This window comes from Trematomus bernacchii, unplaced genomic scaffold (assembly GCF_902827165.1).
Source record: "Trematomus bernacchii unplaced genomic scaffold, fTreBer1.1, whole genome shotgun sequence".
Classification (NCBI taxonomy): Eukaryota; Metazoa; Chordata; class Actinopteri; order Perciformes; family Nototheniidae; genus Trematomus; species Trematomus bernacchii.
Window position 1 is genome coordinate 889,405 of NW_022987547.1, and position 258,611 is coordinate 1,148,015.

General features: G+C 39.6%; 6 protein-coding genes across 7 annotated transcripts; 1 reads left to right on the plus strand and 5 right to left on the minus strand.

Moving 5' to 3' along the window:
- Positions 1-9,642: 9,642 nt before the first annotated feature.
- LOC117476826 (T-box-containing protein TBX6L-like) lies at positions 9,643-14,593 on the plus strand. The gene is made up of 9 exons (XM_034123591.1): positions 9,643-9,720; positions 10,353-10,500; positions 10,630-10,732; positions 11,490-11,654; positions 11,736-11,882; positions 13,051-13,127; positions 13,312-13,385; positions 14,094-14,286; positions 14,401-14,593. The coding sequence occupies exons 1-9, from the start codon at positions 9,705-9,707 to the stop codon at positions 14,591-14,593; spliced, it is 1,116 nt and encodes a 371-aa protein (XP_033979482.1). The 5' UTR covers positions 9,643-9,704.
- Positions 14,594-22,018: 7,425 nt separating this feature from the next.
- On the minus strand, positions 22,019-31,172 carry crkl (v-crk avian sarcoma virus CT10 oncogene homolog-like). The gene is made up of 3 exons (XM_034123038.1): positions 29,951-31,172; positions 28,744-29,218; positions 22,019-24,277 (listed from the first exon to the last, which is right to left on the minus strand). Exons 1-3 carry the CDS (start codon positions 30,259-30,261, stop codon positions 24,143-24,145), a joined length of 921 nt encoding a protein of 306 aa, XP_033978929.1. The 5' UTR covers positions 30,262-31,172; the 3' UTR covers positions 22,019-24,142.
- A 2,264-nt stretch (positions 31,173-33,436) lies between these two features.
- On the minus strand, positions 33,437-41,426 carry si:ch211-222n4.2 (uncharacterized protein LOC101885505 homolog). The gene is made up of 7 exons (XM_034122818.1): positions 40,894-41,426; positions 39,962-40,009; positions 38,967-39,084; positions 34,698-34,893; positions 34,498-34,598; positions 34,327-34,386; positions 33,437-34,214 (listed from the first exon to the last, which is right to left on the minus strand). The coding sequence occupies exons 1-7, from the start codon at positions 41,282-41,284 to the stop codon at positions 34,088-34,090; spliced, it is 1,041 nt and encodes a 346-aa protein (XP_033978709.1). The 5' UTR covers positions 41,285-41,426; the 3' UTR covers positions 33,437-34,087.
- Positions 41,427-42,737: 1,311 nt separating this feature from the next.
- Positions 42,738-65,868, minus strand: ulk1b (unc-51 like autophagy activating kinase 1). Its single transcript, XM_034123114.1, has 27 exons — positions 65,215-65,868; positions 64,224-64,316; positions 63,660-63,701; positions 60,450-60,482; positions 58,802-58,838; positions 57,269-57,442; positions 56,158-56,231; positions 55,742-55,843; positions 55,178-55,236; positions 54,622-54,704; positions 54,425-54,475; positions 53,929-54,020; positions 53,643-53,805; positions 53,472-53,526; positions 53,284-53,370; positions 52,760-52,903; positions 52,509-52,657; positions 51,555-51,808; positions 51,225-51,430; positions 50,707-50,828; positions 49,062-49,187; positions 48,281-48,465; positions 47,277-47,461; positions 46,647-46,765; positions 46,387-46,544; positions 45,447-45,582; positions 42,738-45,365 (listed from the first exon to the last, which is right to left on the minus strand). The coding sequence occupies exons 1-27, from the start codon at positions 65,302-65,304 to the stop codon at positions 45,310-45,312; spliced, it is 3,075 nt and encodes a 1,024-aa protein (XP_033979005.1). The 5' UTR covers positions 65,305-65,868; the 3' UTR covers positions 42,738-45,309.
- Positions 65,869-72,834: 6,966 nt separating this feature from the next.
- LOC117476330 (matrix metalloproteinase-17-like) lies at positions 72,835-184,063 on the minus strand. Of its 2 annotated transcripts, none has more exons than XM_034122768.1 (10): positions 183,910-184,063; positions 101,477-101,609; positions 100,436-100,571; positions 90,208-90,494; positions 85,146-85,322; positions 84,303-84,405; positions 82,392-82,474; positions 81,528-81,680; positions 81,131-81,388; positions 72,835-74,856 (listed from the first exon to the last, which is right to left on the minus strand). In XM_034122768.1, the coding sequence occupies exons 1-10, from the start codon at positions 183,958-183,960 to the stop codon at positions 74,546-74,548; spliced, it is 1,692 nt and encodes a 563-aa protein (XP_033978659.1). In that variant the 5' UTR covers positions 183,961-184,063; the 3' UTR covers positions 72,835-74,545. The 2 variants fall into 2 exon arrangements, with proteins under 2 accessions (XP_033978659.1, XP_033978657.1); XM_034122766.1 differs by lacking the exon at positions 183,910-184,063 and adding an exon at positions 140,206-140,702.
- A 2,909-nt stretch (positions 184,064-186,972) lies between these two features.
- On the minus strand, positions 186,973-236,067 carry sfswap (splicing factor SWAP). The gene is given in 25 exon segments (XM_034123306.1): positions 186,973-187,668; positions 192,605-192,677; positions 200,357-200,500; positions 200,902-201,036; positions 202,905-203,317; positions 210,792-210,988; positions 214,825-214,954; positions 215,057-215,160; positions 216,057-216,117; positions 222,176-222,229; positions 222,231-222,270; positions 222,453-222,489; positions 222,492-222,604; positions 222,897-222,949; positions 222,951-223,150; positions 225,717-225,900; positions 227,055-227,064; positions 227,284-227,377; positions 227,478-227,500; positions 227,502-227,569; positions 227,572-227,694; positions 229,699-229,775; positions 232,132-232,263; positions 233,897-234,060; positions 235,695-236,067. Coding segments are annotated over 25 exon segments (2,901 nt in total). The 5' UTR covers positions 235,901-236,067; the 3' UTR covers positions 186,973-187,602.
- Positions 236,068-258,611: the final 22,544 nt, after the last annotated feature.

The following is a 258,611-nucleotide window of genomic DNA, read 5'->3' on the forward strand; positions in this document are numbered from 1 at the left end:
TGTAAACATCTACACTTTGCTATTTCACGGAATTCGTTAAAATACTGTCATCATCGTTAGAGCTTCTTCTTGAGTCGCTACATGGCACTCTCCTGCTTAAGTCTCCAGATGGGCCAGGCAGAACCATTCAATCACAGCGTAACCAAAATATTCTAGAGCAGAGGAGCTGACTGTAAATCTGAGAATTTGCAGTGGGAGAGTTAACAGGACAAGAGCAGGAGGAGGACAGGAAGTGAGAGATTAAGGGACAAGATACACAGGGTGAGAAACAGGCAGAAACTGGCAGCAACAGAACTGAACTGAAAAGGACAAATAGCTGTAGAGAAAGGAAATGTAAATGTCATCTCCAGAGAGATAACACCAAAGATAAAAAGACAATTTAGCATTAAGAACATAATCCACAAAGGAGTTAGGAGACAGTTTACCCACGGCTGCTGCTCATATGGTCTGTTTATTAACAATCATTACAACTAGGGCCTTTTTTTAAAGTGCTGACTCATTTCTATTTCTTATAACGAAAAAAAAGTGGACAAATGAGTGCTACATTAAAGGTGGGGTAGGTAAATTTGAGAATCCGGCTCGAGATCGCTAGAATTTGAAAATACACAACCGGAGAAAATCTGCCACTTCCTTATAGAGCCCCTCCTCCAACACACGGAAGGCTGACAGGCAGGTAGGCCATCCAGTTATTTTATCCGGGCCAGCTAAAATAATTGGTCGTGCTTTTTACAGTATTACGGCTTCCACAGATGACATTTTTTTATGGATTTTTTGTCAAAGCACTTAAGATATTCATTGCTATCGGGATGTTAAGAGCATTCCATGGAATATAACAAAAAGTGTATCTCAAGCCGGTTTCTCAAACTTACCTACCCCACCTGTAAGGTCTAACAGGATGATCATCTTTGGCAGTATAATTGACTACCTAAACCAATTCAATTAAAGAGCTTTATCAGCATGACCATATTTACATACAGTATTGCCAAAGCTCTGTGCAATCCATTCACAAATACCTGAAACAAACTGCTAAATTCACAAAATTCCTTTTCCAAACAATGTCCATAATAAATCATAAAGCGATGTACATTCTGCATTACAGCCCTGACCAAAAAGGAAATGGGATCAAAGGTACATTCTGCAATGCCTATATCATTTTGCTGAGACATTTCTCATGGTACACTTATACATACATTGACATTTATCCAACAGCTTATTGCTGCATAAGGAGGACTCTCCTTTTTTAAGTTCTTATAGGAAGATGGATATTTTTCTCTTCTCAGATCTTTTTAAGATTACATTTTATTGTAAGTGTGTCTTGCAATACAAGACACACTTACAAGTGCTTTGAAGTAATATGAATTCTGAACTGACCTCTTTCAGACACTCTCTTTGTATTGCTGGTAGCTCGGCAACCCCACACACACACACACATGCATATGATTATTTCTGTGAGTGTGTGTTTGTTTGTGTTCAGGCTCTTTGCTTTCAGGAGAGCACTCCACAGAACGGGAGGTGGTGGTCTGGGGGGGGGCGGGGAGCGGCAGCAGATGTTGTTGTGACTGTCCATTCTGCCGTTGGCCTGTCCTCACACACACATCAAAGAGCTGGGAGCAAGACCCCTGAAGCTGGCACAGGTGCAGAATACACAACACACACCTCCAAACAACACACACCTCCAAACACCTGACAAGGGACAGCGCTGGGGCCGTGGGATAACGACACGGAATAAAGAACAGTTGCTTTTGGACCACAATGAAAACAACCCAATTGTAGGAACTGAAGAAAGTTGTGTTAAAACCTGTTTTGACCTCACACATATAGATTCAAGGTATGAATGCACATGGAATACTCATGAGTTATAAATCCCACCATGTAACTCTCTAACGCCCTCCGCCAGCATAACTAAACTCATATACGAGTGGGTTCAGTCATGCTACAAATATGTAGATTTATTTAAATATGTGAGATACTGCTGTGCAGACATGGATCCTTTTCTTTAACTGGAAATGACACCCGAAGGCCTTTGCACCCATCAACAAAGACAAGGTTCATGTAGGCCGGGCAGAGCCAATCCATCAGTCTGAGGGGAGGCAAACTGAAGCTGAAATATTTACCGCTGGAGCAATTTCCTTCACATCTCAGAAGGTCTCGCAGTGAGGATGTGGTGGGATGTTAACTGCTAGGAAACGTTTCAGCACTGCTTTCTGAACATTTGTCTGAGTATTTAACAACATTATTGTTCAAGCCTTCTAGATAATGTAAAATAAAGACTCACAGCAGGAAAGTCCTGGGTTTGAATTGTAGTTTTGGTTCTTCTCATTGTGGTTTTTTGCGATAGTTTTCCCTTCATACAGGGGTTTCTGATGAGGTGAGTTAGTCTTTAAACTTCCCATGGCAAGCAACCATTATCGCAAATAAAAGTAAAGTGTGGATTAGCTTTTAAACGAAGTATTAGCTCATACTGATTGTTATGGTAGAGATAGGCAATTTTAATTCATTCTTAAAACCAGTACAAATATGCAAGCAAGTTAAACTATACTAATTTGCCCATATAAACTGTTGGCTCTCTGCTGCTCTCTGCTGGTGGTGAAATATGACATTTTAAAATGAACTGATCAGCAGGGGTTTTTTTTCAATAAAATCACTGGATCAGACCATAGACTGTAGATAACTTGTTTATTTTATATACAAATCAAATAATGTCAATACAGACAAGTCTGAACAATATTCTTATAAACAAGAAAGTATTTACAAAAAAGCGTGGAGAATATACTTATAAAAAAGCGTGGAGAATATACTTATAAAAAATGTGTATACAAAAAAAAGTTGAAAATATCCTCTGAAAAAAATCAAAGGTATGAACAAAAAAACTTTTATACAAAAATAAGCTGCAACATGGTCAGCTTTTTTTATTGGTCTCCATCACCGTCACCATCCTGCCTATCAAGCCAAGCCATGACTGGCTGCGCTGCTCTAGTCTGTCCAAAGCACGTTTGAACTTATCATTGGCCTCCTGCTCCAGCTGAAGCATCGCCTGGCCCTGTTCCAGTAGCCTCTCCTCCCTCTCGTCACTCTTCTCCATAAACAAGAGAAGGCCAGATGACAAATCCCGCTTCCTTTTAACTACAAAGGGAAACATACAAGTCAATACAGTAGACATTTTATATGAGATGTATATTAGCCAGGGCTGCCAACACTCACGCATTGAGCGTGAGAGTCACCATATCTCACGCACTCACGCCACACTTGCCTTTCCTCACGCTAAGTTTTCGTCCAAAATAAATGTATATAAATATAAAAATAAAGTGAAGGAACAGCAAACCGAGCGGTCTACGAAATGAGACGGTCTTCTGGCTTAGTTCAGTAAAGTTGGAACGATATTGGGAGATTCTGATTTCACGGATCAATAACTCATGAACAAAACGTTATTCAGACACAAATGACGTCTCCTTAGTACCGTGGTAAGGTTGACAACGAACTACAATCACATTTTGATCAAAAAAAGCCAATACGCTAGTGATGTGTCGGTCGCGAACGAGCCGATTCTTTTGAACGGCTCTTTGGTACGAACGAGGGGAACCGAGTCCTACTTGGTGAGAGCCGTTCTTGTTATCGTTCAATCGTTGGTCCGCACGGTCCGCACTCACTGCCTGCCAAAATCCACTCGCCTTTTAAAAAGCTTGATTTTGTTCCCCAAACGTATTCTGTGAAGATCCGCCACTACTCTGATTGGTAGGTTTCAGCACGAGGAGTGAGATGGGGTGGGTCTTAACGGAATACGCGCGAGAGAGAAGTCATAACAAGTGGTACAGGACAGGTAGACGACGTGTTTTTCGGATGGAAAATGAGCCAAACGCGAAAACGCAGCAGCATTTGGATGCACTTCAACCAAAACCCAGGCAGTGATAAAGCGCACCATTTGTAAAGGCAAAATATCCTTTAAAGCAGGGTCAACAAATAATCTCCATCGCCACTTAAAAACACAGTATCTAATATTAAGAGTTGCATGAATTTCATTCAAGGCAAGGCAACTTTATTTACTTAACACATACAGAGGGTAAATTCAAAGTACATTCACTGACATGAATGACATGGATATGGCGCCACCTTGTGTCATGTTTACAATGCCGATTATTGACATTAGGTCTGGCAATCATTATCCTGGTGATTATTTTGCAGATAAACCTAGTAACCTTAAAAAAACGGCTCTTTTGAACGGCTCTTTTGAACGGCTCTTTGAAAGGAACGGAGCCATAAGATCCGGCTCCCTTCAAAGAGCCATAATTCCCATCACTACAATACGCGCCGTCCTCCGAGCTGGACACATTACATTGGCACCACCTTCTCCCACCAGGCCGATGTTCTATAGAGTGGCGAAGTCCCTCCCACTTACTTCCGGGGTATGGGACCTTATTTCGGAAAAATTATGCATTGAAGTCAATGGGGAGAGAAAACTTATCTTTCGATCCCGTTTGAATTGTGCCATGAATTACACATATGATGTTTGTCAAACTTAAAAAATCATTTCCATGTCAAAAAAGTCACAGTTTGTCGTAAAACTGTTGAAATATAAGACTATGAAAAATACGTAACTAGAAAGACTACAAATCCCAGAGTCGCGTAAGTGATGTCACAATTGTTTACCTCCACCATTCAGATACCTAAGATCAGCGCAATATAGATATAATCTATCTATATGGCGCTGGCTAAGATAAGATAACTTTAACAAGATGCCTGTGTGCTTAGTACCAGGTTGTTATTATACCAGCAATGGGTCTTGCTCGTTCTTTTGCTTCCCGTCTGATGAAACGACCAGGAGTGGCTTGATCAAGTTAAAGAGCTCTCATGAGCTCTCATGAACTAAAGTTCTCATGAACTACTGTGGGAAAAGTACTTGGTGTGAACGCCCCTATTGGTCTCTATCCGCAGCCGGAGAAGAAACGAGTGCTCAGGGACCGTCTGCAAAGTGCAACTCCGAAAAAAGAGAATACAATCATATTCAATCACTATTATACAGCTTATTACTACCAAACTCACTACACACATCAATAGTCTCCTGGTGGTCATACTACAGCAGAGAGTTTTGAAGAATATGCTTTTGAATAATTTTGGGGAATATTTATAATGTAAATCTTCAATAAATATGGCATCATCTTCAATAACTTTACTATTATACAGTATATTTCTACCAAACTCACTATTTGCATTGTTGTTGTTAGCATCTGGTTAGCTAGCTGCGCTAACGGATATTAGAAGCTGTTTCTAAAACAATGAGAGGGAGAGCTCTCTCCTGTCAGACTGAGAGAGATAACTACAGCTCAGTGAGGTAAGGGACTCTCTGAGTGTTTAGATAGTTAACTTTAGTCCAGTTATCTCAACAAAAAAAAAACCCACTCCCTGTGTTTCACCAAGATGATCCAACTTTGTATCTGTTACTGTTGCTCTTTTTTCTTTTCCTGCGCTCTCTCTCAAGGGCTTTTTCCTCTGGCTTTCCAAGTTCCTCTTGCCCTTCTCTTGTTTTTTTTGGAAAACTTTATTTTAAATTGTTTGAGCAATAGGCCTACATAACACACATTGATAAACAATACACAAAACACACAATGCATAAATATATATAAATAACCTAAACAGAGAGCAGAACGTTTATAGACTCAGTTCGGTCACAGACTGGCTGAGTCTGTGATTTGTCCAGGGATCTTCTTCTTCTTAATTCGGTAAGTATTTGTTTCACGATGGTGTCACTGTTTATTATTGTCTGATTTAATATAATCTTGCATCTCGTTTTCCAGATCTGCATACACGTGATTCAAATTCTTGCCCTTCTCCTTGTCTCGCCTTGCCCTCTCCTTTACTCCTCTAATTGTGTTCCATTAGCTTCTCTTCTCTTTCCCTTTCTTTTTAATTTCCTGTAATTTACCACGCTAAAAAGTCATTATTGCCTTGAAAACATGAACATCTTCAGGTTTTAAAATAACTAGAACGAGGACTTACAGTATATTTATTTTCCTGCCTGTTAATGTATTTCCTTGTATCAGTGTATGTTCTGTTTTTTATTAACAACATGAATGCACCTGAAAATGAACAAGCGGTCAGCAGCCTCACAAGGGATCCCACAAAAAGTAATACATTAAACTTAAACATGTTCAGTGAATTCCTGTGTAGACATATTACCTGTCTTCAGGTCCATCTTAGTAAACCACAAACATGATATTTTACCACCAAAGTGAGAATGAATAGATTCATTTTCCACCTTCATGTTTTCCTAAGCCTCTGCCAAAACACCTCTCTACAATCCAATAATGAAAGTGCAGGGTAGAAACTGATAGACATTAACGTCTTCATTCTTTGCAATAATTCAGAATGTCTTTGGTAACTGCATTCCTCCTAATAACATGTTTGCTCCAGTTAAAGAGCATTATGTGTTGTTAAAGGCCCTTCAGAGAGAGTTCTTTTCATTATTATATTAGGTGCAGAAAAGTTAATTTTCCCAACTGCATGTGACAGCGTGCTCAGCAGACCGGGGAATTACAGTGTGCAGAAACTGCTGATTTCCTACAGGCATTTCTCAATCCCCCTGCAATATGTGTGAATGTATTCAAGATTAAGTATACATATGGGAGGAAAAGTTGTTTTTCTAAATGTTTTGCATCATCATCATGTTTTCTATCATCTTATCTTACTATAGTTTATACACAAGTTTATTTTAAATAGTATATGTGTGTGTTCATTTATATATTATATTTTATATTTTATTTTATATTTTATTTTATTTTATTTCTATTCTTGTATATTTTGTTTTATTGTAAAATGCCTTTTATGCTGCTGTAACAAAAACAATTTCCCAATTTGGGATCAATAAAGTACGATCTATCTATCTATCTATATATATATATATGTGATTGTATTTATTACTCATTATTCATACTACAAATACAAGTCTATTCATCGCAAATTTGCTAAAACCTTGTTAGCTTTGCCTCTTTGGTCTGGGTTATTAGAAAAATGCATTGGTATTTTTCTATTAATCTAATTTGCATTGTGGGCATTACCAATCAAAGTTCACAAATACAAGGCAATAGTGTATATGTATAAGTAGATGGATTATTAGCTCTTATTCAGAGTTTATAAGGACATTTCCAGTAGGTGGCAGTATTAGCAAATAAGAGCTCCAGTTCAACTTTAATTTGGTTTCTGGAAATGTCTTCAAAATTCAAAAGTTGATAGAAAAATAGAATTCTGGTGCTTTATCAGAATCAGAATCAGTTTTATTACCAAGAAGGTTTACACATATGAGGGATTGGAGAGACACAGAAAGAAGAATACATAAAAGCAAAGGCTAGTATGTCCTGGCATGACTTCTGGATCCTATTTTAAGGATACGATTGTGTTAAATAAATTAAACTTTGCTTTAAATGTTACAAAGCAGATTCACAATGATATCTTTGTGTTGTATCTCAGTCTGACACAGATGAAGATGTAATGGATTTGGCCTCCACACACACACAAACACACAACTCTTCTCCTGGGTTTCAGATGACTTTCTTTGGGGTGTACCTCAGATAATTCACCTCACCCATCCAGCCACTCATCTTCCCCCTCATGCCTCTGAACTGCCGCCACGGAAGCCATGCACTGCGTCTTCCAGCTGCAGCTTACTCTAACTTTTCGAAACTGTCGAAACCACCACCATTTCCTGTGCCATGAGTTATTTTTACTGCAGCAGAACTGATGCATCACAGAAACCAGGCACACAACAAATACAATGCAGGGGAAATACTACTTCCAACACATATCTAATATCTTGTGATGTGCAGTTTACAAACAGTGAAGTCACACAAATCCAATGAAAAATGTTGACTGTACTTCATTTGCATTCCAATTACAGCAGTGCCAAATCATGCTGAAACACTATTAGAAGAAGCAGATGTTAGTGATATCCTCCTGTATACAACAACTTGACTTTGTAGCAGAGCTGCAGAGGTGACACACGCCACAGGCAGGAACACTGAATTCCATCTGCAGGCCTGACGTTGATTTAAGAACAGGAGAAATAATATGCCCACAGTCAGAGCGGAAAGGCCTCACAAAGGCATCAAGACACTCGTTCTAGTGGTCATCAGGTAAACCATGATGATGCAGTCCAGTTGGTATTAACACTACTTTTTTTACACCATAGAGGCACTATTTTTTAGCGTGTCATCGCTGGTCTGGATTGCTTTCCCAACTATGAGCTCTCTGATTTCTTAAAGGAGTCATTAAGGTCAAACACATCTAACAATATCTAAACTAAGGTACCATTTGTGATGCATGCTACTGGCAACACTAAAGTTAAACCAGGTTTATAGTTAACCTTTGACATTTTGTTTAGTATGTTCTTCATCTCTAGAAGTATGGTAAACAAGTATAGCCTTTTTACAGATACTTAAGATAGGCATAGTTTAACCCCTTATCTAGTTGTTGTTCCTTTTTTCTGGAGAAGCTTTAAGGTTGCAGAAATCCTCCTCGGTCAGAGAGTATCATATATTCTACATTAGCTTGTTCAAACGTCCTTACGTTCAAGACCCTTAGGATCCATATTGTATATGTATGAACCTTTCACCAAATGGAACTATTCAGGATGCTTTGACATTTCCCCCCAAAACCAGCCTGGAATATTCAGTTGTCTTTGAGACTTCACTAGAATTTAAACAAAGAAGAAATGCCCCCCCGATGTAACTCATGTAGGATTTAATGAATTGGGCTGTAAACTCTGAACATTGTCCTCTCAAGTCCCACACCGCTGCTCTTCCCTTCCTCCCGTCAGTCTTTCATGTTAACGGGCTGCTAACTGCTGGCACCTTCAGAGACCCTCTCCTCCCAGACTACTGGAGGCCGTATGGGGTGGGGGGGCCGGGCCAAATGGCCTCATAGGATTAACAGCATTGTCAAGGCCGCAGCTCCCATCACCTCTGTAATCTTACGATTTGTTTGCAATACACAACCAGAGATGCCAGGAAGGGACTTGTTTGTCTGCTCTTCCACCCCCCCCTCCCCCGGGCACTTTGAAATGCAGCTCACTGTCCTTCAACTGTGACCAATGAGAGAGAATATTGTATGCATTTCAGGCCTAGGACATATGGGAGCACGGCTAGATCATCCCAAGGTAGATTATGATGTCTTTGGGTACAAAATCATAGAAGAAATTGTTGTTTTTTACCCTGGAAATCAGCTTTTTATCCCATTTAAGTGATTATATTTCTGTACTTTTCAAAATATTTTCTTTAAAACAAATATATTTCACGGCTACTTTTGTCACAGTCAATTATCCAGAATATTTGATATTGTTTGTATTCGATACAATATTTTTCATGTACATTTAACTTGTAATTGTTAATTCTCTATTCCACTTTTTAGGTATTTGTCTGAACACACTGCTGCTTCTGTTACGAAATAATTGGGATCAATAGAGTATATATCTATAACATGGTAGGACAAATGGGTTTTATTATTGGCAACAGGAAATGATATATCTTACCTGCCCTCTCTTCACCCCCTGCTCTTTAGACCCCACCCTTTTTCTGTGATGACCAATGAAGTTCAAGGCTCAGAGCTTTCAAAGATAGAGACCCCGGGTGTGTTTACCTCCAGTGTCAGAACATCTGAAAGCAGCACTCAGGACTCTCTCAGGACTTCTGTTGGTGTTGATATTAGGAGGACACAGTACCATGCAACACATCTCTGGTAAGTGATGATGATCTTAATCAATGTTAAAAGCTTGAATGAGCATATGGAATGTGAATGTGTTTTTCATGTTGAGCTAAGTTAATGGTAAGGGGAAATGTGCTATTTGTGCAATATATATATATGCCGTTAATAACTGTGCAATATATACCTGGCTGCTAAATCCTCAGAACTGTTACAGGGTGTGTATTTTTGTAAATTGTGTAACTTTTTCATTTTATTCTATTTCTTATTATATATATATATATATTTTACTTTAATACTTTTTTATGCATGTAACATATGTCACATTAAGCTGTCTGGCTCTTTTTCTGCTGTAACAACGTACATTTCCCTTCTTTGGGAGTAATCATGTACTTAGTCTCTCTCTCTCTCTCTCTCTCTCTCTCTCTCTCTCTCTCTCTCTCTCTATCTCTCTTGTTTGGGTTTTAACCAACAGGAAACTAACACCTTCATTCAAATGTTTACTGATTCGAATAGAAATTGAGATTTAAAGTGCAAAACTATGCTGAGTTGTCTCAAGTTCTGCTGAATATATTTTTCCTGTTTTTAATACTCCTATAAACTGCTATAAGCCAGTCACAGTTACCATGAATACATCTGATTTAGCAGAATGTGTATTTTCTCCATAGACTTCAAACTGCATCTGAGCATGCCCCGCTCCCCTCAGACAGCTGACTCATACCAGCACGGCTGCATCAGGATGACCCTGGAGAGCGCTGATCTCTGGAAGTCCTTCCACAGCAGCGGGACAGAGATGATAATAACAAAGCATGGAAGGTAACAACGCTACCCACAGAAGTCCTCCAGCACTGCTATACATTATTTATCACAAAGACCACAAAAAGAGATTCAGAGCTATGTCCTGCTTTTATAAAAACATTTCAATTCTTTCTTCTTATTTTTCAGGAGAATGTTTCCACACTGCAGCATCAGACTCTCAGGGCTCCAACCTTTTGCTAATTACGTCGTCATGATAGATATGGTTCCTGCAGACAGCTTCAAATACAGGGTACATGCATATGTAACACACACTTGAGTACTGTAAGCACAACATTTGGGGATTCAAAGCAGCAGTATGTAAAACGCAGCAGTCTGCGGCCTGCCCACTGTGGGCCGTTCACCGCTGCATTTCAAAGCCTTTCATTGCTTCCTGTTTGTGCATTCACGGCTGGAGGCCCAATCAATTAGCATCCCTTTCTATTCACTGTTGTGAATGAGAAACTGCTATGGCCCATTTGGTCACAGATATTGCTTTTAGCACACACTTGTAAAAAAGAAGGGAAAGTAATGTAGTAGAGATAGGGATACGTTTTTTAAGGTGCTATGAAATTGTTAAACAGAGATTTATTTATGAGTTTCCATACATGATCAGAAAACTCCTGTATATTATAACTTTTAAATGCTATTTTATTTATATTTTGGACTGTTTATTTCTGTGTCTTAATTTATCTTAAGACATTCATCAATAAAGTATCTATCTATCTATCTATCTATCTATCTATCTATCTATCTATCTATCTATCTATCTATCTATCTATCTATCTATCTATCTATCTATCTATCTATCTATCTATCTATCTATCTATCTATCTATCTATAAGATGTATAGACTAAAAATGTGATAATACCTCAGCTTTATTTTTCCCTTGTTTTTTAAAAACAAGAAGGGAAATTGAATAAATCAAGTATTTCTTGCTTCATGAAGACTTTGGATTAAACCTCATGTCTTACATCTAACCTTTCATCCATCCCCCATTTCTCTGTAGTGGAAAAAGGAGCATTGGGAGGTGGCGGGGAAGTCAGAGCCCCAGCCCCCGTGTCGGACATACATGCACCCAGACTCCCCTGCCCCAGGAAGTCACTGGATGAAGCAGCCATTGTCTTTTCTCAGGATGAAGCTCACCAACAACACCTTGGACCAGCACGGCCACGTAAGACCCCTTTACACACATGCTATGTTGACTAAACATACCGAATGTGCTTTTTACTCACTCTGCTCTTCTACCCATCAGATCATTGTGCACTCCATGCATCGCTACTACCCCAGGTTTCACATCACCCAGGCAGACAGTCCTTACACCGTCCGCTGGGGCCCCTTCCAGACCTTCTCCTTCCCAGAGACCACCTTCACTACAGTGACCGCTTACCAAAACCCAAAGGTATGCAGCAGTTTAACAAAACATTAAAGGTCTCCTATTATACTCTTTTTCATCAATATATATATATAGGTCTCAGATATATACAAAACATGTCTCTGAAGTGTTCCTAAATCAATCTAAACATTACCATTGAGGAGTGAGAGTGATGCCCAAAACCGAAAGCTCTGTTACACTCTAATGAAAAATACTTTTATTGCCATAAATGTTATGATGGATTATCAGTAATCATTTCAAAGGGACACAGAGACATTGGATTAACCTTCAGCAGCGTTTATATGCGTTGTAATGCCATTGAACACAACTTTTGATCAGAAAACAGCAAAGGTAAGACGTATTTGCCGTTTTGGCCCCGTAAAGTGAAGTTGTGTGTTGTCTTTCCTGGCCTTCGCTGCCGTGAGTTTTGTACGCACAGTTATGAAACTTATACCAATGGAATCTTTGGAATCTCAGCTTTCATATGATATTGAGTTTGTGCAGATAGCATGAAGTATAACATCTCTACCGTGAGTTATGTGCTAAGTGTGTTAGCATTTCTTCGCTTAGTGCTAATTCAGAGGCTTGGTATTACCCTTGTGTTTTGTTTAGCTAAAAATTGTTAATATTTCCTGATAGCTGAGTTTCTTCCCGTTAAGTGGGTATGACACATTAATAGGTTGTTAAATGTTAAGAAGCCCTGAGACACAGTTTCGTGCAATATTGTTGTGTTAAGAGGTTAAACAAGCCAACAAAACGTTATGACATCATAAAGTGGCTAAAATCTGATCAGCTCATTTTCAGACAGGTTTTTATATAAATGGATCAGGACAAAAAGTGAGCAAATATTTTTTTCTGAAATTTTCAGATTGTCTTTACACAGAGGGGACACATCTTTATGTATAACATACATGAAAAAGTGGATTTTGCATAATAGGTGACCTTTAAGAGTGATGAAACAAAAAACAAACCACTTGTTGAGTTAATTTAGGCCTTCTTACTGCACCAGCACTTACTATGGTATGATCTTTCTTGAAGTGAATATATATGCACTTTCCTTGTTGTTCGGAGTTTGATTCTTCATGTTTTTTTGCATTTATTGTAAGTCGCTTTGGATAAAAGCATCAGCTAAAATATATGTAATGGATCTGAGCCCCCAAACAGTTTGACAGCTATCTCTTCTTGCCTTTTAAAGATCACCAAATTGAAGATCGACCACAACCCATTCGCTAAGGGATTTAGGGAAGGAGGCACTCATTCCCACGGCAAAAGGTGAGAATAAATAAACGTACGTATACATATTCCTGTTTTTGTCTTACATTATATACATATAGATTTGAATTAAAAGAGATAGTCTTTCATTACAGTAGAACATATAGTTGTATTCCAATATAAACACATATAATCAGAATGGGCAGAATAGTGTAATAAAAATAATTGTAATATTTTTCTTCAGGTGTCATTCCAACAGAAGCTCTCCTGTGAAAAGAGCCCGACGGGAGAGGGAAGATCTTTGCACCAGTCCTCCAGGTAAGCCTTTCTGTTTTTTTTTAATATGATTTAGTGTTTCTCAAACAGCAACAGATGAAATTCCAAGGAATGAGAAGTATTCCTTTCAATGAGGAGCTCAAGGGATGTCCAAACTTAAAACTGTTTAAAAAAGGTATAAGGACACGATTTTAACAAGATACAGGGATAACGTGTTTGCAGTTTATTTATTTATTTGGTTTGTTATTTTATCTTTTCTTGAATATCAATTACCTCTGTTATGTATTTGTTTGTTTATTTATCTGCTTATTTGTTTGTTTATTTATGTTTATTTATTTGTTGTTTTATGTTTTTCTTCAATAACAAATGTATTTCTTTAAGAAGAAAAAAAATTAAATAAAAAAATAAATATATATGTTAGTAATTTAGTTTTTGGGAGAAGGGGTGGGATTAAATAAATGTAAACTTTTTCCCACCCCTTTTCGGATGTGTAATTAAGTAGATTATTTGTTTATACATAAATAGATTATTTGTTTATACTTAAATAGATTATTTGTTTATACATAATTTAGAGTCAGTAATATTTATGTATATCAATTTGACACTGATTAATTTAGTATTGTATAATAATTCTCATGTTACATTTTTGTATTATTGTTTTACATTTTCAAAATAAATCTACTCAAATCAAATCAAAAATTCCTTTAAATCAACGTGCCAGTCTTATTGATCATTGTATTTCCCTTGCAGGCCTGCAGAGGATGCCCTCCACCTCTCAGTCAGTGAAGGCGGGGAAGGATGAGCAGCCCTTGAAGGAGCATGACCTTTCAGCCTGTTCATCGGAGCAGGAGAGTGTCCACACCGAGCCCCTGGAGCCGCAGGAGTACGACTACAGCTGTGAAGAACAGATGGTGCCTGCGTCCGTGCCATACCAGCCCTACAGGTACGATTTAGGATTCCCAAGATGAGATCAAATCCAATGGACAGTAGAGAAAAATAAAATGCAAACTGGTGATCCATGACATGTAACCTCCATATCACTCTTTCATCCCTGTAGATCTCTGGAGTACGCCAGATATCCGCTGCATTCCAATGACGTAGATGCAGCACACTCTCTCCTCCACCCTCCACATCATCCACTCTCCACAGCTGAACACACCTCCCAACAACATGGCTACTACCATCATCCTCACCACCACAGCCAGGCTGGGGATTGGAGCCAGTATCCGCTCTTCTCCTACTCTTGTTAGTGACCATTTTCAATATGGTGACAATATTAACGGGGATGAAACCACTAAAGCAGGGGTGTCTAAACTGTTTTCACCGAGGGCCACATACAGAAAAATATACGAAGGGCCTGGCCACTCACTAGAGTTATATTGCCTCATAAATTCAGTTATAAGTTAGCAAAATCAATCAAATGTAGGTAAATTATGCTTGTGAGTGTTGGCAGCTCATCCCTTAAAACAGAAGCCTCAGATTGATTATAATAAGGTGAAATAAGAAGGCTGTATTTCAAGCTTGTTATGTAAATAAGTCATTGGGCTTTTTTCTTATCAACTAAGATATGATAGAAAATGTTTCCAACTTTAATTGACTGAATTTATTATTAAGTGGTCTTATTAACACGTGAATACTACTGTGTAATATATGTTTACATTTATATTTAAGAAGTAGACAGAAGACAAGCACAAGTTTCATTTGTGGGCCATATTACATTATACTTTTTTAATTTGCTGGGGGCCGATTCAAAAGGGTCCACGGGCCACATTTGGCCCCTGGGCCGTAGTTTGGACACCCATGCACTAAAGCCTTGAAGGAATATTGTCACTGTGTCACAGGCAGACCTGGGACTGACTGACATGTCACTCCAGTTTGTGATAACATTGTACAATTGTGTAAAAAATGTAGTGTATTTCAAAAAGCTTGTATTTTTTGTGAGGGTCTGTTAATTAGACAATAATCATATTCAAGTGAAGACTTATTTACTAGGATTTATATTCCTGATCACGTCATGTGCTAGTTCAGTCACAACCTGCATGATTGTCTGTGTTAAAAAAATATAGGTATTGTTTTAAAATGCAATATATAAAGTATTGTCTGTATACAGTCAGCTGGGAAATAAGTGTGACATTTAATCTGATGAAAGGATACCCATATGTAAAAAAACATGTTTGGAAAAACCTCATGATTCCACTTTACTTCTGTTAAAGGTGGGGTAGGTAAGTTTGAGAAACCGGCTCGAGATACACTTTTTGTTATATTCCATGGAATGCTCTTAACATCCCGATAGCAATGAATATCTTAAGTGCTTTGACAAAAAATCCATTAAAAAATGTCATCTGTGGAAGCCGTAGTACTGTAAAAAGCACGACCAATCATTTTAGCCAGCCCGGCTAAAATAACTGGATGGCCTACCTGCCTGTCAGCCTTCCATCTGTGCACAAACTTATGTCGTGCCCTCATTGGTCATGTGCACGTTCGTGTGTGTTGGAGGAGGGGCTCTGTAAGGAAGTGGCAGATTTTTTCCGGCTGTGTATTTTCAAATTCTAGCGCACTCGAGCTGGTTTCTCCAAAATGACCTACCCCACCTTTAAACAACAAAATGTAAAATATATATTTCATATCAGACAAGTTATATTGTGCCAGAATTAGCATTTGCATCCTAAATGACAACATTGTATGTTTGTGTTTAATGGCTAAGGAAAGTTTTATCAAAATAAATCCTGAGGAAATCAATGAATAAACTTGTGTGTCTTTAAATCCTATTCCTAATGCTTTAGGCTTTTGTGAATACATAACATTTAAATCCATAAGCAATTCAACAGCTACATTAACAGCTCTGCGAGATAGTATTTAGGCCCAGTGCTGTGGATGCTAACATGCTAACAATGAAGATAGTAATATGCTGAATTTAGCATAGCAGGTAGGTGCAGGTGCTAACATTAGCTCACTTTCATAAGCACATGGTACAGCTGAACAATAGCAGTTAGTTCTGGTCGACAAAGAAAGAAAAAATGAAAAATTAATCCGTGGTTGTTTTTGCCGATATGTAATGGCAATTCACTCAAACGTTTTTGAGATATATTATACTCAACCTCAACTTCAAAGTGGCACTTTAGTCATTTGGATACATTTTCTGGGAACCAGTATACCCTACTGGATATTTTAAACGTTGACCTGCTGGTGGAGCTAAAACACAGGTCAAGGGTTCATCCTCTGGAGACCATGTATGTCGGTAATAATAATAATAATAGATTCAATTTGTATAGCGCCTTTCAAGGGACACAAGGCCGCTTTGTGAACAAACAAACAAACAAAAAAGAAGGGCAAATAATAAAGTAAAAATTAAACAAATAGCTGGGGGAGTGGAAGCAGGGGGACTGTGATAGGTTAGGGGTCAAATGCCAAGGTGAACAGGTGAGTTTTTAATGAAGACTTGAAGATGTCCAGGGAAGCAGCATTGTGGCATGGAGAGAACCAATTGTCAAGTCGGTGCATCTAAAAATGTACCAGAAAAATGCTTTTTTCCTACTTTATTTGAATCTTTTGATCACAAGCAAAAAATAACAAGAGCATATTTATTTATTGAGTGGAAGAAAGAGCAAAGGAACATGGATAGACTTTCCGAGAGCAACGTGTCGGACCAGATAAAGCTATGACAGACAGATAGCACGAAATTACCATCACAGTCTGGCATAGTTTCCCCAGCAGAAGGCTGGAACGTCTGTGTGTTAAATGTTTAAAGAGAGAGAGAGAAGCCATATCTGGGACATTTATACAGCTTCAGGGAGCAGACGGAGATCATTTTCTAGAGCACTCAAATCACATGTTATTGTGGGATACTCTTTTTATCATCACTGTAAAAAAAAACATACAAAGAGTCAAAATTGTGGATGGTCCAAAACCTGAAGCAGATATGGCTTCAGTCGTTTCTGAGGAAGATTGAACATCCTGATAACAGGATGCTACGATTAACCTCCAGGGCTTCCTGAGGAATCCTTGGCCATCTAGGGCCTTCCCAAATTGCTCCCACCTTGCTGTATAATATGTTAAAAATATCATGAAATAAAGTCATAGCATTATATGTTGAACATGTAATGGCATTTTGATGTTAAAGGGGACCTAACAAGCAAAATGCATGACGCATTGATGTCTTTTAAATATGTGTCCCCGGTGTGTCAGGGAACTCACAAAGTGTCAGAAAATAAAACCCTCTCTCTTTCCCTCCGTGCGCAAATCTCTAAAAAACGGGGGTACAACGGAGCTGATCCAGATTTGCCATCCGATATGACGTAAATTACAAACCGGCACTATCAGAAACGTCGCTGTATCAGAAACAATTCCCGACGTGTTTTGGACGTAATAGTCTTTGTTTACATTAGCAAGCATCGCTAACACTTACGGACCGTCCACACAGCAGCGTTAAAAAATCTTGAAACGCTTCAGCCCATTCACTTTGAATGGGGTGACGTCACTTTGCCTCACTTTTCGCCGAACTGCATTGTGGGCAGAAGAGCGGAGATTTTCAGGATTTTCAGGATTCAAAGTTGAGCAATGTTCAACTTTTGAAGCTGAGGTGGAAGCGTCAGCCAATCAAATCCTGTGTATGCAAATCTGACAGTTCAAGCGCTAGCCAATCAAACCGCGTGTATGCTGGGAGAGACATACCGCAGGTCATTTCCTCATATTCCAAAAAATGGAGGAGAAATTAGCGGTAGGAAATCACCCGGTGCTTTATGACCAGTCCCTATTTACCTACCGGGATATAAACCGGAGGAGCCAGGCATGGAGGGAGGTGGCAGAGACAGTGGTATGTTTTCGCCTGTTTGGGGAGTTTATATCCAGTTTACTTCAAACTTTTTTGCTTCGTATGTCGGGGGCGGGGGATTCGTGTGATTGGTTGTTGGTGCCTTGCTCGCAAAAAATCCCCAAGCTTCAGATACGCCCACCTCCAAGATTTTTTTAACGCTGCTGTGTGGACGGTCCGTCAGAGCTAAGCTGTACTGGAGAGAGCATGTGTAAGAAGCAGGGTATAAAAAGGAACTCACCTTGTGGTATAACCCGCAAGAGAGAAAGCCTTTGAGCTTCATACTGTTTCAGAAATAATCCTTGCGTTTCATCACCGCAGCATTTTAGCAGGGTTGCCAACTCTCACGCATCTGGCGTGTGACACACGCTTTCACTCTCAATCTCACGCTCTCACGCTGCCCAAACTATTCTCACGCCAAAAACAAGAATACCGAAGACTAGAAACGGTTTTGAAAACTTTTGTCACGTAGTGATCTTCTTCTCAATAGAACATCTTTGATAATGTCTTCTGACCAATCAGAATCACGATAACGGCGTGGTGTTGTTGCAGGAAGTCCCGACGGAGAATACTTTTGCGGTAGTACATCTCTATACATCGATACAACATTACGTGTTGATTGAAATCAACACGTAATGAAATAAGACCCCACGGTTTGATGATTGATAGGTGTGTGGGCTGTCTTTCATTTTGACACACAGAACAATGGGGGCTATCCACCCTTATCCACAATGTAAAGTAATTCACACAGCCTCTTCCCTCTTCTCTCTGTGAGGAGCAGCAGGTTCAGCTTTCAGAACAAAGTCACACAAAACTAAAATGCCATTCATTTTTTTAAATATGTCGTGACGTGTAGTAATAGATTGATTTATTTTTCTTCTCAAGAGAGTACCAGAATGTGTATTTTATGTTAGTATTTTAAAAAATCTCCTGGGGGAGAATCCCCCAGACCCCCCTGCAGGGGTTGGGTTTTCAGCATGTCAACTCTTTCACTTAAGGGGAAATTGCAGGATTGGCTCCAGGTCGCCCTTTTTATTTACTACAAGACAAATGTGCCTTTTTATTTCATACAGTTCAATTTGGATTGAGAGAGACAGGGAAATCATCTAAACCTCACGCGTGGCGTTTCACTGTCGGGGGGAGCGTGTATGTAATTACATTGCAAATACTGACTTGAGCCCCACCACTGTAAAGGTTAGCCCTACCATAGATTACGCAACAAAAATACTCTGGAGCCGCAACTGCCGACCCGTATTGCGCATGCGCAGATCTAAGATCCAGTAGAAATTATAAAAAAGTAAAAGTCTGCTGCTTATTGTTCTACTTGGCCAAAATAGAGTCAAAGAGTATATGAGAGTGAGAGTGTGTTAATTAATATATTTGGCAGTTTGGAGTATGTCTGTAGATTTGTTTGTGTGTGTGTGTTTCATAGGCCTCTCACGATAATTAATTTTGTTGGATACATTTTCCCGGAAATTATTGCGATAAACGATAATATTGTCGGCACCGTTGTATGACCATTTTAGACCACTGACATAATGAAAATATATAATAATAATTCAAGTACATCCTTTCAAACTGCTAATCACATCCTCATGTAAATGGCAATTTATCGAGGTCAGAAAAGTTATCGAGTTCATTTTTATTTATCGTACGATAAGTCAATGAATTGCTTATCGCGACAGGCACACAATAAAACAGTGGAAACAAACATGTTTGACTTTCATTAGTGAATGAAACTGTGTGCCCTTTATAGTCTGTGTCCATTATTGTGTATTTGTATATATTGTATATATATCCTATATGCTAAGGTCCCGCTGCTGACACGATAGCAGTCATTTCGTGCGCATATGTGTAATTAAACCGAATTAAACCCATGATATCAAAGTCTCACTCCAGCCAGGTACCCAAAGTTGGCAACCCTGATTTTAGACAGTATCTGCCAGGTCCCGCATGAGCCGGCATAAGCTCCGCCCCCTCTTATTTGTATTTTTTTCAGTAAAAAAATAAGCTTTATACCCAGAATCAGCACTTTTGTAACAGGAAGAGAAATGGAGGGATATGAGGCATGGCTAGAATGGGTGATCTGTTTGTTTTTTTGACCAAAACACTTCATAGACATGTTAGTTCTGAACTTAAGCGGGGACCCGGATCAATAAAGTTAGTTCTGGACATTAGGGGAGACCCTCACCAAAAAAATTAACGTTTTTATTTAAGGAGGGACCCTTACCTAAGTACATTTATATGTTTTGATAAGTATCATTTTTATAAGGAGGGACCCTAAGCAAAAAAGTTACATTTGATATAAGGGGGGACCCTTATCAAGGTTTATAAATACAATTATTTTAAAAATGTTTACAATTTCGAAAATATCAGAGCAAACATCAAAGTATAATTTTGAAAAGGTTAGTAAAGAAAAAACTGCACAGTATAATATATCAACATTTGAATAAGTACTTTAAATAAATGTCATAGTGTCTGTACCTTTTATGATTTTGGGGCATCACTTAGCATGCTCACCTTGATCAAATGGAGTTAAGTATGTTTACTTATGAATATCATTCGACAGCAAAGCCTTTATTTGTGCCAACCTCTCCACAGCATGGCAGGCTCCATCAATTAGTGTGAGGGCGGTGTCGGTAATGGACTGTAGGAAGGCTGTCATCGACCGTTCTGCACATCCATTAACACACACACACACACACACACACACACACACACACACACACACACACACACACACACACACACACACACACACACACACACACACACACACACACACACACACACACACACACACACACACACACACACACACACACACACACACACACACACACACACAGCCCAGAGGAGAGGTCAGACTCCGCTAACTTTGATTCATTGTGTTCATTCTCACTGCGGCCACTGCCTATCACAGTCTGAGGCAATACATTGATTGGCTTTAATGACAATTTAACCCGGCACATACACACACAGCACAAGGCTTCCTGGGGTAAAGCCTAAGCGTGAACTGAATGCACAGTAGATCCTTTCTCTAATCAGGAAATAGCTGTAAAAGACACAATTACAAAACCATATACTGAAATGAAGGAACCTAAAACATGTCACTAGTGAAGAGGATGTTGGCTGTTATGATTGGCTCCAGGTTAACTGTATGTTAAATAGGAGTTACTGTATGTAAAAGCTCTGCTACACTATGCTTGCGTTTCAATTGCTTTGATATTTTTTCCAATTGTCTATTTACGGTCATCCAATAAGTTGTGATTTCAAATGAGTTTGATGCTGTGACTTCCCATACTTGTATCCATTTGTTTTACAATCCCATAATATCAAACAGCTTATCCATCATATGGTACTGATGGATAAGGTTAGGGAGGTAGCTTGCTGCTGCATCAGCACATAGGAGGTAGCATTTGGGGCTTTCTGTCTTAAGGGTCTATTTTAACCCAAACCTTGAGTATGTCCTTAACCTAACAAAGCCATTTTAGTGAACAGCCGGGACTAAAATAATATATAACTTATTTTTTAGCTCCTGGGGTCTTAAAGTGTGTCTTTTTGTACTTTGTTTGGAAAAGGTTGAACAAACAGTTACAACATATGAAACATTGCCCTTGAAAAGTTTTCCATTAGCCATCTCTAGGTCAGCTGACTTTCTTTTCTTAGCACTTCATTAAAATTCATTAATTGCCTCCTTCCTCCTGGGCGCAGCCAGAATCAAAACTGGAACTGTCAAAAATTAGAGCGAGAGCAACTGTCCTGTGCTCCAGATACACAACCTGTGAAGCCCGGCGGCTGCTGCTGCCCCCCCCCCCACCTTCCCAAAACACAACGCAGAGGACAGATTTGAGACGAGAAAAAGTTAAAGAAGTAGACGTAAATTTTATTTACTTGTTCTGTACATAAAGGGTCAATACCAGCACAGGTGTTAACCATGGGAAATATTAACACATGTAAATGGTTTAAGAAAATAAAAGGCACAATTTTCAATCCTTAAGTAAAAGACAGGCTTTCCTAGAATATGAGAAGAGAGCACAGTAATACTGTTAATGCCATTACAAAACAACTCAGAAGCATGACAAAAGTAAGTTCACCTCAAGAGAAGGAAAGAATCAGGGTGTATTGCTTAATTAGTAATTTCATTAATTTTGATGAGGAATAAAAAAACCCACGCTGGTTGGTTTGACCAGGAGGGATTCAAATAAGAGAAACCTTGGTTTAATAAGGACATAAAATGACATTAAGCAGCATTTGGCCAGGCAGGACCATCTACCCGGCCAAGAGGTCATGCACAGAGGCAACCAGCAGGCATTTTCCCTTTTGTAAATGTCTCCGTCCGTACTTTTGTTTAACAACATCACTCATTTTGACAAAAAAAAGCTTGAATGAATAGCCGACTATAAACTGACATGATCAAAGTTGGGAACCAACTAAAAGCTGCACAATATTACTCAGAGTGAAGGGTCGGTAATCGATTTAAATGGAAAGCACTATGCGGAGTGTGGGGGGGGGTGTAATGGTTCATTCTTTACAGCAGAAATGAATAAATGACGGTTTGATTCTCAGCTCCTACTGGTCAAACTGGTTGTGTAGGAACAAAGATGCTTTTCCACACATTTGCATAATGAGACAAAGTTGTGCACGGACCGAATATTTAAGGACTAAAGCTAAAAAGAAAAACACTAAATTGACAGGAGTAACATTGCATTAAAAACACAAGGTTAGAGAGTGGGATTGCATGCGCTAAAATATGCATTTACCTTGCTCTCTGAAAGAAAAAAAAAGGCATTAATGGGATTCTCATTGGCTTGCTGAAAAATGTCCTCCTTTCCTGACCTTTGCCCTCACCTCAGTAGAACGCAGTCTTTGTGCCGATGCTGCGACGATGCATTTTTTTAAGCTAGCCTTTTAGATGCTTGTGGGAAGTGCTAGCGAGAAGGCTGTTGCTACTTGACTTTAGTTCAAAGCTTGACACTCCTATGCAGAAAGTTGAAATGTATCGACTAGTGCTGATGTCACTAAAAACCCTGCTAATCTCGAAGCAATGCATTTTCAGTTCAAAATAATGTGAAGGGCAGTCAAGAGAGGTACCGAGTGGACATGCAAAGTTTCCCCTCTACCATACATCTCCAAGTCACATACAAAAAAAAAAACATGAGTTGATCATGTGGCACAAATAGGAGAAAGATGAAATCACATAGGGCCGAAATATGCGTTTTAAACAAAGATAAATAAGTCTTGAAAGTCAGGTGGAAGTGTGGATGGGGTCATGGGACCTAAAATGTCACGGTGCAACCCATCTCTCCTGAATCCAGTCACGCATCACGTACATATTAAAAAAAAAAAACTGTCAACCTGAACAACTCACAGCCAATACCTGCGTGTGTGTCTGTGCTTGTGAGATGGTTAAGGTACAACAGTGACTTGATTGTTTGGAGAAATAACATTTGACCGGCTGGTTAGCTCCTCGTCGCCTCAGTGCTCTCCCAAGTCCGTGGGGATGTTGCTGTTCCCTACTTCGTACGAACATCGACACAACAAACACTTTTCCCCAAGACTTCAAACATATATTCAGAAAGAAACCTAATAAACACAGACATGTTGTAATGTAATGTGGTAAATATCTATTGTGACAGACACTTAATACATACGCACACACACACACACTGATGCCCAGTGATCTGGAAATGAAAAGGACACTAATGCAAAAACACATCGGCCAGCCTGGAACCAAGTCAAGGGATAATGAGATGGGAGGAGTGGGATCAGGTTTTTTTTTTTTTTAAGTTTGGACCCAATGTCCAAAGCTGTAAACAGTCAGAAAGCCTTGCAACGGTTGGCAACAACGGTGGGGTCGCTATCATGGTACAGCCCCAAGCAGGCAAGCATGTAACCGTGGCGACACTGGCGGGAACGAGGTGGAGACGGCCAGCAGGTTCAGGTACGGGGACGATAACTGGCGAGAGGGTCCAGGCCGACACTAGGGTCAGTCGCTCTCGTCCGGATTCTGGGGGTCTATGATTTTCACATGGGTGAATGGGAAGAGACCCCTTCGTCCGTTCACCTCGCCCTCCCATTGGCCGCTGATGTTCATCCGTGTTACCTTGACGATGTCGCCGAGCTGAGGGCAGAAAGACAAATAGCAGGGTTAAAGGAAAAGCAGGATTTGTGGGAAGTATATCTGGATTGGAAAATAACCTAGAACGGTTTGTCACTTTCTAGAAAAACTGCAACATTTCATGGTCACATTAAACTAGAATGCCTTACAGTGTATTAGGAGCATTCACTTTTACATTTCTGGAATAAAACTCACAAAATAAATCCTTAAACCGAGTTATATTTTGCGTATATAACAGAGTAGCGAAATGAAATGTTGAAACATAGCCCCTTGACAAATAGCACAATTTACTTGAATTATTTCTCAATTCTTAAGTGTAAAGATGCTGCTCTACTTCAACTAAGTGACTAAGCTGGTAACCGTCATGCAGATGCAGATGTGAACTGTAAGCTGGTGAGTAACGGCTGCAGACTGTTCAGATGCACACAGATAAAAAACAAGAAAGATAGCACTGGGTTTATAGTCCAAGGAAATATGAAAATGTGGCCAAAGCTTATCCTAAAGCACTTCATCCAACTACACCGTCTGCACATGTGAGCTTAAAAAAACAGTGATTTATTAATACACCACGTTCAAAATAAAAGCCTTTTGTCATTAAACTGTGGTGGAGCACAGTGCTGTCGCTCAGATGGGGTTGTGACATTGAATGCGACCCCAATCTGTTAAAGCCATATGTTCTTTGTGGGGGATTAGAAGGGAAAAATCTCCATCACTAAAACCATGATTGAAACGTGAATGTGAGGGCACGTGGCTTTCTCTTCAGAACGACGCTTCAAGGACATCTAGTCCCAGACATTATCTGTAACAATAATCCGTTACGTCATCCTGGAATGACAAGAATGCTACTTAGTCATACAAAGCTTCCGTGGAAAGAAAAAAAACGAAATCTTCATTCAAAAGAAATGCTGCAAGGAAGCGCCATAGCGAACACAAATTCAGCTCCGTACAAAAGAAGTGCCATTCAATTTGTAAGTGTTGAATTATATCTAATCTTCATTAAGAGCAGGCTGGTTGTTATGAATGCACGTTTTAATATAAATGTTGAAACATGTTGAAGATCTTGTTATTAGAAATACAGAGCAATAATAACATTTACTGTGATCACGGGAAAAGGAAATATAATCAAATAAAAGGAATAATATCCAACTCTTAAGAATGTAGAAGTGAAGCAGACTTCGGTCTAAAAAAACAAAACCCTAAAAATAATGTGCACATAACCTGATATAAATTTGTTGGGGACTGCGTGTCTGTGAAGTAAATAAATAATGACTCATAGCCGCTGCTTCTTCTTTTTCTTAAACCCCAGGGGCCGTGAAACAGCGACGGCACAAACCAAAAGCTTTTTTCTGTGAGCCGTGACCTATTCTGAGCCGACAGAGAGAGACATGATGAGACGAGGTGAGGTATGTGACGTCGGTCCAATGCTAGTTTTAGGGCAGTAAATCAAAATGACCACAAGGCTTGCCGGTTCCTTTCTAGTGACCAGTTTCTAGGGGCTTTGTTTCCTCGGTCACATTTTGTACACCACTATATAAATCAGATATTCCCTACTCATTCAGGAGAGTTACTAACATGTCTGGATGTTGGGCTTATCAGACCCATCAGTTGTGGCCTGCTGATTTGCATTACCATTTTCAAAAATGATAAATAGAAAATGTTTTAGGGCACCATTTTATAATGCACAAGTAGCAGGAAATAACTGTGAACTGCAGGGAAACCCCCTATGGAAGTCTACTTGTCAGGGAACCTATACAAACACTTGCAATGACAATAGCATCTTTATTCCTTAATGCTACGTGAAGTGAAGAAGAAAAACAGACCCTCAGCCTCAACACGGGCGATGTCTGTATAGACACAAGCACTGTCCCACTAATAAGACACAGTGAGACCAGCATACAGTCAACCATCACAGTGGGGTGGGGGGGTCACTTGTATGACACGGACAAAACCAGACACATCTAAAAAAAGTCCTTAGACATGTTTACACCTAATTTCCATATCAAACTTTCTATAACGATAATCCTTCAAAAAGAAAAATGTAAATCGTTTGCTTTTCCTTTGGGTGGCGTAGTGCCAATGTGAAACTGTTGCAGTGACACCAGTATGTGCAACCTTTCTTTATTCAAAGGATTAGCAAATTATGGAAATTCAGATACAGTTTTCACAACGGCAGCACATTTGAGGTGTCGTGATGCAGGACTAAAACATGTTGATGGAAAGAGGCAATTTAAATATTTGATTTCACCGCAGCTGTTATCAGTGACTCTGTATTTTGCTCACGTTAGAGACAGGTTCTTTAAAAAGGAGAACAGTGCCTTTTGGCAGCTAGAAACTAGGCTACTATGAATATTAATAATGAAGTACCACATATCTTAAATCTACTAAAAACACAGATGAGGGATAGGGATATCGCTAACTTTTGTAGAACACAGGTAACACAACCGTGGGGATTGGGAATATAGTCAAAATGCATTGTTGCGGAGTTGATTATAATTGTAAAATAAAAACAGTATTTCGTATATTCTATTTGAATCAAGTGTGCTCTGGAGTAGAACAGATGTGCTTACAAACCCCAGTTCTTTCACTCTATTTCACACACTCTCACAAAAGTCTACTAAACATGCATAAAACATGCATGTTCGTAGATGAAGACAATGCAGACAGTCACAGGACAATCTTTATTTGCCCGTAAACAGAAGCCAGCCTTACACTTCAGCTCGACCCACGTTACCGCTACACCGTCAAAGTACACAGAATTGAACAAATTCCACAGAGAAACATGTTTCTGTTTCAGTTCTCAAATGCTCGCTGTGTTGGCACATTTGTGTGCAGTCCCTCTTTCTCTGATCCCCTCTCTATGTCTCTATCTGTGGACTGAATTCACTTTTAGTTTAATGGAAGTTTCCACTTTGAGGAGATTGTTGAACAGATTGGTAGTGATGGGCGCAGACCCAGGCTAGCTGACATGTCGGGTTGACCCGCAACAGCTCACATCACAGAGTCAGTCTGAACAAGGCATTTCCTGAGGTGATGCTAATGTCTATTGTGAAAGGAACACAGGGGAGAGAGTAGAGAGGACATTGTTGTAAGAGGGAGCAGTCTAACCTTAAGCATGAACACCATTTGCTCAAGCTCCAAAACGTACACTTCATTTTAGAGTCACAGGGGCGGCCTGAGTACCAGCATAGCTCACTTCCTGCATCCACTGACACACTGTGATGTCAGTGAACGGCAGCGGAGACAGGCCCAGATGCCTTTCTTTCTCATCTGTCCCCTGAGGACACTGCTGCAGCTCAGACTGCTATCAGAGTGGAGCATGCTGGAGCCCCAGTGTATACGTGAAGTGCACATTATACATTACATTACATGCTGCAACATGTTACCACAGCCAGAGCACATTTGTATTGAGTGCACTGCTGAGAAATGCAATCGAGCCGTAAAATGCAACAGAGCTGCTGCCCTTTTAGCAGCTAGCAGGAACATGTAGCCACAGATAACAGGAAGAATGGGTGCTTGAATCACCCATACAAGTATATATATTAGGACACAAAACTGTAGTCAGTATCACCACAGTCCCCCCCCCCCAACACCTAACATCAAATAATGAATGTCATTTAGTTTCAATGAATGCTTAACACCAGTATCAATCGACAACAACTCCATGATCATTCAGCATGATGCCAGAGCAACACCTAGAGCGGCTGCTGTACAGAAGAGCCTTACATATTGGAGGTTTGCAGAAGAGCTGCAGGTTATCTTAAGACTCTTTCACACATCGTCATGGCTGTGGCAGCGCTGCCTTGTGTTAGCACTTTACTCATTAGCTACCGACTTCCACAGTTTCAATGCAGCGTGCTGGTTAACCTTACAAGAAATGATTCAGTGCTAAAGTAACATGTTTTAGGTGTGAAATAAACAGGGCCCTTCCCTTTTTTATTTTTTTAAATGTATAATGACGTTTTGTAATGTGTTGTTTTGGGGACTGTCTCCATTTGAACAGCTCCAAAAATAGAAAGTCACAGAGGATAACATGAATAATGCCGCCTTAATTTTCTCTTGTTTTTGGTTGACTTTCTCCATGCTGAAGCTGAGTGAAACAGACTTTAAACATGAAACCAGAGAGGGCATCAGAACACTGCTTCACAGTCTGAGTCGATTAGAAGCTGCCTACAACTTGGCATAGAGTTGTATTGCATGATATCACAAACGGCTGAAACACACATTTGATATACTGATTGTAGTCTTTGGTCATGTTAAGTCATATGTGCCAATAGTAAGTTAGTTTGAGGGCATTTCCCCATATGTTTCCCCCATATTTTGGATCATTTATAAAGATTACTTTAGTAGACTACAATAATTCATCTCAATCAAAAAAGCCATATTTTAAAACAACCCAGGAAGTCTACCTTTCATTAAGAAACGATATAGACAAAACACATTTTAGTTGAGTTAAATCCCATATCACATACCTCTAGAGCCAGAGCTGTTTTGTCGTAGGCGCATGGCACTCGTTTCTGAATTGCCTTTGCCATGACGGGGCCGTTCTGCATGGAGGGTAGAGGGCTGATAACTGCTCCGGGGGTGCCAGGTGGTAACGGCGTTGGAGTCTGGGGCTGGGCGTAGGCGTGCACGAGGGCGTGGGAGGGCTCAGGGATCCCATAGCTGTTGGAGTTGCGAGACCCATGGGAAGGCTGGCCAGGATGAGGTGAAGGTCGTACCAATTTCTCCACATAGGGAACGGGGATCATCCCCACACGCCCCTCTTTACTCTTGGCGCTCCACCACTGCTCCTCTGGCTTCTCCAGGATGATCAGGATCTCCCCCTTCTTGAAGGGAAGGTCCTCTGCATCGCTGCCAGTGAAGTCGTAAAGAGTCCGCACATACTCTAGGTTCTCATCTGGGACACCCAAGGGCTGGATGGGACCGCTCACTGTGCTTGGGTACCTTGAGAGATTACAATAAGGAGGCAAAGGAAGGAGACATAATGGGGTTACCATAAAAAGAAGGTCATTGTCAACTGAATATGAAATACATGGACTAGTGCCTGGATATACATTCCAGATGTTCTTGTTGAATGGCATTTAATAAAAGCTTAAGTTATGTCAAAGGGCAAAACGTGATTTACATACACCTCCAAGGACAATCTGAGTATAAATGTTTACTAATGTAGTGTATACATTAAATGGCAAGAAGGCATACATGGAATATCCATGTTCATTTCCAAGGTCTTTGAGCAAAATAGGAATAAATGCCACATAGAGAGATCTAAAAACAGTGCATTAGTAGCTAATTCCAAAATGGATGGCTGTGTGTAAGCAAACATTGCTAATCGTGTATATAAACATGCAAACCCCACACTTTACCAAAGTCTTGGCTAGTGATTGTTTATCATATGTTAAGAAACCACACATCAATAACAAACTGCATGTGTGAGGGTAGTGTTAATGTCTCTTCTCTCTTCAAATGTGTCAAACTAGATGCCCCATGGCATTTCAGCAGGGCACTGAGGTAAGCCTGAAAGTGGGTTGGTTTTGATAAAAATAGCCAAGCTACTTAACCTAGATTATCCAGCCATTGGTGGTAATATATGAGGCCCAAGTGTTATGTTTTTCTTCATCATAGTGTACACTTAATATCATGGGTTTAGTGGTGGGGGGTAATGGGGGATGTTCATACCTGGGGGCTGGCTCTATCAGCGTGGTGGTATCCAGGTAGTGGATTTTGTAGAACTCCAGCAGAGCAGGGAGGTGCTCAAATTCTTGGTCGCCTATCTTAAACCTCTTGCTGGGCAAAGAGTTGATTATATAGTGAGACACTTTGGAGTTTTCAGACACTGACAGCACGTAGTCGCCGGGACAGGTCGACGAGTCTCGAACCAGAAACATACCATGTCTCTGTCCTTGTAACCTATTCTGTGCCTCTTGTCGTGACACGGGTCCAAAATACCAGGCGGACCGATCAGATGAATCAAACCGAGCAGTTGACATTTCTGTTCAAAATAAGTTAGTAACAAGACTACAAATAAGAAAGAAAAGATAACCAAAAAGGCTAGACAATAAGTTAAAACGTGTGGTTGGGATTGGCCAATCACAGCAATTTGGAAGATGCAGGGCAGGGCATTCGTCGCCCTGAGGTTGTGTCGAGTGCTTTCTGCTGCAGGCTCCAGAGACCTCTGATTTAAAAAAGAAATTATAAGGAAACCAAAAACAACCTGACGTTTTCAGAGACAGGCTGCGACTGGCTTGATCCAACTTTGGAACATAATGTGGTTCCTGTGTTCAGCAGTCAACGGCTGAGTGATTGTTTGAGCGGCCAAAATAGAGAAACAGAACAACTTACGACAGACAAACATCGACGGAGAGCGAAGCAGCAACAAATGATAAATGAAGCTTCCCCTTTTCGTTCCGCCTTCCGAGAAAACACCGGGCTTCTCTCTTCTAATAATGTATCACACGTCAGTGTCAGAGAACGGAAAAGGTGGCCTCAGTTTTTCATCTGATAAATCCTCATGTCGGCAAAATGTCGCCAGTAGCCGCGAGTCGGAAACGAAATGATTACTTTGTATCTTCTTTATCTTATGGTAAGACACACGTCATGGAAATGTGTTTTTGAATCCCGTTTCTCGAGTCGGAGCCGACTTTAGAGGCTGCACATCACAAAAATGGCGGCCCGCAACACGTCTCCACACAAAAAATGATTTCACAGCAGCGGCTTGTCTCCTGCGCGTGCATCTCAGGTGGCCGCGCGGTAGGCTGGAGCTCTCGCGTGAGTTCCCGACTGCTCACGAAGGATAACGGCTTAAGGATTCTATAATATTTTACTTTCCCTTATTTCTACTCGTCCCCCCCCTCACCCGAGCCACCAGAAGTGCGAGTACGAGACCGAAAAATGGCGACGGGAGGGCTGGTCCCGCTTTCTGTCTGCACGTCACTGACGCCTGGAGGGGGGTGGAGGGTGGGAGGAGGAAATGGGGGTGGGCGGGTGACGAGACCATGGACTGCCCCCCCTCCACCCCCAGAGTGAAGTGTCAATCATGTTTCCATGACAGCTACAGAACATTTTGTATGACAGACGATAAAGCAGTGATGTTATCATTACAGGGCAAACAACCAGCAATAAATTACAAAATACACTATAGGCTTATTTTCGTATAGCAGCAAGACCCTGTATTAGGTTCCTGCTATGTCTTTTTGCATACGATGTCTAAGTGCAGTTCATAAATATGCAAAAACAAAGTAAACTATTTTTGATTACTTATAGTAACAATACAATTCTAACATTTGTTTCAAAATAAAATAATAATGTTGTATTATGTTCTAATAACAGTAGCAATACCATAAAGTAAAGATACTTGAATAAACATTTAGTCAAGTGCAAGTATGGAGCCTTTTGGTGTGTTAGTTGTTTAGGTTGGATATCCTTTTTTAACGACTTTGTACTTAACTAATCACATATTTTCCTTGTACTTATTTTCTACGTACAATATTCGAATTTTGAATTATTTAGGTGTATAAAGTAATATAAAATTAAAATAATTAAAGTATGCAAAACTGAGTCATTTGGAAAACAACTATGGTCAATCTTAAAATAAAGGCTATTTGATTTGTTCATACTTCCAAGATCCCCTTTTGGTTCCTGTCCTTTACAGTTTAATTTCAATTTTATTACATGTAGCAGGATAAATGAGTGACCGTAGATTTAATTCTTATAACTGATGACAGTTTCACATTCAATCACATCTGACAACTCAATCTTCTCAGACAGGTTCCCTGAGGACACAGGCTGTCCTATAAACGAGCAAATGTACTAATTTTAATCTATATTTATGATGTATTTCTGTGCAGCGTATATTATATATCTTCAGCTTTTCTGTGGCCTCTTGAGTAATTCATATGTTTGAGGTACAGCATGTTTGGTCAGTCAACTGCTATTTCATGCAACCAGTTAAACATTTTACATATTTCCCTATTCTAATTTCCTGTTGTTCTCCTACTTCCCCTCCACTCAATCTCATACTAAGTATTATCTGGCACAGAACTGTGACACATCGATTTGGTGCTCCCCGGCCCACAACACAATATGCTGAAAGGGAGAGAGTGAATTTAAATGGGGGGGGGTAGTGCCTCTGAAGAAGGCTAAATAAAGACGAATACAAACCAAAGAATGCGTTAGAAACACTGATAGAGCATGACAAGCGTTCCAATGTGGCGGGACAACTTCTGCTCATTAATGAAAGTAAAATATATAAAGATGCAGCTCTGTTCCTCTGGATATTGAGGTTTCAGTGAGCATGCTCGTGAGCCTGCAGCTGGCACAGAGCGGCTCTCATCACTGCGGCGCTGTCTGAATGTTAATAGATTCGCACCCACTGGCTCTTAAGGGCTAATGCCTGCCAATTCCCACATTTCCACAAAGACGCAGTGATGCAACACATTGGAAAGACTAAAACAAACAGGGCCTATTCTTCCTCAGGAGTAGAAGCTACAAATGCGGTGTTACTGTGCATTTCCCCAAAATACTTTTTGTTTAATTACACTATGGTTTAATTTGTGATTTTGTTACCAGGGGTCAAAACAAAACAGCTATATTTTCAGGTGGATATATAAATAATTTCATTTTGCCAATATTCCAAAGACACACACTTCATGCAGGATATGAAATAAATAAAAGTATCTGTAACCTCTCAAACATTGTAGGCTTCAAATGTAATGGACACTCTTCAATGTCTCTAAACACCTCCATCTGGTGGATGCATGCATGAAACAATGTGTTTAATCTGAACATAACATCATTTTACAGTGTTTGAACTTTTGCAGGGAGAAATGTCATACACATTGACAGACTGAAAGCTATTCACTTGTAACTAATGGAGAGGTATTGAGAGGTACCTTGAAAATTCCTGCCATCAGAGTATTTTGCTCACTGTGAAAATAAGTGCCCCTGAGGCACAGCTTGGCTATTACTGGGCTCTTACTGGCTGCATGAGAATCCACATTGTGATAGTTTTGAATCAGCAAAGGTTTTAGAGGTGGAGTGAGCTCAGCCGGGTTCATTCCGGGAATTGTCTGCCCCGCCTGGCTGCATGCAGTTCTTAACCTGCCCAATGCGGTTGCACAACTATAAGCTAGGTTTTGATTTATGTTGTGAAATTAAGCTAGGCTCTTTAACATGTTTGGCTTTTCACAGCTGTGTGTCTTCTCACACTCTTAAGACCATTGCCAAAAATATTATGTTAAAAAGACAGGAAGAGCAGAAGTCGTTGTAAAAAAACAGGACAGAGCTCTTTTTTTGTTAAGATAGTTCAATCTAGTTTTGTTGTGTACAAAAGGGGCCTGGGAAAAAAGTTGTTATTCTTTTTCCTTAATGTGTTTTTAGAGAGATAACTTTGGTTGTTTGCAGTGATGAAAGTATGAATTAGTTTGAATAATAACAAGTTATTATTTCTATATAGTACTGTACAATTCCCCCATAATTTTGGCAGAATTACAATGAATGTCCTCTAAAAGCTCAACGCACTGAATGCTGACTCAGTTTGGTAAAAGCAGCCTTGTTCAGTTAGAGATGTCTACCTTTATAGTTCAAATGTCCTAAAATGTTTGGCAAACAATAAATAAATACATTTACCGTTCCAAGGACAAAACTGCATTTGTGACTTTATTTCCTTTTCTGTTTGTGTGCAGAATGAAAAACTATTTTTATCTTTTCATGTAAGTGGGTCCTTCATGAGTACAATTATTAAAAAAAATATGATAGGACAGAAATACTTTATATGGTGGTGGATAACAGTGTACTGGATGTGTGCTGGGGATCCTGTCAGTGCACCGTCCTTTTGAAGCGGTCTCTCTGCACAGCACGGGTCCTCCTCTGTCTGTCTGCGATGCTGCTGCTGAGGCTCTGTTTCAGGGCAGGGAGGACCACCCCAGAGTGAGAGGGTCCGGACCTGGGACAGAACATATAACTTTAACTTTAACTGAGGGGGCCAAGATGGCTTTTTGAGCATGCAGTCAGTGCAAAATGATGGAACAGTTTTCCATAGAAACAGATTTACATACGGCTTTTCGGGAAATGTTTGAAGACCAAGTTTCGGAAATGTCTTTTCTTCTGTGACTTTGCTGACAGGTACAACAAACAAGAGAAACCCTTATCACAACTGTGGTAGTTTTTTTTTAAGGAATCCTATATATTGATGAAGATTACAGTAATAAAATTGTCTGTCACTTTACCGGGTTCCGTCCACAAGGAAGGCCTTGGTCAGGATGTAGTTCTCTGGGGTGATTTTTTTGCTCAAAACAATATCTCTCAGCAATGCCTTCACACGTATGATCTTTAAAGAAACACGGTTGTTATAAAACCATTAAAAATGTCCAAAAAAAATGAGAAAGAAAACAATATAGATGATTATTATGTGATGAAGGGCACTTACTTCTTGAGACTGTAAGCTGTTCGCGTTGTAGAGCTGCCGAATGATGACCTCACATTCCTGCAGGGTGGGGGCTCGCGGCGGATGGGAGGGGTTGCTGTGGATTCGTAGAGGTTGTAATGAGGTGATGAGACCCCCCTTCACCTCTAGGCTGGGCTCCTGCCTGGCACATCCCAGAATGTCGCTGCCATCTCCAAGGCTGCACAAGTAGTCAGTGAGATCACATCATCAATCAATGTTGAAGGCAGTTCAAGACTTCTATTCCATGGCCTTGATTGTAAGGCGATACCAGATGTACCAAATCAAAGTGAATAAAATAATGTATATTTTGCACATTTATTTGACAAATCTAAAATTACTTCGACATCTCTTTTAAATGACTTTTTCAAAAGTTGGCTGCACTACAGTTGAACCAATGGGTCGTTGCTTAAGGCCCCGTCCACACCGAGACGAAACGGAGACGAAAACGAAAACGAACCGAATTCGATATCAAAAAAGTCTTCCGTCCACACGGAATCGGCTCAAGAAATGTACTACATGTACATTTCGAACGTCGAACGTCCACACGAGACCGCTCGACCCGCTGGAGACGCTGTAGTACATATGCCGGGCCTGTAAGTGGCGCTGTACTTCTGCCAAAAGCAGCGAATAAGACCGATGACGATTATTATTATTATTATTATTATTATTATATTATATTATTATTGTTGCTGATGATGGTTGTGGTAGAGGAGCTGTACATTTTGCACTAAAATCTGTATCATGGTCAGTAGCGTCTGGAGCACGAACGCAACCCTGTGATCCGCCATTGTTGTTGTTGTTGGCGAAACGCATCAACAATAACGCGGGGGTGAGAAGGAGAGGTGGGGAGAGGCGGGGCTATGGCGTCATCGTTTTCAGGGAATGAGCGTTTCGTCTCCAGACCTACCCACTTTGGGAGCCGTTATCAAAGTGTATCGGATTCGGGCTCCGAATCCGCGTTTCCGTGACGGCCTCGTGTGGACGAACCGTCTATACCAGGGGTCGGCAACAGGCGGACCGCGGTCCGGATCCGGACCCAGACGCCGACCTATACGGAACCGGACCTATAATCAATACATTAATAGGGGATTTCAATTTTGACGGGGCCATTCTATTTTAACCGCTGCCGACAGGGGGCGAAAGAGACGAGTGAGCGATACAGGGAGAGAAACACAGAAGAAGAGATGAGAGAGCGGCAGAGAGAAGCGGAGAGGAAAGTGAGTAAAGAGAATAATTAGCGATACAGGCAGGGAAGACGGAGAGGAGAGTGAACAGGCGTGTTAGCGGCAGACAGGGAGAGACAAATAATGACACATGGCGCTCTCCAAGAAGAGGAAAGTGGACAGTGAGAACAGAGCTTTTAACCCTGAGTGGACGGACTCATTCATGTTCATCCTGCCCACTGGGAGCACAGAGCCAGTGTGTCTCATTTGTTCATTGACCGTGGCGCTCAAGCAGAATACAAAAATCAAGTAACTGTATTCAGCTCGCGTTATATTTGAAAAACGAGCAATCTGATTACAGTTACTTTCGTAAACCTGAAGTGAATACATTTTGGAATACTTATGGGAATTATTGGTGGAAAAGTTTCCTCATAAAATGTAATAGTCATTACCAGTAGAACTGTGTGCACACTGCACGGCGCTGCAGCGTGTCTGTGAGCGAGAGAGATGCAGCGTGTCTGTGAGGCCCCGCCCCCGCACGCAGATCAGAAAGAGAGATCTCTTTTAAAATATATTGAAAGTTAGAAACGGAGATGGTTCGATAAAATGTGCAAGATAACGTTTATGTAGCATTTCTTTAATGTCGAAATGATGACATTTCATAACGGGATCAAATCAAAGTGAATGGCCTGCTGCTGCTGAATGCATGGGGCAAGTGACTGGAAACAGTTTTAAAAGTTATTACGTCGTTTCAGATAATAAATAATAATGATAATTCATTCTATTTAGGGGCGCCTTTCAAAGCACCCAAGGACACCTGACAATTCATAACATATTCTAAGGAAAGGTTTAAGAGAGTACAAATAATGCAGTCCGGGTGATGTTTTTTATGTGGGGTGCAGATGAGAGGGAGCTGTCCAGAATGACACCAAGATGTTGTGTTTGAGTTGTGCTCTTGATAAGCCATTAAAACAGTAAAATAAGTGTCTCCTGTTCACCAAAACATACCCATCTGTTATGGACAAATAAAGTATTCCAAAAGTATTCTAAAAGTAATCTGAATACGTTACTTTTTTAAGACACGTAACTGTAACTGTATTCGGATTACTTTCAGAGCCATGTATTCAGTATTCAGTAACCGATTACATTTACAAAGTAACCCTCCCAACCCTGATTAAAAGTGCCAAAACGCCACTATGAGACAAAACACAAAGTGTTTGACCAAACATTCCCTCTCAAGTCAGAACTGAGGTCACAAACAATAAGCAGTCTCAGAGCCCAATATGATCAGTCCACCAGGATCAAAATTAAAACTAAATATGGTTCCAGGGCAGGCTAACCGAGGCTAACCAATGAGCACCTGCATGTGTGTATGAGAATGGCCCTGACACCATTTCAGCCCAGATTTAAACTCCTGGCAGGACAAGCTCCAGCTCAATTCTCACACTGAATTAAAACAAAGTGAGTGAGGGACTGCAATATAAGAGGGAAAGAAAGAGGAACTTTAAAACTGTTCAATTGTTTATTTAATTATTTTATTTATTTCTCTATTTTATTTTTAAATGCAGCCCGAGAGGAACATTACACACATCCACAGTATTTACTTTATATCTGTATAGTTCAATGTTCATTGACAATACATATTGTTGTTTATGAATTGTACTTTCTTTATTTGATTGGCAGTCGGTTGTTGATTACACGCAGACGTTGATAAAGCTACAGGCTACTTCAATATATATATCACACTAATTCATAAAGCAAGTTAGACATTTTGATGTTCCGGACCTTTGCATGGGGACATTTTCTCTAACTGGACCTCGTTGAATTTGAGTTGAATACCCCTGGTCTATACGATAGAGAACGTTAGCGGATTCAACTGATATCGTCTCCGTGTGGACGGGGCCTTATAATCCTACACTTAAAGGTGGGGTAGGTAAGTTTGAGAAACCGGCTCGAGATACACTTTTTGTTATATTCCATGGAATGCTCTTAACATCCCGATAGCAATGAATATCTTAAGTGCTTTGACAAAAAATCCATAAAAAAATGTCACCTGTGGAAGCCGTGGTACTGTAAAAAGCACGACCCGGCTAAAATAACTGGATGGCCTACCTGCCTGTCAGCTTTCCATCTGTTCACAAACTTATCTCGTGCCCTCATTGGTCATGTGCACGTTTGTGTGTGTTGGAGGAGGGGCTCTGTAAGGAAGTGGCAGATTTTTTCCGGTTGTGTATTTTCAAATTCTAGCGATCTCGAGCTGGTTTCTCCAAAATTACCTACCCCACCTTTAAGCAAACCTAAATAAGAAATCTAAAAACTAAAATAATCATGAGAGCTAGGAACACTTAATTATGCATTCAACTAATTACAATGTACTTATTTTTCTAAATGTTAGTAAAGAAGACTCCCATACCATTTAATCGAAGAAGCTACGAGCATGGGATTAAAATGGGAACTAATGATATACCTACTTTAGAGTTGACTTTTAAAACAGTGAAATGTGTCAGCATTAAAACCATATGCTCCACACTACTTTGTGAACTGTTTTTCTTCACACGCTGTGGCTGTGGTGCACCATTGACTGTGGTTACAGTATAATCCGTTCTTTGTGAATTACGTTTTCTTACACGCTACTTCACACAAACATTTCACACGCTTAATCGGCAACAGTATATCTATCCCCATTTCACAGTGTGTTCCACCTGAAATGTGCTTAACATTGTATACTTGTTGTCTCATCTCAATATTACATTAGCAATATGAACCAACATGTAATTTTGTATTAGTGTTTTGATATCATTTCATTTAGAGCTGGACAATACAACCAATGTTGAATAGAAATATTGTGAGAGGAGATATTTTTAGTAAAACTATGATAAAACTTGGGCTGAATTACTGTGACACAAACGTATGAGCTTATCAGATGTACCTGTGTGAAAATAAAACATGTTTTGTCAGCACATCTAGGTTATTTTATGATTTGTTTGAAATTCTTAAAACTCTTTAAATCTTATCACACTCGATAATACTGAGGCAGGTAAGCGGTTAAGTATTGAATCAGAATGAAATGTAGAATGCAAAATTTCACCTCAGTGCTTGGTCCTGTGAGGGTCGAGTGTCCTGCAGCGTCTCCTCCAGGTAGAGTCCCGTATGGGCTTCACTTCCCTGAGTGGGGGGTCTGATGCCTCGCCGACTTTGTGTCACTCCTATGAGAAAATAATCAGAATTCCTGTATTAGTCCTACAGCAGGGACATGTCCATCTTTACAGCGAAGGGGACAGTGCAGACAAAAGGGAAAATAAATTAAGTATTGTACATATTCAAGGTAAAAAATAAGTAGCAGCTTTAAGAACGCAAGTAAACAAACATATAAAAGTATTTGCGGCAAGTAAAAAAAAAAAGGACCCATTATTAAGATCATTATAAATTGTTAACTGCTGTGCCCTAAATGTCATCTGTCTTTCACTTGTCCTTTTATATCAGATAGTTACAACTAGAACATTTGAGTTATTTTGCAAATCCAATACCAACGTTTATCATCCCACAGGCCATACGAATGTTAAACACCTGAACTTTTGAAAGAACATACATAGCATTCAACTGTTTGCAACTCATATATATCAATATTCCAATTACTGTATAGACTTTTCTGCACAGTTTCTATTCTATTCTGTTTCTATTATATTTTATTTTATTTTATTTACTTGTACTATTTCATCTGTTTTATTGTGTTGCATTTTCATTGTCATAACTACATTTGTAGCTATACACACATGACAATAAAAGCCTTGAAACTTGAAACAATTAGAATTTTTTTTCTCCACATTCTGAAGCTGCATTTGAACTTTTTGACAATACAACGTTTACATTGTGAGATTTGTCATCTGCCAGAGATTTTGCCATACTGTAAACACCAAGATAATGTCCCTTTAATGACTGGTTGTTTTATATATTTATCTCAGAATGTAAAAGTACATATACTGTGTTAGAATATTTGATCAACATTGTCTACTACTTTCAACTCTTCCAATCTAGCAAGAAACACACAAACAAAATCAACTGTAATCCAGGATCACATCTTACCTTTTCTACAGGACTTGGGAGGCTCCATTATCATCTTATACTGCAACTCTGCAACATTAAAATAGGATTAGTTTGCGACATACTGTAGGGAGGCACACAGGAGGTACAATGTTGAAACACAGTCCCGACATACAGGCGTGTTTCCATGGGGGCCTGAAGGCTGTGACAGTGTGCAGACAGAGAAGGGAGCTTCCTGGTGGGTGGTGAGGTGCATTTATGTGACCTATTCAGTAAAGTGACACTAGATATGTGTCCACCTCCCACTGAGAGACCATCAAAACCCTGGAGTTGCTAGGCGACCACTGTCCCTGGATTGAGTGTCTTTCTTTTCAGCACCCTATCAGTAGATAGTCAGGGAACCCATTAACATCAATTCATTACAAGAAGGGGTTAGACATAACAACAGGAACTTTTAAATGGGAAAATAATAGGGATAAGGATTGTTCTTATTAACTGGCTCTGGGCCATTTGTCCAAAAAGTACCAGTTTTATTGATTATAACATCAATTTACTCTTGGAAACAATAAGGTATAATGTTTCTTCTCACCTTAAACAAATCAACAACTCCTGCAAAGTGAAAGAGGTCAAATTAAAGAGGTCAAACTTTTAGATATTTAGTTTTTCTTTATTTTTATATAATAGTTTTATTACTATTTAATCATGTTTTCCCTTCTGAAAAGCACTTTATAACCAGCTTCAGTTTTGAGAAACGTCTTACTTTACTCTACTGATATTAGCATGGTATATTCTAATGTTGTAGCTAACACAGCATACAATAATTTACAGGACTATGATTCAACTGTCAAACAATTAAACTATTTGTGCTTATCCCAAATTATTAGATGACATATTTAAGTGACCTCGGTTTAAGTAGGCGCTATCGGAAAAAATCGAAATTCTCTGACAGTGTTTCAGCTCACTGTTTTCTTCACCTTTATTCTCCCGTCTGAGATACTCTATCTCTGCATGGAGCTTCTCGAGAGTGTCCTTGTGTTGCTGCTGGAGGAACTGGATATTCCTCCGCATGGACGCGACGTGGGGGTCCGTGTCGCTGTGACAGGACACCTCTGCTGCCCTCCACACTCGTTTGTCGGCTGGCGGGAGGACAGGCTGTGGCTGCAGTTTGTTTGGAGGTAAACGCCGAGGCGAGCAAGGCTTCCCGAGGCGCCCGACCCGGGTCCATTGTGGCAGATGCCGCACCGGCGGAAGGTTATGACTTGACATTGCTAACGAACCATTGTAGCCTCTTTGGCTAGCGGTGACGACCTGTTTCTGCTCGAAGTGTTCCATTAGTAGCCTACCAAGAGAACAAACTAGCACCATCAGCTAACAGTGTTTTCTCTTGCCATTATATTCCAGCGTGGAGTTTAAAACCTACATTGTTGTCTAACTATCTTGTTTCCTAAACTCTGTTGATCGTAAACAGCTGAAGTACCCGTTGCGCTAATTTGACATGAGGCTCCACTCTCACTCACACACAACGTTGCCATGACAACAGCTCAAGTCCATTCTTTGTAGCCCAGAGTTAAAGCTCTCAGGTAAGATCCATTAGTCCCGCCTCCTGTATTAGGATTGGCTGCGGTATGGATATCGTTTAAACACTGACATTTGATTGGTTGAGCTCGTTCATTCAACTCCTGGATCCTGATTCCTGAGTCCTGGATCCTGAGTCCTGGATTTCGATTCGTTGCTGAACCTGTCACTGTGGTCCTGCCTGACTCTCATCATACTACTTCTCTGATGGCTCCCACTCCCACAGGATTGTTCACATCCTCCTGGATTCATCTTCTTACTATAGACACATGCATTTCCAAACATTTGGACTACCTATGTTGTAAATGTATTATCTTTTCAATTTACACACGGCATCTATTGCACGTCTGTCCGTCTTGGGAGAGGGATCCCTCCTCTGTTGCTCTCCCTGAGGTTTCTTCCATTTTTCCCCATTAACTGTGGGGTTTCTTTGGAAGTTTTTCCTTGTACGATGTGAGGGTCCAAGGATAGAGGGTGTCGTATTGTCATACTGATATTCTGTACAAACTGTGAAGTTCACTGAGACAAATGTAACATTTGTGATATTGAGCTATATAAATAAACATTGATTGATTGATTGATAAACTATGGTATATTTACAGATTAGTTGGGGACACTGTAAATGATCACTGTAGTTTCACATCCAAAAACAACAATATTTTTTCTACAATTCAGGCTTAGAGGGAATTGATAGTGCCGGGCAAGTAGATAGCAACAGGTGTTAGAGGCTACATAAATTAATATATTACCTGTTGTAATTGCATTTTGTCACTGGCAATCCAACAGGGAACTGAAGTTAATGTGGCTTCCTGGATGTGAGGAAACAAACACATAAGAGTATGCTTAAGTAAATGACAAGCAGAAGCCTAAAGCTGACATGTGACTCGTAATAGGGTGTCTAACCTTGCCGACACTAGTCCTATATGCACTATCCAAGTTTAATTGGTTTGAGCGTTGGGATTACTAGTTCAGCAACAGGACTGTACCTGTTTTGCCAGCCTACGTAGAACATTATTCCATAGCGGTGAGGATTCATTTAATTTAAATACTTGTAATTGGGATTCTTTCAATCTAAATCAATGCATCTGAGATTTCCAAAATTGGTAGGTTCAAGTTGAAGTGTACAAAATCATACCATTTCCCCAGCTCTAGAGAGGCTTAGGAATTCTAATTTAATCTTCTGTTAAAGTAAACTTAAATATCCATAACCGAGGTGACATGGCAGCAAAGAAAACTCACTTCATCCTAAATAATCTTTACTTTATTCATGTTGCAACTCAAACAGTAAAGGTTACACCACACACAGGGACACTGAGATTGTGTGTTTGTCATACATGACAAGAATAAAATGCTTTGCAACAGTCAGAGACAATATGGAGGATCAGCAGAAAGCCAATTCTTTGGAAATGTAATGATGGTACTGTTCTCTCCATGCCTGCAGCGTCATATATACATTAACAATAACTTAATTTACAATATTTACAGGTAATACAGAAAGTGAAAACACAAAATTAAAACAGGTTTTTTAGCATACAAAACAAATAATACAAATCAATGACCAATCTATTCTGAGAGTGCACACATTACACTTCATTTTATCTTTCTGTGGTACTTTAAACAGGAGCTGGTGGGGCGTCAGTATTTTGTAATAATTATTTCAACGTCTGCACAAATTATCTTTATGGTGCTTTTGAGTCCTACCCAAGATAATCCTTCGAAGGATGGCCAATAGTAATGATTGTAGGGAACATTACAAAGTGACACATGCATCAGTTTTATAAAGGTAAATTGTGATCACCATTACAAAGTGACTGAACTGAACAGCGTGTGTAAGAGACAGAGAGGCTGTAGGAATGTAGACTCACACTAAAATAACACACAAGATGATCTCGGTAGACCTATAAAAATGTACCAAAAAGCGATCTGACAAAAGGCCACAAAGCAAATACACGTTATGTATATTTCGATAAATCTTCACCAAGGAAAAAAACATTTCCTCCGTTCTGTTCTGCTGACAGTGCTACTATACTGGCTTCATAAATAAATATCTTAAGCCCTTTCCACAAATCAATATCATCTTCTCAAATGTTCTCTTAGTCACCATCTTGAATAACAACTCATTCACACCTTGTCACAGAGCAATTGGTTCTGTACAGAACAAATCCCACTGTCACTCAATACACCACATATCATTTCAAACATGCATGCATGCACACAAGCTTATCTTTGACCAACGTTGACCCTTCCCATTTGCCCATGACTTAGGGGAGTAAATGTATCCTCTTGAGATATAGCTCTAAGGTCAATGAAACACAAATATTAAAACACTAGCACTCCAAATCAACAGGTCACTTTTTTAAAATAAAACACAATCGCCAAACTCTGACTACTCCAAACACAACACAATGGATGTAAAACTTTTTTTCAGTGTAAAGTATTTTTTTCCCCTCTTTCTTCTTAAAGCAATCTTTCTAAGGGTTCATAGCTTATATCTCTCTGTCAGCATTCTCACATCTAACACACCTCTAAAACCTTTTGACAGCAACTAAAACACAACTGCAATAAAAGTATGGAATAGAAATCTCTAAATAAGCAAATCTGACTAAAGGTATCTATACAAAAAAAAAAAACAGGACGCGTTTAGCATGTTCCACTCAAAATCGTCCCATACAGTACTTAAACAGTGCAAAAACATTCAGACGCTAAACGCGGGGTTTACAATTGACATAAATTAACAGTTTCTCTCCTTTCAGCACTACATTCAAATGTGATTATACTTGCTGAACTCCGACATGATTGATGAACGACACATAAGGAGACAGAATACGAAGTTGTGTGAAGACATTACCAGCAACGGTAGCAAAAAAAAAAGCTTCTGTATACCTGACGAACACATCCCAGGTTATTGCAACATATTTAGTAAGATTGTATTCAGGGATGCTTACACACCAGCTGGAATAAAAGCTATATTTTGCATGTAGCAGTGTGGTAGTGAGTGTTTTCTGGACCCATCTTCTGCTGTAATACCTGCCACCATTTAAGAAAACTCAATCCCGTTTATATCATTGTTTCAATGATTGATTATTGTCTGTTACATAAGGAAGTATAGAATTGGTAAAGTGTCAAACAGGGATCTTTTTTTCCAAACCAAAGATACTTACAACAAGTTTAAAATAACACAAAAGCAAAACTACAAATATTTTGGCAACAGATTGGTTATACGCTTGTATGCGATTCCTGCCACCAACTGTATTGTTGCTATTTTAAATTTCCTCCAGCAAAGCAAGTAATAATTAGATAAATAACAGTCAAATGAATTCAAGGAAAGCAAACAAGGGGTATAAGACAAATTATGTTTGTTGGCGTATTTTTCTCCAGCAACGGATACGGAAGAAGATACATTTGTCCATAAAGATTTTTGAATATTTTCCCATCTAAGAAAGCTTTCTGTATGTGGATATGCGACTACTTGGCGATAAATGCTCCGGCGGGTGTCATCCTTAGTCCCTTGGAAAAACATTTTCAGCACCAGGAGCAGAGTCCTCTACCCGTAGGCGACAGCGCAGACATTCTTTCACAGCACAAGTGCTTCATGTCCAACACCGGAACAAGTTTAGTGCCGGTGTAAGTCACTGCCACTGTCCAAAGCTTGAGATGAATGGCAAGCCATTAAAAGTCGAGCCGTGAATGTTCAGCAAAAGTGAAGCCTTGTGGTTTTCTTGTGAAATCTAAAGCATTTCTAAGGGAAAACCACAAGATGTGGGTTGAGATTTGATTCGTTGATAATATGCAGGGTGACATCACTCCAAGAAGTCTCAGACACATAGTCCTGACTGCAAAGCTGTGAGGCGCCGCTCAATACACTCCTTACCTGCAGATACAAAAGGAGAACAGTTAAAATGTCTCTTTTTTTCAGCAGGAACATTACAAATAGGCTGATAGACATACTCACATTTGCTAACTCTGAGGATGTCTTCCTGTTCAGTGAGCAGCTGAGACAGACCCTCCATCAGCAGCAGAGCTTTATGGTAACGCAGCACCGACGCCTCCCCCTGGTGGAACATCTCGTCCAGTGCAGCCGTCTGAACCTGACGCCACACCAGGATGCTCAAGTTAATAACCTAAATCTTGACTTTTAACATCCACATGCCTGACAACATATACAAATGTAACCACAGAATGCAAAACCTGTTATGAAACACTAAGAAGCCATTACTTTAGTGGCTTTTCAATATTCGTGTAGAGATAAAGGGAGCACATCACTTTGGAAACAAAAGACTGGAGCCTAAGACAAAGAGACATGATATATTTGGACTTACTTAGATTTAAAAGGAATAATGTCAGATATTTGTATTTAAATAGGCAAAATGACCATTGATTTAGCCTATTGCCCATCTTATATTTTTGCAGTATTAAAACAAATCAGGGATCTGTGGGGACATGGCCGGAAAAAAAGCTGCATTAATGTACTACTTATGTAGAAAATAATAATTCCCACGGCTTTGGTTTTCTATTTAAAGAGGAACATGAGTTGATTTTTATGAGGTAGTCAAAAAAAATGTAACCCCATGTTTGCCAATTCTTTGAGCGTGGATCAGTTTAAAATTAAAAATGGTTAGTTGGGCCTCCCCCAGACCTGTAGTATTGAACACATCTGCAGTAACCACCAGTTCTATACCAGTCCTGGTTGATTTAGCCATACTCTATGTATGGCTAAATCAACCAGGACTGAAATGTAACGATTACCACATTGAAGTTTGTAACACATGCTAGGATTTTTAATTAGCTGGATGTCCACAGATAGAGTATCTAAATAATTCCGCTGTGGCCTGCTGGTCAATAATCCCTTATCTCCTCGGGTTCCCTACTGTCTCATTTTCCGCCCGGCTTACCATCTGCACGGTGTGGCTGAACAGCAGCCGTTCAGCTGTGATGGAGCTGATTTGGTCCATTAGGCGGTGCTTCCTGGAGAAGAAGCGCTCCAGCCGGGTGCTGAGTGAGCGACAGGAAGCCACACTGGACTTGTACAGTTCATTCAGCCTCTTCACAACTGTAGGCAGACAGAGATGTATTTTAATATGCTGTACTTTGAATTTTATGGTAGTACAAATATATATATATTAGAAGTGTTATAAAATGAAATGCCTCATACTTTGTTTGACAGTAGAGGATGGGTAGAGTGTGCCTTGTTTAACTCCCTCCATGGCTGTGTGTAAGGCATTGGACAAGAGCTCTGCAGTCTTAAGGTAGAGAACCAGCTGTTCTGCATGACTGAGGAGAAACACACACACACACACACACATTACTTAACATTCCATTATAAATTGAGAAATGAAATACAATGAAGTCAAATATGTGATAGCAGATGTAGCCGCTATATTTCATCTAAACAACTGGCTAGGGGTGCATACAATATTTCGGACCTAATTTTCATTAGGTAACACACTGCCCATTTTAAAACCTGTTTACAGTGTGTTTTTCCAAAAATATAAAAGTTCATCCTTTTCTTTCCCTGCATTCCAACTCTACAAGCAACCACTGCATGAGTTAGTTGTTTTTTATGTTTATGGCTTCGTTTGATCTGTCGGAAGAAATACATTTATGCTAACAAATCTTGCGTCAGACCAAGCGTCAGATTTGTTTCAGTCAATACTCCAGAGTAGGCTCCATAAATATTGTACTTGACAGGCCTTTTCCCTAATTTCGAACATTAAAAGACGCTTTTCTCCCAGGGTTGTCCACACTTTTAGACGGTATCACTGCCATCAACAAAGAGCCTTACCTCCACTCTCTGCTCAGAGAGCTTATCTGGTCTGCTACCAGGCTCTGGGGCTGATGGAGGGAGGGATGACAAATGTCCCCCTGCTCCTCAAACAACACCACCCCACGGGCTCCGGCCACCTCCATCAGACAGCGGGCGAAATCCAACGTGAAACGCAGGCTTTGCACAGTGTCTGTATGCTCCTGCTGCACTCCGACACACGCAGGGAGAAAAAGGGAGACAGCCACAGAGGGAAAAGAGGAATAATTTAGTTATTTTTAAACAGTGGACTGTTACTTTGACAGACGATGCATTCAGACTGTATTGGTTAAACAAACACAAGCATTAACACGAGACAGCTTGGCAACAGGTAAGGGATATATATTTACTATCTGCAAATTAACACAGATAACCGGCATTAACACACTATGACACTATGATGGAGCAAATAATAAGCATTAACTTCACATCATATATTTTCCATAACTATTTTAGTTTTGTGTGTAAAGGAAATAAAATCTTGGCTGAATCTTTGTGAAACGCCTATGGAGTTAGAGTTTAGCCAATAAAGGAATATTTATAAAAAATGACTTTTTTGATAAGGGTCCCCCCTTAGTCACTGCTGCTTGAACACGTGACCCTATAAGACCACAAATATATTACATTGGACAAATAAGGACGGTTAATAGAGTAAACTACATATCTAAATAAAAAAAGAACAGCTGAACAATGATATGCATTATTTTGTATGACAAAAGAAAACCTAATGGTGCTATTTGGCTGCATTTCATTATTCCACTCTCTGATTCCACCTTAAGAACTGTTTCCATGATTACTTGAACTAAAGACCCTTCAACTTTACAACGCTCGTTTGACATTTCTCTCAGAGTCCACGTTGTCAAGAGGGATTAAAACATTTTGGTTTTGTAAGTCATTGCTGTATAAATACATAGAAAACACAGGATCTAAAAAGGTGACTGCCCTTGCTCTACTTTCCAGAGCTGTGTATAAAACATTCTTCTCACCTCCATCAGCGTCTCCTCAGGCAACTCAGGAGCCTCAAAGGTTACATGAGCGCCCATGTTGGCAGAGATAGGATCAGTGAAACTGTAGCGAGGATTTGGAGGGGCCTCAAAGCCGTCCAGTAAGGTGCCCGTCTGGGGATGGCGGCTAGTGAAGGAAACTGCGGGGCTGATTGAAGTGAACGAGCCTGTAGGGGTCGGAGAATTCGCTTTTTAAATATCAAATGTATTGGATATATCCATTGTTTTTCATCAAATTCCATGCATTTCGATCTCTATACAATAAAACATCAAATCTAAACGGACACCAATTGATAATACATTGAAATAACCGGGTTTTGATTGCATTTCTACCAACTATGTTGCTGTTTTGTTTTTGGCATTCAAACATGTTGCTGACCGCTGTAATGAGTGGAGATGAGTTTCTAGTTAATGATCAACATCTGCCAGGAGTTACATGGATTTTTCTTCATAAGAAACTCTAAGTACCAATTGGAAAATTTGGTATTTGCAAACAACACTTATTTGGGTTATTACTCCCTAAATGTTGCTACATATCTCCACAGTTGAGCCTAATCGAAAAATAAAAATAAAATCAACCTTTTATGCTTGCCTGCATGATACTAAATTAAGTTTCCATGATAGAAAATGAAAGTAATAGCTTTCACAGGACTCTGTTGTATGATGTGCAAAGCATAACACTGAAGCTGCTGAGTGGAATCTGATCCCTGTTGCTTGCAGATATTATGCAGAATTGAGCAGTGCTAGGATGCGCATGTGTTACCTGAGTATTTCCTTTGTCTGGAGGTATGAGGGGGGGTGCTGCCACTGGGGGGAGAGCCCACGGTAAAAACCACCTGTGCTGGGCTGATGGAGCCAGGTGCAAAGGATGCCCCACCACCGGGGGGCACTAGAGGGCAAAAAAGAGCAAAGATTAAAAATAGGAATAGGTATATCATATTATTAGGGATGCTCCGATCGATCGGCCGCCGATCGTTATCGGCCGATATTCACTCTCGGCCGATCGATCGGTGCGCACTATAAAGGCCGATCAGGAGAGCCGATCGCATGACGTAAAACACATGACACTTTTCTCAGTGCGCGGCAAAACAAGCTCGCCAAAATGGCTTCACTAGTCTGGCAGTATTTTAAGGTGTCCGAAAAAGACAATAAAATATGCGGTATGCAACGTGTGTGAAGCAGAAATCCTGCAGCTCTGCCCGCTGTGACGTTCTGTTTATTCTTCACTGTCGGGTCACTCATTACTGGATCAGTGAGCTGCATGAGATACTGACAGGCTGTCAGGAGAGAGAGAGGGAGAGAGAGGAAAAGAGAGCGCTTCCGCTCATTTCTCCCGTGTTATTATCCAAAGTTAATGTAAACTTGAATAATGTAGCCTACTTCATTTGAATGTAATAATTTAGTGGGAATGCTGATACAGCATTCCAACTATATGTTCTTCTACGGACAAAATTATTATTATTCAATGGAGAAAATCTTCAGACTTGAACAATCTTCATGCGACTTCAACTGCTAACTCACTTTTCATTTTGGTCATTTATTCTCATTTTGGTCATTTATTCTCATTTTGGTCATTTATTCTCATTTTGGTCTCTCTCTCTCTCTCTCTCTCTCTCTCTTTCTCTCTCTCTCTTTCTCTCTCTCTCTCTCTCTCTCTCTCTCTCTCTGCCCAAAACCGTTTGGTAACGATGCAGCCATCGACGCATCTAAGCATATTATGGGGTGTCATCAAATGCCGTTGCCATGGCGACAGATCATTCGCCATCAAGTTAGTTCAAAAGTTTGCAGTTCAAATATTCTGCTGCTTTTACTTTCTTTTCTTCACTTATCACACATTCACGCCCCCAGTGTTCATGTATCATTTCAATCTAAGTTCTTCACTTTCTTCTTACACATTACATTTCAGCATAGCAGTTTAGCGTCAGCTTTTCAGCATAAAGCATTCCCACTAGCAATTTCTTCAGGAATTGCATTCTCTAGTTATGTTAGTTGTTGTTTGTGGAAGCGCATCATGTATTGAAAAATGTATCTGAACTTTACGATCCGTTACGATTATAAACTGAAGCAATATAAAAATGAGCCCCATTAACTGAGTTTTAAACATCACTTTAAATGGAAGATCCCCATAGCCCCCACCCACCCTATGATCGGATCGGCGATCGGTATCGGCCGATACTGATTCCGGTGATCGGCAATCGGCCCCAAAATCCCTGATCGGAGCATCCCTACATATTAATAACACTTTTTCATAGTCCTGAAACTGGAAAAGTGCTAAATAATAGGCCACACTGTATTTCATAGAATCTTCTAGACTTCTAGACTAGACTAATGGAAGAAGCCACATAAATAAACACTCATCCTAAATCACATATATATGTTGGTTTATGGTAATCGATAAGAGTTCCTACCGGTTATGTCTATGGCTTTTTCAGAGGTCAGGTTCTCGGAGCTGCCTCTGTCACCCAAGGGTCCACCTGGGCCGAAAGCAGCCATCAGCAGCATGTCAGACAGACGACCTGCACTCTGAGACCTGCACCGGAGAGACAGGAGACACATGGAAGGAAAAAAAACAATAAGAATAAGGCAAAACTCTCTTTAAATATATATATAATTTGTTTTAATAAATGCTTATTTTATTCGTTCCTTTAATTATGTACCTATTGCCTTGCTAGCTGTATTTAACATCCATTCTATCCACCCCATTAGGTTCAATCATAACCATGAGAAAAATGAATTAAATGTGCTACCAAAATGTGATGCAAAGAATAAAAACTAAGATAAGCATGGTTTAAGAATGAAAAAGATAGAAACATTTCAAACATTTTGCAGTCCTGTCCTGTCTTTCCTGTATATGTGGGTCATCATGTTTTTCTGGATACACAGCATCAGTATGGTAAATCTAACAAACAGAAGACAAATATTTAACCTTCCAAAGCCCTTGGCATCATCACTCAGTCTGTGGATGCAGTGGGCAGGCTGGTTGCCCTGTGTACGTGCTTGTTGTCCTGCGTCCCTGAGCTCTGGGGGGGCCGTCCTGCTGCAGGGCGGGCCGAGGACCAGACCTTGCTGTGTCAGGAAGGTCACGAGATTGGTGGAGCTAGGAGCCTTGGGGAATTCAAAAGGAGGGATGGTCTGAGGAGAGAGAAAAGGCAGACAGGGGAGAATCGCCAGAGGTTTGTTTAAGCTGTGTTCCTTTTCTTGTTCAGTGCATCTCAAGAGATTTACGTTCTATTTCAGTAAAGAAGTGCTGACTCACCCTGGAAGGTGAGCCCAGGATGGTGGGGAGGGGGCTACGCTGCATCAGCTCGCTGAGTCTGGGGGACGAGTGCAAAGGGCGGACAGTCATCAGAGTCGTAGAGGGGGCCACCACCGGGTCTGAGTGCTGCTTCCTGATCTTGTGTCTCACACCACCACTGGCGCCCTCCAACAAACAGGGGGCGCTGTGGAGCCGCGTGCCCAGGCCTGCCGACCGCGGCTGAGAAGTCTGCCGAGCTTCGATGAGCTGAGGAGCTGTGGGACAGACCAGTGTTTTTTGTGTTAAGACAGCAGGTGGCATCGCAAAAATGGAATGTCAGACAGGACGACAAAACAAGAAATCCAACAAGAGACAGCGGAGAAAACGGCCACACTCCCCCGCTGCCCTTCTGCATGTCCAGACAGCGATAGACTGTGACAGCATGAGGCACAAACGAGCTACTGGTGGTGACAAGGAGAGCGTTTGTGTAGGAAGTCTGTTCATTTTCTCCATCAATGGAGGCTGGTTCTTTTATTCTCCCTCAATGGTACAGTTTATATAGCCTTTTCTAGTCTTTGCAACCACTCAGAGGGCTTTACAACAACACCACACGTCAAGTCAGCGAGGTCCCCTTCACACACACATTCATACAGAGGCATTTACCCACAGTTGGAGAAATGTGGGGTTTTTGCTCAATGACACTTGGACATGTTGACTGCAGGGGTCGGGGTTTGAAACACTACTTGGTCTACCTCCTAAGCCACAGCCACACAACTTTAAAAACTACTGACCATGTTGAGTCAGAGAAGCCTTCGCAAAACCCTATTTCCCTCTTTCGTTGAAGACTACAAGAAGTCAAACTGGTTTGAAATCCCTGATCGCTCTATTTGATTAGCTTTTAATAAATCAATCAAATGTAATAAATAAAAACTGTAGTATGGAGAAAGCTGTGATATGTATCTATTGATGTGCTACCTTGAGGAGAGAGCTGGAAAGGTCTGGCTCCTCCCAGGGAAAGTCTCCGATTGGTTGCAACTACTGCTTGTCCGTAAGGTGGTGACAGCCCGGGCCGGGCAAAACCCAAAGAGCTTCCGCTGCTGCATCGGCGCACTGGTGGAGACAGCCTGATAACAAAGAGATTATGAGTCACCCCAGCCAATTTAAGATATGGTAATACAAATATATAAATATATATTTGGCAGTGGGACTTGTTTGGGGATACAGACCGTGGGGAGCCGTCCTGTTTCGGAGAGTTGAGGTTCTGCTCCATGCGCTGGTAGTTGTGGACCTGGGTGGGGACTGGGATAGGCAAGGACTGACCGTGGTTTCCATAGCTACCACTGTTGTTACTTCCCGAGAACTCACTGGGCCTGCCAACAACAGTGAGAAGAACAGAGAGTACAGAGGGAAACTGTTAGACATGAGGGTTTATGTGCTTAACACTTTTAACAGGAATGAGTACACCAAATATTTTGGAGAAGAAACATTCTGTTAATGACAAAACTCGTACAATAACTGTGTGTAAAACATTTCAAACACTGCAAGTGTGTGTGGTAGACATGAAATTATTTTAAGGTAAAGACATGTAATTTACAAGGTATCACAGAATTTGATCTTCTTAAACAGTAGCTGTTTAAGAAGGCGTTGTTGCTTCTTCTTCTACCGTTTCTTTTACCAACCATTTTGTTTAAATCTTACAGTGTCTACCACTTGTATCCCTACAGGAAAACATTGAGCTTTGTTCTGTTACCTGACAGGACTTGGAGATCCGCTGTAGGAAGGCGAGTGTGGTGGGGTTTTGACTTGGCTGCACAGACCAGCAGAAGCCAGAAGAGAGCTGATAAAAAGCAATACATTGAATTATGGTCACACAGCTACAGTGAATAATTAAAAAAACAGATAATGACAGTCTTTGAATAAACAATGCTTGCTCCTTACCTGCTGTTCATCAAGCTGTCAGGCAAAACTTTACTCTCACATGGCAACTCTACCGCTGAAAAACAGAAAAAAACATTTAGAAACTGACCAAAAAAGGTGATATAATAATAATATAGGACTATGCACAGCTTCATTTGATAGTTAAGTAGGAATAAATAAATGTGTTCTTACTTGTTAAGTTAGCAGGCACCATAACAAAGTCATCTGTGTCACAGGAGGAGTTCTTGCTGCTGCCGCCCCCTCCAGAGGAGTCCTTGAGGAGAAAACCAGCGGCCTCCTGGGTAGGGGAGGTCAGAGCTTTGGCACGCACATGCTGAACCTCAGCAAGAGACTGCTGCAGGGAAAAGACAGAGAAACTTTAGAAGATAAACTCATGATAAGAGCAAATAGTCTGAGAAGAGCCTTTGTACAGACAGACAAACAATGAGGAGATAATACAGATATAATAAACTCTAACCGGTGGTGAGGCGAGGTGCGAGGTGGAGGAGCTGCTACAGGAGCTGGCCGAGGCAGAGCTGGGGAAGCAGGTCATGGACACGGTAGGAGTTGCTGTAACAAAATGCAACCTCGTGAAACTCAAGGATATGCACAGAGCTGTATGTGGGAAACATTCAATGTGAACAGAACTGTTGTTTGTTTACAAGAAAAGCCTACAGGGCAAATATGAAGTAATAAGTCCATGGTGTTTCATGTTAGACACACTATGTTGTTGGATCTAGTCCTTTATCAGGATAACAGCATCACTTATATGGAAGTGACAGTCTGGGTATTATTTCAATCTTATTTCCAATTTTTTGAAAGAGATCTTTTTGCATGTTTTTATAGAATATAAATAATGTTTATGACTTTAGAAGTGCAAGACATTTTATGTATATATACACAATATAGTCCTGTATTTCAGAGTATTTTCCAACAAAGCTTTATTAAGAAGTGCATTGTTTATTGTTACTTACTCTTTTTCATGGATGAGCTAGCCTCCAGGAAAGGATGAGAAAAGAACTCATCTACCAACAACACAAGAAGAGCTTGAATTAGCAGGAGGAAGTCAAGCAGAGCAGTAATAGGTACATAGATACAGTCGTACACAGGAACATGTGTTACACTTGTTGTTTAATTTAGTAAGCAGTGTAGGTATTTTTCATTGACTAACCAAAGTCCATGCGGTCCTTGTGGTTGCGCTGCAGCAGGCCCAGCAGCAGGTGCCTCAAATGGCTTGAAGTCTCTCTGGGAATGCTGCAAACAAATGAAAATCACAATCAGTGTGTTCTGCTGTGCATGGAAATAACTCAAAAGGTTAAAAAATACAACAGAAGATTGTAATTGCACATACAGCAACAACTCGAGCTTCGCTTTGTTTACTATTTGTTTATACTAGATGTGTATATTCTGAAGAAAATGTAATTAATGATAACCTTTTCAGAACACATATTTCTGCAGGAGACACATTTATTTTGTTAATATCACTGTAGGAACACAAACACTATTTCAAAGCGTATGGGGCCTCTGAAATGTTTAGGTCAGGGTTTCACATTCCCCTGGTTCATTTATTCCGAAGTTGTATCTCAGCAAAGTTTGTAATTTCTTCAGAAATGTTCAATTTAAAAACAATGCAGGACAAAAAAGATAAATGTCACTTTGTTTGTTTTTTTTTGCCATAACTTTTGTCATTAATAAACAACATTTTTCGTCTCACTGTTACTCCTTACTTGGGGCTGAGAGTCTTGTTTTTCTCATAGAACATCCGGAGGTCCTGGGGACTGCTAGCCTGAAAAAAGTCAGAGATGAAACAATAAATGTCTGCTCCAATCATTTGAGTAAATAGACTTTATCTAAAGTTTTAAAATGCAGGTCAATGAAACAAAAAGAGAAACTACTTTCAGAAATGCTGCCGGACCAGTTCAGACATTTTGTAAGATAATATGTGTGTGATCTTTCTAAAAGTCCTTAAAGTTAGCTGCAGCAAATTGCTTGTTTTTTGGAACCAATCACATGATCCAGAGAGAAAAGAGAGTCTGTTTGAGAAAATTAGATAAACTAAACTGTGACAAGATGGAAAACATGTTCGAGTATGATTCAGCATGGCTTTGGGCACTTAATTCTGCTACTATTTTTAACACGACTGCATCTGTTTTCCATCATTTCAATCTTTTTGTCCTCTTGGCAAAACAGGCATACATAAATGTAAAGGCCATTAAAGAAATCCGGATTATTGTCGTTTCATCGTTTATGTAAACAAATGTAAAAAAACATGATCGTAATTGTGTGTTTACCTGAAAAGGAGCCTTTCCAATCAGACACTGAAACACGATGGTTCCTATACTCCACAAGTCAGCTTTGGCATCGTAGGTTTGGGACATGATCACCTCAGGAGCCTGGTGAAGAGAAAAAGGGATTGTGAGACTTTAGGAATGCTTTCATAAACAATTAAAGAGATAAATAAGTTTTAAGGACTGTCTTCGGCCAAGATATTCAAATAAAACATTCTGCATTTTCACATGGAACATTTTAGCAATTATAAAGTTTGTATGGACGAATAACACCTTCAAAGTATCCTTTTTTTGTTTGTAGCAGTTTTCAGAGTGAAAACATAAAAGTCAGTGAATCTGTATTTTCTCAAGCAAAACCTTTGCATATGCTGCCCTTTATTTTCCATCCCATCTCTGCATAACCTACAAAGAGTGCTTACCATGTACATCGGGGACCCGCAGAGCGTCGCCGCCATCATGTTGCTCTGGAGGTACCTGGCAAAGCCGAAGTCCGCTGCGGAGGGAAAATGTGCAGATGCTGAGACTGAACAACAAAAGGAAACAGTTGCAGGAAATAAAAATCCCAAGTGCTTCAAAAAAATATGTATTTATCTGCATGACAACGCAGCACACTGGAGTTTATACCTCCAGGGAGTCGCGGCTGAATAAAACACTTTTGGCTTTCCTCTACATAGACAACAATTTCTGTGTCGCTCATTATATTACATTTTGACACTCGACAAAAGGAAAGATCCTTGAGCATACAGTCCAACAAACCAAAAGAATAATCTTGCAGTAATCCGTCTGCCACCGTGGATGTGCCTGTGTGCCAGTACCTGCTTCAATGTGGGCACAATGAAGTATGAGTCGCTGTGTGTTGGTGTGAATGTGCACGTTTTCCCAGAGTAGTGAGGATAATCACATTCTGCAGTGACTCCAGTCCCACAGGGCAATCAATACTCTCCAAAGGAACAAGAAGTAAACGGCTTAAGGATTAGCAGCAGGGTTTCCAAACCGCCGAACAACACGCACTCGCTCTCTGTGCTCAGTTCATTTCACTTCTCATTACTTGTTTAGGGTCAAATCAGCCATTCTCGCAACTGATGACACATGAATCATATCTGTTCATCTGTCTTGGTGTTTGTTCAATAGTGTTTAATCAGGGGGGGGAATAACATCGCTAAGGGAAAATGTGCAATTATATATATATATATATATATATAATCCAATCAATTTTCTCCAACCAGTTTACTCTTATTATCTTGGTGGAATCAATTACCTTGGGGAAATTATTATTAGGTCCTGTTGCAATAAAATACCCTGAAAAGAGCTTTACTTCAGCGCTGGGATTTACATGTGCTGCATGAGATTCAATTCGGTTTTTTTTGCTCCTTTTTAATGCTTTTCCAATTGAATCCTAATGTAGAAACCACAAGTCTCATCACTGAAATGTGAAAAATCTCAAGAAGTTGACAAATCAAACAACATTTGTGGGAAAATATTCACATGGCATGATGGCCTGTTCTCACACTTTAACACCATGGAACATACCGATCTTGATGCAGGTGTTGTTGGAGTGCGACTTGCGTCCTGCTGGGTAGGAGAGCAGGATGTTCTGGGGCTTGAGGTCCCGGTGGATTATGCCTTTGCCCTGTAGGACCCTCATGGCCCCTGCAATCTGCTGCAGGAAAACCCGGATTGTGTCCTCACTCAGCGTGCCTTTGGCTGCAGGGAAACAAGGTGATGTAAGTGAACTTTTGTATGCTACAAGTGAACAGCATGATTTATTGATGAAGCACTTTTGCAGGTGGGGTTATAGTAGACACATGGGGACTTTTACATAGAAAAACTAATATAATTTGAAAAATCTAACAAATCTTAAAGTCAAATCATGTTATTTGAAAAGACAACATCTCATTTTAACATTTTTTAAATATCTCTCATGTGTATTTCTCGTTCCCAACATGACCCCACTGCCACCTATAGCTCCCCATCTCTTTCTTCCCTCCAGTCATCTCCCTCATCTCACTGTGGTCCAGTATGTTTCTATATGATAGTCCCTCCCTTTTCTAAAATGTCTCTGTGACTCCACCTCACTTCCAGGCGACTTTTTTAAGCCAGACTCAGGCTTGACTAGGGCCAGGAATAAAACGTTTTGACCACAGTGGGAAGTGTAGACAAAAACAGGCAAGCAGAGGCTATAACTAGAATGTGTTCCCTATTTAATCTCTGTGTACCTGGCAGACAAATTTAGCAGCTGGAGCTAAAATGATTCAGCTACACTGGGAGGTTGATGTCTTATACCACTCTACCTACACATACAGATAAGTTGAGTGCACTAGCTAAACAGAGCTTTGAAAATTATGATAAGTGACAAACCAAGGCAGAATTGTAGACCAGAATTCTCCCATTGCGTTAACATGGTGTTGAATATTTGCAAGAGGTGTTGTACTGTGTGTATGTGAAGTATGTCTCATGTATATGTATATATGCCAAGACATAGGAATACAGCAGGGCAGTTTTAAGATGTGTTCTGATAACACAGCATGTCAAAGACTATTTTAAGCCTGAGGTCGTCCAAAGCTCCTCCAGCACCAAATCTGTCTCTGTATTTAAGGCTTTAGATAAAAAAAGGCAGGTTTCTGCGGTCATACAGGAAGGAATTATGGACTGAATGGCAGACTTACAGAGTATTTATTAAAGTAAAGTGGGTCCTTTTTATATGCACTTCTTGGCAGATATAACAAAGCTGAAAAAAAGTCTTTCTCTTCTTCTACTTGATGTCTTGACCGGCAGCTCCTGTCTAAAGATAATAATTTGAGTACTTAGCTTTAATTGGTCACTTGTAGCGTTTTTCATTATAGGAATGTAATATTGTTCTCCTGTTGGGCATTTTGAGTGTTATGATTTATGATCTTGGCTTTGAGACAATAAAAAGAGGCATTTAAAAACTGTTTTTCATACAGAATGAAACCACTTTGTTGCCGACGAGCAACAAAGACGACACTTTCACCATCAGTTCAATAGATTTTTCTACTGAGAAGCACCTGAAGCTTTTAGTAGATTAATAGATGTACTACTTACAGTGTAAATAATCAGCAAGGTCGCCACCATTGCAGTACTAGGAGATAAAGAGGAAATGAAGGAGAGGGAGAAGAAAAGGAACAACATTAGTACACACACAGGTAACACTGAGGGCTGATAGGGAAACTATAAAGCAAAAGAGATCCGAGCAGTGATTTGCTGAAGAGTGATGCGTTTACAGATGTGTACCCTCGCTCTCTTTCATAGCATCAATAGGACTGAGGCTAGGAGAGGTTGTTATGAAAGGTGGGGCTCTGAAAGGCTGCCTCACAAGTCATTTCCTTTTCTAAGAACCAGAGATAAGCATGAAACAATGGAGATAATGAATAGGAGTATGAGAAATGTCATTGCTGTTCATTTCAAGCTATTCTACCTCTGTGATCTCTTTCTTTGATACTGTTGTTTACCAGCACGTTTATATGTTTATGTTTATCTGAAATTGCATATACATTTGACCTGAAGACCATTTTGAAACTCTCTTTAGAAACAACTTGAACATTGTGTCGTTATTACTGTGGAAATGACCTAAACTGTTCATGGTTTGAGGTGAGGAAATTGAGGATGCCGAGTCCATTTCTGACATTTTCAAGAAAATGCCAATATTTGTACTCTCGATTTGGAAGATTTAGGAGACTCTGGATCATTTGGATTGGACAGATTGTGTTTTATTTTTTTATTGTCCACGGTAGAGATAATAATGTTGATTTTGTGCTCTCTATATCAAATAGTCGCAACACTATTCATGCTGTTCAAAATCAGCCCACCTAGAGAACAATTATGGCCACTTTCTGGTTAAAACTGCCATTACTGATCCTGAAAATGTCAGAAATGGACTCCTCAATAACCCCCAAAACCACTGCAAAATTGTCTAAAATCTTTTTTTTAATATTTGTTTACATGCCATTCATTTCAATTAACGCAGCTTATGCTAATTCTGCAAATTGCCCAACATATGCAAGTTAGCATTCTGCAGTTTCTATATGCTGGGGACCCGTACTATATATTTATATCATAAAATGTTGGTGTACTCAACACTTCCGGGTTCACTGTGCTGGCAACTAGACTATAATGTGGACTCTACATTTGGAATCTTATGCATCTGGCATGCAGTGTGAGCCATCTCAGCATGCCAGGGGTTTTGTTGTTGTTCTGTCTGAGCAAGTTTTTCTTCTTAGGTGACAAACATTACATGGATCTTGACAACATGCATTTACAGACAACCCAAGCTGGGTTAACACAAAATATATCAATACTAATAGTATGATAGGTGTAGTTTAAAATACTTAAATGTCAGAACAATAAGATCTAGCATGACAGAAAGTTCTTCTCGCCATGCCTTGTGGGAATGATCAGTATGTATAAAGCGAAATAAATAAACCGTCATGTTGACAGTTGTGTGTTGTTTCCTGGTATTCAAATGGCAACCAGGAAGCTCAAACATTCATAATGCAGTAGTTACAAGATTCACAAACAATATATTACTTGTAACATCTATGCAGTGAAAAACCGAGCAGCATTGGGCTGTTTGACCTAACAGACGTTTACCCCCCCTTAATGCCCGAGGACTCGGCTAATTATAGCCCGGGGCCTGTCAGAGCTGAGACAGTACAGCGCCGAGCAAACAAAGCCAAACAGCACAGCAGCTTACCTCCATTACCAGGTACACTGAGCTGGCAGTTTCCTAAAGAGAGGAGAGATAAGAGAGCTGGGTAAACAAACACATGTCAGGGACAGACAAAGGAGGGGACAGAGGCTACTTGTGCTCAGCCAGGGTTGCAAAAAAAAACTGCTAAGAGAAAAACTGATATTGAGAAATAAAGACAGTCTATAATAAAAAGAGCTACGTTTGTAAAAAAGTAGATCTATCTGGCACTTGGACAAAATACATTTTCTGTGGTTATGGCATACGTTTGGAGCAAATTCAAAAGAAAGCATGCCTGAAGAAATATGAAAACAAATCTACTCTGCCAAGTTCATACTGAGCCAAAAGGTGAATCAGATGTTGGCTCAGCTGTTGACAGCAATATCAAACAATCATGAGCGAGTGAGAGACAGTGAGAAGCAGTGACTGAAGAAAGATTAACTCATAAGCTCCCACAGCAATAATAAGCTATTTACTTACTAACAACTTGGATGTTTTTTTATATTGCACATTTGTGTGGTTGAGAGTTTCCAGCAACTATTTGAACATCTGTTATCAATTCCCTTCTATCCTCAGACAACCTGGCAGAAGTTGTGTAAAATAAAAACACGGTGCTGCCTGAGTGGCTGCTTGAAAAGTGCTCTTATCACATGGCAACAGATGACTGCGGACCCTCGCTCTGACCTCATCTCAGTATCATGTCGAGTCAACCAGTCAGAGGCCAGCGTGTTTTCTATAGTTCTGCTGAGTCAGGCGTTTTGAAATTGGTTGTCTTTGGCCTTACTGAAGCTGGACGGCGACCAAACACCCGCTTTCAGTCAAAGAAACAACCGTCTGGTTTCTACTGGCTGTCACTCTAACAGGGTGGCAATGCAGCAGCAAACTTCTGTTATGATTAAAAGTTTGGCGTTTCGTTTGAAATGTATCTTCATCTTATGCTAGGACTTGCTTTACAATACTGAGAAAGCCAGGTCCCGTTTCACAAGGTGGAGTATCCTCAGATAGACAGCAAAGTCTTAGTCTGTTCCCCTAAGTGTGAAATTGTTCATCTAAATACCTGCATTATTGTTGATTTATAACAATAACAAATGTTTTTCCCTAACCCTTTGCCTACGAAAATGTCAAACGTTTTTTTAACTTATGATGAGAAAAAAGCAGAACATCTTTATAATTATTATCATTTATATAGTTAAAAAAGGATAATTTGGGGGATTTTTTGCTCTTGCACAAAACCTACAAAATAGGAAGTAAAATATGTTTGGTTCTATAATGTTCAACAAAACCATTATTTGACTCCGAAACCACATTTTAAGTCGTTTAAGATAAAGACAATTAGATATGTAGAGCAGTACAAAGTAGTACAAAGTAAAATACATGTCTCTGGCGTCCAGTGTTTTCAGTTTCCTCCTGACCTAATTAGCTAACACGATCCCCTGCTCCGAACATCCACTCTGTCTGCGGTGCAACAACAAACTGTTGTGTTAGCTCAGAAAATTCCCATCGACAGAGAGGTGCCACTGTGAGTCAGTGTAGAGATAAGAGAGGGACATACTTTTGCCATTAAAACCACTTGCAAAGTTTTTCTTAGAGCTACTAATAAAAGGCCCTTGGGAGATGCTACAAAGTGACTGGAGCTAGTAGTGCTCAGCATATAAATGCATGCGTCATCAGTCTTAACTTTTTTTATAACCTATTTTGCATGATGACTAAGGCCTCTGAATAAAGGAAATAAGGATGAAAGTTCAATTAAAAGCAGTGAAATGTACAGGTCACATAATGAAGCTAACAATATCTGCTCTCATCCAGACTTAATGTAGGGTTTTAAATATAAGATTTCATGAGATAAAAATACATTAATAAAGCCCATTTGGATCTGGGTTTGAATCCGACCCATGACTCTTTGCTGCATGTAATCCCCCCTCTCTCCTCCTTTCTAAAAGCCCCCCAAAAACATATTTTCCAAAGAAAAACAGAAGTAAATATAACTGCAATATATCAAAGCTTGTGACACACAGTGACAGCAGCAACTACCGGTATGTAAAATGTATCAAAAGTGACAGTAATGCAACAGGATGTATGTTGCTGCAACACATCTCATTGTACAATGTAGTGTTGTCAGATGTTATAATAAGAATAATCTGCAGATTTTTTTAAGCAGATGGCAGCGTATTAGCCTCAGAGCTGGGTTGCGATGTCTAAATGATCTGACAGGTGTTGTCACAGTGAGCTTCACACTGGTTTCTACGCTGCAGGCAAGAACATGGCTGAGACTGTGAATTCTTATTCATCACCTTACGATGCAACACCTGCCTAGTCTGGCGCTGAGCTGAGAGGAGTATTAATATCTGCACATGTACACATGCATAGGTTTTATTGGAGCTTAACACCTCCTCTAGGCATCTGGCTCGTATCTGGAAAATGTGGCTACATGTCTGTTTCAATAAGTAGGCAAGTAAAATGTTAAGATGCTACACTTCCCAGAAAGTCAGGGAGAACAGCAGAAAGCCTATTTGACTGTAGACAGAAGGTCAACTAAGATTTATAAAAAAGATCTAATTGTGATGAATCATTATGGAAATTAAGGTATGATTTACAAATATTGGGGGTATTGATCATTTTTGCATCATTATTCTCATTATCAATGAAGGATTTTTTGTAAAATGATCATGGTGTGATTGAAGAGGATCTGTACCAAACATAGATATTTTTGTAAGTCGTAGGAGTATGAATTTCGTTTTTTAAGCCACGACTTTTATTTAAATCTTAATAATTGTACACATATTTTGCCTGTATGAATATTGCACTTTGTGTGATTTGGTGATTGCATTAGTCCATATTGCGATGTTGGTTACTGTGCAACCCAAATGTCAACACGCAAGATGCTCAACAGACCACAAAGTCAGAAATATTAACTCAACCTTTACAAAGATATTCATTACACGAAAGAGTCAACTGAAACATGCCTGAGCGTTTTTTTTTTTAGAACAAACAAATGTTGCAAAGCCTCATTTAACAAGAAGGGAAAACAAAACTGTTCAAGCTGCATGAGACAGAAGTGGGTCATGTGGAACATCCAACAGCCCATCTGCTCTGTTTCGTGAGCACACACTGAAGGGGAAAGTGGGACAATAAGAGGTGTGATAATCATGTAGCCAAACACAGGCCTAAACACTGTGCAATCAGCCTGATACCATCTGTAAATGTAGTCAAACATACCTGAAAGTCCAGTAAAGCAACAATGTTCTCATGTTTCAGCTCCTGCAGAAAATGACACACTGAAAATCAATATTTGGATGGCGTTTGTTTATTTAGTTTACATGTTTAACCTGAAAGAGATGTCTACTTTGACTTGATCTTTCCAGCTCTACTAAAATGTTGTTTTATCAAATACTTTATAGAACCTTGAAATAACATGGTTACACATTTATTTTGAGAAATGGCAGAGTACTTGAGAAATAAACCCCTGCTGGTGAGGACAGAAAGTGTCAATCAGGTCTAAGAAATGTGGTCTCAAACAAACAAACAAACAGGTGCTATAATCATCCATCAGAATACAGATTATTTCCTAGATTAATCACTCCGTTTTAAATGTTGGTAAATTGTAAAATATGCCCATTAAAGATTATCCCAAAATCCAAAGTGGAATCCTGTTTTGTATGACTATCATTCAATGATGAAGAAAACAATTAAATCTAGATATTTGAGGAGCTGCACGTTTGGCTAGTTTTGGATTAAGATTTTATCAAATGATAAATCATTTCAGCTTTACTTCTGAGTTACCTTCAGTATTTTGATCTCTTTCCCCAGCAGTGTCTGGGATTTGGCCAAGTTCTTCTTGTTTATGCACTTCACTGCCACCTCCCAGTCATGTTTCTAGAAGGAAACACAACAAAAAAACATTTTTGGTCAAATAAATGCAACGCATCATGTGTTGTATGTGTTACACTGCACCTTTGTTTGGTATATAAAGAGCTTCTGATCTGCACTATAGTACAACTGTCAGCTTCAGTCAGTTCATACAGTAAATTAGTTAAATGTTCCTGATAGATTGGGTCATTTATAAAAGAAAGGTAATTTCCCACAACCAAATGCAACTTCCCTGCCGGTGTTTTTCCTCAACTGACAGCATGTTCTAATGTTTTGCATTATGTATGCCTTGCAATTTGGGTTATTAGATGCCATAGTCCTCTGTTATTATGGATGACATATTGATCTGTGTGCCAATTTACTAATGAAGACAGGCCTATATTTCCCCGTGGGTGTATTATCTGACTTAGCAGATGTGAAATATTGCATTAGCACTGTGTAATGAAATGAATGCAAAGCTATTATAATGTATACTCTTTCCTTCCAGGTTTAGGACATGTCTCATCATGTTCTTTACTGGTCTCAGTGTGGAGCTTTCTAATGGAAACAAGTGCCTGCTGCTCTATATTTAGCCAGGATTAAGGATGTGCATCATCTGCCAAACCAGACACAAAATAAAGATTATCACAAAGGAAATGTCCGTGCATTAAGAGACGGTGTTTGCATTCATTTAAAAAGTATTTGATTCGTTTCTTCATTAACTGCCTGTTATTTTATGGAACATCCTGTCCGTGCTCCCAGGCCTCTTAAGGCCGTACAATGAAAACAAATACAACAGATGGCCAATTAAACGAGATTCACGGCTAACAATAGAACCAAACCACCTCGTTATGTTTGCAATGGAGGGCTAAGTGTATATATGTATTTGTATGTAATACCAATAAAAGTCAAGGAAAATACTCACTTCTCGGTGTCTGCCTTTGAAAACGACAGCAAATGCGCCATGTCCTATTAGGTCCTTCCGACTGAACTCAAATTTCCCCACCGTCTCCATATTGTGCCAAATTGTGTTTTTTATACTGATTACAGGAGGATAGAATGACCAGGAGGCCTCAGGTCAGCCTTCTGGATATCAAGTGCTCCTTTCTCCTCTGTCAAGTAGGGGCAGCAGCAGGGATATTCACCCCCTCTCAGACTCGCCAGGAGCTGCCTTCCTGACAACAAACTGTCCTCTTCTCTCATGTTAGCACGCACACGTAATGGAGTTTAACTCCTAACAAAGCTGTATAGTGTTTCACATCGCTGTCGACGTGACCAACACGAAGTGAGCGAACTTAAAGAGAATCGGAGTCCTTGTTGTTGCAGCTGTCTCTGACGTGCCACCTTAAAAAGGCAGCTCGCTGCGTTTTGTTTATATACAGGGCAGGGGTTCCTGTCTTCTGTCGTCTGAGGCGGTTTGAAGCGTAAATACGGCAAAGCAAACGCTGGCTGTGCACTCAAAACAAGCGTACAATGTCCAATAGTGAGAAAATATTGTAAATATTCCCGTTATGTACGTGCAATTCGCAGCTGACTCGGCAAAAGTCGTAGCATCGATGGTCCCAACAAAGCAGACGGCGACGAGCCTCTGCAACAGTGCGCATGCGCGGAGCCTACTACAGCTGTAGATGACGGCAGGCTCCATGGCTTTATTTACACAGTCTATGGTCCACAGTCATAAACGTGTTAAGAAGCGTTTTTAAAGTGTTTTGCTAGGTTAAATTATTTTATGATACAGTAAACGCCTTAGGCTTACGTAGGAAAGAAAAAATATATATATTGCTGAATAGTCTTGGATATAGTCATTGAGATAACAAACAACATTAGAATGACCCATAGTCCCTTAATGTACCTTTTTTTATGGTGCCCTCACAACTAATTTAGTATTTAACTGAACACTAGTTGAGAAAAGGACTATTATAATCATCATCATAATCATCATTGGCTGTGGAGCAAAGTGTTCAACACCAGACCTTCAGTCCCATTATTTGTATGTTTCTCTTAGAATTTTTCATTTGTATGAGATTGAATGGGTTCATGCATTTCTGAAAAAACGTATTTAGCATATAGTGTCCTTAGAAGTAAGTCCTTTCACAGTTCAGTGGAAATGACAAATGTGCTCACAATTCCAACAAAAAAGAATGTGGTATGAATTTAAATCACATTATTCCAGCGTACATTTCATAGCCTTGTGCAGTTGATTATATGTGTGTTTCTTTACATAACACGTCCTTGTAACAGCATTTTATAATTGTATACATTTAAAGGTCCCATGTCATGCTTTTCCGGTTATTACCCATCCCCTTGTGTGTTATGAAGGTTTGTATGCATGTAAACGGTCTGCAAAGTCACAAACCCTCAAAGTACACCCTGTAGCGAGTAAAACTCTAACACAGAAAAGACCTGTCTATGCTGCCCCAGAACGCCTCGTTGGAGATTTCTCTTTTTCTTCCTGGGTACAGTGACGTGCCCATACCCAAATGGACCCACGGACCAATCCGTGGAGCCATTACGTTACGTCCGCGGAGCCGTTCCTCACACACACACACATTCAATCTTTTCTCAGCTGCAGCTCCGCCGATTTCTCCTCCCTGAGACGGCGGAACGCGGCGAGGCTGTGAGTCGGTGTGTGAGCACAAACACAAACTCCCAGCCAGGCTGCGGGTGTGTGTGTTCGGGCTGGTTTCGGGCTGGGTTTCGCTGTCTCGCAGACGGCCACTGGGCTCATAGGGAGGGGGGGGCAGGAGCTCCAACAAGCCGTTTAGGACAGAGAGTGAATACACATACTATACAGAGATGCTGTATACGAGAAACCAATGTGATTTTGGAAAATTGCACAATATAAATCTATTTTAGTATACCTCAACAATGGAATTATGATCAGTAGAAATGGCCATGACATGGGACCTTTAAATAATCTTTCTTCTTTGAATCCACTCCATCCTGTATGCAAGTACCAGAGGGGGGCGGTAGAGGACTGCAATACAACAGAGTGTCTCTCTATGGTACTGTGATCAGGTTGTTCATCATTTTTAAGCACTGGTTTGAAAATGTCAGGGAAACAGTTCATTAAGTCATAATGTAATATTTGTTCTCAGTCTTTAGTATGACTGTTCCTTCAACATTTGATATACAACGATAACCACTCTGGGCATGTAATGTTATCGGTGACAGTATCATTAAAATGAATCATGAAATACAGGTTACCTGGACACATTGTCTGACAATTCAAATGATTTGTGAATTATATTTGTAGCTGTTTTGACACTCGTGGGAGGCGGTAAGATCACATCCCACTCAGCCACTCTGGTATTAAAGAGCTATTGTATCTCAGTTGATTACAAGTTAAATGTCAGCCAGTTATTATATAATACTGGTGCAGCACTTAAAAAAAATACTGGTGATGGCTGGCATGAATCAGGAATAGTGGTTTTCCTGAGCCAAGTATCCAGCTCTTTCACCTGCTAACAACCGACAGCTAGGCTGAGGCTGTCATGTATTGTTAAATGAGTTTTCTACTACTCTTCAGTGTGTTTCACAGTGTCAAAAAGTTTGACTAAATAGGGCAGTTGGTGTATTTTGCTGTGAGCTGCCTAGCAGCCACCATCACAGGTGTCCACTCAGCATGGGTTTGGCTCTGGGTTTTAATATTTTAGCTCTGCTCTGTGGTTCAGTCAAAATGATTGATCGGTGCTTCATGGACCACATTAGGGTCTCCGTGCTGGTGACAGTTGGTACGAAAGCCTTAAGGTATTCACTCTAGTTAGAGAGAAGACACCTTAGCCAGCAGTGTCCCAATATACTTGCACATGCAAACTTAATGTAAGTTGTTAAATAAAAGTTTGACACAAAATAATCATCATCATAGTCTGTATAGCTGATCACGTCAATTCAAGGTCATAAAGGTCTGTTTTGTCAAGGCAAACTGTGTAATGCATTTAATGATGTTTAACCACTTATGATTTCTCAAGGACAACTGCACATAAACCTTTTACGCACACAAAGTAATATCATCCCATTTGCTTAAATAGATTCTTGCAAAAGCCCAATCAGACATTTTCCCCTTTATTCTACCTAATTTTTGCTGTATATAAATATATTTCATATATAAAAATCATGGTCCCACCAAAGTTTGATCAACAATGTAGGATTTATATTGTCTTTTTGTTAAAAATAGGAGATGGTGTTTGTCAATCATACCATTGCTCGATTCAGTCAACACAATTCCTACCTGTTGAGAAGAATTGTGTTTTCTTCTGTAAAGAATACTTCTTCTGTCGTCTGTTCACTTTTTCTTTTGTGAGCAAATCAATACCAACATCTGATGTGCAAACATAAGCTCTTTTTCTATACTGTATAGCCCTTTTCTGTGTTTCTCTTCACATTTTATATTTTATATATTTTTTCCTATGAGGAACTTCATCTCCTTGACCGAGGCTAGAGGGCAGCTGCCTCCTTCAAGGACACTACTTTCCACTTAGCTAATATCGAGTGGTATGGCACTGTGCCCTGCTCATATTTTCAGCCTAACACCAAGCTATATACTACCCACTTGGTTAAAATGTTGCACAGCTCAATGGTGGCCAATTCTTTGATGGATACAGATCTTGCCATGAAGGTCACTGCTTTTTCCAACCCATCTCCGCACTGAAATGAACTTTAAAGACTTGATCAGCATAATTGTTTTGTCTGCATGCTGCATTGCTATACTCCAGCGTGTGATCTTCGCCAATAGGTCAAGCCAGATAATTAAACCACAAAGCGGAGGGAAATTCAATACACTCTATTACAACTGAGGGCGCCAAGGACTCAGGGGAGACTTTGGTATTCATAGACTGGATTTAAAGATTTTCTAAAGCATCAAGCAGCTCTAACTCTCAGTGGAAATACACGTCTTTAAATGTATCATTGTTGATTTATTACAGACCAGTTAAATAAAGAGCTGCTAAGTAAAGGAACACCCTGATAAACGTTTTTAAACTACTTATCATTCGTATTCACCATAAACCTAGAATATAATTAAAGACTGTATGTGGACTGAGTAACATGTTCCTAATCCCAGCCACTTCATGATCCACCATGCAAACCAACTGCAGAATGTGTAATGCTAGTAGCAGCTAACGTAGCCTTATCATAACTACACAAGAAGAGGGGCGAAGTGTGACTTGTGGTAAAATGCCAATGTCCAAGGAAATAGGTGATGGTCGCCTCAAGATCAATTCACTTTGGGGGGTTTCATTCTGCACTGTTGGGTCAGACTTAAAGTTGTGGATAGCCTACCAGTAGAATGAATCAGCAACCAATCAGAAACAGATCGCTTTGACTTCTGTGACCTTGACCCATGTTGAAAATATGCATCATCGCTGCAGAAAAGTGTACATTTGGTAACTTCAGCAATGCTTGGTGTGATTTGCCCTCAAGCCCCATGCATAGAGAAACTTTAGTAACCTCCTTCGTTTTGCACGACTGATGAGGCACGTTCTACTTGTGACCTGTTGGAAAATAAATGAGAACGGAAGGTTTTAGAAAGTTGGGAGTTGGTGTTTTATCTCAAACGGATTGAAGGCCTCGGGGGCATTTCACAGTCATCACCTGATAAAAAGTGTCAGTTTTCCTCACCAGAGAACGGCCAGACTGACAGCGCAGGAGATCAGGAGTCTCTGCTCTCATCATCTGACCTGTGCTTTGCTCTTTTTTTTTTTATTCTGTTGCTCACTTTGCCATAATAAGATCAAGAGTGTCCGCTCTACTTCAGCAGAATATTGATGAACACACTGACATTAGGTGTAGGGTATCAAAACTAAAACGGAGGATAAATCAATATTCTTTATATTTTGACAGCTCTACAGCTAATACACACATACTTGAATACCCACATGTCATTATAGCTTTATACATTATACTTATACTCTGTGTCTTTCATTTTTGCAGGTCCACATGTCTTCCATCAAGGTGAACCTTCCATGTCTCCCTGTCCCATCAGATAAAAAAAATGATGAGATGATGCTTTTGCTCAAACTTTGGTCTAAGTAGACGTGATCGGTTACACCCTTCCTTCCTGTCAATTTCCGTAAACTTATTTGGGCAAGAGTTGAATTCAATATGACCTTTTCAGGCATGTGATGGCAGAGGGCTGCCAGAGCCTTGTCTCACAAATCTGACGGATGATTCTCTCTCCATGCAAGCTAGAACCCACTCATTCTGCCGACCCTCTGCAACAACTCAGAGCTGAGAGCAGAGCGATTGAATAGTTGTGCTTTGATGCGTGGACACACACAGGGACATATTAGCACTTCCTCTGCACAGACTAGTGGTGTTAAGTTTGTGAGTTTGGCATCTGTCTGAGAAGGGGCTAGCAACATTACATAAAAATGGTTGAAAACTTTTCTTCCCTTAACAATCTTTTTGAAATGTATTTACTTCACTCCAGATGTTACGCACAACACTCAAGTGCCTTTTAGAACTCTCTGTTTGCCTCTTCTATCTAAATTATTCTATTTTTTTGCAATTTATGTTCTTTAGACCTCATGCTAAAAGCCACTTCATCACCACAGCTCTTCCAGTGGTCTCTAGGGTTCACCCCATATGCTATTTGTATAAATGGATGATTACGGCTCACTTTATTTTTAAGTTCATGTACCACAATCGGAAAAAAAAAGTTATATATTATTGGTTTTGTTTGCCTTCAGTTAGGATTTAGCTGTAAGCCCTAAAACACACAAAAGGAGACAGAAGGTTCTTCATTTTAATGATGCAGACCTCCCGGCATGGACGTTTTTCTCACTTTAAGACAGCATTGACAATCAAGACCTAGGTTGTGATGGTTTAATTAAATTCAGTACAAATGTTCAATTAAAAAGTACAATTTGATTAAATGCTCATTACAGTTTCAGGAGCAAATAACTGTTAACAAATACCTTCGATTGTTAGTTGGAACAATTACATTTGGTTTAGGCGGTAGACAAACTGCTGATTTGTGATCCGTCGCTCTGCATCAGCCCCCGGGGAGGAGGAGGTCCCGTTGGCCCCCGAGTCACACCCGTTAATTAACACCACTCGAGTGTGTCAAGAGGAGGGAAAGAAAAATTGATGCTCTCAGTGGTGTGCAAGGTGGGACAAAGGGGGAGCCACCGCGGAATAACAATGGATTCATTGTAAACTAACATGATGATAAATTACAAGGTCTTGAAAAGATGCAATGAAGAGCACAAAGTAGTTAAACACATTCAAATGAAAGAGATACTAATATGTTTGTGCTTGTGATCTTGTGATGCAGAATAGAAAACAGAAGAATAAACAATCAAGCCGCAGGGTAATAACAGGTTTGTTCTTTTAAACCTTATTTTATCAAACTGATTAATTCTATATCCATCTGTGCCCTTCATTGCTGCTACAATTTGAAGTTGTTCACATAGCTCATATGTCGCCAAATTGTCCCGGATCTACCCAGATGTAAGCCCTTACTGTGAAAGATTTAAAATAAACAAGGCCTCCCTATAGCTTAGATAAATATTGGAAGGACATTTTCCATACTTTGTCTGTTATCCTTGACCAAAATCTGGACCCGAACCCTCTAGTTGCACCCTTTGGCACCACTGGAGAGGATGATACATGCCTGACTCCAGCCAAGGCTCGCACACTGGCCTTTGCGAGTGATACTCCTTAGGTGGAAAGATGCTGTCCTGCCCTCCCACGCTCAGTGGCTAAATGACGTAATGTCATGTCCTACACTAAGAACGATCCACTACTCAGTCTGTGGCTCAAGTAGTACGTTCGATAAGGTATGGCAGTGGTGTCAAACTCAATTTCATCGCCTGCCACATCAGCATTATGGTTGCCCTCAAAGTGCCGGTTGTAACTTTAAGACTATATAAATATACATATATAAGTATATAAAATAATGTTTTATATTACAATATTGCCTCTGTATTGGAGTATTATTGGTTTTGATAATAGTTTCATAAATAACTACGTCTGAAAGCAGAAGTCTCGGGCAAATATTTCAGAGCAAATATTCAACAATTATTATTCTTATCACTATTATTCATATATCAACATCAGTACCACTATTTGTATTTCAGGTCTGTTTTGGGGGCTGGGGAAGGGATGCATGTGTAGATGTGTGATGTTTAATGGTTGTCTTAAAAACTAATATTTCGGAGGACACCTTATTTTACTGTAAAACATGAATATTCATCAGTAGCCTCTTGCTTAATTAACATCCCTGAAAAGAGGAGTGTATATATATATATATATATATATATATAAAACTCTGCCAGCCAATCTGTACATATAGCCGCTCAGAGTTTGGTGTGGTTGACGTGAGGTGATTTGCATTCCTGATGAACAGCAGTGACCGTTAAAAGAGCAAGAACATCAGAGAGATGGAGAGCGGCTCCCAGTTGGTGTCAGCAAGCTGTCATGTTGCCTTCATCCGTCAGCAAGGCCGGGCTCCTTTTCAATAACACTAAATAATTACACACTCACACCCGCACAGCAGCAATGCTCAGTACTCAAAAACAGTCTGTATGCGTACAAAGTCATTCATATTCTTTTATTTTCCTACAAAAATATTTTACATTAGAAAACACACCTTGAAATATACACAGTCCCCAGCGGCTTTGAAGTAACCACGGGGACGTCTCAACTCAAATATATCTGTGTCTATATTTAAATTGTAGGTAAATATATCAGCAAGAATAAATCCAGTTGCTATCCGGTGAGGTTTGCTAATGACGTTTCTGAGATGGAGCTTTGATTGATGAGAGAAACTAAATCTGACTGAAGCAAGATGGAATCACAATCCGTCTATATTTATAAAAAAATACAGCAAAATTAATGCTGCCTCTGTGGTGGCAGGGAATGCTTCTGATGGATGCGCAGTGGTTCATCAAAGAGCGTGGTAGAACAGGTAAGGGAGTTAAGCTAGGATAATGGCGTGAAGCGACACTAAGAAACTCCATTTTAACATTCTGTCTTATCCAGAGTCTACATTTGTCCTACGCTGCCCTTTTTGTCTTCGTGTTGCTGTACTCGATGGTATTCCCCTATCTACCTGTGTACAGTATGCTATCCATCTACCTGTCGACATCCCAGCATGCCATTTATTTTCTCTTCCTGACAAACCCCCGTGGGATCATTAACTTGTAAACTATCTCCACTGCATTTCTGGGTACTTTTCACCTGTCAGCCACCCATCCAAATATATAATCATTATCCCAGATGTCATTTTTTTTTACCCTGGTTTGAGTTTTGCAGGCAGTTTTGTCCTGTCAAGCTGAGTTAAAGTACTGTGTATTTCTCCCTATAGGGGTTGGGCGTGGTGAGAACTGTAACATTACCTGTAACCGACCTAAACTTAAACATGATTATTTGATTGGTAAAAAAGTGTTAAAAGGCCGTAAACAGCCTGGCAGAAAGTTCTACTGGCCAGTGAGTATTTAAAGAAATGGTTTGACATTTCTTTTTTGGAGTTACATGAGAAAATAAATCTAAATCTCATTATGTAAGGTATATATAAGGCTACAGCGAGGACCTGGTTAGCTTAGCTTAGCTTAGCATAGAGACTGATAACAGGAAACAAACACGCTAGCATGGCTTAGCCTTTAGCTTATTTGTTTCTTCACTGATTTAAGCATTATTGCTAAGCTAAGCTAACCGAGATAGCTAAATATGAACCAGACAGACGTGAGACTAGAATGGATATTTTCATCTAACTAAATAATAAGAATACTACATTTCCCCAAATGGTCCAACTATTCCTGAAAGGTAAACTTTTAAATCTCTCCACTGTCCACCTTTTACCATCTCAGGATACTCTTCAACTGTTTGAAATCCACATCCCAGGTAGCCATTCAATAGTGCTGTAAACTTGCTTTACATGAAAACAGTCATTCTGAACGATCCTATTGGATTAGCTTCCTTGCGATGATGCAACAGCAATTTAAGAATAAAATAAGAGTGGTTCTGTGTAACTAAAGTTGTTTAGCACGGTATTAGCATTGTCACTGTCAGTGGATTGATGTCTACTAGATATAGTATGATTATATGATAACTGCATGTACTACCCATACCGAAAGGCGCTTTAAATGACCATCAAATAGCATGTGAAATAAATAACAGCGAAAATAATACCAAAACGTACCAATTGATATTTATAAATTCCAGTTTGTATTCAGAATGAGTCCCGACTGGCCCTCCACCAAACCGACTGTTTTTTTGCACCCAGCTCAGGAACCTCGTCCCATGTTTTGGCATCATAGCAGTTCAGTGCGGAGGGCCAGCGAGAGCGTCCAGAGGGGGGGCAGCAGCCACAGGGGGGAGGGGGAGGGGCGGGCGCCTAAAGGGGAGGCGGAGTCCGAGGTGCAGGAGCACACCTCAAACCCGTTCTCTGCGTGGTCCGGCTGATGCTGCACGTTGAGTCTCGTCTCCGTGTCCGGAGAGTCTGCCTGCATCTCGGTGCACAGCAGCCAGTCTTTGGCGATGGAGCGGGGGTATCCTGCCTCCGCCTCCATGTCGCTGCTCGGCACTTTCCAGTACTCCTTCCCCTTGAAGAAATAGGACGAGCCTTCGGAGAGAAAGGCACAGTGTTGGAATTAGTGTGTGTTTTGAAATACAGCGAATTACAACAAAAAAAGACACAATGAAGTACTAAATTAGGGGGGGTTACCTTGGTTGGTGATTGGCTAATGGCTAGACAAGCCAAACAAACTTTATGACATAAAGTGGCCAAAATCTGATCAGCTCATTTTCAGACAGGTTTTTATATAAACGGATCAGGACAAAAAGTGAATATTTTTTCCTGAAACTTATAGAATCTCTTTACACAGAGGGGACACATGTTTATGTATTAAAGACATGAAAAAGTGTAATTTGCATAGTAGGGGACCTTTAAAATGCAGAAAACAAATATATTAGCAAGATAATTGAGAAAAACAAATGTATAACAAATACAATGGATGTTCTCTAGCTGCTTCCTATATCCTATTATTGCAACAGAGTAACAGTTCTCTCCTGCTTGCAGCATATTTCCTATTCATGTCTTCAACCTGTGCTTTCTCAAAGACCTCTTTCGGTACATAACACTGTTCTCACTCACTGTTCACGACGAGCTGTCTCCACCACGTCTCTCCTCTTCCCTGTATCTCATTGTTCCCTTTCTCCTAGGCTTATGGAGGCAGCTTAACAGCAGGTAAAGGCTTTGATATTTGTCCAGCTTCCTCACAAAAGGTGTGTTTATATGTGAAATTGCTTGTTTATATAAATGCATTTGTATGTGTCTTTTCATATAATTGGGTATTTTATTGGGACTGTCCTCTCTTTCTATTTTGGCCTGTTCTCACACTCACACACATCAAAGAGCTTGGAGCAGGACCTCTGTGGCTGGCAAAAGCTCACAGACACAACACAGACCTCTAAACACCTGACAGGAAAAAAAATTGCCAGCTGGGAGTTGCTGCAGGGGGAAAGGCGGTGTTGCCTGTCTGAGTAGTCTGAAATAAGGCCTGAGTACCTCCTGCTAATTAGATGTTTTTGTGCCAATTCTCAACACCTACAAGTGTTTTATCTAAGCCTACTCTGTACAGCCAACTGGTGGAAACACTTCTTGGAGGGGATTTGCTTGCCAAAACTCTGTTGAAAGTAAACACTATTAACTCCCAGGGTAAAGCAATATGTCCTCAGCATCTGACCTATTGTAATTGCTTTGGAACAGCAGGTAACCTTTCTCGATGCAGCAGTAGGGGACGGACTCCAGATCTAACATCCTTGTCTAGTCAAAGGAAATGCCACGGGCGAGTCAATATGTTCACTTTACTGTCGAGTCATAAAATTGAATTAATACCCGCTAATCATAGAGTTATATCACAACATGTTTTTTACAATTTTCGATCTCAGGTCAAGTAATTTTGCCCATAACAAGCCTAATATCCTCTGTAACTTTAATCCATTATAGAAGGGGAAACAAATAAAGTTGCATGTGTTGCATTTAGATGCCAAGGACCTCAGTTATAATATGTTGATTGACAGCTAGTTCGTGTAAAAGTCTTAATGTAGAGTATGTCTTTTCTGTTGCTCTTAATCAAAACAACAACAAAAGACAGACTTTAAACACTTCATAACGTCGCTTGTGATAATGGGAGATGTTGTCTTTACTGTTAAAGTGTGGTATATGTGTTTCTTTCCTAATAACTTATCCTCCCACTGTTTATGTATGCACCACATACACCGAACCAAATTCCTTGTGTAAACCCACTGGGTAATAAACCTGACTCTGGTTTACAGAACATGTGTAATTTATCCACACATGATGAAGCTAAATTGATTTTCTTTTTATTCTCAAAGCAATTACAAATTGGTGAGAAAAAAGCCTTGGTGTGCATTACTGCTAATTTAATTCATTGACAGTATAAAAGCTGCCTTATTGATTACCTTCATATTTCGTGACTCATTAAGTCTAATATTATTACCCTCCACAGGTTATACCGTGATTAAATCAGGCTTTCTCCCAGTGAGTCTAAATATCAGAGAGTTTTATTGATTGTTGTTAAAGTTTAAATGTGAGAGAAACCCTCAAATAAAACTTTAAAAAATATGTTTTAAAAGAAAAGTGGAAGAGAAATGGTACAGTTTACTTTCTTTTCTATGTATTTATTGCAATTCATGTTTCAGCACTTAATAATCACTCCCCATAATGGGTAATGTCATGCTAATGCCACACAGAATTACACAGGGCCATCTGTTAGCTCCGCACATTTTCACTCGCACGTTTACGCTTAGGCTTTATAGAAACCATTATAGGCATTGTATAGGAGGTAAAGGACAGGAATGTTTTACAGGCACAGATGCACATAGTGGGTAAAGATTACTGACATGGCAGATTAAGGCGTGACATGCTCCAATAATGATCACATTACCCCACCTCTTCCTATAAAGCTAGCCAGAGAACGAAGGAGTTAAAAGAGAGAGGGGGGGGGGGGGGGGACACATGGATCAACACACACACTAATTGAATGATATAAACTAAAGATGCGTATGAGCTAATGCATTTAATTGGTGTATCAGTTGTTAAATGGTTGAGTGTGAATATCACCTTGGTCTTTCTGTTAGGTTGTGAATACCTTTTATATTGACCTTATGACAATATATGTTTATGGAGGTAATTACAAAAGACATAACTTCAATGTACAAACTGACCTTTAAGAAAATGCAATGCGTGTTTCTGGTACTCGATTGAACTCCTTCCTCCTAACCACTTCAGCTTGTTACTTAGAAACATTGAACAAAGGCAGGTGCGTCACAGCTGAGATCTGATATTTATATCCTGCTGATGTACTCCTCCTACGTCAGTAACTAGGCTGCAAATGTAGTGCTTTCAGTAAGTCACATAGTGGCTTGACCCAAATAACATTCATATTCTTCACGCTTTGTTAACAAGTGTGGATACGTGTTGATACGTGTTGATAAGTGTTGATAATTAATATTGGGATAGAGGAAAGTCTACACATTTTTTTCTCGCAAACTTAAAACCCACCTGTTTCGACTACACCTTGAACAACAAATAAATAATTAATTCAATCAGATAAAAGACTCTCACTATTATTTAAAATGCTTTGGCTAATAACATCTAATATATCTGCAGGATTCTTGCTTTTTTTAGTTTCTATGTGCATGGTTGATTGCACTTATTGTAGGTCGCTAAGCTAAATGAAAGGTAATGTAATGTAATAATTGCCCGATTAATATTTAAAAGGTCATCAGTTTTTACTTTTTCAAGGTACATTTACTTGCTGTATCAGTAATAGACCATATGTGATAAAGGACATGAGCCAATTTGCAGCACTTAGCAGAGAACAACACTCATGTCTCCCGTATGTTACGGTCAGAATGTAACAATCATGTGCGATCTGCTGTATAATATATGAACAGAACGCAGTGCCTGTGCTGTGCGAGACATTTCTCATGCGTGAGCACTCAGCGACAACAGATTAGTAGGGCACTCTCAGAAAGATAGTAGTGTTGGTTGGTCGTAGTCACAGAGCCACAATCGGCCGCAAAACAGCATGCTGCGTGTCCCGTGTGAGGACGGTACTCACATTTAAGTTTAACAAACAGTTCAGGCTTTAAGTGGAGATAAGCACAGACCACTCGTGAGCCTGATAAAACACCTGTTATTCCCAGCTACGCTAAGAAGGAGTAAATGCCAACGCTGATCGCAGCATAGAGAGGATGAGAAAAGTTTGCAACTGAACTACTAAAACAGGGATTTAAAGTACTGCCATATGGTTGCACTATAATAGTCCCTGCATCATTTGTATTTATCATTCTTTTTCCCACTTAAAACAAATGATCATTTCAATTGAATGATTATGTTTGGCTCTGGGAAATGCTTCTTTCTATTTGTTATGTAGGCCAACCAAACACAGACACTAACACACACCCATACACAACAAAAATCTACTAAATACAGCTTGTTTGCAAAGTCATGTACTGAGTCTAGTTTTTTCAGCATAATTATGTTTTTCTCAACATATATTTTTTTTTTGGAAGTTAAAAGCAGAACTGGAAGCTTCACTAATATATAATACATATATACAGTATTTTGTTAGTGTTAGCAAAGTTGCATATTTCCATAAAACAGGGGAACTACCAGAGACTGGTGATACTGTGGGTTTTGTGACACCTTTCGCATTACAAATAATCATTTGTAAAATGTACAAGTGTACAAACCAAAATGCTTTTTATTAATCATTTCCCATTTAGTGTTAGTACAGCATAATGGGAAAACAGATTCTAACAATTTAAATGATGTACATACTAATAGTGTCTGTGTGTCCTCACGCAATAGGTGCGTTCACACCGGAGTACCGGAGTATTGAGGCCACCCTAGTTCCTGTAAACCTTCCTTCACTTGAACCCGAACCTCACTTTCCAGCTCAGCACCGCCCTCTTGTGCGACATTCCCTTAATTACAGCAACTCTGACGTAATGCAATGGATATTGTTAAAACTTCTATGAAAATACATGAACATTAATGTATTTTAAATAGTGACCTTTTTCTTAACAGATCATTTTGTTACGCACTTGCATTTGAAATAGTCGGATGTGTAAACATACATATATATGTACATATTATAAATACATTTCTGCATGAGTAAATGATAGATTGCGCTAAATTGAGTGAACAAGTAAAAATGATACTAGTTTGAATAGTTCAAATTAGGGATTGCATACTGTATGTGCATGGTTGACAGGAGGGCTGATAGGGATTGGTGCAGGGAAATAGTGTAAGTAAACTGAGGCAGATAGTGTGAGGACGGATGCACTGAAAACGTACACAATCTGTGAAATGTAAGGCTGCTCAATATGGGCGTTATCTTTCATTGGCTTCATTCTTACTCTGTGATGCCATGCTGGTCTTTTAGATAAGACTACTGCAAGCTGACTGCTCCATTGACAAACTTTGGTTATAGACGATGATTGCCTTTAGGTTCATTCAGGTGAAACCTTCGCTGTTGGACTTCCTGCTAGGATTAGACCAGAATCTTGTAATCCAAGTTTAATGCTTTTGACAGACTCCACTGACTTCATTGTTGCAGCATGGTCTAATAAGGAGAGACTGGCTTGTGGATTCATAACAGCCATCGTGTCTCTCCACTGTGTTTTCGGTGTAAAGGTCAAGGCTGTTGTTGGCAAACCGAGATGCCTTCTACGCCCTCCTTCTGGTAGACTGACTCGGGGTTTGTAATCTAAAAAGTTTGTTGTCTGGAAACTTGTTCCCTAAAGGCCAAAGTAGAGCCTTATATTTTCCATAACCACAGCTCAATTGTTATGGGTCATCGGTTATTAGTTATTGTGTACACACATCCTATTTGCCAAGAGCCTTAGAGAGTTTTTGTGTGGATGGGTATTTATTTGCTTGTCAAAATACTTCCCTAATGAGTTTTTTTCTTAACCCTTCTATTGTCTTCGTTTTCCCCCCCTTACTTTGGTGTTCGCGGTCAAATTTGACCGGTCCTGTTTTAATTGCTATTAAAATTAACACAAAAACCATTAATCACCAAATTTAATTTAACACCCTTTCAAACTGTAAATATTGTATCAGACTACTGGTATACATGAAAAACTGCAGTAAATATACAAAGAATAGACACTGAACATGTATTGCGTGTGCCAGGTGTGATCCATGTGGGGGGATGGGCACATAAGAGCGGGAAATGTGTCAAATTGTTCTGTGTATTTGTGAGTGCCAGGTGTGATTCACATGGGGGGATTGGGCACATAAGGGGGGGGGGAACACATCTAGAGTATGTGTGTGTGTGTGTGTGTGTGTGTGTGTGTGTGTGTGTGCATGTGTGTGTGTGTGCGTGTGTGTGTGTGTGTGTGTGTGTGTGTGTGTGTGTGTGGGTGTTTGTTTGTTTGTTTGTTTGTGTGTGTTTTATCTGATCCGGATGGTTACTAATTCCTTTTCTTTATGGCGGTCATTTTTGACCGGGAACACCATGGGTGTTACAAAGTTTACTAAATCATCCAAAATTCAATGAAAGTGGTGATCAGCAATTTTATATGTTTTAATAAGCACATTTTCATATAAAAATGGTTGCCTCCAATATAAAGTTAAAATTGAGAGAGGGACGTAATTGGTCCATACCTTTTTATAAAGTTCCCTTTAGAGCTATATAAGACTTTATAAACCAGTGTTCCCATTGAGAGTGGTTTTCCACTGACGAGGAACATTTCTGTTTGTGTTTAAAACTAATAAAACAATTTAGGTTGAGGGCATAAACATCTGAACTGTGTGGCATTCAGTGCCATTTTTTTACTCAATTATTTTGGCAACTCACCATCAGACCACCTTATGGCGTCGTCCAGTTGTGGCGGCAGCCCCTTCCAGAGCGAGCTGTCTTTAGGGTATCCCAGGTCCATTCGTCTCAGGTGGTCATCATAGCGCCAGTACAGGTTGTCCTTGAAGAAGTAGGTTTTCTCGTTGTGTAGCCAAACAAAGGCTGCATCTATTACTTCCAAGGGTAGGCCAAAGTCACTGATTGAACGAGGGTAGCCTTCCTCTACGTTATTATCCTTAAATACCCAGTACTTTAGACCTGAAGAGGGTGGACACAGGTCAACATGTAAAGGAGAAATACTATCTTTATCATTTGGAATGTATTTACAAAGTTGTATAGTCAGTCAACTAAAACCACAGACAAATAGAAGAAGTTGATACCAGATAGAGATATTTACCTTTGAAAAAAACTATTTTATGGTCCCCAGGCCTCTCATACACAGCATCCACACTGTCCAAATTTTGGGGGAGGCCCCTCCAGAAACGATGGATCTGAGCGGGGCGCAGGGACACCAGGTGCTTCTCTCTTGTTAGTCGCCAGAAGTACTTTCCTATAACAGATGGGAACAGGTTAGAGCTTGGTTCTTCTTCACAATATCCAGTGGGAGTCTATTACCAGAAAAGCTGTGTTAAGTTAGGACACAGTGTGCTGTGTCTGCAGTATCTTACACATTCCTTTACCTCCTTCACATCCACAGGGCAAAAGAAGAACTGAATCTTCAATAAGTACTCTTAAATTCTCTTTAGAGTTGTATCTCTATTTATTGAGCATCTTTGATTTACCTTTGAAAATAGTATTGGTAAAGAATGCATTTGGTTTAACTAATTAAAGGAACAGGAACCTTAGCTAAAATATATTCTGAAGCATTACGTTTAATAGATCATTTACAATATAATAACGTGTTCTGGCTAATAAAAGCTCTCTTACCACTCCTGCCAATCAGCTAAATGGATCAATATTCAGCTCTGCAGATAACAAGTATGCACCAAAAAAAAAAGCTTGAGCCCTTAAGGACCATTTTGTTTAGCCTGCAGAATATACGACAGTGTGTGAGCTGTGATAAGGGCCCTGGGAGCCACATATGACTGTGCTCTCTATCGATCGCTGGAGCCGCTACTCTGTCCAGCCCCCGTCCCTTACTCTACCACTTTATCTCCTCCACGTTCACCTCTTTTTCTCTCTTCCCTCTCTATGTCACTTTCTATTCATCTGTCTGTCCATCAGTGTCCCTTGTCTGCTTTTTCCTTTTAAGCCTGAATACCTTTAAAAAAGAAGGCCTCCCCTCGAATTTGGGCCACCGCATCGAAGTGGCTGGTACATCTGTCTGGGGCATCTCGTGTCAGCCTGGGAGAGGAAAGTAATACAACAAAAACAAGGACATTACATTAAATATCATCAATCTAAACTTTTGAGTGTTTGAGGCTATAGATACACACCTACCTGTTTTAACCGTTAAATGGGCAATCACATGTAAATATTTAGGAAAATTAATTGATTGCTATTGTCAACATTACACCCATATTACACTGCTATTACACCCATATCACAGATTATTACATCCCTATATCCCCTTATTACACCTTATCTTATCTCACCCTTATTAAACCCTTACTATACCCATGTTACACTATTATTACACCCACAATTACACTGTTACTACACCAATTTTACACTTCATCACACCCACACTTCACATCAACAAAGCCCATTACACCCATGTTACACCCATGTTACAACCATATTACACATGGACACAGCCTGTCAAATGACTATCGCCCAGGCCAAGAAACCTTTTGAGGGTTAAAACATAATAAAAGTTCACTTATTGTAAGGTATGCAGTTTGTTTGCATACATACAAAAATATGGTAATTGCAAAGCCGAGAGAGTTTGAATGTATGCATGCATGCATGTCCATGCGTTTCCTACAATTAATCAGTCTGAAAATTAGGGTGAAATACCATCGCGCTGACACACTGAGGTCCCCCAGTGCATTTATCCTCTGGGCTAATAAGTGATTTAAAGCACCGACGTGGTTGGCCTCCCAATGATGAAGCCATTAGCACCACAGGGCTGCCACTGTGAGTGGGAGTCAGCTAGACTCTGTATTATTAACAAAGATCTCCATTCAGAACTCTATTAACACCACATCGCTGCCTAGTGGTCAACATTTGTGACCCATGTCAAGGATAATCCAGCTATAATGCACATTATGACCATATGGAGGAGGTAAAACACATTAGTATTGAGGGCAGTGGAAGGCTGGCACCATTAAAGGAAAAGAGGGTTTTATATTTGTTTTCTTGTGTTTATGGAGGATAGCAGACGTTTTTTGTTGTTGTCGGTGTAGTTTGAAAGTTTGATTGCTCCCTAAGCAAGCTGCCCTCTCTTGATCCACTCTTTAAAAAAAACTAACTTTCAGAGTACAATTACTTAACTCACTTGAAAGACATCCAGCCTTTGTTTAAGCTTTATAATAATTAACATGTCCAAATATATAAAGTTAGTACAGTGTCAAGGTAACTCAAAATCATTTTTGATTTGTTGTTTAGTGCATAACCGTTTTAGAAATATGCTAGATATTATTGTTTTGCCAGTGAAGTTGATTTATTCAGACAGTCCCAGCAATAATAATAAAGATAATACTTTTAATACATTTCCTAGGTGAGAGGAGATAGTGTAGTATGATGGCCTGGCACCTGAATGTGGAAAAGGATTTAAAATAATTGCAAACAAGAGACTCTTAGCTGAATCCAGGTCATCACTCTAAATGTGCTTATGGTTCATGTTCGGTGTAGTCTGACAGGCTCCACTGCTGGGAATGTGGGTCAGTCCAAGCCTTTACAGAGGTACACAGTGAGATATCTTGTACACTGTAAAGACTGTACTTAAACAATTGTAATTACATTTTGTATAGATACTTATGGTCTAAAGCTGTTGAATTCAAAAGGACCCCATCACCTTTCCTATAGTGCCACCTACACCTGAAGTTGTCAACTGGACCATCGATTGCTCCAACTGTCAATCCAACAGTCAATGTTGACGATAACGTTTTTGCATCTACTGTCAGTATCTACTGTCAGATGGATGGATGGATGATGGATGGATGTTTGACAACAAGGAGGGATGGAGTTCTTTGTGTAGCACTAAAAGGAAACCAGATGTTCTACTTACAGGAGAGTGGACCTGTTTTCAGGGAGGTCCAGCAGGACAGGGGGTTCAGCCGTCTGGGAGGGGTTGCCTGGTCGGTTTGTGTGGGACACCGAGTCTCTGACCCCTAGGGAGGATAGGTGATTAAAGATAATAATAATATAATAAGACTGTTAAACACAAGGCAATTTATTTAAATGTAGCTTTGCAAACTTGTGGGGTTATTTTGGAAAATTCTGCATTATCACAGACACTGTAAAAAGGTTAACGTTCTAATAGAAAAAAAAGGACAGCATTCAGGCCAAACAAACTGTAGTAGCTAATGTGGTAGCCAAGCGCTAAAGCATATACTGTTTATAGTCTATTTACCCTAAATGGGGCCGTCATTTACATAATGAACATCATGCTGTATGGAAGATGACTTGAAACAAACAAAACTTGCCAGGATAATGTTTGCTTAGGGCATGAATCAAGTGAGAAGTAGGGTCATTTTTAAGTGCCCCCTGCTGGCTATTACAGAGAATGCAAGTTTAAAGCACTTAAATCTTGGCTTTTCTTTTCAGACTGTATTCAATTCCTGCTCTGGGCTTTGTCTTAGTGTCTGTTCTGTGGTTTAATTTAATTTATCTCCATCTTTCACAGTCCTGGCCTTCAGCGTTGCTTGGTGCACTTCATTCTCGTCTTCATGGTCATTAGTCTCTCTCCCGCACACACTGCTGCTCTCTCTATCAGTCAATGATGTGATAAGGTCATATGCCACAAAAAAAGGTCCAATTAACTCAATCTGTGTTTTCATTAATCTATAACCTTGCTCCACAGAGCAATTGCTCTTCCTCTCTCTGTCACACACACACATCGAGCTCGTACCGTAGAGCTGCCAGACGCGGACCTTGTCTTCATACGGTAGGTCGTATTTCAGAGGGTCTCCTACAGGACCCTGGTAGTACGGTCTCATGATGGACTCTATGGCTGAGGTGTGGACCAGGCCGATGGCATGACCAAACTCATGGACTGCAACCGCGAACAGATCCATCCCATGAGTGTCTGACGGAGAGGGAGAGAAACATGACACAGAAATCATTGTCAGGTTTCTTTTTGTTTTTATACAACTTACATCAATACGTGTCATTCTTTACCTGCTCGAAATGCATCATCAATGGCACCATTTTAACCCCAATGTATAACGGTTCTCTTTTAGAAGCGATTGTCTGCATTTAATTATGTGTTTCTGGTATATTTATTTTGTAATTGTTTGTTTGTTTGGGTGCAGTGTTTGCCTGTTCAGCTATATGTAAATGTAAATACTACTGTATGGCATGTGGATTTGGTACATTTGTGCCAAAAATATTCATAAATATATACATTCAATACATATTTGTGCATGTATATCAATGCATATGAACAGGTAGGATACACACTTTCCAAAGTTTAAATCCCCCCCTCTTCATCTTTTTGGAGTTATTTAGGTGAGCGGTCAATTTAATCAAAGACGCAGCCACAGAATGCAGCACACAGCATATTTATTCTTCCCTACAGTCGTTGCTGTCCAGTGTAGTCATAAATTAGTTGCATACTCAATGATTAGACACAGCTGTCCTCGCTCTAAAGATTTCAAAAATGAATCGTCAGTGAGAAGTGACAACATACAGAGAGGTAGGAGACGCACGTATTGTTACAGCAGGCATGATGAGACAATGATAATAAAGATTGTAACAAACACCAGAAAGTATTAGTCACCGTTAATAAATCAATAATCACTTTTGAATGACAAGGTTGCATCTCAGCTTAAAGAGATCACTTTGCTGCTTAAAGTTTGTAACTTTTGTAGAACCAATATAGCCCCTTGCTTGTGTGTTTATCCCTTTCATGAGAGAAGTCCATAGGTTGCAAGTTAAGAGGCGTGACAGACAGCTCTGGTGGCTGCGAGTGCTGTTAGGCATGTGGTGCAGTGAGATAACTATGGTAATACCGTCTGAGCCTCTGGGCTGCCAATCAAAACCTGAGTGCGGAAAGACACCTAAAGAGGCTGCAGGCTATTAAAGCACATTTCCCTCGATGTTCAACTAAAAAAGAAAAAGGGAAAGCCTCCCGAAAACTACTTGTCTGGCTCTACTAAGCAAGACAAAACCTGGGTTTCAGAGATTCACAGTTGCTAAATATGTGAGAGCTAGCGTGTCGAGCCAAGCTAGCTTAGGGTTCCTTGGTGGCTCGGCTGAAGTCTGCGTTCAGTTAACCTTGTGTTGGCCTCGACTTGGGAACATCTGAGTGCTGTGCTCTGTCGGAAGACAAAAGGACAATTGCAGACATGCTTACAACACCTGGGAAAATTCGGAAACCAAATGCCAACTCTAATCTACGGGAGCACATGGCGCGGAGAGGGAAGGTGGATCAAAGGACGGATTGAAGGGGGGTGAGAGCAGGGATTCAGAACAAAGTAGGTACCATGTCATCGTATTTTCAGTCCATCTGAGGTTGACGGGAACAAAAATCGTAATGCCAACGGACAAAGTCAGAGCGGAGAGATTTGGGGGGATGAACGGGACTCATGGAGTAAGACCTTTGTGGCAGAGACACAGAGAGAAGGAACACGAGGGAGAGAGAGAGCTTCAGAGTGAGCAGACAGGAGCAACATCAGAAATGCAACTAAAGGAATCATTCTCGGGGTATCCTGCAGTAAGATATTGCATAACTTTGATGCACAGTAAATATAATTCTGGGGTATCTCTACCTTGGATATAACTGCATCCAGAATGCTACAAACATAGCCTGCAGCACTTTGTTTAGGGGAGGAAAGAGGCAGACACAACACCTTACCTTTTGATTTAATGTGAATCCTTGTAGTAGTGACCTTGCATTACCTTACCACTCAAAAATTAATTCAGATATATATTCGTTTTAACAAAGTCTTAAAGAAAAATAACGCGTTTAAAGTGATGGGAAGAAACAACACATTCATTTTCATGTAGGATGATGATTCAGCAGTTCCCCCACCAGGATGAGAGAGAGCTTTAACTGACCGTCAACATCTGAGCATTCATTAAACCTGAGACACCCATTGATTCTGAGGGTTTAACATAGTGCAAATGGCCAAGTATATCATTAAGGGGTCTCAATTTTAATGGAAGAGTTCTTCAAGCAGAAGATTTACCGGTGCGGTCGATCTTTTTTTCTGAGGCTGAAAGTATTTCACAAGCTCCCTAAAAAAATCAATTCTGGTAATATCTGCAGCTGCAGTTGACCCACTTATTTCCTTCGTGCATTTGTTACCCTCAAAGAGAGGGCCCCATTACCCATATATACTAGATGATTGAAAAGTACAGTGCAGGCTTGATTTTTATTCCATGCTCAAGCACAGCTCAGACCCAGCGCTTACTCGATACATCTCAATTTGGACGCAGATCATGATATTTCTGAGAGGGAATGAAGCTGAATCCTTGGAAATATAAGAAATAGGGTGTTGAGAAAACGTGTCTACGTGTTTTGAAATATTTATCACATTTTATTGAACTCCATCTAGGTTACGAGAAGTTAAACTAAAATGGTCAGATTGTTGAACTTGTATTTATTTGTTATCGAACATTTCACTTGGAAGTCTGAGAATCCTGACCAACATCTTTACTGAATGGGACATGTTCTACTCGGAAAATCAACTTTGGAGAGAAAACATAATGGTTTTCCAAATAAAATCTTTAATTTATTTTCTCATCTGCTAGTTAGTATACAGATAGATAATATTCCCAAAGGTAATATATTGGTCAAACTCTAAATATAACCTTTCCTTTGCAGATTGTTTGTTGTGTTTCAGACACTTCACTTCTGTTATTTTGGTCGGCCCGAGGAAAATTCGATACAAAGAGCTATTACATTATGTATAATAGATAGATAATAGAATAAAGTCGGAATTACTCCTTTCGTGAATATTCAGCGTGTAAGGCAAGTTGGCAGCTCTAGAAACAAAATCCTTTAAGCTACTGAACAGACTGAATGGCTGCTATAAAAACAGGAGATGTGGGACGCTCACATCAATGGTTCATATTTAATAATACATGTTCAGTAACAATGATCCACAATAAAATATGAAGGCACATGTTTTTGATCATTCATTGTTCATTTTGGCCATATTCACTATCATTATTTAATGATATTTTATAAAATATTGTAAAAAAAAAGCATCCCATGTCATTTAAGAAACAGAAAATGTCAAAACAGAAGCCAACTATATTGAAAAGAAAAGTCAGAATCATAGGTGTCGTATGCATTAGGTCATGTATTGCTAATAGTGCATTCCAAGAGAAATTCATTCTAAAGGAAGAAAATATTTGAAATAGAAACAAGCAACAACCTTGGCTAAAAGGTCAGTCCGGAATTTGTCGTTTTAATACTTTCTTATAGTATGAAAATGATACATTTCCCAAGGGCAGGGCTTTCAAAGAGGGAATATCATGTTTTTTTTGGTGTCAAATATGATGTCTTGAAGGCAAGAACAGCAAACAAGGTAGCATCTCTTCACTCTCGCTCCTACAGTAGGTTGTGTTTCAAACCAAGTGACTATCTTTCGTACCACGACCGGAAACCTAATTATTTCCCAAGAACTGATTGATTTTGGAAAGAGAGATAGATTGGGGTCAAGACTAGTTCCCACCTCTGACCCCTCCCTGCGTCCCTGCCCTGCTCCCATTAACCAAACCCCAGATGATTCTGTAAACTGTGACAGCATCATGCCAGCGTCCCCTGCCGCTGCTGATGCCCGCTGTGAGCTCTAATTGGAGCAGATTGAGCTTCTGGAACATATGGTTTCACAGCTTAACCAGGGCTAAACCAAAAGAATGGAGATGAACACAGGACCTGGCTGCATCAGAGACTCGCCAGCTGGTGTAGTCAGTGTCATCTACACCCCCGCGACAAGCTCTAAGCTCCACATCTGGGGAGCAGGACAGTACAGTGAGCCCTGTGACCCCCATGACCGTGACACAAGGAGAATGTATCATGAAGAATTATCAGTCTAAAATAGGCTGGTACTGCACATATATGAATAGTTTAAAAATAAGTGCATTATCTGCATGGGTTATTATACAGCAGTTGGCTAATTTAGCTTAGTTTAAAAAGGGGAAACAGCAGAGACAGTGTGTCTACAACCCTGCACATCTCAGCACTGTGCCATTGTCTCCAAATCACTGTTTTATTGATTGCCTTAGTGAGTTGACAAAGTGTAGTGCTATTTCAAGGTCTAATAGGAACACATTCCTTTCAACTTTTTATAGCCATATATCAAAAGGAATCATGTTGTTGTACAGTGGTTTTGTCTCATTATTTCCACTACAATATCTATAAGAACTTCAAAGTAGTTGTGGACACCCCATGGGATAATTAAATAATCAGTTGCGATCAATATCAGTAAATAGTATACTTAAATCTTTGATCAATTTTTTTTAATTGCTCAAAAAAACAATGAATGGGTATCAGAGGCGCATTAGAATATATGCTTATTTATAGTTGTTGGAAATGAAAGGACTCCTTTTATGTTTTCTAATAAGCTTGTGATTACAACCACCACTGCTTAAGCCAGTACTCTGTGTCCTGTGTCTGAAGCCATGGTATGCTATATTCATACTTCTGACAAATGAAATATTAATTAGAGAATCTGGAGCATGAACAAAGGGTAGAAGCACAGCTTGGCTCTAAAATGCAGTCAGCGTTCTGGTTTTGGATGTAGAAGTCTTGATGAGCATGGAGATAGGAAGTTCAAAAGATTCTCAAATCAGGCTTTCCTCGACACCGACTGTTTCCTTTCATTGCATAGTACTATGCGAGTTTCTAAGAAATGCCTTAGTGAGACATTTCCTGGAATACTCGTCCATATTGATTCTTCCTCATCATCCTTCCACCCTCCTTTTGATTCTAATTAATGTAATACGTTTAAGTTCCTCACCTGGAGATCTGAAGGTCCAGGCCTCGTCATCGTCAAAGTGTGTATCCCCAGCTGTGAACCTCTCTCCGGGGAAAAATGCGTGTGCCACGGTGCCCCCTGGCCCGTCAAAGGGGTATCCATCGTTGTGGTCGGCCTTAGTGAAGTCTATCTGAATGTCCGCATCGCTGCCGGCCACCTCGTGGAAGTTTAGCGGCGCGATGTCACTCCAGACCTTCAGGGCGTAGTACATCAGGGCTCGAACCGTGTCCCTGCCCAGCAAGGCAGAGTCCTTAGGGAAGGTCCTCACTCTGAGAGGAGAAGGGGACACAGGGAATATGTTAAAGAAGGACTCAAAACATAGGGATTATTAGGGGACGTTTTTCAGATCTCAGGTGTGTTGGGTTTACTTCCCCAGAAAGCCTTGTAGCACTTCTCGCTTTTTTAATAGACAACATTTCACACCAGAGCGGAATCACCCAACCCTTTTAGAAGTCTCTTTCAGAAACATTAGGGGATGTAACAGTACCAGAAATGTTGTTCTCGATTCTTGATACCAATTTAATTCCACGGTAAAATCAAAAACACACAAATGAATCCTATGTAATACAATCCCCTGTTACTGCATTCTTAATACTTGTTAATCCTTAAGACAGGTCATAATGGCCAGGTCACATCATGCCGTTGGTCTCGAGCCCTCACAGTACATTTGATACAGTAAGTACTCTCAAGCTTTCAGAAATTTGGTATCAACTTTGTACCTTTTTAAGTGCTGGTTAATGTGCTATCCTTAGTTACATTGTCCAATCCAAAAGGACTAATAACATCCTGAATCCTGATACTCAATCCTTACTGCAATTTTCTCCAAAACAACCAAAAAAACAGATTATTTTGGAAAAGTGTTAACACAAAAGACTATTTTTCTGACTTTAAGTGCAGCTATGATAAAGTTGATTACATACATTTGCCTAAAACACAACACTCTGGCTCATCTAAGCAGCTTTTACTTGGAATAAATTGTTCTTTCTAACTTTCTCTTTTGTTTGTTAAGAAAAAGGTCAAATCAAATATATATTAAAGCAATAAACTGTACAGCCTGTTTAATGTCATAAATGTCTTATATATAGAAAACACACCAGTAGAACAAATATCAAATCCTCATCTGCACCAGAGCCCAGGCAGGAACTGAATCCCTCTGGCCTTTCCATTGCTTTAACACAAACATTAATTTATTGCTGTAGAAATGAGACTCGTACCCAGTCGCAGACAGCTGCTTTAACACAGCTCTGATGTGATAACTTGTTTATTCCTTGGTGCTAAATAACTGCGGCTGCAGATCATTACAGATTTACATCGTTATGCTGATGACACCACAGGATTTAACCAGCAATAAAACACTATTAGACCTCAGCCTTCTCAGTCGTTTAACAGGCTGTTTTTAATGTACAAAGCATGGTGTTGCATGTCCAAAACAAAGGGGTCATTTCCTATCAACAAGATAAAACTAACAGCTGCCAACCTGACCGAACAACTTTAGCAAACAAGCCTTATTTAGTGAACAAAGTCTGCCAAAATTCCTCTTTATGTTCCAGGTCAGCAGTTACCTGCACCCTGAACTCCACCTGACAATATGTTTGATGTGACTTTAAGCTCTACTGACAAGATACATTTGCATTGAGACCTATTCAGAGGTTTGTCCACCCATCGTTTTTTTATAGAAAAGGATTTCAACGTGCAGTGTATGACAACCTTTGCCACCAGCTCCATTTCAAACCTTTCATCCCCAGATGAGCCGGAGCAGCAGCTGGTCCAACAACTCTGCTTGTAGCTGAGGATAACCGGACCTTTACTGTCAAAATCAAACCTCTGAACACCTGCCAGAAGAGCTCAGCGAGATCTCGATAATCTTTTTAATCACTTCTCAAAGCAAGTAAGCTAATTCTGACTTGTTTTATCTTGAGTCAGTTGTGTTCTCATTCATCACTGCTTGATTGAATGTATAACAACAGTAATGTAGAGGAGATTTATTGGATTTTAATGATAAAAAGCAAAATGTCACTTCATTGTCTTCAATACAATCCGTTCATGGTCATTTTGGTTGCTCGCCAGCATTGGCGTTTATTTGTGTCCTGCTCTTCCTTGCTGTCAACACTTGAGCTGCCTGTTCTCTAGTTACCACGATGTCTTTAACGCACCCAGTGATGCGAATGAGCTCATTAGTGCAGCTAATTAATGTATTCATTAGCAAATATGTCTACGTCAACACGTTGTCACTAAACACATGGGCGGGTATTAGCAACGTTAGCTTAAAGCGATAAGGTGGCCGTAGTTTCAAATGGAGCTTTGCATCATTAAGATGATAATGTATGCGGCTAGACACTTTAAATACTATTCAGATGAGCGATTCTGTTGGGAGACCTGTGGTGTGCAGTGAGGAGAATTTGTTTATTGTGTTGACTTGCTCACAAAAAGTGTGCCTACACAGTCCAATTATTCATCCTTCCCAAGCGTCTGAACACTCGCTGCAAACCACAGTAAGCCAAGGTCACGACAAATAGCTCGAGCTCCACAGACAATTCACCTGCTTATTAGGCGTAACTCACACGGACGAGGGTGGCTCATTATGTACGCCTGTGTGTTTGCGTATGTGTGCGTTGGGGAGAATGTTGATATGAGAAAAGATTGAGAGTCAGAGTGCATGGTTTTGTCACTGTGCGAGTATTTATGTGCATCCATTATGTGGGACAGCTTGCCAGTGTGTGTATGTTACTGTAGGAAGAAGCGCCAAGGTCAGAACATTCCTGCCCTGCATCGCAGATTAACTGAGGACCACTGGGGAACTGCTTGTGTTTACACGGGATGGACAATAGATGCATAAATCAACCATATATCATATCCCTGGTGTGCCTCCTTCAAATGTGGTTGACCTCAAGGAGCCTGTCTGGGTCCTTGTCAGTTTGTCAATCTTACCTTAGTTTTAACAACCTTATTGATTATGTTTACATCAAGAAACCGACTGCAGTAAGATCTGGTGTTAATTAAACAGTTTGCCCTGAAGTCAACACCAGTGTATTTTCTATTCATGTTTTAGTTTTCCTCCTGTCTAAGAACTAGGGTTGGACTGAGCAGATACATTCAAATTGAGCATTCATTTATCCTTTTAGTAATAAAATATTTTTGTGGACATTTAGTATACGGCCTTATTTAAAATTGTGGTCAAAAGTCTGGCTGCAAAATCCATCCAATGTATAATCTCAACATTTGCGATCTACTTAAAAAAATGTTTTGACCGGAGTAAATACAATTATGTGTTCTGGCTTCCTGAAATCTCCATTAGTTGCCTGGCAACCTCACTGTACATAACAACAGTCGAGGAATTCACTCCATCAGGTCAAAAAGTCAGTTTTTGTGCAGTTTAAAAGAACAAGAAATAAATATGACTAAGTGAGCGATGGTAATGCCACTCACACTGCATGGTACGATTCTCCAATGGGTTTTAGAAGCGTACACATAACATAAATCTTAACTTTTCATTCCAAGTTGTTGCAATGCTTGTCAATGGAAATGTGCTCAAAGCTAAATCTGGCACTGTTACGCTTGACACATTTTAATGTTTTAAGTGTTCATCACTGTGCATTGTCCCTGCCAAATAAACAATTAAATAAATAAATGTCACAAGTAGCCAAAGGAGTCAATCATACAGTATAAAGCATGAGGCAGGCTGATTTCTTCCCTATTTTGATGCCAGTAGATGGGGTATAGGAACAGAGGGTCTATGGTTTGATAGGGGCCTCAAGCTAGCTGTTTCCCTCTTCTTCCAGTCTTTATGCTAAGCTAAGCCAAGTGCATTCTTACTATTTCACTTACAGAACTGTATGTGATGTTGATCTGTTTGTATAACACCCAGCAAGAAAGTGAATAGCCATATTTCCCAATATGTCAAAAACGGTTTCTTATAAGTGAAAGTCAGAATAAAAACTGACTTATATAGTCCCTGCCTGGTCATATCATTCCATGGTTTTCTGCACTCGGCTCTAAATGACTAAACTGATCAAAGCCAATGGGTGAGCGATCATGCTGTGAATGTTTATTTTACTCAAATTTCATGGCCGTGACGGATTAGCATTTAGAAAGTGATAAGCACATGAGCCAGCAGAGTTAGGAGGACAAAAGTGCAGATGTAAGAGTTTTTGGCTGCGGCATAAAGCAGGAGTCATCGCTGGCTCAGTGGCTGAGGGCTGTTTAGCAGCAGCAGAGCTACTGAGTGTGCATCATTGACTTACAAATAAATATCTGAGAACCGAGAGTACTGTCAGAGGTTTCCACATCAATCAAATATAATACCTCCATAAAGAACTGCTTACATCAAAGCACACCCTGACATTACTGAGCAGGCAGTCCTGGGCAGGCTGTGCATCTTTCGCCATGGTGTTTGACTGACAGAGGATTGAAAAGGAGGAAAGAAAGAGATGAGAGAGAAAAGGGCATTGTTGAAGGCTGATGGGGATGAAGGAGGGGTGAGAGGAAGCTAGAATAAAATATGAATGAATGGGAATGAATCTACGCATAAAATACATTAAAATAATACACCCCAAATCTTTACTTTCAACGTAATCTTTGATAACTAAAACATCAATTCATATTTTTGTAATCTTGCATAATTTTTTTCATCCGTTTAAACCAAAGGGACATTCTAATTACTGAACTTCAGTTGAATCTAAAATAAATAAATAAAGCAAAAATGTCTCTGATAGTGCTTCTTCCCTTCTTACTGGAAGAAATGTATATGAAAGAAGTTAAATCGCATTATTATAAACATTTTAGTCTTTACAAAAGCAATGCCAGTCATTCAGAATTTGGGTAAAATCTTGTATTTTAAATTTGAAAGAAATAAACTACTTTTGGAGCACGGTATAGCTCGTTTCTGAGACAGTTGATTTATTGAAAGTGTTTGTCTGACTTAATTTCTCAGATCTAAAAAGCTGATTTACAGCCAAATATCTTTACCTGTAAATCAGTAGTGCATTATTTGGCCAAATGAATGCCTGTATTTCATACATACAAATGTTCCTCCCTACAAAATAAACCAAAAAAACATGATGCTTTTGCAACAGTTCATGGAGGGGCAGGAAGAATGGGCATTACATAACAATAATACACAAAACGATGACCCTTTCAATGGGCTGCATTTCTATTGCACTGGAAACGAGTGAGATAAAGTTCCCAACAGCCGAGATAATGGCTGTGATGATGCGAGTTTAATGGTGTATAACTACATTATGTCCACTTAATAAACCTTCTAGATATTATGTAAATAAAATGGCTGTGGGGAGTACAGATTCTGATCGTGAATGTGAGCTTATAGGACGTTTCACATCTTATCGGACAGATAATGTTTATGAAACCATCCTTGCAAAGTCTTTATCCGGACTATGTAAGAATGTGTAAAGAGGAGGGACATTTGTTTTGCCATCACAGACTCTATTGTGAAATATCATGTCAAAGTAATCCTGGTGCTGCTTCAACACACCTGTAGAAAGTGAAAATGTGAAAGGAAAATGTAAAGGCTGTTAAATGTTGTCAAAGAGTCCATAGAAATTAGCAGTTAATAAGAAATAGGTGTAAGGCAGACAGAGCTCAAAGTGCACTTCACTGCATCCAAGACGTGTGAGTTGCGCATGTTTCTGAGTAAAACCATTTATTTCTGACATAATGAGCACCCATCCTTCAACTCCACACAGCATCAGTTGTTGTAAATACTTTGCTGTGGTGATAGAATAAAAACAGAACTGAATGTGGATGTTCTGACTGACACCCTAAGGTCAAAGTCACTACTATTGAGCAAACAGAGATACATTTATCAGTGAATGCCTTTTTATTATTTGAGGATCTAAAATATGTGTAACTGTTGTCCCTTTTGAGTGGCTAACATCACACATATTTGAACACACAAGGCAATACCTTGGAATATTATCTGTCGCGGATGAATACAAGTGTTTTCTTCATGGCCTCAACAATACAGAAACCTTGGAGCTGAACAAAGTCCTAGGATACAATAAAAGGGAATAAGTGCTAAACCCTGTATGAGTGAAAACACTGAATGGTTTTGAGTGCAAGTTGTGATTTACTACCTCACAAATTAGATAATAGTATACAAAATACATATCAGATAAAGAAGCACGCAGAGTACATTTGTACACATAAAACTAGATAAAAGCTTTCATAGAATTACACCAAACACTCCCAAGGCTGCAATTCTGTATGGATTATCAATGCTTTGCGCTGTTGCTCCATTGATAAACCACACCATATGGCAACGTCTCAAAATGTGACTGAAACAGAAATCAACAAATAATCCACAAGTGTTTATAATAAAAGCACTTTAAATGTACCATCTGTTTCTTGGCAGGAGCTTTAGGCAGAAAAAACTCATTTACAAAGGACACAAGGTCTGTACTTCATATCCGAATCTCCAGTAAAACTTGGCTACATTGCACACAAATGTGAGGGCTGAGAGTAGAAAGGTGGAATAAAGAGACAGGCTGCCTTATTCCAACACCAGTCGGGCACTTCGTAGGATGAAGAGAAGCTGGAGTAGGAGAGGGCCATTGTTGAGAAAAAGCAAAATGTTCCCGTCATAAAGCAGCAGGTCTTCACAGCGGTGTGTGTGCTGGTTTCCCCTGAAGCAGATGTAGTGTCTGTACTTCAGCTTTGGTGCAGTGTGAGGCTGGATCGCTGCCACTCGGTTTTCCAGGTCAGCTGAGAGCTCACGAGAGCCCCCGTGCAATCACATCCCGACCCCAAAGAATTGTCTGTATCTCTGAGTGAAAGCCTTCAGTGGGAGGATGCAGGGGGATTATTTCAACAAGGAATGCCGCGGGGGACAAAGTCACCAGGCAATTTGTTACAATAAGCCATAACTATCCCGCCCCAAGGCGACAAGTAATTCCCTCTGAACTCATCCCTCTTACAGTCTGATCTGTTACTTCTGCTGCTGCAAACCAGGAACAAAGAAATGACGGATACACCTTTTGTTTCAATCTACAACCCATCCTCGTTCTGCTGCATCTTCTCCCACTCTGAGTTCTGCTTTATTTTCTCTCCTTTTCTTGCAGTAACTACCGCAACTCCCTCGTGCTCATTCAGCCTTCCCATCTCTCCTTCTTATCGACCTGTTTCTTCAATCCTCCATTGCCCTGATGTCCCGCTTTCCCTCCGCATCTCGCTTCATTTTGCGGCTCTTCTTCCCTACCTTTAGATGTATTAGCCTCCTTGGGTCATCTCTCCTTTTCAGATTGCTTTGGCTCAAAAGGCCTGTGCGCTCACTCTACTTAACTTTGGCTGGAATGGCAGAAAAAAAGCCTTACGTGTCTAACTAGTACTTACAGATTACTGCCACCTTTCATTTGCGGTCAAATGCATTCTCAGCGCTGTCTTTACATTTGCAAACCAAATTGGCTTCTGATAAACAATATCTCAACATCACACATTCTGAAAGCGGAGCCGCGACTTTGACAGCTTACCTGTCGGTTTTATTGTGTTCCTGCTGTCAGGCACACACACACTGCAGCTCTTGGCAAAGCAACACACCACTGAGCTGAGAAGATGCCACGCTGACCTGTCAGCAGCAGTGAACACGCTACTCCTCATCGAAATTAAAGCGATTTAAACACTCGCACTCTAGAAAAAAAGAGGCTAAACACGAGTATTCAATAAGAGACTAAGTATACAACAAAGAAATGGGACAGCACCATTTTGTGTTTTAAAGAGAAGCATCAAATGTTGCAGTGGTAATTATCACAAATCTTTTTTTTTATGCAGAAAATTTTATACATACTGCAGCTGTTAGCTTTCCTAAGGTGTAATCATAACATTAAGCACCTTTTTTTCAAGGGTAATTATAAACTTTACTTCTGTCCGATACTGGCAAAGCAACCAATGTTTAATGCGAGTTAAAAATAACTGTGCTTGATGTTGGATACATTTTGAGAACAGTCACGATGGCCACTGTGTGAGCTGAGTTTAGTGGCCTTAATGCACTCTAAAACACAGGTCAACTGTCACTGGATTTTCATTTACGGCCTACAGCCATTGGAGCTGAATGCTGATCAAATGCTTAATGCGGTAATCCGATAATAATTGTTCGGTCAGGCGGTTAAACAATTGAATTCAACAGTGACTCCTCTCATCAGCAACAACGTTTGTTGGAGAATCTGGAAGAGGTCACTGCCCATGAATTGGTGAAATGGATCAAAAGTGGTGAGACAATGTTGTGACTTAGAAGCACTGACCCTTTACCATCACCTCTAACACACAGGGAGAGGGACAATATGGGGTATCCAACCTCATGTGGATGAGAACAGTGTGGGTGCATTGCATTGTGTGTGTTGTAACACTTGTGTCTTTATCTTCATGTGTTTGCATGTGTGTTTGTGTCTATCGTGTTATTGCATAGATTGTTGTCTTTTGCCCGTATACTGTATAACAAAAGTGGACTCAGTTAACGTGTCAACCTTTTGAAGGCAAAGCAGAAGAACTCAATGGTTGCAAAAATAAGTCTGATTGTATAGAAGTCTATAAGTAGTTACACTTCTTGTCACTTGATATATTGCAATAGTAAACATAGGCCCCACGAGGACGAAACGGGTTGTATCCGCATAGTTTCTCTTGCGTATAGCCCTTTCGTTTACACGAGGCCGTAACAAAACGATAGGAACGGACCCCGCAAACGATAACGGGTCCCAAGGTGGATAGATCTGCAAACGGAACGCTCTGGGGGGTCAAACGGCTCCGTGTAATCGCCTCTATACGATCATTTTCTGATAACGATGAAATAGCCCCACCTCCCTCTCCCCACGTCTCCTGCTCAGATTTAAACTTTAACGGACATGTTGACCGGCGGAAAAAAATGTTAACGGAAACTCTGCCGCATGGTCCCCTCGTCCCTTGGAAGAGGCGGAGAGGTGGGTGTTTTTCATCTGCTGGTGGACAGCAGATGAAAAACACCGGTGGACGCCGTCCACCGCGGAGAATAAACAGAAGGGCAACCATGGCAACAATGCACCGAGGGCGGGGTCTTCTTCGCTGCTTTTGGTGTATTTTGAGGCGGCAGCAGCGCCACTTACAGGCCTGGCATATGTACTACAGCGTTTCCAGCTTTTCCAGCAGTCTCGTGTGAACGGACACGTTAAATGAATCGAATGCATCGAATGCGTGTGAACGGAATACTTTTTTGAAAACGCATACGCGGCGTAAACGCAAACGTCCTCGTGGGGCCTGGGCCATAGTAATACGTAGATGATGGTTTCAATCACTAGTTTCAAGTCTTCTTTAATGCAGCATGATGATCAATAAATAAATGATGGTCCAATTTACAGCACATAAACCAGCGTATGCCTTAGGCTGAGGCTACCTAGTGATTGACGGCTTTGAAAAACTAAGATGGTGAATTGCCAAACTTGACGCTTTAAAACAGTATTCCATAAACCAATTGTTGATATCATGAAGGCTACACCCACTTATTTTATAAAGTCCATGCTTAAGCCGCAGGGGCACACACATGTTACACGGCTGGCCAACACACCAGCTTAGATCATCTCATTGAGTCACCCCAGTTAGCGTGTGTGAATCGGGAGAACATATGTTTCACTGCCTCTTCCTCTGCTATCTAACACTAAGCTGTATCCCTGACAGATGGTCCAGCTGCACTTAACATGACTACATAATTTAAAAACTGCACAATGACTCTGTGACGAAACCTTTTATCTTCAGGAATCATGCAAACGACTCGGTGTTGGAGTGGAACGGCAAAGACCCGGAGATTACCGTCTGTTTGCGAAAACCATTCCATGCATTTCATGATCTTCCTCGGGGCCAAAATTGATCCAGAAACCAAAAGATTTCCACCTGGAGGAAGAGCCAGCTAATTTAATCTACCAAAGGGTGCACAGATGGAAGAGATAATGGGGAAAATGTGACGGTTTATGACTCCTAGCTCCATTTACTGCACTAATGTGATGTACAGAGATGGACCAAAAACAATGATGTTAAGCTTGGCTATCTGACACCGAAGCACAAACACTAATATCATACTAGGTTCATGATTTCCTCCAGCCAAGCGAGACGAATTGGACACATTTACCGTGTCTCAATGATCTTGATTCTTTGATTGTGAATGATCTTGACTTATATATATTTGTATATTCCGGTGTAACCTAGTGTCTAGAAGTTTGTGTATTTCATTAAACCCTACCTCCAGGATAGATGCCTCTTACTCCATTTGTTCTGGGGGTTTACGTCTCGTTTCCTACGGCCCATTGTCCCCTCCGCCTCAGACACGTCTGGCAGGGAACATCTGGGTGTTTTCATTAGACCCAGTGTGGCTTGGTCTGTTGAGGAGAGGAGAGGTAATTAAGGTACGGACTAATGGAGGAACATTACATACACCTTATAAGAATATAACACAGCAAATATAACTTTTCCTACTTCAGTTTTATTACGGGCAGTAACTTGTACACATGAATTCAACACATTGACACCGCAACATCTGTTGGCAAATGACTGCTTCAGGAGCTGTAACTCATACTCTGTGTGCTCATATGCATACATATGTGCATGGGCAGGAGGTTATGAGTGTCCGCTAGGGCCATAAATCATATATGATTTGCACGATACCCTCTCACATGCACAATCACACTCCCTCTCACAAAACTACTGTTGGGGCCATCAATTATACTTGTTCACACACACACTGTCTTAAAATCATTCACACGGTATCAGGCTTTCAACCCTATACAGTCGTGTATGTGCGATGGAGTGTGTATGATAATATTGTCTATAGAAAAGAAATTGCTATGTGTGTGTGTGAGTTAGGCTGAGAGCATGTACAGTATGTGTGACGAATGATGTGTGCAGGGGAATGGCGGAGGGTGTAGTAATCAATAATCTGTTATTCTGTTTTACAACACTATTATCAATCACATAGCATGCAGTGCTGTCATACTACCGTGTGTGAGACAGCAAGTATGATTTATGTTTATACCGTGTGTTGAGGCGTGTGTAGACATCTGTTCAATCAAATGGAATCCAATACAAAAAAGAGCTGAAGATAATTTCATCTTTCTTATGTTCAATGGCGGTTGTGTCAAAATGATTGACTCTACTTTTCGTAGAGCCATTTCTTTGGTGTTTTTGTCACTTCAGTTGTAGGGTGTACCTTATATTTTCTGTGAATGTGAAAGTCACTATCTTACAATTGTTCCCTTTCGCTGCCATCGCACACGCGTCAACATACCTAAGACTCCGGTCTCCTTCAGCCCTCCGTACTTCTGCATGGCTTTGATGGCCTTGGTCAGGGCCTCCTTGGTCTGAAGCTGACCAGTCACTGGGTCAGGGGGCGGGAGGTAGCCAAACTTACTCAGCCAGTCCTGGAAGGGGAAGAGCAGACAGAGTTCAAGAGTAATCCCAGGCATGTCAAGGACTCCAAGTATCCCAAGCTGCTGAGAAGAGACACCTGTTCATTTTTACTATCTGCGGATACTGTTCATGTTTACCGTCTGCTGATATTGTGTGTTCAGGCACATTTGTACATTCACGTTTTGCGAGTGCTTGATGTCTTAAGCAAGAGTGTGTTCACATATGTCCTTGAAATAACACGCACAGTAAGCACAATGTGAAAGCCCCATAACTTTTCGAACACACACAGAACCATTCAAATCTTTTGAATAGCAGGTATGTCATAAAGGGAAAAGGCAAATCACAGGTGCAACTAATAACATTTATAATGGCGGAATTTTGTTAACGTATTGTACATGTTGGCTCACTCCTTATGGCTTACTGGGACTCTTACATTACTCCAACATTATTAGAAACACCTGCTGTTGGTCTGCTATTACACTGACATTGCTACATTAATCATACAAGCATCAAGTAACATAAAAACACAATATTTTAATTTGACCAATTCAATGTTCTGCATCAGGTATGAACTGCATTCTTAAGCTTTATCTGAGCTAAAAGTTGTGTAAGAATTAGGAAGGATGAAGCAACTCATGGTCAGAGTAGACATTTTCGAGTGTCATGTTAGTAGGAGAAGCACAGGTGTTCCTAATAACATTAACGATGGCTCTGTTCCATTTTAGTGTCCAAGGTAGATCATTAACTTAATCATTTGCACCTGTGCTTTTCCATCTGTGACATATCAAAATGTCTTCCGTAAAACAACCCTGTTCTTCGGTTTCCTTAGCATTGAATGACTAAACTGGACAAGTAGGCCATAACTCTTTTTAATGGATTTTGGTTCTTTTTTTCTATTTTATGTGATTGTTGTATATAATTACTTTACATGTATGTTAAGTTATGTTAAAAATATGGTTTTTGGAACAGTGGTTTAAGTGAAATAGTTACTTTTTTGGCTGCTAATATGGTTTGGAATATTCAAGTTTTGTCAATTTGATATTTTAAATCTATTAGTTTCCTGAAAGATTTTCAGTTGACTCCATTGCTATAAATCCATTTGCTTTCACTCTCTTGCGGTCTCTTGTCTTTTCTCCCTTTATAATTTGATGGTAAGCCTTTCTAAAGGATTTCTGATCAGCTCTCATTACTGATGAGTGACACAGATCGATAGCAAGGCAGCGATTGACAACACTGGGGCCATTTCATTAACTCAATAATTGACTTTGGGTCCTACAAAGCCATTTGTTGACAGTTGATATTGGACTCCTCATTGATTGCTTCTAAACAGAATACAGATGTTCACTAGTGTCATCTGTGATAATGAGAAAGAAAAACAGTGTTTGAAGAGAGCAGATTGGAAACATTTATGTCTGAATAACTAGAGTTAAGTTTGTAATGTCTTGATAAATGTCACGGAGACAGGCCCCTTTTCATTTACTAATAAAACTGAAGTAACTGTCTCTGTAATGATGTGCTTTAAGCCTCTGCGCTCACGCCAGGTGGTTGGAGCCTGGCATACATATACTGTAAAGGTGGATGAGGGGAGGTTTGTTATTGAGACATACTGAAAGTATATTATCTCAGAACTGGAAGGGTACAAAGAAATGGCTGATTCTGAAATACATCAACGGCTGAGACTACAGTTGACATGTTGTGTAGGAGTAGTCTGGGTCAAATGCATTGGGATTCAGGGGTAGATTATGCTGAGCTGAAAGTTCTAGCAATGCACTTTAAAGGTTCAAATGCCAGGCAAACCACCCACAGTGTCAGCAGTCTGAACATTTTGGCAGGATGTAAAAAAAGAAATAATTATATCATGCAGTATTGATCCCCATAGAGAGAGCTCATGCCAGAATGTAACAGAATGCTGGTTTAAAGAACAGGTTAGACTTGTACTTAGCTTTGTGATCTTCAAACGCTGAAGAAGACAGAGTTGAGGCATCAATCCAATTTACTAAAGGATATTTCCGTTTTTGCAAGAATTTTGTGCCTATTTTTTAGTTATGACATATTGATCGCAAAGCTAAGTACGATTCTAACCTCTTATCTCTTTTTTTCTGGTCTCACAATATTGATTCCTGTGAAATGTTAACGTCTGTCTCCTACTCTCCACAGGGCCTTCACAGCACAGCGTCAGCTACAGAACAATCACCTCTGACGCTGCTATAGATTCAGCATCTTAAACAAGGAGAGGTTTGCCAACACTTTCAGAAATCACCAGAAAACTGACTCTGCGCTTCACACAAATGCACAAAGAAAAAACATACAAATACTATATTTACCACTCCTAGCATTGCATGCTGTCAAATATATTTTGACTACAACTGAGCAATTTCTACTGGAGTGGAAAACCACTAAGAGGCCATCAATCACAAGGGCTTTAAGTAGAAAAATGCAAGGCAATTTGTGTTACCGTTCAACACACAACACAGGCACAAAATAAAGTAGCTGCATTAAAACTAATTAATTGCTACTTTCTTATTAAAAAAGTATTCAGTCTAGATAATCTGCTATCGAGTGTAATAGTACTGGGTGTAATCCATATGAAAGCCTACTGAACGTTTTTAGATGTATTTATCAGTGGCAGCCAGTATCTTTCCCAACTGAGAGATATGTACAGTATACATAATGTATAAATACATTGCAAATATCCTAAGCATTTAAACCACCGCGAGTGTTTTAATCCACAGATGAAGTCTGTAAGGTACAGCTAATTCTCTCTTCCTTGGAACAAAAGCGCCGTATGTATAAAACTGAAGGTCACATTGGATTACACTTAATCCTAAAAGAATAACAGTAAAGAGCAAAATGGATTGAAGAGATAGGAAACATCTCACTCTCATGCAGAGACAGAACATATATGATGAAAGAATGTGAGTTTATTCTCTCTGAGTCTGTGATTAACTGCAGCTAGAGGGGGCTGGCGCAGATGGCTGAGACTCCAGTCTTCTTTAATCATGCATTATTAAGATACACAGACGCAGGAAACCATGGCACAAAATGACGTCTGACACTCCACTATTCCCATATTGCTCTAACTGGCATGAGAGGCAGACAATATGCTCTGCCAAGCCTGCTGCCACTGTAACAAGCCCTTTTTTTCTGAACCATCAAATCTTTGTACAGTTATCAGGCCTTTGTGTTTCCGATGCCGTGCTGTGGTCAGCATAAAACTTTGTTAGAAATGTCTGGTCCAAGTTGTAAAGAACAGCTTATTGGACAAAGAAGAAACTGCTGGCTCAAGAACTTAATGTGTAACACTTATTCAAAAGGCTACATGAGATTAATGTGGAGGTAAACGGGGGAATAATTGTCCTTGACACATTATAATTTGGTACACGAAATGTGTAAACACTGCCCATTCTTACATTTAACCACTTTGGTTTTCCTAGCTTTTTCTGCGTAGTTTAGCAGGAACAACATAGCACAGTCATTATGTTTATATAAAATTGTCTCTCTATTGAAAAACACTTGTTCAATGACTTACTAAACATACTTGGGAACCAATGTTTTTTCCATACATTAAAGGGTTACACTAAAAGTCTGCAGCCATGCATAAACTTTTTGGGACTGTATTTAGGCACACTGGTGTTTTGAGCTTCATGCTAAAATGCTAATGAAAACAATACTAATATTTTGCATATTTTCCATATTTGGAACCAAGTTAGCCTAGCACGTTAGCAGGCCATTATATGTTGATTAGCACTAAACCTGAAGTAACTTTGAGACCGATGGAATTGTGATTGGTTTTGCAGGAATTTGGACATAACCAAAGAAATCCAAGAGTTTGAGAGGGGCATGAATGTGCGTACCAAATTGAATGCCAATGCACCAAATTGTAGTCAAGAAATGTTACTAAATACCAACAATGTTCAATGCAGGAACCAGTGTGATTTTCTTTATTCAACAAAGCGGGAAGGTAAGAGTATGGAAGTCGAAAAAGGCTGGCACTGAATCTTAAAAACGTTGTCATAATGTAGAGTTTTGCAGAATAGTCCAACATCAACATTCTGTCAGGCAACGGTGTTGTTCACGAGAAAGTCGTACGTGGTGTGTGTTTGTATACACAAAGCAAGGTTGCTGTCAAGAATCCTAAACTTTGTCATCTATCTAAACTGTCAGGACTCTGTGCTGCTCAGAAAAGTGACTGTACAGTAAGTGTGAGTGAAAGTCAGAGGAACTGAACCCTGACACCCAGAGGAGACACACAACCGAGAGAAGAAGTTTGAGAAGATTTGGGTGGTAATGGAAAAGCATGGACGATGGTGAGAGATGGAACAAGACTTCTGAAAACTAGTGCTTCTTGAGTCTTAAGATCTACGTATCCTCAAGGGAGCCTTCTGTTGTACCGCCTTGTAAACATCAAACCGAACCACTGACTATGATTTCACACATCACATGAGAAACAGAGGGAGTGTGTAAATGTGAGTCATGCATGAACTGCATGAGTAACATCGACCAAATAAAAATAAAAAGATGAAAAAGCACACAGATACACAGAAAGGCCTCCCATGATTGCTATCTGACCTTCTTAAAAACACATGTATGGCCTTTCGATGTGAGGCAGGCACAGTGGGTCATTGTTTGGCAGGTAGTTACATCTCCTGGTGTTTTAATACCAACTTTTACAGACAGTTGAATCAATAAAAAGGGGAGTTTTATGGGTAGAGTCGATCGCCAAACCGCTGTTTATAAGTTCAAGCTGCTTTTTTCCACTGTAAAAAGATGTTTCCGAATTCAAGCTGTGCGTAACTACTGTTGTACATAAAGGACGGAAAACAGCCAACTTTTTAACTGCCACTTTTCAAGCCAACAAAGGGAGAGTATTTGTAATAAAATCACAAATGTATAGGTTGAAGGTTTAATGTAGCTTAACTATTAAAGAGAAAAAGCCAAATGGGAATTCATTGAGGTAAAATAATTGAAAAACTGAAGTGTTTCAATTTATATGAATGTGCTTGTATAGTTCATTCTTGAGTCTGACAAACACAGAAAGTCCTTTAGGTCTATTTTTTGGAGAGTTTAATGAAGAAAGTTCTGGCAGGGTAATGGGAATTTATAATAACCTTAAAGCTTTATAATTTATTGTGCAGACTGGCTTCTTTACAAGAAATTAAACGAGTCTTGGATATCATGGAGGGAACAATCAACGTAATAGGATATTTTAATCAAGTGATGAATGATTCCTTGACGGAGGCAAATAGAAGTGGTCAAGAGAAAACAAATGGCAGATTTTCCAGAAACTGCACTTCTTGTATGCTTTAATAAATACTTTTAGTGGAAATATAACCATACAGAAAACATTTAAATTCTAAAAGCATGAAAAATAGGAAATCTTATATTCTTTAAATGGTGTGAGACTGTACCCACCATTTACAAATGTTCACTCACTGATATTTTATAATGTTATTTTACCTGGTTCTGTCTATTAATTGGGTCCATTTTCATTTTCATCTTCTCTTACACTGCTGGCCATATTACTAAAATGATAAGCTGGAATTACAAAGACCATCTTACCGTTCAACTTCAGCTCCTTCCCTTCCCCCATGTCCCTCCCACTTTCTGCACCTCATCTCAACATGAGGTAAGGCAATGAACCTGATGTGAATCAGACTTCTATAAAACAGGGGAACGATGGGGGGGAGGGTCGATTGAAGAGAGCGGTTGAGACGGAAACATAAAAGCGGATCTTGTCGGCTGGCCCTTCTTATCGCTCGCAGCCGGGTCAAGGAGTCAGATGGACAAAGGGGAGAGGAGATGTTAGAGAAGAACAAACAGAGCGAGCGAGTGTCAGACAGACGGACGAGGAAGGGCTGGACGTGATGTCAAGATAGCAGAAACAGGGGCCACACACGCAGCTACTGGAGCATTACCTGCACAGTGGGCCTTATTCAAAGAAATATGCCCAACTGTTGTTTATCTGCAGTATGAAGAGATACAGTATATATTTCGGTTGAAGTTCACTCTGCATTCATGGTGCGATGTGCGTTCAAAGTGTGGTTGTCTAACATACTGCTGCTTTTTGTGGGATTTTTTTATCTCCCTTATAATGAGACACTTTGATCTCTCCAAGTTATTTCATAAAAAAATGAAACATTGCTTCTGCATTCTGCAAAAGCAGGGTAAAGATGAGAGAATGTGGAATACATACATACACAAAAAAACTGTATTTCTTGGATGGATATTAGTTTTAAATGATACACAGCAGATACAACGGTACTGTGCCGTCAAAGTATTTGTTCTATTTATGTCTCTTCAAACTTATTTAGCATCCTGTGTGCAACACATCAAACAACTGAGTTTTCAGATGAGACTGTTATGCAATGATACACAGAATTAAAAAGGATTAGAGAAAGCGGTGAATGGAAACAGGTTGAGTGTTAATGATGGTGATTATATAACATCATTTGATTTCCCATCACTCTTTGTACTGCTCACTGCTTCACTTACTGTAGATGTTGCACTTTTTACTAATCCAAACTTGTATTAATTAATATAACGAAGACTTAGTCGTGTATTATTATAAAGGCTTCTTTATTACACGAAGGACTCTTTGGATCTTATTTTCGGGGAAAAAGGAACCGTAACAGGATGATTTCCAAGATGCAGTAAGATATAAGAAAAAACAAATCCCCCTGATGTTTGCTTTTATTCTGAAATATTGGATACATTCCCCTCTTTTAGCCTCTAAATCTGTGTAAATCTGAGGAGGGAACATCACAGACATTACGCAACCTTTGCCAGCAGGCAGTGTTTCGCTTAAAAATGGAAACCAAAAAGGTTAGGAGCCCACAACATTAGAGGATATTGCCACTTAAGTTGTTTACCCAGGAAACATTGCTGGATATAATGCAGTCGTTAGGTCCAGGTCTCACCCTCTTAAGAATCCCAGCAAATGTGAAGCAGCAAGTGAGTCACGGGGGTTTCAAACACAAGCCTCTGATAAAGCTCTGAGGCACTTCGCTCCAGTTAACAATGTTTGTATTGCATCCACACTTCTTTTTAATAGGAGTTGAAAATCAATCCATACAATATACTCCGTTTAGTTCTGCTATAATGTAATACTTCTCATGCAAAGATTCTCAGCAGCGCTCACACACTCCAACAATTTGTCAATGGGGATTAAATCATCCGGGGTTTTGTTTGTTCTGCTTCGTGCTATATTATCTGGGAAATAAACTGTGTTTGCTCTGAAATGTGAGAGCCTTGGTCATTGTAATCCTATTATGGAGTGAAGACTACAGCAGGTAAACGGCTACAGTAGATATTTATTTTCTTGCTTTGTCTCTACACTCCATTTATCGCTTTTTTTCTAGCTTGTGTTGCTTCTCTCCCTGCCTGTTTGGTGAACACTTCATATGAAGCTTGTTCTGAGGGGAAACATCAAAACGATATTGCAGGGTTTACCATTACCGTTTCATAAAACATTACACGGTGAGATTAATTTATAAAAGAATCATCTGTAATGTCACTATAATTACTTAGTGACTCATATTAGTGACTCATATTACAGTCATACAGTATTTACCTAACTGTGCAGCATTTAATTTACATTCTATCTTATTCTATTGTCTTTGTATACATGTTTGATATTCCTGCAACACCATTTGGTGTGTGGCACTATTTTACGTCAATTTATTTTCAGGTTAAGAGGGCCCTTTTATGCTTTTTGGAGTTTTCCCTTCCTGTAGTGTAGACTCAAATATAAAATCTACCTGAAACGCCTTGATTGGACACCTTTGTTTACTTCGTTGACATCACTACGTAACACTTGCGCTTCTCTTGGCTAACACTCCAACACATTGCAAATGATAGGCTAAGGGGCGGGAGATCTCTAAGCGGTTGACCAATCACAACAGAGCTAACCGATCACAGCAGTCTGGTCTCTGGTTTCAGACGGAGGGCGATAAGAGTTGCTGCAGTGTGAGAAAAATAAAGACCTTAAGACTTAAGACTTTCATTGCCAACAATTACACTCTAGATTTTGTGCATACGACAAATAAAGCATTTTAGTCTTTAGTGGGTAAAGACAAATAATTACAAAAAAGGTTTGGAATAATACAAAAAATAAATAAACCTAACATCCCTTTTGCCTTTGAAACCAAAAATAGAAACACGTATGTAATACTTTGAAAATATCCTAAATCAAACAGGACATCTACCCATTCCACCAAATCAATAAATGAATGATGTGTTGCCCGGCAGACAAAATATGCCTATATAAAAACCCAAGAACAGAGCATTCTGTATTTAACTCAACTACATTCCTTTAGCCCCTGTTACCAATTAAAGTCATCCAGCATCATGCAACACATCCGGTCAGATAGGACCCTCTTTTCTCCAGAGGTCAAAGTCCACCCTGCCGTCAACTGCCTCTATTTAAGGCTTGATCTGTTTCATCCTCCTCACTTGTCTGACAATACCTTCCTCTGTTTCTCTCCGATGAACAGCTGCCGAGGTCCTTCAGCCTCCTTATTGACAAGAAATGAGTAACCGGGAGACGTTTAACCCCGCGACCTCACTGTCTCTCAAAGCCTGATGAAGTAGCAGAGGCCGCTCCAGTGTTTACGTTCTTCTTATACGCCGCAGGGACAAAGGCGGACCTTTACTTGCCTTTTTGTTGAAAGGTTATGAAGCGGTAAAGTGCAACGGTAATACAGAGTGGAAAGAAAAGGGTTCTTATCGTGGAGCAATTTGTAAAAAGAAAATGAAAAATAGAGTTGTGCTGAACGACTGCATTCTTCATCCAGCAGCTGTTTACGTTGCTCTTTTATACTGACACACAAAAGATCATTAAGAAAGCCTTTGGAGATGCAACTAAGTGGTACAAAATGTTTTTGGAAACGACTCATTTCTTATGGCAAAATGTAAGACTACTGTAACCTTTAGGAGCAACTTAGAAAAGAGCGATTCACTGAACAATAAAAGAAGATATTTTACATTATAAAACGGGCATACAAACAAACACATGGAGAGAGGTGGTCTAATTCTGCCTCGTTGTTCCTTTTATTAAAAATCCTTACATCATAGGATTTTCTGGTAATATTTTGGAAAGGCATAACAAATTTTGAGTTTTTTTACTTTTGAGGTCTTTCAATCTATTTTTCTCCGATAATTGTTTGTCAAGATTGATGTTTTCTTACTAGTCCTTCCCCTCGCTGACTTCATTGGTGCTTTGCCTTGTATTGAGGGATGCAATTACAGAAAACAAGCCAAAATAGAAACAATTAAAAGGGGGAATCTAAGACCACAGTGACCAGTGCTGACTACCAAGATGTGGAGGAAGCAAAAACCCCAGCTTTATTCTTTTCATTTGCTGAGAAACTAAAGTGGTGTACCATTCTATATTCAAAAGTTAATTTAGAGAGAAAAGCAGCAGCTGGAACTGTATGGAAATATACTCTCCATTATACATGTTGCTTTATATTCTTTTTATCGTTATGAATGCTCCAATTGCAGTCATTCCAAACCGTGTAACACCAGCTGCGTGCTCGCCTCGGTTAACGCAACCACGGCCAATGAGCACACATAAACCTCTCTTTGAATGTACTTTTAGGTATGAAGAAATATGATAAATATTGTTGTTAAGATTTGTATCTTTTACTTATTCAATGCTTCTTATACAGTAGCAGTGTGATACATAGCAGTGCAGCGACAGCAGGAACTGTGATAAATCAAATCTATTCTGTAGGGTATTATTTAAAAATAGCAAAGAAAAGGATATGTGTGTATCAAAAGTAATACCCACAGACTGACAGTAAAACATCTCCTACTGCAGCAGATATCCTATAAAGAATGTTTTCCCTCAAATCAACCCAAAAATCTCTGCTTTCAGTCGGGGAGATTTCTTACAAACCTCTCGAAAACACCCAGGGAGTGTCTCCAATAGCTGCAGCGATGCTATCATTCTCCACAGTAGTTGGAGCAGCTTTCCATTTCATATCAGCGGCTTATACCCAGAAATCGTTTACTCAAGGCATTACACTGCGGTGATAGAACACTAACAGGCAGGCGACGGCAGTCTGTGTGTTTGACTGAGGAGCTCATAAAAACTAGAAAATAAAGGCAGACTTTTAAAGCAAATATTACATTCCCCGCAGAAATAAAGAATTGACAATCAACTGACATTGCGGGGGATATAAAACGGACGGCTGCACAGCCTCAGACGCATGTTTGCTCACACAAAGGAAATTGCTTCCCCATTACCAAACAGTAGAAAAAACAATAAATAAACTGAGCCTACAGTAGATATCATTTCTCTTTTGGAAAGCAATTTCCAAACAGGACTAGAGAGACAGACACTTGTAAGAATGGACCCCTGTGATTTAACCCCTTGCATATGATTGGTCTGATGATCTAGAATACTTCCAGACTGAAGTGAAGGACTTGCAGTATCTCAGAGAAAAAACAATTTCATCTCAGACAAAGGTCCGTCAGCCATAGTCCAGTAAAAGTATGTGCAGTGGAAATTACCTCAACAAATTGGGCATCAAAAGTTCATAAAAATCAAAGCATTAATTGGCGATATGTGGGTACGTGACATCAGACTAGTTATCGTATATTGCGTACAAATCTTTTCCTGGTTTCAAATGCTCTCCTAAATCTAAAAATCTCCTAAATGTACCTGATTATTCTGCTGTTCAAGTATTTTTCCCTATCCATGTCTATGATTATTTATAAAAAATGTCATTGTGTTTGTATTGCGTGAAAGCACCAATGGTCAACCTTACTATATAATAAAAGGGTGGATTTGTGTAGCTTAAATGTAGCATGGGTTGATATTTTTGCTTAACACTAGAACCGCTAACGGGTACATTTTACCCGCAGCTGTTTCTTGATTGTATGTAACTTTTTCTTCATAAAATATTCCAGTCTCCCAGTCTTTTCCTGAAAGTGTGTTATGTAGCACCCTCTGTTGTTAAAAATTGTCAATATGAAGTCAGATTGAAAAAATTGCCCAAAATTGTTCCATTTATACCCATCAGCGCCAGCGGGTAATATTTCACGCGCTATTGATCTCGCGCGAAAACATAAACATGACGTGTTGCTATAGCAACGCCTGTTGTTTACTGCGGTTCGAGAGATAGAGAGAGAGATAGATAGAGCGAGAGATAGAGAGAGAGAGAGAGAGAGAGAGAGTTATGGATAGAGGGACACTTTGCACATAACTCACAGCAGCAATCTTTTATACTTCATGCAATCTGCACAAACTAGATATCATATGAAAGCTGAGAGTCCACAGATTCTATTGGTATAAGTTTCAAAACTCACTGTTAACCCTGTGTTCTAGTATGATAAATAAAAGAACATTGTACCTTGAAAATCAATGCATTCTAATAGCGGGTACATTTTACCCGTTGGCGGTTTTAGGTATACAGCGACCCCTGGCGGTTCTAGTGTTAAAAGACGCAATGAAGCCGCTTTCGGAATGCGACACAAGTTTTTTCACCTAAACCTACTTTAAAGATCAGGAAATCAGGGAGGATGGAGAAATTAATAAAAGACGAGCAGTGTTTGAATGAGTGACTAATCCCCATTTACAAACATAGCCATTCATTTTTAGTATGAGTTGTTAACACATATGTAGTTCTCTTCTTCTACCCTCTTGGATAACTTGTACTTTTCCTTCATCGGGCACAAGCTTTCCCCTGTGTTGAAATGCCCTACCATAATTTGAATGCAGATGATAATAAATTGCATAAACATGAACTTAAACTCCCTCCTGTCCATTTTGGATCTACTTCATTGCTTGGTCTGGAAAAGAAAAGGTCAACAACTTACAAAGGCCCTCACGGAAGTGTACAGCAGTTTGCCAGCAGCTGGGTTTGTATTAATAAAAGTACTTCAATACATCCTCCATCATATTCTTTGTTCCCTCTATGGCACTACAATTCTTGAATATGCTGTTATGATCATCTAAATGTACATTACCACTTAGGACTATCTTCAATCTTTAAGAAACTAATAAATGCTTAACCTTTAAACTTTAGAAGATTGTGTTTTTGGTTTCATGATTCTGTATGTATTTGTAAGCAGCTGTGACTGACAGACAGAGGTGGGAGAAGTACTCAGATCTTGTACTTGAGTAAAAGTAGAAGTACCAGAGTGTAGGAATAATCTGTTACAAGTAAAAGTCCTGCATTCAAAAGATTACGGAAGTAACATTACAAAAGTACTAGCATGTAAATATACTTCAACCAAAAGTACTCATTATGCAGATTGGGTTAGGGGTTTCAGAATAATATATATGATATGTTTTGATTATAAGGATTGATGCATTAAAGTGTTATCAACACTAATAAGGAGCAGGTTGAATACGATTTTCTTCTGCCTGTTCCTTTCTACCGTGGGCTACAAAAATATGCGTAAAGTGTAAATGTGTCGTTTTATAAAGTGTACATGTTTTGTTTTATAATAATTGCCATGTGTGGAATAAACTAATATATAAATAAAATTATGTTTTAGACCCAGGAGGCTGGTGTTGAGCTGGTGTGTGATGCAGCGCGTAGAGTGAGAAACAGGAACAGTAGTGCTGTGTGTGCACTACACTAACAGCATATGTTGACCCTAAGGTCATGCTTAAGCCGAGATGTTCCTACAGTATCTGCCTATGTGTGTGTGTGTGTGTGTGTGTGTGTGTGTGTGTGTGTGTGTGTGTGTGTGTGTGTGTGTGTGTGTGTGTGTGTGTGTTTCACACTTTCAAGCATGATGTCAGAGAGGGTAAGAAGGACAAGTTGGATGGAAACTTGGAGAGGGGATCTAATGGGGCCTGCATTCAGAGGAGAGAGAGCACAAAGAGAATAACTGAGGAGAGTTTGAGGGCGAGCACTATGCAGACTTCCAAGTCCAGGAATAAGAAAAAGCTGTTTTTATTTTAGGGTTAGTCAGCGGTGGAAAGTTACCCATTTACTGTTATTTGTATTTTACATATTTTACTATATTCTTGTAGTTTTCTGATATCCTTTTATATTGTCAATCATGTTTATTTGATCTGTAAAGCAACTGAGACAAAATGTGTTTTGTCACATTGGGCTATATAAATAAATATATTTGATCACAGTGCATTTATTTATGATCTTTACTATTACTTTGTAGATTAAGATGACTGATCTGAAATGTAACAAATATATGCTTTGAAAAAAGTTGACAAGCTTCTAAGCAATGAATAAAGTAATTAAACAAGAAATGTCACCTTCAACAAACACAATAATACATAAATATTATATATATATTATTCTGAAATGAGCTCTTCCGCATGATGAGTACTTTTACTTTTTGTACTTTAAGTATATTTTGATGCCAATCATTTTGTAATTTAACTTTTTGATTGCAGGTGTTACACTTGTAACTTATCGTCAGTACTTCTTCCACTACATACAGTATTACCGTATAGTATCAATTCTCAAATAGCTTTAAATGGTAGAATATTTTTGGCATTTGTCAGAATTGTGGCCAAAACTTGAAACCTTTTTAAAGCCATCTGTACGCATTTCAAGAAGTCTATGAAACAATTAAGTTTGACGTGAATTCTGTCAAAACTCTTTGGAATTTGTAACCTTTTCTTAAAAGAGTGGCTCACACTATGAGAGCACTCTGTCAATCCATGTCAACCATCAACATGTAAATCTGACCGAGAGAGACGCAACACTGTCAGTTTCTGACGTCTGAAGCGCGACTGCTGCCTTGGAGACGCTACATGAAATTGGAGCAGGCAACATGAAGGTGTTAATGCCCGTCTAGACATTATCTGTCTTTTTGCACCTTTCAATCATTCCTGAAAGAGCAGGTCATGCTCTTCAAGTCTCACAGGCCCATTTGAAGAGTGTATGACTAATGTAACAGATTAAAATAGAATAAAATAAACCTTTGAAAGCTCACTTTGGTGGCTGATGACAACCAAGTGGTCCTCCCATTTAAATAGCTTCAAAAAATGTCCCAAAATGCAACACTCTAGAGTCTAGACGCTTATAAAACTCTTTAAGGATGTTTGAAGATGTTTAGAAAGCTGCAATGTAATTTTGAATAGAAGTTTTTCCACTCTACCCTTGTCAATAAGAACAGCCAGACGCACAAAAGCCCTTTAGTTTTCATCTATAAACAGATTTGCATTTGACACAAGCACGCATTGATTCTAATTCCCCAAAGTTTTTCCTTATAAACTTCTTACATTTGTGTACAAAATGTCAGCAAAACACCCGACGGCCACATCTTCGATAACATTTTTATAACTGAAGTTGCTTCGACCTTTTATCTTTAGGGTTCCACAAAAAAAGACGGAGGAATTTGATATGCAGGAACTAGGTATCTGCAAAGCTGTGCGATGTGAAATAGGAAGGGGTGAACAAAAAACCGGAATACAAAGAATTGACACAGCCTGTGGGCCGCATATTGAGGGCAAGGCACTTCTGGCTCTGAAAGAGACACACAATGGAGGAATTATGGGTAATGGACTGCGATGTCAGGCAGTCTTTTCAGGAAAGGATTTGAAATCCGGCCTGATTTCTACATCTTCATTTCACATAAATGTTAAATCCATTCATAAAGGCTGCGATAAAAATCATACTTATCAAAGCAATTGCAAGTTTTAATACAGACTGGACTCTTGACATTTTATTCTGAGACTCAATTCAGCTGAGGTTTGATAAGATTGCTTTGTGGCGGAGCATCCATGCAGAGCTGAGCTTAATTAAGATTTCTCAAAACTGATTTGTTGGATTGAATTTGGATTATCTTCCTGCAGTAAGAAGTCAAGCAAATATCATCAGCATCATCTTGTTTTCCATTTGTTCATGGTAAGAACAACATTTAAAATGGCAAAGACTAAACGGGTTTCAGAAAGTATAAATCATGTTTTTTTAAAGCATATGAAAAAAACAAGACACTGCTCCATTTCTTTCAGGCGCTATTTCATCAACACTCTTATCCTTTCAGTATGATGTAAAAATAATACCCTCGTTTCCAAAAGGGCATGTCGAGTGCAAAACAAGTTGGCAGGCCAAGTTCCAGACTTTACAGTGAAGATTGCATCGTGCAATCATTTCACTTTATAACTTTGAATTTGTTGTAGTCCATTCGTGTCATGTGGTTCAAACCAATGGCCAACTGGAGTTCACGCCTGGGCACCAATACTCCATTTCTAGTTTGTCAACCCTCTCTTTTCCTTTCTTGGTTTCAAGACATATCCATTAAATATTAGATAAAAAAGGGATCTTTAATTATCAATGCATTACATAGCTCAGTTTCCAGCTGATGCAGCGTTATTGGTTTGTATTTATCTGGAGCTTAAATGCCACAGCTTAACGTTTAATCCGTACCCAAACTTTAGATGATACGATTGCTATCTCTGAAAAAGTAATGCTATATTTATTTATTTATTTGTAGGAAGACTCTTTCGTTGTTTGTTGCCATCTACACGATGATGCTTTACTATTGTTTAGGGGTTACTATGGTGTTTACTGAAGTGCGTGTGCGTGTGCGTGTGTGGAGGGGATTTCTCCATAGGATTTTGGAAAATAGCTCGAAATAAGGTCTGTGGAAAACGAACCTGTTTGATAAATGCACGTTTTGTTCAGCCGGATAATTTCCACATGTACACACATACTTTTATAATTTTCGAAATCATAAATCGAATGGCCAGAAGCAAAATGCTAACGTTATGCTATAAACTAACTACAGCCGAGTACAGCAGGGTCGCACGACTTCAACGTCACGCCAACTTAAAGGGGACCTATGATGCAAAATGCACTTTTGTACATCTTTTATACATGAATATGTGTCCCCGGTGTTCCAGGGAACTCACCAAGTGTCAGAAAACACAACCCTCTCTATTTTCCTCCATACCCAAATCTCTAAAAAAAGGGGGCTGCAACGGATCTGATAAAAACTGATCCATATTTGAACAATGTCCTGACGTCAGGACGGTGGCGCTACGGCTATTGGGCCAACTCCACCAATCAGGAGGAGACAGCCACGGCCATTGCCGTTCGAAAGCGCTGGAGACGCTGTAGTACATATGCCAGGCCTGTAGATGGTGCCGTTCTGCCCTTATCTGCCCTTACAAACACAGAGCTAAAAAATGTCAAATTGAGCAAAATGAGGCATGGCTAAAATGCATGATCTGTTTGGTATTTTGAAAAAAAAAAAGTATAAATATGCCTTATATAGGTATGGTCCTACACTATATTATTCAAATATAGCATGATAGGTCCACTTTAAGATCCATATTCAAAAATACAGATTCAAAATTGTACAAGTTGAAGCGTTTGTTTTAACAGTTTGCAGGAGGCAGGTACTTGCTTTCAAGCAGAACAGGGCAAACAAACTTAGCGGGAGTGTTTACATGTTCGGCGTAATGACGTACAACGTCCTCCACAACTTCTGTAGTCCTATTCAGCCACTCCCAGAAATTCAGAAATCCCATTGACTCTGAGACGAGGGAACCGGTAGTGGTAAAATGCTAACTCACTTCCGGGTTTTAGGACTCGTCACTGCACCACTATTGATTCTCAAGATGACAGGAGTTCCCTCTCAGCTTGAGTATTGCCGTTTCTTTACTTCGCCAAAAGGTTCGCCTCACATCTGTGTCATTAGCTAACTTTACCAGACTCGACATACAGTAAAATCGGTTTAAGGGAAGAAGAAAGAGTGGTTTGTGTGGCCTTTAAATAAGATGCTTCTAAGACCACAAGAAATATGTTTGCTTTTCCTCCAGCAGCAAAGATCTTTTCTTCTCCTTTTTTCTAGCATTATATTCCTCCTCATTAAATGCTTGGTTCAGTTGTATAATATCCTCGGGGCAGCACAGATCAAGAGCAAGCTGGCACATTCACAAGCTCATATTGAATGAGTAAAAAGCACATGGCAGGGAGTTAAACAAACGGCGTTGAATAAACAGAAGCCCAAAATCATTTTTGGATGTTTATTCTCTCCTTCACCAGAAGACCATGATAACAACAAGGTCTACACAATAATCCAAATTGTATCCAAATAACAATATGGACGAGTGCATTTTTCAAATCGTGTCAAGCACAATATTTGTTAATATGTGCTCAAATAATATTTGGAATAAAGCATTGGCGAGCAAAACACATTTGTTTGGTACAAATCCTCCTAAAACATCAAACCATAATCATTTAATATATTTTAAATGATGATGAGAATAATTATCCAAAAGTGATGGATCCTCCAAGTATCGTGAATTATATAGCAATTGCAATATAATTCTAAATAATTGGTAAATAATTGTACAGGCCTTTAGAAGACAGTTGTGTCCATTGGGTTTACTACTATGTTCACACTGTATTGGAGCTGGATCTCACAGTTATTCTAACTGTTGATATAATCTTTTATGATATAAAAAAGGTCACACTTTTGGGAAATAGTCATAATAAAAAGTTGTGAAACTTACACGGATGTAACGCATTAAATAATCATGTTTTTGAACAGCACATGTTTGATGTTTCTCCTCAATAAATTGTTATCAGAATGTTTTCCGCCCTACTCGGTGCAGACTGAAGCAACACACAATAATATTCATCTGTTGGTTTTAAAAGACACTATTTTGCAAGCAGATGGCACACACCCCAGCCTGCTGCAGCACTCAATCACCTCATTAGACAAGTGCGCACATCTAATGTGCTTATAATGGAACACATGGCTGACTTGTTGCAAGGATACGTTCTGCTGCGTGTGATTGCTTTTACACCCAGTTTCAACTCACAGGCGAATGTCAATATTTAATTTAACTCACACATATTATTCAAATATAATTCAATTTAGTGGACCCACGTAAAGCAACAAAGTGCGTGTGCATCTAAGAGCAAGAGTGTGACAGTGAGGATTAAAAATACGGCTGGTAAGTGAATCATTTAATCCGCGGCTTAGAGACAAGCTGGTTCTACAGAGAGTTGAGACACAACCCCTGTCTGCTCACTGGAGGAAGAGACAGAGTGAAAGAGAAGGAGGGCCACATTTAAAATTGGTACTTCTCACTCCTAGATCTTAGACACTGAGGGTGTTTCTCAATGTCGAGGACGCTTCCTTAGGACATGTCTTCCGAGTCAGGTCCTTCAGAAGCGAGGCAAGAATCCTTCCTAGCCTCGGAAAACGAAGAATGGTGGAACATAGGGCTGCTCGATTATGGCAAAAATCATAATCTCGATTATTTGGGTCAATAATTGATATCACGATATCAAATTCACTTTGAAAACATCAATTTATTGGAGAAAAAAATGTGAACAGTATGTTTTTAACAGTTGATTACCCTGAACTTTAAGTATAATTCAACTGAGAAACCAATAATAAAAAAATAATCGTTTTATTTCGATTACGTTGTTTTCGTAATCGTTGCAAGCCATAATCGTAATTGCGATTAAAATATGATTAATTGAGCAGCCCTAGTGGAACAGGCTAACAGGTGTACAGGTGTGCTTCATATGCGAGGCCCCGAGTGCAATTTCCGCCAAAGATTTTGGAAATTGGTCCGTGCGCAAAGCATTGTGGGGATTTTAAGACCAGGGAGGATACACATGTGCAGCCTTGAAATTTCCTGCAACGAAGGACGCCGGCCTCGGTAGAATTCCAAGGATCCTGGACATTGGAACAGTCCTTCGGCGGGACTCGATGATGTAGCATCCTTGATATAGTGGCTCTGGAGGAGCCTTCCTCGACATTGAGAAACACCCTGAGTGTCCTAGACATGCCTGGTTAATGGAGGCTGCCATTTGTTTAATCCAGTTAAATATGGAGCAGTGAAAGAGGGAAGGATGGAGGAGTTGATGGTGAGTCGATAATAGAGGGACAGGCAGCAGCGAGGGAGGTAACTGACAGACGTGGATCTGATGCAACGCACGCAACGACTGTCGAGATGGGTGACCCCGTGGTTACAGAGGTTTAAAGAGACACAAATTGTTGCAACTGTGGACATAGACTGAGTGCGTTTTAACATTTTACCAATTTTAACTAGTCAAAGAGGTGGCATGTCACTAAAAACGAGAAGCAACGTTCAGTTTGAATGCTTCATATATCTGGAACAAACTCCTAGACAATTGCATGTCCGCAGAATCTCTTTAAATTGAATGCTGGAGACCTTTCTGTGTGGCAGTGCCTTATATTATATATCAAATAATATCGTATCTTACACATCACGGTTTCTTTTATTTTCATTTTTTTATACCCGTTTTATTCAATTGTATTTTTTTTTTATTTTTTTTAATAAATGGTGTTCTCTTGGCTCTTCAATGGCTATTTTAATGTATTTAAATGTCATTTTATATATTTGTTTGCACTATTTCCTAATGCCTTTTAATGTTTGTTTTAAAGCACGTTGAATTCCCTTGTTGAAATGTGGCATATCAAATAATCTATACTGCCTTGCTATTATCAGAACCACTGTAAATGGTAAATAGACTGCAGTTACACACAGTGTTTGTTGCGGGGGGGGGGGGGGGGGGGGGGCTCGCCATGAAAGCCCACACTTAGGAAGCACTTCTGGGCTCTGCCACCTGCTCAAAGACACTTCGATCAGCCACCGGATCCATAGCCATGTAACCAGCTGTAGGAGTTTAGAACAACCCTATATTGATGTTTCAAAGTCAATGAAACCGAGAAGAAGAACAAGAAAGCTGAGGTTGGCTTCCCCCCCCCCCTCTTCATCGGAGGTTGTCAATGCAACTCAAGTTTGAAAGAATACATGAGCCGTTCCACAAAACTCAGGAAAGATTATGGGGGAAGAAAGTGCCAGAATCCAATGAAGAGACAGAGGGTAATAAAAGCTTAACAATGCTACACATTGTGGTGTAAACTCCAAAGATCCAGCTCATGGAACAACATTACATGTGTCGATTCCAGGTGGAAATGCCTACCAAATGTGTGCTATAAAAACAACACTTTTATAAACTGCCATAAAGTCCTTTCCTCTGCAGGAGAGAGTTTAAACATATTTCCATGAGGCAGTGGTTTTAGTTTATTGTAAAAACCTGAGGTCTGGACTTTTCCCTGTTTAACCATTAACCTCTAATTATACGGTACAGTTTTGTTCCTAAAACCACATTTCCATGAATGCTGAGGCTTTCAAAAAGGATGCTGCTGCATGTCCCCGTTTGACCTCCTTGCCATCATTACATCTTAGTTTGTTTAGTAGTAAGCAGCTCTTTTTAGGAAGGGTATTGAAAAGAAAAGTGTGGTTAACATACAGTTCATATAACGTTGTGTATTGTTATGTAACATTTGGTTGAAATTACAAATCAACAAAAGCATAATGCATTGTTTTGGCTGTTATTTAAAAGGTTTCCAAATTGTTCTTGATGGATTGCACATCACCGACACTTCACAGGTGTTGGTTTCTCCCCCAGCTGTCACTTTTGAGGAACATTAGACAAAATGATCCTCCAAATGGCATATTTTATGTGAGCTCCGGAGGGGATTCACACAGAGTGCACGCAGTAAAAATAAGTCAGCCTAGGTTGAAAGATAAACAAACTGATGGCGTTTGGAGCCAATTAGGACATGCTCCCGTAAGTGAAGTTTATTTTAACAGGCAGAAGAGTCAGTGGCTCCACTCGGGGGAAAAAGCCCCCAAACCTTCTTTGATGTTCCCCTCTCTCCGTGGGCGGTAATGTGGCATGGCACCCGGCCAAAGCCCACAAACACAAGGATTGAATAACGTCTGCCCAGTGTCCCCACTTTGGCTTTTTCTCCCATATGCCACAATAAAGAGGATATACGCAAAGTCACACACACATGCATACTAATACAAGTTGACACACACGTGCTTGGTTGCGTGACCGAACTGCTCAACTGTCACACAAGCAATCCTCAGCCAAGAATAACTTCACTTTTAAGCGTTTGTCCGAGAGGCCGCTCTCCGCAAGTTTCATGTGTGAAACAAATCCAGTGAACGAAGACGGATGTGTTTCTTTTCTACTTTTATTTATAGGTTTATTGGCTCGTATTGCATTTGTGTGATGTTATGAAAGATGGTATCTCTGTCGGCCCCCCCGAGTTCAAACAAGCTGCAGGAATATAGACGAGTGTATTTATGGAGCATGTATGTAATTCATAGGCCCGAAGCTATGTGGTCGGAACATGACAACACACACTGAGAACTGGCGGCAACTGTTCTTAAACACAAAGACGCACACTATACACAACTCTTCCTATGCTGGAATTTCCATCCAGTTTAAATACGAACCAGGAAGTCCTGTTTGTTTTATCAGCTGCCAAGACACCAAACTGTGGTTTGTTCCAGTTATAGTTTATGCATGGTAGAGCGTGTAATGCATCAGAAACACAAAACTACATAATTACCCTTATGTTTCTATCCACTGGATCAAAAAACATAAATTACACATATCCATGATTTCAGAGTTACATAAAACAAACATCTTTGTTTTTCTCTACAGTAAAGTTGATGACATAACTTCAATGCAAGAAAACAATGTAATGGAGTTCAGAATAATTGGAATTCATGTTTAAATCAGTGTTCCTTACCATCGTTAAACTTAGTCAGAGCATCACTTCCCATTCAAATAATTGTCCGGGCTCTGCGTAATGCCAGAGTTTTAGGGTGAAAGCAGGATTATCTTCAGGTAGATTGGTAGATAATGGCAGCTACAATTTGCTGATCCATCCCAAAGGTGGCCTGGTAAACATTAGAACTATCACACTGCTACTCAGTATTTGAGTACTGAAGTGAAACACCTAGAATGTGCATGTGTTTGCTAAATGAATTGAACTGGCAAAAGCTGAAGCAGATTTTTAGTTTACAGCTGCATGATTTTGATGTTCTTTGCCTGAACTCTCTTTCAGGCTGCATAGAGAAACACTGCCACTCTGAATGCTGCCTTTTTGTATGCGTGTATGCCGTCTGTCTATGCGATACCTCATGCATGCTATGTGTGTCTGACAACAAAACAAAAACACATCCTCACCTGTCAAACAAACTTCTCATTCCTTCAAAGCTTCAAACTATAGTTTTCACATGCAAACCGTATCACAGTCCAGCAAGAAAAAACTATGCAGTGGGGCGGCTTTCAACAACCTGGAGAAGGTAATCAAAGAAGAGCTGAGAAAAACACACCGCTCGGTGACGGGCAGTTATTGTGACACAGGCTTTATCTAAAAGTACCAGAAGAAAAGAAGAGGTAGGATGTTGGGGTGTTTGTTTGTTTGTTTGTGTGTGTGTAAGCTGCAGAAAGACACTAGATTCATTAGGAAGTGAAGCTGGACCTATAGCGGAGAAATGTCCGCCGGACTGTGGATCAGCTGTTTCCCCCACAGCCAGAACGCAACAAAGTTAAACTTCAAGGCTGAAGAATGGAAAGTTAAATTGGACAAAATGAGGTGCAGAGGGACTTTTGCTTGCTTTGCTATCTGACACGGCTGTAGCCTGCAAATGGGGTCAGAGGTCAAACTCCAGCAGTACTTGTTGCCACGGAGTGAAATGGGGTGCTGTGACATGACCACGCCTCCACACTGACAGACAGCTTCTCCGTGTGTTTATGCACCGACAAGTGAATAAATCTATTTACCTCACGGCCTATCAGTTACACTTCTATGTCTTCATTCCTGGTGCATCTCATTTCTCCATGCTGGATGCCCGTGGGGAAAGATGTGTGTGTGTTTTAAACTCACCCCCTGTGGATAAATCTGCGATGCTATATGGTAATAAGATGCAAGTAGTAATAGGGGGCATGGTCCAGCATAGCAAAAGTATGAAACTGTATCCCAGGAGAGTTCTAGTCAGTAGTAGAAGATAAATCAAAGTGGAGCTCACGTTACACGCATGACAGTTTGCTGGTGAGGGGAACAAATATTCTAGTTCAATAACTGCTTGTTACGACGTCTGTAGAGGGTGAAACGGCACCTACAAAGGCACAGCTGAAATAACACATTTACATGTAGGTATGTGCATAGAGGATGGGGAAACTAAACTAACAGGATATGGTACATCAAATATAAAACTGTATGCAGCACCTGTCCATTTAAATACAATTTCTGGTGTTATTTGCAAATGTAGTGTTTAGAACCAAACCAAAAAACTGTATTGTTACTCAGTTAATGTTTTTGAAATATACTTGATATTAAAACCAATGACAGTAACTCAACCATTCTGCAAAGCCTAATAGTAAAAAACATAATAATAAGGGCTGAAGAACTATTCAGAATAAAAGAAAGCACAATATTTGAAATGCAAAGTGTGTCAAAGATCTTTCTGGATTGCTGCTGAAATGTCCTATCCAACAAATCATTCTACAGACTGAAGACATTTTCTTTGCTTGGTACAAATTACACAATGATCATATAAATATATTATTAAATGAAAACTATAGTAATGATGCAAAAATTATCATTCCCACTAGAATTGTCACAATTTCCATTGAATTGCATTAAAATAATTGTAATTAGATACGTCTTCGAAATTGTCATCTCTAGTAAAAACAACATACAAGAGTGTCAAAATATGATGAAATGATGTAAGGCAAGGCATGTTTATTTATATAGCACCTTTCAACACAAGGCAAATCAAAGTGCTTTACAAAAATGAAAGACATTAAGAAAACGGCATTTAAAAACAGTTAGTTACTTACAATATCTTACGTTATATTGGCACTTTTACAATCGATTATCTTAGAGAAAGACTCTTGCATATTCTTGTCGCAGAAAGCAAAAAAACAATTTGCAAAAAGGTTACCAAGCTATAACATGAAATATACTAAATCAACCCAAACAGAGAAGACAAACAACACAAATCCAACATGAAACCTACATAACAACAAACCTGCCGATCAACAACCACAATACATGCATGAGTAATGGTTTGAGAGAAATACCATTACAGATCCGTTTCCTATCATCACTTTATGCATACATTCCTTATCTAGCCACTTCTTTTTAAGCTTTAGACTGAGCCTGTGTTTATGATACAAAGATGGGGAACGCCAGATAAAGGAGCGAGAAAGCCCTACAGTCCTGGAATATAATGAAAATGTTTTTATCACACTGACAAAATCTGATAAGAGCGGTAGATAGGAGTGTGGAGAAACCTAGAAGTCTAAGAAGTCTAAGAAGTGTAACTGAGTTTGCGAAGCCACAGGGTTTTAGTTTACCTCTGCAGTACTTCCAACAATACAGCAGCTTTACGCCAGAACAGTTAGGAAGAGTAGCTGGTTCCGCAGTGATGTAAAAAAAGCATCACTATTCATTCAAATGTTATATGCATTAAAAATATGTAAAAGAAAGTGCAATGCATTCAAACAACCCCATTTTGATGCGGAAAATAGCTTCAAGCATACACAGGAATACAAGGAACACAATGCAGTCTCTATTGGTCGATGAAAAATGTAGTTGAATCCATTTTTATTGTTTTTAAATTCCAGTGTCTCCGATGAAAGCATTTGCAGCCTCTCTTTATCTTGAAGCATTAAAAACTGAAACCCTTCATTCAGACAAAAAAAGTAAATATTGTGGACTTAAAGAATGACTGGCTGTGACGTCACGTCGTGTCATGTGACTTGAATTGAGCGATCCCTTAAGTTATAGATACTATCTCTTTACGTATTAGTGATGGGAATTCCGGCTCTTTTTAGTGAGCCGGATCATTTGGCTCAGCTCACTAATGGCGCATTTCCACCATGGCGTGGAGCGCGGTTTAAACGTGCCGTGTCCGTTTTTGGTTGCGTTTCCACTATGCCTAGATCCGGCCCGGGGCTACTTTTTCACCTTTTTTCTGGCCCGACAAAATCGTGGTTCTATCGGGGCCAACAAACAGGGCTGAGTCTGGCTGAGTTTGCTAAACTAGAGAGAGAATCGCTGGCAAGGGGGCTACAACTACAACAAGATGAACATATTTGACCGTGATTTAATTGTAATACACGTTTCAAAATGATGCAGAAGTAACAACATACTGATACCGGTTAGTAAAAACCATGAATTAATGCTTTGACAAGTCTGCAGACAGACGGCAGGCAACAAACCTTTTAAAATGCGTGTTGTCTAAATGGAGATCGGCTAAGCTAACGCAATATATGCTCCGACCGTCACAACAACGGCCTATACAGACATAAATAAAGCAGCGACTGTATTCACCATGACACAGGCAGTCTGTGGTTTGTACTTGTTTAACTTTTGTCTAGTTTCTGAACAGATATGAGGAGCTGTGAGCTTGAGTGCTAACAGCTAACGGCTGATGTTGTTTTTCTGGGGTGCTCATTGAAGATGACGTCACGGCTCCGCCTACACTGCGTTACTATAGATACTACCCCAGTTCCTAAACTGTAATGGAAGCGCAGCATTAAAGTGAGCCAGGCCTAACAAGGCCTAACAAAACCGTACTAAGAGGAGCGAGGCCTGCGGTGGAAATGCGCCATAAGAAGAGCTGGCTCTTTCGGCTCCTAACCGGCTCTTCATTTTACCACAGTTTACCACGGAGCCTCAGTTTCGCCGCTGCGAGGCTCCGGCGCTTGCAGTTCACACGCGTGCTCCACTAGTACCCCCCGTCAAGGCTCTCCGGCAGTACACCTTCCATCACAGGAACACGCTTTGCTGGCGGCGAAAATAATCCCACCAGACTCCTTTGCCCCTCCAACAGAGGGATGTCCTTGTCCTTTTTCCTTTTCGTCATTTCAAGCGATAAAAACTTGATCTTCTCTCGAATTATCAATTTTATTGGACAAATGACGGCAAGACGCCCCCCTGGCGGAAACGCTGCTGCCTGATCCTGCATTCAGAGCAAAAACCATCAAAAAAATCATTGAAATCTCTCAGGATACAACACTCCTACATATGCTACGGAAAAGCTTACATCTCATCACTTGTGCAGACTCTCTGCTCTGCACTCCCTCTGAACACAGAGTTGCACAGGCCACGTTGAGTGTAGCAACAACTCTGTGACCGAAATAATGAACGTGGGTGTCGAGGCAACCGTGGAATACAGACCGTCAGATCCGAGGGTCAGGTTTGCATCTACAAGTTCTAATAAATGTCAGCATCACAAATTCAATCAATACGCCGCAATCGCCTGGCTCAAATGCTCAGATTTCTGTCTCTGCATATATTATGTGAATCTCTTCTATCTAAGATTAGATAACAATTCACTGTGCTGCAATTGGATGCAAAAGCCAACTCATCCGGTTTGTGGGTAAGGTGGGGAAGTTAGTATATTCTTCAACAGCGTGAATATTCAGACAAAAATAAAAGTGAGCTTTGACACTTGCTTCGGGGCTCTTTAGCTTCAGGTGGTAATGTGTTATTGTGAATATTAGTTGTATTGCTGGATTATTTGACGGTTCCATGACCCAGTTTGCTTACCATATGGCTCTTATCCAGCTCGGTTTTTCCAGTCAATTTGTAAAATCCAAAAAGTGTCCATTTGGATAGCTGGAAAATCCAAAATGACAGCTCAGACTCAGCCAGAAAGCAACGGCTGTAGACTCTGCTCTGATGCCGAGTTTGAGTTCAGTCAAAACCAATCAGTATGAGAAACTAGAGCAGTGTAAATAGTCTCCGAATGTGTTCTGTCAGACTATATAAAAAGAATACAAAATAAATAACAAGGAAGTGTTGATTTATATGGATAGTTTATTGTATTATAAGCTGAATGGTACCATATTCACAAAGCTGATGTTTTTGTCAGTAAGAGTAACGTCTTCGGAAGCATCACTGAACACTTATCAGGATACTTTAATTAAACCAAACAAGATCAATGGCTGTCCCTAATTAAAATGACATTCATTACATTATATCAGTTCAACGTGACTTCCTCAAAGTGTATTAAAATAAAGGGACAGACGAAAGAGAGTGCTCCGCTGGTTGCTAAGCAGCTTGGGCGGGACTTTGAATACAAATGTTGTTTTTCTGCACCAATCATTCATAAAAGAATCACATTGAAATAGCTATTACTTTTCCTAGAAATATTACTTTTAGAGTATTACGTCATACATGTTCCTTGTTTTAGTTTAGACTTAATTCTGAACTAGCTGTAGTTTTCTAAAATCCTTTATAGGGAAATTACAGTACAGTACAATCTGTTTAACTTGTGTTTTATTTTTTAATGCTTTCATTAATTTATTATGACATAAAATAGATTTTACATAATTATAACATAGGGTCAGAGTTATACACAATATATCTTAATGTTAAAAGTATTACCACAATCCAAAAACTTGAATGGGGTCCACATTTTAGGGTAAACTAAGACGCTGCTCAACCAAGTTTATTTAAATTCTTCGAGCATTTCCAGCACTCTGACATCACTTCCTGTTTAACCATTTCATTCCAGAGTTTGAACCAATGTAATGACAATTGATCAAGGTCAAATGGGAATGTTTTTTGCTTAAGCTATGACTTTCCTTGCTACCCCCTCCAAATATCTTCTGCTGTTCAACCATGATGTTATTTCTACTGTATTCGCGATCGAGTTTACAGTAATTAGAAAAACAGTCTGATCATGAAATAACTTGTTCTTTTGCAGAGGATATGTAATTAGTTTAATTGTCACTTAGGGAGATGCACGCTGTGAAATAACTCTTTTTTGTTTGTCTCCCATGGGCTTGAGAGAGAAAAAAACCCTGCAAATCCCTAATTAGGCAATGAATAATTGCGGAGTTAATGGCCACCTCAAGATACAATCTAGGATGGAACAGTCACTCTCCAAATTAATGGGGCTGTGTATTGTGCGGCGAGACAATGTGTTTCGTTCTCCGTAGCAAGATTTGTATGCCTTAATGCTTATTGCATCCAAGCTTTTATCATAAGTCTAATAACACATTAATCTCAGACATTGGCCTATAACACGCAGCACTTCCCAATAACGCAATTTGTCTCTCTTTGTTCAGTTTACTTAAATATATAGACAAATGTGCATTTCATATTAGAATCCAAAGCAAGTGCTCGCTCGGAAAGTGTTTAATTCCCCCCTCGTTTTTGTGCACAAATTGTGTCCTATTTGATGTAAAACATAATACGAAATAACTCTTTTTCCAGCGTCAGCATCAAAATCCTTATGCATCTTTATGTATTTATTACAATTCTGCCAGTTTCAAAAAGCTAACTTCAGAGGAGCTTTGTTGGCATCTCTCTTTTTTTTCTTTTTTTTGTACTTTAACATGCTAGAAGAAACCACAATAATTACAAGATCGGTTCAGTCCTTTGAATAGCTTCGGAAACCAAACTAGAAGGGGACGACATGTATCGGTTAAAATTGGACCGCCACATGGAGTTGATTTGGGGTTTTCTACATGGGGAGTCTGAGAGAAAGCCAGCTTGGTTCTAACCCACAGTTACAGTAAGTCATGAAACCAGTGAAAGAGAGAGGAAATCATATACATCTGAGGGGAAAAAAGTATCAATGGGATTTTTTTCCATTTGATTTAACAGAAAATAAGATTTGTGCCAAACACACGCAACGTAATGCGGTAAAAAAACGATATCACAGTCGCAATACTTTACGTCACCACCGCTAAGCTAAAGGCGGTCTTGTGTTGGCCAATAATATGTAATGGTTTTATTTAGTCATTTATTACTAACCGCCGTTTTTCAGACACGTAAAAGCTTCAGACATTCAGGAGTGATAACTGACATATTTTACGTTGGAGAGCAGAACCTGAAAATCTCGTAGGCTTGTGTTAACTACAGACCTAATTGCAAGCATTCAAGAAAACATCGACTTTGAGTGAAGGGAACCTGGAAGTCATAAAATGCCAAGTCATTTCTGGGAATAGGACTAATTCCTGCGCCACTCTATACTTTGTGTGCATTTTTCCTTATTGTTTTGCACACAAACACACATTATTGTTGTAAGGTTTATAAAGCCATTAATCCCACTCATTGTGAAACTGGGCGCATGCCTGATTTGCACTCCAAGAGTTGGCCATAGATGGATGTACAAGTCTTCAAATTGACTGTTTGCATATAAAAAGCCTCTAAGTGCTCCTCCATCTTCAATGAAGCACAGTTCCACAGAATAGCATTAGCCAAGTCCTCAATCTGCGCCAGAGCAGCACTCCCTCTGTATGGCGGTGGCTAGATGTAACACCCATAATGCCCTATTTTCATTGCAGCCCTAGACCTGACCTTAATATGTTCTCTTCTGTGTGGTATTTTGGTGAGCAGAGCACACAGGTGAGTGGTTCATTGGAATGAAGCAGCGCAAAGAGTTATTTCTGTAGATATTGGGTCTCATGTTGCAGGGATGCGACGGCTTTCTATATCTGGTGCAAATTAGGTAATTGTGTCAACAAGAGCAAATGATATACTTGCAGACATACCCAAATAATGCATAGTAAGAAGGGATGCTCCGATCGATCGGCCGATATTCACTCTCGGCCGATCGATCGGTGCTCTCTATAAAGGCTGATCGATTGGTGCTCTCTATAAAGGCCGATCGGGAGAGCCGATCACATGACGTAAAATACATGACACTTTTCTCTGTGCGCGGCAAAACAAGCTCGCCAAAATGGCTTCACCAGTCTGGCAGTATTTTAAGGTGTCCGAAAAAGACAGCTCTGTGTGGAGCAGAAATCCTGCAGCTCCACCCGCTGTGACGGACCGGTGAGCGGAGCAAAACACACACTAAGGAGTTAGACCTAACACACTTAGCTATTTTATCTACCTCTGGAACAAGCTAAACTAGTTATAAATATATTTATTCTTCACTGTCGGGTCACTCATTACTGGATCAGTGAGCTGCAGGTGATACTGACAGGCTGTCAGGAGAGAGAGAGAAGGGGAGAGAGGAAAAGAGAGCGCTTCCGCTCATTTCTCCCGTGTTATTATCCAAAGTTAATGTAAACTTGAATAATGTAGCCTACTTCATTTGAATGTAATAATTATGTTGGTTGTTGTTTGTCGAAGCGCATCATGTATTGAAAAATTAATCTGAACTTTTCGATCCGTTACGATTATAAACTGAAGCAATATAAAAATGAGCCCCATTAACTGAGTTTTAAACATCACTTTAAATGGAAGATCCCCATAGCCCCCACCCACCCTATGATCGGTCCGGCCACAAAATTCCCGATCGGAGCATCCCTAATAGTAAGAAATACCAAAATAATGCATAATAAGTGCAAGTGTAATCAATCCATTTTCATTAAACAACTTCCAACAAGTAGATGCATTTGAATACAAAAAATAAGACTTTTAAATGGGGTTAATGCAATAATGTTTGTTCATCATATGCATTTACGTCTAAGTTCATATGAACCGTTTTAACAACCTTTTTCTTCAGTTCATTAAATCCCTGCAGCCTTCTGAAGTCAGCGTGACAGATGTGGTGAATCTGCAACCTCTAATTGTGCCGCAGTGCCATTACGCACGACTGTTTACTTTGATTAAATCGCATGCAAAAAACAACAGGCTGCTACTAAATAACCACGCATGTCTGATTGAACTCTGTGTTCTGCCCGTTTATGCCGCAGACAGTCAATGGATCAATGTTGCGCTTTGATTTTCCCCTCTAATAGTGGTCTTACAGTTTCTTTATGAATTGCCCATCCAGCATGTCATGAATTCATTAATTCATTACACAATTACATTATACAATTGTAAACTATCAGTAGATAATTCTGTATCTCGTTCAACATCATCAATAATGAAAAGGAAAATTATTTGGTCTCTGGCGGACCCAAATTAGAGTCACAAAAACAATAAAATAAGTAGTATACACAAGGACCTGATAACAAAAAGTTATTTTTAAATGCAAGACTTTAGGTACATGTTTTGTTTGTGTACTCGTCCTTCATACATCTGACCTTTGTTGTTGACTTCTGATGTTTTTCAGGTCTCAAACTGTTTTACGTCAATTTAAAGTTGAAAGTATTTGTCCATAAGTCTTGCAGGTCATTTACAAACCTATTTTATTCTACTTAACAGGACAAAGATTGTAAATCTGATTCTGAATCCATGCTGTTTATCTGTAAACTGATGTGTTGTCATAGTCTAAAGGCATCAAGCTGATCCTAGCAGCTGCGTCAGTCCACAAGGTGCCAGTGCTCCTGAGACCCTTGTTGAAGTCTGAGGAAATCAAAAACTCTTCAGTATTGCTGACAGTCTTCACAGAAACGCTCATGTCTCTGGAGAACTTTTAACAAGGCTGTGGTGACATGTTGGATTTTGGAACACAGTGAAGAACCGAGAAGCAGAGAATGCGATGTACAGTATATTACATGCTCAACATTCGCTCACTGTCAATCTTTGCGGTGAAATATACTCTCTTCAACTAAAGTGAGTCCTCTCCCACATGGCATTGTTCCTGAAATAATCTCCTCGTCCTGAATCGGAGTCCCAAGATGCATTTCTGCAGACAGAAGGTCACACAGCTTGATGGAAGTGGGACAGCGGAGCTAAAAGTGTCCTTATGATTCAGGCTGAGGAGTGTACTTAGTAGCAGATTTGCTTTATAAACAGATGTGGTTTAACATTACACTATATCCTCACCCACTTAGCTATTGGCAAAATCAACAACAACTTCTTCGGCTTCCTTTTTTCTTCCTTATATTTCAGCACCAAAATCCCCCCAATGTACTTTCCCATTACTGTTACTGCATTTCCTTTTTTTTGTAGTCTTCTCTCTATCCCTGGGCCTCTGGGTGTAATCAGAAGAACCATGATGTGCTGGTAGAAAAAGAAATACCTCCTACGTGAAGTGCAGGAGAAAACTGGAAGGAAAGAGTCTGAGGGAGTAAAGGGACTGGATATAATGCTGGAGAAAAGTACACACATTTCAGGCAAACACGATACTAATGAGGGTAGTGGTACTGTCGGCGGCCCAAAGAAATGGGGCTTGGAAATGGAATGATATACTTATTATACCCTTCAGAAGAAAACTGAATTATTAAAAATGAAAATGTTCCACACTAAATATTCCTGAGCCATTGTCGGGTGGAGGATGGAGGATTAATGGTACTTGAAGGGTTGGAATACAAACAGCAGAGCGTGAGGGGATATTTTCTCATGAGCCTCTTTGAAGCTTGGATTTGATTTTGGTGCAGAATGCTCTTTGAGTCATTGTCTTAAGAAAACCAATGACCTAATTACGGAACAACATTAGAGGGATTAGTTTATAGGCCTTTCCAGCAACCTTGCAATTGCTAACAATGCAAAATAACCCAAAAGGATGGGAGATTAAGTCTGAATTGTGTCAGTAAAGTCGCTAAAAATTGAGCAATTTGGGTTGTAATGATCACAAAACTGTACCCTGTGGATAGAATCAATATAAACCAAAAATAGTTTTGTTCCATAATACCAGAGTTTTCAAAACCCCATCTAATTATATTCCTCAAAAACGATTTGGTGTTTTCGGTTGCTATCTTCTTTTTAAGAACTCAGAATGTTGATATCTCGCAGGGAGGGAGAGTGAGTGGCAGAGAGATGGGAGAAGAAGGGGGGAGGGTGGCTTATAGCTCCAGAGGAATTGAAGCCAGATGGTTTCCTCATTGAAGAAATTAAACAACAAAATGAGAGTGAGAAAGTGACGGGCGGGATGCGGTTACCCTTTCAGGCGCAGCACATTCTTGTGGTTTTTGGGATCAAGCTTCTTTAATTCCAAATGTGGATGCACACACAGTCATTTATGTAATGTATCGGCTGCTTATCTGTTTAGCTCACTCTCACATATCAAAAGGGAAGCCCTAAATGTTCATGTGAATCCTTCCTTTGGGAAACTTTGCAGTTATGATTCATTGAAGAAGACATTCCTCTGGGAGAACATAATAGGATGAGCAAAAACATTCAGCGTATTACGTTTTAGTTGTTATGATTCAGTTCCCTCAAGGGCTGAAATTGCAAATTGACTCCATGCAGTGATACATCAACCTGGATAGCAGCAATGCTATAAAAGTAACACCTCGGATCTGTGCTTGAGTGTGCAGTTTAGTTACTCAAGGATTCAGTATGTGGTGGTTGCAAAAACACACACCAAACTTAACTTTTAAAATCACAACTAAATGCCAAGAGATGAGAGCATCACTGGAATGAAGTGTAATGGGACTGGACATGAGTAAAGATATCATTATACAAACAAGTGTTAGACGAGAAGCTATTTAGTTTTCACCTTTGTCATATTCAAAAAATCCTCGTCACAAGAAAGTCTTCCTAATTTATAAGATTATTCATGGTTCATCCTCTGTCTGGTTTCACCAACATCAAACCATGCTGCATTAAGCCATATTCTCTCGTTTTTTATCATTATTGTATGATCTGCTTATTATTTGTAGGTCTATTAAATGTGAAAATGGTGAACAAATCCATCCCAGTTACTAAAAGTTAAAGGGAACGAACTTCTTTAAAGGTGTTATTTTTCAGTCAGAAACTAAAATATAATACCTTATGAAACAGACAAAAGCAGGAAATCTCATCATTTTACAGCCCAATAAAAGCATTTCTGCCATTTTGGCATGAAGAATGACCTTAATGACCAATCAAATAGCAACAAATTGGTGCTTATTGTTTTACAGATCAGCTTATCGTTTCAGCTCTTTAAAAGTATTGTGATCAATAAGTGTCCCTCTCATATTATGTATTAAACTGAAACAGCTTTTGAAGAACTAACAATGTCAACACTGAAGGTATTTTTGTCCACCTTTACATGACTTTGGTCTGCTCATGCTGTTTAAACCTTGTATGCTTTTTACCACTATCTGTTTTTGTGGAGTGTAGGCATTGTATTATGGAAGCTGAACATCATCAAGAAGAATCTAACCTCTGGTAAAATGGCTACGTATTTGTTTGTTTGATTAATGTATATATTTTCAAATAAAGACAACGTAGTGGATTGTTTAGTGGTAAAATGGTTGTTTTTGATGTCTCAAATCTTGAATGAATAGCATCAGACACACACAGCCCCACACACACATGCATATATCCCCTGTAGAGCAAGAATGATGTGTACAATCATTTGATCACATCTGTTCTCTACAGCAGTCCCATTAAAGTGCAGAATGATGATCTCTGTGCGTCCTCTGCTGCAGCCCAGTGACAAGAAATCTATCAGCGGCCGAGTGATCATCATCGGAGCCGTCCACTCTGATCCTCTCTCTGTCTTTCATGATGAAGTAAGAGCGGTAAGATTATTGTCTGGATAAATTGCTTTGCTATTGGCCATCAAACATGGAAATCTCTGTTTTGGACTGTATTTGTCTAAATTAGATTATCCCAATTAATCAGGCTTATCCTCTTCCAAGACTTTACCCAAGTTTCCCCTCAAATAGGGCTTTTCAACATAGGGAAGAATCACTTATTTTAGTGCAAAAGTTACGGCTATGAACTCTGTACTGCCCCTTGCTTTACAGAGGAAAGGAGTCACATGTGGCCTCTAAACAGCAGGCGGGATGACACCCCCCCTGCAGCTTTCAGAAAGACACTGTGTATTTTATAGCTATTTCTTTGGCACCCAACAACGGTGGAAATATAAGGACCCGTCCTGAAACTCCAGACTCAATACGAAGATCATTCCACCTGCATACCCTTTAAGAAGTGGTCAAGCTGGGTTCAAAATGATAAACTTGAAAGGCACTTTCATGTCTTTGTGGATCCAGCCACAGGAAGTTCATACATTTTACCTTTTAGAAGGGGGGGGGGGGGACTTTAAGAGTAAAGCAAGTAACTTCTCAGATGCTCCCATTTCTCAAAGTGTGTGGACACAGAGAGAAATATTGCTCCGGTGCTGGGGAATGCAGGTCTTCTTCTTTCACCTCGACAAATAATCATACTGTCACTAAAGCTGCTCTTCTTGTACAAGAAAGAAACTTTATAAAACCCATCATAGCCACCATGCAAGCCTACAGGGTGAGTGTTTGATACAAGAATAAAGGGATTGGTGTTGGTTGCATTTGAAACAATGGAGTCTTCAAAACTTGACATTTTCTCTTAAAGGTAGGGTAGGTAAGTTTGAGAAACCGGCTCGAGATCGCTAGAATTTGAAAATACACAACCGGAGAAAATCTGCCACTTCCTTACAGAGCCCCTCCTCCAACACACACGAACGTGCACATGACCAATGAGGGCACGAGATAAGTTTGTGCACAGATGGAAGGCTGACAGGCAGGTAGGCCATCCAGTTATTTTAGCCGGGCCGGCTAAAATGATTGGTCGTGCTTTTTACAGCGCTACGGCTTCCACAGATGAGATTTTTTTATGGATTTTTTGTCAAAGCACTTAAGATATTCCTTGCTATCGGGATGTTAAGAGCATTCCATGGAATATAACAAAAAGTGTATCTCGAGCCGGTTTCTCAAACTTACCTACCCTACCTTTAAAACAAGATGTACTAAAAAAAAAAAAGCACTAAGACTATCCAATCCTACACACAGGGGCTTTTAGCAGATGATATACTGTAGGTTTATACCTGCTAATTTGGCTCCAAAGTGAGGAATTGTTGGGCTTTAGGCGTCCAGAAATAAGCTGCGCGAAGAGGTTATACAGTACATGCAGGAAATTATTAATTTTATTGCATCAACTGTGACCTCTACTAAGGGGCACGATTAGGCTATACAACAAGAGTCTGAAAACAAATGAGGACATTTCCAGGACTGTATCCATCACTGGCAGTGTTACTTTTCTTTTGCTGAAGCGGGACAGGGCATCCTAGACTTCACCACAAGAGTAACTGTCCCCAGACTGCAGAGGCTTCAGAGGCTGCAGCACAGCTTTGGACCGAGTCATAGAGCTCTATCTAGACACAGAGTATTATTTTCTCTGAAATGGCAAATAGAGGTTTCATTTAGTGATACCACAGTGTTTGTAGTGTCAAAGTTCACCAAATTCCCCGGGAAAGAAAATAATTACTCTAACAAAACTAGCTTTATTCAGCTAACGAGGATTTGAGGACTTCACAATGGTTCGGAAATAATCGTTTTTTAAATATTTGATAGTAAAATCTAATTTATGAAGAGAGATATCAGTTGCCAATTAGTGTTTTTTTACTTAAATACTTAATGCTAGTACTCGGTCACATTCATCTGCTTTGCTAATGTAACATTTTTCAAAATGTGTAAGAATGCAAAGTTATGTGTGTGACTAAGAGAACAGAAAGAAAGTATAAATAACCTCAGTTACATAAAAGAAAACAGGCACCTTCAATTTGGTAGAGAATAACGAGTTGATTCTGTAATTGTCTTTCCATTATCATCCAGGAAAGCAGGAAATTAGGGATGGTGTTCAGAGTTAATGGCTTAAAATGATGTTGCAACTGACAACAAGACAATAAATCCAAGGGTAGGAAGGCAATCTGTTCATGTAACGGCCTGTTTCAAGGCTTTGGTTATTAGTGGCAAAAGCTACACATCTAGGAAGAAGTATACAGGTTTTGACAACAAATTCCTGCCTTGTGTAGCAAACCTGACCTTTTGAAAAAAACAGAAAGGATTGATTCAGAGTGTAGGTGCAACAGACCATGTCCGGATGTCAGAGTTGTTGGCATTCGCCTCAGCAATAAGTCTGGGTTTCACACTAATAGATAAATATTGAAAAAGTTAACTTTTGTGTTTGCTGTTGTAATGCTATGTCACTTGCAACAATCAACAACATTCTGTATTTGATTACATTGAAATGAGCTTGATCTCCCTACGCATGAAAATGATATCCATACAATCCAGGGCCGGTCTTTGGCATAGGCGAAATAGGCAGTCGCCTAGGGCGCCAGATCTGGGGGGGCGCTGCGCTGGTAGTTCTGGGAGGGAAAAAAACATTTGTGTCTGTTTGGCTCATCCTAATTTTCAGCCTTGATGTAACAACATTCGTAATTAAGTCAAGGTAACACCCTTTTCACCCCGGTTACACTTTTCATTTGCCCTGTACGATGGGCGCTGTAAGTGATGACAGTGGGGGATATTGACTTATCAGGCGCCCGCAGCTCACAGCCAAAGTGCGAGCGAGCCTCCGAGCGAGCAAGAGAGAGAGAGAGAGAGAGAGGGCACGCATTGATAACTACAGCTCAGTGAGGTAAAGGACTCGGAGTGTTTAGATAGTTCACTTTAGTCTAAAGTTATCTCAGTGGGTCTCAAACGTTTTGGTCACATTTTCTGTAAACAAATATTTCCAAGGCACACCTTTATAATTATTAGGATAAATAAAAACAATTTTGAAATCATTCCGATGTATAGGCTATTATAGGACAGTAAACCAAAAATATTGTTTAAAACTGGAGATATTAAAAAAACGCATGAATAAATAAATGTTAACTAGGTAAAATAAGATATAAATGAATAACAAAAATAAAATACGTTACATTCATTTGTTATTGGCTATGGTAGGTTATTGGTTATGTTCACATACTTATTTGGTTATTAAAATGTAAACCGATCTTTTTCATATGGGTGTTTAGAGTTGTACCCCCTAGATAGTCTCTAGTAATTCTGCTGCACCAGATTGAAGCATTTTACTTAAAAATGTTTTAAAAAATCGTCAATCGCATAACTAAATCATAAAGCTAACAAAGGGAAAAGTACTGTACACCACCTCAAAGTAGACGGGATGAAAACTTGAAGCAAAACATAAGTAAAGAAGTGATCTACTTCCCTGCGCTTGTTCTAGTTGTGGTTAAGTAATATTTAATCCCCAAGCGTGGGTTTCAGAGAGAAGAGTTTGAGTGCTAAAAGAAAGAGGGACAGACATTGAGATGAGCAGCAACAAAAAACTGATGTTGCCCGGGGGAGTGAAATTGTAGAAAAGAAATGCAGCTGGAAATGGGGATTCAAAAACAAAGATGATAATCAGCTTGAACCAAGAAGTAGGCTACAACTTTGTTAAAGAAAGTTTGAAAAAATAATCTCATATTTCACGTGTACAGCATAATGTATTAAATGAAATGTCTGACTGCATGCTGTAAAACGGTGGTGATGATGATGATGATGATGATGATGGTACAGGTATTGACTATTTACATTCTGTGTGGATCCCGCATAACTCATTCAAACCATATACAAATATGAGGTAATACATCAAATGCACTGTTATTTTACTATTTGGGGTTATCTGCTATTAAATGAATAGCCTCTTGATCCAAGGTGCTGCCCCTTTCAGTGGATGTGTGTAGCTCCAACCCACTGCTCCACCACATTACAGTATGGGATCCAAACAGAAAATTCACTGATAAAATAACAATGTCTCATGGTTAAACCTGTCCCCGTGAGCTCCAATTATCTGATTCATTCCTGGAAATGTACATCAGCATTCTGTGAAAGAAGCTCGATACAGCCAAGGCCAACCCTTTGCATACATGTATGTATTTATAAGGCTACAGGCCATTTGGCAACACATTGACATTTCAATCAAAATTGATCAGGTAAGTAAAGTTGCAATTGCCAGTATATTTAGATTTTTCATGTGTTTTTTCATCGTGTGTGTACCCCCACTCTTCTTTTGCAAAGCACTGCAGAGCGGTTTTAAAATTCAGAGCAAGTATTGGGAGAAGACACTTGCTCTTCGCTGGACGTTAAAGAGTAGCACAAGTAGGAAGATAGAGAAAAAAACACGGTTTACATTCACTCACTGTTGCTAGTAGGTGGCTAAAGTTCCGAGTACCTTTTACGTCAGTAGGTGAAACATATATATTTGTTTAATATAACTTACCACCCCGGTGTCCAGCTGCTCGTTAGTCTGCGAAGGAGCCGCTCCAGTCAGAGGTAAAAACCACAAAATTGGCACCAACAGCAGCATCTCCGGAGAAATATTCCTCATCCACTTGTGAAGCACCAGAGAAACCATGCTGCCCTATGACAGGCTGCTCCTGCAGGGCTCAGACACCGACCCCGACAGCTGCATCCACCGGATAAATCTCACGCCGACAGTCCGGTAAAATCTTTCCGAATAAGAATAAGTCTACCTCACTGTTGAGCGCAAACACATGAAACACATTAAAACCGGTGCGGGAGAAAACACTTGCAAACATGAGAGCAGTTGAATGCCCACAACTTGCAGTGATAAGTAATCTAAGTGGTCATGTTCGGAGATAAACTGCGAGTTCTTGTTTTATCTCAAGTCCAACTGAGGTAAAATCCCTGGAGCAAGCAGCGCGAGCACCCCTCTCCGTCGTAGCGTCTCGAGCGCTGGAACATGAGAGCAGCTGCGTGCGGTTGTGGCTCGGGAGCATCAGAGAGCAACCTCAAGTCAGCCAAAATACCCTAATACACTTCCGGAAACCACTCCCAAAATAAAATCCTCGCCGCTGGACTCGAGAAATTAAAAGTAGCCTGCTGTTAAAATTGTGTATGCTTACTTTATCAGATGTATAGCAAATGTGCTGATCGCAATATAATGGCTTGTTTTCTTATTCATATCACGTTACAATTAAATTGTTATATCTTAAACATAAAAAAAAATATCCCTCTTGGGCTGTCATAACTTATGATTTAAGTATCTGTTCGACTACATTATTAAATTGCACATTTTTATTGGATAAACATGGATTTTTAAATGGTCCATTAAATCAATGTAAGTGATAAAATAATCAGGTATTGAATTTAAATAGGACTTTTGGTAGCTGTTGTAGATATGGCCATTAACATGCTCATCAATATAAAACAATGTTATTTCCTTCCTTGATAATGCCAACAAACATAATTATGTTGAAAAATATTGTACAAAGATCACTGAACAGCTTTTGTTCATTCATTTGTGAAGTAATTTGTCTTTCTCCTATCCAAAATAATATATATATATTTCCATTTCAGATCCACCTGCACGTTTTAACTCTTGCTTTTATTTTGAAGTTCGATTTTCAAACTTCCAGGAGGCTTCTTTTGAGATATTTTTCTGACTTTATCTAAACAGCTGTGAGAGTTTGAATTTGGCTCAAGGTGCATTTAATTTAATCTCTTTGGACTTTAATGATAAACGATAAACCAGTTGATGCCCTACGATAATTAAAGCTTGGCCATGTTGTAGAAGCAATGTTATGTAACATGTTGCTGGAAAATAGATACATCATTCATAATATAACGATTGCAAACTGATGCTACCACTGTGTATCATAATTAACATTAACAAGCACATTTGCTAAGTAGTTTTGTTTGGTTCCCTGGGCAACACTGACTGATAAGGATGACACACCCAAGGTTAAGTCACATCATAAAATCAATTTCAATTGAATGAAATCAAAGGAAGCCTGCTGTGTATAAAGTCTAAAGTTGAGAGTACCTAAAGCAGATACTTTTATTTTGAAACATTATACATTGTGGTTGCTTAATGTCCTTCAATAAAGAAACTAAGTTCAAGCCCCCAATATGGCAATTATCCAACCTCCTGAAATGTCCTCAAGCTAAACTCGGAAACCCTTATTAAATCCAGCGGCGCTGACCTGTAGATGCACTCAGACCTCCCTGTAGAGGGTGCACATAAAGAGAACATTTTACAGTAGGAATTTTAAACAGTAGAACATTTGTTAACTCTGTAGCGAATCACTGTAAACTGCCTCCGTAACATCAAGGTGAATTATCCATTTAAATCTTGAATTATAATGCAGATGCACACACGCTTCGGTGCTCACCCGCAAGGCACCAGTATGCATGCATCTGAACTATTCCATGTCTCCTTTGACTGACAGTCTCCTTAACCTCAGTGCACTGTCACTAATGATTCACACAGCTCGCCTATATTATACTGTCTCATGACTACAGCAGATAAACGCTTACTGCTGGAACCATTGAATTTCCATTTCAAATCGTTTTTCATGTAATATTTCATGGTCATATGCTCATTTTCCATCGTCTATCTAGACAACTGGTGCTACATGATGTATCTGTTGTATGCCATTAAACTCCAGGAGTTCATGAAAGAGATTAAATGACAGCCAATTAAATCCATATATCAGTAGAAGCTCCTTTCTTGAAGTGAAGAAAGTGCACGTCTGAAATGCAAGAATTTTGTAAACCTCATTACACTTCTGTGTTCACCAGATCTTCAAAAGCATAACGGAAAAGCACAAAATGTCTTTCACCAAGGAAACGCTGGCATAGGGGTAACACTTCTCTGTCAGCCCACTCTGTGCTTCCTCTGAGGAGAGAAGTATGCCTACAATTACATATTATTCGTTATCATTATTAACATTCTCAGGCTAATCCGGGACCATTTTATGATCAATCAACCAAACAGTCATTCATTTCACAAAAGGCCGTGCAAGCATATATTCTTCATTGGCTGCTACAATTCCTTATTCAGATCCATTATAGAAGTCATTCATCAATGGCGTTCAGGAGAAAATAAAAATATGTTTTCTATGCAGCAGTATTAAGTTCTGCTGTCTTAGTGCTGAAGGCTTAAAACGTCTTAGTGCCGCCAGTCCAAGTTAGACTTGCTGTATAAAGTCACAACATTATGATAATCGTAGCATCTGAATAATGTGTTCCACATTACTGTATGTCAAAATAAAGCTTTTTCAGTTTTACATAATCAGAACGTCAAAACATCCATTTGCTCATCAGTCTGCTTTGCACGTTTTAGTTAGAAGTGTTGCCACATGAATGAGAATGCAGCACAGTATGGTGAACATACTGTACATACAGACTGGTAAAGTTCCTCGAGTATGTTTTGAAAAATCGTTCTCTCCGAGCCACATCATTCACCAAGATTGACGCTGCACAATTGACTAAGCTCGACCCAGATCCCCTGACATAAAAGACCATGCCCGTCAAATTAAAGTGCCTTAAGGTTCAAAGCGAATACAAAACAGTTGTTTTGTTTGTTTGTTTATTTATGCGGATGGGAGACAGGATTTATTAAGAGGCTTCTTCTACACTGATCCTCCACATTTTCAACTCAGTTTTTTCAAAGGACTGCTTTTTTGTCACATATCTGAGCAAACCCTCCTGCTCTATTCACACGCACTCTGGTGCAGCAGGAAAAGAGTCTTCTTGAGTTGTTCAAAATTCAGTTTTCTCCTGTACTCTACAGAGGCACAACAGGGTATAATAAATAAATAAATCATCCATCGATCCATCCCAGCATGAACTGGGCAGAGAAACATCCCGGAGAGGTCATAGTCCATCGAAGGTCAAAGAAATTCAGTTTTGATAAAGGCAAATCCAGCATCCGTCACTCTGAGGAAATTATTGTTGTTATCTTGTGTTAACGTGCTTATTACTCAATGATTCAAATAATTACCAGACAGTAAATCAGCATTTACTAACAAAGGTTTAATGCTGGAAGTGCCACAGATCTACTGTATTTTGATGACTTAAAGTAGCCCTTGTTTTGATGTCAAAATCCATAATTATGCAGGGCCAGAGAAGTGCCACTTCAGTATGTGGAGTTTTGCACTCCTCTTACCATAAGGGCCTTATTTTAAAAGCCACTCTAGAGCTGCGTTCTGTCATGACAGTGTTTTACATATGTAAGTGAAGAGATGAGTGCGTGTTTACAGTATGCGAGTGTTCCGACAATAACATCCCTGTTAGCTGCTGTACAAAATGTACTATAGTAATAAAGGAATGTCAACTTTCTGAACACCATCATAAAATTCATCAGTTTGGGTATTTACAGTATCTGTCCATCTATTACCTTGTCCCCTGCAAATAACATGGAATCAATCTAAGTCGTTTTTAAAACCTCCCATTGTGGGGATCGATAAAGTTTATGAAAACCTTTCAGTTTTTCTCATACTTTTAATAATATCTGCTCCTGTTCCAAAGTTTAACGACAAACCAAATCAAAGCAATAATAAAGGTATGAGGCACTGTCTGGTGAAATCATGCGGTTACATGCGGTTACCTCCGGTTCTGAAAAATAAAGCCAGCTCATGTATGCCAAAAACTGTTGTTCTTGAATGGCCACTTGCGGCTCGCTCTAAAAACCAACTTAACAAAAATAAAGATTTTTCACAGCCTGGTACAAAAACATTTTAATTCTTTATGGCTAATTTGCTCTTTCAGTCTAACTGTGCAGGGGTTGAATTTCTTATATAACTCACCTGTTTGATCTTCTACATTAACCTGTTACACCTCAGCTTGATAATCCTTCGTATAACGGCCACTTGTAGTTTTAAAACTACGTTTCTGTACAGAATAAACAATAAATGTATAGCCTAACTAATTGAGAATTGAGATTTTTGTACAGCAAGACTAGCCGTTTCCACTTGCTTCATGCTAAGCTAGCCATCTCCTGGTTTCAGCTTTATAATAAACAAATAGATGTGGGGGCAGCATTTTCTACAACTCTTGGCAAGAAAGCAAAGGGCACATTGCTTAACTGTCACACTACTCCAACTTGAATAAAAACCAATACATGGGCTACTGACACATAAACCTTTCTGTCAAGGAAACCTTTAAGACATGTGTTATGACAAACCAAGTAAATTCAATATTTCAGGATGCAAACATTACAAAGTAGGAAAAAGATTTGGTGTGTTTCTTAGAGATTCAACGCTTGAATCCACAGAACACGTTTCCCTCCTTGTCCTCTAAAGATGGTCTCTGTTTCTGTCACTGTTACATTGGCTGCAGCAGTGGAAATAGCCCCACACCTGCTCCCACCTTGTTTCAGTGACTGCTCTAATAGAAAACGTGCTCTGTGTTAAGAACCTGTTCGAGGTAGGACCTCAGCGTGAGCCATCAGTGCGGGCCATCAATGATTTAGATCAACAGCCCTCTTGCTCCTTAACAGGATCCGCAGGTGTGCTGGCACCATCATTCATCACTGAAACATTATCAATTTTCCTCCAGTTTTCCAGTGACACTAGCAACACTCCTTCAGTCTCTCTCTGCTCCCCTAACAACGTTTTTTGTATCATTATACATACTGCCTCGTAAACCCCTGTGCTGAGAGAAGTGTAATTAATGAGCTGTTAATAAAATGTTTTGTTTATAATAGCATAGGCCTTTTGTTCAGATTATTGTCAGACTCCATGGAATACTGGGCACAAATGTGCAATTCACCTCTATCTTGCTTCTATAAAGGAGTCAGGAAACATTAGGAGAGAGTAAACTAGCATCTGGTAACAGAATGAATTGAACTGGACATCAAGGTTACACACTAAGCTTGTCCAATAGCTTTAGGTGTATTCAGTCATAACAATGAAGTGAATATTCCCCTTGCATATCTGCCCAAATGTCACTGCTGGAACATTTGTTTTTATTTTTCTAACACAGCTACTGTACTAAAAGTACAGCTGTTAGCATTAAGCTAGCTAGCAGCAAACTAAATGACGCTAGGTGTGTGACAGTTTTTCGTTGTCCAGCTTAACGTCTGAATGAACTTTGTTTATGAAGTAGATTTATATATCTTTGTATGAAATGTACAACTTGCGCAGACCTATTTAAAAAAAAGAAAATGTATATTATAATGTTGGCGATTTCTACACTCACAAGACAGTTGATCAGGACTTGCCACAAAACCAGATAAAAGGCAACTACAGTACTTCCTTTTTGTTGATGCATTCAATTGTAACGGTAACGGTTTAATTCTCACACCATGCTGTTGTGTTTTAACTTTTCCATTGTGCTCCCTGTTTTGCCGTTGTGTTTTGCACTTCAGGGCCACTATAGACAAGTCATAAGAGGTCTACTATAAGAGGGTGGTCATAGAACTAATGTTGCAGAGTGCGCTATATTATTCGTATTTCATGACATACATATTGATCACAGAACGCATTTCCATTTGTTGTTAGGAGCTATAGTATGATTACATGCTTGATTAAATCTGTGCCTGCAGCCCTGTTAAAGTGCTGTGTAATCAAATCTGACGTCCTGGCTGAGAAAGGGCTGCTTCATGAACTCTCTGCCGCTGTAAAAAAGATGAATGTCCGAAGTTTAACATATGCCATCTCCTTTCCCTCTCTTCCCTTGAGTCAGATGAACAGCGGCATGGATGGGATACTTAAATAAGCCAGGTCAAGAGGTTGTATAGATCCACACTCTGTATAAATGAATCTCGCATTTGGCCTTGCTAATCAGAGGGTATTGTAGTTCCAATGGTTCTTGTGCCCGGATGGTCTGTGATTGTGATTTCCAGAAATAAATAAATAAAAAGTATTTCTATAGTCATGGGTAACAAACACATTATTTTCAGACCGATTGCCCTTTCTTTTTCATTACAGAAATGTACTGTAACTTTTAAATGAACTTTTAAAAACAAGTTGTATGCATTTTACTAACTAGGACATTTAATAAATATGAGCGAAGGTGGTCCTACTTGGCATAAAGTGTGTTAAATCACCCGCTGCTTTTCTGTTTGTGCGAGTTACCCCAACCTTTCTCTTTCCCTTTTCACAGTTATCCTTAAAGCAGCATTCTTTAGTACTACTTCTCTTCATTTCAGCCGATAACATTTCCCTCTTTCTCCTAAATGCTTATTTGTATCACTTCGAAATGTACCTGCTGTGCGGTCTATTCAGCTTCCATTGCTCAATGCTAATAAGTGTCAGCACAGGGAGGCTTAGCATTGCTTGCTTTCCTTCAGTTGGACAGTGCTGGGACTCTGACAGATAACAAACAGCTGCACCATAGGGGATGCGGCAAAGCAATGCATCATGGAAGCAACGGTCTAGTCACCCTGCCCTCCTTCTTCTTTTCTCTATTCTCCTTTCATCAGCTCTTCACACATCCTGCTATTCCATCGCCCGTGTCATTCTCATGATTTGTATTTGTCAGATGCACCGTCTTCCTTTGAAGGCCTGCTGTGTCTGGCCTGCTAGACAATAAAACACATCAGTAACTAGTGTTTAGCAAGTGGAGCAGTTCAAAGAAAGGATCAATCCTAGCCCATTTGCAATCTCTCTATGTGAGACACCTGATGCTACAAGGTTACAGTCTATTCAACAACCAAAGGATTGCTGCTGGCCTGAAAAGTACTGGCGTCTCTAGATTATCAAAAAAATATTCTTATGGATTTCTCTCTGTGACTTTGATACAAGATTTACCACTTAAAAGAATCTTCAAGGTACAGTACAAAATAAATCGAAAGAAAAACAAAGCCCTGTGAGTCTATTATTATCCCCATCATAAGACTAAATCCATGCTCCCCTCCCCTAAAAGGCTTGCTTATAATTTAACATGGTAGCTCTCTTCATGGCTATCTACAAAGTGCTTCCTCTCTTTCTATGGAACAGACAGAACTAGGCCATGGAAACACCCAAAGGAGACCAATTAAAGGCTCTAATATTAGCAAGTAACAGTAAAAACGGTGAGGTTAATAGCTCTTTAGATACCCACTTTAATTACCAGCCTGCAGCTTTTTGCAGAGCCCAGGTTTGCACAGTGCCATGTTGAAAGACCTGCAATTCTATTAAGTGCATTGTCTCTTTCTTAGCTTGGCATAAAGTTCTGGAGGTACAGATTTGGTCAAATGTTACATTTGTAACCCTCCAAATAGTTTGATTTCCTCCTTTCTCTTTTGTGGGGTGGAGGAGAGACGACGTGACACATTGGGAAAAGAGAGTGACATAATAAATGGAGTGGAGAGAAACGTACAAGATAGAGATTGTTTTTAAGAGTGCCCATAAGGCATTGCCCATTACTTACGTAGAAGAGTTTACAATGCCAAATGGTTTGGCATAGACAGTTTTGCAGGCTGTGTTAAACTCTTGATGTGTCCTCTGGCAGTTTAGCAAATGCTGAGAAGGGGAAAGGCAGCAGGGAGTTTTGACTGTATTACATTGACTGCCAGCTTCTTGCTACTGTATGTGTCTTTGTCGAAAACTGTGAGAGTGAAAGGAGTGACAGGTAGTGTACTGTTCTTAAATATAACAAGAAGAAGGGAAGGGTGCTCAAAGGCTTTTCTCTGATTCTCCCTTGATGTCATAAAATATGTATTACTTTGAGCAGCTTTGTGTAGGCACTAGAATTTATCAGATATAAACCATCAAGAACTATGTTCATAAAAACACTGATGATGTCCTTTTCTAATTATTGAATTAATTAATCACAGGCAGCACCCCTGGGTATTTCTTAAAAAGATACAATTAGTCAGCCCACACTATGCCAATTAGTTGCTGTCCTTTCTTTTTCGGATGTGTGAGATACAGTCATGTTATTTTTGTTTATCTCTTCTTAGTTCTTGGAAATATTGTAGTGAAATCTTGAACTCATGCATATTAAACCTGCTGTAACCTGCTGCCACCTGAAGATCAGATGATTGCTATAGCTAACTGAAAGAAGGCCAGTGACTCAAAATGTGTTAATTATGAGTTCAAATTTGCATGACACAACCTCTTGGCTCACAAATTAACAGAACTAGAATGTGTCAACCTTGTCCCTGATTACTCATTGACAGTGACACATATTTATATATATATATAAACCAACAGTGGGTTCTATTATTGTTACTATTGTGGAATGGATGTGAGTCTGGTGTTAGAGATTCAACCCATGCACACACAAATAACCTGTCTTAACCTTTTCCCTGATCACTTATTCATATGAGCACAGTTCAGATAAAAGTGCCCTGCTTTAAACCTTCTAAAATATTCCATTTCCTCTTTTGATTTGTCCCTTAAATGAACATGAATGGAATCATCAGAGTGCAAGTAAACAGAGCACAGCGTTTCTGTGCAGCTTGAAAGCACACAGCTCTGTTCCAGGTCTTTCCTTTTATCCATCATGTTATTGACCATGGTGTTGTGTCTCGTCAAATGTGTCATGTCTGTTTATTTAGGTTCTTCATCTCTAGTCAGTCTCTGTGTTTATTGTCATGTCTCGTTTTCCATTTCCTGTTTTATTTTGTATTTACCTCTTGTCTTTAATTTCAGGCCCTGGTTGCGGTCGAATAATCCAAAAATCAGCTCCTAAATTCTAACCCTATCGTCTATTGACCTCTGAATGAAACGTCATGGGGTTAAGGGATAGTGGATAGGAGAATTCAAAAGGACTTAGGAGAAGAGACTGCGGTACTTTAGAGAATCCGACTGCACTTTCACTATCCAACGTGTTTATGATGCGCCAGCGGAGGTCATAAATGTGCGTCTGCTGCTGTGGGGAAACTATGGAGACTACAGTTTTCTATACAGCGGACTACAACATGGATGTTTAATAAGAACGAGGGACTACTGTAAACTCATCTAGAGACTCTGCACCGTGCTCTGATGCTGTTGTTTTATGCTTTATGAACGTGAAACATATTCTTCATGACCAAAGTTGGAATTGAAATAAAAAAGGAAAGTGAAACTTATGCTCGTCACCCTCTCCCTCCGGTCCACATTAATACAAATGATCCCAATACGTATGTTTGTATCAAAAGATCTTAAAATCAATACAAATGTATTTATTATAAACGTTAGTCCATAACATCTATCACTGTGTATATCACCATTCAAACATATTTTAAAAGTTGAACAAACCCCACACAGCTCAGTAAAGACTGTGAAATGTTGACTTTATTTGATCATTTCAGTAAAAACTAACGTTCATATTTCTCTTTTTGATTATAATACTGATGAACGTTCAAAACAAAGCACTTTGGCAACTTACCACATACGTTTTAAAATGCTTAATAAGCACCGTAACTTTCATGATATCATTTCTCGTTCATAATCGGTTGTTTCCGTGAACGGCCGACTGTTGTGTGACGGCAAATGCCGTGGCCGCAAGGCATTGTGGGGCAGCATATTCTCCTCTCCTTTAGGTTAGGGAGGTCCAGTGGTTCCTAAGCTAAAGGAGGTTATAAAGGAAGTTTGAAACCTCCTTTCCTTTTAATTTAGAGAATTCGAACGGCACTTATCATGGCTGCCACTGAGGGACTTCCGGGTAATTTCACTCCGTTAGGAAGGTTCCTAAGCTAAATGGACTATTCGACCGCAACCCTAGTGTCTTCCTCCCCTTGTGTGTTTTTCCCGCCATCATCAGTGTCTGCCCCGCCCCTGATTGTTTCCACCTGTTCCCACTCACCTCATGTTTAAATAGTCCTGTCTCTCCCCTGTCCTGTGTCAGTTCGTCTTGTTTGTTTCTCCGAATGGTCGTGCCAAGCCCCAGCTCAGAAAGGACCGCTTTCACTCATGTCAGGTTTTGTTTCTTTTGTTAATTTTTTAGGCTTAAGTGTTTCTTAAGTTCTCTTTCTGTTATGCCTAGTTTTTTCCTCCTTGTGAGTGCCTTTTGTTATTTCCAGTACCTACTCTGTTAAGAGGGATTACCTGATCTGTGAAATTAAAATTAAAAATTGTTTACATTCAAGACTTTGTCTCTGGGTCGTTCATTTGGGTTCATCAGTTTGTGTCGAGATCCTGACACATGGTGTTTTAAAGCTTTAAACAACCAACTGCATTTGATTCAACTCTATCATTAATGTTATTTTTTCTGACACTCGGATCAGTTACCGGACATTTACTCGGCTCCTGATTTAGACATTTGGATTGTTTAAAACATATTCTCCATCCCATCATCATCCTATCAAGTCCATTTTATAACTGTTATTGTTTGTGTGTTTGTGTCCAATGGATGTAAGTGTTTGTTTTTAGGCTGCTCATGGGAATAGAGCATTACATAACATTTTTTGCTATTTTCAGTCAACTGTATCAGTCATCAAGCTTTGAAAGCTTGCTTTGTAGATTCAGTAGTTTGATGGTATCAAACACATCGACAATTTCCTTTAAACAATTTCAGATCAGATCCTTTCATCTTTTTTTCAGATTTTAGCAGGTTTTAGAATGCTTCTGGAGGTTTATAAGTCCTGGATTTGGAGTTTCAGAAACCTGCCCCTGAGCTACTCGAGAGTGGTCCTCCATACTTTTACCAAAGTTATGCCGGACATACCACAGATGTAGAGCTTGGCATAAGAGATGGAAATAACCCCCCACCCCCATGCTCCAAGTTGTGCTTTTGAGTGTTCAAAATCTTGCCACTCCACTACAAGATTTAAATTGTTGCAGTCCCAAGCAAAGATGCCATTGGGGCTTCAATTTATTGTATTATTAAGGCTTTTCTTGTGTAATGGTAACTCACTTATGATCATTACAGTACAATAATGAAGACCAATGTTCTTCTGACAACCTTTTATTCTTTGGCAATTTGGTTATTACCTTTTTTTGGAATGCTCTTTGCCTCAATTCTATGAAAAAAGCAATGTGATCTTTGACTTTATTTCGTTTAATTCTGCCTTTTCTATGTAGTTTTCACTTAATATAGTTTTTTATTGGCTTTTTTAGAGTGTCTTGGGGAATACAAATGTTTTTGATTTGAAGTAGTCATTCCACTTTAACAGGAAATTATTTGTTGAAACAACTTTAAAGGACAGCATTCAGGAAACATACCAGCACTGGAGATAGAGAGAGAGCACAGAGACTGCAAAAAAAGTGTTGACGCCTTTGGAAAAATAAATGTACCCTTCAGGAGGGTCAGACCTTCAAAATGTCACTTCTTAGATTTAGTAAAGCATAACCCTCTTTAAATCTTTACGCAGCTTCCTTAAGAAGTTGTTGTTTCTCATAAATCTGTAAAATGTCCTCTGTGCTTTCTTTGACGGCACAAATGAGTGGAGAGAGATTATATTAAGAAAGGCAAAGGTTTCTGTTGAGTTACACCTCATCGCCTTCAGCTATAGTAGCAAGAACTCTAATGGGAGCATCCTTAATGTTGCCCAGATCGTTACAGGATTTAAAACAAAAAGTATTTTCCCCTTCGGATGATAATGAATATTGTTCGTGGAGAGAATTCATAGTGATTTTCTAAAACATCACTGGGTGTTACCCAAAAAGCTAAGTAGCTCCATGTGAACCACTGTGAACATGTTGAACATTGAATTTACATTCTCAATGAATGTATTGCTAATATTTCACCTGCACTTATTGATGCATTTTTTTTTAACACTGGAGGGAACCTAGGGGAAACTTGCATTTTCTGTGTCTACCACTTTCTTTATATATTTTTTTTTTCACCTGGAACATTAGCTACATGTTCATACTGAAACCATCTTCTCAACAGGGGCTAGCTATACATGTTCATTACGGTTTTCTTTCCCAGGGTAAGACAAGCAGATTGATACCACTCTCATGTCTAGAAAGTGGAGACAAGTTAGCTTAGCTTAGCTTAGCATAGCATAAAGACTAAAACAGGGGAAACGACTAGCCTTGTCTCTATCAAACGGTAAAGGAACATTCAAAGTTTTCCTGCTGCTTTAAAGGTGGGGTAGGTAATTTTGGAGAAACCAGCTCGAGTGCGCTAGAATTTGAAAATACACAGCTGGAAAAAATCTGCCACTTCCTTACAGAGCCCCTCCTCCAAAACACACGAACGATCACATGACCAATGAGGGCACATAAGTTTGTGCACAGATGGAAGGCTGACAGGCAGGTAGGCCATCCAGTTATTTTAGCCGGGCCGGCTAAAATGATTGGTCGTGCTTTTTACAGTACCACGGCTTCCACAGATGAAATTGTTTTATGGATTTTTTGTCAAAGCACTTAAAATATTCATTGCTATCGGGATGTTAAGCGCATTCCATGGAATATAACAAAAAGTGTATCTCGAGCCGGTTTCTCAAACTTACCTACCCCACCTTTAAGTCTTAATGCTAAGCTAAGCTAACCATCTCATGGATCTAGCAGATGTGAGAGTGATGATGATCTTTTAATCTACCTCTTGGCCCAATAGATAGTACGGCTTATGTGCGTCATTACACTGAAACACTCTAAAAGTAACCATTCATTATTTTGCTGATTTTCAAATATATTGCTTGACAGCTTTTGCTTTGGCTGTATTTGCCTTGTCCAAACTCAAACAAAGACTATTTTCTTCTCTTTACTTTATGCTGAATAGAAACACAGTGTAAACACATTAATGAGGCCAGTTTGGTCCCCAGTTATACTTTCCCTATTCAACTGGTTTAGTCGAAAAATGGCCCTTACATGTGACACAAAGCAGATAAACACACACTCACTCACACACACTTAAACCGAGAGGGTAAAACCTCAGCTCTCCTGTCTATCCCTGTGACACTCCATTTAACCGTTCCATTAAACACTGGAGGGCCCTTTTTGGTTGAATGTTCAGCTGGAAATAAATGTGAATTTGTACATCACAAGGCAGCTAGTCGTTTTTCAGCAGGGCATGACTGAGGGAAGTATTATCCTCAGTCAATCCTAATCACATAAACTATCTGGATGCATGAATGTAAAAAAGGATTAATTACAGGATGAACGAGGATCCATAGACATTACCATTTTTCAATTTAACTGGATTACCATCATCTTCTTCAGCTCCATGAAATTGCCTAAGCTGCCCAGACTCTGATACATATATGGCCACAGACACTCATGTGTCCTTCAGTGAGCAATAGAGGAGAGAGGAGCCATTATCCTCCAGGAAGAACCCACATCCATATCTCCTTCATTCCTACTGTCTCACTGTTTAATCTTCCTATTCAGCCTACATCTTTCCACTCTCTCGTTCTATCTCTTTCTTCCTGGAGCCTGTGTTCCCTCTTTATTGTTCTCCTGTTCTGTTCCTTCCTTCCTTCCCCTTGGGTCTCTTTACTTTTCCACATAGATGTATATCATTCTTGTTGCCCGTGTCATCATTCTTCCTCCTCTTTGCTGTCATGGTTTCCGTCCCTTCTTCCTTCATCCATCCTTTCATTTTCATCCAACCTCTCAAATGAATCTGGTTAATTGGCTGAGCCTTTGTGCAAGAAGAACAAGTGACACAAAGATGTGTCAGTACCGACCTCGACCTGCCAACAAAAACATGTCCATTAACACATGTTTGGTCGTGCACACACATATGTACACTTTACTGAAGCACACTTAAACGGACATTCAAACACATGTTAGTAGCCAACTACTTTGCTTTATAGTGGCTCTGAAGATATTGCCAGCATCCCAAAGGAATAATAAAAAGTCTTTGATACAGTATATGTGTTCAGTGATTTGATTGGGTAACCCCTTCACTATGCACTTCACTAATTAGCGGCTGGATATGAGTAAATAGAAGGGAGGAACGTTCCAGAAAGGACTAATGAGGGGTTGGGGCTTTTTCAATAATTACTTCATCCATTCTGGTATCTGAGGACACAGGCAGGCCATCAAAGAGCATGTGTAAAAGACCTTAACCCCCCACAATCCAAGGAGCAAGCGAACAAATTATTCATTATTATTATTATTATCTGTTGAGTATCTCTCAGTGTTACAGATGCTCCTGTTCCTTAACATGTATATGCTGAAACTGGGTAAATAAACCATTAATGCAAGACATTATGGGTAATTACTTGTGATCTATTATGTTTTCGAATGTTTTCCATTAATAATGAATGCATGGTGTTATACAACTGCGGTATGGGTCTCAAGTAAGCAGTTATATTAGGTTGCACACATCTCTGGTTTTGCTTCAGTGACCCCCGAGGCTGTCACCTTTCTGGCTTCCTGTTAGCCCTCTACTTCCTCAAAGGACCCCGGAGCCAACCAAGCCTGAAAGGCCTCCATCCTCACCGATATCCACCAATGGGTTCTCAACACGACAGGCGCCTATGACCTTGTGACCACAACTCAAAGAAACTGCTTCATAATGGAAGTTTGTGTACAAGTCCTCAGCCTCCCTAGGGATAGATGACAAATTCCTGGGGAGGTAGTGAAAGACCTTTGGTACAAGGGCACCACCTTATCCAACTCAGTCAACAGCTCTACTACTCTTTGAACCTAAGTGTCCAATACATCTGCAGAACTCTAACCCAGAAAGTCAGTCATCAATCCTTGATCTAAGTCAATGTCATGCTAACCCCCATCAGACCATACATGTATATCAAGGCAATGGAAAAAGGATATACAGAAAGGCAATAGATTTTATATATATACAAACAGACCAACATGATCAAATTACAGTAGGGAAAATAAAGATTATACACTAAACATTTATTTCCAAAAATTGATCTGGAGGACGTCAGGGAACTTCAAGTGTCGTCAAAGATGTATTGCCTGAGCCACCCAACCCCCTCTTCACCATGGAAACCTGGTAACTACACAAACACATAAGACAAAAGCTCCAGTACACCATTAACGCCAGCTAGGTGTCCGAAAAAATTACACTCGGAGTAAAAATGCATCGTGAATTCCATTTCTAGGGAACCTTATTTTGTCCTGGATTAGTCTATCTTTGACGTATCAAAAGTATGTTTGCAATTAAAGTCAGGTGATATCCTCAATAGAGGTGGTAGGGGTGGATGGATATAGTAGGTCAAACACAATTCTACATTACTTCCATAATGTAACAAACATACTTATTTTAAGCCAAACCCTGATGTTTTTAGTAAATCTAAACAACTACTTTTGTTGCAATTCTTTTTTTAGTTTGTTACAAGATCAACTATGTGTCACACAGACACGAATAATAATACAGACACCCAAGTCAGAAAGAGAGACAACAACAGAATGCACAAAAGGGAGAGAAAGACTGAAGAGGAAAGACAGAATCTCCTTGAGGACGAATATCCAGCTCAAAAACATCTGTAATTAAAGACGCATGGAAAGCTAAAACTTTTAGAGCAAAATAGCCAGAGGCACCCAATTCAACACCTGGACATTGTTTTACCTTCAAATCCACAGAGATACTATTCTAGCCTTAGTTGGCAGACAGGAAACCCCTCAGGAAACCTGTCCACTGTCGAGGAACATAAAACAAACAATAAATCAGCGCCATTCTTTGCTGTCTGCCCAAGCAGTCAGTACTCTTTCTTATGTGAGTGCTCTGATAGACAAATACATGTTTTCTTCACTATAACAGTAGCCTTATATAATATTCCCTATCTAAGGCTATTCCAACAGTTTTAAAGGTCACTCATTATCAGTGGTGGCGCCAGAGTATTTTTGTTGGGTAATATATGGTAGGGCTAACCCATACAGTGGTGGCGCTCAAGTCAGTATGTGCAATGTAATTACATACTGTACACGATATATCGTCCCCTTTGACAGTGAAACGCCATGCGTGAGGTTTAGATTATTTCCCTGTCTCAATCCAAATTGAACAGTATGAAATAAAACGGCACATTTGTCTTGTAGTAAATAGAAAGGGATCACTGTGAACGTGACGTATGATAATACACGTTGAAGATCCAATGGGGATACTGAATGGCGGTTCCGATTGATCTCAATCAGTAAGGCATGACGCAGACCCAACGTTTCGTTGCTCTGATTGGCTGTAGGTCTATTCGAATTGCATTCGGAGGCATTTTGATCTGACCGTGGCCACGCTGATATTATAACACGAGAGAATTTCCACACCTTTAGTGTATAAAACTCCCCCATTCCCAGACTATTCCTTGCACCCCTCTTATAGCATAGGCCCGAATGGTATCAACCATATTGCATCAGTAACGTGCACTTGTTACACCAGGATCAGTTTGTGTGTTGTGGACACGACCCGTATATTTTCGCAATCCGTGTTCTCAACATGGTAACTTTAACATCATTTTTCATGGTGGGGCTAAGGTGGGGCTAAGCCATTTCTTGGTATGGCTGTAGCCTACCCCAGCCATACCCTGGCCCCAGCCATACCCTGGCGCTGCCACTGCTTATTATACTGTTATTCATCAATATATTATAGGTCTCAGATATATACAAAACATGTCTCTGAAGTGTTTGGCTGAAATACCAAACAGATCACCCATTGTAGCATCCCATAATCCCCTCTGTTTCAGCCCTGTTTCAAAAGTGCTGATTCTCTGTCTTTTACTTTAGATGAAAATAAGGAGCCACTCCCAACGCCGCTCTGCGAGATATTTGGTTAAAAACAACACAATGGTGCTCTAGGAGGAGATTCAGGTGATCAGGTGGGCGGGTGTTACCTTGGTTGGTGATTGGCTAATGGTTACACAAGCCAACAAATCGTTATGACATCATAAAGTGGCTCAAATCTGATCAGCTCATTTGCAGGTTTTTATATAAATGGATCAGGACAAAAAGTGAGCGTATCTTTGTTCCTGAAACTTTCAGAATGTCTTTACACAGAGGGGACACATGTTTATGTAGAAAATACATGAAAAAGTGGATTTTGCATAATAGGTGACCTTTAACATCCTTAAAAAGTGTCTAACTACTTAATATTCAAAAATCCTAAGCCTATTTCTGTTTCACTGCATTTCCCCCTCTGTGTAATTCTTTGTGACTTTCTGAGATGGATCCTACTTGAGATGTATGGAGAATCACTACCACAATCATTAGTTCAGATTTATTATTATTTGTAATTAATGGTCAATCCATCAAAGTGGAAGCAGCATTCACTTTGTGCCCAATCCTAATGCGACTGACTGATTGTGTTATTGATGCTATGAATGTAACCAGCTGATCCCTTATAATATTATATAATTGTGTTAGTCCAAAGAGAACCATTATCATGCAGGAGGAAATGAGATCCATACACTTGGGATCAAACATTTGACAACTCAATTAAATGTGTTGACTTTGTAAACTATGATCCTCCAGCAGAAGCTAATATAAGGTAAACAGTATCAGTATGGCAGCTAAAAAGGCCTGAAAACATGAACTGTATTCATTAATAAGTTATCTTCACACATCCCCTTGTTGCACCACGCATTTGTTTTCGCGTATATGCCTTGGTTTGTTAATATCTTGGAAACAAAACCACCAAAATGATTATTTGACATATCATAATCCTCTCTGCTAATTTACATAACGATTTACCGCAGGAGCTTTATGTCAGCTCCCCTCCAAATTGAATTGAAACTAATTGAATTTACAATACACAAATGCGGCACATCGATCATTTGTCATTCATCAGATGTCTTCGAATCAAAATATGTATCTGCTGAAAAACAGGAGAGGAGTTTTATAAGCAATCAATCTCAGATTTGGAGACAAACACATCCATTTGTTTTATAAATCCTTCTCACTCGTGTTATATGGAAGTGTTGAAGAGCTCTGTTGCATAAGTACTGCCCGCCTGAAATATATCCTAGGTTTCTGTATAATCTCTAGTCTAATGAGCCTGTAAACAGCTGCTAACCCATGTTTTTTTTAATTATAGATGTGATGGGCCGGTGGCTCCAGCACTAGGCCTGCGTCACTGGCCATGGATCTGAGATAGAATAACAACGACATGATGAATCTGCTGAGAACAAAAAGCAGGGAAGAAGAACCATCTTGGTTCCACTGATGCTCAAAGTATCCAAAGACTCAGATTTTAGGGAATGTTAGGATTTGTTTTCATTCATTTACTATACCTGTATTGATATTTAAACTATGTATATTCTTCTATTTTTGCACTCATGTTTAGCCTGTTGTTCTAAATATGTACTTTCCTTAAAAAAAAACATTGCATTTTCAATCATATTTCAAGTCAATCCTATTTTGTCCTGGTTTGTTTTTGACTCATCACCAACCAAGCCTGAAAGGCATCCATCCTCACCGATATCCACCAATGGGTTCTCAACACGACAGGCGCCAATGACCTTGTGACCACAACTCCAAGAAACTGCTTCATAATGGAAGTTTGTGTACAAGGCCCATTCGGATTCCAAGTCCTCAGCCTCCCTAGGGATAGATGACAAATTCCTGGGGAGGTAGTGAAAGACCGTTGGTACAAGGGCACCACCTTATCCAACTCAGTCGACAGCTCTACTCTTTCTTTTAGCTAAGTGTCCAATACATCTGCAGAAGTCTAACCCAGAAAGTCAATCATCAATCCTTGATCTAAGTCAATGTCATGCTAACCCCCATCCCAGACCATATGGCAAGGCAATGGAGAAAGGATATACAGAAAGGCAATAGATTTTATACAAACAGACAAACATGATACAATTACAGTAGGGACGATGATTGTTTTGACTCATCACAAATACCAAGTAGATTTGTTTGATTTTTCTATCGTTTCAAATTGCATTAAAGGTGGGGTAGGTCATTTTGGAGAAACCAGCTCGAGTGCGCTAGAACTTGAAAATACACAACCGGAAAAAATCTGCCACTTCCTTACAGAGCCCCTCCTCCAACACACACGAACGCGCACATGACCAATGAGGGCACGAGATAAGTTTGTGCACAGATGGAAGGCTGACAGGCAGGTAGGCCATCCAGTTATTTTAGCCGGGCCGGCTAAAATGATTGGTCGTGCTTTTTACAGTACTACAGCTTCCACAGATGAATTTTTTTATGGATTTTTGTCAAAGCACTTAAGATATTCATTGCCATCGGGATGTTAAGAGCATTCCATGGAATATAACAAAAAGTGTATCTCGAGCCGGTTTCTCAAACTTACCTACCCCACTTTAATCAAAATATGTTTCCCAGGAAAATATTTTTTTAGGAGACAGGGCTATAATGTTTGTGTCTTATGTTGAATAAAAAGTTCACCTTGACTCTGGCCTTCTTTCTTATCATTTTTTAAACCTAGCCAAGTAATTTGGTTGCCTATATTTTGTTTTGATTGACAATGATCATCCCGTTCAAAACTGCGAATGTGATATGGGAGAAAATACGTTTTCCAGCTCCTAGTGTACTGGACTGTGTATAGAGTCTGTCTTCTGTTAGGTATGATGCATGTTATGTTGCCACACACAGTACAGTACGGACAAATATAGAGGCTTACATGTACAAACAAACAACCATTGATCCATTAAGCCCTTAAATCCTGACATGAGATGTAGCAACCTTTATTCGTAGCATGTGTCAAATTGCGTTTGACTCCATGTGTACCAGATTACAGTGACTTTATCTGAAAATAAGCAAGCTAATGATTGCATCTGAGCCTTCCTCTCAGAAGGATCAGTTGCCGAGAGGCTCCTAAAGGAATACATCACCCTTTATCCTGCTCCCTGGTGCTGGCTCTGCTGGCTGCACACAGTCACTATATTCCACTGATCTAGTCCCTGTGATTAAGTGTCCTATTGTACAGTGTGTACAAAAGTGCTTTTTCCAGCTGAGGGCAACAAAGAAAATCCCTTACCGGTGAGAACTTGTAGTATGAAGCTATTTCAATGATGTACCTCTGGAGCTTAAGAGATTTCATGGTAATAATTGACTCATGTTAAAGAAATGGTTGTTCCTCCACTGCACATATTCATCGTCTATTGGCAGATTATGTTGTCGTGTGAATGTGTCATTTTCAAAATGAGTGTGAGAAAGTGGTTATAATATTCCCCTGATTAACATTTGAAAATTGACTTGGCTTTTTCATTTATTTAATTGTATTCCTAATTTTATTTCCCAGGCAACTGGTGTTATGATGAGCATTATAGGACTACCGGTAATACAAATCTTAATTTAAAATTCCTTGTGAGAAATTATTCATCCAGACTTTACGACATTATTTGAGCCAGGATTTGTCCATAAAATGAGTATGTGAGAATGAATATTACACAGAAACAACTAAAGTCCTTAGTGTCCGATCTGCCCCTTTAAGGTTAATGACAATGGTGGTTTATTACAATTTGGGTTTAATTCTAATTGCTACGGCCATCAATTATATCCCTTATCACTGAGTACAAGTCCAACAAAAAGTCGGTCTGCCAACTGTTACTAATGACTACCCAAGATAACCAGGGTAAAATAATTTAGTGTTGTTTAATCTTCCACATAATTTGGTCCGAACAGATCGTCTGATTGCTTTTGCTTGTTCGTTATTTTCATCTAGTGCCAATGTATTTGACTCATATTGATTGGATGGTCCAAATATTGTCTGCTGGATGAGTACATAAGCGAACATTGGCGAAAAAGGGTCCCAATATAACTTTCGTCAGGGTACAATATCAACATGTTGTTAAGGGCTTGTTGTTCTACCCCCAAGACGTGTTCACAGAAAATAGTTCAGCTCTTCAAATAACCCCCAAAAAAAGAAAAAACAAGTTTGCTGTTGTAAACAAACTTTGATTTTACATCCGAAAGAGAACATTATTCCACAAAAGCTCCCTTATAAGTGGAAGTTAAACATAGGTCGATTTTAGCATCTGTACAAGCATAAGCGGTTGGCATAAGATGCTGTTGGTTTGTCTGAACGATTTCTAGCCTGACTGCCGTTAGTTAAATACATAATTGTTCGTTTACTGTATTAATTAAAAGTCTTTCATATTTGTCCTTCACCATGTAGCATTTCTTGAGTCAACTGGAGTCATAATATCATCTCTCACAGACCATTGAATTGGAAAAGCAGCTCTCAGTCCATCCTACATCCAAAGCACCAAGCACCAGTAAATCCCAAGCAGAAACAAACTCAACACACTCTGCTTCTCTTTGTCACAACCAAATCACTATGACCGTCAACATGCAGTCCCTCATACCCAACAAATAGCAGCACAATCTCCCCCAGCCCCGCATGAAGCAGCCATGCCTTCATATTGACTTTACACTATTGAACCCTTCCATCTGCAACTCAATGCCAGCCTCGGTGGGGATCCAGCTAAACAGAGTATACTTCGATGGCAGTAAACATAGAACACTCATTCGCCCATTTCATTTTCTAAAATGCATTGATCGCCTGATCCCCAGGAGCCCATGTGAGCGATCCATCAGAAGTCGTTGAGGTTATTTAGCCCAAATTACAATTGATCTTTTAAAAGTTGACTGCCGAACACCAGGGAGTAAAGGACATCTTTCTCTAGCTCAAGGAGAGCAGCTTCGGCAAGTCATAAAGGAGGGACTCATGCTCTGTAAAGTGAGCACCTCCTCAATTAGAGTTAAGCTTGGACATCAATGGGATCAGCAGAGAGGATTTGACTCCTCTTCTCCCTTCCTTCCGTTCATGTCTCCTTGGAAACCAACTTCTGCATGCAGAGCTGTTTCGCGGAGAAGATAAGAGCTTTTGTAGTAGAGGCTACTCACTGGTCCTATGCATCTGCAAGGACATTCCAAGGGCTGTACGTGTAAAGATGCACGTATCCGTCTTAATTAAAACCAAGGTATTCATCTCCACCCTAGGCTCAACATTTACGATTCTGAAACAATTTGGAAACACCGAAAAGGCTTTAATTGAGCCATGGTTGTTAAAGCAAAGCTGTTTCCTGTTCTCTTTAAACAGGCTTAAAACCTCCGTTTTCTTTCTTGCAGCTCCGTTAAACCAGTGCACCATGAAATGCAGATTGATTCATACGGAAACTTCTGATTCTTTCATTATGTTTTGATTACTTTTCCATTTAGAATTGAAAATAATTATAGCTGTTTGCCTGTCAACAACCACAACAGACAAATCTGTGTTAGAAGTGCATTCTTATTCTAAGCACACTCACACCTGGTTACAAACAAACTCACAAAAACTTTCACTTCTCAATCCATAATTCAACATTTTGTTTTGAATCAATTGCCTCGAAATATCACAAACTACTTTTTTGAAGTTAAAAAGGCCACTCCCCAGACAGGAAATACTAATCAATCGAGACGACCATGGAGTGTGGAAGTCAGTGGCGCTTGCCCAAGGCAAGGGAGGACACCAGCTTTTGAGTGTTGGGGCTCCATCTGGTTCCCATGAGGTAGACCGAGCGAAGGCAAGAGCTAGGACTATGGAGAAAGGATAAAAGAAGAGATGATATAGAGGGAAAAAGGCATGAGAGAATGTAGGCTGGAGACACAATAAGGAGTTGGAAATGGAGGGGAAAATGCACAATATTTTAGGCCTATGTGACTTTTTAACGATTATCTCTTTCATCCTGCCAGATGACGAAAATCCAATGAATTTATAAAACATATTGGATGTATTTTCATTCATTTCGGCATTTCTAATTCATCAACTTCGCTTCCAATCTTGCTGTTGCAGCCACACCATATTAAGAAGGCCGCTCATCATCACAGGTGCTCACAGATGATAAAGAATCCTTTCCTTTATCCTCGTCAGACATGTTCAAGGTTTAGTGAACAGTCTTGAGAAAATAACATTTCAAATGAACTCTTTTTAAAACACACTCCCTCTTACCTAACAGACCACAATACAGAATATTGCACTATGCGGCAGTATTTTGATTCTAAAAATAGCTTTAATAGTAAGCATGATGGTATTTTCAAATATTCATTTAATCGCAACCTTGATTTAATAGTTGAACTGAAATGTCATTTTGCAAGGGCAGAACTCAGCTAAGACCAACGCTGCTTCACATGCTCCTCGACTGGTCCCATTTTCCGAGTTGGGAAGTCATTCTTCCTATTTTGGTGTATTCATAGCTTCAAGGCGTAACGTGGGAGCAACACAGACTTATGCAGAAGATGGGTTGTTTTTGTATTGCCTGGAGCATTTAACACGATGATAGCAGTTCTAGTCTATAACTTATTTATTTGGATTATTCCGACATCAAATGAAAAAAGCACAAAATATGCCTGCAATGTTAAGGAAAGTGAAACATAGTCCATGTATTGTAGCCTTCATTGTAATTAGGCCGACCACAATTCACACAGAAATAAGATGAATGGAGGATTTTGAGGTGGAATGAGCGGTAAGCAGTGAGGTGTGGCTGGAGCGGCTGTCCGGAGGTAGCAGATGAGAGGGTTAGAGAGCAATTGGGTGATTTGGCAGGCTGGCTAATGAAGATTGTTCTTGAACATGAAAGAACACACTTAGACAGGGATGTACACGAGGTAGCAAATTACTAGGAAGACTACATTTGCAGGAGAAGCCTAAACCATTAACCACCACAGTAGCTGATCTGGATGAGTGGTTGAGGAGCTGAGATCTAATGGATGGCAGGTGGGCAGGTGGGCAGGTGGGTTGAATTGTGTAATCATCAGGGAACCAGGAGTGTGCCAGAAGGAAGCTACTGCCAGGGCACCCACTATAAGGGAGGGAGAAACAAAAAGGCTGCTCGAAATATAGGGGAGTGGGAAACACAAGGAACAATGACATTTGCAAGGCACGGACATATCAGTGATTAATTAAGTTTAAAAGGGCCTTATAACTCCTTTGGAAATGTTACCTCTCCTGTAGGTTGTGCATGTAAATGGTCTGCAAAGGCTAAAAGTTCCTCCAGAGGGAGTTTCTCTCACACACACTCCCCCTCTGCCAGAAACATCTCCATTGGACTCCTTTGTTTACTTCGGTGACATAGTGACATCACATCATCTATGTCCATAACCTGTCCGTATGCTGATACCACCCTCTTTTACTCTTATTTCCATCCACTCGAAGCGTCGATTTTTATAAAAGATGTCTTAGCTGTTTTAATGTTGGTCTTGTTCTTTCATAAGGTCTTTTGACAAAACGAAAAATACAGGATGATGGCAGTCTTGTCCTTTAAAATCTCCAATTGAATCTTTGTCTGCCCAATATTCAGTCTCATCTTCGACTGTGACAGAGCCTCTAAACATCTTCACACTGTGATTCAGCTACAATCTGAACTGTTACTGTTCCACAGATGAAATGAGATCCTTCCTCACCAGGGACTCTGCCTCCAGGCTATGATGCAGACATAAACACCATCATGCTTCTACTCTCAGCCACTTGTATCTCTGTTCTGTGTCATGAGAAGTGACCTGTATTCACAGCAGCAAAGTCACTCCTCATCCTCCCCTGCATGCTAAATAAAAAAAGATTGTTATCCACATTTCATTTGTCTACTGAAAGAAAATACTTTTCATAAATGTAATTGCTGTTAAAGCATGTCTCTGTTTTCAATTGAATCTGCGACCTATGATTGTGACCATTTAAATTCATTAAAATGTTGGCAATTCATCAGTTTAAGGTTATGTGAAAAGAGTGTGTAGATTATGAGTCTGTAGTCAGCTGCACTGCGTCTACCTTTTGGAATGGCCACCTGTACGACATTGATCCAAAGTGAATTAAACTAGCTAAAAGCAGACCCTGTAACCTTTTTGAAGGGTCATTTCAAGTCATTAGTCAGAAATTAAATACTGTATGTCCCCTGTGAGTTGAACACAAATTGGAAACATCAGGTCTGATGGTGGAAGAGTGTTAAATAACATCCCTACTGGAATACACCCTTTAATGTGGTTTTGGAAAATAACCAAAGTGACAATTCATCCCAGATTAAAGTTTTATGATTTTTTGTCTGGGTTTGTCTGGTGGATCCAACTGACTGCACAGGCTGGCAAAAATAAAACACCCCAGGGATGGTAGAAAGGGATCAGCCAAGAGTAACAGGACAGCGGGTCATTACACAAAACAATTGTCTTGTGGTCCGTGGAGCTACAGCGGAGGGGTTGTATCAGATAATGTGTGTGTGAATGTGTGTGTAGCATGGCCACACTTAACAAAAATGTAGGCACGATAGAATCTGGTTAGCATTTGTTTCTTTGACATCGCACACAGTTATTGAACTCTTCATGAACTTTACTCTTATATACATTTTGTATAGACATATAGTGACTGTAAACACACATTTTGGGCAGTTAATCCTTGTTTGGTGGCATGAGTACTTCTAATTATGTTTTATTAGCTGGTAAGGGCTAGTATTTAATCTCAATTGCTGCTCTCTTTCAAACATTTGTATTTATTCAATATTCTTGCCAAAAATTATTTCAAAAGACCACATTTTAACTCATAATAATAACATAAATCCCCTTGCCAAACAGTCTCTTTTAGTAAACGAAGATTAAACTCATCAAAAATAAAACTCGATGCTACACCAACGTTAGCTGTTAGCTCCATGATATACTAGCTTTCCCATCCTAGCGATTTTTGTGATTCTTTTTTTAGATTACAATCAATGGCAATGAGAATTTAATGTAGTAAAACAACTGATATTGATGAACTGATATTGCGTACCCAAGCTTTAAGATGATAAACACCTTTTTTGTTGACACTGATCTCATGTAATATTGTTGCTTCCCGACTCAATGCAGACATCATTTTAGCCAGCGAATAATAATAATAGACCTTCACCTCATTCGAACTCAGGAAGCACTCACAGGGAAACCTTATTCATCCCAGTCTGACCCTCTGAACCCTAGACAGTCTGCACAGTGAGCTCATGGCCTTCAGCATGTTTAGCAAGGAACACGAGCTGTTTCCTTTGGTTTGGCTCTCTAATTAAGCACTGATACGGCTGTTAAACTCTCAGTGGTCCTGTCTGCTGGAGACCACAGCTGGTCGTGGAAAGACATCTCTTGCTGTGGGATGCCCATTTACATCTCACCTCACTAAGTCTCAGAGCCTGCGGCGCTGAGGAGTTGTCAAGACCAGCCATTACTACCATAATGTTTTAACACTGGACAACAGGGTGTATTTATATGCAATAACAACATAAAGGGAGGGCAGCAGGCAGGTGGGTCAATGCAGATGTCATCAAATTGAAAAACAGAAACCTCTTACTCTCTGTAGAAAATAAGTGTCGCTGCTCTGTTATTGCTTTGCTGCTACGTAGGTGGGGGAGGTTATGCTTTTGTAAGCACACAAGTGGCTGGTTAGGTCAAAAGCCAGATGAATTGCAAGTTAGTGTTATAAAGAGGAAACCCAGCAGTCAAATCCCTGCCAGTCAAAATGAAGCTCAGACAGGTTGCGACCTCACTCTTTGTTGAATGTGGAAAGGCTGGCGTATAATATCAGGGGAAAAGAAAGACATCCAGAGAGAGGATGAAACTCTGCTTCGAGGAAGAAAAAAGGTTGATGCTTTGCTTTGATGGATTGACAAGCAAACGGAAGTGTATGGGATGATAGAATATTCAGGGTCAGGGGTCAATAGGAGACACGGTACTCTTAGGTTCCCTAGTGTTCCCGTGGGAGTTTTAACTGATGTACTCCCCGCAGAGGGAAGCGACCACTCTCCTTTTATTAGGAGATATTAGATGTGACTGGGCTGTTCCGCTGACTGGAAGCTCATTATCTAAAAAACTGCATTACCTCAGCGAACTGTCCTTAAGCACGTCTATTCATGGAGAGGGGTGGGAACAAGAAAAGGAATATAAAAAAACTTTGATAAAATGTAAAAAGAGAAGGATTTGCATGAGCATTCCAAGAAAGGTAGTTTGGAGAGAAAGATGGCACATCATTTGGAGCGAGCATTCACAGTGAATGCAAATCAGCCCAGACCAATGGATAGGATGTGCACTGTGGGACTGACCGGCTCTCCCAATAGAATATCCTCACATGCACAGACAATGCCAAAATGGGTTGGTCCAAAGCCTTGAGGGGAGAAATACAATACAAACTCCCAGGCTTCAGGCTCTGTGGCCCATGGTCAGGCATTCAGCTGCACTCATTAGAGGTCTTTTTCAATTAGTGGAGCTGTCTGCACATCCAGCGTCACGGTTATTCAGAGGCCATTGTCTAGACAGCAATGGCCATGTTCCAAAGTTTAGAGCCTGAGAGGATGGATATGGAAGAGTTTATGTTTTAAGGCGAACAATGGCTGCTATGCAGGGAGTGGGGTCGGGCCGTTTCTCTGAGAGACAGCCAAGAGAAGGATACAAAAAGTGGGTTTAAAACAGGAGCAGTAACATTGTGGCTGCTGCTGCTGCTGCTGCTGTCCTCGTGTTTAGGCAGACACCCAAGTGTTCCTTCCCCCTGTGTTCTCCCTGTTTGATTGACTTTCTTGCATGTGAATGGAAAGAGAAGATGGAGAAAAACAACAAAAACCCTTCCCAAAAATTGGCGACCTAGTTAGATCATATCTAGTAGAAACCGTTATTAAAAAATGGTCGAAATTGAAATTCAAATTGCAGCCGTCCAAGATTACATTTATTTGTATTGGGCTGTGTATTCCTTTGAAATACAAAGAAGTGAAGACACAGAGAGAGAGAGAGAGAGAGAGAGAGAGAGAGAGAGAGAGAGAGAGAGAGAGAGAGAGAGAGAGAGAGAGAGAGAGAGAGAGAGAGAGAGAGAGAGAGAGAGAGAGAGAGAGAGAGAGAGTGATGACACAAAAATAGACAAAGTGCCACAGAGAAACAAATAGTCAAAGGAACAACAAAAGGTTAGAAAGGGAACTTTATAAGAATCAGAAATGTTCATTCATAATAAAGAACATATGGGAAGAACAACGAATATCCAAGCCCTACACTTGTGTAAACAGAGTGCACAAGTTTGGTAAGTGGTTTTAACATCACCAGGGAAGACGTCTCCCTGCTGCGAAGCTCCACTAAGACGAGTGAAACAATTGAAGCATGCACTTGAATGCACTCAGCTGCTGTAGAATAGAAAGGTAGTCGAAAGGAGAAGATCATAGTATAGCGTAGAACTTTCCATACCTTAATCATTTGTACAGTATAGCTTGACATGAGTGTTTATAGAATCTATATTTAGTACATTTCATTACCCAGTGGTATGGCTGTTTTCAGTGCATTGCCCCATGAGGATTCGATGCACATAGACCTGCAAGCAGTGGCCAAAAAGCTTTATATGATATACAGGTTCTACATTATCCCACATGACGCTGAAATAACAATTCAAATCACATTATGTCAAACAGACGGCACATGGATTTAATGCCGGAGTATATTCACTCAGAACTCAGCAGGCAGCTGTGTCAACACCTTTTCAATGCAATGTGCTACCTGGGATTTTCGGGTGGTATTTTGCGTGGAGTGGTGGGAAAATAGCTTAGGGGTTTTTAGTGAAACAATGCCAATCCTTGGCAAGGGTGTAAGGAAAGAGAAGGGCAGGTGAAGCAGGTGTCCTGGCAGCTTTACAAATCCCTTTATACATGTGGGTGGTGCAAAGCAGTTTCTGAATGTCCTATCTCTTAAAACAACAAAAAGGGAATGAGCATCTATCTGGTTAAGTTTAAGCTACGAATAGAAAGGCAAAGATCCCCTCAATGGGTAAAAATACACCCATGAATTTGATAGATTAACAAACTTTTTCCTGCTCCAAAATAGAGCTTGCTTATGGCCTTTTGCATGATGTATTAAAAACCCATTGAAAATACTGCAGCTGTAAATCCAGCTCTGGATTGCCTCTAATACTATCGAGATTTACTTGGCCAGGAGTTCTTTTGAGTTTTTGCAGCTGTGGTTTTGTCAGCTGGGTTGTTAGTCTTCTCCTTTCAAAAACATGTAAATTGTTATTAGTTAGCATTAGCTAGTTAGATGCTCGAAAATAAGCTAGCTGGTTAGCTAGATTTCATGAGCAGGACAGGTCAACAACGGCAGCGTATGACTTTTTGGACTGCCAGTCAATGGAAAGATGGGTTCGACAAATAAGGTCTGATATGTTAACTTCATATTATTAAAATGTATTTCTTATTATATTAAATATAATACTATATTTTAGCTAGTTACCTGACAACCTCAGATGACAACAAGGAAGGTAAAAAATGCAATAAATACAAAATTCTGAAGTTCACAGTGTTCACTTGTGTCATTGAGGAGTTTATTCTGGTCTTATTTTTCTGAATTGCACAAGTGTGTTATTACTGTATACAAAGATAGGCTTCTTTCTTCCTGGAGGCCTATAGTGCAGCACTGGCCTCATAGTCAATGCCACTTCAGCAGTTACTTCAAGACAAATTCATCCTGTCCATTTTGTGGACATTAAGCTGATTCTGAGGAATGCGGTGTTGTACAGGCCTAATGTAACTCCAATAAGCAGTATATTTCCTTGTATCCGTCTCCCTCCTATATCCTAAACGTTTCTCTCCTTTGTGTGTTGGACTACTACCACCCCCACCACTCTTTATTTCTTCTGACTATATTTCTTCCTTTCCTTTCAGTGTATCTTTCTATCTTCACTGGTGACTAAAGAAAGAGGAATCAATGCCAAACACAATGTAATGCATTAGTGGGTGAAATAGGTACCACTGCACATTGCAATCAGCAGTCCCTTCTGAAATCAGCGAGTAAATTGGTGCGGGAATGCGGCTTTCTCCTTCTCCTATTCTGTTGAATGATAGTTGTCTGCATGTATAGTGCGCATTAGACTGTGTCTGGATAACAGATTGGGTAGGGGCTTTGAAGTAGAGGGTGGGTGGTTTATATCAGATATTCCTACTGCAGATATCACAGTTTCTATTGGGTTACTGAGACCAGAAACACAGGCCTGCATTACGTTACTGTCTGTTTAGTGAAACTGGAGGTGTGTCTGATGTGTTATACAGACTTTCCACATAGTCTGTCTGTTTAAAGACATTATAAATGCATGTAATTGAAAAATTGCAAAAATAATCTCTGCTGTGCGTGATCGATGTGAACATACAGTGCTTATACATTTCACCCTACATCATTTTCAGAACATACATACATATTTTATACCATATTAATCTTCGTTTGGCAGTTTTTTCATTTCCCCTACATACAGTACTAACATGTTATGACCTATAAGTCTTACCAGTGTGGAATGCAACTAAGCTCATTTAATAAGTAGAGTACAATCTTGAGATACTTGAATATTTCCACTTTGTGCTACGTGATACTTAATGCTGCAATACAGTTCAGAGGAACGTTTTTCACTTTTTACTCCACTGCATTTATCTGTCAACTATAAGATAAAAAAGCTGATAAAATTAAATGTGCTTACACAAACAGATATGTAAAAAGGAAAACAAATGTCTGGTTGGAGTTCTTGTCATGTATCAGTTTTCCATGAGGTGTTATCAGTTCCACCTAAAACGTATTCCCGTATGAAGGTTATAGAAAATTCTTTAAAAAATATTTCTTCTCTCGTCTTATGACATCACAGATTGTTAATGTGAATCTTCGAGGGTTATTTTAATTCTGTTTTGCTTAATATATCAACTTTTGTTTTTTATTGAATATCTGCTTCCATTTCATATATTGAATATGTGTCTTCATGCTGAGTACTACAATGCATTTTTTGTGGGCACTTTGTTTTTAAAAGTGTTATATAAATAAAGTTTTTATATACATTACTACTTTATCTGGCACTCTGTTTTACACAAAACTAACAGTATGTGGTAAAATAATATAAGCATATTGTATGATTTATATAGTGTTAATATTTGAGAATATTTAACTGCCTTGTTGTTACCACAGATGTTCCATATTCAACACAATAACAAAAAGCAGAATCTACACTTAAATGCACTTACATCCTCCCACCAGATTGCATCTGTAAGAGGAATCTTTTGAAATAGCTTAGCAACCGTGTGTTTGGACTCTACCCAGGTTTGAGTGAGGACATGGCCCAAACCAGAGCACAGTTGACGATATCTTATAGCAGAATCCATATTGTAATTACAGCGAGTCACAGCAAGAAAACAAGAAACCGGCCAACCTCGACCCTCATACTTGCTGTGCTGTCCTGAGCTCCCAAATAGCAAGCTACTCTATATTCATCGACGTCTTTCAACAACAGCAAGTCATAGCAGGGGGGGCACTTTATCTTCTCCCTGCAAGCATCATTACCAACACCAAATATTCTCCACAATAACACTAGTATTCTTTTAGTATTCTTACTGCCTTCTGTGTCAGTGTCTTCCAGCAACAAATGGCACTGAAATCATCTTTGATACCTCTCCATCAGCCATTGTTTTCCACGGGAGATGGGGATCGAGTGTAGGTCAGCAGAGAGAGACTGTCCGCCTCGTATCTCTGAATTGCCTCACATATGGCAGCCTAGACAGTATCTGAAAAGGATACTTCTTCACAGACTTAAATTAAACCACAAAAGGTCAAACAGCGGCTGAACAAAATGAATCCTGTGCTTGCTTCCAATAAAATGTGAGCCAAGAACAGAAGAAGCAAATCTCCAGTGTTCCCCCCGCTCATCCACTCTGAACACTGTCTTACCTGAAACCAGAGGCTCTGCCAAACCAATTGAAATGTTAATTAGCCCAGAAAACAAAAAAGCTGTTGACCGACTTTGCCCTTTTCCAAAATTCAGTTCGACTCAGTACTCTTACGGACTCACACTGTGACCCAGAGAAGAAGAGCCTGACACTAGGCAAATGAATTAGCTTTGGTTTAAGATGGACAGCATGTTCTATTATAACTATATTAATAATTGGTTAACATGGAGCTTTTATAGGATAGCTAAACACATTGAATTGTACTTTAAGATCATACTGATAACCTGTTGTATAATTTTCAATGTGGGGGAATGTGCCGTTTGTGTATATCCAACCAGATTAAATTGATTTGTTTCATAATTATGTTAAAGGTGGGGTAGGTAAGTTTGAGAAACCGGCTCGAGATACACTTTTTGTTATATTCCATGGAATGCTCTTAACATCCCGATAGCAATGAATATCTAAGTGCTTTGACAAAAAATCCATAAAAAAAATGTCATCTGTGGAAGCCGTAGTACTGTAAAAGGTACGACCAATCATTTTAGCCGGCCCGGCTAAAATAACTGGATGGCCTACCTGCCTGTCAGCCTTCCATCTGTGCACAAACTTATCTCGTGCCCTCATTGGTCATGTGCACGTTCGTGTGTGTTGGAGGAGGGGCTCTGTAAGGAAGTGGCAGATTTTCTCCGGTTGTGTATTTTCAAATTCTAGTGATCTCGAGCCGGTTTCTCAAACTTACCTACCCTATCTTTAAGAGGTCTGCCTAGGCTTGAAGTTGCAGTATATGGAAGGATTAAAAAACACCTTTTTATTATCCTGCATTGAGCAAAAAACGAAATGTCTTCCCTAGTAATTTAACCCAAACGTTGGCTCATTTCTCATGTAACTCCATCTCTTCCATATATTCTTTAAACCTAGATGTTGAAAAATGTGTCACATAACTCCGTCATTCCAGCAGTTTACCCAAAACCAAGATTTGTACCTTCCAAATATATATGTTTTACAATAAATAAACAGACATTGCATGGCAGTCGCAGAGAACGCAAAACAACTAGGGATTACTTTTTGTAAGACATCATTATGAACATTTGTTGAGGTCTGTTGGGATTAGTAAACCATACAATTTCCATTTTTCTGAACCCTTTAAAATAAAACTCCTACATTTTTGCTTGAAAAATCAAATGGCATATTTGTTTCGGCTTGGTATTCAAGTCTCTCTGAATATTTTCCTCTTGCCTTTTTACCTCAGTTCAGATCTAAACTAATAGAAATGTTACGAGCTTGATGAATAGCAGCATGTTGCAGCAAGTACTTTATGGATTTAATTTTGCCCTTGGTTTCACTGTGTTTGAAGGTTGTTGTACCTGAAGTGAATTCCTTCAGACATTACTCAGGGCCATGACTGACATTGTGGGCTTCTTTCTTAATGTATTTGTACAGCAAAGCTTCTTTTTAAAAGACTCCAGGGTTGAAATCAGTCAACAATGTGACATTAAAGCATGGCTCTCATCATTGTAAAGCTGCAAATGTATCACCAAGATAGTCTTTGATTTGAAGTAGGGCTGGTGCCTAATAGCAATACATATTTTTTGTTCCATTACCTTTATGGAAATCTCAAAAAACGATTCTAACGTAATGTGTCTTTTGCTTCCAGTACATCACAATTGGAGGTTGGATAAACCTGGATGATGGCTTGTTGCCGGGGACAGCTCCAGTTTGCATTCAGCCCGCAGAGAAGGCAGACAAGAGAGTTATAATGATAACAGTATAATCACTGCGGACAATGGCTGCTAACTGTCAGCATCACTGGAGCCAAGATTAGATCACACCATTCAAGTAATAGTAATAATGCCGAGCAATCAAGTATGTCAGCCAAGACTGTCCTCCAAATCCCCTTTTTAAAAGAGAAGAACGTTTTTTGAGATTCTTGGCACATTAGTTTCTTTCCACATTGTGTCTATTTTCTGTTGTAAAAAAAAGTTGAGTTCCACATCTCAGGGGCGATTACCCTGCTGTTGTTGCAGGGAGACAGGGATGTGATGTGACTAGATATAAATGGAGTGACGACAGGTGTGTTTGTACGAGTTTGGCACACTGCTGGTATTGAAGTACATAAACTACACACGTCTCTACACACGTCAAAGTAAGTGATTTCCAACAAATGTGTTTTTTTTCCATTTCTGACAGTACAAAGTGTTTGACTGCTCAAATTCTGCAAATTTGAAACGGCATTTTTCTTGTTGGATAACCTCCATAAAAACAGGAAGACTTTAGAATACTGCAGCTCTGTGGCTCAGACTGAAGGCACAGCGGCGGGTAATGGGACATTTTCTTTTGGGTCCCAAAGCAAAGCAAACTCTGGCAGAAGCAGTTGGTCAGAAAATATGGCAAGGAGAACAGAGTGCAATCCCTATCCATCACACAAATCCACCATCTACTCCTGGGCACTTCATGATCAGTGGCTTCCACAGAGGTGTGGCCTTGGCAGGTGTGTTGCACATAAAATATTGCATTAAATAACCCTGCAAAAGAAGATATTTAACTCAGATTCAAACCTAAAAACATTTTTGATCATGTCATTGTATTTCAGCCCTCTGATAGTTGTGGGTTTTAATTCCAAATGCCAGCGCAACAGTTTTTCGAGATAATTGAGGCATTGATTGTCTTTAACTTCTAAAAGGGTTATATGAATAATTTATTTTATCAAAGCAAGGTTACATCTGTGAGTTGGATGTAGAAGTGTCAGAATCAATATAGATGTTTTTTATTTTAAAGAAAATTCAGATTTTACATATGTAAAAAAACTGTAAATGATAGGTCCGTCCAAAATTCTTTTTTACTTATAGTGAAAACTACCCTTGGATGATGGGTTAGTAGACTAAAAGCTTTAGGAATCCAAAGTACAACATATAATAAGTATCAAGATTGATGTGACATTTGACCTTTTAGAGAGGTTTTAGCCAAAACCACTCCACCCTCTGAGGTGATTGGGGGAATGGAAAATTGTTTTTTTTTTCCATATCTCTGGCCCCCCTTGGTCGATTTGATGGTTGACACCTTCTTTTCTGACCGTTAGAAGCCAATAGAATCGAAGGGGGAGGCCCCCACACACACGTTGTGAAGAGAAGAGGTGGGGGCTTCGCCGCATGTAATTTTAGCATCAGAGTGGACCTATCTCTAGCTCTGACATCTGGAAACGGAAAGCAGTTTTATTGCTTATGGATTATCAGAAATCATTTCAAAGAGGACACAGACACATTGGATTAACCTATGGATTAACTGCAGCATCGTTTTTTTATCGTTTTAATGCCATTGAAGACCAGTTTTGACCAAGGTAAGCCATGTTAGCGTTTCTAGCTACCTAGCTCCACATGTTCTGATGTACGCTTTCGTTTATAGCGTCGCAAATGTTTATCACTGAGTGTTGAGGTTTTTTACACAGATTCTGTGTCTCCAGGAGATGCTAATCGATGGGTTGGCTGTGCATCTAGGATAAGTAATAAGGGAGTTATGAGTGAGTTTAGGTGCCGTTTTAGGTTACATTTTTTCGCTCGTGGCTAATTCAGAGGCTGAGTGTTAGCATTGTGGGCTTTCTTTTTTATTTATTTTTTTAAAAAGATCAGTTAGCTGAGTTTCTTCCCGTTACATGGATATAAAACATTCATAGTTTATTAGGATATATTATGCTTATTTTCAGGTTCATATTTGTATTTTTTGCCTTTACTGTGACATGTTTACAGTGTGAGGGAGAGAAACTCCCTCTGGTGTAAAGGGATTTTAGCCCTTTGCAGACCATTTACATGCACACAAACCTTTATAACACACTCTCATTGTACTTGTATAATGAAAATAAATGCTTCTAATCTAAAATCGGATCTACAGGAAAGGAAAAACCCGAAAAGAATATAGGGGCCCTTTAACATTTTGGATTAACACAATAGAAGTTAGCTCTCTCAGAAATGTACTGATACTACTGTATACTCTTTCTTTACAAAAGGTTTTAAACAATTTCTAATTTTGTAATGTGCAAATAACCACAGGTAACATAACAATAAATGCAATTAGGTTAATCTTGCAAAATCACTTTTGCTGGTCAGCTAGAGATAATACCAATAGAGATCGAGAAGGGTTATCCAAAAGACCAAATAACAAAAAATAGCAACAAAACATCTTGGAGAAATAACTGATTAAAGGTGGGGTAGGTAATTCACTTCAGAAACACTTTTTGTTATATTCCATGGAATGCTCTTAACATCCCGATAGCAATGAATACATTAAATGCTTTGACAATAAATACATAAAAACATTTCATCTGTGGAAGCCGTGGCGCTGTAAAAAGCACGACCAATTATTTTAGCCGACGCTGTGTGCGTTCGTGTGTGTTGGAGGAGGGGCTCTGTAAGGAAGTCTGAAGGAAGGAGCAGATTTTTTTTCAGCTGTGTACTTTCAAATTCTAGCGCACTCGAGCTGGTTTCTCCATTCTTACCTACCCTACCTTTAAGGCAGCATGTAGCAGACAGGAATGAATAAAATGCCAAAGCGTAATGACAGCAGCACAGGACTGGCTATATTTACACTGGGAGGTTGATGAGTGAACGAGGGAGACGGAGTGGGCACAGGTGCCTGGTTAAGGCCAAAAACCTATTATAAGGTGCTTTATCTGGAGCCATGGTCCATCACACACTGTCAATAGTCATTTACACCTTAACGCCAGAGCTGTACGCACGCCAATGAACCAGTGAAGAACACAAGGTAACACTATAAGCACAGCTACAGTGTGTTGCAGGTATGCATGCTTGTTAAAAACCAACATGTGATCTTCCTGTCTATAAATCTTCCATGACACAACAGACAATAAATAACTGCTACCTCGTAGCAAAATGAAGACAGAGACAAAGCAAGGCTGCACATAAAAGAGAGTAGGTAAGTAAACAAAGATAACTTTAAACTGAAAGTGGCAGGCAGAGGAATTAAACCAAAACTCAAGCAGTCAATGTCCAACCTCATTGGTGAGTTGATGCCAACATGTCTGAATAGAAGAGCAGAGGAGAGTATGATCGTAATACCTTCTGAACACATATCTGCTGTAAAACTGCAATGAAATGTCATAAGCTGTGCAAGTCCATCCATCTTAAAACATTCATCTCTCAGGCACAGGCACTGTAGACTAAACTTTTCCTTGAGCCCAAAAGAGTTGGCAGTTGGCTGTGTCAATGGTTCAACTAACAAAGAGGCAGACAACGGTCAATTTGTTTCAAAAAGTACCCTTTTATCTCAACCCACAATAGAGGAACATCCAGGGAACTGTGGCTGACTGCATGCGGAACATTAAGGACAGTAAACGCTTTAACTTGGTCTGACAGGGGGCCTTAAAGCAGATCGTCTCCTCAGCTCAATGTGAAAACTGAGGGCACCTTTGTCCCAGACAATAACGTAGTAGTCCAATTAAGAAGAGCGGTGACAAAGCAGATGGGAATGTGAAAGAAGTCTCTGACTCCTGGTCTCACCAGCAGTAAACGGAGGAAAAGAGGGGATTATTGGGAAGGTAATTAAGTAGGTAGATAGGAGAAGTGGAACCAATGCAGGAGTCCCTCAAATCAGATTGCATTGAAGTCTATGAGAAAATGCTAAGACTTTTCACTTAATTTATGACTTCATTGAACTGATACTGCAAGTATATCGTCTCAATGGCTAGTTTCAATTTTTCTACAATGCAGAATCATGTTCATTTAGTAGATTATGGTCCCATTTCGACAATTTAAATAGAGAACAAAGCAGTGAATGCTTTACCGTGAGTCTACATTTTGATTGACAGGTCACTGCCAGGATTTTGTCTAGTTTGTGTACTCAACAGGTTCTCACCATTAAAACCCTTACAGTGTCTATTATTAGTTAATAAAACGTACGTCTTACCCAAAGTTTGGTTGTAGTGTGTTACAACCTCACGTGTCAGACAAAAAACCAGGATGGCTATGACCAAAATACCAAACTCAAGGCTTCAAACGAATGTGTGACGTCACATCGACCAGAACCGCTTGTTATACAGTCTATGGGGGAAATCACCAATATTCTGATTAGTAAATGTAATATATGATTGCATATTAGTACCTGTAACGGCTTACGACTACATTTATTTTAAAATGTAGTTACGTAACATTGTTACATGAAACTAGTTAATCCCCAACACTGAAGACAAACAAACAGACTGAGTCGCGGGGGAAATCTCTACATCTGTCCTATCCTAGACTCTGTTTACCAATGGGAGTTCTGCCAGTCTGCTCCCTTCCTCCTTGCCACATGTCTTAATTAGACCAATGTGTCTCTGTCTGGGTCTGCGGCCAAGGTGCCCCCCACTCAGTGTGCAGTTGGTCCTCTAGTTGGCGGTCAGACCACATTTGTCAAAGCCATTTCAGTGCCCCTGCAAATATATTAGAGTCCTTAACCATGCGTACAGCAGTATTTCTAAAAGCCACTCACTGGAAACCATAAGGTAGATCAACATCATGTCCCATCCTATCACTGTTATGTCACTTTTTAAGTTGAATCAGTTGAATTTGCAGTTTAAGCTCAATACTTACCCATATAAAACAACAGCGTATTTAATCATCTTAATGAGCAGCTATAAAGCACTGAATATGGAGTATTATTATTTTTAATAAACATCAATTTCATTTTGGAATGAAACCCGTCCTCTACAAGACAGACTTCCTTTATTCCCCCCTGCTTTCCCCTCAGACATCTCGTTGACTTACGATGCATTCAGGTCCTGTATCACAAACAAATCACTCCCCTGCCCTAATGTTTCTCTCTAACTACTTGCCTGAGTCACTTTCCCACTGCCCTGCACGCTCTGTGCTGCTTTCAATGTCCTTTTTACACACACACACACACACACACACACACACACACACACACACACACACACACACACACACACACACACACACACACACACACACACACACACACACACACACACACACACACACACACACACACACACACACACACACACACACACACACACACACACACACACACACACACACACACACACACACACACACACACACACACACACACACACACACACACACACACACACACACACACACACAGCCAGTACGACTTAATGAAATTGCAAATGCCAGGCAGCAATTTGGTCTAGAATCAATCAGGGCAGATGTGATGAGCTTGATTTGATTACATATCAAATGTGTATTTATTGTTTGCTTGGGGCATTGTGGTTATAGAGTACTGACAGGGGGATGGACAGACAAGACAGAAATGGAGATTAACACGAGTTATTCGTTTGTGTTCCTTTTGATTGGTTATTTGCAGCAATATGTATGTTAAAAAGGAATATTAAATGTACACTATTGTCAGTCTAAAGGCTTTTGAAGGTATTTTATGGTCTTCCAAAAAGATGTAAGATGGTATATCATGTTTTATCAATTGTTTCAGAACTTTTACAGTTTATTTTTTCAAATTAACCTTTTATTTCTGAATTAATTTTTTTCTTTTTCTGCCTTTTTTTCCCACGTGTGTCAGGATCAACTGGATTGCAGTAATTGGTTTTGGTTCTTTTTGATGTAGGCCAACAGATAAGGTGTTTTTATTGTGGACAACAGGGAGGAAAATCCCTTATTGTTAATGATCAAACACATCTTGAGTGTATCATTATTGCTCAATAACTGCAAGGAATAAAAGAGACCATGTACCGTTTTTTTACGATTGCTAATGGACTAAAATGGCACAGTTATTGAAACCGACTACAAATCTCTGAACAACAAAAGCCTAGACATTTTAAGGACACCTTTCACATTAAATCCTAGAGGTCAGGATTACCTTGTTTATCCATTGCCTAGATAAATTGCCCACAGTTTTTGCGCCCTATTGCCAGTTTATGACGATTAATCTTACAAGCTTGTTTTAACCTTGTAGTCCATTACCCCTGATTCATCGCGCCAGTTAGAATAATCAGCGGCCATTTGCCAACTGATGCTAAACATGTGAAAAAAAGTAGGTGAATAATGTATGCTGAGGCAAACACTGGTCTACTGTACCCACAACCTTTCCCTCATCTCCTCTTGACATTTGGGAAGAGCTAAAGGCTACACAAACTTCATACGTGCTCAGAAGGAGTATAAGACTATCTGTGTTGCTAATAAGGCTCATCCCGCATATAAATCTTTCTCAATAGACTCTGCTTGACTCTCACTTATCTATTCCTCTGTGGTAGAGAAAAATTAACCGTTGAAAAATGCTGCATAAAGCATCACTCGCCTGCCTTATCAAAGCCTCTGCAGTACAGACAGATAAAAGGGCAAAAATAATAAGAGAAGTGTCTTTTCACACATGCCGGATTGGCAAGTGCCTGCTGAATGTTTGACCCATGCGTATTAAGGCGAAACACCCGCTATTAGGAATAAGGAATGCCAAGAAATGTATTTTTTTTATCTGTTCATGAACTTATTTTTGAGGGTCCCTAATATGGATTCAGGATGTTAAACAGCTTTGGCTACACATTTAAAAAATGTAACTATGTGTAGAATTCAGTCAAGATGCAAATGCTTAATGTATTTGTGTCTGTCTATCTTCCTAAAGCTGTACAGTTGAGGATAAGACTTGACTATCCTCAGTGAATAAGTAAGGCCTATACAATAATCCAGTGGTGTAAAGTACATTTACTTAAAGGTAGGGTAGGTAAGAATGGAGAAACCAGCTTGAGTGCGCTAGAATTTGAAAGTACGCAGCCGAAAAAAAATCTGCCCCTTCCTTCAGACTTCCTTACAGAGCCCCTCCTCCAACACACACGAACGCGCACATGACCAATGAGGGCACGAGATAAGTTTGTGCACGAGATGGAAGGCTGACAGGCAGGTAGGCCATCCATTTATCTGACCCGGGTCGGCTCAGATGATTGGTCGTGCTTTTTACAGCGCCACGGCTTCCACAGATGACATTTTTTAATGTATTTATTGTCAAAGCATTTAATTTATTCATTGCTATCGGGATGTTAAGAGCATTCCATGGAATATAACAAAAAGTGTTTCTGAAGTGAATTGCCTACCCTACCTTTAAGTACTGTACTCAATTTTGAAAAATGTGTACTTTATTTGAGTATTTCAATTATTCGCTACTTTGTACTTCTACCCCACTACAATTCAGAGGTGATAAGTGTTATTTCAATCCACTAAATGTATTTTATACCTTTAGTTAGTTTGCAGATTTGGATTAATAATGTGAAATATTGACAACACTTAAGAGAAGATTAGATAATGTAAGATAAGATGGACCTTTATTGATCCCCGTAGGGAAATGTGGGTTTCATAGCAGCATCAGAATAATTCAGAAACACAGATAGTACACTTACTTAAATAAGACTTTAGTTACTACTGGATCAAATTCACAATCTACCCTGCAGTATACAAAGTCATTAAAACTAACTGCACCTTTACCAGCTTTGATATCACTTTAATGATCAATAATTATAATCAAAACGCGTTCCAAGAATGCAGGGTTGTTGGTTGTTCCTAGAGTTTTTAAAAGTACAATGGGAGCCAGAGCCTTTTGTTATCAAGCTCCACATTAGGGGAATCAGCTTCCAGTTTGTGTTCGGGCGGCAGACACCCTATCCGTTTTTGTGCGCTTAAGACCTTCCTTTTTGATAAAGCTTATAGTTAGGGCTGATTAGATTCAGCCCCTAGTTTTGCTGCTATAGGCTTAGACTGTCGGGGGACACCTTACTTCTTCCTTCTGTCTGTCTGTACCTGTGTACTCTCATGTTCCGAATAACCCAGCTTCCCCCAAATTTCTTTTTGGTGTCTATCTACGCTCGGATCCTGAGTCGTGGCTGATCCTGATCCTGAGTCCTGTATTTGAGTCCTGGACTTCGAGTCCTGGCTGAACCTGTCACTGTGGTCCTGCCTGACTCTCATCATACTACTTCCCTGATGGCTCCCACAGGATTGTTCACATCCTCCTGGATTCATCTTCTTACTATAGACGCATGCATTTCCAAACATTTGGTCTACCTATGTTGTAAATGTATTATCTCTTCGATTTACACACGGCATCTATTGCACGTCTGTCCGTCCTGGGAGAGGGATTCCTCCTCTGTTGCTCTCCCTGAGGTTTCTCCCATTTTCCCCTTTAAACTGTGGGGTTTTTCTCTGGAAGTTTTTCCTTGTACGATGTGAGGGTCTAAGGACAGAGGGTGTCGTATTGTCATACTGATATTCTGTACAAACTGTGAAGTCCACTGAGACAAATGTAACATTTGTGATATTGGGCTATATAAATAAACATTGATTGATTGACATCATATATATTATTCAGAAATGAACCATCTGCATAATGACTATTTTTAATTTTGGTACTTTAAATATATTTTGATGCTAATATTTTTGCACTTTCACTTGAGTAACGTTTTGAATGCAGGCATTGTTTACCTTTGTAGAGTACTTCTCCCGCCTCTGAAAGAATCCAATACAATTTGTGTACCTGCTAGTTTTTACTTTTTTGATATTCTTAAAGCTCTTTCTCCTTTCTGCAAAAATATTAAAGATTAGAATGGATGCTTTTTATCTATTTATTGTACCAAGAACAAAAAGAAACTCTGTATAATTCATTATCTTTGGTCAAGTCGGCTAAATTGATCATTTTGTGATAATGCAAGAACAATCTTAAAAAATAAAGTTAACCAAAATATGTGTCTCCTTTAAAAAACTTTCCACAGAATCTGGTGTTCAGAGAACACTTCATTAAGTCTTATAAAGAGTAGAAGAGACGCCACATTAAACCCCACACAGCAGGAAGTTGTTGCTGCATGTTCTCTGCTGAAACTCTTAAAAAGGGTTTTGATAATCTAGCTGGAACAAAATCAGCAACATGTCTTCAAGACATCTGGTGGAAAACACTGGCTTGAATTTTAATGATTCAAGGAACTCTAAATCAGTATTTGATTAAAAAAACATCAGTGCTCAAATACAATCTCATCTCAATCACATGAAGGGTCCAATTCAAATCTCCACCAGGCATTTGGATAAATGTATTCGGTGCTGTATAAGTGTAATCTCCCATATTAAAGAACATTTTAATTATCCGGAATATTGTATAGTGTTTATATTTGACATACTATTTTTCATTTTATTCATAATTGTTAACTATTTTCCTCTTTTTAAGTATTTTAATGTTGAGCACACTGGTCCTGTAACAAAATAATTGTAATGGGATTCATAAAGTAAATATCCATCCATCTATCCATCTATCTATATCTATCTATCTACCTATATCTATCTATCTATCTATCTATCTATCTATCTATCTATCTATCTATCTATCCATCCATCCATCTATCTATCCATCTATCCATCTATCCATCCATCCATCCATCCATCCATCCATCCATCCATCCATCCATCTATCCATCTATCCATCTATCTATATCTATCTATCTACCTATATCTACCTATCTATCTATCTATCTATCTATCTATCTATCTATCTATCTATCTATCTATCTATCTATCTATCTATCTATCTATCTATATATCTATCCATCCATCCATCCATCCATCTATCTATCCATCTATCCATCCATCCATCCATCCATCTCCCATACTCTTGACCCATCTGCCCAATATTATTTTGCACACATTTATGACATAATGCTCAATGACTCCTCTCATGGTTGTGTTGACTCACAATTCAACAGAATGATCAACAACTGCTTAAGAAGCAAATTACTTTTAAGCAAAAATGCATTTTCCAGAAAGCTGTCAGAATAACAACAAACCTTACCTCATCTGTTGAAGGCCACATGGTGCTCTGCTGTGGCTCAGAAACTGACATCCATCAAAATGTAGTCACATTTTTTAACAGGAGCATCTGTGGATGAATGAATCACCCAATATGTAATGCTCCATTAAAGTAATGCTTGATAAGAGATTAATGAATCCCAGTTTTTGCTATCTTTGCCTCCATCTTGACTGTAAGGGAGCCCAGGAGGGACAATTCAAGTTTCATTTGTTTGGGAGGGAAGAGGGAGACACACCTGGATGAGATCTGCACTGTTCTAGGTTTAAGGGTTTGTTTATAAGGTCTGTTTTCCAGTGGGGTCGCATTAGAAAATCAATTATCTAAATAAAATAAGACTCGTTTTTTACTCAGCATGTTTTAGCAATTATGGCACTATCAGTGCTGAAAGGGTCAGTTCAACAATTTAATGAGCAGCTAATTAGCTCACAAGGACACACAGGTTTACAGGCAGGTGCATTATCGTGAGTTTCTTCCACCTCATATATGCTTTTTTTTGTTTTCTTTGTTCAATCTGAGACTAACCATCTCTGCATGAATGGTCTCTGACTTGGCCAGTTTCAGAATGACTTGATACTTCACTAGACTCTAGAAAATATCTGCATTACGTAAAAACAGCGTGAAATCAATTCAATCTTTTCACTTGGCCTTAAACAACCCTTGTTCAAAGGGAAAGAGCCGGCAAATGTGAAACTACATATTATTGCTGCACCTTGTTTTGTTCTATAAGATGCTCAGTTAAAGTGGAGAACAAGAAGTGGTGGAATTTTGTGGCCGAAAGCGGTCATGGTTTACATTTCAAGGATTATTGACTGATTTTTTGCCTTTTTAAGTCCCATTCAAATATTAAGAAGTACCAGCTTTTCACATTTTCACTCCACACTTCTATATTATGGCATAATGTAAGGAATAAGGAGACAATATAGACCTAATGCAATACTGTAGAAATGGGATTTAAGTCTACCATTTTACCCAATGCAAAATTATTAATTATTTCAAGAACTATATTAAATTCAGTTGACTGTTGAATGCACTTAAAAAACATAACAATTAAATTCCGACTTACCAAGTAATGATAGCCTACTAAAAAAATAATAATCAATATAGTGGGACAATAATGTGAAGGCAAAAGAAAATAGAAATCTTGCAAAGTATTTCTGTCTAATATCTAGTCAGAATATATCTTTACACTTGATATAAGACCAAATAACTTAATAAGTTACAATGTAGTGAGATAACATGTATTGTTTTTAGACAATGCATCTTTTTAAACATCTCTTGAAAACATATTTTTTTCCGTTTTTATCTCAGATGAAACAATTATTGGAAAATCACCAACTTACATCAGAAAACTGAAAACCTTTGAGCATTTGTGGCTTATTCTGAAACACAACATTTCCTGATTCTGGAACAATATAATTCAAAATAAGTTTCCCCGGCTAATAACAAAATCTGATTCATCTCTATATCCCATCTTATTTCAAGAAATCCTACCAAGGTGATTTCCACTTGTTCTATTGGCAGATCTCTTTACGTATTTACTTAGAGCAGCATGTTTTCCAGTGTAACTGTGTTTGTTTCAGCTGTTTATGTTTGTCAGGAGAGGATATTCAGCGTTCTCATGTCCCGGGGCATGAAGGGGAGAACTGAGTATTGCTGAAGTGAAGAGAGGTTTGAAGTGTACCTTCTGTGGAGCCTTGGGGTCAGCGGTGCAGTTGGGAAGCGTTTGATGTTGCTTCAGTACGAGGTGTCGAGTGCAGGAGCGCATTGACTTCCCTTAAGATGAGCAGTTGGTGCACCTCCTTTGCTATTTTTAGCGTCAGTTCGCATGTGAGGGAGAGCGACTCAAAGCTTCCGACTACTTTCCCTGAAGCTCCTCTGAAGCGACGACTGTTGGGAATGAAATGCTTCTTAGTTTCACTGACAATGTTAGTCATTGCTTGTGACAACGATGGTCTTGTCGTCAGCTAATAACATCACAATCAGAACACAGTTGATCTGAAAGGGTCTCCCACAGTCCTCCGGTACATCTGATGAGCCTCTAGTGTGCAAGTTTAACCTCTTATTTACTCTAAATGTCTAAAATATGTTTTTAAATACGATGCTATGCCTATGCTGATGATGTAGCGCTGTACTTTACAGTTTAAGCTGTTGCTGCATACATGTTTGAATTGTCTTTTATTCAGTTCTTTAACTAACCAAAAGCACCTAAGAAATACATAGTTATCACTGTAATAAACCGTATTTAATTTAATCTTACTGCACAATATTTAAGTATATCATATTATTTATGTGTATAGAGACTTCTTTACCAATGATTTGTAATTGTGTTTTATTGTTTATGTCTTATATAACTATTGCATTGTTGGAGGAGCTCGGGACATAATATTTTAATTTCATATTTTATTTCTACGCTGTAGCTTGCTTATGTGCACAATAAAACCTTTGAATCTAAAAATAGACGTGCCAAAATTGATGTGAGCGTTTCTACAGACCCAAGTACCAACGTGGGATGATGTATTCTATTAGGTCTTTCTCTGGGTATTAGGCCCAGATCTAGCCTACATCAGAACTTTATCACCACCCTTCTGCTGTAAACAAACTTCAAATGGGTGTATAGTGAGGGCCGTATCTTCCGTGTTTTTCTTTTCATTGATTTTTAAATGTTATGGATTCGTTTTAAGGCTCTGCATGGGCCTTTAGAGGGATATATTTTTTAACATTTAATCCTGTATGAGCATGTACCAGCGCCGATTGAATTTATCTGTACCCTAGTTTAACTGCCGGGGCATCAGCAGACACCTGAAGGATATCAGCCCATCATCAGTGATGTTTGTCTGGGGTTATCAGCAATGCTGCTGTGACATTAAACTCAGTACAGTCAACGAGGTGAAGGTTTGGGGGGGCAGTAAACATCATTTCTTTAATCTTATCACAGAATCCACGATGAAGGACGGTGAAGAAGAGGACTGGGGGGGGGGATAAACTGTTTTTCCACACTCGACTCTGCCCCCAAAGATCCAAATATAAAGAAAAAAAGGGTCACAGTAAATCATAATCAACATTTTATTGACAGTTTTGATTAGAAAGTTGTTCTGCATTAGATTCCATTACAGTACAAACCAGGAACAGAAGAAGGCCACGCACTAGAGCTGAAGGACAGAGTAGAAAATGAAAAGGGCTTCTCAAGCAGACGTGTAAAGTGCTGGAGAGCAAAGACAGCTGGGGGGGGGGGGGGGGGCGACGAAGAGGGAAAACAACTGCAGAGAAAAGAAGATGATGGAGGACATAATTGAATTATCAAAACAACACAACCCTTCATAGAAGGAAAGGAATTCAGACCTCCAGCAGCTCTTTGTGTTGCTGCAAAGTCACCATCTGGGAGAAAAGAGTGATTTAAAACCGGATGTAATAAATTGATTATTTTTCCCATTTGCACCAACATTTTCTTAAATCAGGTATGACATCATATATTGTCTCAATGAGTGCCCTAACATCCATTTTACAATACTGCATAAGACATGCCAAACTGGTGCTCACACTGAAATAAAATCATAAATCAAAATCAAGGACAGGGAGATAAAACACATCCCGGCTTTCATGAATCTCCAGGCAATCGGAGAATGCCACTCGCTGATTGGCCGAGGTTGTAGTAGCCAGTGGATAGCCCCGCGTTCTTCAGGAAGTGGGAGGCTGGAAGGTCTTGGAGGTGGCAAGCATGGCGCGCACTTTGGCCATCAGATCCTGAATAAAGAGATGATTGTAATACACATCAGTCATTTGATAACTGGGGTTACATAAGAGAGGTGGGACCAGCATTTTATTTTACACCTTTGGGTATAACAATAACACTAAATGGGGTGTGACGACAATCCCCAGCTTTATCACAGCCAAAAATACTCCTGAATCAGATTGTGTGCAATACTTTTCAAAAATGTTCCATAATCTGCTGTGGTTCCAATTAAACCCATTTATTGTTTGCTCTCAAACTCCAACAAAGGACTGCTGAGAAAAATACTAATTGATCTACAATGACCATTAAAACTGGGGACTAAAAAGGTATTTGGGGAAAAACAGTAAACAAACTATGTTACTGTGTAGAGTAATTAGAGAAAAAGCTATTATGATATTAATTTAAATGACTCCCTGTGGTGCTAGTAGTGCTCACTGAGAATCAAATCCCCAGTGTGCAGCTTTCAGATGCTTTTATCTCATCACTTTGTTTTACCACCGTGAGCCAGCCTCTCATATTAAAGGTTAATATACGGTTGTAAATCAGGACTTTGTTTTTGGAGTGTGCTTCCTGCCCTCTGCCTCAGGAATCCTCTACCCTTCTTTAAACATGTGGAATGTTTTAAGCACAGTATAATTCCCCATAAGCACTAAGAAATAGGTGCATCACCTCCTCGTAAACCCTTTTATCTACAGTCAAAAAATAAAGAAAAGGGAAAAACGGCAACGAGGGCGCTGCCAAAAAAACGAATTCATTTCCTTCCCCTTTCAGGTGGGAATGTTAATGTTGCTGACCATGCTTCCATTGCTAAATAGGAGGTGTTCATTTGCATCCGCCCCACTCCGCATGGACAATCCACCCTTCAGTTTTCCTGACAGATGAGACAAATGAACAGCTGTAATCACAGAGGGAAGGAGCTGTCATATCAAATCACTCAATAGGCTGCTTTTCTCTAAACCCTGGTGTATTCACACACACACACGTACACACGCACACACACACAGACGTGTTCACAGAATGGGGCAAACCAACAATGATCCACATTATTCACATTGGGGTGCAAAGCCTCTCAATACAGTGCCATGTTTTACATGAATAGATCATCACAAGTAACAATACAGCTGTCACTCACAGGGGAAAGCCAATAATAATAATACTGAAGGATGAGAATTCCAATACACAATTTATAGGATGTTACCCTAAATCATCCAACATGTTACTATTAAATAAATACAAGATGACATGAGGACTTAGCTTGCCTTTTTGTTTAAACTATCTACATACATCTTAAATAGTTTGAAAGTTACTTTGCATTATAGGAAGACATTTCACAGATGTTCTTCTAATTAGGTCTGCAAGGTAAAACTATAACACTGAAATATACAGTCAGGAATATCTCAAGGGAGCGATGAAACATATGCGTTTCCTCTTCATCTCACACCTCCTGGGATAAGTTCTCCACACTTTTTTTGTATCTGTTATCAAAAACTTAGATTATCTTTCCGTTATCTTAACTTGTAGAAAGATCTAAAAATGAGTTCCAAAAAAGAAAAACACACCAGTCCAAGTGCACGAAGCATTCATCAAACACAACAAATGTAGAGCTAAGAGAAGTAGAGGCGACGGAAGACGTAACCAGGCGAATAGCAACCAGGCGGCCTCAGGGAAGAGGAGACCATTAGGCAGATGAGGATGTGCTGAATTATTCAATATGTGTTTGTAAAACATCACAGATGGGCTAGAAGTAGTTAGTGGATCTGTGCATGTTGCAACAGCAGCGAACGGCATGTTTTCATGTGTGCTGCGATGAAGGCAGGAGAAAGGAGTTGTGTTATGTGATTATGTGGAAGGAAGAAAAACAGGGTGTTTTTGTTGAAGAATGAGGAGATTTAAAATGTGTGGTTTTGTATGTGTGGAAAGTAAACAAAGACACTCGCTGCAGACTGTCTCTCTCACACAAACAGTGGAGGGCATGCGTTCTGTGCAAGTTGTACCGATGTTCACAGAAGTGTCCTCTCCATTCACACTCTATTGACCTCCATTAGCTCCAGTCCCAGAAGCTGCTCAACCTCTCTACATTCCACACCCGTTCCTCTTGTACGGTTGCTACACAGGTTTTATACTCCTAGTACTAAATAATCTAGCGTCCTCCCGAGGCTACAGCCCACATTTTCCTCTCTAAACATCAGGCCCCATCACTCATTACTGACATTTCAGGATTTTTAATCAAAGATAGTAATCCAGGCTGAAAATGTAAAGAAGCATAAATAATTAAAGTTGTGACGCGGTTCCGGGAAACGTCTTTCATCTTGGAATAGATTGAATGCATTTGACTGGAGGGGTGTTTCTCTGTGGTCATATTTAAGTTACAACAGTACACAGTATATTGATTAGTATATCACTATATTGCTGTTAAAGACAAATCAAACCAAAAATAAATAATGAAAGTACTGAAGAGAAAACAGTGTGCTACCATTGGTCTTAATGGTGACTGATTGATGGTAGAATTAGCCTGGATAGACAGCATGTTGGAGCCTTTTTGCTCATTTAAAAAAGCAATGACAAGAATATGCAGAGAGACAAAAACAGAACAACTCACAAACACATTTTAAATGAATGGTGACCTTTACATTATTCTGTCTTTCCTGCGATATATATTCAGCTGGTAGCTTTATGCTCATCCCTCAACATATTTTTCTTCCATCACTCGTGCGTGTGCATGCATTTCATTAAGCTGCATTTCTGAGAGCAGCATGACAAACAGGCATAAATTGGACATTGTAATTTGATCAGGGCGTATAGAATGTGTACCGAGGTCATCATTTATTAGTGAGGTGTGTGTTTGAGAAGACATTACATTGTGAGATACGCGTGTGACCACTTATCCAGACATCGTGTGCTCTAACACCTAAATGAGGGACGCAATGCTCCATGGGTAATCAAAACACAGACACAGCCAAAGCACTGTGCTACATGCAATGTGTCATATCTAAACAGATGGGGCACGTACAATGCCAAAAGCGCTGTCAACGTGACATTTGGTTGCACACCGACTGTGAGAGAGTGGTTGCATGCAGAGTCGCAAGTGTGATTGCTGTAATGTTATGTATGGAAGTGTCTTTGCTATCTTTAACACGCAACAGGAGGCCGTGGCTTCTGTGAGACGCTGACAATAGCAGTCATCAAGTCAAAAAAAAGAAAACATCTGTTTTGTTGTTTTAAACCCACAATAACTGTATTTAGGTCATTCTGGGGCAGCAGACAACATTTGACCAGTTACAGAGCAACATTAGCATAAGTTTGGAGTTGTGTTTCTGGCCATTTGGCACATTTAAGTCCAACATTGACTCTCTTTCAGCTCTGTTTTTGGTTTCTACCAATCTGAGAAAGTTCTGGATGTGTAGCTTTTTCAATGCTCTATATGGCGCAATGCCAAAAGCGCTGTCAGCTAGCTGTTAACTAGTTAGTTGCTAACTGTCTGTTTTCTGATGCTAAGAACAAACAACAAGTGGTGAATCAAAACAAAGTAGCAAGCCACAAAGTAGAATAATATATAGCAATTATTTGTAGGTTTGAGCAAACCTTTTCACGCGCCATATAGATATTTTTAGTTAAGTGAAAATATGGGTAATAGGCACTTGAAGGTACGATTGGAACAACTGAAAACCGTTACATTGTCTACAGCAAAGAAGGCCAAATTCACATTACAAAAATACTGAACCACAAATCTCACGGGAGATTTGGCCTCTGAGGTTGATGAATATTTATTTTGGGAGAAACACCTTCTGGACATGACCTCCAGTGTCTCAGTGGAGGTGGTAACCCTCTCTTTGCTCTGGATTCAGAAGTGCTGAACGATGGCACATTAGCTCTGCCTGCTTCCTCTGCAGAGAGGTCAATGCCACATCCGAATAACATATTTTTGAACGAGGCAGGTTTGCCAAGGTCTCTGCAATCGAAAAAGCCTATCAACTAGCATCAACCAATATTTAGCCCTTGTCCTCCTATACTTTTGGCAACGCTCCCAGAAGGAGTGTAGGAGGTAGAGATCCATCTACAACCAAAACAAGAATCCAGCTGCTTGGACTGAAAGCCTGGAAAAATACTTGCTTATGACCAAATCAGAAGTTCATGATGAGACTGTTTTGTCAACACACAAACAATAGGCTATATAAGAAAGTCACTGCAACGTCACCTATTGGAATTTTACACTATTGTTTTGAAGCCTCTTGTAGGAAATGTATCCCTGTGACGCCTTGGTTCACAAAATGCAATCGAACAAAGACGTTTTTTAAGGCAAAATGTTGCAGTTAAATTAACCTACGCAACAAAGGAAGCTCCGCCCTAAAGAATATGCTGCTTTTTCGCTATTTAAGTCGAGCTGATGGACAAATTAACATCATGCTGTTATTAACAATGTAGACCATAAAGTTGTCAGGATAATCCTAACTGATGTTATAAATCATGTGAGAAGTAGGGTGATTTTCTCATAGACTTCTATACAACCAGAGGACTCGTGCTATTCTACCTAATAGAAAAAATGCAGTGGCTTTTGAAGATGTATCACCAAAACTTAATATGTGCACGACCAACTGCACAATGAGAGGGATTCAATGGAAAGTGTTCCTGATATACAGAAAATGGCTTCAGGACAAAGAGAAGCTGGTGCGGCTAGACCAAATCCTTAATCGAGAGATCAGACAAATTAGTTCTTCAAGGTTCAAACTAATTAGGCTAAATGAAAACATAATGCTTGGATGTGTTGCACAAACATGCAGTAGATAAAGCAGAATATGCGATAGAATAACAAAATAACTATTTCTATATTTAATAACAAGGGAGCACTTTATTCTTCTTCCCTGAGACATAACAGCACTCAGTTTGTGTATTCGCTAGGACGCAAAGTTCAGTGGAGGACATTTCTGGGATAAAAGCAAAGAACAATACCTGAGTTATTTTGGACTGAACGGAGGACACTAAGGATGAAGCCACTGCCTTGTCTTTCTCCAGAGAATCACCCCTGCAGAGAGAAGAGAGGGAGAGACAAAGAAGAGGAAACACATTATTTTACCAGAAGAGACTATACAATATGTGCAATATGTGCTATATATATATATATATATATATATATATATATATGCCGTTAAAACTGTGCTATATATACCTGGCTGCTAAATCCTAAGAACTGTTACAAGATGTGTATTTAGAAAATTATGTAACTTTGAATTTTTGTATTATATTTTTAATTATATCATAACTTAGTACTTTTTAATACATGCAACATATGTAACATTAAGCTGTCTGTGGCTCTTTTTTCTGCAGTAACTACGTACATTTCCCCTCTGTGGGACTAATAAAGGTATTCTGATTCTGATTCTGATATCTTCTTACATTTTTTAAAGTTGAACAAACATCAAAAGATGTATTGGAAAGTTATAAACAAGACGTAGACGAAAATAAGGAATGGCAATAGACCTGTACAAACTAAGATATTGACCTAGAAACAAAGCAAACACTTAGCATTATCAAACAAATGGGTACAAAATTGCAGGTGGCAGATTTAAAGGGGCCATATTATGCAAATGTGCAGGTTCAGATTTGTATTTTGTGCCTCTAATGTGACATGTTTACATGTTTTAATTTTCAAAAAGGTCTTTGCCTGGCTGGCTCTGTTGTGATTGGTCAACCACTTGTATATGTTCCGCCCCTTAGCCTATCACATACAATGTGTTCGAGCACTAGCCAATAGAAGTGCAAGTGTTACATATTGATGTGACTTTATGAGAAAAGTATAAGGTTGGAGAAGTCGTTATTTAATTGAATCTGGCTTCGTATGATTAAAAGTAACACGATCATCGACCCGACGCAGTCCCCCATTGTTGTTGTTGTTGTTGTTGTGAGCGCCGTTGGGGAGAAAATCAGCGACGTAAACGGTGACGTCATGACGCAGCAGCACCAGTCGGGCTCTGGGCGGTGTGAACAAAACGGGGGCTGAAAAGAAAAACCGGTTCCGAAGCAGAAGAGCTAGAACGGGAACCGCGTTGGTGTGAAAGGGGCATTTGTTACATAAGTAAACAAAGGAGTCGAATTGAGATGCTTCAATCAGCGGGGAGTGCGTGAGAGAAATTCTCTCTGGAGGAAACTTTGGGAATTAAACCTTTGCAGACCATTAGCATGCACACAAACTTATATTACACACTACAGGAAAGGGACAACCCAAAAAAGCCTAATAGGGCCCCTTTAACACCATGTCCACAGTGTTTAACCTTTTCACCGTCTAAACATTTCAAAATGTATCAAGAGATTTTAAAATAGACGAAGTTCCATGCACATCAAGTTGATTGAACACAACGGGTGACAGGAAACTGCAGAACAGACCGCTTCTGATGCCATGGGGGTTTACAGCTTCAGTCCAATGAGAAAGTGGGACAATGGTGGGTATTGCTCCCTTTGAATAGACCATTTTAGATTATTATGGCTTGTGGCACTAGTTCAATCTTTTGTAGGAAGTAAAATATAGTTTTCCTATATAACTAAAATTGAAAAACAAGCCAATCATATTCTTATGTGGCTGCTCGAATATTTGTGCACAAAAAAAAAGAGACAGAAAATGACAACGTTCCAGCGACAAAAATTGAAACGAATAACAGAAATAATTTGAGTCTTGCCTTTTCAAAAGGCTTCACCTGGTGATGTTTTTGGACACAAACAAAGCTTCTCAAGAGCATGAAATTAAGGTTTATGAAATACCTTAGTTATAAACTGTCACTGCACAAAAAAGGAGCCTTTGTGTTGGTCCAAGCAAAACACGTTTCCATGGTGTGTCATCACTCATAAATGCTTCTGGGGAAAACATCACAGTTATCTAAAAGTTCTGGGTTCCACAAATCAAAGACTCACAAACACTTCTGTTTACTACTCGCTAAACATTTGCTCAAATCAGATACGCAAATTCACTTTTAATAATGCATTGGTATTGATTTACCAACACAATAACACGGCCTGTTCCAAATCTAACAGCTTGTATTGGAAGGCTGGAGGAGCGAATACAACCAAAGCAGGACATCATTTATCTGCAAAATGCATTTTTCATGACATCTAAAAACTGTTATTGCAGCTTCTTTCACATTATGTGCTTTTATTTATGATTATTCTGGACTTATAACCCTCTAACAGAGAGTGAAATTTGTAAAACTAATAAGAATGATGACAAAAACTATGCAAACTATGATAAAGTATAACACTATGGCAGCATTACCCAGGGCTAGGTAAATACAATGCATTTGGCCTACAGGTGTTTCTGTTGTTGTGGTCACTCAGTGATTTAAAACATGTTTATATAATTACATGATCCGTAAAGATGTGGAGCATAAGGTCTATTGAGCTTTAAATAAGGTGCAGAAACTGATGTTTGCCTATTTCTATGACTGGCATAACTAAATAAGAGATTTGCATCAAATTACCCTCCAAACAGAATTCTACTTCCCCACTGACAGTGAAATGTTAAAAAGAAGACATTTGAAGGAATGTATGTATTTTACGCCGGTGATAAGAAGCTTGACAGATTTGATGTTTTATTCAAAGGACAAACGTCTTTTGAAAGCACTGACAATAAATTGTTGACCTCTTTCTTGATGGTGTCTGTCGGGTCGTTATGGAGTGCATTACAACAAGTGGCAGACAAAAGGCTGTTGATTACATTATCATATTGTTAAAGAGCAGATGACTGAGTCTTTCTTGAATTTATCTTCACAGCAGTAGCAGTTCATTTGTTGTTAATCATTTTATGAAATAACATGTTAACACTTTGTCTTTTCCTCTGGATTACACCACTTTATTTTAAATATTGCAAAAAATGATATGTAAATACAGGAGTATCCCTCTGCGATCACGCTGGCCTTGAGTTATCAAATCATCCTGACGTACGCCTGGCTGATGCTCCCAAGGATTTCCTGCTGTCCTCGACTGAGATTATTCCATACATGAACTTTTTTAAATATTCAAGCTAATTTGTTGCTGCAGTTGTAACCCAGGCGACGGGATGTTCCTTTCCCCCTAATGTTCTATTGGAAATGGGTTTATGGGCAGTCTAAAATTGCTTTAGGAAAAATATGTATGATTTTCTTTCAGGCTGAGGAGGCATAAAGAATCGTTTTTTTACAATACTTGAATGAGACAACTGATTATTTGCATTTCACAGATTTCTGAACATCTTAACTTCTTGAATCTCATGATTTCTGACTGAAAACCACCCTACTTTAAGTCGTGGCTAAAAACACTACTTTTTTCATCTGCTTACCCAGAAGTCTTTTAACTTGTTTTAGCACCTACCGTATTTACAATGTTGTTTTTAAACTATTCTGTATCTCTTTTATGCATGGTTTTTATGAATCGGTTATTCCATTATGTTTATTTATTGTGTTCCTTTCTGTTGTCTTCTTGTTAAAGGTAGGGTAGGTAAGTTTGAGAAACCGGCTCGAGATCGCTAGAATTTGAAAATACACGACCGGAGAAAATCTGCCACTTCCTTACAGAGCCCCTCCTCCAACACACACAAACGTGCACATGACCAATGAGGGCACGAGATAAGTTTGTGCACAGATGGAAGGCTGACAGGCAGGTAGGCCATCCAGTTATTTTAGCCGGGCCGGCTAAAATGATTGGTTGTACTTTTTACAGTACTACGGCTTCCACAGATGATTTTTTTAATGGATTTTTTGTCAAAGCACTTAAAGGAAACCTATCATGCTATATTTAAATGATATATTGTAGGGCCATACCTATATAAGGTATATTTATACGTTTCTGTTTTCAAAATACCAAACAGATCATGCATTTTAGCCATGCCTCATTTCGCTCTATGTGTTGTTTGCTGTCTACGGGTCTGATTTTGTGAGCTGCAGCTGACCACGCCCCCCTGCAGGAGAGGGGAGACGTGCTCTGATCAGCTGCTGGGCTGTCAGAAGAGGGGGAGAAAAATAGATCTCCGTCCTCCGTGTTATTATAGGCCTATAGAGTCGTTATTCATTTGTTTTAAAGCTCAATAAATAACAAAGAAGACCTTTGACCGGCACTTTTCTAATTTTGTCCGGAAGATTTAAACTTTAACGGACATCTTGACCGGCGAAAGAAACTGAAACTCTGCCGCACGGTCCCCTCGTTCCTTGGAAGAGGCGGAGAGGTGGGTGTTTGTCATCTGCTGGTGGACTAACCGGAGAGAATTACAGTGCTTGCCTCGACGGGGAGGGATTGCATTGAATTAAAGCAGCGGGAGCAAACGCTTGCCTCGGGGAGGGAGAAAAAAAGCCACAGCGGAGAATAAACAGAAGGGTAACCATGGTAACCAAGTCTTCTTCGCTGCTTTTGTGGCAGACTACAGCGCCACTTACAGGCCTGGCATATGTACTACAGCGTCTCCAGCGCTTTCGAACGGCAATGGCCGTGGCTGTCTCCTCCTGATTGGTGGAGTTAGCCCAATAGCCGTAGCGCCACCGTCCTGACGTCAGGACAGTGTTCAAATCTGGATCAGTTTTTATCAGATCCGTTGCAGCCCCTTTTTTAGAGATTTGGGTATGGAGGAAAATAGAGAGGGTTGTGTTTTCTGACACTTGGTGAGTTCCCTGGAACACCGGGGACACATATTCATGTATAAAAGACGTACAAAAGTGCATTTTGCATGATAGGTCCCCTTTAAGATATTCATTGCTATCGGGATGTTAAGAGCATTCCATGGAATATAACAAAAAGTGTATCTCGAGCCGGTTTCTCAAACTTACCTACCCTACCTTTAAGTGTTAATGATGACGTAAACCACTTTGAATTGCCTCTGTGTCTGAAAATGTGCAATATAAATAAACGTACCTTACTTAAAGGTGGGGTAGGTAATTTTGGAGAAACCAGCTCGAGTGCGCTAGAATTGGAAAATACACAGCCGGAAAAAAATCTCCCACTTCCTTACAGAGCCCCTCCTCCAACACACACGAACATGACCAATGAGGGCACGAGATAAGTTTGTGCCCAGATGGAAGGCTGACAGGCAGGTAGGCCATCCAGTTATTTTAGCCGGGCCGGCTAAAATGATTGGTCGTGCTTTTTACAGTACTACGGCTTCCACAGATGACATTTTCCAATGGATTTTTTGTCAAAGCACTTAAGATATTCATTGCTATCGGGATGTTAAGAGCATTCCATGGAATATAACAAAAAGTGTATCTCGAGCCGGTTTCTCAAACTTACCTACCCCACCTTTAAAAAAAGAAGTAAGAAAAACACTTTGATCATAATTATTAAAAACATCCATATTGGAGAACTTTCCTGCTATTCTTAAAATGTTGTCCTTTTTATATTTTCTACCTCTGTTTTCGAAATAGGATATTCTTTCCTCTTGCCGGCTTTTATTGGTTGGCTCACTTCTCTAAATCCACTGAATCAAAGGGGTTTGTGTATCGACAAATGAATACATTTCTCATGACCTATTCTGGATTAATGATGAGCTTTACTTCAGCCCCAGTCCGATCACCTCCTCTCTCTGCTGACAAATTCACATTGTAGCAGAACTCTCTGCACACAGCTGCTTTCTACCCAAAAGGGAATTTGACTCAAAGAGAATTCATAACACTAAACCTGCTTCTGTGAACTAGACCGTTTCACTTGTCATGTCCAAAAACCACCAGTGATTCAGCTACGATATCATTTTGCAGACCACGTATCCCCTAAATGTTGCCCTCTAATTTTCAGAAGTTAATGTATGCAGCTTTAATTGTTTCTTTGTCAGAAATAACTTCAACGGCAGACCAACAACCCCGAGCCCTCAGAAGACACTGTGTCCGTTGCCTTGAATGCCTTTGTGCTTTACGACCTTGGAGCTGAAAAGACGTCGGATATTAGCCATCATATCACTGGCTCTTTAGATTTAATATTTCGAGTCTCTGTTCTGGATTAAGAATTCCTTTGACATCATGGACAAGGCCTGGCTTTAGTTCTACCCACCAGAGTGAAGCTATTATGACAGTTGTATTCAGCTCCTCTTTTTGGATGGTACTGCTGTCTGAGGATGGCACACTACACACATGGATGAAAAGGACACGACACATACATACATTGGTTTTCAGTCTGAAGCAGTGTCCTGAAGGGTAGAGCAGTGCATTAGGTATCCAGGACATACAATATTTGACTGGTTGCTAAGCTACATACCCCTTAGTTACTGTTGCAACACCTGGGAAGCTTTCAATTTTGGCAAACAGCATGTCTGCAGTCTGTGATATATTCACCACTCAAAAGCAGGTTTTTCAATATGTGATTGATTTCAGATGGAGGGCTTCTCATTCCTAGCAGGCGGGTATCAATTCTGCTGTTTCCACAAATTGGTTGAATATGCCGTCTGCCTTTAAAATGGTCCCAAATACGATGGCTATACACTTATTATAAGAATGACTTAACAGATTGGGTGCTTAGCATTTTTGTGGTGAAGCATAACAGGTTAGATTTATTCTTAATTTTTCTTATTTCAAATATGAAAGTATGTTAAAATGTTATGCTTGTAGGATAAATAATGTGTTGGATGAATGTAACTATCACTGGTAGAACGTTTTTCTGGAGAATCTTAAATCTGAATCTAAATCGTAGAAAAAGTGTCCACATCACCCTTAAGCTGGCTACACACCAACCCGATTTTGGGAGTCAGAGGCCGTCAGAGGCAGTCGGGCATTCGCGGCGCCCTACTCAGGTTGGTGTGTCCCGCACCGTCGTCTCTTTACGGCACCTTTTCACACCTCTCAACATGTTGAATCGGCCGCGGGAGGTCAGAGAAAGACGGCCCAAGCAATCACTCTGATTGGCTGTTCACACTACCGCTGCCTGCTGGTAAGGACAGTTATTGCCACTCGTCAACGTCGAAGTATTTGCGGTGTGTTCGTAGGCGGGCGTCGTAGCCGACGCAGGCGACGTAGCTGACGTAAAAGTCGGGACGCCTTCGGTACGCGTTCTTTGGTCTCAGGTGGGTGTGTAGCGGCCTTTACAATTAAGCGTTTTCTACAACAAGACTATACCTGTAGGTAGGAGTCTGTATGGTTTTGCTCAACTCGAAGGTAAAACACTGTTAAATCAATTGCTTAGACTTTTACCTTTTCTGGTTTTTTCTAAGAGGGAAAAATTAACCTGGACCACCCTTTAAGTTCTTGAATCACTTTTACTTAGCCCCATGTAAACATATCAACATATGAAGAAATCCAAAGCTTGACAGGCCAGCCATCATTGTTACATTTTCTAAATAGAGTATGATTGGACAATCATTGTTGAGGAGATCAGGTTCATGAGCAGTAGTTTTTTAGACTAAAGAAAAAGAAAAAGAAAATACATAAACATATAAATATAAAAATATAGCAACAGCATGTTTTTAACTAAGTGTTACTGCAGTCAAAGGCCTAAAGATAGGAAATGAATCGGACATCATATTCAGTTTGTCCTTTGGCTGTATCAGCTACGTTTTGACAGGTTGCCAAATATTTAAATACTGAACTACTAGCTTCATTGGAAAAGGATGCTTCGAAGACCTGGAGGCAACAATATGTTGCTCTGAATAAAACTGAGGAGTTTAATTAGTATAAATCTTCTCCTCCAAACAACCATTTGGTTCTTTAGGGAAGACCTTGGAAAGCAATCTAAAGGATTAGCTGGTTGATTGACAGTGTGGGAGTTTACCTGGAGTGGGCCAGGCTGGAGGCGGGGCTAGCTGATGGGGACAGGACGACTCTGTTGGGGGAGGCGTACGGGGAGAGAGAGGAGCCCACCGTTTGCATCTGCCTCGAGGATGACATGGAACTCTTCCTTTTTTCAGGAGGCGACCTGAAATGAAAGAAAAGGGAGGCGCGGGAACCGAGCGTTTCAGATTCTGCCAGTAACTCTACACAATACACAATTTATCAAGGGGCGGGGAAAACACTGTCTGAAGGCGATTGCATTCAGCAAAGCCCTACTTTAAATTCATGCAAGTGTCTACTGTTGTTTCCATCAGAGGTCATTTGGAAATGAAGTGTCTGTCTTGTAGGTATGTTGGCTAAATCTCCCCTTAAAGACACGATCTATAACACTGCTCAATGTATAGTCGGTATACACCTTATTGTGGGAGTGTTGGCGCACCTCTGTCTTGACAGGTTTAGTAATCGTTGTTTTCGGGGATAGAATAAACACAGCTGTACATGTAGACCCTTTATTCACCCCCCTCCCTCACTGCAGATAGGCTTTACCTGGATCTGGAATGCCCCCTAGGCATGCTGGAGCTGCTGCTGCTGGGATGATGGCGATCACGCTCCCTGTCCTCACGTCTCCTGTCTGATGAGGCGCCCCTCCTGTCCCTCCTCCCCGGGGAGTGTGAGTGGGATCTGGCCAGACACGAGCACAAAGAAAGCGAAAGATGTGGAGAGGCCATTCAATTACACGAGGCTGAGATTGGTAGATGAGCTGAAGCATTTGAAATGAAAAACAAGTATAGAGGACGGTGATAAGGCGACGGTGGAGGTGCAAGAGGAAGACACAAAGCAAGCTATCAGGGCTGTTTGTACAGGGAAAATAAGAAAAGCAAACGGTTTGCAGTGAGTCTATTTGGACTGTAGGATATTAATGTGTCACGATTCGCATTAATGCAGTGAAAGAAAGTCTAAATACAATGCAACTGGGCCTGCATTGTTACTCTGTTATATCACATGGACTCTCAATATCCAAGTAGTGTTTTTATAAACTAGTCTGTAAAGTAAACAGTATTAAATATTTATACATTAATTCACTTCTAGGGTTTCTCTGCGTTAAAGAGCAAGGCTTTATTCACTGGCTTGTATGCAAAGCATGTATGTCATTTAGAGACAGGGTTAGAAAAGGAAATGATACGCCTTTGCTAAGATACTTAGCCGAGAGGGAAAGGACAGCCAAGTTAATGTGTGCCTGTGCTGGGGTGTCTTAACAAAGCAGCGTGGTAAATATTGGTCTCTTTGACAGATTAACGGCACGAACAAAGCAGCCGGATCTCTATCTTTGATCGCTTCCTCTCCGCCCAGTTCATCTTTCTTCAAATGTTCCTTTCTCCTACATTGTTATTCCTCTATTTTTCTTTAGTCGTGCTCTTTACCCCTGCGTTTGTTTCTCTAATTCATTTCACATACTCACTTTTGTTCTCTCTCTGCTTTCAATAGAAGCAGGAAATGAGACATAAAAAGGGTCATAGAAAACAGTAAGATGGAGTAATAGCTAACATTTATTTTTTTTATGTTTTTCCTCATATGGGCGCAGTGTTCTGTGCACTTAAGGTTCAGCTGGAGTGAAATATTAAACAGACGGGGATTCATCATTATGTCGTATTAAATGTCTCGTACGTTTAACAGCAGCACTACCAAACACAGATTGCTTTCTCAACTGAGTATGTATCTATCCAGAGAAACTTTAAAAAAAAAAGATTATTGTTTCTCGACTCATCCCTATAATTGATTACGGAAAACAAACTGACCAGATTTTCATCAAACCTCACCTCAAGTCAGAACGAAACCACGGTCATAGATTTAAAAGTGTGTTTTTAAATATCCTCTTTGCTTAAAAGTTGATTTAGCATCATTTAAAGCTTATTAATGCACCAAAGTCAGAAGAACAACTTTGACCTTGGTCGTGCTCACAAAATTCCATTCTAGTGGATGGTATGCTGCTCATGCTCTTTCTGGATATCATGCATATCATGTATTTCCGTTTGCCATGTATATAAATGTTATGTTCATAAATGTTGTATGTGACGGGACTACGGATGGAAACTAGCTCAAAGCTAAAATGTACATTTAAAAGCATTATTTTGTTTAAAATGTTCATTAATGTGCACTGTCCCGGTTCAAATAAACGATTAAATGAAAAATAGTTTGCACTGCATTAACAACAGTGTGTGTTGGTCTTCGATTCAGTATATTTCAGATATTTACTGTCCCGTTAAAGGAAATTATTTCTGCAGGATAAAATAACGACACAAAAGAAGACATTTAAAGTGCTCCTCCCAAATTGCTGTGTCTGTGGCAACTAGCCGCGGCTGCAGTGTGTTGTCCTAAAAGACTAATTTATCTTGCTGAATTGGAAACGTTAACGCGACATTGTCGTACAGTGAGAAATGTGGCCGCGTAATCCAATCACAGCATCTTGGGATCGAGATCAAATTGAATTGTGGGATACTTAGAGCTTCTCTGGCCCTTCCATTGACAGTTGTGGGGCCAAAATGTCTTACCGGGACCTGCGGGACCTCCTGTAGGCGCTGGGGAGGGAGTATTTGCTCTTCGACTTTGACTTTGATCTCGATCTTGACCTCCTCTTGTGTTTTTTCTTCTTCTTGTCTTTGTCCTTCCCTTTGTTCCTGTCTCTTTCTCTATCTCTCTCCCTGTCTCTTTCTCTCTCTCGTTCTCTGTCCCTATCTTTGTCTCGATCTCTGTCTCTGTCTCTGTCTCTGTCTCTGTCTCGGTCCCGGTCCCTTGCCGATCCTCTGGAGGTGGAGTGGGAGGAGGAAGAGGAGGATGGAGCGTCCCTGCTGCGATACGCTCCTTTGTTCTCCACGGCGGGTCTTTGATCCTGAGCGTACGCAGGGGCACTTGAGGACATCTGAGGAGGCACGGGGCCAGACAGGACAGAGAGGGCTTCCTGTATCTGAACAACAACAAAAATGGTTGACAGAATATATCAGACACAAAGAAATGTCAGCAGAGGAATTGACGCATCTGGACTGTAGACCTTCACTTTTTAAATTGGTTTGAAGACAAAACAATGTATTGATTATTTTAACATTCAGTCTCACTCTTTGACATTAGGGACATTAATGAATTCCCAAACGCTTGATCTCTCGGTACATCTGTGGACAAATCAATATGGAGGCTTGTCTCCTTGCTGAGATGCACACGGCTGATTTTGTACGGAGATTAGAGATGCATTTATGCAATACCCCTGTGTCCATCCTTGTCAATGTTACAGGATTATATAACTCAGATGGTAAAGGAAGAATTTGCCTCCTTATAAGTGAAAGCTGAAGAATACTTCATTGGTTTTCTTGTAGAAAACTTTTCTGGCCGAAATTATACGAATATTTATTAATTTAAATGCCGTATTAACCTGTTAAGCGCCAAGCCTGTTTTCCAGGTCTCAGGCTCGAAAATGACATTCCCAGTACAAATGACTATATTTTCACTTCTAAAAAGGGGTAAATTAATAATCTTTTTTCTCAAAGCAATGATAATTTGTCTACTTATATTTCTAGAATCTGTGGAATCTCAGTTTGCTAGCTGATATCTTGTTTGTGCAGATCCGATAAGTAATAAAGTATTTATACCGTGAGTTCTGTGCTAAGTGCGTTAGCATCTTTTCGCTCAGGGCTCATTTAGACGCTTCTTGTGGGACTTGTGTTTTGTTTCGCTAAAAATGGTCCGTATCGTCAGTTAGCTGAGTTTCTTCCCGTTAGGTGGGTATGACACATTCATAGTTTATTAAATGTTAAGAAGCCCTGAGACACAGTTTCGTGAGAAAAAAAAACCCAGGCTTAACAGATCCCGTATTTTCAAAATGTCCATATTTATTGTCACAAATACTTTATAAACAGAATGATAAATTAAAAGAATGTATTATATGTGTTTCTTATCTGAAAGGTCACCTATTGTGCAAAATCCACTTTCCCATGTCTTTTATACATAAATATGTGTCCCCTCATGGTTACATGAAAAGAAATCTCCCTTTTTGTCCCGATGCATTTTTATAAAAACCTGTCAGTTTTGGGTCACTTTGTGATGTCACAATGTTTTCTAGGGTTGTCTATACATTAGCCAATATATAATAAATAATACAAAATAACCAACCAAAGTAACACCCGCCCACCTTATCACCTGAATCTCCTCCTAAAGCACCATTGTGTTTTATTAAACCAAACATCTCACAGAGGGGCGTGGCCAGCAGAAGCTCATTAGCATTTAAAGCTACAGATACAGAATCAGCACTTTTGAAACAGAGGGGATTATGGGATGCTACAATGCATGATCTCTTTGGTATTTCGAGCCAAACACTTCAGAGAAATGTTTTGTATACATCCGAGACCTATATTATATAGTTGAAAAGAGTATAATAGAGGACCTTTAAAACATCAAGCTGTATAGATGTAGGTACAGGAATTAAATAGGTTGAAAGGTTTTTTAAATAAAAAATAAAAAAAAGGCACATGCATGCAATAAAAAGGACATGGGTTCGTTAACCAGCTGGCAAAGTCAAAGCCCACACACTCTCGTTTCACATATTCTTAACTTAAAATAAATAAGGAAAAAGAAAATCCTTACTCGGCAGATTAAAACGTGTGGGTTACACAACACAGGGCTACACGCTGAGCTACAACTGTCAGCTGCAAAGTGCCTCTAATTGCTCCAATGTGGTTCTGTCTGCTCGTTTTAAAATTGGCCTGCTGCCGGATTCACGCTGAAAAGATGGTTTCAGGCCATCAGTGGATTAAAGGAGACACTAAACCTTCTGGGGTTGGATTTTATCTTCCAGGGTTAGGTCTTATATTGCTCCTGGGGTCACCCCTTTTTACTTATGTATGCACTCACGGTGCTAAAAGAGCGTGTAGATAAAGAAAGACATCCGATGGCACACTTTATATGCTCACATTTACATAAATGATGTGACCAGAGTGATGAGTGATGAACAGGGAAGACGGAAAGGAAATGAATGTGGGGCGTTACTTCAATCTCTCCAATTCAATCAGACCCATCTGCTAAAAATTGCACATGGGTGGAGCATGAAAAGAGAGACAGGGAGGGACAGAAAGATGTAGAGAGGAAGCTGATGAAAGAAGATGAAAGTAAGAAGCAAATGAGGTAACAAAGTAAGGGCAGGAAAGAAAGAGAAAGTGCTCAGGACAGAAGACGATCAATAAGTATCTACAAACAGGCAGGGAAGAGGAGAGAGGAATATTTATTACACCTTTCTGTTTGCGCACTATCTGGTGTCTGGGCTAAGGGAGAAATAATGAAATGATAGGGAGCAGGGTTTGGTTTGAAATTAGGACTGACGTATGGGAAGCTTATCCCAACACCACGATGAGAAAATGTCTGCGCTTCACACCTGCTGGAGCAAGATACGGAAGTTCAGACAGCAAGAGGGGTAACAATGAAAAAAGTTGCAGTCCGGGGTTATGAGAGGAGAGGAGAGGGAAAACTGAGGAATAGGGGAGGAACACCCAGGAGAGACATTCTCTTAATAAGATAATATATATATTGATTAAGAAAAACTACTTATAACTTCAGCCTGAGACACTTTACAGAAAAGTCAGGATAGCAATCTTAAGAGTACCCTATATATATATATATTTTGTTTGTAGGTCGGTATAAACGTGTAAAGCCATGTTTAGATAAGGCTGTAATGAAACAATTTCCCAATTTTGGTTGAATTAAGTTAATCTAATATAATAAATTGGACTTTTTCCATATAACTTTTAAGAGGGTACAAGAATGAATCGAAAGCTGAGAAACTGCATTAGTATAGTGCAAACAATTATAAGAGAGACATTAAACGCACGCCTATTTTGATATGAGTAGAATAATAGTATGTGTATGCTTCAATTAATCATCTGCATGCTCAGAGTCAATTAGTTAATTTACTACAAATCACTGCGAATGACATTTCATATAGTTGAGAAGATCCTTCTCATGTTAAATACTCTGTATTTTACCGTGGCACATGATCAAATGGTGATCAAAGAAAGCAGGCAGCAGAACATAACTTAATTCATTAATAAGTCAATTGAAGAGAAAATGAAAGAGGAAATTCACTGTGAGGAGCAGGCTATCCTCCCTTATGATCACAATGGTTATTAATTAAGGCGTTGCCTGCTAAATAAGTTTTGAAATCCATCACTGATGGCGGCCTGTGAGCGGGCGGAGAACACTCCAATTCCTTCATATCATTAATATCCAATTTGTTGCTGTTCTCAGAAGTGCCTCCGCTCCCCTCCTGAGTACTGGGGCTCTTTCCGTAACTGTCCTGTCATAGTGAATGAACACAGAATTGATGTGATAGTCTCCAATGATCGACTGATAAAAAGAAAATATATATATATATATATATAATCGCTTTATTAAAAGAGATGAAGCCGCAATGTCTGACTGAAAATGGTTTGAAATAGTGCTCCATCAATATACAATGGGCAGTTAAACAATTATAAGAATCGATACAGCAGAAAGGAGGTTTTTAGATTTTAGATTTCACAAAAGGCCCAATGCAACTGTTTTGCTTTACAGTTGCAGTTTAAAAAAAGACCAATAAACAGCGTTTGAATTATAAAATAAGTGGATTTCCCTTTAGGACTGAGCCATCTACACACCCCATTGGTTCGATGAAACCTATCAGTGGGTAAACAGTATCTGCACCCCCTTAAAAACAATATGAAAAGCCATAATTTACCAAGACTATGTTATTGCAAAGTTACAAAATCAGAGGTTATTCTCTAGGTTATATTTACCCATCAACACTGGGTACAACAAGATGAGCTTACATTGCCAGATCCAAAAGTCGGTACACGTTGATACCTCTACAAAAACATAGCATTCAAGTTGGTCCTCAAGCCTACAGTATCTAAAGCACCAAAAACCTTCACTACCTCACCATCCTTTTTTCTGGCCTTAAAAAACACAGTTTTGACTACTTCCAACTAAAAGTCAAAGCTAATCATCTTCAAGCCTTTCCACTCAGGTATCACCTGTTCTTCAAATGGCTTCTTCTTCATAACAAATCATTAGTCTTGCACTGTACATTGACTTTGAAAAAATTAATGATATCCAACAGAATTACGGAGTAAAAAAAGTAAACTTAAAGGGGAGGCGTGTGGCGTAGTGCGTTGGTGTTCGGATCAGGGGAGCACATGTTCAAACCCCACTGCAGTCAGCATGTCGTTGTGTCCCTGGGCAAGACACTTCACCCCAAATTGCTCCTGTGGGGATTGTCCACAGTATTGAGTATGTAAGTCGCTTTGGAGAAAAGCGTCTAACAAGTAACATGTAATGTAATGTAATGTTAAAGTAACAGCATAATTCTTTGATGTATATTCTCCATGTCCATCAACATAGCACATAAGACACGGACAATCCAAACAGAGATGGCAAACGTTTTCTAAATACCATACTGTACTTTGTAGACTGACACCAGTTGAAAACAGCTTCTAACTTTAACATATATGTATTCATTAGTAGGCCAATGACCTGGATGTTGGTAGTTCCTTCAGGGATTGTACACTCTGATGGCCCCTGCAGGTGTCACAGAACATCTGGAGAAGAGTGACAGGAGCCTGCCCACTGCCAGCTGGCCCACCAGGTCAGCTGGGCTCATATGAAGAGCTGACATGCATCATCCATCAAATGGACAGGCCATCGACACATCAAATGATCGCACCCAGTCTTATTACCACTATAAAGGGTTCTTACATTTTTTTTGTCTTTGTTAAATATGACGGACAAAAGGACTTTTAAATGTACATTATTGAGGCACACAAAATATAATCAACAAAAGGAACATTTAGAGCACCAAAACAGAGAACATTGAAAATGGTGGACAGAAGAACGGCCGCTTTATTTGATACATTTTTATCGTGAATGATTAGGTTGTTTGTAGGGAGTGTGCAACAGAGTTTAGACAAGCAGGATTTGAGAGTCATCTTGCATTGATTTCCCTATACTGTCTGTAGCTCTCTCTTAAAAGAGATCGATGATCTGAATGGGATTCACCCGGTTAAATAAAGGTTTGAAATGAGGGATCAAGGGTTTAATGTTAATCAGTTAACCACAGATTTTTTTTTTACTGGTTACACATGTCAGCCTATAGGATGATTTATGGTCTATTGTTCATATAACATGGAGACAGTCAAGAAGCATCACGTTTATGTGTGTGTGTGTTTGTGTCCAGCTGTGCCTCACTCGGAGGGAATTAAAGAGCAGGTGAAAACATATAAATTCAGAGTTATGCGTCATCTGATGGGCTTTTATAAAGACCAGCACCCCTATAGAGACAAACTATTTAGAACAAACCCTTAACGCAATAGACTTATGCAGAGCCAACTGAAAATAAAAGGCATAAGATTTACAAAACAAAACATTTAAATTAAAGTATCTCTAAAATCAATAGTGTTTCAAAATGCTGTGCCAAAGCTCAACGATGCAATAGAGTGCCAGATTAAATGGTACCTTGAAATGATTTGATCAGTAAAATCTTGGTATATGATATTATATAACTGGATAGGATATTTACTGAAACCCTTTCTAATAATATGAAAGAATATTTTAATGCCACTTGTTTGGCACTTTGGTTGTTGGTTTTAATCACCTTCAAAAACCAATAAAAGTGCAATGTACCAAGTACAATGGTCAACGCGAGGAAAAATATTCTTCAACTGCCCATGTCCGCATTTTTTGGGATCCTGCATCCTCATACAAGAGAACATACAAGAGAACACAACATTATGCCATTAAGAAAACTTACATAGTCATTTCTATTCAATAAAATAATAAGAAAAAACCCATACTCGTACCCACAACAAAGACCACAAATAAAGCTATTTAGACCTTAGGAAAGATTCTACCCTCGGTCTTCAAAACAGTCTTTGTTAAAAACATTGCATTGCGGTTCAAGGAAAATATACGAGGCTCCATTACGAGTCGAGTATGGCTGTGTAGTGATATACTCATTCAGCATACAAAGACCACCTCCTTTTACAGAAATGATTGAATGGAATTTCCCAGGCCTGAAGCTGCTCACACAGGAGAACACGTACAAAGCAGAGCCTCTGCACAGATTCCACTCAACAGCAGCTCAATAACAACGTCTGACATACTTCACCCGCTGTATTCATGCGATCTTTAAATGTATTCTGCTACCCAATATTCACGACATATATGTGACTGATGTACATAAAGATATTCCCCCAGCAAGCGGACATTCATCTCTTAATATATTATTGCATGGCAGCATAAACTGGAAACTGCCATCAATATAGCCGCACACAGATGAGATCCAACAGCTGTAGGTTGCTGCGACTTCATTTCAACATAATCAATAATAAAACATCACAGGAAAGATAACACAATATGCCATCTGGTACATGTTTGAAATTATAAATCAGACATAAAGATTGAGGCTGTTGTAATATGTGGGGTTACGGAGCCATCTGTAGTTGATGTGACCTTTTACTGAACTTCTACTATATAACTAAATATTTGCAGCAATTCAACATCGAGACAAACTAAGAAGCTGTATTGAAAAAGCAGAGCCAACTAATTAATGTGGCAGGATCCAGGCAATCATTTTACCGACAGCAATTGTGATCTTTTATCCACTTCCAATGGCGGAATAATGGAAGTCAGTGGGTGGTAATAGTTGGTGTCATTCACCCCAAAAAGCTTCATTGTTAAAATTCAAGGATGTTAGAACTAAATGTTTTGATTGTACCTATACAAGATATGTCAACCTTTTTGTGGTAATTTAAAAAAGCACATAATGGAAGGTTATGAGTGCAGGGAGACAAGTCTAAATTCTGTATTCATGTTTGAAAAGTTTGTTTAGACTGGTATTGCTAAAATTGTAAAATGACTTGCTTTCACATATTGAAGAAAATAGTGGGGCTGCCAACCATGTCAAAGGAAACCGAAGCTAGTTGAATATCAAGTGGCGGTTTGATTATCAAAAAAAAACGGATTCAAAAAAATGCAAACGTACAATCAACGGACACACACACTTGTTGCAGATATCTCAGTGACGTGACTCACAGCAAACTGTTTGGCTCCAGATGGAAAAGTAATACAATGAGTAGAAAAGAGTCTCCCTTTACACAACATTTGTGATATTAGAGGCCAGAAATGATTTCACACTTAACATTTTGTTCCAAACTGCATTCAAATATGAAGCAGCTCTTTACATTACATGCTATACAACTACTACTACTATTAGTGATACAAAGAAATATGTTTTTTTGATAAAACTTAGTGTTGGCCAGGTGTGAAACATTCATAATATTTGAAGTTACATTATGTTAATAGATTTGGCTTCACTTTTGTTTTAATATAGACACACACACACAGATCTTTATTAAGCGCTCCCCTACCTCAAGCTGTGCAGTAGCGTCTAGCTCGGCTCTCTTGGCCTCAGGCTCCCCAGCGTAGGGGCCGCGGAGGGTCTGGAGGAAGAGCGCTGCCTTCCTCTTCCTCTCCGTTTGTAGCTGTTTCTCCTTGGACTCCTTAGAAGCCTGGGCCAGCTTCTCCCTGGCTGCCGCGGCTAAACGGTCCTCTAGTTTCTGCTTAGCTGAGAGGGCAAAAACAGGAGAGAGATGGTGATGAAAAGAAAATTGTAGTCATTGTCCTTTTTTTGGTTTCTAACCACAGCAATAAATACCTCTGCTATAGTGCCATGAGTGAGGAGAAAATGATTTGAAAGACAGAGAAAAGGAGGGAAAGAGGGGTTATGCTCTGGTTCTCACTACAGGTAAACGGTATTTGGAAGCCAAAAATCTAAAGGAAGGCTCAAAGACACAAATAGAGACAGAGAAGGACAATTGAGAGTGTAAGACACAACAAAAAACCTCAGAAAAGTATGGACCTACAAGAAGAAACTTGCTGTTGAAGTTCCAACTGAACATTATAGGGCCTGACTGAATCTCCAATGGTAGACAATTTCATGCAATCCAAGGTTTATACAGAAAAAAAAAAGTAGGCATCAAAATATAGGAGGAGAAGAGGAGACATATCTGAGTGAAAGTGGGGGAGAAAAATATGCACAGTTCTGCGAGGGAAGGAGATGAAGTGACACAGACGAGTCGGGGATAGACAGGTGAGGAGCGATGAGACGGGTCACAGGAAGAGTGAGACACAGAAAACAAGGCAAGAGTGAAGTCTAAAGCAAACGCTGGCGGAGAACAAGTTGTTTTTAAGTTATGCTACTGCAGGGGCTACTGTAATCTGTTCAGGGTTTAAAATAGGCCGGCAGCCGAGGCAAATCATTCTGGAGTATAGCGTGAACGATATTCAAGTGGAGCAGCATCAATCTGTAACCCAGACAGTGACACAACACTGAGGCTGACTGCTGTATTTATAGACTCATATGACACAATGTATCACCAATACACTCACACTGTTTTACATTTGGGAAAATGTATAACAGCTTCTTTTGAAACAAAATGTCCTTTCATTGTCTGTGAAGTTGTTATGGATGGGTGGGTTTCATCACAATTAAAATGATGAGTTAAGAATTGATTGACACATTTACGTCTTATGTGCTTCATTGAAACATTTATAAAGTTTGCTTAGTTTTTTTGGCCCAGAATTGTACAGTAAAATGTATATAATGTCATATGAAAAGTGCAGAAAAGATTTCACAATACTTTCCCTCACCCAATGTTTCTGTAATGAGTGAAAATGAAATTGAATGAATTAAACAGTGATTTAAATAATGGACACTTTGATAATGAAAATATTGGTTAAACCCACAATGACAGTTATGTTAAGTCATGTTAGGGTAGCAGAACACAAGTTGTGAACATACTGTATCATAACCACCAATAGTCATTCCTATTTGTAGCTCCATTTTTGGTCTTAACCTAATTCTGTCCGTCTGCTTTGGTGTTGCACAGGTAGTGTACGTAGTCTATGTTTTTAAAGCTTTTTCACAAAACATAATAGCCTGAAACACATTTGAACCGTTTCCATGTTGCCATTTGATACATTGTTGTACCCCAAGAGAGTCTCTGCAAGCCCCTCAACAAATGAACTAGGTGTATAAAGTGCATCTACATTTAGACTTAATCTCCCATCATCCCTGAATAGCATCTCTACATTGATTTATTACGATATTCTGTTATTTTAAGTCACCACTATGAAACCTCCACTGGGAAATGTCTGCAGCGACCAAAACAATTCATGTACTTATCGATGAAACCGCATTTAGTGTGTGTGTGTGTGTGTGTGTGGCTGTTTCCCAGTCCGTCAATATAGATTAGCGTTCTGCTGTCTGCCTGTGATTCTCCTGCTATCTGATCGAGTTAGGCCTGCTGACTGACAGCCACTTTGCCACACAGCAAAGCCAATACAGTCAGCTATTTATTAGGCTTTTACAGCCCTCAGCTCTGAGATCGTTCCACTGAACCTAAACAGGAACCATCACGACCCTTGATGCTGTGTCAAGTGTCTTTCTGTCCATCTTGTAAAGGTTTCATTTAACAGATTTCTCTCAGGTTCAAGGGAAATCCGAAGATTTTCACCCAGTCCTTTAAAGATCTCCACTTTCTAAGTCTTAAGGGCATTTTGCTGAAATACTGACTTGAGGAAGACCACTTCAATCATGTGTATCTGCAAGTCAACCTATTTCGATCATCAGTTTTGTATGACATTTTGTTACCACAAGCTAATTACTCTATGACAAGAGAAAAACATAAATACAGTGATTTCTCATGTGGAAAAAAATCCAAACAGTTTAAACTTTGGCGAAAAAATAAAATTAATTAACATTTTCAGGGTCTTTAGGTGGCATACTTACCACACAGAGCAAGCTATTCAATTCACAGAGATGTTTTTGGGTGTTGTGCAATTCAACCCTAGCCTGAATCCATTGACAGTAGACAAAATAATAAAAAAAATCCAACAGAGGTGTCTGGCAATAACATATTTATAGTCTACGAAAAACTGTTGAAATATTGCTGTCATTTGCTTTTTTTACTTAAAGTATTTCATCTTTTATGGAGAAGCTTTGAGAGGCACACCAATCACGCTCTTCAAGTAGTCCTCATGTAATAGTCGAGTCATTACTTCTGATCACGTCAAAAAGAAATGATGGGGATTTTTTAAGATGACGGCACTCTTTGTATTATAGGTGTGTGCCTCTGTTTAACAAGTAAGCCCCAATGTATTATTGATAATCGAAAAAAGGTATTGGCTCTTGCCGCTCGTTTTCTTTGACAGATTGAAAAAATGTATGTTTAGAATATAAATGTAGATTTCAGCTGCTCTGTGATCATTCAAACAGGCACGCAGACGTAGGCAAAGCTGTCCAAGTCTTTTTTACGTTAAACTACGGCAATTGCATTTTCTTAAAAGTGTAGCAAGAAGCAATGAATCAACTTCAAGTACAATAGCTTCTGGCTTCTAGTAAAAAACCCTATTACTTAAATTTATAGCCCTACATTACAATACATGAATATTTCAGAGATGGGACTGTAACCTTGAAAATAAAATTGGCAACATGCAAAAGTAAAGTGTGTTTTTAGTACCTTATGCTGGAACTTTTTGTAAAAATGGTTAACTGAGCAAGCGGGGATCTTATTATATCAGCGGAGATAGATTTGTTTCTATATTTAAATGCTATATGTTCTATAAAAACCCTGATAATGGCAACAGAGTGTAAACCATGTGCAGAAAAACAATGCTTTCATGCCTTCTGACGTAATATGTCAAGTGTTTGAGTGCAAAGTCACTGATGCATTACTTTAGGTTAGTAAAGACTGCGGAAAGCCAGTGTGAGATATTCTACAAGCATACGGAACAAAAGAGAGACAAAAATAGAGCAAATGCATCTCCATTAGGGCCTTGGAGAGATATACGACTGTTGTTTGCTGTACCACACTGCTCGTGTCTTACTGCAGGCTACACCCTGTTGAGAGAATTCATAATTCAGACTCAATGGATTTATTCATCTCCACACTTCCCCTCTTGCTTTTCCTGCAAAATCCAACGCTCCCAGAAAGCAACAGAATGCCAGTGGGTGTAATGAAGATGTCTTGTAAGCAACTGTACTTATACGCTGATGCAGAGAATTTAAATCTAGCACACACAAATTCAATAGAGGAAAGAAATGACCTGTGTCATATCCAACAGCAGATGCCTAATCAACATTCTGTCAATCAGACAGGCATAATGAGGCCGACTGAAGGCACACACTGAGATACAAACAGGGAAATAAGAGTGGAAATGTTGTCGGACTACATTTTAAACATGTGTTGGCAATTCATAAAGTCAAGTAATTATTATTCATTGATGTTTTATCCTGTATTGCCTGATAGCCGGGGAATAAACAGGTACGGAGGACGAAGCAGTGCAGGATTAATATATTTTCAACAAGGGTTTTTTTTGTTTTCTCAAACATCTTTTTACCTTGTTTGGCCTCCAGCTCCTCCAAACTGAGGGTGGGTCTCTTCTCTTCTGGTGCACTGAATGAGGCAATCACTTTTTCAAACATCTCAGTCCCACCCATGACATCTTTCAGACCCTGCTCCTCCAGTAACTGTAGGAAAACAGATCATTTTTAATTGATAATGCAGGTTCATACAAACTGTATTTTGGTCACGGTTCCATTTTCTATCCATATTGAAAAGACCAAACTGACCTTGTCCTCATCCGAGTCGTCGTCCAATCGGACTCTGTTCTTCTCCAGCGGCAGCATGTCATTCTCCTTTGCTCTGATTGCAAAACAGATTGGGGCAAAGGAGGCTGGGATGGCACAGAGAGAAACAAGCAGACATCTTAATTAGAGAACAAAGGACTTTAGAAGAGTACATCTTGTTAACAAGTAGACATGTGCACCCTGGCCTTTGACAAAGTCAGAGCAAAATGAAAAATGAATTGACTAAAGCAATTAGGCTGCTACTTGACAATGACAAATACATACAAAGGTTCAGGACATGGAAGAAAGGGAGAGTCTGGGAGAAGGATTAAGAGAGGGATGGACAGAGAATATGGAAACATAGGAAAGGGAAGAGGAACCAAAGAAGAGCGTCACAAGACAAGAAACACAGACGGAAACCAACAGTACAGGAGGAAGGCAGACAGGCAAAAATAAAAGTGAGAGTTGAAACTATTTATATAAAAAGCTCACATTGATTTCTATTGTGTAATCAAATGAGTCTGCTCTAGGAGAGATGAAAGAGAAGACAATGTGCCTCATTCCATACAGAAATAACCTTAATATAGGACTTGGATACTTATTGTGGGAGGCAGGATAGTTTACTTGTGCACTACTCGGAAGAATACTTATTATTTTCTTCGCGGCCTGCTGTGTGGCCTATTGCCCCCCCCCCCCCCCCACACACAACAACAGCCTGTGAAAATGCATGCCTTGATTTGCATACATGTGCTTTTTTTTTTTATGGGTCCCGCTAGCAGTTGTTGGTAAGCAGACTCTTTCATCTATGCGGAGACATTTCCAGCCTGATGTCACCAAATGAGATTGCTAGCATAAATACCAGCTGTAGCGTGAACACCCACATACGAGTAAATATGTGCTCAAATGTACACGTATTTACCCCGAGGCTTTGCATCTGTTTACTGAACAAATCAGCAAAGTAAGAGGAAGTGAAAGTGGCACTATGTTATTTTTCGTGTTCTACCTTTTGTCAGCTTGGAGTCCTGGGTGTCGGTCTTATCATCGTCCTCATCTGCTGCCTCACTCTGGATGAAGAAAGAGAGGAGAAATAAAGAAAGATAAGATAATATACACCGTAAACCGTATCCATTTATAGTAAACACTTTTCACAAGTAACATTTCTTCATATCAGCAAAACGTGATGGTATGTTTCAAGTTGTTCATGATGCAGTAGGAGTTTGACAAGAGACAGATGGAGCTGAAAATGAGATTCCATGGCTGTCCTTCATTGTAACATGATGTATATTCATTAAGCGTTGGATGTACAGCAGTAAAATGTGCTAAACAGTTGGAATGGGGAAAGTAAAACATCCAGGTTGTCCATCTGCCTGTCGTTCTGTTTGTGGAAAAAAAGAGAGTACACAAACCCATGGAGTAAAAGATGCTTTATTTTAGAACATCACTGGCAGATGGATTTGAAACGTTTCCAATCAAACTAAAGCTGTGGCATTCAAGCATTGCAATCACTCCTCTGCCACATTTTAAAGCACTTAAAGTTTACACCTCCAAAGTTGTCTCGCTACCGCTACAGTAAGTGTTTCTGTGGAGGAGACAACAGCAACTGTGGAGAAAACAGACGTCTGGCCGTGATTAATGGAGGTTTTTCAGTGCTTTTAGCATCTCTATAGTGGATATAGAAAAGGTCAGTAGACCATTAAAAGCATCAAAAGACACTTTAGAGTCGATCCAATCTTTTAATGTTACAAATTAGGTGTTACTACTGTGTGGGAAGTAAGAAAAAAAGCAGACAGGGAAATGATCAACTTCAGTAAAGCAGCATTTGTACAGGGCCCACATTTTAGCCCACTCTTTGAATGTGCACTTCAGGTTAGCTGTGCAGCACCTGACTGACACATACACATCAATGTGCACTCCTCTCACACCTGACTGGATAAAACACCCTTTACTTGAATGTCATTTCCATTTAAAGCCAATGTGAGGGAAATACATATATATATATATATATATATATATAATTCAACACATTGCCACATTTAGGCAAGACATGTGCTGCATACAGACAGGATCTTGTTTGAAAACGATGGGAATAACTCAAATAATGAGTAGTACAAGACTGTAAAATATTAATCTTCTAAAGCAAGTTACGTTAAAGTCAGCAGCTGTAGTAACTGTATATGTTTTATTCATATGGTTTAAAATAAATGGTGTATTTGTACACATTGCAACAGTACACTTCTTTATTGCAAACTGGATGAAGATTGCTGTAAGACGGAAAGATGTTTGTATGCGTAATATGACATATGTGATTATGAATGTATACAAGCCTGCTTCTTTATGGTATCAAAGGTTAAATCATGTAAACATGCTTTAACAGCTACAGGTAGAGGGGTTGCAACAAGTCATGTGACCATAAAAAGAATGCCATTATTTCAGTGAATGGTGCTGTATACATCTGATCAGGATTAATTTATTGCAGTATTAATAATTTTCTTTTTATTAGTTTTTACTCTTTGCTTTTGACTACCATTTAGAAGAAGAATAAGTTAGCTTCAACCCCCTCGAATTGGCTCTCTAATATCCCACTGTAGGATCCATCCCTCTTCACAGAGCCCTTATAGAACCTATAGATATAGAAACTAGGGATGCCAGCGATTATTCGATTATTCGTTACAGTCTCCATAATCGAAGATTATTTTTAAAATTCGATTTTATTTATATATTTTTTTATTTATGTTTTTCTTTTTTTTCCTGGTTTGGTTTCAACCAAAATATAGACTAATGCTAATAATAGTAATAGTATTAATAATTGTAAATGACCATTGATCACACCACCAGTTTGTTTTACTGTAAACTTGGAGGAAGCCAGCAGCGCAGAGTGCAGACTGCTGCTGCAGCCTGCTACACACCGACCCCGCCCCCCCAGGACCCCCGCCCCCCCCCAGTGAGAACACAACTAAAGATGAACAGAGCGGCACGTCCACAGAAGAGTCCTCGTGGGAAACTACTTCGAACTGACAAGTGCAATGAAGTCAAATGCAAGCTCTGCGAAAATACTTTTTTTCTTCTCTCTCCCGCAGGGGGGGGGGGGGGTCGAATAATCGATTAATATTCGCCAGGGCTGTCCGATTTTCGATTTTGATCATGGTCAGTTTCTGGCATCCCTAATAGAAACCCTCTGTAGTAACACCTGTGGACCACATGCCCTCAGCATCCTTCCCAAATATAAACCGCTAATGGAATAAAAGGGAAAAGGTGGTGATGAGGACAATGCCTCATGAGGAATATGTTGCCATGTTGAAGAACGCTTCAAAGGAAGCTTCCTACTACAGTATGCAGCTGTCATTGAAAAGAGCTTTCAACATTTCAAAGCACTTTACCGAGGCCCTGGAGAATATAAATTCTAAAAAAGAAAACTGTAAAATCAAAAGGTCACAGGGGAAGACGCAGAAAGAAACTCACTCTAAGCCAATCAGAAAAGACCTCTCCAGTTAGGGTTTGCAGGATTTTGATTGAGGTACACACCTTTAACTTGGAAGTTATTTACAAAATGGATGAAATGAGTTAGCATTTTAACTGTTTCTGGTTCCTTGATCTTAAAGGCAATGTTTCTTTTTGAATGTATCTTTGGTTAGATGTCTGAAATAAAGGTATGTGGTTAATACAAAATAACAAGATTTTATCATTTTTGTTCTATATTAGTAAGTCAGTAAACTCCCATACTTAAATAAATGTGAATGTCTGAAACTTCAAGTGTCATAAAAACAGGTGGTTCCAAACAATGAGACTATAAACGTCTTCAAGTTGTGACGTCATTTTCAGCCTAAAGCTTGCTATTTACTTCTGGTGACTGCATTTATGCTTCAACTATCATAACAAGTGGTGTTAATGATCCTCCTGAATAAATGTGTAAGTATCATAAACGTGTTTCCGCATTATTCCAAATCAAATACAAAAATCCCATTGACGTTTTAAAGAGTATTTTGATGTTTCTACAATGCAGCAGTTACCCAAATCCTGCTGAAGTTTGCTTTGACTGATTTCTTGCTTTTCATTAACTACCAAACAATAAATAAAAGCAGTGACGGACAGCAGCGATATCTGCATCCCATTACCCACGGCACAAATCACAAACAGGAGGCAGCTTCCTTGATGGAGAAACCAGGCAGCGGCTTGTTGGAGCAGCCGGAGCCGTGTCATAATGGGCCACACTCCTCTGCACTCTGACAAGCTAATGGATTTGATCCGTCAGAAGACAAATGCTGCTCCTCACAAAACTTTTTTGCTTACTTCTCACTTTCTCCTCTGACTCAACAAACCTTGAATTTAAGCCAGCATACATTGGCATAACAATAAAAGAAAACAACTATTCATCTGCTAACCACGCGCTAATTAGCTGCTCAATCACATTTATTCCTTATTCTGGGGGATGATGGTGGCGTGGGAGAGCCTGTATAAACTATTGAACACTCTGAATAGGATTGTCACAAAAGCTGGAACATTCTGGTAAATAAAAGTTTTGCTCTCAGTAAGTAAACTTAAAAAGGAATTCAAATCATTTATCTACAACCAACAGCCAACTGTGAAGATTAGTGGTAAACCGCCATTCATCTATTCACTTTCTTAAAAGGATCTACATTATAGGAAATTGTAAAACCCAACTATAACCCAGGTTATTTATCTGAATAAATAACCTGGAGATTGGCTTGAACTTCAAAATGAACTGCATTTAAAAAAATGATAAACAACTCAGATTTGTGGTGAATATGTTTCAATATGCATAGTCCATTCATCTTCTGAGGTGTCATGAGATCCGATTCTAAAGGGTCCTTGGCGAACTGTACTGTACTCATCACTAGTATGGAGAAATATGATGCATCTCGTCCTTGCGTCTATACATACATTAAATGAGTTGCCCTTGGGTAGTTGTTTTGAAGCTAACCAAAGAGGCTTTGATGTTCTAAAAGTTAAGGAATACCAGGCTTCAGCAGTCAATATAAGTCAAATAAAGTTGGGATGTTCCAAAGTTACTGAATTTATGTAAGAAAATCAATCTTATTTGTGTTACTATCCTTCCAATACTGTATTGAAAAACAGGGATTTTTTCAGACATTAAATTGATTTGACTAAGAGGATACAAAGATGAGAACGCTGATCATCGTGCGCAAATTCCTCCCATCACCATACGCTAAGCCTGTATGGGGCTCTGCTTTAAACATTACAAGTACAAAAAGGGACCACTGATGCTGTACGCAACATAAAAAGAGAGAGAAATACATCTGATGATTCTGCATCATTGGATTTCAGTTGTTATGGACAATGATAGACAGCATGTGTAGTACTTTGGCAGCACTGGCCTTGCTGAATAAGTCAAATTGAAAAGTCTGCACATGGGCAGTCAACCGATTAATTTGTTTAAAAAATAAGGTGATGCAGCAATCTGCTTTGTTTCAAGATATTGAAATTCGATTCAATAATATTGCAGAAATCAACGGAGACGAATTGAATGGCAGAATGTTGAGCCTCGAAGGTCTTGATAGTTGCAAAGAGGGCTGGATGACAAGTTTAAACTACATTTTTGTTTGAAATACACATCCGGTTAAAATCCTTCTTGTTCTCTGTATCCCCCCTCTCATCCGTCATTTCAATATGTTATTCCTCTAATTTGACCATGGCAGGTCCTAGCTTATCAGCATACAAAAAGCAGCTAATTTCAAGGTTGAGTGTAAGTGCAGTGAACGCTCAAAACCACCTTTCCCAGGTCTAAACGTTGGCTGCAAATGCTGTTGAACATAATTACATACAGGTGGGGAACAGTGAGGTTGATGACAGCGGACAATGGGAGAACATTGTTTTTCCTACGTGTGAAGGTCATCTGCGAGAGATTCATCTGCTAATACCGAACATCCACTGAGCAATGCAATTGAGACCATATAGTAAAGAAATTAGAGTATAGAACATTTGCATTAAGATAACATGTAAATATATGATGATTATTTCCCAAAATGTCTGTCAAATATGTTATGAATTAAGCAAATAAGGCTACAAATCCCTACATTTGGTTTATATGGTTGTCAGTGGCAGAATTTGTTCTTGTTCTGTATTTCCCTTATAGAAGACTATTTAGGGATGCTAATTAAATGTTGGATGTAAATTGTTTTAATTGTTAAGGCTGTTTTTTTTCCGCCATTCTATTTTAAGTCTGTTTGTTATTTAATGTGAAACTCTTCATGCTGGTTTCTCTGCCAAGACTCCCATGTAACAGATATTTTGAATCTAAATATTATGACTAATAAAAAAATGAAAACATTTAAATATAATTACCCTGACATATCTTACTGAACATTTACTTGGCCCACTTTTAAAAACTCCTCTTCAACAATATCCATGCCACTAATGTGATACTTGGCAAGCTTTAATAAGCTATTAAGGGTTTAACGTAGGAGTTTTGATCATTCATATGAGCTGTGATAAAGCATTGGCAGGATGCTCACCATATACTTAGAATTCATTGCAGTATGGAAGCGGTACTGGGCGACTGTATCAAACACATTCAAGTGTAAAACAGTTTGTACTTATGACACACACATTCAAGTGTAAAACAGTACACACACACATTCAAGTGTAAAACAGTACACACACACACATTCAAGTGTAAAAACAGTACACACACACCACATTCAAGTGTAAAACAGTACACACACACACATTCAAGTGTAAAACAGTACACACACACACACACACACACACACACACACACACACACACCACACCACACACACACACACACACACACACACACACACACACACACACACACACACACACACCACACACACACACACACAACACACACACATACACACCACACACACACACACACACACCACAACACACACACACACCACACACACACCCACACACAACACCACACACACACACACACACACACACACACACCACACACCACACACACACACACTACACACACACACACACACACACACACACAACACACACACACACACACACACACACAACACACCCACACACAACACACACACCACACACACACACACCACACACCACACACACACACACACCCAAACACCCACACACACACACCTCTGGAGCGCTTCTTCCTTCCCTCTGCATGAAGTAATTCTTCTTAAACTCGTACATAGGGGTTGTACTGATTCCAAGGCTGCAGGAAGTCAAACCTACAGTAGACAGAGGGAAGAACACATACTTTATCAAATGTTTGGTGAGCACTTATAGAAGATAAGCCAATGGATGATGAAGAGGCTTTCTGCAATATCCAAAGTAAAGTTACTGATAAGAGTTTCTAAAACCGAGATGTGACCGGAAGCAACAGATTTATTTCTGGTTGAGAAACACTTACCGTGGATCATTCTTGGCACGGACACCGGCCTCGAACTAACACCGTTCCTAGCACGTACTCGGCCAGCTTGGTCTATGACTGGCTGGGAGTCGGGTGGTGGGGGGATGATGGCTTGTGGCGCTGGTGTGGAAACTTGAGCTTCAGGTTTAGAACTGTTTATGGGGCAAATTAAAGATGTTAAAAGAAAGAAAAAAGTAATTTCAAATTTCATTTAAGTAACTGATTCATGATACCCTATGCATAGAACAAACACTAAATAAAGCATTTCAGTTAAAAATGTAAATTAGCTCATTAGAAATCTGTTTCTGTCTTGATCAGGAGCTCCAAATAAATTAATGTATCAATACATGATCGGGACTAATTTCAAAAGCACTAACTATTCCATTTGAATGTCACTAAAACCAAAGAAACTGGTATTCCTCAGGGATGTGTATTAGTTCCTACCTGATTTCTGGTACAACAACAGCAGCAGCAGCAGAGCTGGGGACCTGAGAGGGGGGCTGTAGCAGGTGGTGCCATTGCGACACTTTCAGGAGGCGTGGGGGTAGTTCCCAGATTAGGCAAAGCCTCCGAAGACGTAGGGGGAGCCATGACAGCTGAGGGTATACTGTTATAGTAGGAGCTGGCATCTATCCCCGGGGGAGGCGGGGCCAGGCAGAACGTTCCGTCAGGGAGCATGTAGTACCCATAGTACATTGCTGCAGTTTTGAATGTAAAGAAAAGGAGAAGTATCATGTAGTTTCCTTTCAAAAATTGAAATTGTGCGTAATCCATGTGGACACAAACTGCATTATATAGTGCTACAGCCTTTCAATACATACAAGATTTGAGAGAATCATATGTTTTGGTTTTGCTGAGTGTCACAGTTGTCTAAACTCTACGGTGATATCAACACTAATAGTTTTTGTGATGTGTAATTCTCTATTGTGTAGGAAGTTTCTCTGTGTGGTTGAAAACTGCAGGGCAACTGTTATTTGTGTTCACAAAGAGTAAAGGGATGATTTACGGATTCATTTCAGAGGCTTTCCATTATTGCCATCTATTTCAACCTTGGAGAAAAACATCCACGGGTCAGGGAAAAGACATCGGCAATTGGAAAAAGAAACTGTCAAAACCACGCTTGTTTAGTAAGCCCATAAATAACAGAAATGCCACATTTGGGCTCAGTCATGGTGATGAAATAATATTTTCATGGCAAGAAAAGTTGGAAATAGATCATAGCCTTTTAGGAACGCGGAGACATTTCCCTTATGAAGTGGACCCCCAAACCCTTGAATGATCTCTTTGCTTTTCTCAATATACATGCACACTATTTGTACATCTAATGTGGTTGTTGTGATCAAACGTCAAGAGATTAGAGGTGTGGAAATGTTTATTATATGGTTGTGAAGGGCCTTCAGTTGCTGACTTATTGTGTTTTGTAGTAATGTGTTTTTATTACATGTACAGCACTTTGGCTCGACCAAAAATCGCTTTTAAATGTGCTTTATAAATAAAACCTGATTTGATTTGATTTGATCTGACACTTGTGTGTGTTTTATCTGTTTTACATACGCTGTCCTGTTCGCTGTCAAACTATGTTAAGTTTAATACGTGTGTTGCAGTAATGTATTTAAATCAGCGGGGTGAGAGAATATAAAATCAAGGCGTGACCTGTGTGTGAAAGGGTCATGTCTCATATCAGTTAGCATTACAGAGACTCTTTATGGGAAAGAGACGGGGCACTGAGGAAGGGGGGGCAATACAGGGACAGGGACACAATGAATCGTCAGTGTCAAAGTGGGAACAGTGTGATATTAAACACATTAGTCACTGAGCTGGTTGACATTAATGACACGTGCAATTTCCGCCGGTCAGGAAAATAAAAAACGACAGCAGAAGCTTTCATTTACAAACTTGACAGGGGTTACAGTTGGGATGAAGACGTAAGATGTGGAAGGTTAAAAAAGAAATAAATGGTCAGATAGATGGATGATCGGAGGGTAAGACATATTTCATAGATTGACTTTAATGGGAAAGTTAGAGCCGCTGTTATTGGTGAGGTCTTTAGCATGCTTATATCCATTAGTGTCCGTGGGAGAGATTTAATACACTAAATTAAGGCAGGCAATCCAATATAAAAGAAGGTAATGGAGCAGCTTATTATCCACGCCCTGTATTAACATCACGATAAAAAAAACGAAAATGTTCGAAAGGACAAGAGGAGGCTTTCTCATTGTATCAAGTGCGGCATAGCTACATGCATGGGCAGATTAGCAGCCCCGTGTTGAGCAATAATGCATATAACGACACTAAGCAACGAGGGTCATCACAACCAATTTGTTAACAGTCTTATTTCTTTAGCAAAGATCAGATCAAAGGAGGCCCGACACAAATATCTCAGGGTGGTGAATAAATAATTGCATTAATGGAGAAGTTAACACTTTCGAAGGGGCCGATGATCGTTGGGGTTTATTTAAGCAGGGAGGATGGAGTCATACATAAATGTGTTGAAGTGGAAGCCTGATAAATAACGTGAAGAGGGGCTGGATGTGACTCACCATGGATGGGTTCACATATGCCTTGCAAACAGACGTAGTTACAAGAGACAGGCATTATTCGTATTGATGGTATGTCTTCATTCTAGAAATGATAACGTTGCATACAGGGACTTTTCTGTGTGGGAACGATTAAAGGCATTCCATTGGCCTGTTATTCATATTAATACGAGTTTTGCCTCATGATAATGCAATGATAGTTCTGTGTTTAAGGGTCTTACTATTACAATTCAGTTCACGGTCTTGGGTTTATATATTTCATGTAATATGAATACATTTCATTCAAAAAGAAAGCAAAAAAAAAACTGTTAAACACTTAATTCTCTATGTTTAGATCCCTTTTAGCGGTTTATGAAACCTTTCTCATGCTGTGGCAGGTCAAAATGATAATCTGGCACACACTAAAACAAGTCCTTCCCTGTTCACCTCTATGCTCAATAGAACTTCGCTGACAGATGTTGAAAAAGCCTTGGCATCAATTATAGACTGTGGTCAGCATTTAGTAGTGTGGAGCTGTATTGATCAACCATCAGTGGCAGAATACGAGCATCAAGAAATGTTCAAATAGCAAGAACCACACGCCAGTTTTCTGTGGTCAAAAGTATGCTCAGCAAAAATGCAGTTTTAATGTGCTCAAATAAGAGCAAACAACAAAAAGGGATAAAAATAAGTATACCAGGCCAAGGTGATCACAATTAGATCATTTAAAGACAAAAAACAAAGAAACCTATATACTCACGGTCAGCAGTGTACTGCGCTGGTGCGCTGGGAGCAACTGGTTCTGGCACTTCCTCTGGTTTGGTCTCAACCACAGGTACCACCGGTACCACCGGTTCTGTGCCATTCCTTTCCAGTCGGGTTTTTCTGACAAGTTCCGCCAGAGGATGGTCTGGGTCCATTACATGTAGAGGCTGGAAGAAGAAGAATAAGGGAAGATTCAAACAGTCTATCTCACATTATGTTAAAGGAGAGGTGTCATGCTTTTCCGGTCCCCTTGTGTGTTATGAAGGTTTTTCTGCATGTAAACGGTGTGCAGAGTCAAAACCCTCAAAGTACACCCTATAGCGAGTAAAACTCTAACACAGAAAATACCTCCCCAAAACGCCTCGTTGGAGATACGTCATTGTCCATTTGATTCTTCCGGGTACGGCCTGGATGTCAAGCCGTACCCGGAAACGAAATGGACCAATCCATGTAGCCGTTACGTTAAGCCCCCGCTGATTGTCCAAATTCACCAATCCACGACTTCCTTCACACACATCATCTGTGTGCATGGAGCAGGCAGCTCAGCTGATTCTCCTCCCTGGCTGCAGGCTGATAACAGACAGTGGGATCGCGGCGAAATTCTCTCTGAAGACCCATTCTCACAGCGTTTATCAACCTTTTTTCTTACTCAATATCAAGCCACACTTATGTTTTTACTTCGGCTGTGAGTTTGTGTGTGCTCAGGATGAGTTTGGCTGTGTTTCGCTATGTATCCTAAACAAGGAAACAACACCTCCACGGAGCTCAGCGCGATTCACAAACGTCCCGACCAATCAGAGCACACTGTGCTCACAGGGAGGGTGGGGGCTGAAGCTATTGGAGCTACAACGAGCCGTAAAGGCAGAGAGAGTGAAATTCAGTGAATACACGTAGTTTACAGAGATGCTGTATGAGAAACCAATGTGAGTTTGGAAAATTGCACAGTATAAATCTATTTAGTAGACCTCAAACAATGGAATTATGATCAGTGGAAATGGCCATGACACCTCTCCTTAGAGAAACTTCACACAACATGAGATAAGACCAATTTTACAGTAATCATTTAAATCTCTCTGAACTCATAAAATATTAACTGCAGTGCAGTATATACAGAATGTAGCAGTTAACCCAGTAATATATGAACTGTGAATCCTTAGTAGAAAATTAGTAGCTGATTTGAAAGTAGAAAGCCTTCTTGATGGGAGGCAACTATCAGACAGCTTGCTATTAAAAAGGAGCTCATTATGTTTCTCTTTCAAAAGACATACTTCCAATTCTTGCTGCTCTGGTGAAGACTAATGGCTCTGTGCTGGCAATGCACATGAAAGAACCTAACAAAACACTTAACAGCATGAAGACAGGGAAAAACAGACTAGTTATTAGAGAATGTAGTAATGGGAATGTGAAGTACTAAAAGCATGTAATTGAAATGGCAGGCAGGCAGTGGTGGCCTTGCAGTTAAGAAAGCCTAAATTGAAGAGGAGGAAAATGTATCCAAACAGGTAAAGCTCCACACTGGGTGGCCTACATTCTATTTATATTACCTTCACAAGCTCACTCCAGGCGAGAGCACCTTTTTAGGGGCGAACAGGCTGGGATGGAGGTAACTGCCATCCCCATCATCATCTGAATCAGAGTTGGAATCTACAGCAAGGAATGCAAGAGACAAAGTAATAAGCACACTGGGTGTAGGACTTGTTCCGACACCTCCAGATGCTTTCAGTGACGGCGTTGTGTAACTCACCCTGCTCCTGCTTCTGGAGGGAAGTTGTATAGGCCTTCCTTCATGGCCCGCAGGATGTGGTCTGTAATACGGGTGAGGTAATGGTCGAAAGCGGGAGAAAGTCAAACTGGGAGTTACCAGACTGCTTGGCCTTCAGGACTATTTCAAACTGAGCCCCCTGCTGGGATACAAAGTTCGCCGTCCTCTCGATGATGTTATGGGTCTTGATGGTTGCAGGCTAGGAAGAAAAAGGCAGGAGAATTAGCACGAGTGTTAACTGACATCTATATATGTCAGTTTATATGATCATTTTTCATCTGTAGAAGCTCATTACCAAAAGTGAAAAATAATAAGCAGGCGTACCACACATAAGCGTGAGAGAACCAGACAGCTGCACATAACATTAGGGTGCAATGCACAGTGTATAAATGGCTTCTTTAAAACCAAGGACACAAGCCCATTTTGGCTCTGAGGCATTTTCATGCCAGGCCACTCTTATGTTCATCTGTGCCGACATTAATCTTAAATACACATGAAGAGGAAATCAGCAGAACAAGAAATAGTCATTTATTCATTCATTATTGTCCCTCTTCTTTGCTTTTAATGATTAATCGTTGTCATTACCTAGAGAGTGCAGAGAAGTGCCGCAATTTTAAAACAAGAACACACATATCTCATCATGATGAAAGTCATAACTAAATACTACCTTTCAGGAAAGCAGCCAAAAAGATGCCAGAGTTTAACAGTAACTGCACATTATTGTGTTCTATGCTGCCCAGGACTTCCTGACATACAAGGGCCTTTCGCTTTATGGACTAGCAATTAGGTAAAAAGGGGGCGTTTTAATACGTGTTTATGTTGTGATATACCCAAGAAAAAGGAATCTTCTGACACGACTGTATAACTGAGCTTGTGTTGCTGCGCTAAAGCAAGACGTAACTAACGTGTAACGGTCATAGGATTGCCAGTATTTGCCTTGTGTTATCTCATTTACGCACAGAATCTCATCTTGGCTTCATTTCCAATCTGATCTAGGACCGTTGTTGCATTCAATTTCTCTTTTGTGACAAATTGTATTTTCTGTAGTGGGCACTGTCGGCTATCTAGTAAAAAACCTTGAGTTTAATAGAGAAAACAATCAATATAAACAATGTATGCAATGTGTACTGCATTCAACTTGTTTATATGAATATCCTTTGTAATTAGTTGTCCAAGATGCATCACAATGTACAGGTTAGATTTGGGCCAAAGACCTTTGGTTATTAGAACAAGGGAATTGCATGTCAAAGACACATTACATGGAAATGTATTCAGAGAAGGATATCTCCTGACAATCTAGGGAGTAGACAGTAATAGTATATGCATATCATGTGCAGCATCCATGTTATGCAGTGTATGAATGCATATGTGTGTTGTGGCTGTTCTGTAACCAGCTTGCTATATTCTGAAAGTGTACACATGCCATAACATTAAAGCTTGTCTATCTCTCCTCATGCATAACAAAGTGTCAGCGTAAGGGGGTCACTGGGGGTTCTGGGTGCGGGCCTGAGGGAAGATTGTCTGACAAAAGAAAACTACCAGAATAAAAGCAACAGCTATGAATTTAAATGTTTTGATCTTGTTAGTAACAGTGTATGTTATATGATTGTAAAGCCTGTATGTGGAGAGATATATGTATACATAGAGTGAATATGTGGCGTTTTGTAGCAGAGGTGTGGTAATACATACAAAGTAATACACTTTAATGACATAGGCTTTTCAGTTGAAGGGGGAAAAGAACAGGTGCTATTTCACATAGTAAATGCTTGAATGGCTATTGATTGGATTGTCATGGAAACCCTGTACAGTTTTAGTTTCCGAGATTTTGCTGAAATGTTTTTCTATTAGACCTTCTGATGCTAAATCTAAACTGTTATGGGATTTTATATATGTATGTTATGTTTATATACACATACTGAATGTATATATGATGTTCATAGGCTAAGTAATGTTCATGTTGTTCAGTCAAAAACATGCCTAAACCAATCCGCTCCTAAATAAGGGGAAAGCCAGGCATTTCCCCATCATGCCCTTGTTAACATCCAAAAAGTTGATTTGGAAGTGTTCACGAGTTGCCTAAATGTTCCTGTCATTGTGCAAAACCACTGAACATATGCACGTTTATATGTTGAGTATTTTTACTGTGTATAAGAGCACAACAGAACATAAACAACAATAAGCCATCTGGATATTTAAGACTCACCAGCTCTACATCGGGAGGGATAGTGAGCCCTGGGGGAGCGACGAACGGCTCCTCACTCTCCTCAGCCTCCGCCTCTTCTGAGCATGTGAAGAGATTTAAGACCAAAAGAAGAGGATTAACTCTTTTGTAATAACATGTAAATATACCCTGCTGGATATATTCCCAGTGGAGCAGTGACTTCAGATAAAGCATGCCTAAAACAGTATTTAAGAGTGTCCGAACCCCATGATCGTCAACATTTCATCCATTATACAAAATGTACCACAGATAGATATCTTCATGCTCTTTCATTTACCTTTATCTGCACAGATGGAAACTGAATTACCATTTGAAATGTTGTACTACAGGGAGTTTGCACAGTAACGGCACGTCCACACGGCAGCGTGCGTTGAACCTTGCCGGTGGCACGTGACCAACAACCAATCACATTAATCTCCCGCCCTGGACACACAAGCACGCGGTTTGATTGCTAGCGCTTGTACTGGCATATGATTTGATTGGCTGACGCTTCCGTTGAATCTTGAAAAGTTGAATTTTCCCAACTTTTGAAGCGAGCAACGGAGCAAAGCGACGCAACGGAACACAATGCAGTTCGGCAAAGCCTGACGTCACCCCATTCAAAGGGAATGGGAAGCGTCTCCGTTGAAGCAACGCACGCTGCCGTGTGGACGGGCCGTAAGGAAGGATAGGAATTAAAACACATAACATCTACAGGGGGAAAATAAATCAGCCTTCCCACAATTGCTAAAAATGTAATTTGGCTTGTAGTGTATGGTGTGCAATGGGTTCACTTTCGATACCAGATGTTTTCGACATGGCCTAAAAGCTTCACGATACCCATGTGTTCACTAGATCTAATGTCCCCTTCTCAACTTCAATTAAGTGATTAGATAATGTACTTCCAAACTGTGCCCCAATTTCAAAAAGGACGCTCTCTTTAAATAACCTCCTCACTTATATAACAGGATCATTATCATGGTCGACTAGCTTGTGTTTGGCTGCTAATTGTAAAGTGGCATATTATGTAAATCTCAATGGTTATCACACTTTAGTAAATGGATGTACTCTGACTTTTAAATAAAAGCACATTTTCCATTTAACCTCTGGCTGAATCACAAACTGTTAAAAAGCTACAGTATGGCCACACATGCACTCAGAAGCTCCTTACAGGTAAACAAAACACTCAACAACCACATAGGTCAAATGATGTGGAATTCAGATATTTCAGTGAAGGTGGAGTATGTAAATTAAGAATAAATTCAGCTAATTGCTTCTTTTTTTTGGATCAGGATATGAAATTATTGTCTGTATTGTAAAATGATGGTAACGATCAGTGTTGGGTTTTACACAAACGGTTACAATAATTGTCATGAACAGAGTGACAACTGATAATAAATTAGACTGCAATTAACCTTCTGGCTTTTTTAGCTTTCACTCAGGATATAATTGGAGACAATTTGGATAAATATTGTGATCAATTGTCGTCATATCTGTCAGCCCGAACACTTTCTTTTAGGTTTGCATTGCAGTGGGGGACTGACTGTTCATGATTTTGAATGTGTGATCATGTCAAAGACTTAAAAGACCAAGGACAAAAATCAGCAAACAAAAGTGGTAGCAGGGGCTCAACTTAAACCAGCGTTAAAATGTTGTAATGACCAGTGTGAAACGGTATCTCTGGTATCTGGAGCTTTGGCAGGTGTATTCACACTCTGCATTCAGCTCTGCAGTCTCCCCAGAGAGAGAAAGAGAGAGAGGAATCTAGTCTGCTTAACTGTCAGGCCACGGGACAAAGTGCTTCCAGCTATTTCCTCATCAAATATTTAAAGTTGCAGGATTGTGTGTGTGTGTGTATGTGTATGTGTCATAGACTGTATGTGTATGTGTGTGTGTGTGTGTGTGATCAATGGATGACACCCAAAACAGAAATGTGCAAAATCCAGTGTTCACAGATAAAATCATTGTGTGCTACAACCTCAGCTCCATAGATGGTTGTTACAAATAGCTATAATAAACCTTTATGGTCATGTTGGGTAATATTGAACTAAACATAAATATGTTTCACACGTTCACTGTGTGCTCTGCAGACAGAAATTCAAAACCAGCATCCCCCTGGAGAACGTGTATGCGCAGATGGCCGCATGGATTAGAATAGTTTAAAGAAATAAATAAATGAAAAAAAGGATTAGAAAGGACTTTCTCATATCCGGCTGAACATTTAAAAAAGTGAAGCAGCTAGAAATGTAGACAGGGTACAGATCACACCCATATACAGTATACAGTGATGTGATTACTTTGAATAACCAATCATTTGATTTAATAAAAAAATCAACTTGTGCAAGGCCTTGATATTTGCAGAATTAGATCTACCAGTAAAAGCAGTTTTTTGTATCTGAATGCTTAGGCCAGTTTGAGAGTGTTTTGTGTTCTCACCGGCTTCTCTGTTAGCCTCCTCCTCCTCGGTGGGCTGAGAGGGGTCGTAGTAGTCAGCGCTGTATTTGAAGGCCACTGCTGTGTAGGTGCCTTCATCTGCCAGAGCCTCGCTCAGACGTTTGTACTCCTCCTCTGTGGAAAGCAAGCAACAAACAGATACGATGTTGGTCATCCTTTTTTTAAATCAGATTGCAGGAACACACCGTGATTTTCTATTTCAATGCCATGACGGTTATTTCATCTTGTAAAAACATGGTGATAATAAGAGAGGACAGAGAGAGAAAACTGTGTGGTTGCTGGAAAAATATACATGGTTATTTGGCCCCAGAGACTACCCCTTTTCTATTAAAATTCATAGCGAACCTTATCTTTATTAAAAGGAGCAAGGGCAAAATTGTCACTAAAAATATCAATATTTCCGATGCTTTTCCTGCTGTCCCTTCCATGGACAGATGGGTAATAGCCTAAGTGAATGGGGTCAGTTCTCCAAATTCAAGGGCAAACCAGCCTGGGGGATTGTGTGAGTGTGTGTGTGACAAAAATCATTATCGGACTCATTCTGTCCTGTCAGTTTGGGCACAAGACGCCATATTTCACATAAAACTGTGGCTTATAAATTAAATTACAGTCATTAAGTGTGTCTTTTAGAAGGGTGCTTTGTCATCAAAACAGCCCGTTTCATTATAATGTAAAACGTGAGATGCAAGCATCCAAGAGTTGAAAGTGATTTCCATAGAAATGGCAGCAGTGCAGCTCTGAGTCAAAGTCAGTCCTTTTTAAAGAGATGGAAAGCTGAAAGGGCCACAAAAGGGGATGTCGAAAATTCCTCCTGGAAAAGAGATTTAGTTAGGAAGCCTAGATTGAAGTATGTAGCAATTGCTTTTCTGGCTGTACAGACGAGTCGTAGGTTTATTGTGATGTGTTAGTCTGGGGGAAAAGTCTTAAATAAGGACACTGAGTTTAAACATTTTCAGCACACTTATACGAACACTGACTTCCCGAGAAGACACTGATAATTGAACTTTAAAAGTGAGCCATACATGGATGATAAAAAAAGATTTGGAGGAGGGATGTAAGAAAGTAACAACATATTTTTGCAAAGTTTACTATCATATGGCAATTAAACAAGAGAGGGATATGTTGAAGCTCATTTCTTGTGGGCCATGTTTTAAGCAGATACACTTCCCTCTGTATGTTGGATTGGTTAATGATTAGTATATATACACATATAGAATATAAAGTATATGTACACAGAAAATACTAACAGCAATGGTTGATTTGCAATGACTGATGATCGATGGACACTGGGTAATTCCTTTTGTTAAGTGTCAAAAACCATGACTACTTCAGAAAAAAACAAACTGATATAAACCTAATAACCATACAGTTTATTTTGTAAAATATTCGTAAATAAGGCAGCAGTGCCAGTGTATTGTTTGCATGCTTTATTTATTTTAATGACTATTGCAAGTTGTCTAATGCATCCTTCTTGTCTTCAAAGGTTTTTCACCTAAAAGACCCATTCAGGAACTACATGGAAATGTGTTGTCAGGTAAACTACTGAAATAAAAGACTGAAAAAGTAACAGTTGCTGTGTCATTGGAGTTGAATCCAGTTAAAAGGTCCAGTAGATGTTTCAAGTCCCTTTTCAAGAGGGGAAACTGCACCAAAAACGGAGAAGACTTGACAGTGACCTATTAAGAGAAGCTTAAGACTAAGATGTGCCATAACTGTGTGTGAAATGTCAAAACAACAGTGTTCCCACCTTGTCTGGCCTCCTCCTCCAGCAGGTCCGTGTGCAAGGCCAGGTACCTCTCCTCATCGCACAGCGCCTCGATCCTGGCCTCCTCCTCCGACAGCTGGTAGGACGTATTCCATGACCCGCTGTCATACTCTGAAAGGTCGTGTAAATGACCACGCCCATCGTATCTGTTGGGTGATAACAGGGATTAGAGAGGGAAGTCGACAAAGCCTTTTTCTTTACACAATATGGACCTACTTACCAAGAAAAAGAGACCTATAACCCACAATTTACATCAAAAATACTCTAAATACCTCTGTAAGTCTGTAATGAGAGAATACTTAATATTTAAAAGGAAAAAATTACAGACAACACAATAATGCACCAATTAAGTCCTTGGGCTTAATTGTCGATAGTGCTCTTAAGATACCTAGCAAGCTTTTTGCTGCTATTTCCTTCTTGGACAAGTCTTACAAACCAACATCCCTACTTGAAAAGGAAAAACAAAAAGAGAAACAAACAAAGCAACTTGAGTCTTACCTCACAGGGTTCAATTCCCCCCTGTAACACTCATCATTACTTCTACATCTGCAAAGAGAGTTACATTCACACAAACCCGAGGCACATAAATACCTATCCGTAAGAACCCAAATGGACGACATTTTCCAGGGTTCGTCCCTCTACGCCACTTCTCAGTTGCAGTTTCTTCATGAAGACAAAGAAATGGGGGGCTGAAGTTGGCTTTCGGGGTTTGGCAGGACCCTTAGCTTAGCTTGCTGGGGAAAAAACTGGGTTATGTGATAAAGACACACATACAAAGGCTGTACAAATGAAACACAAGTTGGGCCACTGCAGATCGAGGTGATTCAAAGAATAAATGCACTAATGTAATACTTGTGCTGCATGGAGGTGGCAATAAAACATTGGTACATTGCCTGAAGCAACACTTGGTAGGCTGTAAGCACTTTTAAACCTTTTGTTGGATAGTTAAACCCCAATGTTTCACATAGGCATTGTGATATTTTGAATCACCTTAACTGCTGCAACTTTAGTCTTGGTTAGAATTGCTCTGGCCTTGAGGATATAAGCAACGCATAATAAAGACCCAGGTTGTGTGTTTTGTGTACAGATAGGCATTTTCTGCAAAACTCAATTTAAAAAAAGGACAGAGCAACAAAGTAACATCCTTTGTTTTATACTCCATATTGATAAATATTATGTATGCCTGAAGTTAAAGTTTCCAAAGGAAATTCTCCCAAACATGTCAAAATGCAAAGTCCTGCTAAAAGCTAACAATTGTGTCTCTTTGGGTTATGAGATTTAAATAGCTCTGTTTTTGTATCAAAAATACACACTATTGCCGGTTTAGGAGCTACACAGCCCAAACTAATGCAAGTAAATAGCTCTGCAGAAACTTTATTAAATGTACAATGTTATCTTTATGTTCAGACTGTTTTACTGTACTGGTAGCTAAGCCTTGTTTGTATACATTTTATATTAAACTGCATTAGTTTTAGCTGGTGTGACTAATACATTGGGCAACTGGTTGTGTATTATTAGTTCAGCATCACAGCTAATTTTAGCCAAGTATGGCAGGGATTTGCATATTCACATGTTATTGTAGTAACTTCAGATATCATTTGTATCAGTTCATGACATCATATAACAAAGTAGCAAGCAGGAAGTAAAACATTAGTCGCCAGTTGCAGGTATTTCCAGCTTCTGCAAGGCAAACTCCAAGAGGTCCCTTGAATTGTGAAACAGGCTAACGGACAGCATAGATGGTTAGCATAATGTTTCGGTCTAAGTTTGTTCAACCGACCTATCAATCATGATGTTCTTGTCCCCCATCCATGGAATAAGATGTTTTCCATGTTCGTGGTAAAGAGCCCTTTCGTCGTCTGGAAACAGTTTGCAGGCATAGCCGAACACCAAGAGGTCGGCGTATTTATCACTGTCACTCACGTCCTTCTTCTTCTTCACTGGTTTGTTGTTGTGGTCCTTCTTTGCCGCTCCACGACGATGCATCTCCCGGTTTCTCGTGAAAACGAATTAACTAGGTGGGTAAAACAACAAGAACAGTAAAGTGCTGAATTTAAGTGAACCAAATAGCTTTCACGTAGTCCAAATGCTACGATAATCCGTGATGTTATATCCCAAAACAAATTCTACGTGCCGACATCCGCCATGTTGGAAACAAGTACATGCAGCTGCGTATCCTGTCCGCACTTACGACAATTTTACCACAATAAATAATATTACAATTTCCAAAATCCTTTATCTGTTAAATGTATTCCAGTCTACCGTTTTTATTTAAAAGTAAAAATCATACATATGAGTGGACATTTAGGTCAGTAGTGTTTGGTTTCTGTCGAATGTGCTGATAAACATGCTCCTATACTCTGCTGCTTCAGGGGAACTCTACTATGAACTGAACTAATGAAGTAACTAAATGAGTGTTATGTCAAATTAAACATATTATCTGTAGTGTTACATAAATATAAAGCATCAGGTTTGTTATAAATATGTCTAGCCAGTTGGTTGTGTAGGCAACTAATATAATTGATTAATATAAACCTTGACAGGTAATACTTTTTGGTAAATGTTGGAACTGCAGGGCTTGTGACCCCTAAAGTTGGCACAGAGATACATTTGAAAAGATAAGATTCAAGGAATAATATATTGGATTTTTAAATATACAAAAGGCAGTAAAAAATGTAAGTTCTGCATTTAATACAGATTGTATTTATAACTATGGCATAGCATAACTATGCCTATGTCGCCTATGGGAACCCCAATAGTAGTGTTCTGGGCTCAATAAGACTCAGATAAACTTAATTGGCGGTCTTGAACATGTTGATGCCTGTGCTTTGAAGCCATGAGGTGACATATGGGTGCTAGAGAGGTGATGGTGCAGTAAAGAAGAGCTAATCAGCGAGTTCAATTGACTGGTACCTTTTCTGATTATTAAAGAGCAGAGGAAAACTTGGGAAGAAATGCAAAATGTAATTATCTAGACGAGAGAAGCCGGGTGCATTGAAAATTACTGACCATAAAAGCAAATGGCAAGTAAACATTTATATATATTTTTCATTTCGGTGGCTATCGTAACAGACATCTGAACAAAGTTTTGGTCTTTATGGATTGTAATTCATTTGTGTCCCTAAATTTGAATAAACTATTAACTTTACTTTCCAGTTTTATTTTTAGACAGGTAAACTATGATCAATGGTGCAAAACATTTTAAGCCTTGCCAGTTCTATGCATGTCCCTTTTAAGCATGCAACTGTACCAATAATCTCCAACACAAAAACCTGGCAGGACAGATGGTGGAATTGAAGCAGTCACTGTCTATTGTTATCTCTGATGAATGCAATGAAGCCAAAATATTTTTGGAATGATTAGCACTTTGGAGAAAGCTTGTCCAAACCTGTTCTCAATCTGAAAATGATTTCAAATTATAAACTTGAGTTGTTCCCTATTTCGAAAAAGAACATCTGCCAATAAAGTAATGTTTTCATTTGAGTCTTTTTATCTGTCATTAAGAGTACGGGGAAAACGACTGTCCACATTTTCTTGAAATTGAAGAATGTATTGGCCAAGAAAGAACCTATTACTTGTTGGAGTATTCACAGTCACTGGGCGGATATATACGAATTATGTTGCATTCATGTGGTGTCAGAATATCCTGATAAATTCCCAGACAGGGCAATTCCTGTTCACTGAAATCCTAACAAAAAACTTGTACCAGATATAAAGGTGTTGTTTAAATGCTCAGATCGATCAAATACAGCACATCTTCTTTTTAGGGTCAATTTGTTTCCACATTACATGTTAGAAAAATCCCTTCCAACTAGCGAAGTAGGACCATCAGAGGAGCTTGTGAATGCACCAAATAGGGCTTGGTGCCAGTTGATTCTAAAAGCTCCTGACCTACACAGCCAAAGGAGCGGAGGGAGGAGGGGTTTGAATAAGTGCTCACATTAATAACAATCCCACTTAATAGAGGTAGAGTGTAGGAAAGTACTGCATGCATATTACATGCATTTCCCAAACACTCAAGAAAAATTGTCATTGAGTGAGAGTCGAGTAAATTATTATCATAATAAAAATGTAAATTCAATAATATGATTCTTAAATCCTGTCACTGCAAACACAAGCACCAAAGAAAACTTTAATTGACTATTGATTTGTCTCACTCTCCATTCTGCTCTGTTGTCTAAGTGACTGTGAGGCTTACTTCAAGGTGAACTCAAATCAGTTGTCTTGACTGAGTGGAAATTCCGCTTACCTTGTAGTCTGTGAGTATGCAGCAGCATGCTAAGCACAACACATGTTAAAGTTAAGCAATGGCAGCTCCTTTGAGAGTGTAATTTGTTTTTGTTACGCTTCAAAAAGCATTTCAGACACAAGGAAGACACTCGTTCTACTAGATTGTGCACTTTCCTTGTCTAGGTCATCACCCCGCATCACATTTACACAGTCGGTGTGTGTATAAATAATGAAACGGCGGGAGAGAAAGCAGTTTTATGTATTTTTCTCGTGTTTAGAGAACCACTTTAGTACAGAAAGTGGTGATATCAATGACAGCCTCGCCAAATTACCGGCATTACAGCAGTTGAAAAACAATTTTAGGTGTCAGCTACTGTCGAGGTGAAATAGAGAATTACACCTTCTATTTTAATAGTCAGAGCTCAAGAAGACCTTAGATTTGACCTGTGTGAAATGAGTTTTAATACAAGCATTAAAGACATCCAAAGCCAATGATGTTAAATTCAAGGTTCAAGGCTTTTATTAGTCATACGTACGTAGCTACAGTGTAGTTATGACGATGAAAATCTTAGGTCACAGGCTCCTTGAACAGTGCAACACAATAAAATGATAAAAGGTCAATGTTTCCAAACATTTGGTTGCCTTCATGTGGTCTCAAACCGGTGGATAAATAATGACTTCATAAGATAGAGCATTAGTGTATGTGTGTGTGAGAGAGAGTGAGAGATTAATATACTATAATTAGTGTTTTTATGCATGCACATAAACAATAGTTCTATTTAATGTCAGAATATTCATCACATAAAAACTGACTAAGCCTTATAAAGTAGCCTGTTCAGCTGAGCTGGTGTACTGCACAAAGGAGATAGAGAAGATTGGCTTTGTATCCCTTGCCACACAGCTTTTATCTCTACTCTGTATTATTTACAACACCACACAGTGTTTTGTTATAATTTGAGTAACACACTCCTAAAAGCAGAGGGTGAAACAAGTAGGACAAAGAGCAAGAGAGACACAGAACAGCAAAGTATTCAGACAATGGTTTGTGCTTCAGTGGAAAGAGGTGTTTTGTATGTTGGAAGTATTCCTGTATAACTACAACATATGGTATGCAATTAAAGATGACCAACATGAGTGAATGGCTTGAGAATGGCATGAAGGAGATGAAGGGAGATTTGGACGACAGCGTGGCAACAGAGGAAGCAGAGAGAATGAGTTGGCAAGCAGGCAGGCATGTGAATAGGATTTCTGGAGCACAAAGAAACCAACATGCATTACATTAGGTGACAAATACATTTGTAGACTCTATTGGAGTCACTGAAATACGGACCTGAGCATATAAGACTGGAACGATGGGGCTCCCCAGTAGATTCCTTAGTAACTGCCTGACTTCGACCTGTGGCCCTGCTTCCCAGCTCTTGCTATCTCCCACTATCTTCTGCTGTACTATCCAATAGATGCAACAATATATATATTTATTTTTAAAGGGAGAGGGAATGGTACAAAATATGGCAATGAGTGTAAAGCCTTAGCTGATATACTGTGCATTGATTAGCTAATTGTAGACAGGTGTGTTGAGCCAGGACCGGTTGTGAGCTGATTGCAAGCAGGTGTGTTAGTAGGCGGCCCCAGGTTAGCGCAAGACAGGAATAAGACACACACACGCAGCCGGGGGACATGAAAAGACACAAATGTATTGGGGAACAAAGGGAAACAGGCTTTTCTCCTCTCTTTACCCATTTTTGTCTGGTGGGAGTCCTCGATAAAGGACTGATCAAAGATGAGCTGATGAAAAAACACTTACCAGACTGATGGAGACAGGTTTTCTTCACCTAAATAAAGAAAACACAGTTGTTTGATTAAAGGACCTCTGCAGTGAATGTGGACATGTAGTTTTCAATGATGTATGACATTGTTTGCCTTCCACACCCTTTAGGATCTTTTTTAATTTAGTGATCTATTTGGCAAGAACAGTGCACATTAATGCAGTAAATGCACCAGAGCCAACATTTTTTTATATCTGTAATAAAAACTTTTGTAAAAAGAAAAGACATGGACTATTAATATAATTGCTCAGATGGGTCTATACAGTATATGAACTGAGTGAAGGATTTAGAGAAAATGTCCTTACTTCTTAAAGAATATAACCAAACAATATTATTGATGTCTAATTTTACAACCTGAGAACCCAGTAATCAGATTTTAGAATTAGGGCCTGAGACTGCAGCAACAACATGACATATTTTTATTTTTAAATGCTTTAAGTCTATTCTTTAATCTTGCTGAGTAGTGCTCCACTGGGAGGATTTAAGTGTCATATTAGATAGATTTGTGTAGATTCTGCGGAAAATAATGTAAATCTTCTTATTCTCCACAATGAAATCTATAACCGACTGTGTGACAGTGTGAATGAAAAATGCAAATCCCTCCACATTTAGACACTTCGTTTTTTCTGGTTATGCTTGGCACATCATGTCAAAATTCACTAGGGTGATGGGAAAGACATCCAGCGCTCCAGCGGCATATTGAACAAACCGACTGAGCACACATTGTTTAACTATGATTCTAGCCGACTGCTTAGAAGCTTGGTCTGCTCATCTCTGTCTTTAACAACCAGATGTTAGACAAAGCTGTTAGAAATGACCCTTTGACTCCTGAAAACCTGCTTAATGCAGTATCACTTCCAGTAGACACCAAACATGCCTCTTCGCTTCAGCGGTTGTGCGATCAATCCATGCGGCTTTCTATGAGTGACAGCTTTCACAAGACATGAGGCAACATATAAAATTGTCTTGGTGCTGCACCTGTCAGTTTTATTTAGGATCAAGACAAATTGGATTGTACTCAGTAGGGAATTTGAAGCTGAAAGGCATCCCCCTTGTTAGACAAATGTAGCCCCATGGTAACCTGCCATCCCCCTCTCCACCCACTATCAACAGGGCGATTGCAGGGGCGTAAATGTTGCTAAGATATGTTAGTCAAGTCTGCCTGGCTCTTTGATCCTTTAACCGACTGAGATTTGTTTGACTGAGACTCAGAAACACCAAACCAACATCAAATAACTCGGTTCAACAAAGGCCAAAGGGGTGTTTCAACTCATGTCGCTTGCTGCAGGGGACACAAATCATTGTTTTCATACATATATGAAACAAAGCAGATGGCCTCTGCTTGGTCCACATGAACTTATCTTATCTTTTTGACCAACAAGGGCCAACGAGTACCAAAATTGCGTAACACTCCTCAAAAAGAGGTGCTAACCAAAAGCTGAAACTTACGGGGGTGTCATGGCTTTTACAGTGACGTGTTTTTATAAACCTAGGGCTCTTCTTGTTGTGCTAAAAAGCAGACAGATGTTTAATTGCAACCTTTTATGTGAGTCACACCCTTCAGTCAGTGTCATCTTGGATCTAGGAACAGTGGTTCTCTAGTTGTTGGTAAACAAACCGAACCATGTCTATTCTCCCTAAAAAACACATTGCATAACGATTGTACGGTTCAGAAAAGTGCCTTTTTTTTTGTTCAGAGGCTTAATGGGACCCCTGGGCTCTTATCAGTGTTTCACACAGAACCATCCCATCCAAGCAGTATTAAACAAAGTATGAAATTAATTTGTGAATATGTATGTCCCTCTCAAATGAGGCTTTTGATAATCCATGAAGACGTGCCAATAGTGCAGAGAGACATTTTGTGCTTGGCATCTACAGTGGTGTTATCTTTACCTCACAATATCTGGGTGATTAATGTCTTGATTAAGTCTTGCCTAAGACAGATTTGAGCTTTTATTAGCCACTGAGGTATGACATAAAGGTGTTTGTGATTTGTCTTCAAGTATAAACAAAATTCCAGCATGGTACGAGTGCGCAGACACAAACTCTCACATAATGAGAAGATGAAAAATGAGAAAGATGAGAAGCTTGTGGGGAGGATTAATCAATATCTAACTACCTAGTTCTGTGATTTAGTTGTGTGTGTTTATACATCCAATACATTCCTCCGTATACACAAACCATGCTTTTCTTATACACATATATTTAGCAAATCAGCAGAATGACATGCAGTCTGGATGCAGCAAAGGAAAATGGCACGGGATGAGTAATGGGAAGATATTCAACATGTTCCGTGTGTGATCTCTGTTGTGATTAGTTAATGTACCATGAAGGGAAAATGCTACATATTGAAGAACGGTCTCACATCCAGTCAACCAAGTAATTGTCAGATTAGACACAGGGAATGTGTTTATTTGAATAGCTGTGAGATAACATTGTGAAATGATATGTTTCTGTTGGTGTAGGTCTTTTTAAAAATATTTTCTTATTTATGTTTTACATTCAATAAATCTTTTTTTTCCTGTAGTTTTCTGTCTTCTAAAAGTTTGTGTATTTTATTTTAATGTATTCAAGAGTTTGAAAAAACCGTTAATACAGTTTTATGGAAACTTCCATTTTCTAATTGGGTTCTAAGTGCTGCTCCACCTTAGTGAGAATCTTGTAATTGTTAAAACATAAAAGGCTCAGTCATCCAGTTGTTTTAATTTTAACAACCACTATTTGCACTTTAATTAACTTATAGAAGAATGTAGCAATTGGTTGCAGCAAGCACTCTTAAGTAATGCTAAGAATGTTTGTCAAAAGACTGAAATAACCCACTGGTTTATAATGGTCAGGCATCATCCAGTCTCCACAGTCAAAATCCATTAGCTACAACTGTTTAATCCAAATTGACTTCTACCGTATCATAAAAGACGGCAGATCTTGAACTCAAACTTTAAAGTTTTGTTTTGCGACTGATTGGAATCTCAAAACGTATTATTTACAGGTCACATTTAAATAATCAATGGCAGTTTTCTTACACTAAATTGACCTTTCCCTGTGGCCTTTTCTCTTGAATAATTGAAATTCTATGTGACAGCGGCTCTTGGCAGGATTAAATTAGTGTGGAGAAAAACCCATTTTATCCTGACCACTGCCTCAGAATATAATAGAGGCCTCCATGAAGCCCAGGCTTGGCATTTCACTCACTAAGCTGAAAGTCCAAATAAATGTAATCACAGGATGTGGCTGTTCAAGTCATTTTTATCCAAGATGACAGTCAGTCAAAAGATTAGTTGGTGTGTCAATCTACTACTTTGGTCTAGATTGACATTTCTCAACAACTATTGGATGGATTATCATGACATTTTGTGCAATAATTCATAGTCCCCATGAGTAAAGCCTACAGACTTTGATTATGCAGCAGGCTTAAGATTCCACTTATCCTTTATAACATCTCAACATCTACCGGATGGATTTGGCACATCATCTTCTACAGATATGCATTATTCCCTAGAATTAAGCGTTATTATTTCGGGGATTATCTGACTTTTCCTCTGGTATGTCAAAAAAAGGTCAAAATTTCAATTTATTTTTCCAATTGATTGGTTTTGCCACAATACTAGCAAAACTAATGTTATTCCATCAGCCTCAGCTGTACTTAGTACTCCGTTAGCGTTTAAGGAGCTATGCTTGTCACGTTATTTTAGTTTTTCATCAAACTGATTTGTTGGACATTTGGATATTATAGGATGATTATGCTTTTTTAGGGATTTGGCTGGAGTCTATCTTTCGCTATTTGATATAATGTCAATTATGTTGCTGCATCTATGTCTTCACATTTTAAAGTAAAATACATAAATCCCAAGTAAGCTGTTTAACAGCATCGTATCTCTTGGCAGTCAGCTCTTGAGTAATCTTTCCTAATATAATTAATCATGGGGAAATATTAGTTTCCATCCGGAAACATAGATTTATAATAGATGAATGATAGCAAGAATTTAAATGAAACGTTCTGCCTCTGCTGATTCTGCCAAACACATCTTTTGTAAATAAAAAATGGATGAGAAAGAAATAAGGAGACAGACAGAGAATTCAAAGGTGATCACCAGACTGGGACAGCCAGTAGACAGATATTGGCGGAAACTGTGAGTTCGCTGGGCAAATGATAAATAGGACAATTTGGTAGCTCTGACTGTGCTGTGGTCAGTGCACTGCAGAGAGCTCATTCTTCATCGGCCTGGGTGGAGTCTAATGGCAGCCTCACAGTCTCCAACGAGAGAGCACTGGAGGGCAGAGTGGTGGCATATTTCAAATACTGGACATGATTCAATCATTCAGTTCATATCTCAATCAACATATGTAAGTAGTGGCGAAATTACAGCCTGATGACGTACTTGCGGTGTTCTTGCTGGTAGACACAAAGTGGGAACATTAATTCTGAGTAGAAAAGCAAGGGCCTTACCAGCTTAGAACGTAGATCCTTTATTATTTTTCATATACACTACGTTATTGAATGGTGGAAATGAGCTTGATCTGTTGAGCAGTTATGTGCTTTGTTTTTATAGTAACATTCTTCCGTATGTACAGGACATATGGATTATCAAAATGCAGTTTCTCTTACATTATAAGACACTGTATTGGTAATATATTGTAACAGAATAAGAGTTGACTTTTTCCGAGTAATAGGTCCTACAAGAGCCATCATCTGCCAAAGTTAGGACAAACAGATTTTTTGAATTAATTTCTGTATTTATTTATTTGAAGTTTTGTTTGTTCTCTTCTGAATGGTTTAAAATGAGTGAGACCCATTGTGGAAGAAGGTAATGTTATGCATTTGTACCAATTGTTTCTCGATTTATTAGGTACAGTTCTTACTCTCTTATATAAAGATAATTATCACACTGAACTGCCATTTGTTTTACTTCACTCATAAAGCTTGAATTTGTGTTCATTTTAGCTGAGCTCTTTTTTTATTTTGCCATGGATAATTAGTCTGGAGTGATGCATCCATTGTGACAACATTTTCAGTTGACACAAAGCACTGGTATGTCATGTTTGGAAGAGCTAAGTTAGCTAGCGTTAAGTGTTTTTTCAAAAGCAACTTTTTTGCAGTAAACACAAAAAAGTCCCATCCCTCATGAACGCTAGTAGAAGATTTTGAGTACGGCCACACAAGGTAAAGGCAGATGGACCCTATTTAAAAGAGCACTCCACATCCACTGAGAGCCCAGAAAGAGTGGAGCAGCGTCCTCTAGATACCTGTTCAAAGTGTCATGGAAAATGATGAATTGTCTTGCACCCACACTCTATTACACTGTTTGTATAGAGCAGTCAGTGGATGGAGTCTCTGTAGCTGTGGCTGTAGGGAATATTTCGGTGAAGAAATAATTCACCACTTTGGTTTGATTCCCTGTGACAGGCTTGAGAGCTTGTGTTACACCTGAGTGTGAAATGAAACTAGTGAATAGCTTCATTGTATCTTTGAAAACATGAATAAGATGTAATGAGGTCCCAGTTCAGGGACGATCAATTGGAAGCCAATTGTTCTGTGTCCAGTGTGTTTTTCCATCTCCCTCCACTTCTATTGTTCTCATAATGCAAAGGGTGAACATAAATACAAGCTTGGTGTCTTAATCATTTATGACACAATACATCTTATTCAAGCCCGTCTGTTTGGCAGACATACTTTTTTTTTTTTTTACATGATCCTGTCTTAAATTGATCGATGCCATTTGTTTTCCCCCAGATGCATCTGGAATGGGACTATGGATTGATCATTCTTCATTCATTCTTTATTCAGTTGTCCATTAATCACATGCATTAAAAAGATATCACAGATTGGACTTTGATGAATTTAATCGATTTGGCTCGCCCTTTCATCATTACACTGATTGACCAAGGACTGATGAGTACTTAAAAAACCTCAAAAAGTAATATGCGGTCCAAGTTAAACGTACACTTAAAAAGACACATCGAATGCATTTCCTTACCCATTTGCTGAATAACTTGCTAACCCTTTTCGGCACCTTTTGTTGGTGCATTGCTGCATTTGTTAACACCTGCCAAATGTACATCAGTGGAATATTGTGATACCTTTGGCAGGAATGTGTTTTGTTTCACCCACATGCCTTTGCAAAGATCTACTTATCTAAAGATCTACTCCTGGATGTCAAGAACTTCAGAGGGTATTTTTGAATGTATCAAGTGGATATTATGAAACTTCAGCCACTGCATTGAGCATAATGGCTGTCAACAGTAATGACTTGTGAAATATTTTTATCTGCCAATAAAAGGAGAAGAATACAACTGCAAGCTGATGTAAACAAGGCCTGGTTGAAGAAAACAACAAAACAAGCCATTACAAGTGTTTTATGAGGTAAGTCATGCATTAAACATCATCAAGCCTCGATACACACTGGGTTTTGGTAAGAACTGTTGACTGATAACAAAGATATCAAAATTCTACACCTTTAAAAGTGCCTAAGAAGTAAATCCTTGAACATTTGTTAAATAATGACTACTCTTGGACCACGTTTGACGGTTGCATGTTTGTTTGTTTTGCTGCTCTGTGAAAGTAGTTTGCATAATAATGTTATGCTTCTGTTCTACCAGCTCTGATGGGCATGATGTTACATTCACTAAATTCTCCTTGCCTTTTTTCCTGACTTTCTTTTCCTAGCAGTTTTATGAGAAATGATCAGTTGTTTGGATTGGTGAAGAATGCTACAAGGCGTTGATTAGACAATGAGGATATGACTTGACCACAGTACGCTATACTGGGTTGGAGGGAGGATAAGAGAGGAGAAAAAAAAACAATGCTTGTGGGATCCTACTTCCCCCAGTCCCCCAGGCACCGTCTGGACCCACAGGCAACAGAAGCAGTATCTTCTTGGGCTACTAGATGAAGGGTGCAGATATATCTCCCTACACCGTCTAGTCTATTTCCCACAGTAGGGATTGGGAGATGTACACATACCATTTTCTGGAAGGGAAAAAAGTACCTCACCAAAATTAGCACTGAATTGGCCTTTTGGAAAGTCCAATGACGGAGGAAATATCAAATTTCTCTTTGTCTACATGCACTTATACCTTTGATTAAGTGTCCCAAACTGTATTAAGGTAAGATATGCACATGTGAGCAAGCAGTGTTAATACTGTAATCACTGCTGCCTACAGGGCGTCAATCAGTCAGCAAAAGCTGAGCCGAGCATGAGCAGCTATGGTGAAATTAATCACCTGGAATAAAGTAAGGTCTGCATTTTCCGTTTTTCATTTGTCAAAAAGACACAGAGAAAACAAGACCTGCAAAGACGATCAAGCACACAGTAGTTGACAAATAATACATTTGAGATCGAATAGATGGTACGGGCAGAACGGGAAAATGTCACCTGCTGATATAAGATATGAAGTTTTCCAGAAAGCAGAATGTTGGATGTAGGTTAAGTTTAAGACTAGAGTTACTCTGTCTCAAACTCTGGACGGCTGTGAAGATATTTGAATACGGTTTTCCTGATGAGTATCACTCTCAATTGTCTGGCAACATGATATACTGCTAGTTAATAGATATGAAAACATGGGTCTCTTTCTTTCTTTTCCTGCCCCCGTAGCTGTTGTGTTTTTTCTATAGCCCGCAGCTTGACATGGCATCATCCCCAACAGAAGCTGATTTATGAGCTAATTTGCTCCTTTTCTTGTCAATAAAGCATATTTGTAAGGCACACCTCTAATTACTTATGGAGAGCAGAATTTTTTATTTGTTTTGATCGTGTAATTAAGACTTGTAAACAGCTCAATCACATCATGCAATATGTAAATGTGATATACAGCTACCTTGTTCTTTTTGTGAAGAGGGAGGACATTCAAAAGATACAACACAGTTTAACGATGAGTTTAATGACTTTCTCTCTTCTCAATAAGAGTAGGAGTTCATCACTTTTTATCTAAGAACTTTGTTGTAATCATGAAACATTTATGAACCAAGCATAAGCCCACACAAACAAACTCCTCATTATAAAGTTTTCCATCTGTATTTCCCCTTGTATTTTCTCTTCCTCTCTATTCTCTTTCCATGATTTTGCGTGCTATGTATCCAAGCAGCAAACAAAGATTTTACATTAGAAACCATGGCATGGTTAAGCAAGGTGAGCAAGACATATTTATCTGGAGAACTGCTCTGACAAAATTGATTTGCTTCAAGGAAATGTACAATGCAATCCTAGTGTGTGCTGTATCCTTGGCACGAAGAGTTCTCCCATCTCTACTGTGTGTCTAATGTTTGCTCATTTGTTATTTACAGTAACAATACAGGCATACATGCATTATTTATTAACCCATATGTTCTGTTCCACTTTTACATGTGCCTTTTACAGTGGTATGGTGCTATGTATGCTATACGTGTTTGTTCAGGAGTGCAGCTAACCCAGCGGAATTGACAGTGTGTTTATTGTTCTATTGTGAAAAAGAGTTTACAAAAGGGTTGTTGCTTCTCTCACACTGCCTGCGGTGTCCAATCCCAGGATATCTGGCCTCGGAAGTGTTGAGTGCAGTAAGGGCAAAGACATCTGGCTCCTCCAGAGAAAGGGAATTGAAGCCTCTTTGTGGGTAATCACGGAACTGGCCCCAGGTATACTCAGGTGCATGTCCGAATAAATTTCAACATTTGACAGGATCTAACCTTTAGTCGCTGGTGCTGAACATCTTTTAAATTAAATTAGGTTGACCATGTTACAAATTATATTCTGCAATTGGAATCCAAAGATGTTAAAAGACACAAATGTGATCTTGAAGTGGTAGCCATGGTGCCTATGCTATGCTAAGCAATGGTGTGTTGATTGTCTGTTGCTACTTGTATACAAAGAACTGTATTTCAAAAATGCTCATAGCTTACATCCCAACTGCTTGGCTTAGGAAAACACATGACAATGTGTGTGGATGGGAAGCTGGAAGCCTAACCCTAACCCTAACCCTCTCCCAAGTAAGATCCCCAAAAATGAAGCGGATAGATACAAATTTAGAAAAAACAAGTGTTTATTTTGTAATTTGACATTGCTGAATAGAGCACTGCTTAAGGTGATGCACAATACCAGTTGGAGAGCCAGGTGTTGAATGTCTTGAAAGATATGCCCAAACCAAAATGAAGGAACCAAATGTGTGTGGTATGAGTGCCACTTAAGACTTATATATGAAAGGATATTAAACTTGGATGCTTATAAACTTTGCAAAAGTATGATTCATTGTAGCCCTGATTAAATAAATGTGACACAATGAGCAACCTTCATAAAATGAAAATGTACACGTGAGCATGTGTGCTTAAGAGCACTGAGTTTGCATGCTGAGGATTATCTGTTTTTATGATAACAGCCTCACTGAAGTTTCTGACATTTAAATTCTGCCACTTTTAATCTTGAAAGGTTTAAAGAGTTGACATGCGTAAATGTATGCATTATGGACACACTCCAGTTTAGGTTTTGCACACACACATTCATATACACAACAATCAGAAATATTTCTCTAATGTTCTTCTCTGCCATGACACTAACAATTAACACTTTTATGTTTGACATTTGTAATCACTTTAACATTCTGATGCTCAGATGATGTTTCAAGACATGATTTGTGGTGGTGTGGAAAAGACACCCTGCTGCCCTTCTGACCATAAATATAATGCGCTTTACTGCCTGCGGATACTTATCTTTCAATTGCAGCAGCTAGGGATACATTTTGTCAATTGATGTAGACTTCATAGGGAATAGCCAATTTCTATTGGTTATCATCCTCAGGTCCCCTTGGCTGCACACGGTAACTCACTAGTTCCTATGAATGAGCAGAAAGCTAGCTGTAGGCAGTCTAAGAAAATGATGGTGGTCAGCTGATAAAAAGGTCTGACTTCAAGCCAAGGGTATTACTCCCAGGGTCTCAAATACTGACGCTTGGGGCAGTGGGTGTTGGTTTATTAATACTGACGTAAAAGGCATGCTTCGGCTTCTGTATCAGCCAACTCAGGCTTTGTCCCACATGAAACCAACTGACGTCACTTGAGGTTATGTCCATGGCTTGTTTTAACCAAAAAAAACAATACCTTTTTTAATTTTAATAAACCAAGTACTTTATCCCTTGAAGTAACCAAGGGGTTTTGTTGCCTAAACCTAATTGCAATGTCATGTTACGTGCTAGTTATTTTCAAAGACGATCAACCCCGCATAAACGATCTGTATCATGATACAATGCAAAAGGCTGCCTTTCATGTCATAAGAGTTAAAACCAGGGGACATTTGTCCAAGCAGCAAAATATGAGCAGGGGTGAGTTCACATTGTCAAGCCAAAGTACAAAATATTGACAACCTCCATAAAACACACTTGATGACTCAACATGCATGTTGATGAGGGGGATTATGCCCTCCACAATACCTCAATCAATCAAAACAAATCAAACACCAGCCCCATGAAAACAATCAAAAACAACTGCTCTCTTTTCTACTCGTCCAGCATCTATTTAATAGCTTCTGTAAAGGACACAGTTGCAAAAAGCAGCAATAGATCTACATCAGCAATTTACTACTACATTACATTACATTACAAGCTTCGGATGGATGTTAAAGGTAATCGTGAGTGCAGAATATGTGGTGTGGTTTTTAATCTAAGGGTTCTAGATACCTCATAAATACAAGAATGGAGAGATGACTTTGTCCTCCAAGTGTGCAAAAATGAAGCTTACGAAGGAAGCAGAAAGCATTTATTGATTGTGTGCGCTCGTCTGTGCTACAAGAAAAACAAAGAAATGGACGCCCAGGGAACTTGGTGAAACAAGGGTTGTCTGTTTTAGAGAGAGAGAGAGAGGGAGATAGAGTATTATAAAGTATTAAGCTGTGATGATTTGCTGTTTTGTAGTTTCCTCCTTGTTAATCCATGTTATTATACCTGCTTGTCCGTAGTGGAACATGTCTTTACATATCCCGACAGTACCTGAACAATGCATATTTTCTGCTGGCATCATCAAACGGATCTATCAAAATGGATGCCTATCGTTCAAAAACTGGGTCAGGCTCACTCTCGTAAAAAGAATGGATGCTCTATCATATCACAGTGGGTTACTTGTTTCTGACAGATGTCAGTCTAAAGTAAATATCAGAACAACTTTAAACATAGTTCCACACAAAAACAGCCTACACATCTCTTTATGGGACGAGATACTTCTGCAGTGCTAACGCTTCCAGTTTTGAACTCAAAGTTTAATCAACAAATCCCTTATGTCAACAAAAGCTAAGCATTACGGGCTTCACAAAGATATTGCAGGGTTATTGCAATACATCTTATTGGGTTGTATCAGGTGTATCTAATAAACAGAGAACTCTGTGTATAAAGTATAGCTTTACCTCACATTCTTACAGAGTTAGAGAAAGAAAGCAATTGATAGTTTACAATTATGGAGTGTCTTGAAATACAAATATTTCTTCTGTTTCAAAAGATACATTGTGAAAAGGAATCCAGGTATCATTTCAAAGTCCAAATGAAAGTTACATGATTACCAAATAGGAACAGAATGACATCATAAGTTCTCCTTTCCTATTTCATATCTAGACTTGCAGCTGTTTCAATGAGCATTGCCTTTGGTTTCCTTGCATTTCTCAACAGCCACAGCCTTGCTCTGTTTCACAGGAAAAGCCCCTTCATTAGGATACAGATTCACCCACCCATGCCTTTTCCAAATGGATGCTCACAGACACAGTTTTACATATTCATGTGACATACAGCCTCATATAAACAAACTGCAAACGCTACGCTCTGTGCCACATCTTAACCCGTTAACCTCCTTTGGACAACTTCTAAATCCCATAACCCCCCACAATCTTTACTTGATGGTAAAATGAACAGCTACACCCCCATCGCTGTGATAGTGAAAAAGAGGGGCTTGAATGAGAGGCGCAGCTCGAGAGCATCTCCCACTAGGCTCAACTCCCTAGAAAAACAAAAATAAGCATTTTATTTAATAGTACATGGTATTAATGCAATGCCTGTGGTGGCCTCTAGTGAGATAGCTCAACGAGTCAGAGAGCAGCAATTACAGCCATACAGTTTTGGAATAAAAAGTTTTAGACTTGATAGCGGTCAAATGTTAATATGTCTTTGACTGCGATTTAAGGAACATCAAGGAGTGCTACTTAGTGTTATATATATATATATATATATATATATATACACACAGATATTAAATACTGCCACCTCATATAATTTATGTTTCTCATTCACCATCTATTTAACTCCAATCACTTCCATGATGGTGAACAGCACAGCCATCTCTACATCGCTGCTGTGTTCAACCAGTGCTTCTTATTGTTGATTGTTGTTGGTATTGCTTTTTTTTTTAATAGGAGTATGAGTCCCAGCATTATTCTTGTATAAACATTTGCTGTAAATTGTACTTCTTGATTTCAGTGACGGTACGTCTACACAGCAGCGTTAAAAAAATCTTGGAGGTGGGCGTATCTGAAGCTTGAGGATTTTTTGCGAGCAACCAATCACATGAATCTCCCGCCCCGACATACGAAGCAAAAAAGCCCGAAGTAAACTGGATATAAACTCCCCAAAACAGGCGAAAACCTACCACTGTCTCTGCCACCTCCCTCCATGCCTGGCTCCTCCGGTTTATATCCCGGTAGGTCTGGTCATAAAGCACCGGGTGATTGATTCGCTACCGCTAATTTCTCCTCCATTTTTGGGAATATGAGGAAATGATCTGCGGTATGTCTCTCCCAGCATACACGCCGTTTGATTGGCTAGAGCTTGAACTGTCAGATTTGCGTACACGGGATTTGATTGGCTGACGCTTCCACCTCAGCCTCAAAAGTTGAACATTGTTCAACTTTGAATCCTCAAAATCCTCAAAATCTCCGCTCGCCTGCCCACAATGCATTTCGGCGGGAAAAGTGAGGGAAAGTGACGTCACCCCATTCAAAGTGAATGGGCAGAAGCGTTTCAAGATTTTTTTAACGCTGCTGTGGAGACGTTCCGTGACTGCACAATAGGGTGAGACTTTGGGAAATGCTGATGGTATTGTTATCACTTTTGTCAGTGAGTTCACTTGTAACAATGACATTCTCCCCAAAAAGCTCTGATACTGTCAGGTTGGCATGGTTATCTACCAACACCACCAACATGGGCAGATTATAAAATAATGGGCTCTTGGGCAAACGGTCCCACGACTCCCACCGTCCCTCGGAGCTGTAGTTGTTTAGCATCTTTATGTGGTTGTTTTGTGTTTCTTAGTGCAGCTATTTTGCCTCTCCTTCTAGCAGTATTGGTGTCTGCAGTTTTTTGTGTCATTATTTCTTTTTGCTTTTTTGTTGTTCTCATTTTGAGTCTCTTTCTGTTTGGTATGTAAATAGGGCGACACCTGGGCCTGCGCTTGGTAGGACCGTTCAGTAATCCATATATGACCACCAGTAAGGATTTAATAGAGCAGGAAAGCCTTTGCCAGCACTTTTTCTTTTTTTTTAACCGACGCTTGTTGTGCTGAACGAGCTGTTTCATATTGCTTAAACAGCAGGGTCTTTGTTGGGTTGTCATACGTTTTTCATGTGTTAGAGGGTGTTTGTATGCAGCTTGGTAGATGCAGTGCAGGATGTTTGTTGGCACATAAAAGGCTTTGAAAAAAAGAGATTCATGGCAACGTACTCCAATTATGGTGTCAGTGTTATCCTTTTTAATATGTTTTTTTTCCTTTTTCTTCTGCAGTACATTTTAATGTTACGGTGTTAAATGTTTACAAGGCAGATGCATGCCTTTATTCTTCATCAGTTTGTAGCATACTTATCTAAGATAATAAGAGCACTTTGATTTATTTAACTGATTTTGTATACAATGTCATCTTGTTGGGCTGATTTGTACTTCTTGTTCTGTAAGTGCTTAGTAAAAATACAAGCATTCAAGCCGTCATCAGTCAATAGGCTGCAAAACATTGATGTCCTTTCCTCCCACAGAGGATGTAAGAGTATTAACTTAAAAAAACTGCCAGAGCATCAACATTCAAACAGTTTCCTTGCTTCTGGAAGATTTCAAAAAAGGCTCTCAATGGCCACTATGGGCACTGAAAGTCAATACTTGTACAAGCAGGAACCACAACAGTTTCAAGTTAAAGTTGTAAAATGAGACAGAAATCTCATTACAAATTCAGACCACCAACCTTCCCTAGGTGAAGAAATCTGGGTGTCTTGCCTTCTAAATGCAAAGTATCGTTTACACAGCATAAAGCACAGTTTCTACTCTGGTTTCAGTAATGTTTTTTGTATGAATTCCTGTCAGCTTTTCAGCCACATACCTTTTCTATAGCTGATGTTAATATCCATAACTTTCCTATAAGGCTAGGAAAACCTGCTATAATGTGCTTTTTTTCAATAAAATCACTGTTGGTGATTTAAAAGTGACAATAAAAACGTACCTATATGAAAAAGCCTGTCTGAAACTGAGGTTAAGGATAGAAGGACAACCTCTTTAAAAGCATCCAACAAACAATCCTCCTTGTGAGGCAGACACCTGTCAGAAAATAGCTATTTAAAGGCAGTGCACAGGAAGTGGAGCTAGCCTTTACTTCTATAATGAAACACAGGAGAGTATTTAATTACCACCTAGGCTTGACATTACCTTAAACTGTTGGTGAGTGATCGAACACCTTTTGTTGGATGACTGACAAAGCGTTTGAGTCAGAAACCTGCATGTAAAAAAAGAAAATATTATTCTAACTGTCTAACACTGGCAAGTATCCATATCTACAGTAAATAGTTTGTGCAAGACATCGCCAGTTTAATGTAAGGAAAACCCCCCAAAAGAAACAAAAATGGTGTATAAGGAAAGGCATGTGGCACCTCCATCAATCACAACGGGCAAAGCTGACAGGATGGGAAGCTGCCGAGGGATCATGTCCTTGTCACAGCACTATAGCTACTCCCACTGGTTAGTTACAGAACTATGCTGGGATCTGTTGGGGAAAGCGTGACTGCTACTACTCAGATATGAAATGATTAATGGACTCTAGCTTATATTCCAGTCCACACTGCAGAATGTTTTCCTCAGGGTGTTCCGGCAAAAGGTGGAAAAGGCATTTGAAAGTGAAAGCTGCTGTGTGTATCCGAGGACACAAACAACAGTATACACCCTCCCCGGACCAACAGAGGGGATATAGCAACAAAAAGTACAGTGGTAAAGGCACTCACCATCTAAAAGAGGACATAAAAGGGTAATAATAGAAACAGATCTTGGCAGCGTTAAGTGTGTCAGGGGGTTATATCCAAACCAAGGCTCGGGTATTTTTTATTTCATTACCTTGGGAAGAGCACTTAAATGTGCAACAATGCAAATGAAACAAAGAATGACTATATTATTGAGTTCTTAGTTAATTCATGATTTAGTACTAAATCAGTAGGCATGCCATATCCATCATGAGCCAAAATGATCATGACGGATAATCCAGTAGGAACAACAGCCTGTAATATTTCCGAAGATCCCTATCACAACTGTGGTCGCCAGTGGCGTAACAAGGTTGTGATTGGCCCCGGTGCAAATATTGTTTTAATGCTGCCGAACTTGCTGCTGCTACAGTACAGTACAGGTTGATTAAACGGTTCGCTCTTCACGCAAGGTATCACATGACATGAAAGGGAACAAGGTCATTGGACAGACAAATTAATTTAGGTTGCTTGGTTACTTTGAAGACTGCATGACCGGTCAATGCCATTGGGGCCCCAAAAAAAAATATATATATATATATATATTTTTTGCATGGGCCCCTGGCCGGCTCTGGGCCCTGGTGCAACGGCTGCACCATCGATAGTTACGCCACTGGTGGTCGTTGTGTGCACTTTCTAAAAGCACAAAAAAGAGGTATACTTTGCGTAGTGCAATTGGACAAGAAAGTCTGGGTGGACTCTTCATATTATCCATGAAGAAAGATCAAGACAACGTTTTTACCATAAGGGAATTGTTGAAGAAATAGCAGAGGACAAGGCCCACATAATGCTATTTAAATTGGTGAGTAGCTATTGATGGGTAACTGAAGACTATAACAACCCAAATAGTAAAGTAAAAACATTGGGTTTCATAGCAACGGAATGGTTGCCTTTGTGCACATTGTTGTCACCAAACAACGTGTGGATACTTTGCCTTATTATGTCTGTTTGTGCTGCAGCCACTTGGGTTTTTAGACTACGTACTGTATATATGCTTCCCTGCCTTAGCAATGCACTTTGTTGCTGTTTGATTTATGCATAAATCCATGATACACCCTCAACAGTGCTTATTTGTTGTGCCTTTTGGGATCACTCTGGATGATTTTATATAGGCTTATAGTGATACAGTACAGTAGGTGGTTGCATTTTATGTTTGGTAGCTTGTTGAATGCATAGGCAAAGTGCCCCTTTGTAAAAAGGAAATAACATGGTTATGGGCCCAATGGAGCAGTTTACACCTTAGCCTGGCATGGTCTTGCTGCAATCCTTATTCTTACAAGATGGCAAAACACAACACTGCAACTGTGAGTAACAACAGTTAGTGACCAAGTACCATGGTGGCATGCAGAGAAGTAAACCCTTGTACTCTGAGCCCCCGCTGTAGGTTTTTACTGTCTCCAGTTTTAGTACGACACAACACAGGGAATCCAGCATAGCCTCATTCTGCCCATCACAGGGTCCTGTTGGTTTACAAGTAGACCTCAACTGTTAGACAGACTGCTAAAAAACAATGGCCGAAAAACATATGCTTGGACAAGAACAGCCAGGGAGATCACCTGCAAGGAAATAATTAGCTTAGGCTAATTTTTAAATTACCTTTGGCTGGCATGTAACTATTCGGCCTACCATCAAGTAAAACTATAAAAGTGTTAAAATCCCTTCTACAAATGAAGGGTAAAATCACGTTTTACCACTTCAGAGGAGCAATCTTGGAATGGTTAATGCATGGTGGTATTTTGTGCCAACAAAAGTCTGGCACGGCTTTGCTGGTTGTTTCTGATAAGAGGGACATGAAGCAACAGTTTAATTCCCAAGGTATGTTTTAATTGTGAAACAAGCAATAGCGCTTGGTACTCTTAACAAACAGGTTACCTCTAATCATGGTACCCTAGCTCTTCTGCTTCCGCCTTACAGTATGAAACCATCTGGACCATTGGGGAATTCAATATAAAAATAATTGTACTATAAAAAATTAAGAAGAGCAAGGACAAAGACATACAAATACATTAATCATAATGTATCTATGAAAAATTGAAATATTACAAGAAGTTTACAGCAAAGTATATGAGGAGGTTTGAGCAAAGTATTGGGCATTCAATTGTTTAGAAATACCTGAAAGGGCTTTACCATCATTCTCTACAAGACATGTTTAATAACGCCTTCTACACACGGTTCCGTTGGATGTTTCAACAGAGACGCTTCCCATTCACTTTGAATGGGGTGACGTCACGCTTAGTCGAACTGAATTGTAAGTAAGTAAGTTTATTTATAAAGCGCTTTTCACAGACAAAGTCACAAAGTGCTTGACAAAACAATAATACATCCACATAGGAGGCGTACAATGATCAATGAACCCACATGTTAAGAAGTCATAAAAGCACCAGAGCATAATTAAGACACAATAAAAACACAATAAAACAAAACGTACAAATGAAATTTAAAACAAACAAAATAAAAACATAGTATTAAATGGAATAAGATCAAGCACACCGGTTACCCAAACGCCTGACCAAACAGGAATGTCTTTAAAATAGTTTGAAAAGAGTCAACAGACTCCGCAGACCGTAGATGAGCAGGCAGGCATTCCATAATTTAGGAGCCACTGCTGCGAACGCTCGATCACCGCAGGTCTTAAGGTGGGTACGTGGGACAGACAGTACATTTAGCCTGTGAGACCTGAGTGGGCGGGCTGATGTATAAGGGTGAATTAAGTCGGCCACATAAGCAGGAGTCTGACCGTGCAAAGCTCTGAAGGTTAGAGTGAGGATTTTGAACTTAATCCTATAAACTACAGGGAGCCAGGGAAGTGATCTGAGTATCGGGGTAATGTGGGCCATTTGTTTGACCGGGAGAGTAGTCTTGCAGCTGCATTCTGGACGACCAAGGGCAGACAAGCTGAGAGAGGAGAACAATGCGTTGCAGTAATCCATGCGAGATGAAATAAATGCATGGATAATCATTTCTAGGTCGGGTGTTGAAACTACAGATCTCAGTTTGCTAATATTTCGTAGGTGGAAGAAACATGATCTCGTCAGTTGCTTAACATGGGTATCAAACGATGCGGATTGGTCAAATATTACCCCTAAGTTGCGTAGTTTGGAGTTGGCAGCAGAGGAATATGGTCCAAGACTTTTCAGAATCAAGGGCGTAATCATTTCTGGTGCAACAACCAGAACCTCCGTCTTATCAGCATTGAGTTGTAAGAAGTTATCTGCCGTCCAGTCCTTAATGGCGCTGAGACATTCTAAGAGTCTTGATATCCTAAAAGCCTCACTAGGTTTGAATGAAATGTGGAGCTGGATATCGTCCGCGTATAAGTGATATGTAATGTTAAAACTATTTATGATCTGTCCTAAGGGTAGCAAATATAGGGAGAATAACAGAGGCCCCAAGACCGAGCCCTGCGGGACACCACAGGACAGTGGAGAGGAGTCTGAC

Excerpts from the sequence above, each read along its gene's own strand:
- LOC117476826 (XM_034123591.1), top strand. Across the intron at positions 13,128-13,311 it reads ACTCATTCCCACGGCAAAAG|GTGTCATTCCAACAGAAGCT; the intron begins GTGAGAATAAAT and ends ATTTTTCTTCAG. Across the intron at positions 14,287-14,400 it reads GTGCCATACCAGCCCTACAG|ATCTCTGGAGTACGCCAGAT; the intron begins GTACGATTTAGG and ends TCATCCCTGTAG.
- crkl (XM_034123038.1), bottom strand. The coding sequence starts at position 30,261 with ATGTCAACTGCTCGGTTTGATTCATCTGATCGGTCCGCCTGGTATTTT. Across the intron at positions 29,219-29,950 it reads CTGATAGAGCCAGCCCCCAG|GTACCCAAGCACAGTGAGCG; the intron begins GTATGAACATCC and ends TAATCTCTCAAG. Across the intron at positions 24,278-28,743 it reads AAACAGCTCTGGCTCTAGAG|CTCGGCGACATCGTCAAGGT; the intron begins GTATGTGATATG and ends TTCTGCCCTCAG.
- si:ch211-222n4.2 (XM_034122818.1), bottom strand. The coding sequence starts at position 41,284 with ATGGTGCTAGTTTGTTCTCTTGGTAGGCTACTAATGGAACACTTCGAG. Across the intron at positions 34,599-34,697 it reads ACAGCTTACAGTCTCAAGAA|ATCATACGTGTGAAGGCATT; the intron begins GTAAGTGCCCTT and ends GTTTCTTTAAAG. Across the intron at positions 34,387-34,497 it reads TTCCTTGTGGACGGAACCCG|CAAAGTCACAGAAGAAAAGA; the intron begins GTAAAGTGACAG and ends TGTACCTGTCAG.
- ulk1b (XM_034123114.1), bottom strand. The coding sequence starts at position 65,304 with ATGGAGACGGTGGGGAAATTTGAGTTCAGTCGGAAGGACCTAATAGGA. Across the intron at positions 52,658-52,759 it reads AAACAGGACGGCTCCCCACG|GCTGTCTCCACCAGTGCGCC; the intron begins GTCTGTATCCCC and ends CTTTGTTATCAG. Across the intron at positions 51,431-51,554 it reads TCCTGGGCTCACCTTCCAGG|ACCATCCCTCCTTTTGAATT; the intron begins GTGAGTCAGCAC and ends CTCTCTCCTCAG.
- LOC117476330 (XM_034122766.1), bottom strand. The coding sequence starts at position 140,340 with ATGGTTTCTCTGGTGCTTCACAAGTGGATGAGGAATATTTCTCCGGAG. Across the intron at positions 84,406-85,145 it reads CCGCGTCTGGCAGCTCTACG|GGGTCAGAGACTCGGTGTCC; the intron begins GTACGAGCTCGA and ends TATCCTCCCTAG. Across the intron at positions 81,389-81,527 it reads TAAAATAGTTTTTTTCAAAG|GTCTAAAGTACTGGGTATTT; the intron begins GTAAATATCTCT and ends CACCCTCTTCAG.